Here is a 244,561-nt window from a genome sequence, read left to right as displayed (position 1 = left end):
AACTGCTGGTTTGGATGTAAACTGTGATGCTTACTTTGGATTAAACTTGCATTTAACTGTTCATGCTGTTACACCATTTTGAAGTGTGAAATTTGCTCTATTTATGCTAACGGCTTTGGTTTCACTGTTTATTCTTTTTTATATCACACTGTCAAATTAAAGATGGAACAAAAGCAAAGTCAGAAGATTTTGTATGCGTTCAAAAGGGGGTGTGAAGCAGGGAAACTGCTGACACTATCACCACAGGCCTTGGCCAGGGCTCGTCAATGAACGTACAGCTCAGCATTGACTCTCAAAATTCTGTTAACAGCAATGAGAGCCTGGAAGATGAGGAGGATTGCCGATGTCCTTCCGTGGTCGACAATAACCAGTTGTTGAGGGCCGGGACTGAAGCAGGCCCGTACAAAATGACTTTAGAGGTTGCAGAAGAACTCAACGCTGACCATTCAACAGTTGCTTGACATTTGCAACTGGAAAATCAGAAAAGCTCAAGAAATGGGTGCTGCAGGAACTGAGTGGAAGTCGAGCGAACTGCCATTACAAAGTCTGCTCTGTGCATTTCTTGATTGCGTTGTGACGTGACAGAAACAGATCCAGCAGTGCCTGGATCAAAGCGGAGCACTAAAAGCCTTCTCCAAACCAAAGCTGCATAAAAAAAAGGTAATGGTCTCCCTGTGTGTTTTCCACTGCCAAACAGCAGCTCCAAAGAATTTGTCAGTTCCAGGACTCCAGAAGGGGTAAATAGACTGTTTCTTGTGGGCAGAAACACGTAGTCTAATGGTTCTTCTTTTTATTAATAGATTTTATTCTTGAGATACAGCTACTTTGAAATTGATGGTTAAAAATGGGAATTGCCTTTTGCACCAACCTAATCTTTCTCCCACTGGAGTAATACACTAAAAGGATTTTTCCTTCAGTCGTAGATGGTGCTTTTGGCCCGCTGTAAGCACACGTCTACTGCTGTGAATCCTTCAGTGGAACCAGATCTTTGCACTCAAATTAGAATATTTCCATAGCTAAGGGTGTTTTCTCCAGTGTGGTCAGAAGCTCAGTCCAGTTCTGCAGAAGGACATATGTGTGTTCGGATCCTGTCTGATTCGCCAGCTGCTCAAGTAAGTACAAAGGGATGAAAGTCCTTCAGATGCTTAAAATGTTTAAGGAGAGAACACTGTCAATTCACTCCTAAGAAGTGAGATAAGATGGAGACATTTGAAATGTGACCAAAGCTGTTGGTGTCCTGCTGCACATAAAAGCAGCCAATGAGAAGCCCGTCCTGAGCGTTTCTGCGTTCTCGGGGAACTGTGTCTGCGGGGCTCCTCTCCCTCTCGCATTGTGCTCGTAACCTCATTGTGTGGCAGAGGCTTTGTGTGAGCTCTGCCGCACGGTGACGGTTGGATCCACTGACGCACAGGTAGTAAATCTGCTGAAAAGGGGATAAAACAAACTGATCCTTTTAGAAATCCATTGTTCACTTTGCGCCACTCCTGTCAGGTCTGGGTTTGGTTTTAGTTTTCTCCTCCTGCTAAGTTGTATTCAGCCATAAATGCCGGCTCCGCTTGCGGTGTGTGAGCACTGTACGAGGGCAGAAAACAGCCTTTGAATTGCTGCCTCTTCCCGAGACGCCGTCCCAGGCTGCCGCCTGAGGAAAGAAAGGACTAGCGGTTACCCAGGGTGAGGAGATCATTGTGATGTTCTTCAGCGTGTGATACTAGAGCAGGAAGAAAGGTTTGACTAACGGTAGTGCTGCTGTCGGGATGTGTCAGCCGAGTGCCGCTTTGTGCACACGGTGTCTCCCGCTACTCTAAATCCTTCCTTTGTTGTCCTTCCGTGTGACGACACCACCCAACCGTGCGCCAGTGTTTGCATCGCATCCGCCTGAGCGATGGAGACCGTGCTCGGGGTCCGGCTGAGCCGAGCGCCCGGTGCTCCTGCTGCTCCGTGTCCACTGCTCTCTTCTGGGTGCTCTTCAGGGAAATATCAGTGAGTGGAAGTGAGCGCTAAGGCGCAATGCTGTCCTCTGCGGGAAGCAGTGCTGGTGCATATTCCTGCAATACATGCCTTTGGAATGATTCCATAGCCTCAATATAAGGACTAGTGCAGGTTGGAGTGAGGTGGGGCTTGGTCTCTTCTCCCAAGTGACAGGCAGTAGGACAAGAGGGAATGGCCTCAGATTGCACCAGGGCAGGTTCAGATTGGATATTAGGAGCAATCTCTTCACCAAAAGGATTCTCAGGTACTGGAACAGCTGCCCAGGGTTGAGTCCCCATCCCTGGAGGGGGTTAAAAGGTGGGTGAATGAGGTGCTCAGGGATCTGGTTTAGGAGTGGACAGGGATGGTTGGGGTTGATGATCTCAAAGGTCTTTTCCAACCAAATGAGTCTGTGATTCTATGATTCTAATTCTGTTACCGGAGGAGACTTTATAGTGACCTTCCAGTACCTGAAGGGGCTACGAGAAAGCTGGGGAGGGGCTGTTCACAAAGGCTTGTGGGGATTGGACGAGGGGCAATGGGTGTAAACTGGAGAGGGGCAGATTTAGACTGGATATAAGGAGGAATTTCATCACCATGAAGGTGATGAGGCCCTGGCCCAGGGTGCCCAAAGCAATGGTGGCTGCCCCATCCCTGGAGGGGTTCCAGGCCAGGTTGGATGGGCCTTGGAGCCCCTGATCCCATGGGAGGTGTCCGTGCCCATGGCAGGGGGAAGGACTGGATGGACTTTCAGAGAGGGAATCAAATGCTTTCTGGAAAGGGAATGAGCCCCCACACTGTGCTTGTGCTGTTCAGCCCAGAGAGAACACTGAGAGGGGATCTCCTCAATGCTGATCAGTATCTGACAGGCGGGGGGAGGAGGACGGGGCCAGACTCTGGCCAGTGGTGTCCAGTGACAGGACAAGGGGCAACGGGCCTGGAAGCGAAGCCACCACGGGGCTTTGGCCACCAGGCGCAGGGTGAGCAGACGCTCCCCATCACGCAGCTCTTACAGTGCTCTGCCATGCCTCTCCCCTGCCTGCCTTTCCCTGGCACGTATGCTACATCACCCGCAGAACCACCTCGCTCTTGTTTTGTCAGCTCAGCACTAAAGCAGCCGTGGGCAGGATCCTCCTAATCCCGTGGGCAATGGCCTGTTCCTGCCTGGAACTGCTCTTTTAAAGCTTTTCAGCGTGGAGCACCCACAACCCTTTGGTTTCCATCCAGCAGTGCTTTTCGAGTGGCAGGGCATGCCAAGCTGCGATGGCCTGGCAGAGGCACCGCCAGCTGTCAGACACGGCTTCCCGGCCATGCCGTCATTCCAGCAGAAGGAGCTGCTGCTGCCCATCCCTTCAATTCACCTGACTAACACCATGCTCTGGTGATGCTGCATCCCCAGGGACCAGGGAAGAGACGCAAGGGGAGCAACCACTCCTGAAGCCCTGTGGAAGATGGGCCACTTCCCGAGGGCAAAGAAGGGGCAGCACCAGGTTGCTTCCATGGCCAGAGCCCCTTCAGCCGATAGCTCAGAGGCTCCAGAACCCTAAGAGCCAACCACGGGGGTTTCCTGCGGCAAAGGGGCTTCTCTCTGAAGAGGCTGCTTAGGCTGCACTCGGCCTGAAGCCGTCTGCTTTCAGCACCCAGAGAGGCTCCACTTTGCCAACCTGAAAACGGAGACAACTCGCATTTCAACAGAACTTTATTTAAAATCAGAGATTACACACGCTTTCCCCTCCCACCCCCCGCTTACAGAATACAGGAGCATCCAAAAACAAGGAATGTGTTACCTTGTACAGCTCGCTTCTGGGGCATGCTCTCAGCCGCGCCGCTTTACACCAGTTCCAATGGCTTCATATGGAAACACAACAACTCATACAAAAGATTTGCTCCTTCACAGCTAACAGGCATTTAATTAATCTCTAAAGAAATCTTTTTTCTATTATTTTGAATGTAACCAGATTTTAAATTTGCCTTCTGCTTAAAAAAAAAAAAGAAAAAAGAAATCTTCCTGTAGCCACCGCATCCAACAGCAGAGCCCTTTCTGCTCGCCCTGTTTACCATAACACAGACAGCAAGAGGCCAATGCAAAACCTGGGCCACCGGCAGTAAAACACCATCAATAGCAGTATTTTCCACAGTAATCTCAGTCACAGGTGTCTCTGGCTGCAAGAAGGGCGCTTTTCCTTTTTTCTTCAGCATCACTAGAAAGGAACTGTCATCATCCATAGGGAAGCAGTTAGGTACTGGATCCATCGTCAAGAGGAAATCGAGTTGAAAGCAGAGTTTACCTTAAATAGGATTAAATACACATTGCGAGACAGACCACACGCTGCAGAGGCTGCACGTAAAAGCAGAACTGTGGGCAGGAAGGGCAGGGCCCCTGTACCTGCCCAGAACATTCCCCTGCAACATGGCAGAGTTTAGAACGATCACCGCTTGTGGGAAGCTGTCCAAGGATTATTTACAGCAGAGTCAGGGCCCACAGCCAGGAGAGACTCCGTACAGCAGCACCTCCGCCCCGCGCGCTCAGCAGCCTGCGAAGCTTCAGCATCAGGCTATGGCAGAAATGGCTGCTGCTCGGTCGTGCCAGCTGCTAATTAATTAACTCCCAAACTCTATACAAACAAGCATTCCATTCTTATTAGGAGAAGAGGTATAGGAAGAGGTTTTCCGCCGCGAGAAGCATTTGAGTGCACTGCCACATGCTGCGGGAAGGCTGCTCTACGCGTACAGAGAGGACGCACCTGGGTGAACTACAGAGCGCTGCGCAACCCGACCGCTTCCTTATGAACATGCTTCAAATCCCTACTCCAGCTACTATAAAAATCCTGGCTTCTGGCTTAAATAAAACCATTTCCAGCTACACAGAGACTCCAGTGGGCCCGCAGCTTGGTGCTTACAGCGGATGTCCATTCCCAAGTGTCAACACAGCACACAGCAGAACGTACCTACAGAGCGCCAGGTGTGTGCCTCACCGAATAAGCAGGTCCACGATTGTAGATCAACAGTATAACTTTATTGCTTTGTACATGTGGTGCTGTTCAAGGCACTGTGGCACGGGCTAGAAAACTCGGAATGACTCGTGAGGGAACCTGGAATGCGAGGGCCTGGGGCTGGCAGGACAGGGGACGGGGCCGTGCCCGGCCACCAGCCCCTCACATGCCCATCCTGATGCTCTGGATGATCTGGAAGATGGCTGCAAAAGAGCGGAGGAGAGGTGTGCTCGCCAGGTCAGCTAACAGGAACGAAGGGGCCACAGTCGAGCTCCCTGTCTGGGCCCCCCAGGGAGACAGCAGGGGCTGCAGCCGGGCCCCCGTTCCTGGGAACCCCGGGGCCACAGCCGGGCTCCCCCAGTGGACCCCAGGGAAGCGGTAAGGGCTGCAGCCAGGCTCCCCGCCAGCGATCCCCGGAGGCCGCAGCGCGGCTCTTCCCTGGGACCCCTGAGGGCTGCAGCCAGGCTCCCCATGTGAAACCCCCAGGGGCCACAGCCGGCCTCCCCCACCGGGCCCCAGAGAAGAAGCAGAAACCGCAATCGGTCACCCCCGACCCAGAGATCCCCGCTGTGGCGGTGCGGCCCTAGCCGGGCTCCCCCGGTGCCCGCCCCACTCTCCCCACTCACCTGATCCACACACCACGAAGATGAACAGCGCCAGCAGCCAGGGCCCGACCGACGCCTTCTCCTCCGGGGCCGTCCTCTGCAGGCACAGCACCGCCGTCACCACAGCCCCGTTCCCAGCCGCCCCGCCCCGGCCCCATCCCCCCCTCCACGCACCGAGGTCTTGGCGACGTTCCCGCGCTGCGTGATGTTCTTGCTGTGCTTCTCGTTGGCCATGCGGATACGCTGCTTGGCCACCATGGTGCGGCCGGGCCGCCGCCGCTCCGTCCGCTGCGCTCGAGGCTGCGCGCGCGGCCGCTGCCAGCGTCAGCACCGCGCGGCCACGCCCATCGGAAGCGCCGGGAGCTTCCGGGGGCGGGACCCGCCTCGAGAGGGGGCGCGGCCACAGCCGCGAAGCCAATCAGAGCGCCTGTCGCCAGCGTCGGCCCCGCCCACCGGAAGAGCTCGGTGAGCGGTGTGGGCGTGACCCTCCTCGCGAAGGAGCGTGGCCAGAGCGGCGCAGCCAGTCGGCGCGGGGGCCGCCAGCGCTTCCGGGGAAACGCCCCCCCCCTCCGAGCGACGTGGACGGCTCTGGGGCGGCCGCGCGTCGCTCCCCCGGAACCGGAAGTCCAACCTCGTCGGGCCGCCGTGCCAAGATGGCGCCCCCCGTGCCGCTGCTGGCAGGTGCGTGCGGCCCAGGCGGCGGGGAGCGGCGCGGCTGGGGCTGCCTGCGGCCCCGTGCTTCTCGGTGCGGTGCGGTGCGGTGCGGTGGGGCCAGGCCCGGCCCGGCCCGGCCCTGCCCTGCCCGGCTTTAGGTCCGGTTGTCCCCTATTCTGCCCGCCAACCCGGGTCCTTGCTCCGGGGCCGGACCCCGCCTCGTCGGGCCGGGTCCTCGCTCTGCTCCGCTCCCGGGGCCGAGCTGGGTCAGGCCGGGCCCTCTCTCCGCTCCCGCAGCAGCCTGGTCCAGTGGGAGGTGTCCCTGCCCAAGGAGAGGGTGGAACTGGGTGGGCTTTGAGGTACCTTCAGCTCAAACCATTCCGTGGCCCGGCCTGAGGCACCGGCGGGCCCGCGGCCAGGCCCATCCCTTGGGATGCCGGCTGGTTGTCCTCGTCCCTTCCTGCCTGAGTAACCCGCGGCCACCCCTGACACCCTGCTCTGGGCACAAGCGCCCGTTTGCTGGCCACAGTGCGCTTGTTGTCTTATCGGTGTATATTCTCCAGAGCTGTCAAGGAGCTGGTGTGGCCCAGCCGTGCTGGAGGAGACCGGAGGCAAGTAGGACAGGCCCGTGCCCAGCCTTGGGGACAGTGGTGGCAGCGGGGTGGCTCGCTGGGCACAGGCACCTTTCCTGCAGGGCTATGCAGTGATGTCTTTGCAGCATCTACTTTTCATAGCCCTTGTCTTTTCTCTCTTACCTGCTTTGCAGTTCTTTGTGACATAAGGGATAAGAACTTCTCCATCCCTTTGAAAGCTCCTCCTGAGCTTTAAAACACAATATATTTGTCCCCATGGGGTTCTCGGGGGGCTGCACGTGGCCAGGGTTGGGCTGGACTGCTTGTCTATAGTCTTGTTAATCTGGATCTTGATATTTTTGGTGGGAGAGAGGAAGAGCAGACTCCCGGCAGGGCACGAAGTTTGTGGATTTTGTTTAAAGTGTAATTCAGGCCTATCCCTTGTGATGGGCAGGGCTGCAAGGCAGGGGGAGGGCTGACCTCTGCCCAACCAGCGTTTCCTCCCCAGATAAACTGTCGCTTGACATATTTGCTGTTCTGGGTGGGGGGACTGTTTACAAAGGTCTGTAGTGATAGGACAGGGGACAATGGGTGTAAACTGGAGAGGGACAGATTTAGACTGGACATAAGGAGGAATTCCTTCGCTATCAGAGTGGTGAGGCCCTGGCCCAGGCTGCCCAGGGAAGTTGTAGCTGTCCCATCCCTGGAGATGTTCAAGGCCGGGTTGGATGGGGCTTGGGCAGCCTGAGCCAGTGGGAGGTGTCCCTGCCCATGGCAGGGGGTTAGAACTGGGTGATCTTTGAGATCCCTTCCAACCCAAACTATTCTATGATTCTGAAGTGCTATAGGAGAAAGGAAGTCTGGCTACCGGCAGCTGAACGAGCTGCTCTGAAGAGGAGCATGGGGCTGCCTGGTGGCAGGTGTCGCTGTTGGCCGGGTGTTGCTGTTTTTGCGTGAGGTTTCCTGACATGTTCTGTGCCCCAGCTGAGCGGGAGTGTGTGCTGCTGTTCCCTGCTAGGCCTGCCCTGCGCCACCGGCCCTGAAGCTTCCTGGAAGCAAGAGCAGCTGCAGAAGTGCAGCCTGAGTCACTACAGGTCTTCTTGAGTCACACTTGTCACCTTTGTTGGCATCTCTAGTGTCCCAATGAAGTGTGTAAAACAGCCAATGTGTGTGCAGTTGCCCACTTTGTGGTTCAGCTCTGAGCTCTAATGCACTTGTGACAACCACTTGAACAAAAACTTGTTTTATTCCCTATACAACAACTCCTGCTGCATGAATTTGCAGGGATCTGTCTGTATTTCTTATTTGTTTCCTAGTGCTGTGAGCATGACGACATCTCTGAAGTAAATGGAATTGGAAACACTTCTTATGTTTATATTCCTTTTATGTCTTTTGTTTTCCAAGCTGTCAGCACTAACATTAGGGTAAATCCTGTCACATGTCAGCCAAAAAAAAAAATCAGTCCAGTGCCATCTCTCTTTAGCAAATGCTCTTCCTGTGTTTAGGCAGCTGATCCTTGCTTTCAGGAGTATCTGGCAGCCCTTTCCAGCTCCATTGTGCAGGAATCCTGGGCAGCTCCTGCAATGGTGGGGGGTTTTCAGCTTCAGCAGCTCATGAAGTGCCTGTTGCAGCAGGTCTGGGAGCTGAGGGCTGTCGGCCACGTTGGGAGACGTTGTCCCACTGTCCTTCCTTATGCAGACGAGGCTCTACTGTTGTCTGAGGTCATCCTGTGGGATGAGGCCAGGCTCTTGTTTTGTGGCGTCCACTGAGGGGCTCGGGATTGAACCGAAAGCTGGGGAACCGTGTTTAAACATAAGGAGAATGGTTTTACTGTGAGGCAGCACAGGTGCAGGCTGCGCCAAGTCTCCATCCTGGGCGAGACCTCCTGGTGTTGCTGGCCCTGCTGGATCAGAGCAGGGAGAAGGCTCTGGGGCTGCCCCCCCCTCCCCCCCGGCCTCTCTGCGGTGTGCCCAGCTTGGGTCCATCCTGCTCAGCCCTCCTGCCCTTGCCAGCGCTTCTGCTCCCTTCTTGGAGCTGGCAGCAGTGTTTTGTGGCAAAAGGGTGGTTCATAGGTCGACTTCACTGGGAAGCGCTGTGCCGGTGGGAGTGGGGAGCGGATCGCATAGCAATGGGTGTAAGAAGGCTGGGACGGCAGCAGCTGACCCACTTCAGCCCTTGGCACAGGAGAAGTGCTGCCTGGTTGCCATTGTGCCTGCAAAGGTGTGTGGTTGACCAATGCCTTGGTCGCCTGCATGCTGCATGTTGGAGCTTGTGGGGTGTGTGGGCCAGTGGCTCTGCACTGCTCCATCCTGCGTGTTAATCCTGCGGCAGCCAAGGATGGAGCCTGTGAGGTGCTGGGTTCCCCTTACAACCCTCCCTTTACTCTAAAGGAGGAAAGTGCTTGCAGGTCCTAAGGTTTGCAAATCAGATAAAGCTTTTGCTTTGGACAATTTTCTGAATATGAAATGAGTCGTTGTTTGTTTTCTCTTCCAGTGAGAGGATCTGAAGGGCTTTACATGGTGAACGGGCCACCAAGTTTCACAGAGAGCGCAGCATTTCAGAGGTACTGTCGTTATCGCCCATCTTTCACACAGAAGAAATGATTTTCTGAAATGTAAATGTGGATTCTAGAATTGAAAAATGCGTAAATAGAAGCATTATAGACCTTAACTGTCAGTAGTTCAGAAAATGGGTGGGTTTCCAGGCTTTACACGTGGCTGTCGCCTCATTATCTGGGAAACAATCCCTGAACAACTGCTGAGGAATTAGGAAGAGCCGCTCAAGAGTGCAGTGGGAAAACTGCTGTGCTGCTTTTTCTTCTTGTTAGGGAAACTGTACCTTGTGCCCTGTGTTTGAGTACTAATGTGCCTTTCTTATTTCCGTAGGGACTCTGGGAAGAATTGCAAAGCTGTTGCTTTTAGCAAGGACGGTTCCCTCTTTGCCTGGTGCAGTGGAGAGAAGTTGGTATATTTTATGATAGTAATCACTTAGGTTACATCAGATAAATGGGATCAGTTATGCTCCATTTACTCCTGCCTGTGTAAGGGCTGTTGCTATTAATGAAAGTGTTTGCCTGCACGTTTTAAATGCAGTTTATTTACACATTATTTACAGGAGTGGCTTTGTTTCCTGAAATCAGAGACCGCATTTACTGTTTTTCCCATGTTTGCAATGCACCCATTCCCATGGAATCTTGATATGCTTCATTTGTTGTTTGTTGTTCATAGTTCCCGGTATGACAGTGCCTGATTTTCTGGGATTAATTTTCTAGTGACGTTCACGGGAAATGAGAAGTCTACAAATGCCACCAGATTTCTTTATTTTTATGGGCTGGGGCTGGGTGCGTTATAAAGTTCACTCCAGATCATCCCTCATGTAAGAGAGCGCATCTGCTGCTGTGAGGAGCTGAGCAGGCTTCTTCTAAACTGTCGGTGTCCTTAGCAGCAGTAGCAAAAGTCTGCAGAAATATTTAGTTATGCATTTAAACATTTATTTAAAGGAGGTAACAGAGATGTAGCATTTGTTTCTGGTTCTCTAAAGTATCCAGACTCTTAATTTTTCATTCAAAACTTTTTTTTTTGTTAATTGGAAAGGTCCATTTCCAGAAAATGTTTGTGGGGAAAAATGTTTTTTACGCCACCGGGTTGTAATCCAGATGTATATCTGTATATCCAGATGCCTGTACATCAAATGAGACTATTCCAAATGGCAAATCTCTCTAGTCCTGCCACGCCTGGTGGTTTTGGGGCTGTCCATCCCCCTTCATTTTCGAGAGGGAACAGTTAGAGAGATGGTAAGGAACCACTCCTAATGCGGCTTCTGACAACAGCAGTGGCCTGGATGCCTCTTAATGTGATCTCTTTTGTTTCTTTGGATTCTGATGGGTCAGATCTTTACAATATGGGGCTCAGACGTGTTGTTTGACCTTGTTTGTTGAGCCATCTGACCTTTGCTTTTATTGTCCCTGTCCCCCTGCATCTCCCAACCTCCCAAATCTTAATTGTTGTGTGCTTATAGATAAAGACCTTAAAAAATACAGAGGATAAGTGCATGTTTTGATTTAATTAGAACCATCCTCTTGGCATTGCTCAGCTTTAACACTGTCAAGTGTGGATGGACTCTCTACTGATACAGTATTTCTTGTCCCTGGTTCAGAGTTCAGATGTTGCAGATAGAAATGTGTGACATGTTTTGGTCAGTGTGTGCCTGGTTTGAAAATGTGTTCTTTGCAAAAATCTAGTAAAAGCAGGAGTGGAAAAAAAAGCTCCTATAATTCTGTTATGTTGGCCAGATTTGGAACAGATCTAGAAGGGTCAAATACGTGAAAAATTACCTTGGCTTTTAATTAACTATTCTAAGCATGTTTTATTGAAATAGCATGTTTTGGTTCCAGAGTAAATATTGTTAACATCACCAGTGCTGAGTTACTGCGTTCCTTTGACCTTCCAAAGGCAGTTTGCCTTGAATTCTCGCCAAAGAATAATATTCTGGCAACGTGGCAAGCTTATACCAGTGAGTATTTCACCGGCTCTAGAAGTGCACAGGATTAACTGTGTGTTTAATTTGGTTTGCAGGCTTTCCGTTACCTGATTTGTTGTTGTAGCACATTTATTGGCTAATTGAGCAGTGTAGGAGGTGTAGAGAAAATGATATGGGTGATTGGGCGGGTGCATAGTGGAGGAGGGAGGGATGCCACCTTCCGAAAGCATCTGGCATTGTGCGCTCCTACAAATACTAAATCAGAGTACACCTACTAACAATTGCTCTGTTAGGTAAATCCCACGTTTCTAAAAACCGCTAACTGGTTCTAGTGCAAGGGATTTGAATAAGATGCTGTTTGAGCAGCCTGTATCCATGTGTAGACAAAGAAAATAGAAAGCATTCTCAAAGCAGCTGTCCTCTCCACTCGGTGTAGTCACCTTGAGTGTTCTCCATTGTCCAGAGGGCCTTATTCTCCCCTCTGCCTCCCTGTGGTGTTTGTTCCTGATTCAGACAGCCTGAATATCCTCGGAGTTGTGTGTATAAAGAGCTTCCTTAGAGCTGTGTGTGTGAGAGGTGGCCTGGGCCAGGCTGTGGGGTGACAAGGCAGCTCAAGAGAAGGAACTGATGCCATCTCTGGGCTGCTGGAGAACCATTGGAAGGTCAGGTTTGAGTCATTGGTAGAAATGAACAAGCTGTAGTGTCCAGCGTAGATGGATACAGGGAGTTTAAGACCAGAACCATCATTTTGTATGGCTTGCAGATAGAGCTGTGACTGCAGCGTGGTGGGCAGAATGTGTTTTATTCCTGGGAGGACAAAATGCAGGAGGGGAGAACATACCTTCAGTGTTTGCCAAGAGGACAAGCTTTCGATTTGATTAAAACCCCACCCATTAAAAAAATCTATCCTAGCGTTGGTGATCCTTGTCTTGCACTGGGAGTAGAATCCCTGCCCTTCCAAACATTGGTTCTTGCTGCAGATGGAGAGACCTTTATTAATACTTAAAGCAATCCGCAGCCTAGGGTGTAGTCTCTCAGGGCAGGTGGGAGGCAGCTGCTTAGAAGTTCATATGTGTTTAGTTGCTCATAGAATCAAGAGATGGAATGTTGGAGAGAAGCAGATTTAATCCCCAGAGACCCCTACTGTAATCCATGTTTTTCTTGCAGCTGCTAAAGATGGCACAGCGGGGGTGCCCAACCTGCTGCTCCATGATGTGAAAACAGGGAAGTGTTTAAAATCTTTCATCCAGAAAAAGATGCAGAACTGGTAAATAACTTTCCCAGATGGTATTTTTTTGCAAACAAATGTCGTTTCCAAAATCAGATCCAGGTAAATAGAGCTCTTAGGGTGGTGTTGGCTTTCAGAAGACTGCCTGCTACGAGCTGCAAGTGTCTGTGCTTGTGTTTGTGGATGTAGTTAGAATTCCTCATTTCTTAGTATGAATTCACTTTTGTTTTGCACCACAGAGAAAGCTGGGGAGACAGTAACTAAGTCTATTGTATATTCTTTACTCTGCAGATGTCATTTGTCCATTTAAAATGTGTGTTCTGTGTGAGCTTGCTTGACTTGAAAAATGGAGGAAAAAAGCTCTAGAAGGCTAAAAATAAATGGGCATCATTCAGTGTTTCTAACATTTTTCCTTAAATGTAGGTGTCCTAGCTGGGCAGAAGATGAAAGCATTTGTGCCAGGAATGTGAACAATGAAGTGCATTTCTTTGAAAACAACAACTTCAGTACGCAAGTATTTCTATGAGATGGCTTCATTGCATTTTGTGTGGGCAGCAGCTTTTGCCCGTGTGGGAGTCACTGTCAATCTTTATACTCATTTCTTAGAATCATAGAGTCATGGAATGGTTTGGGTTGGGAGGGACCTTAAAGCTCATCCAGTTCTAACCCCCTGCCATGGGGTTGAAAAGGGAAAGGGGAAGGAAAAAGCAGGGAAATAAAAATGAATTAGAACAAAAATTTAAAGGAATGTAAGAACACACACCACTGTTCTGCCTCCAGTGGTTGTTTTGGCTTGATTTGTGGTTGGTTGTTTTAAAGCTGCTACAAGAATTATTCAGGGAGCTAAAAATACAGCCTGTGAGAGATGCCATTTCCTGAGAATTAGCCCTTCTGGTATTAATGAAGCTACACGAGGGTAGCATGGAATGTTTGTTGCAGCACGAGGTCTGCTGTTCAGCACAGACTTCCTTCCTGGAATAAGGTTGTGGGTGGCTGCAATTCGTTTGCTCTTTAAAAACGCATTTACTGTAAGTAGTTTGTGTAAAGGAGTGATGTTCAGCGCAGAACAGGCCCTTGTGAATACCTCATAGCAGGAAGAACCGTCCAATAAAGCTGTGAGGGGAGAATCCCAGGCTCTGTGTAATAGCACATGTTATCTGGATGTGACTGATTCTGCTTCCTCTGAAGACAGCGCAGATAAGATGAAGAACACTGTGCCTTGCTTCTAACAAGCCGTGTTCGCCTGGGATTCAGAAGCTTCACAGAATCACAATATGGTTTTGGTTGGAAAAGACCTTTAAAATCATTGAGTCCAACCATCAATCCAGCCCTACTAAGTCTGCCACTAGACCATGTCCCCAAGTATGACATCCACCCATTATTAAACACCTTCAGGGATGGGGACTCCACCACCTCCCTGGGCAGCCTCTGCCAATGCTTGACAACCCTTTCAATAAAGAAATTTCTCCTAATGTCCAACCTAAATCTTCCCTGGAGCATCTTGAGGCTATTTCCCCGTTGTCCTGTCACTGGCTACCAGGGTGAAGAGACCAACCCCTCCTTGTAGAGGTGTCCCCTCAGTCTCCTTTTCTCCAGACTAAACAACCGCAGCTCCCTCAGCTGCTCCTCATAAGGCTTGTGCTCTAAACTCTTCCCCAGCTTTGGTCCCTTTCTCTGGACATGCTACAGCATCTCAACATCCTTCTTGTAGTGAGGGGCCCAAAACTGAGCACAGGATTAGAGGTGCAGCCTCACCAGCACCGAGTACAGGGGAAGGAACGTTTCCCTGGTCCTGCTGGACACTTCCTTGCTGTTTGAACTCCCAAATGCTAAATATTGGTTTTCAGACCTAGGCTCAGTTCAGGTTGGTTTTGTAAATAAAGATGTGTGATGGAATGGGAAGGTAAAGATTGTTTGTTTACTAAAAGAAATCCTCTATCACAGTAGATACTGCTGTTAATTATCCACGATACAGACCCATAAAAAGGTAGAGTTAATCCAAGCTAACACAGTTTGTCACATCCTTTTTCTCTTGTTGGTTTTTTTTTCAGATACTATTGCAAATAAACTGCATTTGCAAAAGGTTAATGATTTCATCTTATCTCCAGGAGCACAGCCAACCAAGGTACTTCTTGTGTTCTTTTTCCTGGTTTCCTTCAAAAAATTCCTGTAATTTTAGTACAGAGCACTGGTCATGAAGGGACCCCATCTACCAAGAGTATTGCATGCAATGAAATCTCGTGGCTTTGTTGTAGGTCGCTGTCTACGTTCCGGGCAGTAAAGGCGCTCCATCGTTCGTTAGACTTTACCAGTATCCCAACTTCGGTGGCCCTCAGTCTGCACTGGCCAATAAAAGTTTCTTTAAAGCTGACAAGGTGACGATGCTGTGGAACAAGAAAGGTATAACAGCTTTGTTATTTAAAATGTTATATTCCACACGTTCTGGATTTAATTGCTGTGTTTACTGCGTGGATTTTGTATCTCATTTGCATGTGTGAGTAACTGATGATTCAAGGGCTGGAGCACCTCTCCTATGAGTACCTGAAGGGGCTACAAGAAAGCTGAGGAGGTTCAGAAAGCCTTGTAGTGATAGGATGAGGGGCAACGGGTATAAACTGGAGAGGGGCAGATTTATACTGGCCATAATGAGGAATTTCTTCACCATGAGAGTGGTGAGGCCCTGGCCCAGGTTGCCCAGGGAAGCTGTGGCTGCCCCATCCCTGGAGGGGTTCCAGGCCAGGTTGGATGGGCCTTGGGCAGCCTGAGCCAGTGAGAGGTGTCCCTGCCCATGGCAGGGGGTGGAACTGGATGTTTTTTAAGGTCCCTTCCAACCCAAACTATTCTATGATTCTATGAGGACAGGCTGAGAGTTGGGGTTGTTCAGCCTGGAGAAGAGAAGGCTCTGGGGAGGCCTTGGAACAGCCTGGCAAAGGCTTCCCAGGAGGTGGTGGAGTCCCCATCCCTGAAAGGGTTTAACAGACGGGTGGATGAGGTGCTCAGGGATCTGGGTTGCTAGTAGACAGGCACAGTTGGACTCGGTGATCTCAGAGGTCTTTTCCAACCAAAAGATTCTGTGATTCTATGATACTTGATCCCTGCCTTAGTCTAATGAAGATATTTTCAATGGCTGCAAAAGTACATTCAGCTTATCATAATTCAGTGATGAATGAATAGACTTGGCTTACACTTTTCATCTGAGAAAGGAAGATTGTTGTTCTGTTTGGGTTGAGTTTGGAAAAATCAGACTCGGGAGAGAATGGTACCAGCACTGTTAAACAGGCAACTAACTCAAATTCATCGTCAAACTAGTTTCTCTTTCTTCATGGTAATTTGTGATAGAGTTTCTATAATTGGCAATAATTGTATTGAAATGATGGTATTTCTGTTCCCTTAGCCACTGCTGTGCTAGTAATAGCAAGTACAGAAGTTGATAAAACCGGTGCTTCATACTATGGAGAGCAAACTCTGCACTACATCGCAACAAATGGAGAGAGCGCGGTCGTACAACTGCGTAAGTAGCACTCGAGCATCTCCTGATGCTTTGAGATCCTAATAGCTTCTGATAATAGGTGTTAATCATTAGGTGTAAACCCATTTTTTGTATGTGTTCCAATTTCAAATCTGTCTTTTAAAATGCTGTGCATGAGCACAGTAGAAAGATAATTTAGATTGATATTTCACTAAACTATGCAATATTTCTTAGATTAAAAAGCAGAGGAACTGGTATCCAGCTGGTATAAAACTCCTGTTTTTGCAGGTTTCCAGTGGGACAGTTTGAGAAGGTCCTGAGAGATCATACTTGAATAACGAGGAAAAAAGTTAAAGGAATTTTTTTTACATGAAAAAGCCATGCTTACTGTAAAGTGCTGCTGCTGACCCTGCAGAGGTAATTTGGAGTGGCTGCAGTTACTGTTGCGAATCTTAACTAAAATGATGAGAAGATAAAGCATTGTTTTACCTCTATCGTTGGCAGAACTCATTTTCACTGTTAATAGTTAGGTCACAGCATTTCAGCAAAGCACAAAGTTAAGAATCGCTGTTGGTGTTATTTTTGCTCGCACTGGAAAGATACAACATCCTAACGATGTCTGCATATTTTCCTTTCTCTGTAGCAAAAAACGGTCCCATTTATGATGTTGTTTGGAGCCCCAATTCTGTCGAGTTCTGTGCTGTGTATGGGTTTATGCCTGCCAAAGCAACAGTTTTTAATCTGAAATGTGACCCGGTGTTTGATTTTGGAACCGGCCCTCGCAATGCTGCCTACTACAGCCCTCACGGACACATCCTAGTGCTGGCAGGATTTGGAAATCTCAGGGGACAGATGGAAGTCTGGGACGTTAAAAACTACAAACTCATTTCCAAACCAGTAGCCTCAGATTCGACGTACTTCGCTTGGTGTCCTGATGGGGAACATATTGTAACAGCTACCTGTGCTCCCAGGCTGCGAGTCAGTAACGGTTACAAGATCTGGCACTACACTGGCTCGCTGTTGCACGGCTACGAAGTTCCATCAAATGAAGAAATGTGGCAGGTTTGCTGGCAGCCCTTCTTGGATGGAGTGTTCCCAGCGAAAGCAGTAAAATACCAGGCAGTTCCAAGCGAATTGCCCAGCGCTGAGCCAAAGCCCGCTCAGGCGTACAGACCTCCAGCCCTGAGAAACAAACCTGTAACAAGTTCCAAGCTTGTAAGTGGGTGTTTTCATACATGCACTATATGGTTCTGCTTTCTTGCTTTGCCTCTCCTTGAAGCTTGGCCTCAAATTTGTGTATATGTTTAATGAGAGGCATGAGAAGAGTAACCAGACTGACAGCAGGATTGTGCGGTTTCTTGATAATCCTCTGTGATGCTTTGCTTGGTTTTTTGCATGAATGTATGCTGGAAAACGGGAACTTGGGTCCGAATACTCTTCTTTCACAAAGTAATTTGCAGATTTGTTGCCCAGAGCAGTGGTGGCTGCCCCATCCCTGGAGGGATTCAAGGCCAGGTTGGAGCCCCTGATCCAGTGGGAGGTGTCCCTGCCCATGACAGGGGTGGGACTGGATGGGCTTTAAGGTCCCTTCCAGTCCAAACCATTATACGATTCCACGACTCTCTGACTTTACAATGCTCTCTGGAACAATAAACTGCTCGTTGGGTTTATAGTGAAACTGGGTACTTGAGTTAAGATAGAAGCCTTCTATTTGAGTGAGCTGACTTATCAGTCTAAACCCAGCTGTCCAGATAGTTCAGTCTCCTCCCAACTATTTTTTTATTTGCAGGGGGTTAAATTTATTTCCTACAGAGGTTTGGTTGTTTGCAAGTCAGCTGCGGTTTAAGCAGGTTTCAGTAGAGTGACCTACTTGTCTAATTAGTTTCTCTTCTGCCGCTTTTCAAAGTAGGCTGAGTAGCAACTAATTGCATCTAACAATTGCACCCTTGATGTTTATGTCTTGGAGAGCTTTGATTTTGGAGCCCTGTGCTTTTGAAGGAAAGACAGCTGCTTGGATTGTAGGAATCTGTTACTCATACTGATGTCACAAATGATCAGCAAGCAGATGCAGTAGAGAAAAGATGTGTTCAATTAAACACAGTAATTCTGTTTACTTATACAGGCAAGAAACCTTGCTGTATGCATCGAAGCAATCCAGCTCCTCAATTAGGAGTTACTTAAGACAAAAGACTCAACAACCTCTACTTTTCCCCCCTCTCATCTAACACCCCCTCCCTCCCAGCCACCCATTTTTCCTCTCTTGTCACTAGGCATTTGAGTTAAAAAGTGTCCACAAAAGTGAAATGCCAAGCTTCAGTCATTTTGTGGTGGTTTGTTCCTCTTTGATTTTATTCTCCTCTCCTCAAGATGGAAAACATGATGATGTTGTTATTTTTATCAGAAATCCGTGGAATCTTTAGGACATAACAGGATAGTCCCTTCCAAACCTGAGAATGGATGAGTTTGAAACTCTTTTCCAGCCTCTTCCGCGACTCGGAAGAGGAAGGGCACGTCCTTTTCCTCCCCTTTATTTCTTTGTTTTTCCCTTCTCTTCCTTTATTATCTTTGTGAATGGTGTTGTCTTAAAGTAGGTTTGGGATTCAGTGTTTGGGTTTTTTTTTTTGTATCACACACTTGCCAAAACAGAACACAGATTTTATAACTGCTAATGTTGCATCTCCCGCAGCATGAGGATGAGCCACCTCAGAACATGAGACCACAGTCGGGAAGCAGCGATAAGCCACTCTCTAAAACAGCTCTCAAAAATCAAAGGAAACATGAAGCGAAGAAAGCTGCTAGACAGGTACGGCAGAGGTGGTTCTTTCAAGGATGATCTTATTAGTTCTGGGAGCAGTGGCTGTTAGCGGTTGCGTGTGCTGAGTTGTGGGGAGGGTGGCAGAGTTTTTAATAGGGCTAAAGCAGGTACAGAAGGATGACTTAGAACTAACAGCTTTGGTTAGTTGCTGGGAATACTAGCTGAAATCAGTGTAAGACTGAGTAATTGTGCCCTTTCACCTTCAGACAGCCTGCACAGCTGGTTCTGGTTTTAGGTGGGAGGTGAGAAAGGAGTCGCTGCTTTGATGTGTCCTCGGGTCAAGGCTGAGGCACGTTGTCAGGGCAGACCAAAGACAGCCAGCTCTGGGTCACCTCTTTGCTTGTGGTTCTTTGCCTAGGTAGAGAAAAATCAGCTTTTGGTATTAGCCTTCCAATTTCTGCTAACTTCTAAAGCAATAATTTCTTTAAATTAGATGTTTCTTACACTGGTTTTAGTCCTTTCTTTTACTCGGAGACAATGACCCACCCATCTGCTTTATAAAATATGTAGGTATGTTTGTCCTGTCATCCGCACTGATATTTCCGTGCTGCATATTGTTGGTGTCTTGAAGCAGAAATTAAACAGCGTGTGAGTTGTTTTCTGTGGAAAGCATCTCTATAGGTAATGGAAAGCATCCAAGTGAGTCACTTACAGAGTTCAGAGAACACCACCAAACTAGCAGAGGAAGCAGATTCCTTGAAGTTATTGAAGACATTTTTCAGTCCCTTTGTGACTGAAGGTATTTTCTAGATAATGTGTTTATTTTACTTGCCTACAGGAGGCCAAAGCTGATGCAAACCAGGAATCTACGCAATCCTCTGCATCGCAGAACGCCCCACGGAGCACTGTGCCCATCATCACATCAGGAGACCCTGAAGTTGACAAGAAAATAAAGAATTTAAGAAAGGTGAGGGGATTTTTTTTCTCATGAACAGTGTATTTCTCCAAGAGGTGGTCTGTAAGATCCTCTGTGACTGCAAAGTGACTCGAGCTCAGCAAAGTTGCTGTTACATAGATGGTAATCTCTGGAATTTGTAAACCAGCTCCCTTCGCTTTTCCATCTTGTGAAACAGTAGAGGTCCTCACAGCTGAGGGGCAGGGGTAGGGCTTAAAGGTGATTGTGCTAAGGAAGCAGCTGTGTGGGATTCTCATTTATTGGATGTTGGATCTGAGAAGGGAACCATGCTCTGTGGTTTTGGGTTCTTCCCTAACTTGTAAATGGTATGAGTGCAAAATTTACTGCCAACCTTGGAAGGTATTGGATTAAATAATTTCAGAATGGAAGTTGTTAGGTTGGGGCTACAGAATCTTTCCCCTTTCTGCATAATCCATCCCAGCTTTCTTTTCTCTTGGCTGCCTCCTGCTTTTCATTGTCCTCTGTTTTGATTAATATTCCAGGCTTTCTGAGGAAAATGAGTGATGAAGAGGGCTAGTGGTAGCAAAGGAGTAATTTCAGAACGTGGATCTAGCCCTGCAGTGCGGTAGCGCATGGTTGTTTGTGTTTCAGAGATTAGGAAGCACTTCTGTTCTCCAGGTTTTGTTCTTGAAAGAAATGTCTTTTATTGGTGAGGAGTTCTGGACTGAGTCTCTGGAGATGCTGAAATGAAATGTGACTTCTGTATTGAGACCTGCCTCCTAGTAAATCAGACAATTGCAAGGGCAGGAGTTGCTAAGGCTCTTTGTTTGTTCTTCTATTTGATTCATCAATATTTTTGTGTTAGCGTGGAAATTTTGGGGTTTTTTTGGTTTTTTTTTTTATAGAAACTAAAGGCAATCGAGCAGCTGAAAGAACAAGCGGCTGCTGGCAAACAGCTGGAGAAAAACCAGGTACTGTTAAGGTGCATGCGGTTTGTTCAAGTTTCCTTTTATAATAAGCTACATATGTAATAACTTGTGCTTTTTTGTTCTAGTTGGAGAAGATTCAGAAGGAGACTGCCCTCCTTCAGGAACTGGAGGACCTAGAACTGGGTCTTTAAAACTTCATGGAAATCCAATGTGGTGTTAACACAAAGTTCATGAAAAATCTAATTTGTATTAACTTGAATATAATAAAATGTTTAAGCAAATGACTGAGGATGCAGAGTCCACAGGTTTGCTGCACACTGGCCTTTTAAAAAGCTCTCCTAAAGATCCATGAACCAGGAAAGCTGTAAACGAGTACAGAATGTCACACCAGTGGGTCCTGCTGCTGTTTGAACCAGATGCAATAGTTTGCAAAGTGCTTTGCCTAAAGCCAGAGCTGCCGGTGTGTTTAGCTTCTCACTTGGGTGTGAGGAAGGCAGGCCATGGTTTACCCATTTGATAGCTTTATTGTATTTAAAAGATCTTTATGCAAATGATCTTTATGCAATAGTGAGATGGAGTTAAAAATAAAGAACATTTAATAACAACCATCCCTGATGCTCTTCTGTTTCAACGGGAGAGCCTCGTACACAGCGAGGCTGTGCCATCACTGTCAGGAATGGTTGAGGGTATATGCGGTGGCTTTTGCAGTGATCCATCCTGGCTGTTATTCCAGTTCTTCTGTTCCCTTCCCTGCTCTCTGTCTGTCCCTGGGGCCATGAAGGGAAGGACGTGGGGGGTGCTGGTGGATAAGAAAGCTCAACATGACCTGACAATGCGTGTTTACAGCCCTGAAAGCCAACCATGTCCTGGGCTGCATCCAAAGAAGTAGAACCAGCAGTGTGAGGGAGGGGATTCTGTCGCTCTGCTCCACTCTGTTAAGAACCCACGTGGAGCCCTGTGTAAAGTTCTGAAGTCCTCAGCACAGGAAGGACACGGAGCTCTTGGAGTGAGTCCATAGGATGCCACGGAGATGATCCGAGGGTTGGAGCCCCTCTGCTGTGAGGACAGGCTGAGAGAGTTGGGGTTCTTCAGCCTGGAGAAGGCTGCAGGGAGACCTTAGAGCAGCTTCCAGTGCTGAAAGGGGCTGCAGGGAAGCTGGGGAGGGGATTTTTCTAAGGGCCTGGAGTGACAGGATGAGGAGGAATGGCTTTAAATTGGAAAGATTTAGATGAGACATGAGGAAGAAATTCTTCCCGATGAGGGTGGGGAGGCCCTGGCCCAGGTTGCCCAGAGCAGTGGTGGCTGCCCCATCCCTGGAGGGGTTCCAGGCCAGGTTGGATGGGGCTTGGAGCCCCTGATCCAGTGGGAGGTGTCCCTGCCCATGGCAGGGGTGGGACTGGATGGGCTTTGAGGTCCCTTCCACCCTAAACCCTCTTGTCATGCTGTGGACGCGGGAGTCACGTGCTCGGCGTGGGTCACGTGCCCGGCGGCGCCGGCGCGGGGCGGCGCTCGCGTGACCTTGGTGCTGCGCGCGCGCTCCCGCGGCGGAACAGGGAAGCGATGCGGGCGGCGGGGCTGTCGCTGCGGCTGCCGGCGCTGCTGCTGCTGCTGCTGCTGGCGCTGGCGGCGGGCCCGGGCGGCGCGGCGGAGCAGGGCGGCCTGCCGGCCAAGAAGCTGCGCATGGCCTACGCGACCGGGCCGCTGCTCAAGTTCCAGATCTGGTGAGGCCGCGCGGCAAGATGGCGGCGGCGCCCGTCGGGTTCGCGCCTCCCTCCCCCGCCTTTCTGCGCGCGCCCCCCGCTCCCCTCTCCCCTCAGCGCGCGACCCCGGCTTCCCCCCTCCTCCCCCAAGCGCGCTCCCCCCGCGGGGGCCAAGGCGGCCACGGGACAGAAACAGCGAGGCCAGAGGAGCGGGGAAGGGATCGTGCCCCTGGGCTCGGTGAGGCTGCACCTCGAGCCCTGGGTTCAGTTTGGGGACCCTCACTCCAAGGAGGACGTTGAGGAGCTGGAGAACAAGGTTATGAAAGGCGGCTGAGGGATTTGAGGCTGTTTAGCCTGGGGAAAAGGAGGCTGAGGGGAGACCTCATCACTGTCTGCAACTGCCTGAAAAGAGGTTGTGGTGAGGTGGGTGCTGGGTTCTGCTCCCAAGGGACAGGCGATAGGAGGAGAGGAAATAGCCTCAAGTTGCACCAGGGCAGGTGCAACTTGATTAGGCATCAGGAGAAATTTCTTCACAGATGGGTTCTCAGGCACTGGCAGGGGTGGTGGAGTCTCCATCCCTAGAAGGGTTTAAAAGACAGGTGTATGAGGTGCTTAGGGGTGGCTTAGTGGTGGACAGGTACAGTTGGACTCAATGATCTTAGAGGTCTTTTCCAACCTAGGGGTTCTGTGATTCTCCCCTCAGCGTGAGAGCTGCTCGTTGGGCTGAGGATGGTGGGCACAGTTGCCTCACGGGCAGCAACACCCCAACCCCACACTGCGGGCCTGGGGACTGGGTGGGCAGTGCTGGAGGAGTGGGGTCCAGGGCACCATGATGGTGGGATGTGGCCGATCGTGGCCTGGGGTGGCGAAGCATTAGGTTGTGTGTTTATATGCAGTATTGCAGGCCTCTTCCTCCCTACCATCCTGGGACTGCTGGTGGCTGCTTGGAGCACATCTTGTGGGAGAAGACGGGAGTTTGCTTCCGCACACAGAGCTGTGTTGCAGGACAGAAGCAGGGCTCTCAGTCACTGCTGTGGTTGCTGGTGCTGCGGGTGGTGCTGTGCAGAGCGGTGAAGGGAGTGGTAGGAAAAGGGGCTTTAAATTGAAAGGCAGAAGATTTAGATTAGACATTAGGAAGAAATTCTTCATGATGAGGATGGGGAGGCCCTGGCGGAGGTTGCCCGAGGAAGTGATGGCTGCCCCATCCCTGGAGGTGTTCGAGGCCAGGTTGGATGGGGCTTTGTGCAGCCTGGTCCAGTGGGAGGTGTCCCTGCCCTTGACAGTGGGTGGAACTCGGTATTCTTTAAGGTCCCTTCCAACCCAAACCATTCTGTGATTTCCTCTTCCATGAGGTCAGGGCGGAGTTTCAGCTAACACAGAGACAGCTGCTGGAATTGTGAGCCAAAGTGCAACTCCGTAATAGTTAACCTGGTCATCGTGAGGCAGGAACTGCTGGGGCGGTTAACCTGCTTGTGGGCCATCACAGAGAGAGCTCGGTTCAACCAGTGAGGAAATAAAGCCGCATTGGTGAAACCCTTCTTGGTTTTGACCCAGAGGGAGGTGTCGTTCCCCTGGCTGTCTGTTCTTGCCCTGACTATCCTCTCTCACAGCTTTTTGTGGGGAGCGAAGGGATTCCCTGCCTAGCCAGCATCCCTGGAGTACTGTGTCTCTGCTAGTGCATGGACATAGGCCTGTGTAAGAGCCCTGCTGCTAGGGCTTTTGGGTGCAAGTCTGCTGCAAACCAGCACTCTTCTCTGACGTGAAGGATTTTAGCTTGATTTTAAACTGGGTGGCCTGCGAGCAGTGCAAGTGCTGGTGTTGCTGACGAAGCACATGACACAGAGCCCGTGCTGACCGTCCCTCTCTGTGTTCAGTGTCTCCTGAGGCTACAGGCGGGTGTTTGAGGAGTACATGCGGGTTATCAGCCAGCGGTACCCAGACATCCGAATCGAAGGAGAAAACTACCTTCCTCAACCCATCTATAGGTAAGCAAACAACGAGGACAGATTGTCTTTGTCCCAGTGTGTGGTGATGTGTGGTGGACGTGTGGTGGACGTGTGCATTTACATTTATATGATACTGAAATTAGAAACTTTGGGTTTTTTCCATTACGGTTATGTATAGCCTTTGTTATCATCTCCCCTCCAGACAGCCACCATAGTTTTCCACGCAGATATTCCCATATGGGTATCTGCAGTGAGGCTTGGTGTGTTCTGATATGAATTAAATTACATAATTCACTTTTTTCCCACAGTGCGTTTTTCTAGCTTTCCTTTGTGAAGTATCTGGACACAAATTCACATTTGTTGCTCAGCTTATGCACTCAGTGAAAAGTTCCTGTAACAGTTTAAGGTTGCAGAGGGGGGAAGAGTTTAGGGGTGAGCTAAGCCCATCGGAGAGCCTGCCAGGATGTCCTTAACTGCATTTGGGGGCTAGAAGCCCAAAGACATTTAGAGAAAGGCAAAAAGTAATAGTGTTATTGCTGTTACTTAAACGGTTGTGTACATGCTGGAAAGGGATGCTGTAGCTGCTGTGGTGGGTTTTGGACCACTTCTTGACCTAATTACTGTTGTAATTACAATGGTAAGAAGGTTACAAGGTTGAATACCTCAGTGTTAATGTGCTCTCTGCTGTGGCCTTAATATGTACAAAGTACCTTAGGGTTTTCTGCATCTGCTGGGAAAATGCGTTACAAGGAAGCAGTGTCTGTCAATTAAACCTGTCTCTATCGTGTGGAATCACTTCTTTAAGAAATTGAGTGTATTATCCAATTCACACACGTACCAGTTGAAAGCAAATTTCTGTTTGAGGTCTGCTTAGGGCAAAAACCCAGTCTGTTGTGCATGGTGTGGGAGAATGGCATCCCCTGAGGGTATGGGGTTTGTTAATGCACATGCTGGTTTGTCTTGTTCCCGCGGAGAGAGAAACATACTTGGAAAGTTCTGTATTTCCTCTGAAACAGCTGATTTTACACTATCAGAATCCTTCTGGTTAGGTGAATTGTGGCTCTCTGGTGGTGAAGCAGTAACTGTCAACCTCCTAAGGCGTTTTAATGTCTTGTCTTTTGATAGGCACATAGCATCCTTCCTGTCTGTCTTCAAACTAGTATTAATAGGCTTAATAATCGTCGGCAAGGATCCATTTGCTTTCTTTGGCATGCAAGCTCCAAGCATCTGGCAGTGGGGCCAAGAAAATAAGGTAAATGGCATACTTTTTCCTTTTATTTTGAAAAAGCGGTTTTAAAATGAGTTCACGAGGGGGCTCTGGGAGTCCCTCGCTGTTGTCACTGACTCAGCTTCCCTACACTGTGGCCTTGATAGAACCTTTTGGCTTCTGTAAGGAAATACACCTGAGAATTTCACAGTTATGTATTTATTCTTAATAGCAGTGCTTTGTGTTTGTGACAGACCCAGACTGGATTCTCATTACCTCTTTTTGCCAGCTGGTGACGCTGCAGAGGGACAGTGAGGTTAACCTCACTGACAGAGATGGTACAAGGTATTCAGTTGATTAGGGCTCTAGTAGAGTTTCAGGATGGTATTGTTGGTGTTAAAATTGCAGCTTCCCTTTTCTGTTGTCTCACGAGCATTCTGCAGTTGTAGCTTTCACCAGACCTTTAACACCTTAAATTCGATGGCAACTGGGAAAATCAAGTTGAAATGTTGTGGGTGTTTTTGCAGAACATCCTTGGGCGTGACAAGCTGTGCCTTGTGGGGTGAATATCCCTCAGTCTGCGCTGAAGATGCTGATGGATCACTGTTGTTGTACTCAGATGTATAGTGACCTTATTCCAGATCCAGAAAGAAACATTTTCCTGTGAGGGTGGTGAGGTCCTGGCCCAGGTTGCCCAGGTGGATGGTTGGTTGCCCCATCCCTGTAGGTGTTCAAGGCCAGGTTGGATGAGGCTTTGAACAACCTAATCCAGTGAGAAGTGTCCATGCCCGTGGCAGGGGAGCTGGAACTGAATGGGCTGTAAGGTCCTTTCCAACCCAAACCATTCTATGATTCTGTGATTTATTCTACAATTTGTAAGCTCATTAACCTTTGCATCCTCACTCTGTGCTGCCCCGTCCAGTGGTCCCTGTCACCAATCAGTTTGAACAGACAGAGGCTGTCATGTATCCTGTTTAATTAAATGGGCCACATGCTCTCCGAGCATGGTGGGCTGCCGTACGTTAGTGACCTGACATTGTAATGGCTGTCTCCCAGGGTGAACTCTTTGGTGTTGCAGTAACTTGCATGTGTGCTTTTGTGCATGAAAAGGGAATGATGGAGCAGCTGGCAAAGGAGGAAGATGCTGTGCTGCTGCCGATTGCATCGTTTCTTCCCGAGGCACCAGCACACAGAAAATTCCAGAAACTTATTAGCTTGGAAAAATACTGGAGGGTTGGTAGTTCTTTAGAAGAGCTGCAGTTTGTGTCTAGGCCTGTGATTCTTGGATCTGCAGTGTTCCTCTGCAAATGGCAGGCGCTGTGCAGGAGCAGTTGCGTGCCCTTGTCCCCCTACAGGGGCCATCACAGCCCTGTACTTCTGCAGATGGGCCTTTCAGAGAGCCTAGAGTTGTGAAGGGAAGGGACAAGGAGATGTAATGTGGTTTGGATGAGGATCGAGAGTTGGGGGTGGTTTCAGAACTGTTTTGCTACCTGTGTTGGGAAGGCAGTGTGCACAGTCATTTTAAAAAGGGGGAAAGAAAGATGTCTGCGCAATGGGAAGATTCAAAAACACCCGTGAACTTCCAGTGCTGACTGAGAGGGAATAAAATGAGCTGTGGCTCACAGAGCTGAGCATCAGGGGTTCTTTCTGTTCTCTTCCAGGTTTACGCCTGTATGATGGTCTTCTTCCTGAGCAACATGATTGAGAACCAGTGCATGTCAACAGGCGCATTCGAGATAACTCTGAATGGTGAGCCGTTAACTTTCTGTTTGGGGGAACGGCACTGTGTTATGCGTGTCTGCACAGTTCTGAGAGAGCTGTGTGCTGGTAGAAAGAGGGATGGTGTTAAGAAACGTGTTTTGGAGTGCGGTGGTATGTGGTGACTGCCAGGCAGTCTGAATCTTCAGGTGTTCTGTATCACAAGAAACAGTGAAAGTCATAGGTGCCTTGTAAAGCCATTTATGCAGGTGTCCATTGTGTGCACTTTAAAGCAACTATGTAAAAACTCACTCAAAGTCATTTGGGATGACCATGTTCTGTTCTTTCATTGCCTGTGATGTGCATTAAGTAAGAAACGAACTAGGGAACTGTACTTTCCAGTTAATTAGATGCATTCCCTGTCCTCTTATCTAATCTGGTTTAGCCTTGGAATCCTATTGAATCCACTGTTATTCCCAGACTTTCAGTACCAGTGGACAGTAGTTCTGATTTTTCTGCTTGAAGAGTCTGTGGACCTTCTGTCTTCAAATCATTTTATGGTTCTAAAGATCATGTAAGCCTGATGGAGTACAGAATTTCTCCAGCTCTAGGTACAAGTGCATGATATAGCTCTGTGCTTTGTAATCTCAGGTTATGGTTGTGTGGGGTGGGTTTCAGTGTTGCAGTTTCCAAGGCAAGTCACACACTGCAGGACCTTTTAAAGAACTGCAGTACATGAGAGTAGTTGAACTTGGTGCCCTTCCAGTCCTAAATCTCAGATGAAGGTTTGGCAGCAGCACCTTCCTAGGAGTAGACGGTCACCTTGGATACCTGGGAGTTTCTGATTTGTATTTGGGACAGTGTAGAATAATGGTTGCAGGTTTGAGTGGGACCTTCCGAGCCAGATCTTGGTAAGCAGAACTCTGGAGGATCAGCCATACATGTTAGACAGCAGTGAACTGAGGATGTAGGGAGACCCACAAGTGTCAAAGATCTAGTGATGATTTCAATTTCAACACTTGGTATGCTCTTCTGCCAGTCTATTATTAGACATCTGCCCATGGATACTTTGAACCTCCAAATCCGTATGGTACATTCCTAAATGGGAGCATTAGGCTCTTTGTTCTCTTAGTTGGCTTGGGTTTTAGAACAGCCAGAGATTTAGAGCATTGTTGGTCCAGATATTTCGCTCAGCGTAAAGTAGTACCAACTTGCATAGCTGCTTAGATCTTTTAAATGATGAGTTTAAAGTAGCCCAAGGCGTTATTTGACTTTGTCAATGTAACAATGCTTTTCTCCCCTCCCTGTGTTTTGTGGTAGATGTTCCGGTGTGGTCCAAGCTCGAGTCCGGCCACCTTCCTTCCATGCAGCAGCTTGTACAAATTCTTGATAACGAGATGAAGCTCAATGTGCACATGGAGTCAATGCCTCATCATCGGTCATAGCCCCATCTATCAGCACTGAAACTGCTTGTAAGTCTCCTTCCCGGCACCGCTGTCTGTTGGTGTGGGTGGGAAAGGCTGAGTGTGGCAGATTGCGCATTACAATCCTGTATTTGTTCATATACAAGCGTTTTGCTGGAAAACCAGCTCCTGCAATGTTCAGTGAATTGACATCATGCTCCCCGGGACTGTGATGAGGGGCTTTGGCTTGTGAGATGTTCTGCCTGTTTCAGAACTGGAAGCTGGCATTGGTTTGGGCAGGAAAATGTTGCTGTGCACGGAGGGTCTTAAGTTAGTGAGCTGTGTTATGCAGAGTTCAGAAGACACGCGGCATTGCATGCCTTAGAATAGTCTGTGTGCAGAAGATTTCTCTCTGACTTGTAAGCATAACCCTGAAAAGCAGAACGTTTCCTCGCTCCCACCTGTGTTCTGTACTATTCTACCCTTCTGCAAATACTCCCTGGCTGTTAGGAGCAGAGAACTTGGCATCCATGCTTTTGTGTTTTCTGGCAAACCAGTTCTATATGCCTACGTCACTTGTGGTTTTCAAAACATTCAGCTCATGGTTCTTCATAGGAGCGTGGCTGTGCTACAGAAAGACTGTCCCAAGTCACAAATTGGCCATTGACGCTTAGGAGACCACTTGATGAGCTGTGCTGCAGTTTCTGGCCCAAGAATGCTTTGGTTTGAGAGCTAGGTTTCTTGGCGTGACCCTATTTCCAGTGACAACCCCTGCTCCAGTTTCTGTCGGCTGACTCCTTGCAATGGTCTCGCCACCTTGAACGGGTCATTTGGTCCCAGCTGCAGAGGTAATGGCCCAGCTCTGCTCAGACACCAGCACGCATGTCCTGGGGAGCTCTGCGCTTAATGTGATTTGGCTCCTACAAATCTCTGGTTACAGGAGCAGGTAGGCAGCATGTGGACATGTACGCTCAGAGAAAACAAAGCTCTGACAGCACACTGCAGGCATCTTGCTCCTTGTAGGAAACCATGCTCCGTGTCCAGGGCTTGCTCTGCTGTTGCCCACTGTGTCAGAGTCTAAACCCGACTTCTTTTTCCCTGACAATTTCTCCCTTCACCAACACACCTGCAGCTTCCTGATGCGGGAAAGCCATGCAGAGAGGCTGCTTCCTCCAGGTCCTGATGCAGGGAGGACAAGGAACAGCTAATGTTTGATTCCTGCTGGCATGTCCTGTTTTTTAAGTCTGGTTTGTCCTAGTAAGTTAGCAAAAGTCATGGTGGTTATGGAATAAGTAGTTTTGTATTTGTAGAACGCTATTTACCATTGGTGTACCCAGTACTTTTCAGCTGGGCTTGCTGAAGCCCAGCATCCTGTACAGATTGGTCTGAAGGGTCGCAGGCAGTGTTCTTTGTTGCACAGTAGATTGGCATCACTTCTGAGCTTACAAAGCATGCTGAGACTGATCTTGTGTAGGATTCTATTTACTGAGGTTCGAGTTGAGAAAAACAGCCATCAGAACCCCCCATCTGGCTGTATTTCCATCCATATGGGAAGCAACACTGCACGTTAGAAGGGTCTGACGGCCTTTGTGACTTTCTCTTCTGATGTCTCCCTGTCTAAATTCCTTCCACAGTAGTGTCGTTCCAGTGGTCACTGGACAGGCAGCCACGCAGAGGAAGCAGTGGCAGTGCTCCTGCTGTGACTGTGGAGTTGGTTCTTGCTATTTGGGTTTGTAATCTGGCACATCTGTGGCCCACTACTCTCACTAGGTCACAGGAGCTGCCTTGCTCCCTGCTACAACAGTGCCAGGGACAGCTCGCCGGTTAAACGCCAGAGCCATCGCCGACTGTAACGCTTGTGTCTCCATTTGCAGGCATTGAGTGGTGGTTTCCCACGGCCGCGTGGCTCAGCCCCATGAAGGCCTGTACTGAAGACAGCATGCTGTTAGTGCAGGCTGGATGCTTCTCGCAGCTGCGTCGTGCCTTCCGGAAAACATTTGATGGAAGACCTTTCAGTGCTGGCCTATTTCTGGATCCTGCACAGTCACGGAGTGCAATAATACTGTATAGTTTTTTTAAGATTCCATTCGACCAGTTTTCAGCCCAACAATGCAGGCATTACTAACGGTAACTTATTTTGTATTCGTGTGTCACACAATGGCAGGTTGAGTTGATACCCAATTCTTCCTTGGAAAAAAGTTTGTTTAATCTGTTGTATTTTATATGAATTTATGTTCTTTTTGTAGCTTAAAATGAAGTTATAGGAGTGTCTGATACTGTCCTAAACTGTTCAGTAATTGACAGCTGTCTCTCAAATCTCTCTAATGTGGTTAAAGCAGGTTTGTATATTTTTCAGAATCTATGGCAGAGTTGAAGGGATGCATTATATACTAAATTATATAAACAAAGTTATATGCAGAGTAGTGACATCATTTTGTGAATTCAGTAAAATTAAGATCGACTGCTTTTTAAATGGTGTTGGCTGGCTCCAGTCGTTCTCCCTTCACCTGCAGAGGTGAAACACTGGGCCTTACTACTGTCCTAACAAAACCAGGAAAGCTAACTTAAATAGAGAGTTCTCATGTACTGTGTGAAGTACCTTGTCCAAGTCACTGATGGATATTCTTGGAATTGCAATTGAAACAATACATAAAAAGCCTACTTTCCAAAGCCACTAATTTCGTGTTTGTCTTGCCTGGGCCCTTGACAGGGAACGCACAGAGCTTTGGTGGTTCTTTTGTGTGCCTGCTGAAAGTCAGCTGCGGTTCAAATTCAGGTACTGCCATCCTGGGGTGAAGTTCTCTCCCAGGGGCTGGGAATTCTCCTGGGTTGGCTTCCTTAGTCTGTGCAAGCTGCGGGCTGCAGCTTTCCCTTCATTGTTGCATCCCCAGCCTGCGCTGGGCGGCTGCTGTGCCGGCCCCTGTGTGGGGAGGCTCAGGTCTGGCAGCACCTGCCTCCCGCTCCGTTTTTGTCCTTGTTCTGAGCTGCAGAGTTTTGCAGCCTCTGTACTTCCTGTATCCTCAAACTGCTTAGGGATGAAGAGGGATTTTCTCTGTTGGGACAGTAGATCAAATGGGAGGGGAATTGCAGAGCCATGGTGCAGGTGTGTAAGAATTGTCTTGGACCCTCCCCAGAGCTCAGTGGTGCAAGGTCAGAGGTGTCTGAGGTAGCCAGAGCTCCATCCTGAGCAGAGGGGAGTTGTGAGCAGAATGGAGTCGGTGCCCCTTGTTACAGAGGTGCTGCTCATTGCAGGCATCAGACACAATGGCCTCAGCGCTGTTTTGGCTCTGTGATGAGATTGCGTCCTCAGGTAATTCCTGCCTTCCCTTCTGAATCTGCCCCCAGTATTCCTTCTCTTCCATCTGAGCAAAATGGTTTATGGATGTGTTGAAGGTAGCTGTGTGGGAACCTGTGTGAATCCCTTTTTGCCCTCAGAGGCCCAGGCTGGGCAGCGTTTTGGCCACGTCTGTGATTGTGCTGGGTTGTAGGTGTGCAGAGCAGCCTTGTTTTTATGGGCTGAGCCCCATGGTTGCTTTTCATAGAGCACTTCCAAATGGAAAAACTGAACAATAAAATGGAAACAAAGAACCCTGATGGTCATTAAAGGCAGTGATACCTGCCAGCTTTTCATAGAGCACTTCCAAACAGAAAAACTGAACAATAAAATGGAAACAAAGAACTCTGATGGTCATTAAAGGCAATGATACCTGCCAGCCTTCTCGTAAACGAGTCACCAAACATCAGCTTATACCATTTGTGGTGCATTAACCTGGAGGGCTCATTCTGGTCTGAAACAAGTGTTTCCTGGTGTCCAGGTGGTTTGGGCTTGGGAAGAGCCCAGGGCAAGCACAGGCTTGTTGATCTTGGCTTGTTAAACATACGGGTAAATGATGTGCGTGTGGTGGAGCTGCTGTGAACTGGCTGCAGGCTGGGGAAGGATGAAAGATGACTCGTGTTTCCCACTGCGAGTGCAGAAAAATGGCATAAGCCATTTGCAGCAGAGATCTGTTCCCGGGTCTCATCTTGTGCTAGCATAAATTTGTTGTAACCCAGCTTAAAACTGGAATGACAGTCACATAACAAGTCAAAATCAAACTCCAGGTTTGATCTTCATCTTTCTAAATCGATGATTTTGACTCTAGAAGATTTTGAGTCTAATGGGAGCCTGAGCCTGCGCAGGTCTGTTTCACGGGAGCTCGGCATGTTGCTCTGCCTTGGGGCCTGGCGTGGGAGTAGGGACTGTCCTTTGCTCCAGCTCTGGGCAAAGCTCTGGAATTGCTTGGGCGTGGGGGGGCAAAGGGGGGGCTGCTGATGCACTGTGCTGCTGCCTCACCAACTCTAGCTTTAGTGTACGATTTTGCCCGGTGGGCTGTGTTGTGGGCTTTGGCGTGGATCTAAATGTCAGCCGCTCTGTTGAGCATCCAGTTTCTGCTCTCTTCCAAAGGCCCCATGCCTGGCTGACACCTCTGGCGAGACCATCTGGAGCCAGGATGAGTGTGCAGGAGCAGCCCCTCCAGCACCCATCTCCTGGGAATGGGGATGGAGTGTCCCCGGGGTGCTGGAGGCAGGCAGGCATGTGCAGGGCTGCATGGCCGTGAGCCCCTTCTGGGTGGTTTTGGCGGCGCTGTGAGCAGAACTCATTAACAAGAACTTGCAAGCAGTGTCTGTCTTGGACTGGTAGACTTAAATCTGTACTAAATGTGAACTTCATGAATATGGGATGTTTATCCAGAGCCTGATTTGACATCAACTGGATTTAATTTTTTTTTTAATTTGTTTACCATGCAGCTTCCTACTAGTGTTGTGATCGTGTTGTATGGAGTAAGAGCTCATTTCATATGTGTTTGCAGACCTGCAGCCGAGAACCTGACAAAAGGTGGGACAGGGAGGAGACCCCAAGCATTACCCCACACCCAGAGTGTCTCCAGTGTGTCCTTGTTTCCCGTGGCCTTAGCAGAGCCACCTCCACATTTTTTGCCCCCTGCCAGGACAGGGCTGTCTGGCTGTCCTGGCCACAGGCACTGTGCTGGGAGGGGACAGTGGTGGCTCACTGGGAGGAGCATGGACCGCCCGTGTTACCATCCTCGCTGCCTGCTTGTCTTGGCTTTGTTTGGCCAAGCTGCTCCTTATCGCTGTGCGTCACAGGTGTGCTCAGCAGCGGACCGTCCCAGCCAGCGCCCAGGCAGAGAGCTGCTGCCCTGGGTGCCTTCACAGTTTGTGCTGAGAGCAGGCAAGGATCCTGGCTCTTCCACATCTTGGAGCACCTCTGCAGGCGTGGAGCAAAATCAGATGTATAGAAGGGATGCCAAAAGCCGTGGAAGAACCACTGGTGACTCGTAGCAGCTGGAAAGGTCCTGGAGATCTCCTGGGATGGACAAAATGTGCCACTTAAAGGACTGATGTGGGTGTTCTTGGGCTGCAGCTGGAGGGTCTGAGGCACTTCTGTCCTGTCCTTTCAGCTCAGCCACACGTCTCTTTGTAGTAGAGTTTTTCCACGTTAGGGCCAGATTTTCCTGGGTATCTCTTTCAACCCTCCTCGCCAGGGAAGATGGTCAACCTACCGTATGTGGTACTGCGCTCTCTCCTGAGCTGCCTCATTCCCCCGGCCAACCTGCTGGTGATCGTGGCCGTCTACCAGCTGATGAGGAAGCAGCCAGGCACCAGCTACGTCTACATCCTTAACCTGGCCACCGCTGACCTGCTGGTGGGCGTGATGTGCATCACCGAGGCACTGGATGACATCCTTGATGGACTTTTTGACGACAGCAAGTCCTTCTGCCTCGTGCGCGTCGCCATGAGCATGACACCTTGCATCAGTTCCATCCTGACCCTGCTCCTGATCTCCCTGGACAGGTACCTGGCGGTGACGCTGCCGCTCTCCTACCCCACTCTCCTGAAGAAAACACCCATAGTCCTCTCCCTTGTTGCCCTCTGGATGCTGTCTTTCTTTGTTGGACACTTGCCTCTGATCTTGCCCTCCCTCCAGCGAGGCAACTACACGGGTTACTGTGGGCTCCTGTACGTGGCCAAGAGCGAGTACCTCTACGTTATCTGCTTTGGCATCTTTGCTCCGTCGCTGCTGGTGCTGGTGTGCCTGCACGTCTCGGTGGGCAGCATCGCCTACGTGCAGCACATGCGGCTTCGGCACGCCTGCGCCCAGACAGGGCCTCTCCGTGCCCGCCTGCGCCACTTCAAGGCACTGCGGACCGTGGTCATCGTCCTCGTCGGCTTCAGCCTCTCCTGGGGCCCCTACCTGGTGGGGGGCACCGTGCAGGCTGCCTGCAGCTCCTGCAACCTGGCTGACCCGCTCAGGGATGCCTTGTTCCTGCTGGGTGAGACCAACTCTCTCATCAACCCCCTCATCTACGCCCTGCACAGCAAAGACATCCGGAGCCACCTCGCAAAGCTGCTCCGGTGCAGGAGGAAGGGCCAGGTGAAGCCCCTGGCCTCGAACATCCAAACCATTGGGAGCTGCGGTGGGGGCCAGCCTGAGGCACCCAGTTCATGAGGGGTCCGTGCCCCCCACCTCTGCCCGTGCTGCTCCTATGGCTGCTGGGCCCAGGGAAGGAGGGAAACACAGAGTGCCCAGTGCCGCAGGGCCTTCCGTCCCTGGCATCCACACAGACTGTCATCAAGACAGCGACCTTTGGATACTTTGGACAAACTGTGGGCTTTTGTCCCTCTCTCTGCGTGGGGAACCGCTGTGTCTCGTACCTGCAGCAGATTGAGCTGGGGGGGAGGGGACTATCCTGCTGGTGCCGTGTCCTTGGCGGAAGCCATGGCTGTGCAGAGCAGTGCCAGGGCAGGTGACTTCTGAGCAAACACCCCCCCTGTATCCCTGTCACAGGCTGTCGGTGTACTCTGTTTGCTTTTATCTTTGTGCCACATCTATGGGCTGAAACAACTGGTCAGTCTGGGCTGGTTTCTGCCGGCAGACAGAAGGGAGGTTTGCTCAGGAGCAACGCACTCACAGCAAGCAGGGATTTACTCTGCCCTGAGTAAAGCCTCCCGTCGAGCCTCCATGGCCAAGATGCACTTCGGGGTGGGTTGACAAGAAAATGTGGTGTGACGCTCCCTGCCCCACAGCCCTTCTCACACAGAGACCCCTTAGGGTGGAATGGTCCCCAGAGAGGGCTGTGCAGAACATCCACGGGCTGTCCTTGCTCTGTGCCACAGCGTGGCAGGGCTGCAGGCGAAACCTTGCTGAGGGTGTGCAAGCGCTGCAGTATCGGGGAGCCTCGCTGGGCTCATTTTGCCTTCACGCCACACACGTGCTGGTCAGACTTGAACATTTACTATCGCACTGACTGAGCTGCGTAGCTCATCACTTATATCAGAAGTTGTGCAAAGCTCTAAGATCTTTAGAGTTTGTGTGATAAGGTACGCTGGAGGCTTAATTTTGTCCCGCTGCTCAGTAGAAGGGAAGTTTAAGCATCCATGCAGTCTGTCGAAGAGCCGCAGAATGCTCACCCTGAAGGCAAGCCGCAGGAGCTCATCTTCGCCCAGCTGGGCCAGGGGAGGCAGCCGGCTGACATCGCTGACCTGGGGAGCAGAGGTGAATGGTGTCAGCAGAACCACAGCAGCACCAGAACAGGCTTTGGTCTCTCCCCAGCAGAGAAATCTGCCCCTGTGCCAGGGGCCCATAGAGGAAGGGAGCTGCCATGCACCCTGTACGGATCGTGGCTTTCCCTGCGGCACAGACAGAGTGTCTGGCAGGGATGCAGCCAGGGACAGTGGGGACCTGCTCAGGAGTGCTTCCTGTGCCGTGCAGCCCCTTGCAGAGAGCTAGGGCTGCCAGGGCCAGGGAGCCCCCGGTGTGCACAGCACTGAGTACGGGTACCCCTCCACTCTTTGCTCTTCTCGGGGGCAGGACCATGGGGTGACATGGGGAGCACCCACTGTGGGATGAGCATGCTTCCCCATGGACGGCAGCTTCCCTGGCTGCCCCACTCCCACTGTGGGTGCTGCTGGTGTGCTTGAGAAATACCTTCACTTTGGTTCCCATGTTGAATTTTGCTTGTTGCCCCCTGGCGAGGAAGGAAACAATGATCTTGTCCTGACGCAGGATCCTGACCCCCACATGCCGGTTCAAGGAGATGAAGATGGGTTTCAGCGGGACGTGGGGTTCTGGTGTCATGATGCTATTTGGCCACGTCCACCTTCTCACCCTATTGCCTCCTTGGTCCAAGTACTGACCGCCCTGAATATTCATATTTATCCTAAAAGAGAGGAAGAAATCAAAACCCTGCAGGTCCAATGGCTGTTGTCCCTCATTCCCCAGAGGCATGGGACCAACCCCCACCTCTTGAGACACAGCTGGGTAGCCTTACTCCTCTAGGAGTACCCAACGCAGGGCCCATGAGCTGCTGTATCTGTCTTTTAATTTTTGAATGCTGTTAAGATTTACCATTTATGACCTTTGAAATTTAAGATGCGCAGTGGAGAGCAAAACTGCTGTGACCCACTTGAACATACCACACAGCTCCGTTCGGATAATAGCAAGTACTTCTGCCACTGGACTTAAATACTGCTTGTATTTGGGCATTGATCGGCTTGTCTTCCTGTACTATGCAGATCAGTTGGTTTTTCTCTCGTACAACAAGGATTGCCAGATGTCCAGATGGATAACTATCCTGAGATAAGGTACTTATAACCCCTTTCTTGATGTGGTTGGTTTGTTATTACATACTAACTATTTCAGAGCACTGCTCTGGAGTATGAAGATGAGTGTATGACTCAGATCCCTGTTAAAGGCACTGCGGGGCTGTGCTGCTGGTGCTACCTGGGTTGCCGCCAGGGCTCCTCTCCTACACTGAAGTATTCTGTATACACAGACTGGAGAGCTGTTAGAGATACAGGGTTGATTTTTGCTGTTTTCTAACCAACAGCTCAGGCAGAAACACTTAGGATTGAAAGTACGAGCCTAGCAAATGAAGTGATCAAAGCACTCAGCTTGGTTGACAGCAGAGAAAACAGGGAGAGGTATTATTCTCCCAGAGGAGAATACACCACTGTGTGCATGTGTGGGGGGAAACGCACTTTCCCCAGCAACTCGACTTTAATGTATCCAAAGAGCAGATATTTGTGTCTCACTGGGGTTTCTCTCCAGCAAGATGTGCTACTGTGAGCGCATGTGTTTATGGCACGTTGCCATCTGCCACCACTGCAACTGGCAGCATCCCTGGGACAAAAGCAGCCGGGAGGGCAGAGCAGAGTAGTAGTCTTGAGCCCATTTGCTTTGGTGGCAGAGCTCAGGTGCACTTCCATGTACCTTGAGTCAGAAAGAAGTCAGCCACAGTAAGGAAAATAATGTGGGTGACTTTAAATGCTGTGGCTTAAATAATGGCCAAGGCAGCCTGAAAGCAATAGTGAAACTGCCATAGTTTTTGTTCTTCAAAACAGCACTCAGTTACACCAGTAATTTCCACTTGTCTGTGCACCTCTGCCATACTCCTGCTCACAAGACAGAGGCAACAGCCCTGTGTGGGTACTGGTAGGAAAGGTTGTGCTGGTTTGTCCCCGGGGGAGGGATGGGGCTGAGCGCTTTGGGAGCCTGCTTGGACAGCAGTGCCCTTCCATGGGCAGCCAGAGCTCGGGAGAGCACTGGGCTGACACATTTAAACTGGGTGCTAAAGGTGCAAGTGCCCATCCCTCATCAAAGCTACTGGCTGATCTGAAAAACTTCAGACCAAGACCAAGTAAGTGGTTTCATGACTGCTTTTTTTTCACACTGCAAGCGAGTGTGAACGGTGGACCAGGTTATTCAGTGATAAAACAGTCTGAGATGCACTTAAAATTACAATTACAACCCTAGACTAATGAAGGCAAGTGAACCCTGTAAAGGATACAACAGCTGCACTGTTCCATCTGGAAGCATGGTAAGGAATTTCCCTCCATGTTTGTAGTATTTTTCCAACAGTGCATTCTTCACTACCTAAGAGTGGGAAAAAAAGAGGATACAACACATGAGAGCAGTCCTCCACCAGCTGCCCTTGAAATGCAGGCAAGTGCCAGGCTCCAGCAGTTCTGGAGTGTGGCCACGTCCCAGGTGCAGCCCATCGCCATCCAACACAGCTACTTGCCTTTCCACCCACAAGGGTAAAATCACAGCAGCTGACGCTGTAGGAGATGGTCTTGTCCTCAGGCATGTCTTGTCCTCGGAGATGGTCTTGTCGTCCTTTCTCACTGGGCACCAGCGTCCGGCCCTCTGGCGATGGAGGCTCCTGGGAAAGCTGGTAGGAAATTGTCCCAGCTTGACTTGAACCTAGAGAGCAAAACTTTGTGTGCATTGGGGAGGCTGACAGCGCCGATGTCAGGGCCGCGCGATGCCTCTGCAGGGAGGCTGTGATGTGGGGGAGTGGGAATTTCTGGCTGAAATGCTCCATCCTAGGAGTTTGTCTCAAGGTATTTTCTATCTAACAAGGACAGTCCAAAGTGTTCAGCTATTTCAGAGAACAGGATTGTGGGAAAAAAAGATGTATTCTTTCACTTATGTACATACATGCATCAGTGTGAGTGAAGAGTGACTTGTTTTGGATGGCACTCACACTCTGTGCTCTGGAGGACTGGTAATCCGAATTCCTTGGTGCCGCAAAAACCTCAGTGCCCCGCTATCCTCTGTGAAAATATGCCCATATTGTACATCTAGTTCATCTATCCTTAATCAAAATGCCTTTGATCTTATAGCTGGATCCAAAGGGCTGCTCAGGAGTCCACGGCCTGGGCTAGGAATTAGTGAAGGGTTCACCTGACGAGGCAAAATGTTGATCGCCCTAATTCTGGCAGTTCCTGCCTTCCAAGGGCTTGGCTTTGCCAAGCTTATTATTCTTTAAGATCAATTTGTGTGCATGTCAGCTGAACAGTTTAGATATAAATAATGAAAGTCACAGCAAGGAGATCCTTTCTGTGCAATGGGAGTGCAACTGCTTTTGTTTATTTTCACATGAGGGGTTATTTAACATGGCAGTATCTAATGGGATTGCACACTTGACAATGAACTAACACGGTCTTGTTTAAATCTTTCTCTCAATTAGTGAGCATTAGAGACAAGCAAATCCCTTGAATTAATTGTTGTAATAAACAGACAGATAAATACATAAGGAAATGCAAACTCACGTTCAGCTCTACTCGTCCGCTGTGCTGCCAGGAGAGCTGACTGCCTGGCCATTTGTCTCTCCAGCTGCCTGCAAAATGAAAGCATTCCTGATACACATTTCCCATGGCCCTTGCCTTAGGAACAGAAGTTTCTGAACCTGTTTTTTTCTCTGCACTTGCATAATTGCAAATAACAGAGGCAATAGAATATCACGAAAATAATAATAATAATAATAGCTAAGGAAAAGGAATTGCTTCCATAGAGAGATTTCAGGGAACAGACTGCAAATGCAGTGGTATCATCTCTACTGACAGCAGAGCCAAACGTTGGAGGGATTTTGCATCCAGTTTTTAATGTAAAAGAGAAGGAGAGCTGCCCACAAGAACAAGAAAACAGGTCATCTCCAAGAACATTTTACTGGTTTTATCTGGCTTCCTATAAATTCAATACTGTCTGACGGTGGCTTTGTTTTGTGCTCTGTACACGATCTGAGGTACTTCCACCATCAGGTGGCAAAGTATCTTCAAGGAAACTAGCAGTTTCCTTCCAGGTGTGCTGATTTACTTTCCCTTATACTTTGCCCTATGCTTAGCTATTTGTATAAGCTTCGGGCCTCCTGCTAAACAGCCCAGCACAAGTCAAACTTGCAGAGTTCTCGTGACTCTGGAAATTAGAACCCAAACACAGGTCACAGTTGATGCTAAGAAGCAGACCAATATAAATTCAAGCCTTGTGGTAAAAGCTAGACCCAAATGTTACCCCTCCCACCCAAATGTTATCCCTCCCACAGCTGTGATTACATTTTTGGCTCTACCTGTCTCTAGGTATGAGCTCTGGCAGCAGCAGAATTAATGCCTTAGCACATACCTCACTACCTTCAGATACACAAAAAGCCGAGCGGATCCAGACATTATAGAGTATGAACTTGAGTTGCCTAAAGCAATTTTTTGTTTCTTCTTTCATTCCCTCTTGCTGCAGTTTCATTTTCTTAACCCTTTTTTTGCCATCCAGAGACACCTGTTGTTCCTTACACAGAGCTGATCCCTAGTTTCACATTACCTCTGATACGCCATCTCCTTTGACAGCAGCGTGTCGGCTTTGGTGAGGTGGGATTCATCGGGGCCGGCAGCAGTGGGAATGCTCCAGGTGCCCTCGTGGTTCTTCCTCTCACTAACGATGAACTCGTAGAGGTCTCGATTGCGCTCGCAGCAGAATTGCTGAAAGGCAGAAGAGCGGTGCCAAAAGTGCGGGCCTTTCACAGCAAACCTCTGCCAGTCTTTCCCACCAGCTTACTGATTCATAGTCCTGTGCCGGCGGGTAAGCGTCTTCGAAGGAAGGGAATGGTTTCAGCAGGCTGTTGCAGTACTCGCACCTTGGAGCGCAGTCCTCTTCTGTCTGAAGTGGAGGTGGGGAGAGAGCAGAGGACAGAAATAGGATGTCAGCATGCAAATCTTCATTTTATCTTGGAGAAAGAGGGCTCTGCTCAAGATGCAATGTTATAACGTGTGCAAGAGCTGTCAGAACAGATCTGTGTCTGTGATATCTTGGAAGGATTTAACTCAAAACATTAGGTTCAGGACACCAGCAAAAAGAAAAGCTGATCTGTAGTAAATAAATAACTAAAAAACTTCCAAGAAGTGGAATCACTGCAGTGATTATGAGGCCCATTCCTTCCGAGGGAAAGCTTCAGAGCATGCAGAACGCTGTCAATGAGTACTCTGACGCAGTAACCCTTTCAGATACATTGCCTGGGGCTTTGGAGAGAAAAATCTCTCCAATTGTTCAACTCATGACCATAGGAAAATCTGTGGGGAATTTCACGAGGAACCTCCAGCATATTTGTGGACAGAAGAGCTGAGCATATTTGACCAGACGCAAACCAGGGCCGCAGCAGGATGTATTCTGAGCATGGGGACCAGCTACTCGGAAAGAAATACCCATGTTTTTGAAACCGAGTTACAGAAGATGCAGCTACCAAGCACAAGCTGCTGAATTGTACTATGTGTTTAGCACTTTCATTCAAATCCTTTTCTGAACATATTAATTCAAAATACTTGGCTGGCTTTTGGAAATTCCCTTGCTCCCCACCTCATGCTTGGGATTAGCTGTCTTTGGGGACTTCACTCTGCTAAGGGCTACAGGGAACTCATATGCCCCACTTGTATTCTTTGACTGTACACCTACTGTTTATATACATTTTGGATCTCTGTCTTAGCCAAAGCATAAAATCTTCTGCTGGGAAACTCAACTGCAGGATGGGTATGAACTGGAGAGGGGCAGATTTAGGCTTGATATAAGGAAGAATTCTTTCACGATGAGAGTGGTGAGGCCCTGGCCCAGGTTGCCCAGAGAAGCTGTGGCTGCCCCATCCCTGGAGGGGTTCCAGGCCAGGTTGGATGGGCCTTGGGCAGCCTGAGCCAGTGGGAGGTGTCCCTGCCCATGGCAGGGGGTGGAACTGGATGGGCTTTGAGGCCCCTTCCAACCCAAACTGTTCTATAATTCTACAATTCTATGATACAATGGTGGGGAGAGGAGCTGCACAGCCTCTTGCTGTTCAGGTGTGCACAACATCCATCATTTGAACAGCCTCACAAAAGAAAAACCCTTTTATAAAGGAACTCCTGCACTGACTTGACAAAGGGCATTATTTTTATATTTCCTACATGGGAATCATAGCAATTAAAATCAGCAAAAAAAAGGCACATAGTGGGGGAACACCCACCACTGACTCACCTCAATCTGTACTTTTTTCCGTGATGATTCGGTTCTGTAGGCCAGAAGGGTAGGCAGGCCAACGGAGGGGAGCGTGTGCAGAGTATTCTTGAACAACTTCACAAAATCTTCTTTGAACTCAAAGTGGAAAATACCAAAAAGCAATGGAGAGTCATATCTGTGCTCGGGTAAAATCATCAAGTGTAAAATGTATACACGCAGCCTGTGTGAGCCCTTACCTCCATGTCACACAACACATCTAAGCTGCTGAACTCTTCCGACGGAGCTGCAATAGCAGAAATAATTGGAATTGCTGACCAGCAGTGCTGTGTTTGCAGAAGACAACACAGGAAGAAAAGCAGAAAGCGAGGCTAGGGGATTCCCTTATTCTTTCAGCAGGCTGAACAACGTGGCTGCTGATTTGCTTGAGCTTTGTTTTTAAAACTGCAGCTCAAAGAGGTGTAATTATCACCCTCTGCAATCAAGCTGTGTCCCAGAGAGTGATGGACCATAAACCTCACCTGAGAAGAAGGGACTTGGAGTGCACAGTGCACCAGGGGAGCTGAGCAGCCGGGCACAGGGCGCCGAGGGACAAAGGGACGCCCGGTACTCAGAGCAGGTGGACACTCCATGTTCTTACTCTGCCCTCTCTAAGGGGCTTTGCAGCTTCTGTATCATCTCTATCTACTGCTGCTGCATCCCAGCCCAAGCAGATGATTTACCTCTAGCACAAGCTTGGCTCTTCTGCATTTTGATCGTTACAGGGGCTGCTGTCCCAAGGACTTGTGAAGCTCCACCTAAGGTACAAATGTTTTTCTGCTGCAAACACATTAACAGTGCATTTCCAAACAAACAGCCTGCTATGTATTTGTTGTGGGCTTTGCCAGGCCCCTTTCTATCAGGATGGGTCTGCGTGCAGCTTTCCCCAGTATTTGCAGCTGGTGTGCTGTGTTGGTGGCCCAGGTCACTCCTCCTGCTCTCAGAGGCACATGAGATGCAGGTGATGTTCTCTAAGAGAGGAGGGCGGCCTGGCAGTCAGTGTGAAGCACAAAGGCTGTTTGATGCGGTGCCCAAAAGGGATGGGATGAGGCAGCAGCTACCACAGATCCACTGTGTGCTAAGGTGCTTCCGTGGGCAAGCGAAGGAGTGGGTTACTCAGTCACATGTTGGATGACTCAGCTGAGCAGGAGGAGAAAAAAAGTGGATATATTTTAAGAGGCATTGCCTGCACCTTTCACAGGAATACAATGCACTATTTCTGCCATCTGCTGAGCACTCCTACGCCTGCTGGCTGGCAGAGCATCCCCACACGGCAGAGCATCCCCACAGCCTAACGGGGGGCCCACTGCTTTGTTTACACCTAATGGGGACCCCTTCCTTTATGCCCAGTGAGGACCCAGTGCTTCATTTACACCTAATGGGGACCCAGAGCTTCATTTACACCTGATGGAGACCCAGAGCTTCATTTACACCTGATGGGGACCCAGAGCTTCATTTACACCTGATGGAGACCCAGCCCTTCATTTACACCTGATGGGGTCCCAGCCCTTCGTTTATGTCTGATGGGGACCCAGTGCTTCCTTCACACCTAATGGGGACCCACTGCTTTGTTTACACCTAATGGGGGCCCAGTGCTTCCTTTAGGCCTGCACAGCACTTCGTTTACACCTGATGAGGACCCAGTGCTATGTTTACACCTGATGGGGACTCAGTGCTTCGTTTACTGCCTAATGGGGAGACCTTATCAGTCCCTGAATGGAGGTTGCAGTGAGGTGGGGGTCGGTCTCCTCTCCCTACAGCCAGTGACACCACCAGGGGACACGGCCTCAAGAGGGGAGATTCAGGTTGGGTATTTGGAGGGATTCCTTTACTGTAAGGGATCTCAGGCCCTGGCAGAGGCTCCCAGGGAGGTGGTGGAGTCCCCATCCCTGGAGGGGCTTAAAAGAGGAGTGGATGTCATGCGCGGGGACGGTTGGACTCGATGACCTCAAAGGTCTTTTCCAACCCAAACCGTTCCCGATTCTCTCCCCCGAAGCAGCTCTGCAGAGGGGCGAACGCGGGGGCTCCCGGGGCTGCGCTCGGGGCGGGGAATCGCGACGCCGGGGGGGAAACCACCGCCGAGGAGCCTCTCCCCCCGCTCTTACTTGCGGGGTCCCGCGGCCGTCCGCCCCCTCCCGGCCCCGCAGCGCCCGCCGGGGCCCCCTCGGCACAGGCCTCGCTGCTGCCCGGCGCCTCCATCGGCCCGAGATGAGGCACCGACCGGGCCCGAACTGCCCCGAGCCGCGTCCGGGAGACCGGGGAGGCCCCGCCCGGGGAGCGGGGCGGGACGGGGCCGAGACCGGGGCTGAGACTGGGGCTGTCCCGGGGGTGGGGATGGAGCTGAGGCGGGGGCCGAGATGGGATAGGGCTGGAGCTCAGACTGGGGCTGAGACTGGGGCTGTCCGGGGGTGCAGCAGAGATTGGAGCTGGGGCTGAGACTGGGGCTGTCCGGGGGTGCAGCAGAGGTTGGAGCTGGGGCTGAGACTGGGGCTGTTCCGGGGGTGCAGCAGAGGTTGGAGCTGGGGCTGAGACTGGGGTTGTCCCGGGGGTGCAGCAGAGATTGGAGCTGGGGCTGAAACTGGGGCTGTTCCGGGGGTGCAGCAGAGGTTGGAGCTGGGGCTGAGACTGGGGCTGTCCGGGGGTGCAGCAGAGGTTGGAGCTGGGGCTGAGACTGGGGCTGTCCGGGGGTGCAGCAGAGGTTGGAGCTGGGGCTGAGACTGGGGCTGTCCCGGTGCGGGGCTGGACCCACTGTGCTCCCCAGGGAGCTCCAGGGCAGCCGTGAGCGGTGGTCCTGACTGAGAGCAGTGGAGCCTGCATTGTTTATAGCAATTGGACACAAAAAGATCACAGTAATTCCTTGGGAAGTGTTTTTTTTCCATGGTCATTTCCAAATCCTCAAGGCTGGAATAAGCTTCTTTTCCCTGAGATGGTCCCTGTCATTCTCGTTGGCTTTCCTGGGGATGCTGCCAGGCATTGGGTGACGTTTGCATAGGACTCCGATGGCTCCAAGAGCTCTTCCCTGGAGGAATGCAGTTAGGACTCTTTTTCCTCACTATGTGTTATATTTATTCACACCAACCTTCATCTGTCATTTTACGTCTAGTTTTCAACCGTCATGAGGCTTCCTACTGCTGAGTAACTCAGCAGATTGTGTCACCTCACAACTCACTGCCTCTTCCAAATGGCAAACATCTTCACGTTCAGCAAAGCCATCTGCAGAGCCCATGTTTGTCCTGAGTGTTGGACTGTGACTTCAGTTTGCACAAGTCAGGCTGTCTTTGTTGCTGGTGGGACTCAAATCCCTACCTGGTTCTCCTGCTCGTGCTGCTGTGTCCCCCTCTTGGGTGGCTGGGCTGGAGCTCCGACTGGGGCGAGCACCTCGGGAACTGGGATGCACGGAGGTCAGCACAGCACGCTACGCAGGGCAGTTTTTGTAAAATATTTATTACAAAATAAAAGTAAATATGGCAACAGAACTTAAATAGCAAATGACACAACACTGGCCATAAAGCTCTTGCTATATTATTATTCTTTTACAATAATCAATAATCAAGTATGTCTCCAAGGGAAGCGACATGTGGACAGCTTGAATATATTTGTGTATTTTTGGCTCTGCTGTTTGGGATACAGGAGCTGTGTTCCTCCTGCTTTCAGCTGTACCCGTCTGTGAGCAGATGGGCCGTGCTGGGCTCACCGATCCCCCTAAAACGGGCAGTGCCCACACTCTGCCAAACCCGCCCTGCTTCACCTCAGCCCCTCCTCCCCTCTTCTCTTCTAAAAAGCAAACAACCCAATGTCCATCCCTTTTTAATAAGGGAGCAAGAAATGGAGTAGCAAGACTGAAGTACCTATTGTTCCCCTTTGAGCCACAACTTCTCTTGTGAGAGGTCGCTTCGGTTTCTCTTTCCCTGCAAAAAACTGCTATTGAAGTTCACCGGTGAGGGAGAGCAAGTCTGTGCTCCAAACAGGAATGCAGTCCTTCAAGTCCCTTAAGCCACATGTCTAATGGAAGCACTCTTTAAATAAAATAGAATTAAATTAAAAAAGGTGACTCTGTGTGTGTGGAATCTTCCTAAGGCACCCAAGAATTTAAAAAACCCTTTTTTTTCTGTTCATATTACTTACAGGACACTCTTGTTCCTCTCCAAAGTTAAAAATGTTGGCTAGTTAGGAACCTTAGCGTAGACGATGACATAGTTAATATCATTAAATAAACCAGAACACAAAGAAGACCCTCGGTGAACACAAAGCGCTATGTCCCAACAGCGTAGGCTTCACCAGCTCCACAAAGACATCATGGACAACACGTCGAAATTGTCACGTTGATGCCGAGGTTTCCGTTGTCAGCGAAAAGGTGTGCTACAGCCGTATCAAAAATGAGGCAATCGCTGTTCCGAATGGCTGCACCCACCCCGTCGTGGATGGAGCGGGGCGTTGCCTCCCACGTCAGCCGGCGGCGGTTGCCGTTCAGCTCCAGTCTGTAGGCAAAGTTCTCCGCTTGCTTACGGGTGCCGATGAGCAGCACGATGGCGAAAAACTGCTGGTGCCCCTCGTATTTCTCCTGTTTCTCCAGCACCAGCATGAAGTGGTGACCGAAGCACGACTGCATCATCACCCAGTCAACTGCCCCGGGGAGGTTAATGTCCGTGGCCAGAAAAACGATGTCTTCTCCCTGCAGGGTGGTAATGCTTTTGTGGGCGTGCATGAGGTGGGACATCACGGCTTCCAAGGATCCCTGCCATTTACAGGAGGCACCGGGGCATGGGCAGGAGTAGGGACGATACTGGCAGATGTCTTCATGCTCTGGCTTTTCTGTGTGATGGAGTGTCAGCGAGCAGCCTGTCGTGGCGTACTGGAAAAAGACCAAATACAAGCCGTCAGGAAAGCCACCAGCACGAGCGTTCACTGCTCCCGCCTGGCAACTGGAAACACTGGTGATCAACCAGAACTCTTGCTCTCATCACAAACTTTATGTTAGATACTTCTATTTAGCCCTGGATTCAGAGCTGAGCTCTAATTATTTTTGTTTCCACTTAAAAATGGGTTCCTCTTGTCTTTCGTGGCTGTTTATTTTCTAATGCAAGCCCTTAGATAAAATGGATTGTAGGGCTGAGTTGTAGTTAGGTTTGCTGTTGCAGTTAGATCTGATCCATCCAGATCAGCTGAAGTGGTCCCGGCTTGAGCTTTTCTTCTCTTTAAAAAGAACAAAGGATTCTAGTTTCAGCAAACAGCTACTAGAGTGAAGTATTTTTAACAGATGTACCTTATTACCATCACAGAGCAGCAGCACTTCCATTACATTAACATGCAAGTTCCCCACAGCTTTTCTTTTTCTTAAACGCTGAGGTTTGAAAACTGTGATTGCAGAGAAGTGGAAAGGGAGAGGACAATGTCCTAGCATAAAGCTAGGACACAAACAAGTCCCATCTAACTTCTCTTAACATCACTGGGCAACTTAGAAGCTTAATTTGCTTCAAACAACCACGGGCGCTTTTCCTTTTGCTGCAGCCAGCTCTGTGGCCCACGCTGACCACACTGCTTCCATGCCACCTGCTAGAGAAAAAGCCTCTCCAGTTCTCCCCAAGAGCACAGGTCCCCCATTCTCCAGGTGTCTGTAGTGATATCAGCACCACTAACACTATTGATGAGCGAAAGCAGACAAGGGGGGGTTAGGAGCGTTCATTAGAGCTTGGCGTTGTTCACCGTGAAGACCTTGGAAGTTGATAATGAAGGAGTCAGCAGAAGTTTACTGATAAGTGGGCATTGGAATGCAGAAAGCTGCTGCATTTGGTTCAAGGAGTTTGAAAATAACCAGAGGAGACTAAGGCTGCGCAAAGTTCAATAGAAAATATTCATCCCGAGGAAGACTTCCTACTTCATCCCTAAGACCCCGGCCCACGACCATCAGGAGGCACTACAAGTGCAAGACTGAAGCGAACTTTCCACAACTAATTATAATACGAAGCAGGGATAGGTAATAAATATGTATTAGATGATTATGCATACCTCTATCTGTACACTATAAGTAGCCCCTTGTTAAGCCATAGGGTGTGCGAGTTTGGGCAGAGCTCTCTCCCTCGCACCCACCGGTGTAATAAACATACCTGCTTCATAACTCATTTTGGGTTATAGGGTTTGATTCCGCAAAACACTATCACGCAGGTTACAACCTAAGCGCAGGGCTGCTTAAGGACACTAGGGCACTTCATAGAATGGTTTTGGTTGGAAAAGACCGTTAAGATCGAGTCCAACCATCGATGCAGCCCTGCTAAGTCTGCCACCAGACCGTGTCCCCAAGTATGGCATCTACTTGTCTTTTAAACATCTCCAGGGATGGGGACTCCACCACCTCCCTGGGCAGCCTCTGCCAATGCTTGACAGCACTTTCAGTACAGAAATTCCTCCTAATATCCAACCTAATATCCAACCTAAATCTGCCCTGGTGCATCTTGAGGCCGTTTCCCCTTGTCCTGTCACCAGGGAGAAGAGACCAACCCCACCTCGCTACAATCTCCTTTTCAGTAGTTGTAGAGAGCGATAAGGTCTCCCCTCAGTCTCCAGTTCTCCAGACTAAACAACCCCACTCCCTCAGCCGCTGCTCGTAAGGCTTGTGCTCCAAACCCTTCACCAGACCTTGAGGACAGATAGAGCCAGGGTGTCAATGATTAGTTCGGGGCTAGTGTGTGTGTGCAAGAAATTCCAGCTCAAGGGTCAAATGCCTAAGATGCAAATCACTCACGCTGCAAACAGGGTGCTAGGAATACTGGGACAGAAACCCGACCTTGTGCTTCTGGAGGAGCTTGTTTTGTAGGCCATGAAGAGTTAGTGTGAGCCTTCCCTTACTACTGTGTCTGTCCCTGCTGCTTAATCATAGAATCATAGAATAGTTTGGGTTGGAAGGGACCTTAAAGATCATCCAGTTCCAACTCCCCTGCCATGAGCAGGGACACGTCCCACTGGATCAGGCTGCCACGGTCTGCTTGGAGCTCATCATCACTGACATGACTTAGCACACCGTAGTGACACCGATGTCACTCTGCATGTGCTGCTCTGAACTTTGAGGGGCCTCTCTGAGTGTCCTAAAGCATTCGGAATACACTGGTTAAGCTCAAAAGCGCTCAGCAGGAGCAGGCCAATATTATCAACCCTGTACACAAAAGCAGACCGGGACACAGGATTAAAGCAACTTGTCTGAAGCCACGTGGGAAATCAGTGGCAGAGCTGGGAACAGACTGCCAAGTCCAACTCCCTCCTGCTTTTGCCAGCAGACCCTTCAGCTGAGATACAAATAATGCTTCTGGAGATGCCTGCCTGCTCCTGTATGACTGACAGCAGAAGATGTAGACCCTCTTGTGCTTCTTCTTCCTCCTCCAGCACTTTGTAAAACATCGGTCTCTGCTCTTAGCACCTCCTCAGCCTGTGAAGCACTCAGGAGCTCAGCACAGGGTGGCAGTGATCCTTGGATGTTCTCCTGGACATGCACAGTGAGGTCCAGCCCAGAAAACAGTGAGCCTTTCTGCTTTCCAGAGCCTTGCACCAGTGAGGAAACCAGCCTAGTAGAGTGCATCCACAACCTCTGCTCTCCAGCAGTGCTGGGTCTGCCATCCCAGATCCCCAAGGAAAGGACCAGCGAGCGCTGTGTCATTCCAGGCAGAGCCTGTGGGCTCTACACGCAGGTACGGTGATGTGGGCAGATCCCTGTGTGTAAGGGATATCTGCTTAATTAAAACTAAAATAAACTGCATTTTCATCAGAAAAAAACCCCCACTGCTCTACTAGAGTTTACTAAGTCTTAGAAATAGGAAGCGTAACCTTATGTAGGCGTAGTATGTTTAAAATGACATGATTTTTTTTTTTTAATTAAAGAAAAGCTCTGAAGAGGCTGTAGAGGTAGCATGGACAACAAATAGAATCATAGAATCACCAGGTTGGAAAAGACCTCTGAGATCATCGAGTCCAACAATATCTGCCACTAAATCATATCCTTAAGCATCTCATCTACCTGTCTTTTAAACACCTTGAGGATGGGGACTCCACTCGCTCCCTGGGCAGCCTCTGCCAGGGCCTGATGACCCTTTCGGTGATAATTTTTTCCTAATGTCCAGTCTGAATCTCCCGTGGCGCAGCTTGAGGCCATTCCCCTTTGTCCCATCACGTGTCACTTGGGAGAAGAGACCAGCTCCCAACCTCCTTCGGGGAGCAAGTTTGTATACAAGAGCAGCAATGTGCGATCTCCGTTTGCAAGTTGTTGGCTGACACAGACCTGCCACACTTTCCCTTGAGCTGATGGTGTAGCAGTAGTGGTGTAAGGACGCTGAGCGGTTCTCCTCCCTCCTACCACCTGTCTCCACGCAATCACAGCAAGCAGTTAGTCTGGGATTATTTAAGACTTGGCAGTTTACAAACCATCTCGCTACGCCTGCCACGTTTTAAATACAAAGTGCTGGTTGTGAGGTACAGACTTTTCTGCAAAGCTAAGTTTAAGAGTTCAGCACCAGGACTTTACTGGATTCATGTTTCTTCAAAAGGACCACAACCATTCGGAGGATGGCAGCATCTCCAGTTGGAGATGGCTGTGTCCAAGATCTTGGAAGACTCCTTTCACGTGAGATACCTGCCCTAGCTTCCAAGGTGCAGAGCACCACCCCTCCTAGGAAAACTAGTAACAGTAGGGTTTTAATCCCCTGGAAAATCAAGCTCCTTGTACTTAGACTTTGTAATAATCAGAAAAGTGATTTCCTTTATTATAACTTACTGTTACGTTGAATTAATCACAGTAGTGAGAATCCACTGGGGTACCTCATGTGACACCTCATCTAGAGTCCTGTGTCCAGTTCTGGAATCCTCAACATAAGAAGGAGACGGAGCTGTTGAAACGGGTCCAGAGGAGGGCTACAAAGATGATCCAAGGGCTGAAGCACCTTCCATACGAGGACAGGCTGAGAGAGTTGGGGTTGTTCAGCCTGGAGAAGAGAAGGCTCCAAGGAGAGCTTATAGCGACCTTCCAGTACCTGAAAGGGGCTCCAGGAAAGCTCTGGACGGACTGTTCACAAAGGCTTGTAGTGACAGGACGAGGGGCAATGGGGGTAAACTGGAGAGGGGCAGATTTAGGCTTGATATAAGGAAGAATTTCTTCACCATGAGGGTGGGGAGGCCCTGGCCCAGGTTTCCCAGGGAAGCTGTGGCTGCCCCATCCCTGGAGGGGTTCCAGGCCAGGTTGGATGGAGCCTTGGGCAGCCTGAGCCAGTGGGAGGTGTCCCTGCCCATGGCAGGGGGGTTGGAACTGGATGCTCTTTAAGGTCCCTTCCAACCCAAACTATTCTATGATTCTACCTATGGAGGACTTTTTGGGTGAGTTTGAGAGCTTTTTGTTATTTTTGGGTTTGTTTTTTCTCTTTTTCCCTATCATCCACTGCTTAACACCACTCATACTGCTGCCCAACCGAGCTGCTCTCAGTGTGTAAACAAACACTGATTTGCTATCGGATATTCTTCCTTTAGTGCTGGGCTAGTTCTTGCCCGTGCATGTTGGAGACAAGTCCCACCGTGAATTGGAACGCTAGCAGGAAGTGCCGGCAGTTCTACACCGGGCAGATGAGGCATCCTGGTCCCGCGTCGTTGCCATGGTCATGCCGGGATCACCCTAGCATGAAATCCTTCATCAAGTCCCACCACAAAAGGCTACCAAACCGCAGCAGGGCGCAGATCTGGGCTAGTTCACGAGGCTACGGGAGGACTGTGGCTCTACTGATGACAACAGGGAACTTTTACAACCCCACTTGTTTCCTTGTACCCTTCGGATGAAGTGGTTAAGCCAGGAAACGCCTGTCCCACCCTGCATGGCTCAGTCAGTGAGCAGCTAACTAGCACAGTGTGCCTCACCCAGCAGCTGGGAAACTTGATTCTAGTGTCTTTTCAGGAAGCTTTCAATTTGTAAGATTTATTTTCTTTCATAGCCAGTATTGGACAGAAACTCCAAGTTACCGAAGAACGTCTATCCAAATTAAGTCAGCTTCATAACTAGAGAGCACCTTTGTATTATTTCCCACTTGCACTTATAAGATGAAAGAAAGCAACTAATTCCTTTTGGAACTGATTAATTACGAGCTTGAGCATGTTTATGATGGGCATTTTATCTCTCACAGATTGCTTAGAGCACTAAAAGGCATTTTTTATTTTCAGTAACTTTACTGTGACCTTAAGATTTACATCCTCCTATAGATTTTTTTTTTCCAGGAGCCCAGTAAAGCAGAGAGGTGCAATAACTGTAATTCTTTCTTAAAGCATTTTAAGAAGAACAATCCTCAAAGCAGCTACAGCCACAGGCGACACCAAATCCCCATTTACCGCTGGCTCTGTCATGTCTCAGTCCTACTGATTTCTAGTCTCATTCCCAGTTGTCTTTAGAAGTGCAGGGAACCTGCTCTGGACAGCCTATCGTATCTACTTGTTTGTTCATATTTTATGGAGCCCCGACTCTCCCCCAGCGCTCTCTGAAAGCGAACGTCAGGTTCCCTTTGGGCGGTGAAGCCACAGGTAGGTCAGAATAGAGCCAGACCCCGGCGCGGGGGCTGCTGCTGTGCACCGGCTGCAGAGCGGGGCTGTTCTTGCCCTGTTCTTGCACCCACGGGTGCAGCACCCACTGCTGAGGGGCACGGGGCCGCCTCCCCGCTGGCTGCCTGTGACCTGCACCAACGAAGAAATACAGCCCTGACGGCGCGCGGCTGGTTCCGAGCCCAAGAAGTAAGGGTGAAATGCATTAATGCGTGCTAAATTCACTTTGCAGCTCTTGGGAACAGTGAAAGCAGCAGAACAGGAATTGCTCACGGCAGAAAAAATCCACATAAAAGAGAGGGCGTGTGAAGGAAGAGGAACAGAGACTTATTTACACCTCATAGAACGGTTTGGGTTGGATGGGACCTTAAAGCCCATCCAGCTCCAACCCCCTGCCACCCCAGGGCTCTGTCTGCCCTTGCCATCTCACCGGGGAGCTGCAAGGTGCAGCACACCGACCACTGCTGCTTCAAAGCCCTTTCCAGCTCTCCCAGCTCCAAACTGCTTCACAAGTGCTGATCCAAGGAACCAAACCGTGCCTTAAGCCAGCACAAGCCCAGTCCAGGGCCTCCTTATTTATATCTAGAGAACGCCCGGCTGGAGAAGTGTGTGCAGCCAGTACATCCCGAACCAGGACCTGCTGGACAACGCAGGGATTGCTGTTCAGTTCTCCTGGGATGCATGGAGTGGGGCCGCTCTTGGACGTACTTCTTGTTGGTGCTTACTCCTGTAACCAAGAAGAAAGCAAACCTCAAGGGGTGAAGAAGGGAATCCCATCAATTAAGGGCTTAAGAAACCTTTCTGTTACCAAGTGAGTAAAGTAACATAGAACCACAGAATAGTTTGGGTTGGAAGGGACCTTAAAGATCATCCAGTTCCAACCCTCCTGCCATGGGCAGGGACACTTCCCACTGGCTCAGGCTGCCCAAGGCCCATCCAACCTGGCCTGGAACACCTCCAGGGATGGGGCAGCCACAGCTTCCCTGGGCAACCTGGGCCAGGGCCTCACCACTCTCATGGTGAAAAAATTCTTCCTTATATCAAGCCTAAATGTGCCCCTCTCCAGTTTATATCCGTTCCTCCTCATCCTATCACCACAAGCCTTTACGAACAGTCCCTCTCCATCTTTCTTGTAGCCCCTTTCAGGTACTGGAAGGATCTCCCTGGAGCCTTCTCTTCTCCAGGCTGAACAACCCCAACTCTCTCAGCTGTCCTTGTATGGGAGGTGCTCCAGCCCTCGGATCATCTTTGTAGCCGTAACACCTCACAGGTAAAGTTAGGAATGTCTTATCATCTCTTTACAAGGAAGCCTGTACGCATTTTATTCCTTTTCCCATGCTTTTTTTTCACCTGCAATGCATGGGGACGAGCTGGCAGTTTGGCTGCTGGACAGACGGGCAGCGGAGCTGCACCTCGGTGCAATGAAGGGCTGCGAGGACTCTGGTGTGGGGAGCTGCTCCAGCCTGGGTGCATCAGTTCCGTTTAGGACAAGCGGGGAACGCCAGCTGTCACAGATAAGACTGACGAGACACTTGAGAAAACGAGAACTAGGCCAGCATTTCAGTGCAAACCCAGCACTGGCTGTTTGTATTCCCTTGGGCTCAGTCTGGGTCGCAGCTGGGTCTGCGTCTCGCTGCACTTGTTGCTGTGCTCAGCACAGGACCTGTGTCCACCGCTGCGCTCCAGCTGTTATTGCTACCGAGGTTAACTCCCATTCGACAGCGAGCAGCGAAGCAGCCTCACAGTACCAACAGCTCTGCAAAACACCCCAAGCCACCCTGTCCCGTCTCACGATCCAGCCAGCCCCCTGGGGAAGGAGGGGTTCTTGCCTCTGACCACGCTGTGCTGCAGGAATCGACGCAGATGATTCGCACTGGAGATGCCGTTACCCCCCGTGCATCCATAATGACGCTCCTGCAGGCTGGCCAGGGAAAGCTGCTGCTAGAGACTGGCTTTTCCAGGTGAGGTGGTGAGTGCCCGCTTGCAGCTCTCACCGGAAAGCTCGGCACGCACCACTGGAGCCCAGCAGTGCCCGCTAAAAGGTCTGTCCAAGTCATTCTCGCAGGCCCTCTTTACGTGCTGAAAGGCTGCGATAAGCTGTCCCCAGAGCCTTCTCTTCTCCAGGCTGAACAACCCCGACCCTCAGCCTGTCCTTACAAGCAGAGGTGCTCCAGCCCTCGGATCATCTTCATGACCTTTTCCGAGAGCCCGCTTAAGCGGCAACCATCGGCGTTGGTTGCGATGCTGGCAGCTGGTTTAAAGTGGATTCAGGGGACACAGATGATAACACAATAGCCAAGGGCTACTTTATGGCAAAGCACCCACTTAACCACAGCGCTGGTCAACATCCAGCTCAAGCCCAGCACTCAAATGTCACTGTGAGTCAAACATCTTACTCCCTAAATAATGAGCAGCCCAAGAACCCTTTAAGCTTTCCCGCATGGCAGCAGGCTGCACACCTCTCCCCTTGAGCAGGGACACCTCTGAAGGTTACTCCTCAAGGTTGAGAGAATCCTTATTGCATCAGATACTCAGTAATTGAATTGGGAATAAGTGCACTGAAACTTCACAATCTGAGCTGAGTAATAGAAAGAATTGATTGCACATAAATAATCCTTTAAATGTAAACCACTGACCAAGTCTGGATCCAGCTGCAACCAGACGCCTCTCTGAGTAGGAGTTTAAAAAGCAAAAGGATCCTTTCTTTACCTCATGACTCAATGGGAGGGTCTCCCCGACAGTCCTGTCTGACCCTGTTCTCTGCGCAGTACGTAATCCAGCGCACCTTCCCATCAAACCTTGATGAAGCACTGTCACATTTACTCTCAAGCCAGGTTAAAATGAAGTTTTCGTATCAATAAACAGACTGCTGCTTCTCTCTTAGGAGTGAAGCGCATCACTCCATCCGTGACACCGGGGACTTCACCTGACTGCCATGACTTTGCAAATAGCATGGATAGTAGCTTGGCAACTACAGCAGCCAATTCCCTCGGGATGCCAGGATGCATCTCGTCTCGGATTCTGTATCAGCGACAGCCCCAGCAGCTCCCGGATCTGTCCCTCCATCACTTTGGCCTGTGGTTTTAAAGTGCTTTTGATACTGTGGGGGTACAAGCATCGAGGAGCTCCAGGCAGACATAAAAAAGGACCTGCTCGGCACAGCCCGTGTGTATGTGTAAATGCCCGTTCGGAAGGAAATGCACTTTAGAGCAGTTCACCTAGTTCTTTTAAATAGAAAACTTGCCTTCAAAAGTGAAATCTAAATGTTTAATCTGAGCACTTCAAACAGTCCTGAGACAGAACCGAGTTGAAAAAAGCATAATTCAGATTCCATAACTGACCTGACAGCTTACCAGCCCCAGCCCATCCAACACAGGGCTGCGGAGAACTAATGAGAGACACGATCAGAATTTCAACTATCTCCATAAAACACTTTTTTTTTTTAGACTGAGCATCACAGAGTCATAAAATCGCTTGCTTGGAAAAGATCCTTGAGATCATTAGGTCCAACCGTAACTGTCCACTACTAAACCAGATCCCTGAGCACCTCATCCACCCGTCTGTTAAACCCCTCCAGGGATGGGGACTCCACCACCTCCCTGGTCAGCCTCCACCTGGGCCCGAGACACTCCTTCCTTGAAGAAATTTGTCCTGATCAGCATAAGTTAAAGGAATGGGGGGAAAGGAAAAGCTAACTTTCATTTCTAGTGGTTTTGCCAAACATTAGGCAAATATTTAGAGCAGGATTTTCAGGGAAGTAGAAAGAATCATAAGAAGTTTTGGCACTCCCATCACTTTATTTTACTTCAGAAACACATGGAAGCATGAAACAGGCTAACGGAGGCCAGCAGAGCCGCATTTTCTGTTTTGTGTTTATGATGGGGAAGAAATAAAGGAAGGAAGGGGATCCGGACGATCAGAAAACTTTTTAAGACAGGAGGATGGGGATGATTGGGGGGAAGCCTGTGTGGCCCTGCTGGGCTATAGAACCATAGAACGGTTCGGGATGGAAGGGACCTTAAAGCCCATCCAGTCCCACCCCTGCCACAGGCAGGGACACCTCCCACTGGATCAGGGGCTCCAAACCCCATCCAACCTGGCCTGGAACCCTTCCAGGTATGGGGCAGCCCCCACTGCTCTGGGCACCCTGGGCAGGGCCTCTCCACCCTCAGTGTAAAGAATTTCTTCCTCATGTCTCATCTAAATCTCCCCTCTCCAATTTCAAGCCACTTCCCCTTGTCCTATCACTATCTCCATCCTCATCCACACCCTTATCCTCTTCCTCATCCCCAAACTCTTCTCCATCCCCATTCCCACTTTTCCACTCCTGTCCCCAAAGTCTTCTCTACCCCTGTCCTCGTCCCCAAACTCTTGTCCATCCCCATCCCCTTACTCTTCTCCATCCCCATCCTCACCCCCAAACTCTTGTCCATCCCCCTACTCTTCTCCATCCCCATCCTCATCCCCTTACTTTTCCACCCCATCCTCGTCCCCAAACCCTTCTCCATCCCCATCCTCGTCCCCAAACTCTTCTGCATCCCCATCCTCACCCCCAAACTCTTGTCCATCCCCATCCTCGTCCCCAAACTCTTCTCCATCCCCATCCTCATCTCCAAACTCTTCTGCATCCCCATCCTCATCCCCAAACTCTTCTGCATCCCCATCCTCGTCCCCAAACTCTTCTCCATCCCTATCCTCACCCCCAAACTCTTCTGCATCCCCATCTTCGTCCCCAAACTCTTCTCCATCCCCATCCTCACCCCCAAACTCTTCTCCATCCCCATCCTCGTCCCCAAACTCTTCTGCATCCCCATCCTTGTCCCCAAACTCTTCTCCACCCCCAAACTCTTCTCCATCCCCATCCTCACCCCCAAACTCTTCTCCATCCTCATCCTCACCCCCAAACTCTTCTCCATCCTCATCCTCACCCCCAAACTCTTCCCCACCCCCGTCCCACCCCGCCGCTGCCCTCCACGCCGCCCCGGTCCCTCTCACCTTGCAGGGGAAGAGCACGGCCGAGGCCACCTTCTCCATGGCCAGGTTCCTGATGCTGGGCGTGAGGGCCCCCCGGCAGGTGGGGCAGAGGCTGAGCTTCTGCCGGCATTGGTTGCACACCAGGTGCCCCGCCTGGCACTGCAGGATGGGGGGCAGCACGTAGTCGAAGCACACGGGGCACTCGAACACCGAGGTCAGCTCCTGGTGCTGCGGCGGCGGCGGCTGCGGGGGGGGCAGCGGCGGCGGGGGGGGCGGCGGCGGCGGCGGGGAGGCCCCCCCGGGCGGCAGCGGCTTGGCGCAGGGCTTGCTAGAGCCCGCCGAGGACGGGCGGCTCATCGCGCCGCGCCGGCAGCACCATGGGGCCGGCGGCGGGCGGGGCGACGGGCGGCTGCGCGGCTCCCGGCACCGTCCCGGCGTGCTCCGCGCGGGGGGGGGGGACCGGCGACGGGGGGAGGGAGCGGGACCGAGAGAGGAGGGGAGGGGAGAGGAGGGAAGGGAGGGGAGAGGAGGGGAGGGGGGGAACGGGAGTGAGACCGGCGGGGATGGAGCGGGGAGGAACGGGACCGAGGGGGGGGAGGAACGGGACCGAAGGGGGGGGGGGGAGGAACGGGACCGAGGGGGGAGGGGAGGGGAACGGGGACCGAGAGGGGAGGGGAGGGGAACGGGGACCGAGAAGGGGGGGGGAAACGGGGGGGGGGGGGGGGGGAGGGGGGAAACGGGACCGAGAGGGGAGTGGGGGGAACGGGGACCGAGAAGGGGGGGGGGAACAGGAGTGAGACCGGCGGGGATGGAGCGGGACCGAGAGCGGAGGGAGGAGCGAGAGTGGCACCGGCGGGGATGGTGCCGGGGGGGGAGGGGGGTGGGTAAGGAGGACCAGGACGGACGGGGAGGGAAGCGGGGGCAGCGGGGAGACTGGGACCGGCGGGGGGGTGCGGGATCGGGACTGGGAGCAGGACCCGGCGGGGATGGGGTGCGGGGGGAGTGGGACCGAGAGGGGAGCGGGGAACGGGATCGGGACCGAGGTGGAGATCAGGACCCGGCGGGGAGGGAACGCGGGGGGGAGCGGGACCGGGCGGGGAGGAGAGTGGGGGGAGCGGGAGCGGGAGGGGGTGCGAGAACAGCGGAGGGAGTGGGACCGGAACCGAGACCCGGCGGCAACGGGAGGGGGGAGAGGATGCGGGACCGGCGGGGGGGGGTGTGGAACGGGAGGAGGTGCGGGAGCAGCGGAACCGGGACCGGTGGGGAGGGAAGGAGGGGCGATGGAAACGGGATCCGGGACTGTGGGGGCGGTGGGAGGGGAGCAGGGCAGGTGCGGGACCCGGACCCGGGTGGGAGGGGGTGCGGGTGCCTGTGGACTTCCCGAGGTTTATTTTTCTTTTGCAAAAAAATTTCCAGACGAGAAGTAAAAAAAATCTGTGGGTGTCGTCCCTGCCACGAGGACAGGAGCTTTCTGAGGTGTCCTGAGCTGCTCGGGGCCTCTGTGCCACCCCCGGGGGGTTTCAGACAACTTTGACCAATCGGACCGTGTCGTTATTGCTTCTGGGTTTTAAGTACCCATAAAAATTATGTTCCCTCGCAGAAATGAGCGAGGGCTGAGTTCTCTCTCATTGAGGGAAATCAGCAGCTTAAATTTAGCCCCATGCGGTGAGAAGGTTATAAAAAGACATAAAGACGTGGGGGGCAGAAGGATGAAAGCCCGCGGGAGGCGGGGAGGGCGTTGACTGCACTGGGGTTTCTCTTCCTTCTTCTGTCTTCAGCAACCGGACGGGTGTGCGTGAGCAGGAGTGGGGGATGAGGGACCTGGGGGTGATGGCAGCGCCACAGGGATCACAGAATCACCAGGTTGGAAAGGACCCATTGGATCATCGAATCCAACCATTCCTAACACTCCCTAAACCATGTCCCTCAGCACCTCATCCACCCGTTCCTTAAACACCTCCAGGGAAGGCGACTCGACCCCCTCCCTGGGCAGCTGTTCCAGTGCCGATGACTCTTTCTGTGAAGAATTTTTTTCTGATATCCAACCTGAACCTGCCCTGGTGGAGCTTGAGGCCATTCCCCCTTGTCCTGTCCTCTGTCCCTTGGGAGAAGAGCCCAGCTCCCTCCTCTCCACAACCTCCTTTCAGGCAGTTGTAGAGAGCAATAAGGTCTCCCCTCAGCCTCCTCTTCTCCAGGCTAAACACCCCCAGCTCTCTCAGCCGCTCCTCATCAGACGTTCTCCAGCCCCTCACCAGCTTTGTTGCTCTTCTCTGGACACACTCCAGAGCCTCAACATCCTTCTTGTGGTGAGGGGCCCAGAACTGAACACAGTATTCGAGGTGTGGTCTCAGCGTTTACTGCACAGTTTAATTCACTTGTTATTAATTCATTATTTGCATAAATGCATGCTGGCGTTCCCCAGTTAACTCTCAGTTAAGCCTTGTTGCAAGTCTTTTGCCATTTCGCTGTCTCTTCTGCACCCCTGGTCCTGTATGGGGACAGGCTGAGGGAGTTGGGGTTGTTCAGACTGGAGAGGAGAAGGCTCTGAGGAGACCTCATAGTGACCTTCCATTACCTGAAGGGGCTACAAGAAAGCTGAGGAGGGGCTGTTCACAAAGACTCGGAGTGATAGGACAAGGGGCAATGGCTACAAACTGGAGAGGGGCAGATTTAGACTGGACGTAAGGAAGAATTTCTTCACCATGAGAGCAGTGAGGCCCTGGCCCAGGTTGCCCAGGGAAGCTGTGGCTGCCCCATCCTTGGAGGGGTTCCAGGCCAGGTTGGATGTCCGTTGGGCAGCCTGAGCCAGTGGGAGGTGTCCCTGCCCATGGTAGGGGGTGGAATGGAATGATCTTGAAGGTCCCTTCCAACCCAAACTATTCTATGATTCTTAAAGGCAGCTCTGGGTGCTGCTGGTTGGGCAGTGGGGCTCCCGCCCTGGCAGGGGGTTCTGGTGGGGTGGAGAGTGCTCTGACCCTCCCAGCACCCTCTGGCCCTGCCTGCTGCTGGCAGCTGCCGTCTCACCAGTGTCCCCAGGGTTTGGATGCTCCCAGCCCTGCCTCAAGCCCTCTTGCACGGTGCCCGTGTCTGTCACCGTGTCACCAGGTGCTCAGGGACCGCAGTGCTTTGTCTGACACACAGCTCTGCAATAAGGATGCCGCGTGTTCAGGGGAGCTCTGAATTTAGCAGAGATAGAGGAAGAGGAGCAATGGGAAGTGCAGGTCCCACGTGAGCTTGCTGACCAGCAGGCTCCTCGCCCTGGACGGGCTGAATCTCAGGTTGGTTGTGACCACTTCTTTGTTTTCTCTTTTTTTTTCATTGAAATAATTTAAATCAAACTTCTGGATCCCTTGCAGAACGGTTCTCAGTACAGTTGTCACTAGCAACACACATTTTAGTATGACTAATAGGTCTTTTTTGGGTGATGTCTATTAAAAAAAGGAAGTGAAAAGTGGTGAACTTAAGTGAGGAGCCCCATGCCCTGCCCGCCCTCACCACGCTGCCAGGACTTGGCCACGCTCAGAGTCAGTAAAATTGCTGAATTCACAGCAAGAATCTCCTCGTGAGAGTTTCTTTTGCCTCGGTTCCCGTGGACGAGCTGTGCTTCTCAGCTGGTGCATGAATGCGGGACCAGCTCCGTGAGCCAACCTGGCCAGGATCCACGCTTGAGCTGTTGCTGAAGCAGGAGACAGACCTGGCTGCAGAAGCCACAGCTGCAGAGAGCTGGGAGGAAAGCTTATTTGTAACTAACAGCTAAATTAGTTGCACACACTGGATTAAAGAAATCAGATGCACACAGTATTGCCAACGCTTGATTTCATTTCCACTGCACACGCTTCACAGACCCCTTGATTTCTTTAACATCACTGCCTGGCATGGAAGGAAAGCAGTTGCCACCCGCTTTCCTTTTTCTCCCAGCTGTTGTGGGAAGCAGAGGAACCTGCATCCTGCCACCTGGAAAATGCTTGCAGGAAGGCAGTGTCGCTAGCGGCTGTTCCTCACCAGCACAGGCTTTGGCAGTGGGTGTGATATAGCGGCCACTCAAGGTGCCGGAGGCTGCTTTTATCAGTGAAAGCATTTTTTCTCCTCTAGACCACAGTGTTTGGTGGAGTCTGCAGTGATGGGGAGACGCTGGGACTCCTCAGAAGAAGGGGTCTGTCCCGTTCCAGCTGACAGTCGCGCCTGCCCACTTGGTCCTGATTGCCATCTCTATGGGCGGCCGTCTCTTCCCTGGGCTGCTCGGGTCTTCACCTCTGTTCTCCTCCCAGTGATGCGAGTGCGTGTCTGAAAAGGTAACGTAGTTAGGAAAAAAAGCCCAAACGCCCTCCCTCCCCTAAAAAAGAGGTATTAGAAAAGGTTACAAGCGGAGACGGTTGGTTTGCTGCAGGCATGCTGCCCAACTGTCCCAGGAGGGAGCTCGGAGCGACGCGGGCTTGGCCCCCTTGGCTGGTGGGGGCTGCCAGAGACACAGAGCCCCCGCCTTGGGAAATTCAGGTGCTATAAACGCAGCACTTGGCTCCCTGAGGGGTACGTTTGCATATTGTTTTTCTGAGCAGATGCGCACATCCTCGTCTGTGTTCACACTATGTCATGGCTGTGAATCTCGGTTCACCCTTCCTTCCTGCAGCCTTTAGGGTGATGATTTCAAGTCTCTTACTTTGCTTTCAATGCCAGAGTGAAAGGAGAGCGAGTAAAAGGAGCTGGGCATTCGGGAAGTGAAGGTAAACGGTGCACAGTGGCATGGAGAAACAAGAAACTCGTATCCTGGGCATGCAGCCTGGTTCACAACCAGTTCACTCCTCCTGGTGTGGATTTTAGACTTGAGGGGGGAGACCAAGGCTGTGGTGGCACCTGGCTGCTGGGCAGGAAAAGATAAAGCTAACTCTAAGTTAGATGCTGGAAACAGGCTGTTAACCCACCCCGCCTGCCAGCATCGCTCCATTAATGGCTTTAAATTGGCAAGGGGAAGGTTTAGACATTAGGGAGAAATTCTCCATGATGAGGGTGGTGAGGCAGTGGCACAGGTTGCCCAGGGAAGTCATGGCTGGAGGTATTCAAGGCCAGGTTGGATGGGGTTTGGAGCAACCTAGTCCAGTGGGAGGTGCCCCTGCCCATGGCAGGGGGTGAGACTGGATGGGCGTTGAGGTCCTGTCCAACCCAAACCGTTCTATGACTCTGTGAGGTACAGTTGCAGTGTTTGCACAGTTCTGTGCACGGTCTGTGTGTGCCCCCCTGCCGCACCTCCTCCCCGCTGAGCCCTTACCTATCCTTAGAGGGGCTGTTTCCATCTGCTTCCTCTGCCCGCTGTAGAAGTACAGGCTGAAAACTCTCTCTCTTTTCCAGTCGGAGAGGAGCAGGCTGTCGGTGCTGAAGAGCACGCCGTGCCTCCCGGCGAGGCTGCAGAGCCAGACGGGCAGCAGGGGCGTCCCCAGCCCGCGGCACACCTGGGAGGGGGGCGAGGCTGGCACTCGATGCCCTTGCACTCAACGCACTTGCACTCGCCCTGTGCCGATAGGCTGCAAGCTGGCGCCGTGGCCGTGCCCACACTCACCTTCTGCTCCACCCGTGCCCGGTCCCACCGCAGGTAGCCCACCGGGCACCGCCACGCCTGGGTGACCCCATCGCCACACCCTGGCTCCTGGCCACCATTGATGTGGCGTGGGTTGGCTCGGCCGGTGAGGAGGAGGCTGAGCAAAGCCTGCGGGGAAACGGCCATGGTCAGGCTGCGAGGCAGCGAGCAACGGGATCGGGAAGTGCCAACCAATGTCCCAGCTCTGTCCTCAGCGGAGCAGCACCAGACCTGTGCCTTTACCATTATTGGCAGTACCATCATCATCATTGGGGCTCAGGGACATGGTTTAGTGGAAGACAGGAATGGTTGGACTCGATAATCTAAGAGGTCTTTTCCAACCTGGTGATTCTATGATTCTGTGATCATCTGTTTTTTAAACTGACAGTCAGGATCTCCTCGGATCTCTGTGAGGAGATTTTATAGTGACCTATCAGTACCTGAAAGGGGCTACAAGAAAGCTGGAGAGGGGCTGTTCATAAAGACTTGTGGTGATAGGATGAGGGGGAATGGGTATAAACTGGAGAGGGGCAGATTTAGGCTTTATATAAGGAGGAATTTCTTCACCATGAAAGTGGTGAGGCCCTGGCCCAGGGTGCCCAGGGAAGCTGTGGCTGCCCCATCTCTGGAGGTGTTCCAGGCCAGGTTGGATGGGCCTTGGAGCAGCCTGAGCCAGTGGGAGGTGTTCCTGCCCATGGCAGGGGGTTGGAATTGGATGATCTTTAGGGTCCCTTCCAACCCAAATTATTCCATGATCCAATTTGCAAAATATTCTTCAATGGCCTTAAGATTTTTTTTTCATTGGATTAAGAAGTGAGGATTTTTTTTTTCTAAATCAAACGCAGTGGAAAAAGAAAACTGGAGAAATGAGGCCAATCGTACCTGTGCGCACGTGATGTTACCACAACTGAACTGTAACAGAGGAGTCACGGTGCCGTGTAGATCTTCTTGGACCCTGTACGGCCAAGCACTAAATGTTATGGTAGTGCCTGAGGTGGTGGCTGTGTGTCACTGTCGGGGGAACGGGGAGGAATTCCATAGATTCATTCGCTTCTCTTTGCTGTCGGCACAGCAGTGCTCTCCTGACACAGCAGTTTTACGCCCAGCTGGAGCCCTTGTCCCTATTAAAATTCAATTTTAGGGTTGGATTCGCCCCTCTGCAGACAGAGCTGGGATTTCCATCCGTGCAATCCCTGCTGAAAGGCTCCGGTTACCCCAGGCACAGCCTAAACACAATGATTTGAAGTGGCAGTGCAATTTTTTTGCCGTATAGCTGTCAGAGTGCCACCTTACTACAAATCATGTTTCATAGTGGTTTAAATGAGTCTCTGTACCTTTCTAAAGCATCTTTACCCAAATCCAATCGTGTTGGATTTAGAAAAACCCTACAGTTACCTCTGCCAGTGGAATTCCTCTGTGTTCAAATAAACTTCTTGCGATTGTCCTGTTTCAGTTTAATTGGCTGTGACGGTGATTGTGGCTGTCAGGGGGATAACTCTTGGTTTTACACAGTACATTACTTTTCCTGTGCATGCAGCGGGGCGTCTCCTCTCCGCTGCCCTTCCTGGGTCTGCAGGCAGATGCTCGGTGGGTAAAACATTATATCAATACAACACAGCCCTGCCTCTTGGACAGTTGTTTCTTCACGTTCCACTAAGAATGGACATTTAGGTACAACAAGGAAAAATTCCGAAGAGGTAACGAAACTACTGGTAAATATGTAAAAAATGAAATATACCTTTCCAGTGTCCTCGAGAAAAGTAAACTGTATAAAAATAGGATCACGCCATGACTCCCTTCACCTTTGAACTGGAAAGAGAAATATAGGTCATCTCAAGGAGGGAATAAAGCAGGTATATAATTTTAAATTAAAATTATTCCTGTGCTTAAATTCAATCTTGTGTGAGTACATTGAGCCAAGTGAATGAAATGTTATTCTGGGAAGATTTTTAGCTCATTTTGTTGAATAGGTTCAGGTGAAAAACAAAAGAAGAAACTTCCTCTTGTTGACTAACCCGGTTTTGTACACTGCTTTTCCAGATTTTTGCTGAGTTACAGGATAATGGTATTTTTTATATTCGGGTAGTTACAAAATGCTGTCCCTGTTTACTCAGCATTTGGGGACTGAGAGTCTGACATCCAGGAGTGAAGTCTCCGAGCATTTTGGTGGGAGCAGGATCGTTTCCCATAGGAAAGGTTAGAAATGATCCATGAATGGTCCACGTACGTTAACAGTCTGAACATCCTGCTGAAGGCAATGCTGTTGATCTCCACAAGGTTTGCTTTTGAATGGGAAATAAGATGTAAGAAAGGAGTAAAATAACTCCAAATAAAGGAAATACCCCATACTTACACAGTTTATGTGGTCAGAGATGAACTCCTGAGCTGCTCCTTTCTCACAGAACTCAAACAGCTGGATCTGTCGGGCACGAGCGCAGGGGAAGATGTTGTAAAGGGAACTTTAATTACATCAAAAAGCCAAGTTTTTTAATCCAGCGCTTCCCATAGACATATGAAAGAATAATCAAAAATCTACTCTGTCCCTTCCTAGAGTCAGGAGTCCAGCTCAGCACAAAGGGTTGGCGCAACAAATTTACTTTTCCTGGTCTCTCCTTTTTCTGGGAGAAGAAAGATCAGCCTTTAGTGATGGAGAACGGCAGGCTCTGGGCTCACCTAAATCCTCTAGGAGGAGGCAAAGTGTCTGGCAGGCTGCAGCCTGGACACGATCTGATGTGCTCACAATTCATGGTGCACCATAAGTTAGGGAAGAAGTTTGGGTGTATGAGATTTTATATGTCTTGTCTTTAAAAATTCCAAGCCAAGCACAACTTTAAAGAAAATCCTGTTTGCAGAAGGCGTTTTCACACTCACCCTTTCTGTGAAGTTGTCGGCTTTGTAGTCTCCGCTTGGCAGGACGTGGAGGGCTGCGGTGAGCAGGGAGATGACAGCTCTCCTGCCTCCTCCTGCTGCCCACAGGGTGTCTGCCAGGGCTGCTGCCAGCGCCTCCGCTTGCCCCCGGCAGCCGATCCTGCTCAGCCTGTGTGCGGAGGGGTCTGTGTCCAAGGTCTGTCCAGGGGGATGCTGAGCCCCTCAACCCTGAGGCTGAACCTGCCCATGAAACGAGCCCTTTGCCATCTGAGAGCTGGATTGGCCCTGGAGGTCCTGCCCCACCTGAGTCACTTGGGGGCTGGTGGGACTGTGCAGCCCGAACGAACGGGAAAGGGGACCAAGGGAAGGGATTCGTGCTGCGTATCAAGCTGTGCCCGTCTTCCTTGAAACATCCATTTTCCATTTGGTGCCGTCGCTGCTGCTGGTGTGGACATGCTTCCCGTGGGCTGGCGGCGATGTGTGTGCCAAGGGGATTTGACCCTTGCTGGGAATGCCGTGGTGTCCCTGGTCCCCAGGGCTGAGCCCTGCCTTCCTGTCACACACCGAGGGAGACACAGTAGGACCCAGAACTGCATTCAAACTTTTACTTTATTACTTATAATGTTACGATTCTAAATCAAGAATATAAGCTTAAGTCTAGACCAATATTAGCATCCCATAAGGGTTTGTGGCAGACTATACAAGCAGCCTGGAGTTCAGTAATGAAGTCTTTTTAGATGTTTCCACGAGGCTGTTGCAGGTAAAGTTTTTGCAGTCGCTTCGGTGCTCGGAGGGATTGGATCCATAATGTTACGCTGACATTGGTGGGAGTCTCAGACCAGTTTGTTGGTCTAGACTTAAGCTTATACTCTTGAATTAGATTTGTAATATTATAGGTAATGAACTAAATGTTTGAACGCAGTTCTGGGTCCTACTCTGCCTCCTTTGGTATGTGACACATCCCCTTCCCGCTGCTGCCGGGGCCGGTGTGTGCCAGCAGCCTGGTGAGCAGCCGTGCAGCCCCAGCGCTGCCCGCGTGCTGCTGCAGGCTGTGACCGCGGTGCCGGGGAGTGAGGCGAGGAAACAAGCTCCACTGTTACGAACCCACAGCTTTTGGTGGGATAATGCCTTGGGGGGGGTCAGACAAGGCTTTTCTCCTGGGTGCAAGTCCTCACCCGTAGCTGCAAACCTCAACTTGAGTCTAGTGTGGTTAAACCTAGAGGCTGGTGCTGGTCTGTTTTAGCCCAAATAATGCAAGGAAATAGCTTCTGTGTGTCCCTCGAGAAGGCTCAGCTTCTTACCTTTCCAGGTGAGAATATTCTGTGTTTCTTATGAAGAGCAGGTATTTAATGATGTGTGCTTGTACAACCATCAGAATGGCTCTTGTTCCTCCCTAGAAACAGAAAGACAACACTTCCCAGTGCTAAGGAACCCAAATGGCCATGGGCTGTGTCCCTCTTCTGGAAATCACACTGGTCCCTGGCCAGTCTGAGACATCCCGCTGAGGTATCAGGGGGTAATTTTTCTTTCCTCCCTGGGAATTCAGGAGCACTGCTGCTGACTCCTGACATAAATGGAAAAGGGAATTGGAAAAGGTCTTATATGCCGACAGCCAAGAAGCCTTTCCACAAGAAAAGCCCCCGTGGCATCCCTGGCTGCACCAAAACACTTACCTTTTCTGCCTCCAAAGCATAGGCCAGGTCAGAGTATGGCTCGCGAAACTTGAAGTAGGCTCTTGTCCACTCGCAGCTGAAGAGTTGGAACACGTTTCCAAACAGCAGCTTTCGCAGCCCCTGTGGAGGAGCAGAAAGATGGGCTGGACGCAGCTCCCTTCGCATCCTTGCGTTGGGAAAGGTCTTTAATGTCAGAGGGGTCTCAGGATACAGGTTCAGCACACGTACTCACTGCCCGAGCCAGTGTAAATCCCTCTACCCTCATGTGAAGCTGATGGAAAGCACAGCAATGTACTTAAATCTCTGCAAGACTGGGTGTTTTTCAGCCCTGCCCGGGCTGTCACTGCTGGTATTGAGCCTTCTGCTACTGAGGTTTGTGCTCAAGTGACGGTGATTGGTTTGCTGGAGCCCAATGTCCAATGCTGGAGCCCATTCTGGGTCACCTGCAGAACCCCCCAAGCTGTGAGTGGGGCAGGGGCAGCGGGCACCAGGCAGCAGTGCTCTTAGAACTGGGTGTTCGGGTTACAGTAGAGATATCTTACTCATCTCCTGACCTTCTGCCTCCTGTTGGGAGGCTATTCACTAGGGAAGCACCGAAGAGCAGGGAAATGCTACCCTTTGTCATTTGACCTATTATCTAATGAGAATCATATCAGTTTTGAGGTTGTGTTGCAACCGCGTTCTTTAAAAGTCTCATAAATAAATCATGACGATGCTGTCCTGTGTTACAGAGAGCCGCGGTCTGCAGCCCTCAGCCCAGCAATACACCGAGCCTCCCGCAACGCCGAAGAAGCTTCCCGAGGCACTTTCTTTTAACGAGAATAAGTTACAGCTCATGCTTAATTCAGCAGGCCTGCTCACCATTGCCATTTCCAAGGAGATGGGCTTGCCACCTGTGGCTGGAGAAAGCAGGAGGGCTCTGGGCACGGCGGAGAGGGGCACCGACTGCAGCCCCACGGGCTCTCCAGCTCCAGAGGGTCCATCGCCCGCGCTGCCCTCGCCGTGCTGGGCAGAGAGAGGAGGATATAAAGCATCATCCGTGGCTGCTGCCTCCCTTGTGCCGATGGTTGCCCCGTGCAGTGTTCCTGGCGTTGGGCACACCACCCCGGTGATGAGCTTAGAGAGGGGGAAGGATGCAGGAGGTGGGGAGCACGGGTGTGTTTGACCTCCAGCTCTTTTCAGACGTTACAGATCCACCCCCACAAGCTAATGACTGGAGTATAAAGTAATGTTGGTTTTGTCTGGATCACAGGGAATGAACTTTTGTGCTTTTCAACCAAAGGACACAGCTGATTTTTCAAATACTTATATTTAAGAGATGTTAATTTACTATCTTTTTTTACCTTGTGTTCTAAAATTGACCATGAAAACCATTACTTTTAGACGAAAAGGTTAATTTATGCTGGACTACTCTACCACTTACATTTAGTCCTTTAATATAGGACGAAAATGCATGCATCTTAAAGGACCACGAGAGCTCAGTCGCCATAAAGACGGTCTGGCTGTGCTGCAGGTGTAGAGTTGTGAGTTCCTCAGCATGCCAGGCTGGGGCAGCAGCCACAAAACACACTAGAGACATGCAAAATGTTACCTTTTAGAGAAGCAGTTACCTGATGGGTTGTATTGCTGATTTCCAAACTGAAAAGGGAAGGTAAAATACGAATTAAAATAAAAAGAGAGGCATTCCTAACATGAAGAAACAGTGGGCAGCCTGAAAAGAGCTTTAAAAGAGAAGAGTAAAAGCTGTAGTACTTGCATTACTCATTGTGCAAATACTACTTAGAGCAGTATGCAAGTATTACTCACATCCCTGGAGGTGCTCAAGGCCAGGTTGGATGGGGCTTTGAGCAGCCTGAGCCGGTGGGAGGTGTCCCTGCCCATGGCAGAGGAGTTGGAACTGGATGATCTTTAAGATCCTTTTCGACCCAAACTATTCTATGAGTCTATGATTCTATGATTCCATGATTCTATGTGAAGACCCTTTGCTGTGGTAACGTAAGTATTATAATAAAACATAACTAAAAAATGATATCTTAAAAATGTCTGGAATTAAAAATGTGTGATAATGAAGCAGAATAAAAGTCTTACCCATGAAACCCAAAAATTTCTCTCCATTTGTTTAGATCTGAAATTTTGCCGGTGATCTCCTCGAGGTGCGTCTGTGGCACCGTGTCCTCAGCCTCCCGGTCACCCATCAGCAGCCGCCCGTGCTCCGGGTGGTGCTGAGAGATGTGAGCACTGGGACTGCTTGGGGAGCGGCTCCTCTAGACCTGAGCCTCTGCAGGACACCTGAACCACCTCTTCTTGTCACCTCCCAGACTCTCTGTCAGCTCCTGCCTTCACACCGTGATTAAACTTGCATGAGAGCCCATCAGGATCCGAGCTTCTCTGTTCACTCTATGAGGAGCATGAATGTTTAATGCCAGGCACAGAGCTGTGTGACGCTGGCTGCAGCTCTGTGTCTGCTCTGCAGGACGGGCTCCAGGCGCAGGAGCAGGGGGGATTGTCCAGCTGCAGGGCTGAGAGCACGTGGGACCGGGTCTGGGCTCTGACGGTGGGGTGTAGCTCAAGGTAGAAAAATGCAGACTTAGCAGATGGCTGAAAAATTGAACAAATTCACTGGGAAGACAAGCTGGGAAAAGGCAAGATCCACCCAGATTGATGGTCCCTTGACTTCTGCCACTTGGTTGGCATTCAGGGGCAGGGCTCAGGCACTGCACAACTGAGTGGGGGAAACCCACTGGTTTCATGCTGCTGGGTCATAGAAATCTCACCGTTGGTTTTCTTCTTCTTCTTCTTTTCTTCTTCTGTTTCAGTCCGCAGGAATGCACCGACCGGGAGTGTCTGCCTCAGTTTCAGTGGAAAAAATGTGAGTTTGAGCTGCTGGTAATGAGCTGAGCCTGGCTTCCCATCGCACACCAGAGAGATGCTCTGGGTTTCCCCAGAAGTGTCTGAGCTCAGTCCATCCGGGGCAGCCGTACGGTCTGGCTCTGATGGCTTTGCATTCTCTGCAGGGTCGTTTGGAACAGTTTGGCTCAAATCTTGGTTTATGAAAACAGAGACTATCCAGGCCAGGCTGCACACGGGACATCAAACGCCCAGTTTTTGCTTCCAGCTGAAGGAGCTGTATCTTCACGTGGTAAAAAAAAAAAAGCTGCTCTCTTTTTTTGGTGCTACACAGGCACTGGTTTTTCTGCTTCCTAAAAACTGACATAAAGCCCCTCGTCCCGTTTGCCTCTATTGGAGTAACTCTTCCTTACAGAAAGAGCAGATTACCCGCTAAGTTCCCAACAAACTGACTCTAAGGCATGCACTTCTGCTTGGGAGAGAGACAAGTGAGTATTGGCCCATGGGGAGAAACCCCCACTCGTGTCAACAGGGCTTTGGTGCAGACCTCTCCTAACTGCTCCATCATGGAATCACAGAGTCATAGAACAGTCTACGCTGGAAGGAACCTTAAAGATCATCCAGTTCCAACTCCCCTGCGATGAGCAGGGATGCATCCCATTAGATCAGCCTGTCCAAGGCCCATCCAACCTGGCTTTGTCATGTAGGTAAATGCTTGGAGATGTCAGAGGGGAAGCTGTGAAGCTTAATTAACTTCTTCCCCAGCACAATCACAGCTCTGCAATCACTCAGAGAGCAAAGGCTCCTCACCGGGGCAGCGATGCTGGTGTTTGTGCAGCTGCAGCTGGTGCTCAGCATCCCTCCCACGTCAGGCAGCAGAGGAGCATCTCCTGGCTCTCTGCTCCCTGGTCCAGGCTGTCAGGCATTGGGCTGCCAGGGTTAGCGGCAGCGTTGCTCCCGCTGCGCAGATGCCTAAACTGCTCCATACTGCGGTGTCTTGCCGAGCTCTGCCATTTCTTACCTGCTCTTTATGGAACTCCATCCACAGATTTCAGCGTGGGCGTATTGCTCATGCCGTTGCAGGGAAGTTGACTAAGTTTGTTGTTCATGCTGTTTCCAAATGATGAAAGATCTCTGCCTGGGGTAGTTACTCTGACAAGAAAATCATGTTAAGGTGGATATCTTCTAGGAGGGTCCACTATGGGAGCTGTCAGTGGGACCTCCAGGATCCCTGCTCAGGGCAGTCTCAGCAATGGAGTGAAAAATGGGTCCAGAGAGCACAGTGAGCTCCATGTTTGCACCAAGATGCTCCTCTGTTGTCCCCCATATCAGCGTCATGGGCCAGTGGTCTAAGGCTGAGAGTTGTGGTTGTTTAGCCTGGAGAAGGGAAGGCTCCAAGAAGAACTTAGGGTGGCCTTCCAGTACCTGAAGGGGCTGCAGGAAAGCTGGGGAGGGGTTCAAGGCCGGGCTTTGATGGGGCTTTGCACAGCCTGGTCCAGTGAGAGGTGTCCCTGCCCATGGCAGGGGATGGAACTGGATGGGCTTTAAGGTCTCTTCCAATGCAAACCATTCTGTGATCCTATGATTCTACATACGATTGTGTTTATATATATGCACACTGTGCACATACAGACACATACGTGTATGAACTTTTTATTGGGATATGAAAAATTCTGATTCTTTCAAGAACTTCAAAATACGTATTTCTTCTCACTATACAATTTTTGCCATTTAAAAAATAATGAAATATGCTAGTCTAGAAATGAAATAGGGCAAAACTTCAGCTGATGCTCATGGATTACAAGCGACCGACAGGGTACATACTGATACAAAAGAGGTGGGAAAGGGTTTCTCTTTTGTGATGAGGTGGGTCTTTGCAACTCTGTATTTTACACATATGGTTCAAGGCCGGCAAGAACCGCTCTGAGAAAGGTTCACACATGGGAAGAGCCTGTACGGCTGGCCCTGTACGTTGCCGCTTGCCAAAGCTTCCATGAAGCTGCAGGGCAGAGCAGCTTCCTGAAACATCAGGAACAAGAAGGATGAAACGTTACTTTTCATTATTTACTGTAAACAATACCACAAGATGTCATACAAATTATGCATTAAGCAGATCTATTAACCACAAGAAGAATATGCATTTTAATTAAGAAGAAAATGATGGGGAAAAAAAGTTGGGGGTTGTGGCAACTTGCAGAAGCCCTTAGACACGGTCCAAATCTGGGGATACAGGCTACAGCGTGGGCAGGCAGAGCTGCTTGGTCAAAGGGTTTGTGGCGTAGGGGCTGAGATGACAATCCTTTTACAAAATAGCCTGGAAAAGTTTTGCCATTCATAGTAAAAGTATAAAAAAAAAATGACATGAAAGTCAGTGAGGTCATCTGAAGCTGCTGGAGCTTGAAACATCCAGTTTTCTGAGGCAAATCCGAGCAGGTTCCTGGGCCTGATGACCACCACGGGTCACCTGGGGTGCTGGGTGGGTTCACGCCTCCCCTGCAGCTGGGTGGCATCAGGCTGCAGCCCCAGCAGATAAATGGCCCCTGGGCAGCTGCTCTTGGGTTTGCTTTGAATGCTGTCTCGGTGTCCTGCAAGGAGCTTCTCATCTCCAAGGCACTCATGGAATGCCATGAAGAAGGCATTTGGAGTCGTAAGGCTCTTTTGATGTGCCTGCGCATCCTTGGGCTGGTACAGCTGTACCCAGGGTGAGTGATCTGCTGGCTTTAACCATCTTGTGGGAGTCTCAGGGTGTGAGGGCTGCTGCATTTGTCTGTTCTGGCTTTCTCCACGCCTTGAGGTAGAGAACATCTTGTATTTCTTCCTCGGTCTCTGATGAGCTGCAACAAGCCTGTCTGTCATGTTATTCCATTGCTGCCCTTTGCCAAAGGGTTTGACTTCGTTTGTTAGTGAGAGTTTGCAGGGCTGTTTTCTGAGCAGGATTCCTCATGCTCCCACTTGTGAGGTGTTGGGAAGGTGTAGTGCTCCGTGAAGGGTGCTCGGTCCCATCTCTTTGCCTTGGTGCCTTGCAGAGGGGTTGTTCAGCAGCACCAAGGCAGGCTGCCAAGCAGGAGGGAGCACCTTCATCTCCTCTATGTTTTGCTTTGCAGAGTGCAGCTTTTTAACCAAGATTTTGAAGCCCCCAGCTACAGTGATCACACAGGGAGGGCTTTCAGGACTTCAGGGTCAAAAAGTTAGTTTGGTTTGTTAAAACTAACAAACCCAAGAGAGAACCTTATGGGCAAAAGTGATGGCATTGCAATGCATGTGGGGCTCAGTTAAAGCATTACAGGTGGGTTCAGGTGTTTGGGTTTTATCCTGCAAGCACTAGCATTGTGTCCTTCTGAGCATTGTGCTTTTGAGATGGAACCTGGCGTTCTGAGCAAAGCCTGTACGCTGTCTTTTCTCATGTCTGATGTCTGTAGATTTACTCAGCATCCTTGTTCTCTGCCACCCTGATGCGGTAACAACTGCATCCTCCCCCCACAAGAGCTAGAGGGCAAAACCGCTGCTGGTGATAGTGTGTGCCTATATTGCAACCTATTTATTTCACTTTCTAGATGTGGTTCAAAGCCATTGATGTTCCTGGTTTGCTTCATGCTAGCTACTTTTCAAATAACTCGCTGGGAAAGTGTCTTCATAAGACCTTACTCTGAGAAAGAGAGGGCATTTTGATAAAGACTTTACTAAATAGCATGTCTTCTTTTCTTTACTGCATGTGCCATATTGACATTTACTTGAAACCTTTGCTTCTTTTAAACTCCTTCAGAGAGGGTCATGCACGAGGTTAGTACACCTGGTGGTTGTTGAATGAAGGTAGCGGTGAACCTCTTTACTTGAAATGTTCTTAAACTGTGTAATTTTAGTACATCAGGTCAACTGCTCCAGTGGTTGTCTCTGAACCTTTTGGCTTTGAAAAGGGAAATTCAAATCCAGCAAATCGTATCAACAAGGCATTCAGGAACTGCACCAGGGAGCAAACCAGGACAACCCAGAATGAATTTGCAAACTGTTCACTGTGAATCTTGAACGCAAAACTTCCCTCTTTGAAATTAGCGATTTTCTCTGAAAGGTGATGGATCTTCACCTCTGAAGAGAAGAGGATCATGATGAGGCAACCGCAGCAACCTGAAACAGAGGGAGAGCGATCTGTCATCTCAGCAATCACTGCAGCAAAGCCATGCAACGTACATCACAACCAAACACCATGGTGATAGCTAAGTTATGGCAGCCATAATAACACTTTAACAGGGATTATTTTTAGCCTCCAAGCCAACAGCTATTGAAATTGGAAAGCTTTTAAAACTGAATTTGGCTTAGGACCCATAATATTTAGCGTTGCTTTAGTGCCCTGCTCCAGCAAAGGCTTTAAGTCGCTCATTGTCTCATTGAATGGAACTGCACTGTCTGCACATATAAAGAAAAATATGTACTTAATTCCTTAATTAAATTATGATTGTAATGCATAATACCTTGTAAAGTAATGGCAAATCTTGTCAGCTGTGCCAGTGGCAGAGACAGGAATGGTCTGTTATGCCTCTAGGCAGTGTTGTTTTTTTTACAGAGGTTGCTGTTACAGCAAGTTGCTGTCATTCTCTCCCTCTCTCCTTCCCAACTCCTTCCTTCCTCGAGAAAACCTTGCTGGAGTAGGTGCTGATCTTGCTTTCATGGCTGGAAAACCCCCATCTCAGCAACATGAGCGGTTGCATTGCTGACTTTGTTTGCTAAGTGTGATTCCTGGTCCGAGCCCTGCGCTGCATCTGATGTGGCTCCAGAACCCTGAAGGTCACAGACATCATCCCATCTTCCTGCCAGATTTGCCGAAGGGCTGGGATGCCAGGACTGCTGCACCTGTACCCATCCCACCGCCTGCCCTTAAGGAAGATTTAGGCATTTTATCTCTCAGCTTGGAACAGGCTTTGATACAGTGCAATCATGGGCCTTTCTGCCCAGCTTTATTTTGCCAGTTGAGGGTCAATGCAGTCATTAAGATGACCCTCTATGCTGATAAATTGTCACCACAAGCAGCAAACTGTGACATATTTTAGCCTGGCAAGCTCGTATCGAGGGGACTTACAGGTGATGAAGCTCCAGAGGTACAACCCAACAGGACCGTGCAGGGTTTCGTAAGGGCTGCCAAAAGCATTGAACATGAAGAAACCTGCTCCCACCAGAGCAAAGATGATCAGTACTGTACAGAAGAGAATGACACTGACGTGGATACTTGCGGGGATAATTTTGAGCAAGTCTGGAAAAACTAAAAACAAGACAGACAAAACGTTATTACACAGGTTAGGCAAAGTTGTTTTAAAAGCCAGTCCAGGGATTTCTTGCTGGTTTGTAATAATTGCTTTAAACTGTGCTCTTCCAAACGCAACCAAAGATGAAAGTGAAGTTACTAGAAACAGATTTTCATGGATGTTTGGGGGCAGAAGGGTTTTGTGATGCTTGGAAGTGTCAACTAGCCAGGAGAGAAATATCAGCTTCAGGGAAAGCCCCTCCTTCCCTTCCCAAGTGTGTTTCCATATATACGTTATTCCCTCTGCCCTCATCGTACCCTGTGCAGGATGGATTTTGCATCCTTCAAGCAGGTGCCTGGCCATCTACTTAGAGTGTAAAGACGTGCATCGGTATAAGTGTATACTACATATTCATATCCTATCCCCACTTCTTAGCGAACTATTATAATTAGTTCTGGAAAGTTCACTTCAATCTTGTGCCTGCGTAGTGCCTCCTGATGGTCGTGGGCCGGGGTCTTAGGGATGAAGTAGGAAGTCTTCCTCGGGATGAATATATTTCTTTTTGAACTTCGTGCAGACTCAGTCTCCTCTGGCTATTTTCAAACTCCTGAACAAAATGCAGCAGCTTTCTGCATTCCAATGCCCACTTATCAGTAAACTTCTGCTGACTCCTTCAACTTCCAAGGTCTTCAAGGCAAACAATGCCAAGCTCTAACAAATGCTCCCAACACCCCTTGTCTGCTTTTGCTCATCACTCCTTTCTTTTGGATAGGGGGATGGTAAATTCAGAATGAAGATGCTCTGCATTTGTGCTCATGAACTCTCGCTGGAGGATGTGAGGTTGGAAATGAAACTGTGCCTTGCTTGGTTCATTCACTGAATGGGGGGGGAAATTGATGTTTATTTGCTTGCTTGGCTCTTATCAGCTTCTGGGCTTGGTTGCAATTAAGGAGTGTCTCTTACTCCTGACCCACCCTACATGGAGTAGTGAGTAACTCACAGGAAACATGCTGCTTGGACTAGATTGTCCTGGTCCTTAGAGTCTTGTGTTTTGGAAAAGCAAATAAATGCAGGTGCGGAGAGGGTTAGGTGAGGATGAGAAGTTCCTGACTCTGCCTTAGAATCCATACCACATGTGTTGTGTGTCTTGTGGTACTCAAGACAGGGTGGGGTAGTTCTCCTTCCAAAGGGCTTCTGCTGGCTCCCCACCCTGAGTGGGTGTGGGGGCAGGGAGGGGGCTGGGCAGCCCCTGTGGGCTCAGAGGTCCCTCTCCATCACACCGGCCTCTTGGTCTGGACCACAATATATTGTCATGGAATAGTTAAGGTTGGAAGGGACCTTAAAGATCACCCAGATCCAACCCCCCTGCCTTGGGCAGGGACACCTCCCACTGGCTCAGGCTGCCCAAGGCCCATCCAACCTGGCCTGGAACCCCTCCAGGGATGGGGCAGCCACAGCTTCCCTGGGCACCCTGGGCCAGGGCCTCACCACTCTCATGGTGAAAAAATTCCTCCTTATGTCCAGTTTAAATCTGTCCCTCTCCAGTTTTATACCCATTGCCCCTCGTCCTATCACCACAGCCCCTCTCCAGCTTTCTTGTAGCCCCTTCAAGTATGTGAAGGTTGCTATAAGGTCTCCTTGGAGCCTTCTCTTCTCGAGGCTGAAAAACAACCTCAACTCTGTCACATGTTGCCCATGAATATTTCTGAGAACTCAGTTATTACTCAAATCCTCGCTGGGTGAGCAATGAGGTGGGAGGTTCTGGTCAACATAGGGACCTTCTTCTTCAGTTTGGAGGAGCATGTGCTCTTTGTCTATGCATGCGTCCAAAATTCTCAAATGTTGGGGTATGGCCACTTCATCTTCCAGGAAGAAAAGCTCCTCCTGGTGGGGGTGTTGGTTGCTGTTCTATTTCAAAGCAGCAATTCCACTGCTTTGATTAACGCAAAATATGCAGTGCTGCTTCACCAAGTTCATAAACAAAGAATTTTGGCTTAAAATATGTTGGTTTTTTTTTTCCTGAAAATACCTAAGTTAAAAGGTCTACATCAATGATGAAGAAGCAGGAAATCATTAGCGAAGCTGCAGTGCTGACACACTGGCAGGTTAAACACGCTGTGGACTGCATGTTGCCAGGAGACATCCAAGGCTCCAGGATATCAGGGGAAGATAATGTGTGTTTGTTTATAGTACAGAGAGTCCCTGTGCAAATCCACCAACAGGTATTGCCAAAGAGACATGTAAACACCTAAAGGAATCACAGGTTTCTTACCTCCTATCCTTTGGCATTTTTCTATTTCTAGAAAATAGAAAAATTGATATTCTGATTAAAAAAAAATCTTAAACCCAGAAAATATATCTATTTCTGTACATACAATATTCTCAGATTAAGTGAAATATGACACTGGAAAGGGAGTAATTCATAAAGGTGACATCAAAGTGTTCTTTTCAACAAACTCTGAATGAAACTTTGAAAGAAAAATTTTCTGCCATGTTCCCATCTCGCTGGTGGGGAGATGCTGGGGCTCAGCAGCAGAGCGTGGATCCCTGGAAAAAAACATGGAATGATTTGGGTTGGAAGGGACCTCAAAGCCCATCCAGTGCCACCCCTGCCATGGGCAGGGACACCTCCCACTGGATCAGGGGCTCCAAGGCCCATCCAACCTGGCCTGGAACCCCTCCAGGGATGGGGCAGCCCCCACTGCTCTGGGCACCCTGGGCCAGGGCCCACCACCCTCAAGGGGAGAATCTCTTCCTAATGTTTCATCTAATTCTTTCCCTTTCCAATTTAAAGCCATTCTCACTCATCCCATCACTCCAGGCCCTTGGAAAAAGCCCCTCCCCAGCTTTCCTGGAGCCCCTTTCAGCACTGGAAGCTGCTCTAAGGTCTCCCCTGAGGCTTCTCTTCTCCAGGCTGAACAACCCCAACTCTCTCAGCCTGTCCCCTTAGCAGAGGGCCTCCAGCCCTCGGATCATCTCCGTGGCCTCCTCTGGACCTGTTCCAACACCTACATATCTGTGTATTGGGGATTCCAGAAGTGGACACAGGACTCCAGGTGAAGGAGAGCGAGGGAATTGTGGTTTGATGAGGTTGGGTCTCCTGTGTGTGATGGACTTTGCTCACCATATGCTATAGAATTTAACGTTTCTGAAAGTGGGAACCGTTAGTATCTGCGTTTGCCACTACGTCGCTGGCCCCAGTTGGAGTCTTGGGACAGGTTGGGACCGGAGTGGTGGCCAAACGGTGGGCACAGCTTTACACTTGGTGTCCATTGTCATGTGCCCGGCTGGCTGCAGGCTGTGCTGAGCTCCAGGAACAGCCACTGTGGCTGCACATGCAGATGTTTAGGAACACTTTATTTTAAATATTTTTACGTAGTTTTTCAGCTACTGTTTGAAATAGTGATCCTCCTTAGCTAGGGACCGGGAGACAGTCAGTCAGACACAGGGTGCAAGAATAATTTTTAATCATTCATGTTTGTTTGGCATCAATGCGTATTTTGGAGGGAACCATCAAACACTTAACTGCTCCCGATCCACAGGGGCACAATTAAAGCAGGGGTAATAATGCCTCGGAGCTGCCTCGCTGCAGCCGCAATGTGCGGAGAGTCAAAAGGCATCACATAAATTACTCCACTTTGTGACGTGTTTACCAGCAAACGATTCTGCGCTTGCCGTGCAGTCAGCACAGAAGCAGGTGATGTGGCGTCAAGTCAATTTATCTCTCTGGCTAAATGACAGGGAAATAAGTGAAGCAAATGTTTGCAAACCCTTCTTGAAGCTGTGTTAAATAAACACCACCTTTCGCATTGTTAATTGCTGGCTGGGAGCAGAGAGAGCATCCAGTGCCCATGGAGGTCCATGGTTTGGGACCCTCAACAGGTGTGAGGGGGCACGCAGAGCCCTGCGCCCGCAGCCAGCGATGCTGCCCGAGCACCCAAACCTCTGGTGGGGAACAGAACAGGGGAGATATGACTGTATCTGGGGCTCTGCTCCATGGGATTCCCCATCCAGGGGGTGGCTGGGGCTCAGGGCTGCTGGGGAGGCACCAGGAACACAACTTTTTGCTGCCTTCCTATAGGCAAGTGCCATGTGCAGTAAAGTCGCTTGATGGGTAAATTTACTTATTCACCGAAAAGAAGAATTTGTCTGCATAAAAGGTGAATTCTGCTAATGGCTACTTATTGTCCAGTTGTGCCACTGGTCCCTGAACTCCTTTAGCATCATCGTGAAACATAAAGCATCTTTTCCAAACAAGACCTTGTTTATTAGGTTTTCTATTATGTATTCCACGTATTTGCAAGCCTAAGAAGCAATCGTACTTGGTGTGCTCTAAAATACATATTTGTGTGCTTTAAAGGACAATTTTAATGTTGCACCATTCAGGCTGGACAAGAAAAGGGTCCAAGTGTCCCTGTCTGTGCAGAACATCTACACGGAATCGCATTGGCTCTCGCACTACTGCCTGGTCTTCTGGGAGAAGGTACAAAACTGTATTTAATAAGACAACTTTGAATTGTTTATTTTAAGAAAACATATTAGTGGGTTGTATGGAACCTTTCCCTTGGCACCTGCATTTATAGCTGTTTATGTCATTAAAATTTTATCTGTGACATATAGGGGAAAATCAATTCCAGCAGCAACGTTGTCTTGAAAGAAAAGCATTCCTTCATTGTAATGAATGAAATTGTCTGTTAGGTATTCATGCCAGTGACCTTTAGAAAATGAACTGCTGACCCAGAAACTGATGAGAATCAGCAAGAGCAAATGAAGCAGAAGGCTTTCCCCAGCCGAGCTGGGTTTGCTGGCAGAGCAAATTCATTTTACAATTAAAAGAGATATAGTGGTCAGAGGGGAGCATTTAATGGGAACAAGCATAGAACTAAATCATTTAGCTTATTTTCTGTGCCTTTTCTTCTCAGACATGAAGTGCACTTCAGTGCATTAAACTATAGATGTGTATGTTGTGTACGACTGCCCTGCCTTCTGGGATGCTGCCAGCGAGCTCCTGAGAGCACCGGCTGATGGAATGGCTTTGCTGCTGCCCCAGAGAGTGGGAACCAGCCTCCTTCATTAAGCAGTCTCTGAAGTGGATGCTCCTACTAGAGGCGTATGTTGCTAAGGTGCCCAATCATTGTTTCTGAACGTAAATCTTATTAAAGTAAGCGTTGCGTTTGCTTTTTAATCTAAATAAAAGATGATTGCAGAACAATTTGAGGACAGCAATGCTCCCACCTGCAGCTCACAGAGGCAAAGCCTGCCCTGATGACCCACCACCACTGAGAGGAATTGTTGGACTCGATGATCTGAGAGGTCTTTTCCAACTTAGTGATTCTACGATTGGTACAATGGGACTTGTGAAATTATTTAGGCTGTAACTCGGCTACATTCTGAGTAACGGCTGTGCTGAAGATTACTTCACAGTGTTATCTTCTGAGTGGTATTCCGAGGATGCTACCACAGGTAAACAAGACCCATGAGATGGACCTGTAATATTGTGAGTGAGACCTAATGAAATAGATTCATTGAATAGTTTGGGTTGGAAGAGACCTTAAAGCCCATCCAGTTCCAACCCCTCTGCCATGGGCAGGGACACCTCCCACTGGCTCAGGCTGCCCAAGGCCCATCCAACCTGGCCTTGAACACCTCCAGGGATGGGACAGCCACAGCCTCCCTGGGCAACCTGGGCCAGGGCTTCACCATTCTCATCGTGAAGAAATTCCTCATGTCCAGTCTAAATCTGCCCCTCTCCAGTCTATACCCATTGCCCTTCGTCCTATCACTTCAATCCTTTGTGAATGGTCCCTCTCCAGCTTTCTTGTAGCTCCTTCAAGTACGTGAAGGTTGCTATAAGGTCTCCTCGGAGCCTTCTCCTCTCCAGGCTGAACAACCCCAACTCTCTCAGCCTCTCCTCGTAGGGGAGGTGCTCCAGCCCTCAGCTCATCAACAAACAGTTAACTATGAGTACTTGGCTTGTACAGGAGGAGAATAAAAGGTGAAAGAATGCTCTGATAAGCAAACTTGTGTTCAGTTGGAGGTGGGTCAAGGCTCTGGGGTTGTGTTTCTGACCATGATGCTTCAGCCCTGCTACCTCTGCTGCTGAAGGTGATGCTCTGCTGTGCCTGCAACCACATGGGTTGGGATGTGGGAAGCAATGCTGGTCTCCCCTGGGAGGGATGCTGCCCCATCACGAGCGTGTCAGCAGCTTTCCATCTGATTTGAGGAGTCTCGGGCATAAGATGAAATCCAATCTTGATTTCAGATACTGGGAACAGGCATTAAAACACATGCTTCAAACCTGGTTTTTCTGTCTGAAAAGGGGAACTGTGATATTTACTGATGTTAAGTGAAATCTTAGTATTCTATTAAATGATTTTGGTCTACTACTTTGGAAAAATATATTACATAGTAAATGATTTCTGATACCTGATCAGATAACCTTACCTTGCCTTAAAAGACTCGCGTAAACCATTTACTGGTGCTGTTTTAGCAAAACGCTTGTAAGCTGGGTTCTGCAATAACTTCAGGTAGAGTGCTGTACTGACACCAAGCAGCTGTTTGTTAACCTGTTTAATGTGCTGCTATCTACAGACTGTATGTTCACTCGATCATTTTATTGATCTTCTTATCCTTGAAGATAAATAGGTTATGAATATTACATGTGAAGCCAAACCACCGCTAACAGCCTTTGATAAAATTCTCAATGTCAGATACGAAGTTCGAGCTGCAAATTAGCCAAGTGTGCATCAGCAAGCACCAACCAGCCGTTTTTCTGATTAATGCAGTGAATTGCTAACTTTTTTGGCTGCTTTTTTTCTCACCAGCAGCCACATGTGCCTATGCCCTAGCTGTTTCATGAGATTTCTGCTAATTTAGGTCCCTTCTTTTTTCACAATGGAAGGGAGGACATAAGATTGACACACACAGAAGGTGATGGAATAACTGAAAACCAAAACTCTTCTTTTTTTTTTTTTTTTTAAAGTAACAGCATAAGTCTTTTGAAATATAGATATCTGTGTAATTGAAAAATAGATTGTTGAAAATGTTAGCCTGGCTATACTAGTGCCAGAAAAGAAATCATATGAACCTGGAGATCAGGACACTGCGATGGCAGAATTAGCTTTAGAATGTTTTGTGCTTGTTAGGCTCTGTGTATGAGCAAGGAGGTGCTGGGGCAGCGATCGCCCGGCTCCCTTCGCTGTCAGCAGTGCCGCGTTAAATAATTCAAATGCCATTGTTACTCACATGAAAACTGGAAAGGTCTCCCCCCGAGCCCGCACTGTCTCACGCGTTCGCCGTAGAAAAGCCCGTACTGGATTTTGCCAATAAACTTCTCCAGCTCCTGGCCGGTGGCGTTGACGAGCAGGGCTCCAGTCTTGCAGAGGATCGTCCCCTTGACCCAGAGCTGCGTGCCGATGGCTGCTGCCGTCCCCAGCGCGCAGGCAAGGCTCAGCACCCCAGCTACGCAAAAGATGATTTTCTTCTGCTGAGCTGGCATGGTGGTGCCCGAAGCCGTCTAAGGGATGTGGCTTTCAGCAAGGCAAGGTCTTCACCAGCAGGGCAAGCAGCCCAGCTCCCCGCACAGAGCCCCAGGCACCCAGCCAGCTGTCACCATGGCAGGAGCCTTCTCCTTGGAGAGCTCCAGCCGTGATGAACCCCCACGAGTCACGTCTATCCTGAAAGATGCTGTAAAGGTTTATTTCTTCCCCATCGCCTTCTGTATAACTCAAGCCTGTGTTTAAGTAAGCTGGAAGAAAGAGCAGTTTGTAGAGTGAGTGCATCCTCGGTGTCACTTGATAACACAGGTCTAAGATGACAGAAGAACCTCTCTGTAATTCGATGAGGCCCCTGCTCTTCCCAGCCCCCCTGGCTGACTGGGTGAGCGGGGGATTTCAGTGTCTGATCATCTGCTCTCCAAAAAGGAAGTTTTCAGAGTGTTTTTCCTGGTTTTCTGTAAAGTTATCAATGCTGAGCTGCTCTGTTCTGTTCTTCCTAATTCAATGACACAGGTAACACGCGGTACCCCCGCTAAGCCAGGGGAGACCCTATGTGATATTTGGCTTCATTTGGGCACTGCTTTTCCCTGTCGAGGCATTCCCTGGCAAGGGCAGCGTGTCTGTTATGTGTGGTATTGTTCTGGCTACAGTGTGCAATGCCAAACAAACATTTCTGCTCAGGTTTCAAACACACACAAATGTGCTTTTGCTTCTTCACAGAAGACTCCATCCACCTCAAGGCTTGCGGCGTGCCGGCTCCCTGGGGTTTGTGTAGGAGAGGCACTGCTGGGCTCTCACTGCTGCCAAGGACCTGCTTTGCTCCTCATTCAAACCAAAGCCATGGGTACGGAATAACCCATCCCCGGAGGGCTGACACGCCAGCCTTGGCTACGACCAGCGTTGATCTGAGGATTGCTAGTGACCTCAGCAAACACAACTGTAGGGTTTTTTCCTAACCAGATCAACTTAAGCGGTTTGTTAACTAGACACGCATCTACGGCAGAGTTGTTCTTCAAGGGGTTTAAAAGTAAGGTTAGGCTTAAAGGCTAAGACTGGTTTAACTACACAGGTTTTAAGACAGCCTTGGAACTAAAACGAAGCAGGGCTGTGTACAGACAGAGTTTTTTAAGCAAATGCTTAAATAAAGCCGTGGTTCACTCTGTGCTCATTGCACGTACCTAAGAGATGGCACGCTGCTGTGTTGCCAGGGTCCTTCACCACGGAGCTCACACCGCACACGGAGCCGAGTACACACAGGTATGGGAAAATGCTCATTTTTAAAGATGGTTTTGAGCACCTCACTCTAGCAGAACGCATTTGTTGTTCCCTGAAGAGGCACAGTAGTATTTTAGTGTGACTATCACCAGTACAATAGCAGTGAAAGCAACAGACTCGGACTTCTGCGTGTGTATAACTATCTCGCAGGAAGGATTTGATTGCGTTTATCTATTTTGGTGACTAGTTTTTTCAAGAGTCAGCTTTCTGATAGTCTTTTCATACAGAGGAAACTATGTAGTTTTCTGAATGAGCCAAGGTGTTCCAGAATCCCTCAGAAAAGCGGAGGTGATGATGCAGCCAATGCCACCAGTCTTTGTGCAGTGTCCAGCTGTCCTTTGCAATAAGCTGATGGCACGATGATAGCAGAGACGAGAGTGGGCTGGAGACAGACAAGCTGGAAACGAGAAGGAAGAATTGTCTTCCTCCTCAAATTTTCTCTCAACCACTTAGTTGACAAAACCAATTTCTACAGCTTTTAGTAGTGCAGAGCCAAGTCTCCTGTGGAAGCGTGAGATTTCCGTGACCCAAACGCCATCAGGGACGTTTGTGTTTCAGCATCCTCATCTGCACTGGTTTAGTAGGCAGAACATCGATGCATTTTTCTGATCCTGTGCTGCTAATAACCATGTTTTCCTTTTGACTTACAAATAAAAGATGTTTACAATGGCCATAACTGAAGTAGAATCTATAGTTTTTAAGAACTTATTGAACTTTTCTCCCAAATGATGCTAAAGGTTTTATTTTTAAAAAAAATCCCTAAATTTAAAGAAATAGACTGTACTACTTCTCCACCCATGCCACTGGAGTGTTGTGTGATGATTAATTGGTATCACTTTTCACTGTAAGTATAAAACATGATGTTGTGTGAATGCTAGTGGTGATGTATAAAACGCTGACATCCAACTGCAGATGCTCAGCTCCTCCTGCAGTTGGACCCCAGAGCGCAGCATCGTGTGCTGTACCATTCCTCTGCGTTAAGCCGCCAGTGCAGGTCTACAGCGCAGGAGGTGAACCACCACTGTGAAAAATGCTCTGATTTAGGTATTTTTTATGAGAGCAAATGCCCATAAAGTGAGAAGAACGACCAGAGCAGAGCTGACAAACACTGCTGGTCCTTGGAGGATGCGCCTGGCTTATATATAAAGTCTGATAAACCTGTCAAGGATGGTGTCTCAGAGCTAGGTTTGAAAGTTCAAAGATCTCAGGCTTGTTGATCCTTGGCTTTGGATCCATGCAGGTGGACGCATGAAAAGCATTATAATTTACTAAACGAAAGTGACAAAGATTTGACTAGAAGCTGTATTAACAAATATGAGGCAGCGTAGGGCATTACTGTCCCAGGGGAGGTTCAGGTTGGATATCAGAAAAAAATTCTTTACAGAAAGAGTCATTGGGCACTGGAACAGCTGCCCAGGGAGGGGGTGGAGTCGCCTTCCCTGGAGGTGTTTAAGGAACGGGTGGATGAAGCGCTGAGGGACATGGTTTAGGGAGTGTTAGGAATGGTTGGACTCGATGATCCAGTGGGTCCTTTCCAACCTGGTGGTGATTTATTGCTATCGCCTGTTCAATCTCAGCTTTTAGTTACCCATGGTTTGATTAGAGAATTGCTTCTAGACAACAGAAACGTGTTTTGCCTGTTTCCTTTTCTTGTCTATAGAACAACATAAGCTCCTGCATAGAGTGCTGCTGCTAATTTTATTTAGACCTGTTGGCCACCAGCTGCCTAATGTAGTATTTCCAAAGTACCTCGAGTTTGTACAGTCCTGGAGATGTCTGTGTGGGAGCAGGGCTGTGCGGGGGGGGTTGGGGGGTCTGTGCAGGTGGGGGAGTCTGTGCAGGGGGGTCTGTGCAGGAGCAGAGGTGTGCAGGTGGGGGGGGCTGTGCAGGTGGGGTCTGTGCGGGAGCAGAGCTGTGCAGGTGGGGGGGTCTGTGCAGGGGGGTCTGTGCGGGAGCAGAGGTGTGCAGGTGGGGGGGCTGTGCAGGTGGGGTCTGTGCGGGAGCAGGGCTGTGCGGGGGGGGGTGTCTGTGCAGGAGCAGAGCTGTGTGTGTGGGGCTGTGCAGGTGGGGGGCTGTGCGGGAGCAGAGCTGTGCGGGGGGGTGTCTCTGCGTGAGCAGAGCTGTACAAGGTGAGGATCTGTGCGGGAGCAGAGCTGTGCGGGGCTGTGCGGGTGGGAAGCTGTGCATGAGCAGGGCTGTGCAGGAAGAAGTTCTGTGCAGGACCAGAGCTGTGCGGGGGGGGGGGGGGTGTGTGTCTGTGCGGGAGCAGAGGGGTGCAGGTGGAGTCTGTGCGTGATCAGGGCTGTGCGGGGGGGGCCCGCAGAGGGTGGGCAGGCTGCCTCAGCCCAGGTGCAGTGAATGCTGTTATAAATGGGAAGAGAGGCGGGCGCTGCGTCCCTGCGGCTGGAAGGGGCCCGGCCCGCCCCCCCCCCCGCTTCCCCGGGGTCCCGGCAGCTCGGGGGGGCCGGGGTGGGTGTGCAATCTGCAGCTCCCAGCCCCGCAGCGGTGCGGTTCGGTGCGGTTCAAGGGCTCCCAGCTGCACTCTCGGCCCCGCAGCGGTGCGGTTCGGGGGGGCTCGGGGGGTCCCCGCTGCAGCTCCCGGCCCCGCAGCGGTTCGATTGAGGAGGCGCTCGCGGTTCAGCCCCATAGCGGAAGGCTTGGGGGGGTCCCCGCTGCAGCCCCGCAGCGGTGCGCTTAAGGGGGGTTTCGGTGCTGTTCGAGAGTCTCGACTGCAGCTCTCAGCCCCGCAGCGGGGGGGCTCGGGGGGCAGTGCCGGGGAGTCAGTGCGGTGCCCGCGGTGGAAGAGGGGGGGGGGTCAGAGCGGTGCCCGCAGTTCGGGGAGGGCAGTGCCGGGGTCAGAGCGGTGCCCGCGGTTCGGGGGGGGGGCAGTGCCGGGGGGGTCAGAGCGGTGCCCGCGGTTCGGGGGGGGCAGTGCCCGGGTCAGAGCGGTGCCAGCGGTTCGGGGGGGGCAGTGCCGGGGGCTCAGAGCGGTGCCCGCGGTTCGGGGGGGGGGCAGTGCGGGGGGATCAGAGCGGTGCCTGCAGTTCGGGGGCTCAGAGCGGTGCCCGCGGTTCGGGGGGGGCCGTGCCGGAGGGTCAGAGCGGTGCCCGCGGTTCGGGGGGGGCAGTGCCGGGGGCTCAGAGCGGTGCCCGCGGTTCGGGGGGGGCAGTGCCGGGGGCTCAGAGCGGTGCCCGCGGTTCGGGGGGGGCCGTGCCGGAGGGTCAGAGCGGTGCCCGCGGTTCGGGGGGGGCCGTGCCGGGGGGGTCAGTGCCCGCGGTTCGGGGGGGGGCCGTGCCCGGGGGGTCAGAGCGGTGCCCGCGGTTCGGGGGGGGCAGTGCCGGGGGCTCAGAGCGGTGCCCGCGGTTCGGGGGGGGCCGTGCCGGAGGGTCAGAGCGGTGCCCGCGGTTCGGGGGGGGCCGTGCCGGGGGGGTCAGTGCCCGCGGTTCGGGGGGGGCCGTGCCCGGGGGGTCAGAGCGGTGCCCGCGGTCGGCGCATCAGTGCCCGCGGTTCGGGGGGGGCAGTGCCGGGGGGGTCAGAGCGGTGCCCGCTGTTCTGGGGGGGCAGTGCTGGGGGGATCAGTGCCCGCTGTTCTGGGGGGGCCGTGCCGGGGGGTCAGAGCGGTGCCCGGCGCGCAGCCGCCCCGCGGCGGGGGGCGAGGCGGGGGGCGAAGCCGCCGAGTGCTGCTCCCTGGCGCTCGGAGCCCGCTCCAGCGCCGCCCGCCGCGCCGGCGAACATGAGCGATCATGGCCGCCTTCGGGCTGCTGAGCTATGAGCACCGGCCGCTCAAGCGCCCGCGCCTCGGGCCGCCCGACGTCTACCCGCAGGACCCGCGGCAGAAGGAGGTGAGAGCGGCGGCCCCGCGGCCCCCCCGCAACGCCCCCGCACCGCCGCCGCCGCTGACTCGGCATTTTCTGCAGCGGGGAGGGGGGCACCCCGCGCCGGGGGGGGGGTGCAGGGCGGGGGGGGGGCACCCTCTGACCAAGAGGGTTACGGGGCTGTGAGGGGAACCCTCTGCCTGTGAGGGGTGCAGAGCTGCCAGGGGCACCCCTGCTCTCTGAGGGGTGCAGAGCCCTGTGCGTCATCCCCTGCTGATGAGTGTCACCCCTGGTCTTTGGGGGGTACAGAGCTGTGAGGGGCACCCCTGGTGTTTGCGGGGTGCAGAGCCCTGAGGGTCGTCCCCTGCCTATGAGGGGACCACTGGTCTTTGAGGGGTACAGACCTGTAAGTAGCATCCCCAGTCTTTGAGGGGTACAGAGCCCTGACGGTCAGCCCCGCCGATGAGTGTCACCCCTGGTCTTTGGGGGTACAGAGCTGTCAGGGGCACCCCTGGTCTCTGAGGGGTACAGAGCTGTCAGAGGCATCCCTGGTCTTTGAGGGGTGCAGAGCTGTCAGGGGCACCCCTGGTCTCTGAAGGGTACAGACCTGTAAGTAGCATCCCTGGTGTTTGAGGGGTACAGAGCCCTGAGGGTCACCCCTGCCAATGAGTGTCACCCCTGGCCTTTGAGGGGTGCAGGGCTGTGAGGGTCGCCCTTGGTGTTTGAGGGGTGCAGAGCCCTGAGGGTCGCCCCCTGCCTCCGAGTGTCCTCCGCTGCCTATGAGGGGCACAAACCTGTAAGAGGAACCCCTGGTCTTTGAGGGGTACAGAGCTGTGAGGGTCACCACCTGCCTGTGAGTGGCACAAACCTTTAAGAGGAACCCCTGCCCTTTGGGGGTCACCCCCTGCCAATGAGGGGTATGGACCTGTAAGGGACATCCCCTGGTCTTTGAGGGGTACGGGCTTGTAAGGGATATCTCCAGTCTTAGAGGGACACGGACCTGTGAGGGGCACCCCAGGCTTGTGAGGGGTACAGACCTGTCAGGGGCATCCCTGGTCTTTGAGGGGTACAGGGCAATGAGGGGCACTAACCTGTAAGGGGTACCCATGGTCTTTTAGGGGTACAGAGCCCTGAGGGTCACCCTCTGCCAATGAGTGTCACCCCTGGTCTTTGAGGGGTACAGGGCTGTAAGGGTCACTCCCTGCCTATGAGGGGCACAGAGCTGTAAGGGTCACCCGTAGCTCATGAGGGGTACAGGGCTGTAAGGAGCACCCCTAGCTCATGGGGGGTACGGAGCTGTAAGGGGCACCCCTAGCTCATGGGGGTACAGGGCTGTAAGGAGCACCCCTAGCTCATGGGGGGTATAGGGCTGTAAGGGGCACCCCTAGCTCATGGGGGGTACAGGGCTGTAAGGAGCACCCCTAGCTCATGGGGGGTACAGGGCTGTAAGGGGCACCCCTAGCTCATGAGGGGCACAGTGCTATAAGAGGTTCTCCCTGCCTATGACAGATACAGACCTGTAAGGGTCACCCCTGGTCTTTGAGGGGTACAGACCCCTGAGGGACACCCCTGGCCTGTGAGGGGCACAGCCACCTTGCCCCCCAGCCTTTGAGGGGCACGGGCCCGTGAGCGTACGGCTGCCCTGCTGCTGCGAGGGGCATCCCCATCCCACCAGGGGTACAGTCACCCGCTAGGAGAGGCAGGGGATGCCCAGAGGGGCAGGTGTGGGCCTGCTGAACCCCCCACCCTCGTTTCTGAGCTGATGGAAAGCCCTCTCTTTGGAGGAATAAAAGAGCTGGAGGGTGTTGGATGTTAGGAAATGTATCTGAAGACACAGAGCGCAGGTGAGCTGGGCTGTGGCTCTGCTGCTCCTGGGTACCACAGCTGAAGCCACGAGGTCCCCCTCATCAGTTGGTGCTGGGGTGAGCGTGCCGTTCGAGCGGGTGCTGGGATACAGCTGGCACATCCAGCAAAGCTGTGGGCTTGGTTGTAGGCTCTCCCCAGCCTGGCTTCCCAGTCTTGCTTGTGTGCCGCTAGCCCTCCAGAGGTGGGTGGAAGAAGCCTCTGTTAGGGTTCCTTCAACGGAACGTCTCCCCGCAAGGTCAGTGGGTCTCTGAGATTTGCCTGGCATGCTGTGTTGTGGCTCACACAAAGCCCTGTGTGCCGGATACCCCTGCCTCTTGCGTCATTGGTCTGGGATGTCCTGTCCTGGTGTTCTGGCCGTTTTCCGTCCCGGTACATTTGGAGCTCATAGAAGTCATCAAGCTGATAATGAGAGTGAGCTCCAGTTAAATGCAGCAAGTGCAACAGGGCAGCCATGCAACGTGCTTTGCTCTCATCCTGATCTGCTGTCCTCTTGTCCAGACTTCTAGACAGGAGGCTCATTAAGGGTAATTTGTTCGTTGTTTATGAGCATTATCACCTGGTTCATGTAGGCTGGACAGTGCTTACCAGAGAGTGATCCCTGGGCAGCGTCGTGGACAACACGCAGTGGAAGATGTGTATTCAAGTCCATTACCAGCCCTGTGAGACACATCTCAATTTTTTTCACCTCTAGCATCTTTCTGTCTTTTCACCATTATGTTGCTCCTCATCATGTTTACAAACTTGGTGATTACGTTAACTAGAAATATTTCAACGTGTATTTTTGTTTGGTCGTGACCAGGCTCACAGAACTGCATCTGAACTCAGCTATGACAGCGGATGGAGATGAATTTTTAGCTCTAGACTGCTAAATATTTTTAGTCAAGGTGGTGGATTGATTCTTGCAGACACATTTATTAATATGCAGCCAGTTACAATAAAAATGGAAGTGGCAAGCTCCCAGATGGTTAATATTTAAAATATGTTTCATGGGTGCATTACTAAGTAGAGAATAACTGCAGCAGGCTCATTGTTATTTGCCATAATGTAATTGATTGAAACGTGGCTTGGGGAAAGTCTTCATTCCAGGTGTGCATGTGCAGTGTTAGTGTGTGTTGCACAGAGCATTTATAGGACACAGTCCTGTGTCATTCCAGCCTTGGTGAAATCTTTCTGGCCTTTGAAAAAGGAGGCAAATGTGGAGTTAGAGGTCCTGGTGGAGGTGGGAATGGGCTCTCTGGTGACGTTGATGTTGCTGAGTGTCGCCTGGCGCCTTTCTGAATGCCCTCTCCTCCAGGGAGCTCTGGGCTCTCATGTTCCAGAGTTGGCTCACCTGCGCTCCAGGTGGAAATTAGTATTGTTTCCAGGGTCTCCTTGTGGGAAGCTTGGGGTAGGGCTTAGCCCCGAGTGTTTGCAAGTACCTTATGGGCAGAATGTTCCCTGCGGGAATAAGGGGTTGGTGGAAAGAGAAGTCTTCAAACTGCGTAGCGCGTAGCTTCTGCATGAACGTGCTGGGGCTGCTTCTAACACCTGATGCCATTCTAAGAAAGAAAGATGAGGAGGATTTAGGTTTTCTTGTCATTCTGTAATGCAGTTTCCTTGAACCTTGGACGGTGCTTTAAGCGTAGCTTTTCTTTATAATCAGCAATCTGTGCTGCTGATTGTTGAGCAAAAGGAAGGCTTGGAAATCATGCCCTGGCAGGAGCAGCCACAGGCAAGTGTTAGAATAGACTTCTTTTGTAACTCTTCCCATGCTCTAAGTTGTTACCATCTTTCTAAGATGGATAAAATGTCGTGCGAATAGTGTTTATTACAAGCCAAAGATATAGCCACTGAGTGTACCGTATCATCAGGGCCAGATCCTGATGATTTTACCAACGAGTAATGCTTTTAACTTCAGTTGAACTCAGTTTCAAAGCACAAAAAAAAAGCATGTTCTGCATCATTTGCTGCTGAGAAATAGCCTTCGGACATAAGGAATTTCATTATGCACATAGTGCACAGGGTTTGACCCTTCCAAGATGCGATTCTCCAACATCTGCAATTGCCAGTAGCCCAGACCACCTTTTCATGGGCAGGGTGGGTGTAGCAGTTGAAATTTCTGTCAGAGGGACCTCTCCAGTATTGTCCCCCTTATGCCAGTTTGGAATAGACGTGTCTTTCTAGTCCCCTCAGTGTTAAGAGACACCAATCTTCCTCCTTGTTCTCAGTATCTGTCTATAACAAGGCCACTACATCATTTTCCTTGTCTCCAACACAAGTTGCTGCTGGCTGTGAGGTGTGGCTAATCCTTGTTTGTGAGCTGCTGATTCAGGGTGAATAGTGCTCCTCTAAATATCATTATTCCTCTCTTCACCATGAAATGTAGCTTGTTTAATAATCTGTAATTGGCAAAGTATTTTATACTGTCTGTTTTAAGGAGTTCTTTTTTCAGTCCTGTTATTCAAACCAAGCTTGACATAGCAGAAGCTGAATGTTAGTAGAAGGTTTGTGCTGCAGCAGCTACACCAAGGGCTGAAATCCTGGACCTTCCTGCTGAGGGCTTGGGTCTCCAGGCTGAGGCTGTGGTTACTCCAAGCTGCTGAAAGTAGGTGCCTTCTTGTAATGAAGAGACATGCAACAAAAGATGGAGCATGTCAGAGGATCTAAAGGTAATGATTAGCTAACATGATCTGTTTTCTTGCTTTTACGAGTTTAATTTGAACTCCTTTAGAATTTCTTTTCTGAAGGAAAATTCGTAGAATCATCATAGAATCATAGAATGGTTTGGGTTGGAAGGGATCTTAAAGCTCATGCAGTTACACCCCCCTGCCGTGAGCAGGGACACCTTCCGCTGGATCAGGTTGCTCAAAGCCTCATCCAGCCTGGCCTGGAACAACCCCAGGGATGGGGCATCCATGACGTCTTTGGGCAGCATGTTCCAGTGCTTTACCACCCTTACAGTAAAAAAATCCTTCCTAATATTTAATTTAAATCTACCCTATTATGAGGGTAAAGGAGAAATACATTTATCTAATCTAAATCTACTGAAATTATGAGGTTAGGGAGAAGGATGCCTCTCAAAAATCCTTGTCTTGACTGTCAAATAGCACCGCAATAGCACTATTCATTGTCTGTCTGCTCAGCTTAGATGTCAGAATAAACTCAACAGTTCCTAGTTTTTCAAAACCTTTCTACATCATCACCTACTTCTCTCTTACTGGCTTGGTGCTGCGGTAATAAGTGGGAGAATGCTTAGGTTGAAAATGCCTCTGCTTATCAAAAGCAAATTAATACGGAATTATACAGTCTAGAACATCCAAACGTAACACCTCAGTGCTTGATCCGAACAGTCGGTTCATTTTTTCTCAGTCTAGCATGAGCGTCCTGTCTGCCGCCGGTGGGGTCAGCGCTAGAGGTGGCCTCCTCGGAGCGCTTTGCAGCATCCCAGCTGCCGTGATGTGAAGTGGCGTGCACAGACGTAAGTTGAGGTCCGACTTCTCGCAGAGCTGATGCTGCTCAGCTCTTGTGGACGTCAGCCAGAACTCATCAGGCTTTCTTTCTGTGAAGGTACCCACCTGTATGTGCTGTGTTCAGAACGCTGTGGAATATGTTGGTGGGTCTTGACTATCCCACGTGAAACAATTAAAATTCTTTCTGAAACAAATGAGCACCAGTTGGGCCTGAACATTCATTTGCCTACTTGAAATTGCAGAAGGATTTTAAACCTTGATTGGACTTGCTTGGGGCCCTGCTTGACATTTTGAAAGGAAACTCGACATCCCTGCGGGAGCCCCAGGGATCCGGTATATTGCGGTACAGTCTGTCCCTTTGACAGCAGCGTGGGGTGCTCTCATTAGGGGAGGGATTGCAATCCAGCCAAGTGAAAGCGGCCTTTCCTTGGTATGTTCAGTGTTGTACAGTTAGCTGTGCTGGCATTCCTGCTCGTTTGTCCAGGAAACTGCTGTTGTCTGCTAGGAAGCAAATAACCCTGAGTTGTTAGTGGAGCTGGTGTTAAGTGAGACATAATGAGAGCTGCTATGATCATCCCTCTCATTGTCAGTTTGTTTGTAAAGGTATCTGTGCATTGTGTTCACAGATGGCATCTTTTCAGCGCTAGCTGGTGTTTGGTTATGCAACTGTGCTATGTTCTGTGTTTAAATTTTCTGAGCTACTGCTGAAGGCAAGGAGAAATCTAAGCTAATAATCAGAGCCAGACGAAACCAAAACACTGATGTGTGTGTTGTCAGCCCATCCGCAGCTTGTTCCTACGGTGGTGGTAGATACAGCAGTACCACATACGGTTCTTGGTTATATTCAGCACAATGATATCTAGGCAGCTTTTTTTTTCAGAAGAGAAGTTTAATGATAACAAAAGTGGGGTCATCTGTGGAAATGGCACTAATAGTAACATACATCTCCATCTGTTTGCCATTTACCTTTTATTTATTTGATTTTAATCTCTTTGATCACTTGCATCTCTGCCTTTATCTGCGTTTTCAAGGCTGTCTTGGGGATAGTGTGGGTGGAGGAGTGTTCCAGCACTTCTTGTGGATTTCATTTAAAATTCAGATGAGGCTTGCCAACTTCATAAACCCCAGAGAGCCTGAATTCCTTCTAAATGCATTGCCGTCTTCTGAGTTACTCCCAAACTTTGCAAAAACACTGAAAACCAAAATGTGTTGCAAAGCGTTAAAAGAATAAACCAAATGGAGGCTTCTGTGTTGCTGTTTCTGGGGAGAGATGTTGCCCAAAGCTAGTATCAAAGTCTTCTCATAAAATGATGGCATTCTTGAGTTTATTTTCTCGTTTTTCATTTGCTTGGTGGCACAGCAGTCGCTCTTTGCTTTCATAGTTATTTCACTGTCATTTTGGGGATAGTTGTGGTGTCTTGCCTGCTTCCAGTGGTCCATGAACCTCCTGAGCTTGTGTAGAGCGCCTTTGTGGTGAGTAGCTGGTTTGTTGGGGAGATGTGTGCCTTCTCTTCAGAGGGAGATGGAGAAAAACAAAGAAGTCAAGTTTCCCATTCATCTGGTGGAGGTAAACCTCAGTCCGACAGGCATCTGATTCTGAATAAGTGAATAAATTGCACTGCCTCCATGGAAGAATATAAAGTTTGGTGAAGATACGGAGTGAAGAGAAGGAAGAATGGTGCGAAAATGGGACTCACTTAGGAAGTTCCATTCTGTGTTTGTGAAGACTTGGGTATGGGTCTGCACGTAATGCTGTTGACCCGCTTCTCTCTGTCCTGTGCTCCTACTGTGAGTATGTTCCAGCTAAGCCTGCTTAAATACCTGTTTGCAGCAAAATGAAGGTGTGTTGACAGCGTAGTAGGAGGCTGGTAATGCTTCTACTAGGAGAGTAACTCCAGAAGAGATGGATTTAGTTGCAACAGAGGCAGAGGTTTACTTGAGATTGTTTCTGCTGGAGATGGTCTGTGTCTGATTTCAGTAGATATTCTCAAATGGTAGCTTTGGGGCCACAAACAGAAATAGGAACATTCAAATGTCAACAGAACAAGGATACAAAAATCTTTGTGTGGCAGAGCTGGTGGTAAGAAGGGGGTGTGCAACAACTTTCTCTTGGGGAGTGATGCAGTGATTCCATGATCCCAGTATATCTCCAGGAGAGGAGGATGTCCTGCTCTCCCTCTGCCGGTCAGGATGGCTGGTGACTGGCACTGCTTTCGTGTGGGAGCACTCTAGGTTCTGTGACAGCAGCCAAAGCCTTGTTTCCTGCTACTCTTCCCATGGGCAGCAATCCTTTTAGCAAAGCAAGTGGCATCCTTGTCAAAGTATGACCTTGAAGTCTGTAATGAGGTGAACACTCAATGGGGACTGACGGGATAGGGATGGCATCATATTTCCCTCCACTGAAATCTGGTGAGTCTGCCAAGTGCTTTGAGGGTTCAGGTGAATGCAAAGTGGGATGTACTAACAAATACATACATTTTCTTTATTAAGACATGCAATGGTGTGACTTATGAAGTTGTCGTTTTTTTTCCCTTAAAACACTCTTTGCAGGATGAACTTACTGCAGTGAATGTTAAGCAAGGCTTCAGTAACCAGCCTGCCTTCTCGGGAGACGAGCACGGGTCTGCTAGAAATATTGTCATTAATGCCTCCAAGGTAAGAGGTCCGAGTATGCTCATTGAAACTGGAACCAAGTTGGCAGTGCTTGTGCTTGGTTCTTGGCTGCTTTGCTCTCTAGTTGGAAGTCTTTGAAGTTAATTACAGAGCTAACATGGAATGGAATAGGTTGGGTTGGTTTGGAAGGGACCTTTAAGGTTATCTGGTTCCAACCCCCTGCCATGGGCAGGGACACGTCCCACTGGACCAGGCTACTCAAGGCCCATCCACCTCCAGGGATGGGGCAGCCACAACTTTTCGAGGCAACCTGAGCCACTGTCTCACCACCCTCATTGTGAAGAATTTCTTCCTAATGTCTAATCTCAATCTTCCCTTTTCCAATTTAAAGCCATTCCCCCTTGTCCTGTCACTCCAGGCTCTTGTAAAAAGCCCCTCCGCAGCTTTCCTGGAGCCCCTTGTGGTACTGAAAGGCCACTATTGAGGTCTCTCTGGAGCCTTCTCTTCTCCAGACTGAACAACCTCTTAGCGAGTCCTCATAGCAGAGGTGCTCCAGCCCTTGGATCAACTTGTGGCTTCCTCTGGAGTTGTTCCAATAGTTCCATCTCCTTCTTATGTTGGAGATTCCAGAACTGGACACAGAACTCCAGGTGGGGTCTCACAAGAGCAGAGTAGAAGGGGAGTTATAGTCTTCCGATTTTGTTTTCTAGAGTTGCCACCTGCAGGCACTTTCTATCGTAATTATTTGTGTTTTGAGTATTGAACATAACTGTTTGAAATGTAAAACGGAAATTCACAGAGAAGTGCTTGTGGTTATTTGGAAGATTGAACTGTAGAATTGCCAAAGCAAGTTCAGTGTCTCCTAGAAGCTTTGCATAGATTTTAAAATTACCCAACTATAAATATATTTATTAGAAAATCAAACATTTTATTCTTACTGGCAGACCTAAAAATTAGGTTCTATTACAGTAATTTTGAAAAGTAAATAATCTTGCATAGGAAGTGAAATCTCCGTTGGGCTTTTCTGAGATGGTTTGTGATTGAAAATATGGGCAGAGCACATCTTAGCTTTTCATTCTCGAGGCGCTGGGTGATGGCAAAGGTGTTTTGAATAGAAGTCAGAACAACTCCTGGCTTATTTGAATCTGGGAAGTTCTGCCTGCTGAAACTGGTAATGGAAAGACTATGGATGCTGTTCTTTGACAGCATAGTTTGTTAGAGATAGAAGCATATAGCATGTATGTGCATGTACTACGGTACAGTGAAGTTCTAAGGGGAGAAGCGTTCTGAGAAGCCACCGAACCCGGGGCCTAAATCAGAGACTCGCATCTGCTGCAGGAAAGTGGCTCTGGGCAGTCACAGAGATGGCAGCTGCATCTCTGCTGCCTGAAGCCTGGTCCTCTTTGGCTCAGATTTGCTGACCTGCAGCTTCTATAATGAGAATGCAGAAGTGTTGCACAGGTTCTTAATGTCTGAATCCCCCTTTTGCAGCTGTAGCTGCAGGGAATTGCAGTGCAATCTTACGGGGTGCATAGCCTGGACTAGAGTGATGACTACACCTCTTTAGATGGAAATCCTTTGTGCATTGATGTACGATAGATGCTTGCTCACCGAGTTGTCATGCGTGTTCTGCTTTTTCTCCCCCCGCAGATTGGCGCTTACTTTAGCAGTATATTAGCGGAAAAGCTAAAACTTAACACTTTCCAGGACACGGGAAAGAAGAAACCACAAGTAAATGCCAAAGACAACTACTGGCTGGTTACCGCTCGGTCTCAGAGTGCGATTCACAACTGGTTCACAGATTTAGCAGGAAGTAAACCACTGACTCTTTTAGCAAAAAAGGTATTGAAATACCCCTCCCTCTGTTTCTTGGGTTGTGCTGTGTGACTTTTCATCTGGAAGCCTTGTGGGGGACCAGCGTGTTGTGTGTGTGGTCAGTGCGGGCAGCATTAGCTGAGCTTGCCAGCCGTGCTCTGGTTATCAAGGACTCCTCTGAACAGTGACAGTGTCGCTGTAATTGAACCCTCACCCTAAAACCATCTCTGTTTTCCAGAGGTTCTGAGGATTAGCTTCCATATCTCTTCCTGCACTTTGAATGCCTGTGGCTGTGTCCAGGGGTTTGCTGGTGGCCCTGCAGGCATCTCTTGAGTGGGAGAAGGATGCTCCTGGTGAAACTAGGGGGGAACATGGGGCCATATCTCTTTGTGAAGTCTCTGTTTCTATGTGTCTGGCCAGTAGGTGCAGTTAGCGTGGTGGGTTCCTGGGCTGGTGAAGGGATCTGCCGTTGTCCAGACAGTGTGGGATGAGCAGGGGTGGCCTGGGCTGACCTACAGGTGCTCACTGCTATAACTTTCTTCCTGTTTCATTTCAGGTTCCTATTCTCAGTAAAAAAGAAGATGTTTTTGCTTACTTAGCAAAATATTCTGTGCCACTGCTGCGAGCGGCGTGGCTGATCAAAATGACATGTGCCTACTATGCTGCTATTTCTGAAGCTAAAATCAAGAAACGCCAGGCCACTGACCCAAATATTGGTAAATAAACTACTGTAATGTCTAAATGCATAATAACAGCTGAAAGGAACTGCTCTTTTTGTTGTGGCTTTGGTGTTCAGAGTGGAATCTTTGTAGTGGGAAGAGGAATAAAAATTCTTTTACATCAATTTTGCTTAGAAATGTGTGTCAAAGAGTAGAAAGACCCACACAGCATAAACGCTGCCTCCTTGGCTACTGCTCCTCCCAGCTGATTCCTCCCTACATCTCCAGGCACAGCGTCTGAGGAGATGATTGTGCTGCACCTTCACCACCAGCACAGATCTCTGTGGGGTTGGCCGGGGAGGCAACGGCTGTGCCAAGAGAGATGTTACCAGGGAATGAACAGAACCGCTAATTTAGAAAGGCTGGGATCAGATGTGAGTTTCAAAGCTTGCTGCTTAGAAGGTGGATGGCAATGTGTTTATTTTCAGTACTAACCTTAAATGCCACTGTCTGGCAGCAAGCCAGGGGGCCAAGCAGCCAACACCTTCCAAATGTTTGAAGGTATTTGTAACTGTAATCAAAGTTATAGTTGTAGGCAAAAAGGAGTAAGGAGGAGGTGAGGAAAGCAAAAGTTGTGTGCTCTGTTGCAATGAATTGATCTGGAACTAGTTTGCTCTGGCTGGGAATAGTAGCTCTTTAAAATACAGGAGTTTATGCTTACTGGAAAGGCACAAAGTGGTTGTATGTGTTGTGGAGCTGACAGGGGCTCCTGCTCTGGCTCTGCTTTGGGCTGGCGCCGTGGTGGTACCCACCTGACATTGGTTACTGAAGTTTTACCTCCTCTGTCCAAATTCCCGGTTTGGCAAAGGCTGTTGGGAGCTTCTTGGCAAGCAGCTTGCTGTGTGTTACCGAGCAGCCTTTGACAGTTCCCAAAATGTTATATATCTGTGCCTCAGGTAACAGAAAGGCAGTTGTAGGGTTTCCAGCTCAGTGGCACAGAGTGATTGGTAATTGCTTTGGGAAAATTATTCTTTCATTCTGTCGCATAAAATAAGCTTGAAGTGCTGGATTTGGAATTGTTTTTCGAAAAGCGAGCAAATGTTTAAAGTAAATGTAGTCAAACTGCTCTATGAAAACACTAAAACTCACTAGTGTCATACAGAAATTTCTGTGGATTGGAATAGAAAAACATCCAACGCAGTCTGTGTATGTTGACACAAGTGGCAATTAGAAATGCAAAGGGAAAAAAGAGTGAATGTGCTAGTTGAAGTCTGAGGTTGGTAGTGAACAGCAGGAGTAGTGGTGTTTGAGAGTGGTAGTTCCTGTCGCTCTGACAGTAAACAGGCTTAGGTTGTCCAAGCAATTGCATTACGTATTCAAAAAGAGCGTGCTGATTAAATACGCTTCTGTCAGATGTTTGTCTCTGAGATAGTAACAAATATCCTTAGTTGTTCCAGTTACTGTTAAGAGAATGCCTCCCTTACCATTCCTCTTTTCCCAAAGCTTTGTGTGTGACTAAGCAGGTTTATTTTTGTTCACTAATTTCTCCGATTATACCAGATGCAGGATCACTGCTGAAGCAGAGAGAATTTTCAATAGGTTTGTATATTTGCTGAACAGCACCTACTGACTTATCCAGGACAAGGGAAAGACCGTCAGTCTTGCTTGCAGATCCCTGCACTGTGCTGGTCACCCTGACCTGAAACTCTGCTCCTGCATTTTCCTTGGAGTGAAAATCTGGAGGAGTTGCCTGTTTTGGAATGCTTCTAGAAAGAACAATTTTATATCCCATTGCTTGTGCAAAGTCGGTTTGAGTTTTACGCTGGCTGTATTTGGAGGGGAAAGGAAGAGGGAGTAAATGTCCAGATGGAAGAAAGTAATGAAGTATATTTATATTACCTATTTCAAGACTGTTTTGTGGCTGAATGCTGAATTCTGATGAAAGAGATGGGTAATTCCCTAAAGACTCACCTTGTGTCAGTGCTTTTTTATGCCATGCTAAGCTAGCAGGCTGCTTGCACACAGACCGTGAGGCCAGCGTGCAGGGACCCCATTAATTCACAGTAGGTGCTCCATTATGCAACTGTGGGTTAATGTTTTAAAGGAGTGTTTTTGATGACAAAGGCAATATACATTTGGTTTAGTTCTCATTGTGATAGAAACCTTCCCTTTTATCACCTGAAGTGTCCTAATTGTGAACTTGTGTTGTAGAGTGGACTCAAATTATAACCAGGTACCTTCGAGAGCAGCTGGCAAAGGTAGCAGAGTTTTATCATGTGACTGCCAGCCAAGGCAACAGCTCTGGAGTGATGCCTCAAGAGATGGAACAAGCCCTGAAGCAGTGGGAATATAATGAAAAGTTGTCATTTTATATGTTTCAGGTAATACTTTAAGAAGCACATGGATTTCTTTAATTTTTTTTGAGGTTACCATTCTTGGAAAGTTCAGTTTTAGAACTCAGTGGTAGCTTTTGTCATAAGACTTGCATAAATTGTATATGCTAATTCATTTAAAGATTTGCTGGCTGAAAAAGCTTTGACTTGCTTAGTGTGCTTGATTGTGATTGCAGCAATGTACTCAATTAGTTTCTCTTCTATATTATGCCATCTTATAATGGTGTTTTTAGTGATGGTTGGTCAGGCTGAGGCCACTGTGACACATGAAGCCTTGGATGTTGCGGTGGTGGCCTGGCTGTTCAGTTCCACGCAGTTCTAGTCCAGAATAACTTTCTGCTTGTTCCTACCCAGGGGCAGAAATAGCAGAAGGGTCGCTGGGAGGGAGTCTCGCTATCAGCAGTAAATCAGGCAGCTGAATTTCAACTGTGGGGGTGATTGGTGCTGTGCGCAGTGACTTACCTGTCTGTAGGGCTGCCGTGGTGGTGGCCGGTTCCTGCGTGTGCAGTGCTGGCTGAGGGGCTTGGGAGCTCCGTGCTGGCATGGGTAATGAGGGGTAAACCAGGAAAGAACGAAAACTTTTAATTACACACCTGCTTTAGTGCTGCCAGTTAATGGGATGTATTATTTTAAATCCTTTAAGGAAGGAATGCTCGAGAGACATGAGTATTTGACATGGATACTGGATGTTTTGGAAAAAATTAGACCCACTGATGATGATCTCCTTAAGCTGTTGATGCCTCTAATGCTGCAGGTACGTGGATGTTTTAAAGCCAGATGCAATATAATTGTGACTGATATATGTTAACTGACTTTAATATTTGTAGTGGTAAAATCATAGAATCACAGAATCATAGAGTGGTTGGGTTGGAAGGGACATTAAAGATCATCCAATTCCAACTGCTCTGCCATGGGCAGGGATGCCTCCCACTGGACCAGGCTGCTTGAAGCCTCATCCAACCTGGCCTGGAACCTCCGCTCCAGGGATGGGGCAGCCACCACTGCTCTGGGCACCCTGGGCCAGGGCCTCCCCACCCTCATCGTGAAGAATTTCTTCCTAATGTCTAATCTAAATCTTCCTGCTTCCAATTTAAAGCGATTCCCCTTCATCCTGCCCACTTCATGCCCTTTCTTGTAGCCCCCCTTTGGGTATTGGAAGGCCTATAGAAACTGGAATCTATTTATAAACAGTTTTACTTAGGGACATTTAGGGAAATATATTGCCTGGTGCATGTTTGGAATTTATAAGCACCTTTAAAATGTTCATGCTTTAAAATCCTTAACTAAAATCGGTAGAAGGATTTTGTTACTGTAACTGGTCCTGGAGGGCAGATGGAATTTTTGAGAGACAGAAATACAGATTTGCATTTGAGCTGCTCTTTTCTTCTTTAACTTCTGGACTCTTATAGTGGAGGTAATCGCTTCTACTTTATGCATGTTCAATGTTAAATTGCTAAAGAAATTGAATACATGGAGCAGACTGTGTAGTAAGCTATGCATTCTTTTAAATTTCAGTATTCGGAAGAGTTTGTTCAGTCAGCTTACCTATCCCGTCGCCTTGCTTATTTTTGTGCCAGACGCCTATCTTTATTGCTAAGTGATGGTCCTAACCTTGTAGCTGCACACTCTCCTCATGTGATTATTGGACCCAGTAACCCTCCTCTGGCAGCCCCAAGCCCGACTGCCCCTGGTCCCGTGGTGAGCCCGGTACAGCTCGCCTGCTCAGATTTCCTCTCCTGCCCTCAGCACCGTCCACTGGTGTATGGACTTAGTTGTATGCTGCAGGTAGGCCAACGTTCTGTTGCTTTTAATTTTCAAGGCTATAACCATTCATATTTTCAGAAAAGAGTGGGTTTTGGGTGTGACGCTGTGCTGGTTGTGGTTTGGAATGTACCTGCATCCATTAAAGGGTGAGGACTTGAGTGGGTCTAGGGGCAGTTGGGGGGTGGATTCTCCACACCAGCTGAGTCACGGTGGTGGAACAACCTGGAGAAGCTTGTGCTGCCTGTCTGTCTGCACCTCCGCTGTGGGAAAGAGCGACTCTGCCGCCAGAGACAGCCAAGCTTTTGCTCTATGATGGAGTGTTTCTGGTTGCTGTAATGTTCTGCACATCTCATCATATTCTCATCACCGGTGAACTTGTGCGATTCTGACACACCCCGTGTCTGGGTGCGACTGGACAGAAGACGGCACCTCCCGACTCCTGCAAGCTTTGAGGATTTCCCTCATCGACGCTTGGTGCCACTGCAGGCTACTTTGTTTTGATTTTGTCAGAATTCCGAGCCTTGTCAGCTTCCACAGTTTTAAAGACAGTGGAACAGAAGAGACTGTTCACTTGTGCTTGTAACTTGGCAATAGCGGAATCGTCAGGAGAGTAATTATCTTCTAAAAAAGCGCTTGTCTGATGAGCTGGGGTTGTTTGCCTTCCTGAGTGCTGAGCTGCTGAGACTTCCTCACGCCCTCCTGCTGTCTGTTCCGTTGTCTGTCTCTGGGGACTGTGCAGAGATGTCCTTGGTGGTGGTCCCAGGAGTGCACTGGTGCTCGTGGGATCATAAAACTGCGCAATGGGTGAGGTTGACGGGGTGATGTCATCCACTACTACTCGGGCAGGGTCAGCTGGAGCGGATTCCTCAGTAAAAGAGCACTTTCTCGTGGTATGCAGCTCCCTCTCCAAGGACTGCTGCCTTCTCATAGTCGTCGCTGTGTGGGAAGTCCGAAGCCAAGGAGGCAGCCCTGGTTTTACGCAGGAAAGGCTCAGTCAGTGCTCTCAGAGCAAAGAAAGTGGGAGAGTATCCGCACCCTCCGTCTCCTCGGGGTGCGTAAGTCAGGAAGTTAGAGTCCATCTGGCTGTCAGCACGCTGTGACTTTTCCTGTTGAACATGGGTCTATCATGGGAACTTCAGCGTTTGTCTCCATCCTGGGCTACTGGGGTGTGCTCGTGTCCTCTGGCAGCTTTACAGCTTTTCTCTGCTAGCAACACAGCTGGTAATCTTTCTGCTCGTCCCGTACTGTTTGGATTTGTGTAACTCTGTGTTTTTTCTGCTCTTTTTTTCTATCCCTCTTTCTTGTGCTACCAAGCACGACAAGAGGACAGCCTGGATTCAGACAAGCTCTGTCTTTCCTGAGGAGCATTTCTCTAGGCAGTGTTTTTGCTATGGTGCTGCTTTATAATCCAGATCTCGACTCAGGTGGAGCTTCCCAACAAGTAATCCAGCAGCCTCAAAAAATAAACATCTGTAAGATGAATTGGCTTCCATAATTTTAGATGATATTTAAGGTCCGACCCCAAACACTAAAGCATTCTGTGTTTGCTCTGTACAGTAACAAATGTTACAGGGTAATAGGCATCTGCGGTCAAGCTGCTGTAAAATGACTGTTGTGAGGCCTGTCAATGCAAAACCTTTCTTTTGAAGTGCATCTTAAGATCATGGTGCATTTCAGTGACTCTTTTGTGCTTTAAAATCTTGACAGAAGGGTTGATTTTAATATCTTTAATATTAGTTTCTCACCTCTAGCTTCTTCCTGTAAGCTGAACACCAAAATAACTTCTTTTTCTTGAAGTCCGTTCACGTTTCACAGGAAGGATCTGACTGAAATTAACCTTTGATGTTCCTTGATGGTGTTATGAAAGCAATACAAATGGGAATTCAACATGTATGTATTTAAATAATTCTTTTAGTAATGAAGAGGGCAAGTAATCTACTAGCTGAATTTCCTCAATTGAGTGTTCTAAAGCAGTCGTGCATAGGCCTGTCTTTTTATGCCTTTCACTGCAGTAGTTGGACCAAACGTGATTCTAGTGTCAGACTCTCTTATTGTTGGTGTTGTCTATCACCTGTTTAGAAAAAGAAATTACTTCTGTTTTGTACTGTTGCTTGCAGACTGTAACTCTTTGTTGCCCAAGTGCCTTGGTGTGGAATTATTCCACAAATGAAAATAAGAACATTAATCCAGGCTCACCTCTGGATTTACTTCAAGTTGCTCCATCTAGTTTGCCTATGCCAGGTGGAAATTCAGCATTTAATCAGCAGGTAAGTTTTATTTTTTTTTATTGTCAGATTATTAAGATCTGCTTTTTATCTCAGATAATGGTTTGTGATCATTAGAACTACAGCCAAGTTTAAATATTTCTTAGAATCACAGAATGGTTTGGATTGGAAGGGACCTCAAAGCCCATCCAGTCCCACCCCTGCCATGGGCAGGGACACCTCCCACTGGATCAGGGGCTCCAAGCCCCATCCAACCTGGCCTGGAACCCCTCCAGGGATGGGGCAGCCACCACTGCTCTGGGCAATCTTGGGCAGAACCTCACCACCTTCACTGTGAAGAAATTCTTAATGTCTCATCTAAGTTTTCCACCTTCCAACTTAAAGCCATTCCCCCTTGTCCTGTCACTCTGTGCCCTTGGAAAAAGCCCTTCCGCAGCTTTCCTGTAGCGCATTCAGGTACAGTACTGGAAGCTGCTCTAAGGTCTCTCTGGAGCCTTCTGTTTTAGAGGCTGAACAACCCCAGTTCTCTCAGCCTGTCCTCATAGCAGAGGTGCTCCAGCCCTTGGATTATCCTTGTGGCCTCATCTGGACCCGTTCCAACAGTTCTATACCCTTCTTATGTTGGGGATTCCAGAACTGGACGCGGTAGTCCAGGTGGGAGTACTTTCGGTAGGACTAGTTTCAAGACTAATGTTGTCTAGTTTCTGATGATCTTACTTTGTAATTCATTCAGGTACTGATTTTGTGAAAATATCAAGAATTTTATTGATGTTTGGATGTTTTCAGTTTTTAAAATGAAATTACTTTAAGGTGCAAAATGCAAATAAGTAGCATCTTGCTGTACCTTATTGTGAGATGCGGCTGTTCAGGTAAACTGAAAGTAACTTTTGCTTAGACGGAAGAAGCATTTTATTGTACAAGATGACTTTGGTAGCAGACAAAGCTAATTGAGGAGAACATACTTCACTGTGTCGTTCCCAAATGTAGGGAGCGTTGTGGAACACCGTAGGGTACCTTGCTCCTGCTGAGAAAGCTGTCACTAGCTTGAAATGAAAACTGAGACTCTCTACCGGTACCTACTTAGCAACTCTCTTGTTTAAACAGGTTCGGGCAAAGATTTATGAAGTGGAACAGCAGATAAAGCAAAGGGGTCGTGCTGTGGAGGTGCGGTGGTCTTTTGACAAGTGCCAAGAATCAACTGCAGGTAAGACAACTCAAAATTAAACAAACATTGGGTGTTTGTGGTTTACATCTGTTCTTTCAGTATAACCCTGTTGCGTCCTGGTTAATTCCAGTAACGGATTTGGCAGATGGCTGTAATGCAGTGTCTTCCTGTGTAAACTTGTTTCTTTCTTGTTTCATTTTTCCCCTCCTCTCTAACTCCTGTCTCTAGGGGTGACCATCAGCCGAGTTTTGCACACCTTAGAAGTCTTGGATCGGCATTGTTTTGACAGATCAGATTCCAGCAATTCAATGGAGACGCTTTACCATAAGATTTTCTGGGCAAATCAGAACAAAGACAACCAAGAGGTAATGGCTACACTCTCCTCTCGCTTCATGATCCATAGAGAATGGTTTTTATTTTTATTTATGAGAACTGTCTGTATTTGATACAAAAGCTTTGTATTTACTCAGTGTATTTTTTCTTTACTACTTGACGTTTAGTTTATTAGGAAAAAACACTTCTTCGCTGCAACAACTGAATTCTTCAGTGCTGCGTACTGTAAACCTCATTTAGGAGAAATGATATAGCAAGATTTTGTGGTTTGATATTTTTGGGTGCTACCAAGGAAAATTCCAGGTTATTGCTTGATAATGGCTTTTACATCTATTGTGGAAAATAGGTTATTAATGATAATAAAATATTCTAAAACTACATAGTCTTATGTTTTCTGATATTTTCACCTGTGCTCCTAGAACTGTTTTCAGAGATCGCAAAAATCTTTATCGGAAATCTTTACCTTTTTATTTTTTTTTCCTGTGCAGTGCAGATGGTGTCACTGGGCCTGCGTGCAGTGTCAAATGCTTGAATTTCCTTGGGAGGTGTTTGGGGAAAAGATGAAATATCCAGCTTTAATAATACACTGCTGAAGTAACATTTCAAAGTGGAGAATATTGGTGACTGTCATAGCTGCTCATGTTAATGCTTTAAAAAACTCTATGCAAAATGGCTTGATTTTTGAATACGCCTGGTTTTTGTCCTTGGCTCCATTCTGAGCAATTGATGGTCATAATTCAAACCCCTCTATTGCATAGAAATACTGCATCATAATTGTCAATCAGTGTTTTAATGATTTTGGAATAAACTAGCAGAATATGGAGATGGAGGGTGACATTTCTGGAAGTATCTCCGGGGAGATCCCTGCCGATGAACTCTGTACGTGAAGCCCAGAGCCAGTAGGTGGGAGCGAAACGCTTGCCAGAGCTGTCTTTATTTCAGATACACTCTTAGGGTAATGGGAGAGAAGCCGAGGAAGGAGAGCTGTTGCAGCAGGCAGATAGAGCTGCTGAAAGTTCTGAACCCTAATGAATGGCTGAAATCAGGAGTTCAACAAACAAGGGGTTTTGTATTTTTAAAATGTGCAGGGCGTGATATGCTTTGCTTGAGCGCTGGCCTTTTATTTGCCTTTGTTTTTGGCATTGGATGATGTAGTTGTGTGCTGTTGCCCTTCTGAAATTGTATTTGTATCTTTTTTCCTTCTTCTTGTCAGTATTCCAAGAAGTTTTTCGAACTTCTAGCTACAGCTGTGCTAACAAACCATTTTATTTTGGGTTTTTTTGTTTGTTTCAAAAGGCAGTGTTGGTAGGAAGACTTCTGAAAATTGGGTAATTGTTCTGTTCTTATTGTTGGTTGTCTGCTATATTACCTTTGTTTTATGGTGCGATAACTTGAGGTTGGGTTGCCTTGAACACGCACCTGTTTTGGCCCCTAAACAGTGCTGTTGAAAATGCGCTCCCCAATTCTGGATATCAAACATTTTTATGAAGGTCTGTCTAGTTAATTTGCAAGGCTACCGGTCTTTGATAGCGTAACATTTTACTCTGAGATCATAGAATGGTTTGGGTTGGAAGGGACTTTAAAGATCATCTAGTAAGAATAAAGCATTATGGTTTGTAAGTGACGACATGACTGTGTTTGCACAGCCGTCACGGGGGACTGCAGGAGAGCAGAAGCAAAGAAGATGCTGAGGACTTTCTGAGAGAAGAAAACTTAATTTTGAAAATTTCAGTCTTACCTTACTGGATCTGAAGCTGATGTGAGATTAAGCTTTTAAATTATTACCTGCAACGTAACCATCTCTGAAGCTTTCAAGACTGTTGGTTGGTGCTTGGCTCGAGCCTTGGCAGCTAAACAAGAGGTTGCCTTGGAATGTTAAGTGCCTTATTGATGGTGCTTGTGCATTTTGGCGTTGGAACCTCAAGTTCTGTTCCAGTTACCACTGTGATGAGTGGTGAGTACCTGTGGCGGGCGAAGTGCTGCCCTGTGTCCTGGTGACCATCTGTGGAGCTGCCAGGCGGCTGCTGGATGTCGGTGCCTCCCTGCACCGATTGTGCATCGGCTGTGGCACCGCTAGATTGAGCACACAAACATGCCGCCATGTGCAATGCTTTCTGTCTTTTCTTGTCACTTTTTTCATCCCCCCTTCATAAACGTAGGCTGTTTTTTCTTGGCAGAAAAGCTATGAGGTCGCCTACACTCTGTTTTCAGTTAGCAACTGATGTAAGCCTGTAAAAACTTCTGGTTTGTAAATAAGATATCCATCATAGGATGTCTGCCTCCTGACACGGTTATTTAAAGCAAAACGTGAAGGACAGCTATCTACTACCCTTGCTTTGATGTGAGCCCAGCTGAAACATGTTTGGAACTTATTTCCTGTCCGTTTTTTCCTACTAGGTTGCAAAACATGGTCATGAAGCAAATAATGCCAGTGTGAGTATGTATGAGAGTGGTGCTCCAAAGCATGGGGCGTGTGCTGGAGTGGAAGGGAAGCGGCTCTCGCTACAGAGTATTTTGGTTCTGAGATGGAAGAGAGAAGAGTTGCTTTTCATCCCATGGGGATATGCAGAGGAATGGTGCTGAAGGCTGGAATCTGTTAGCATTGGTGATGAGGGAGCAGAGTGGACAAAAATGTATAGCGTGGGGACTGAGCTGTGGCCATGGTTTGAGTTGAAGCAGGACAAACAGAGTAGGTGGATGGCAGGCATTGAAATGAGCTTGGAATTTGCGCGTCATGTATGTGACAGAAATGGCATATGAAGCTGTGTGGGATGATGTGATATTAAACCCACATTTTGACCCAACCCAGGACAAATTCTCTGTCCTTGACCTGAAGAGAGGTCACAGAAGTGGGAGGAGGATCCAACACTTCACCAGTGACTTGGTGAAGACTTAAAGCGTAGAGGAGCGCTGACTGCGTTATTAAATGCTATGTTAATAAGCAGACCTTAAACAGGAGATAAGAACTGCGTTGCAGGTTCTCACTGACTGTCGCTGGTGCCTAGGACTGGTGGTCTGCATAATCCCGTAGGAATCGCTTCATTTGAACCTTAATTGTGGCTCTCGGCCTGGGTGCCCTTGTGTCGTAGGATTCCTTACAGGCACAGGGCTTTCATCAGGCTCTCTGTGCAACCCCAAAAGTAGCACTTACCACATCTGTCAGGTGCTCAGCGTTTTAGCCGTGAAGTTCCAAATGATAATAATAGTTGTCGGATTCTTTTGGTGTGAAGGTCTGACAGCCAATAAAAGTGTCATATCACAATGAATGTGGTGGGAATGATGCTGCCTTGTGCGTGTGACAGAGTGCACTGTGAGCAATACAAAGAACCTGCCTTTTTTAATTCTGCTTCACCGACTTATGTGAAGTTTCTCAGATTCAACAGGGTAGGAGGATTTGAAAAATAGAAGTCTGTGATGTATCATAAAGCAATAAATTCACTTTTGTTTGAGATGGTATTGCAGAGAAAACTACCGGCCTTGTTTATAGCCGCAGGTATTTTCCATCTGACATTTCCTTGACTCAATCCATTCTGGAGCTGTGCACAAAAGATGATTGCTGCTGTAGTGTTGTTGTAGAGGTATCTCTGAATAAATAAACCCAGTAAACAGGTTTGTATTGTTACCATGCATTTTTAATTACAGCAAGATTGCATTGCACTCAGATTTGGAAGACCTTTTATTCCTTTCTGCCTCTTTGAAAGGTCACTCCCTTTGAAGACGCGAGTCAGTTTGTGCAAAAATAGAAGTGGTCAGAAGAGTGAGCTAGTGAATGCAATAGCATCTTTTCCATAACGCCTATGAAAACTCCTCCAAGGTCACCCGTTATCTTCCTGTGGCTTAAACCCACCCATCTCTCACCTAGCTTTTTGTCTCCCTGGATTTTATTATCTCTCATAGTCTTCCACAGGTACAACTAAGGAAGGAAATTCGGAAAGGAATTGTTTCTCTTTGTCATGTTTCAGAATGGTTGGTGAGACTTCTTAATTTGGCAGTCTCCTGCCTAGAGAAATGCAACTTGGTTCAGTTTAGCTTGAAGTACACCTAAGCAGGGCAGGGAAACCTAGTAAATGAAACTTCATACCAGTATTTCCTAGCTAATGTGCGATAGTGGATGAAAGGAGAGTGCTTGGTTTTTAAGGAACAATATTGACCTCCTTGAAATAATTAACTGGAATCCTGAAACTATGTGGATATTTGTGCACTGGAATTGCTTTTAAAGTTTAGGTCTCTCAGCTTGTATTTGGGTATTGCTTCTCATGGAAAGGTTTGGGTTGGAAAGGACCTTAAAGCTCATCCAGTCCCACCCCTTGCCATGGGCAGGGACACCTCCCACTGGATCAGGGGCTCCAAGCCCCATCCAACCTGGCCTTGAGCACCTCCAGGGATGGGGCAGCAACGACTTGCAACCTGGGCCAGGGCCTTCCCACTGTCATTGTGAAGAATTTCTTTTATTGTCTAATCTAAATCTTCCCCCTTCCAATTTAAAACCATTCCCCCTCATCCTATCACTCTCTGCCCTTGGAAAAAGTCCCTCTGCAGCTTTCCTGGAGCCCCTTCAGGTGCTGGAAGGGCTCTCTAAGGTCTCCCCAGAGCGTTCTCCTTCTCCAGGCTTAACAACCCTAAGTCTCTCAGCCTGTCCTCATAGCAGAGGTGCTCCAGCCCTCTGACCATCATGTTGTCTTTGAAGTCCATCTGAATTCTTACGATGCCAGGAGATGTTTTTCATTTTAGAGTTAAAAATGCCTGGTTTTGAACTTGGTTCTCACGAAGGGAGTTTGTTACCAGTGCAGAGAGTGAATATTTGTCTTTCTGAGATCACTTTGCTGGAAACTAAACAAACAGGAAAACCCGACAACCCTGCTGTGCCTGTGGGAAAGGAGGTCTGCTGAGAGCTTTGGAATTGGTGAGCTGGAAGTTCACAGTTTGTTACTGCCTAAGGGACCTGAGTCCAAGTGTGCTGGGGTGTGATGGGCAAGAGAGACCAGGATGAGCAAAATAAAATGGATTAAAATATCTGCAGGGTCAGAATCTGTTTCCACAAATGCTGAGAAAATAGACCGTATTCAGAGCATTCATGTAATATTGTTAATAATATAGTTAGAATTAGTTCAGTTGCTCAACTTGCTTAGTTATCCGAAGCTTGTTTGGGTATATTTTCCAGGACAGACCACCCGCAGATGTTGGATCCCGAATCAGACAAATAAAGAACCTGACTGTTCTGAGATGTTACTTCATTGCGTCCTTAGTACATTTAAGTAAACACAGTGTGGAAGGGAGGAAGCCATGCGGTACAGCTATCATGAGAGCATCGGGAGGGAGGAAGTTGTGCAGCGGGGCAGGGACCTCTGCTCTCCCCTGTATGCTGTCAGCGTCACAGCCTGCTGCCACCCAGCTTCTCAGGAGCAGCACGCTGCTGTTCACACACAGCAAAGCAACGCTGGAGTTTCCAGTGTTGGACTGACTCATTTTCCAGTTTGATGTGGCTCTCCAGATGAGCTGTGAGTCTGTAGCATCATCTGCCACTGCCTGTGTAGCACTGCAGAGGTGTACTTGCTGTAAGGGTTTGGGGTGGCTGTTTATATTGCAGAGACTCGATACAACTTTCAAATGGTTTGAATATTCTCAGTTAAAAGCAAAATAAAGTATTTGGTGGTTAGATGCTTCACCTTTGCTTTTCTTAGCTGCTACAGGGCCCTGTGTTCCAAGAGCCCAAGGTATGGGAATGGCTCTGGTGAGGCCAGCTTGCCCACCAAAAGTCTGCATCAGAAGGTTCAAATAATTACTTGCACCCAGATAATCCTTTTCTTAATTCCTGAGAACCAAAACAACTGTTTTTAGGCACTTAAAAGTGGTGTGGTTGAAATTCTTAGATGGATAAACCTCTTGATTCTTCAAGTATTTATGGTGGCTTTCTTCCTTTCAAAAGAGGTCATGTTCTGCATATATATGAAACTGCAGAAGCAACACTGATTTATTTCTTTTTAAGGTGTATAATCACCTCTAGGTGTTTGATTTGTGGTGATGTTGGGTTCTACATCTGTGAAAAGATAGTTCTGCCTTTTTATAGGCATAGAACTGGGGAGGTGTTTCTTTTTATTTTGGCACTAAACAATATCACAGTGTTAGCAGGTGACTTGTTTAAGAACAGAGTTAACTGTATGTGTTTTCTTGACTGTAGAGCTGTCTCTTTCTAGTTGTTAAATTTTAACCTTCGCTGTTGATGACCGACCTCCTCATGGCTTTCCTTCTTTACTTTCCTGAAGTTCCTGATTCAGTTGTAGGAGCACCACCTGCTCCTTGCCTGAGAAGATCAACTGCTTGGCCATTCTGCAAGAGGTGCTGTTCCCTGCAAGAGAGAGGGTGAAGGAGGTCCTGTGTTGCCATCCCTGGGATGCTGCAGGATGCAATGCAGTGCAGGCGCAGCTTCAGGGAATTGGTGACCTGATGCGCTCTGTCTGATCTCTGAGTTGGAGTCTCCTGCTTGAAACACCTGGCTTATTTTTTTTGTTGGCATGATTTCTCTTGTTAGCAGAAGGGAAAGAAGTCATCAGTGTGACAATCAGACTCTTTCAAGTGTTCTGCATTGCCTTAACATGTCGTATTTGTACTTCTGTTGTTAGCTGATTGATCTCACCACAGGAGTGGTGGCATTACCACCTTGCTTCACTTGGGTGAGAGAAAAGCATTTTCCCCTCTTCCCTCTGCTCCCCCCACCCAGTCATTGAATACTTCTTGCTCGCCCATTGCAGTGTGTTTACAGGAAGTTTCTTTCACCAGCCTTACCTGGTGTGCTATTGCTTTTTGTATTTTATGAGGAGAAGGGGAGAGCTTTGAAGCAGTAACTTTATGCTTGTGGGTCTTTAATTCCTAATCACTCTGAAAAAGAGTTTGTTGTGCTTAACTACAGCCCTTCTAATATTTACTTGTAAGTGTGGTTTCCACTAATCTCGGGAAAAGAAGGATGATCGCATCTGCTTAATTTATAGGCTAGTGTTGTGTTTAAATGTTTGAAGGTGGTAGCCGGTGTGAGCAGGAGTGAGGAACTTAAGCAGCCCTGGTTCAGTGGCTCACAAGAAAAGAAATGCTTCCAAAATATGCTGGTTAGTGAAAACAAAGCTTGGATGAACCCTCAGTAGATATTGTATAAGCTACTACATCCTATTGCTGTGTAAATATGGATTTTCTGAAGATAGCTTATTTCCTAATGTCTTTGTTTGGTCAGAAATAAATTGAGCTTTTGGGGAGTTTCTTTACCTTGATAATCTCACAGACACACCTTTAGAGATCGGAGGGGGTTGGTTTGGGTGTTAAATACATTGGTGGGGTACAAATAGTGGTCTGGAAACAGGTGAAGGAGGTTCGGAAGAATTAGCGAAGGAAAGCATGAATTCTGTGTGGTTAGTAGGGTTGAGAGGCTCTGTGTGCTACGCTTTTCCTGTTTCACTTACTCATAAAGCAGATGAGCCTTTTCTGTTTTTAGGAAGCAATGTTAGATAAAGAAAAATTTTTGAGTATCAGCAGTGTGAAAACTAAGATTTCCCTCTTTGCCTTCCACATTATATTTCATTTGAAAATACTATGAATAAAGTAAAGATGTGCATCTGTCAGTGCTGAAGAATAAACACCAGCTTTTGTCTTTATTCCCCAGATCGCTGATTGCTACAGGCTGTTTGCCAGAAGTGAACTGAAATGGGTTTCTGTCTCTGTTCTTGCTCTGAACAGGTAGCCCCAAACGATGAAGCTGTGGTAATGCTGCTTTGTGAATGGGCTGTGAGCTGTAAAAGGTCCGGTAAGCACAGGGCTATGGCTGTAGCCAAACTCCTGGAGAAGAGGCAAGCAGAAATCGAAGCAGAAGTAAGTTATTTCTACTAGAATAGTGTGAACAGCTTGCTTAAAAAGTGAGATTTCTAAGGGAAACATCGCTTGAATCTCACTTCAAAAGAAGTAAGTTAGATGGTGTTTGAAGCACTGGGGATTTTTGTCATCAATTGACAGTTTGTAAATTCTAGGTAAATTTAAAATTAAAAACCCTTCTATTTAAAATAGGGGAAAAATCATGATCTAACCCAGAATGGTCCGTATTAGCTGACTTATGTCTCTTTGAATTGTTTTTCTTCTGTGAACTATGTGCCCAAACAAAGGGGTGCCACAGGAGCAGGAGTCCCTTAAGAAGAGGGGAGTGGGTCTCCTGGGCAGGGCTGTTCCCCTGGTGGGAAACTTCCCGAACTAAGATTTGTTGTGTGGCAAAATCCAAGTGCAACTTCAAATCTTGCATTTTGAAGGATGCCTTTGTTTTCAGGGGAAATGAAACTTGTCACTGGAGAAGCAGGACGCTGTAGTGACATCTCTGATGGAAACTGTTGTTTGTCTGTGTGGCAGATAAACCTGATCTTCTCATCAGTATAAACTGATGCTTCTCCTCCACGCTTCGGTCGGACTAAATGTGCTTTGTAGTGAGGATTGCTTGCAGGCAGTGTGTTCACTGCAGCTTTGCTGTAGTTTTCTGGACCGGGGATGGTCCTTGGAGCCCAAAGCACCTTCTGCCTTGGCCTCGCCCGGCATCGTGCAGTGCTTTTACTGGATGGGCATCCTGTTATGTTGTTTTTCACCTAGATTAAAGGGTCCCCAGGAAAGTCATATGTGATGTCTGTTCATCCCCTGTGTGGGGAGGGGCAGACGAGAGCACTCTCAGAAGTGCCTCTGTGCAGACAGACATACAGACAGCATGAGCTACAAAAAGACTTTTACTTTCCAAAGTCTTTCTGCTTTGTCCGCTCCTCACCACAAACCATTAACTGGGGGGGAAGGGAGCTCACAGTATCAGTTCTGCCTCACTAGCACCAAAATCCACTTGAGGCAGAGATGTTTGCCCTGGTTCTTATTGCATTTAGTGTAACTTACAATTCACACAAACAAGCAGAGTTACCACTCAGGAAGTTCTGTATCTTAAATTTTTGCTTTTATACCAAACTGTTGTTGCAGACGATGGTCCATATGTCGGTCATTCCTTCTAAATATGTCATCCAAAGTCATTAAGTGAAAAAAAACTTTGAAATAAGCGTACAAAGTAAAGGGAAAAACCTATCATAAACGGAAAAACCCAGGAAAAGCCTGGGTTTGATGAAAAGGCAGGAAACAATCACATATAATTGCTTCAGATGCATATTGTGGAAATATTGTGTTTGTGTGTAGATATATGGTTTTTTTTTTTTATTTATTTAACTGTGCAGAGATGCGGTGAATCTGAAGCCCTAGATGAGAAGGAATCTCTGTCTTCAGCCTCCTTGACAGGTTCCAGCCTTCCTGTTTTTCAGAATGTCCTGCTGAGATTTTTAGATACACAAGCTCCCTCGTTATGTGAGTATTAATTAATTTATATATCAAACTAGGTCAGCAACAACTGATCCGCTGTTGGGCTGCTGAAGCTATTGTTTCGCTGTAGCGGGTGTTTCACAGTTTCCGTGATTACCCACTCTATTTTCATATGCTTTTTTTTTTTTTATATCTCCTGCCTTGCTACAGGATGTTTCTGTGATTTTTATTTCTTTTCACAAGAGGAAAATTGGCAGAAACTGTGTTTATTTCTGTTTAGGCTGTAAGAGATTTGGGGAAATTACTTGCCTTCTATGTATATTTAACATCAAACACACCTCTTTTTGACACATCCACATTCAAAGTGACTGACTGGGAAATTACACCGAAGTGTGAAAGTCAAAAGCTGTTAGCTGACAAATAGGTGGGTTGAAAAAAGGATTTTTGTTAATTGTAGGTTGCTCTTTGAGGTGTCTTGACCTAATAAAACTGTCTAATATTGTAGCTCATGCTTCTGGTAGCTTAAGTACATGGTTTTTTTTTCCTCTGGTGCCCTTAAACTACTTTAAATCCCCTCTAGTTTAAAACACGATCCTGAAACCTTTCAACATTTGAAAAAGGAGGAACTGCTTAAAATTTGTTACGGACTCTGAGATGTTGGCAGTGCTCTATTTTTGTGCCAGCAGTGACCCTGGTTTTGAAAAACCATCCCAACTATTTGTGTTATTTAGACTCGTGTTTCTGATGGGTGTGTTTCAAATACCGTGTGGTCCCTCTGGCTGGCTTTGTGAGGCTGGGTGGGGAGAGCAGCTGGGGGCTGGTACATAGAAATAGCGTTAGATATCGAATTAATGTGAACTTTTAAAGCATAATTTGCTTTTAAATAAATCCTGGTGATTGAGTTTGGTGGTTCTGTAGCTGGAAGTTTTATTGCCCAATAGAATTCATATGGTATTGAGCTATTTTCTGTTAACTGCGAGGTTACAAACCGTTCTGTGTTACAGAACAAGTCAAATTAAACACAGGTGTGACAAATGAAAACTTAATAACATTTTGTGTTGTATTTCTTGAGGCTGTGCTTTGTCACTGGCAAAATAACATGCATTTATTTGAATAAAGTATCCTGATAAGCGTGAGGACATCTAACAGCTGAAATGCACTCTGTTGTCATGCTTTAATAAAACACTGTTTTTACACCTTGGAGGCCTGGCATGCAGAAATCTTGAGTGCTTTGAAAGTATTTTGAAAGGTTTTCTGTTATGAATAAAAAAAGTAGTATAGATAAGACAGTAACATCTGTATAGTAATGTAATTTGAGAGGAGAGTGCAGTTCTGTTATAATCCAAAGCTTCAGCTTAAATTTTTCTTCACACAAGGAGTGTCCTCGTCCTCTTCCCCCCTCTTTTTAGTTTTTCCAAGGGTTTGATCATTGTACCAACTGCTGACATATATACCTGTCCTCGCTGGGGGTCTGGGGGAGGATGCTCTGGAATCCACTGCTGCTTGATGTCTGTCTCGTGTCTGGAGCTGAGAGCCAAGTGAAACGCTTTGTTCTGTGGAGACAATGAGAAACCTCTACAGGATGTCTGAGGTGCTTTTCTAGGCATCTAAAATCAATTTGCTGGGGTTTGCAATTTGCAAAGTTGAAACTCAAATATTTGTAAGTTGAAACTATAGTCTAACTCTTTATTTTTCCCCCTGGTAGCTGACCCAAACAGTGATCATGAGAAGACAGAGTTTGTGAATTTGGTGCTACTTTTTTCTGAATTCACTCGGCATGACGTGTTCTCCCATGATGCGTACATGTGCACTTTAATATCACGTGGAGATTTGTCAATCACTACAACAACCAGACCACGTTCACCTAATGGGGAAGCTGTGGATGAACACTATTCTAAGGATCGTGATGTGAAACTGGAGGTAATGCTTCATAGTATTTCTTCCACGATTGGTGCTCCGTTTCATTAAAACAGATTTTCACTGAAGCATAAGTATTTCAGATTAGATACCAAGCTTTTCAATCTCTCTCTCCGTGTATCTTTCACTTTGAGAAGATTGAAAGTGATCTGTTAGCTTTGTTCTTGTCTATAGGGGTAATTATTGCAGTTTTCATGCACATATACTGAACTGAAGGTTCTCTGCCAATCTAAATAACTTGGGATAAACAAAAAGGAACAATGTAGACTTCGAAATGTACCAGTGGAAAAACTTATTTGCAGATGTACTTCAATGAAGAGAAGGGAGAACGTTAAGCAGGAGGAGTCCCACATTCTCTGTGTGGTCTGGGGGACAGTGCGTGGCCTGACAATGTGCTCACAGATGATCAGAAGCTCAGTGTGTGCCACACAGCCACCGAGTAAGGATTGTAAAGGCGAACCTCCCCACTCGTGTGTGTGCAGTCTGGGTGCAATCCCGAGTCTTCCATCAGATGAGCAGTAACATAGTGCAAGAGGAAGGCAATTTTAAACTTAAGACTGCAAACCATATTTGTCCGCGTGTGACAAGGTGTGGCCTGTTGTTCTGCTGCACCATCACGTGGAGCTAAAGGATCCTCTTACATTGCTTTTCTTTTGTATCTTTATATATGACCAAATTTGCCATGAAAGACAGGGGTTTCTACAAGTTGCCTTTTGTGGTACAACGAAGTCAGAAATACAGCCTGGGAAGGTACAAGTCACCTCCCTGTTCTGTAGGTGTCCCTGGAGTGGAATTGCTCCCAGGGATATACTGGGAAGTTTTGTTTCCCCCTTTGGCTCCTGCCATTTTCTGTGTTTTTGTGGATTTAGGCTTGAGAAACACTTTTGTGAATTAAGGCTTACCAGAAACATTCCAAAGCCAGTATCTGAAAACCTGTCAACAATATTTTTCTTAGTTGAACTGGTGGAATACTTGGGTTTGCCCATGATTGGTGAAATGGGTCTTCAGTGAGATGTGATTGATGTTTCTCTTTTTCTCTCTGCCAATTAGGATCATAGTATTATGGAACACATGGGGATTGACTCAGGAACCACTGGTATTTTTGATGATGTAGACAAGAGTGACTTTAAGGCAGATTTTGGTTCAGAATTTCCAGTAGGTTTAACTTTGGCTTTTCTGCATGCCTTTGATGCCTGTGTCTGATACTTGCTGTTGTCACTGAATGTCTCTCCTTGCACCTTGCCTCTGCCATCAGCAGCTGATATCCATTAGCATCCAGCCCCTGCCACCATCTGTGTGGGTGCATCACCACCTTTCTCTGTCTCTCTGCTGTGTGGTAACCAACTGCTCTTCTGTGCTTCCCCTAATTGTACACCTGCACGCGGGCTCCTCTCTCCCTCCTTCCCTTTTCCGCTTTGCCTCCAGCGTATTCAGAGTGCTGTGTGTTACAGTTAAGCATGAATAAACATGCAGATTTACGTAGTTCTTTGACATCAAGGAGCCCCAGATTGATACCGTTTGCTTTTGTCTTTTCTCGGTCTTCCAAGTTTGCATCCCCCCTTTTTTCCTTAGCCTGATTCTGCATTACCCTTGAATCTCCTAGGGGATTCCTTTGGGACTGGTCCTCCCTCTGCATCTGCACAGGCTCTTGTTCCTGGATCTGTCTGTGCAGATCCACTTGCAGGATGCTGGAACCCCTGTTTCTGCCTGACATCTGTCGCGATGGTTTCAAGCATATCCATGCTGGCTTACAATATCTCTTGTCACTTCCTCCTTCACCCTTTTGATAGTTTTCTCTCAATCACTGGACTACCTCATTGTGATTTCTGTGTCACAGCAGCATAAGAAGGGTGGAGATTTCTCTGAATCATAATGTTTTTTTCCTGACTGACTACCAGTGGTTTAGATCTTGTCTTATAACAATGGAGATATGCATAGAGATATAATGCGTATATGTATCTTACATTTCAGACTTTTATTATGAATTGCCTTTGCTTGGTCTATCTTTGAGAAGCCTCAGATGTTTAAAAAGTAACTGTAACCAAGAACAAAATTGTATCTCTGAATGTAGTATCTAAATTTTGAGGTGGAGGTTACACTTACCTTAAACGTTTGTTTTACATGACTTAGATATTTTCTCCGATGCCTGGGGAGTCTTGTGAGAATGTGAACTCTTCTTTAGACAGAAGAATTTCAGTTACCAGTGAGAAGTCCATCAAGAGGGAAAGACTGAGAGAACTGATTTTTCCATCCAATTATGATCTTCTTCGCCACTTGCAATATGCAACACATTTCCCTATACCTCTGGTGAGTGACCCCTGTACTTGTGCACGTAACGGTACTGCCTGATGTCATATAGCAAAGCATTTAAAGGAAGAAAAGGTCCCTGTTTAGAGAGAGCTGGGCTCTGTGACCTCTGCCGAGGGCTCCCGACTGATCCACGCAACGCTGTTGCTGCCAGGATGCACACGGATATCTTTTGTTTTATAACGGGGTGTTAGCTGGAAGAGGGCTCTGATCATGTGTGATGCTTTACTGGGGTTAAGGCGACTGGCACCACAATAAACCCACGGCATTCCAGGGTCTAATCAAAGTTCGCTAAATAGATAATTTGATGTTGTAATTGGACAGATGGATGGATACCAAAATATCTGAATTTCTGAGATGTAAGGGACAGAATGGTGCTATTTCCTCCCACCACTGCTCGCTGATGCTAGTGTGGGTTTTTGGCAGCTGCTGCTGTTGTGTTTCTCTGTAGGCTCGTGAGAACTGAAGAAAGCCTCATGAATAACATTCCAGATCCTAAACCCTCGTTCTGTTGGCTCTTTATGTTTTCTGCTGTGCTGGAAAAAGGGCTCAAGTACCGAACAAGCCTTGAACTGGGATGTATCTACATGAGTATTAAATTCTGTCAGTACAGGAAGTGTCCTGTGAGATATGGTGTGATAACCACAGTCTTCTTTGCCTTACATTTCTTATTTCACAAAGTTTTTTTTGGGATTCACTGCAGGTGAATTGTTAATCAAAATAAATACTGAATGAGCTATTTTTGTTCAGGAGAATTTTGAATGCTTGCTCGAAGTTTGATTTATATTTTGCCCATTTTGAGGACTAGGAAGAAGATAACTTGATTTGGTTTTATTGCTGAAATATTTTTGATTTACGGATGGAGCAAATCCAGGTAGCTGGGTTTTGCCTATGCAGGCAGATTTTTAAAATGTTGATTTTTGCCTGTTCTACATATGCATTACTTTTTCAAATAATTGTAGATTAGAATATTAATCAGTTGCTGCTTTCTAAATTTTTGTAAGTAAAACAAGCAAGGGAACACTACATATAATTTATCTCCATTTTAAAATTTCCTCAAACATTCTGAAATAACACATTGTTAGCTTTTTTAATATTCATTAAAGCAGCAGCAAGGAAAGGCAATGGAACTTGGCAAGAACAAGATCTTTATTTGTAAGGACTGCAGGTGTGATGTAAGCAGATACATTAATTTTTATTCGGTGCAGCTTAAAATCACTTTCTGGAGTATATAACGCCTTCTAAAATGCCCTGGGTTAATTGCATCTGTGAAAACTTTTGCAGCTTATGAACTGTTATTAAATAATCTGTTCACTTGATTGCACCAAGTCACTCAATATAGTAAGTATATAATACTTGGAGAAGGTGAGTTCGGGTGTTTGCCATAAATAACTATAGGGTATGTTTGAGTCTGTCTGGCTGTGTTGTATTCCTGAATGTTGCTGACCCTTGGCAGGTCATCGCTGCTACATCAAACTGTTGCTGAAAGGCATTATTGAATGTTCCGCCGGTTCAGACCTACCGTGTGAATAGAGAACAAAGCGGATGGTGGTGTTCAGTGTTTTTCCTTCTGCTGGGTTTCATTCAGCAGGAATGTTGACTGTGGTAGCCGTGCTCGCCGTCGCACAACGCTGTTCCTGCTGCGAATGCACGCTCTTCTGATGGATTTTAGAGTCAGTACTTTTGCATCTGCTGGCCAGTTGGGTGATATCTTTCTTCTGTAGAAACATCTCCCTCCTTGGGTGGTGCGAAAGTCTCAGTGAATTTCAGTCGGAATGATTTGGAAAGATGGTAATAGAGAATGGGGTCAAAGCAAAGACTCGATACTGCAAACAGCATTGTAGATTCTTTAGCTTTAAAGAGAACTTGCTTGAGAGAGCAGCTGGTTATGGCGTCGCTTTGGCTCAAAGTGTAGGGAATACGGACGATGTGGTATGGAACGAAACACAGCAGGTAGCCTGCGGTTACCAGCAATATGCTGGTGAGGGCTTTCTTCACACTGGTGTAACTCTCGCTGTATTTGTTTCGGTAGAGTTGTCTAACAACAAGGAAATTGGAAATCAGAATCACAGCTGAAAAATTCAGGAATATTGCTGTGCAGATGAAATTAGTGAACACGTGCCAGTCTCTGCCAAATTTTGTTTTGAAATCGATGCATCCTGCACCGGGTCTTTCTTCAATGGTTTTGATGGGAATAGCCATATTGGGCACTGTTATAAGGAGAACCATTGCCCATACGACTGCAGACAACATCTTGGCAAATCCGGGCTCTTGAATGCGGTAGATCTTACAGCTGTGCATTAGCTGAAGGCAACGATCGATGCTTACGAACCCCCAAAAAATAATAGATAAATACATGTTCAGGTAGATGAAGCAGGCTGTAACTTGACAGTGGAATATTCTCAGTCTCCAGGACGCAACTCCTAGGTCAACAATAATCTTTACTGGCAATGCCAAAGTCAACAAAAAATCTGCTGTTAAGAGGTTAATTAAGTAGATGCTCATACACTTCTGTTTCTGATCTTTTTGTGTGAATGCCCATAGTGCAAAACAGCTTCCAATGAATCCCATAAGAAAAATCAAGTAGTAAAAATAGGTAAAAGGTTCCATTTCTTTACTGATATAGCATTGTGAAGCATTGCTTGACATCGTAAACTTCTTGTGCAAGTTAGCTTTGCTGCTAGGAGAGATCAAGAACCTACAAAAAGAACGACAAAGACATCAGTGATATCAGCCTTTCCTGAGCAAGAGTAGTTATTATTTAAGTTTGTTTGATTAATTTCATGGAAAAACTGCAACTGGGAAGAAATATTTTTCTCTTCCTTCATGCTGCTTCACAGGTATGCAAGAGGGCCTTGATCTCATGTCAGAAAAGTTTGGAAATGTATTGGGAATTGTTCTTGAAAGCACAGATTTCTGAGAAACTCTGCTGCTGGAGGAGTCTTCCCGAGTGTGTGTTTGGTTCAACCCCACCAACCAGCCAAGAGGCCAAGGGAAAAGGTTTGCGTCTGTTTAAGCATCTGGTTAATAATGGTCGTACTAAAGCTTCATAACTTCTGAACCTTTGAAACTATGCCTTAAAAAAGGGTAATATTTCTAGTAGTCTTGTTCTATAAGAGCGTATTGGGAGTTTTGAAGTTAAAGCACTGTCAAACCAATACGTGGATATATCAGAGATAAGCAAATAGTTCTAATCAGCCCTAAGCTTTTGCAGGCTGCTCTCTCTTCCGACTTGAACAGAGGACAAATTAATCACAATTTTATGAAGGGTTTAGAAAAAAAAGCACATTTTGAAAGAAGCAACTGCTAAATAATTCTTGCTTCCTTTTTAGGCTTCACTAGGAGTTATGGGGAAGAAAAATAGAACATTTTGGTCTTACTTTAAAGAAATATTCTACTCCACGACCAAGGGCTTTTTGTGTGTTTGTTGGCTATGCTCAGACTGCTGCACAGAAAACCTGTGGCAAAGGAGGCCCGTTCGTTCGGTTGAAAACCAATACGTTTCTCTTGAATAGCAGAACTGAAACAATTTTTTTGTATCGTAATATTTTCCCTGGCTTTAATATACAATAGAACTACAACAGAACTACTGTGTTTGTGCTGTAAAAGATGTATCCAGATGTGCATTATTTGTAAACCAAAATGATTGCAGATACTCCAATGATTTAGAAGTTTGTTTCTTGCAGTTGGATTTCTGTGGGTGGTCTCTGTCCTGAAAACCTGTAGCCGAGTTGAAGTTACTGCTTCACAGTAGCATGTTTGGGTCTGTGTGGTGCAGGTGAGGGACATGCAGTGCTGCAGGGCTTACTGCTGCAGTCTTGAGGTGGTGGGATTTCCCTGCTCATCCTCTTCAAAGCCTGGCAAAGTGAACCCTGAAATCCTGCTGGAACTGGAGCATGGATACAGCCAAGGATGCAGCGTGGCTGCAGCTGAGTAACACCGACTACAGGCAAAGCAAGGGCTGCTTTAAGTTATAGACTCATAGAATAGTTTGGGTTAGAAGGGACCTTAAAGATCATCCAGTTCCACCCCCCCCTGCTCCTGGGCAACCTTTTCCACTGCCTCACCACCCTAATAGTGAAGAAATTCCTCCTTGTGTCTAGCCTAAATCTGCCCCTCTTGTTTATACCCATTTCCCCCAATCCTATCACTCCAAGCCTTTATGAACAGCCCCTCCCCAGCTTTCCTGGAGCCCCTTCAGGTACTGGAAGGTCGCTATAAGGTCTCTTCGGAGTCTTCTCTTCTCCAGGCTGAACCACCCCAACTCTCTCAGCCTGTCCTCATATGGGAGGTGCTCCAGCCCTCGGATCATCTTTGTAGCCTCCTCTAGACCCGTTCCAGCAGCTCCATATCCTTATAAATCCTTATATGCATTTACACAGTTAATGTTTCAGGCTGTATTTGTACGTGGATCTAGATAGGCTGGAAGAAAGACTAAAAGTACGTACCCGTCCTAGTGGTCCGTGGGGTCTTCTGAGCATTAGCCTGCAAAGGTCTGCTGTCTGGGTGACTGCTCTTGCAGCCCTGTAGCGTGTTAATCTCCTCGGGCTGTGTCTGTGGTTTTTAAATGCGCTGATTGACGCAGTTAAAACCAGCATTCAAATAACGAAACCACATGGGAGTCACCTAGAAGAGAGGTGACAGAAAAATGTCAGTGTTCACGGAACAGCCCGGTGAGACCTCTCTTCCTGTGTCATGGGGCGGTTGGTGGCGATGGGCTGGGCGCCCCGCAGTGCCCTCCAGCATGTCCTTCCCCGTGAGCCACACCACGAGTGCTCGTTGCTCTGCAGGGTGGAACAGAACGGTGGGGAGATAAGTGGCTGCAGAAGAGCCGAGTTAGTCATGCTGCTGCGGCCGGTAGCGGGGATTGTTACAGTTGCTGCAGTTCAAAATACACTTTTATGGGGGGAAGATGGTCAGAGTCGCTTGACCTGTCGCCATCGGAGAGCCAACAGGGATGGTGAGTGGTGCCCCACGCTGGCTGGTGCCTAGCGGACCTGGAGGCTGGGCAGTTTTCACTCTCAACTTCTAACATCAAGCCTGAAGATTTAAGTTTAAGTGCTTATATGCAAGGGTGAGGAGGCATGCGTGGTGTGCTCGGCCCCACCAGGGGGACTTTTTCCTGTAGTTCCTAAAACTTCATCAGGTTAGCCTGGATTCTTGACCTGGAGCTGTGGATGTGTGACACTGGTGGCCATTTCTTTACTTTTGTTGTTAAAGACCTGAGACTCTTTCACCCCCTGTGTGTCCTACATTTACAGTCTGTCTGGAGCCAGAGCTTTGCAATGCAGTTGGCTCTCATTTGTTATGATATACCTGCGTGAGATTCCAGTTGCAAGCTAATTTGCAGGTTTAAAGGCACTTGGGGCTTCTACTGATTACAATTAAAGTTCTAAACCTTTGGACGTGTGCCAAGTTCTATTGAAAATGAAAATGCCACCTTAGGGATACAGGGGAAATGTTTATAATATGTCTAATGCCAGGCTGAGGTACCGCTAACAACAGTGAAACCCCAGCATGTGAGCAGTTTGTTGTAGCTGAGAATCCACAGGAATTTACAAATCACATACGAGAGCTTTGTGAAGAAACAAATCAAGAATGTCTGGTTTTAGGTTTAGTCATCAGCTTAAAGTTCAGACCATATTTGTCGAAATGTTTGCAGAGCTTCATAATCTGGAATGATCCTGTGTTCGGTTTTGAGCAAACATGGGCTGGTTTATGGTGTTATGCTCATCATGCAATACTGATCTCTCCATACTTGTATTTTTCTTTCTTTTTTAAATCTTAAAACGGAGCATTCAGTCAGTTGTTTTTGTGTGTGTCTCCCCTTTCATAGAATCATAGAATTACAGAATGGTTTTGATCGGAAGGGACCTCAAAGCCCATCCAGTCCCACCCCTGCCATGGGCAGGGACACCTCCCACTGGATCAGGGGCTCCAAACCCCATCCAACCTGGCCTGGAACCCCTCCAGGGATGGGGCAGCCACAACTTCCAGGGGCAGCTGGGGCCTCCCCACCCTCATTGTGAAGAATTTCTTCCAAATGTTTAATGTAAGTCTCCCCCCTTCCAATTTAAAGACGTTCTCTCTCATCCCATCACTCCATGTCTTTGTAGAAAGCCTCTCCCCAGCTTCCCTGGAGCCCCTTTCAGCACTGGAAGCTGCTCTAAGGTCTCCTTGCAGCCTTCCGTTCCCCAGGCTGAACAACCCCAACTCTCTCAGCCTGTCGACAGAGTCAGCTGACAACTACAGCTCAGAGGACTTTTCTAGGTCAAAAAGGACAAGGTGATGATTAGGTCAACTTTTGCTGAAAAATGGCCTGCACTTCCTACAGAAGTGTTTCAGGAGCAGAAGAAAGATGAGAATGTGAGACTACGGAGTCGTAATTCTGTTTTTATTGCAGTGCAGTGTGTTCCCCTGTCTACATGTCTAACTTAAAAGGCCATTTTAGTTCATAAATTACAGACGCAGATGGTAGATTTTGCTGTGATGAGGGTTGCTGAGTGCTTCTCATCACAAACCCCTATTTTTGGTGGTTTAAACTTTGCTGAATTTTTGACTTTTGGTTTGAAATTTTCCATGATGCATTCCTGACTCTTGGGATTGGGGGGTGGTACAGAGAAGGGAATGGGGTGCTGGTGTGGCTGGGAATTGGGTCACAATGATTAAATCATTTCTGAGAACAAAACTGGGAAAAGTAACATCTAAGCTGTAAACCAGATGGCCTTTAAAAAAGCACCAGGAGCCTTGTATTTTGAGTTGGACACACCAGAGATCTATGTGGGAACTCTTTGTGTCAAGTTGCCTTCTGATATCCCTCTACAGTTTGCATGTTGATGTAGAGAAAGATTTTTTTTTTTTGCTTCCAGAAAAAGTTTCCAGAGGCTTTCTGGAGCTCTGCTGTCAGTCGGCATCATTTCCTTCTGAGAACCCTCCAGTGCAGGTGTAGTTGAGCCGAGCGCTCACTGCTGGCGTGGGGCAGGGAGAGGTCTCGCGAGGGGGAACCCAGGTCTCCAGAGGAGAGCGAGCCGGGAGAAGGGGCAGAGTGTCAGAGTAGCCAGGAGGGATGGGGAGCGAGTTTCGATGTTTGTCAGAGTCACTGTGGGTTCTCCTTTCCTTTTATTTGGCTCTTTGAAGCTGTGAAATGTTACGTCGCAGCGTTGCGTGTAGACAGGTTTGGGGCTGCGTGGGGCAGCTGCTTCTTGTTCCTTCAGTGCCACGGAGGCATTTAGGAGTACGGCAGGAGGATGAGCTGCAGCTGATGTTGCCGTTGCACAGGAACCTTGTTTAGCTCTGGGTTATCCGTTAAGTTTCACTACAAGAACTTTAGGGAAGTTCCACCAGGTGGTAAATTGACAAGGCACGAGCTGGTGCTAAGCGTGACCACGAACCTTCTGAGTGTGTGAGGAGCTGCCTGAGTCTGGCTGAGGCACGAGGCACTGGAAAGGGGTGAAAGAATTGACTTACCAAGTGCAGAAAAACAATTGGCCCCGTACCTTCCCATCTCAGTGAACTGAAAGCTAGAAATTTAGTGTCACTTCTTCAAAAGTGTGTTGGTCAGCACGCTTTCCCCCCGGTGCCTCATGTAGGTTTTTGTTGTTCTGATATCAGTAATCTGGTAAGTGAGAAACAGTTTTACAATAGAAATAGTGTTTTCAAAGGTTGCAAAGTAATTAAAGTTATCTAAATATGTCTTGTGGAAGGGTTTGATCTCTGTGTGCCACCGGGCTTTCACAAGCGCAATTAGTTGGATTTACGTAGGCAAATACCAAGCTGTGCCATGTAAGGAACTGAATATTTTTGCCATAAATGACAAAAAATTTCCCACAAAGCAACAGATTCCCTTCCCCTGCAGACTATTTCCCTCACTTGGAGGGAAGAGCCTGTGAAGTCTGTTTGACAAGAGTCTGGGAGCTCTGAAAGAATGCATAAATAATATTTTTTCTTGTTTTCTTTAAAAATGACAACCGAAATCAACTTTCTCCTGTAGTCCCTGAAGGCTGATTCGGGCTGAGGATCCCCAGCCCCTGCAGTCAGATGCCATCCAGCCTCTCTGGGTGGTGGGACAGCTCTTCAGGCAAGTATGGAATCAATGGAGATTGATTTTTGCTCTCCACAGAGATGTGTTTAAACTCAGCAGGCGCTTTAAAGAGCTGTCTGTTCCTTTAGTTTAAATATAATCCTGTGTGCTGGTAGAATACTGTCACTGTAGGTTGGTGGTCTCAGACAGAGAGAAGTTACACACAGCCTGGACAAGGTTCAAAGACCATATATTTAAAAATCCTTTACCCTGAGAGATTAGCCGTTAGGGCTAAAATGAAACACAGCGGCAGAAAGGTGAAATGCATGTTATTTCTCTTCTGATATCATCTTTAAGTAAAATGAAAGCATTCATTTTTCAGAGCCATTGCCTGAAAGCTTTTGTGGATATTTTTTCTACTCATGTGTTTTCCCTGTACAATGATAAAATCAATTAATCAATCAAAAAAAAAAGAAGGCTGCACTGAAAAATACAGTTCAGAAAGATTATATTTAGATATAGAAGGTTGGAGGCTTTCAGCCATTACCTTTGTACAGAGAGAAAAGCTTTATCATCGTGCTAAAAGCTTAAGAAACCAAACAAACCATTCTTTCTGGATTTAAATAAACCCCGTAGCTTCTAGACAGCTGTGCATATGTTTCCAAACGGGTTCTTGAGTGTTCTTACCTCCTTCTGCAAACGCAGAAAAGGAGTTACTGAAATCTGTCAGCTTAGTGTGAACACGTTTGGTGTACAGTGTTATTTCAGAAGAGTCTTGAGGAATGTGGCGCTGTGTAACTGTGCTGTTTAGTTTACGGTTGGATTCTCTTAAAACGCTTGCTGCCCTTTGATACCTAGAGGTGACAAATAATCACATTTAATTCTTAGTTTTATAGAATGTTTCCCTTAGGAAATCATATAAAACCAATTTTACCAAGATTTTTTCAGGCTCTGTTCAGATAATTGAGGATTTGATCTGTAATTCTTTTTTCTTCAACCTTTTTTTCCCCCCCGTGGTTGGAGTCAAGCCTTTCCTTCACCTGCACATTGCCTTCAGTGCTTGGCTTTGTGTGCTGGTAGGGACACAGGAGCGCTCCCTCTCAGGATCTCCATCCTCTTTTATGTTCCGGTAGCGGCCAAATCAGAGAGATTCGTGCTGAAATTCCTTGTGTTGCAGCTGAGTGAGAGTGATCCCTTGTTCCCAGGGCTTTCAGGCTGGTTTGTTGACCGTTGTGTGTGGTGCCTGACTTCATGAGAAACACCAGCAAATCCTTTTGATAGTTGGATCTGTTGGATAACGCGTTCAGAGAACAAAGGGCTGAAGCTCCAGAACATGTTTCAGTTACTCCTCTCTTTTTTTTTTTTGAGGTCTAGATAGGTCATATCACACTCTAATCACTCCTATCGCACTCTAATGCGAGGACAGCATCGGTTGAAATAGCACGTAGTAAATACATCAACAACTTGCAATAATGTTCTATACAGAGAAACACCACTCGGTATTTTATTCAGAAACCTTTGTTCTCTATTATTGCTGGTTCTCATCTGTTTGATTTCTTTGAGACATTTGCATTCTTGCATAACTTTAAGTGCGTTGTTTTACAGACCTGAGCTTACAGGATATTTATGCTTTCCCGAAGTGTGTTTGATCTTTTGGATTTAGAAATTTCAGCCTCACTTGAAGTTTGCAGCTTGAGGTGCAGTTTTTGATACAGCTTTTCTTTAAAGGGTAGGCAGAGGAAAAAATAAATAATGGGGTCGAGGCACACATTTGCAGCAGACAGGACAAGAGTGAACTCCTTCGCATAGAACAGAGCTTTTTTTGACTGGCAGTTGAATTGTGAGCTAGTTTGACTTAGGGTGTAGGGTATTCGGCAGAGGTGATAAGGTACAAAGCAAATAACAAATACAAACATGATGCTGAATATGTTACGGCTGGTTTTTCTCTTGGTCACGTCTGAGTTCCTTCTGAATTTTTTGTAAGATCTGTATATTTTTTTTGTTATGGAAGTGTAAAAAATGATTAGCAGAATAAAAACAATCCAGAAAATCCCTGTACAAATATAACTTGACGCCTTGTGCCACTGTCTGCCAAGCTCACTTTTAAGACCTATACACTTTCTGGAATAACTTTCTTTAGTGATTTCATTGGTTAGAATCATATTTGGAAATGATATAAGCATCAACAATAACCATATGATAACGGAGATCACCTTACTGTAGTTGACTGTGTGAACAATGGAGGTAAATAAAGGCTTTACAATTTTGTAGTATCTGTCAAACCCTATGAGGCCAAAAAATGTAATCCCAATATACATGTTTGTATAAAAAACGACAGCAGAGTATCTGCACACGAACGTGTTGAGTTGGGGAGGTGCAATTTCTGAATCGGCGAGAATTTTGAAAGGAAATGTCAGGCTCATGAGGAGATCGGCAACAACGATGTTTTTGAGATAGACGATAAAACTCTTTTTGCTAGAAACGTAGAGAAAGATCCATGCCGCTACACCATTCAGCAGGAGTCCCGCTATGAAAATGAAGCAGTAGACCAGGGGAATGACTGTCTTGGTTATTACTGTGCTGTGACTGCAGTTGTTTCCCGAGGAGTTTGTGCTGGAGTTGAACATCTTATGATATCTTTGTTCCTAGAAGCAGAGAAAGATTATCTCGGTGAGATAAAATGGTGCTACGCTTCCTGTTAATTAGGATAAGATTTCTACTCCTCCACATCAACCTGGCATATGTCTCGAATCACCACATTTCCACACCGTATCACTTCCAGCAGGGATAGATAGTTAGCATGTTCCGAGTGGTACCGTCTTGCTTTTTGATGATGGTCAAGGGCGTAACTGCTGTTGTGAACAGAGAATCCATTCACTTCTCCATTTGACTTTAATCCATTGGCTTCAAGCCCTGCGCTGCCTCTGCTCTGCAGGGAATAAACCCACGTGCAACTAACTGGAAGAAGGACTGAGCCACAGAATCACTAAATATGTCTCGTTAACCCTTAAAGACCAATGTGTATTTTTAGCACTGGTTTACCAGGAAGCATGTGAGGGATATGAGTATTCCTTGTACAAGTGTTCTGTTTTGTCTACAGGAGGAGAAGACACTCATTTGTTAGTCAAGCGTGGAATTATCTACTGAATGCTAATGTTTTCTAATGTTCACTTGAAAGAAAGCCTGATATGTAGCCAGCCCGGTTTGCTTTAAACTTTTACTTTTAGTAGTACGAAACACAGGAGTGTGCCTGCATGTTAGCATAGTGTAGCAGCTAGAATGTTTCTCTCAAATCATTCAGATTTAAATTTTAGAGGATCTCCCAGAAGAAATCGCATCTGCTGTCTGCTTTTCTTTGACAGAATGTTTACGGGGGTGGATTATCCTCTGTAGGGAGGGCAGAGCAGATATAGAGACAAAGCTTCTGTATTTGGCAAAGGTTTTTGGGTTTTTTTTAAGAAAATAAAGATTTTTCCTTATTGCCACAATTCTGAGTGGGCAGCTGATGCCTCTGTGTAGCAGATCGGAACCTGAAAGCAACCTTGCAATAACTATAGAAATGGAAATTTTCTTTCAAATAGATAAAATTGTTTCCTCTGGTGTATTGTTTTCGGTCTTTCTCCTGCAGACACTGTGAAGGCTGATGAGCTGAGGTGCTGTTCTGCACCTTGCATGGATAAGCGGAGCAATGGAGCAGGTGTTACCTGTGTTGGCACTCAAAGCCTGCAGTTAGTCTCCTCCTGGTTGCTCTCCCATATGAGGAGCTGCCGTCCTGTCTTTGTGTTTCAGCTCTGGTCACCGGGGACATTTGTTTTCGTTTGGTTGGAGAAGCAGTTACAATATAACTACAGTGTGGGTGGTGTGTTGGGATTAGGAGGTGATAATGGGTGAGGTTTGGGGTGATATCGCTTACACTAGGAGTATTGCCCCTTTTCCCTCTCTGTCCTTCAACCATGCACTCAAACAACTGGAAAGCACCACTAATGAATGGCATTTTTATTTCAGATGATAACAGAGAACTGTTCCCTTCCCAGTGCTACCTGCAGTGTCCGTGTTCTCTTTCTCCTGGCCGGCTGTCTAAGCCGGACATGCTCTGCATATGGTATGTGTAGAAGCTGTTCATTCTCTGTTTGGTTCCCTAAAACGAGGTATCTGGAGGTGGATCTTTCTATACTTGGGCTTAGCAGCAGATATTAAATGGCTTGGGGAGTTCATGGAGTGTTTCTTGCGCTGAGGGATTGTACAACAAAAGACTATTTCAGAAGCATGTGATTAGAGATGCAGATGTTAAAACTTTGTGAAGTATGTCTGTGCAGCACGAAAAATGCTGTGGACAAGTTTTACATTTGATACCAGCAAATTTACCAGCTGTCTGGGGTTGAGAATGAGGCCAAAATCCAGCCTGGACTCTGTAAATCTTTTGGGATCAATGGCATGTCCTTACCTTTCTTGATTTGACTGCTGTGGTGCTTTTTGCTAAGGGTCTGGAGTGCCTTCCATCCTCAGGCACGGGGGCTCTTTTGCTGGGAGACCTGTGTGAGAGACAGGAGAATACAGAGTTGCTAGAGTTGGGTATCACAACACAGGACAGCGTGATGCTGTGGCGCTGAGGGGTTCCTGCAGTGCAACACCTCTTTACACCATCTGATGGCCAGCGCTGCAGATGAGGCTTTGGATCTTTCAGGAGGGCTTCAGCATTGATTAGGGACAGAGCGGTAGAGCAGTCCTATTCAACAACTCATCACTGCTAGAAGCTCCTCATTTGATATCATTTGGTGGGTCAACTTAAGACCTTTCTGTCCAAATGCTGCTCGAGGTGATAACTAAGCTTAAGGATTCCTTTTTCAGATTTCCTTTTACCCAATTCTTAAAACATTGCTGTTTTATTTGCTTCTGGGTAATTGCCGCTGGTTGTTGGCATCTGTGTATTAATGGCCAGCAATTTGTGATTTAGGTGTGACAGTGGCCTTTCTTGCTTGAGCAGCATTTTGTGTTCAAATGCTTGGTCCAGCATAAAATAGGTATTTATTCTATGTAAATAACATCAACTCATGCAAACCCAGCAAACTTGATTTGCCAAAATTACAAGATTGCCTTGGTAAAATATATAAATGTTTTGAACTTTCTCAGTTTGCAAATCATGTTGTCTTGGCAAAATACACAAAAGGAAAGTTGCATAAACCATTACAAACACTGATGTCTTTCTGTATGCAAACTCTTAAGCCATCATTTGTCATGCTCACAATATCATTAAGGCAGTTTTTCTTGCCTTCTGTAACTTGGCTATCATATTTCAAAGTTCATGGCTGCTTTACTGAACATAAGAATAATATTTATAAGCTCTATTTTCTTTTATGTTCCTGGATATAGTAAAGGTTCTGTAGCGCTGGGGGCAGATTTTAGCTATTTATGGAAATTAATGCAGCTGCTTAGTAAGTAACTGCAATGCAATTACTGAGTCAGAACTTGTTGACAGTGGTCACTGTCCCCAGAAAACCTTTTTGAACTGTGAAGTGGAGTTTGTCAGAGAAGATCACGCCAGCTATTATCTCTGATGTGACCAGAAGTCTGGAGGAAGAAGAAGCGCAATACACAGACCGCAGCAATGCAAATTGTGCCAAGTTGCACTGGAAGGAGACTCCTTAAATATTCCTTTCTAGGAGTGCTGGGAATGGTCTGCACCTGAGGTCTCAGCCACGCTGGTATAATCCCGTTGGAAAGCAGCCCCCAGTGTGGGTGAGCATCCCTGGACTTCACGGTGCTCACTTCTTTGTCAGGAGCCAACCAGCAGAGGGAAGGAGGCTGTGATTTGTGGATGCTGGGATCCTGGCTCTCCCTTCTCCGGGTTGTACTGAGCTGGGTGTTGCGGGGTCAGAGCTGGTGGGCAGGCAGAGGCTGGCCAAGGGGAAGCAGTCTGCTCCAGTCGCCGGGGCATTGCTCCACCGGTGCGTACTCAAGGGTGGTCTGCTCCCTTCCCCCAGCTCCACAAAGGTGTCCGACCTGGCAGCTGGTGGGGTGGATGCTGAGATGGAGACATCCAGGGCCCGTGGTGTGACCTCTGGGCTCCTTTGGAAGCATTTTTACAGTGACTGTGGAGATATGTTGGTACTTTTGACTTCTTGTAAGTTTGCCAAGAGACCAAGATCTTGTTATTTTTCTGTTCTTATTATAACATTCCTCACAAGGCAACATACTTAAGAGAATAAAAGTATGCAAAATATCCTGTGTGCTATTTCAGCCCTTTAAAAGCCACGTATTGGGTGGTAGTTCTGTTGTAGCTGCACGCAATGTAGTGGGGCAAAATGGGATGAGTAGTTGAATTAGGATGATAGAAGTTAAACCCCCATTCCTGCTGCAGGAAGGAGTAATGAGAAGCTGTGTGAGAGCTTTGCAGGAGGTGGGACTCAGTGCATGCTTCCTTTGCTGTGGCTTGGAGGAAAGAGGGATCCGTTCGTGTGGCAGTAACATCTGGAGGGTCTTCGTTCCTTGCTGCTGTGGCTTCCTGCTCTTGCTGTCGAGAGCGCTGTCATCTGGTGTAGGAGGCCAGAGATGGAGTGAGCCATGTGTCTTCTTGAGGTGCTGGTGAGAGTCTTGTCCTCTGTGAAAGTGGCTGAAAGGCCCTGTGTCCCATGGTGGTGGCTCCTGTGGGGCATCTTCAGGAGGGGCCGTGGCTCACCCTTGGTGATGCCCCAGCTCTGTCTGCAGCTACAGTTCGCAAGGGTAGGAACGGGAGTGTAAACAACTCTATGTCTAACAGCACTTCTCATGTTTGATCTAAAAGGCACAAATTAGGGAGCAGTAGCAGTCTGTGATGAAGTGATGCATTTTTTCATGCTATACTAATTTATTTACAAATTCTTGACTCCCCAAACGTGGGATAAACCAAACAAAAAGCCGGGCTTAGAATGCTGCCCTTTATCTTTGGTGCTTTCTTAGGACTGAGTGCTAGTCCTGATGGTGCTGTCAGGCCGTGTGAATAGTCTGCCTCGTGTACAGTGATTTTCCTCCTGTGTGCATCTCAGCCCCAAGCCCTACACTGTCACCCGTTCCCATTTCGCATCATTGATACCTGTGTGTGGGCTGCAGCCCTTCGGGTGGGCAGGGAGCCCGTGTCACCCCCCGAGCGCTGCTGCATCCCCCTGCATCCCTCTGCTTTGCCCTGCGCAGCAGCAGGTCCTAGCCTGGCTTGTGTCTTCTACCTCACTTACTCGGTTCAGAAGAAACTGGCTCTATTATCTAACCTTTAAAATGTGATTTTTAACAAAACCCATAGAATAAAACCATTACACTTTTTGTGCCATCCCTTTGTTGGGATGGTATTTTCCCTGGGTGCCTGTTTTCTTCTAGTTGGTTGTATAATTCCTCTGCGTGTGTGTTTGTGACCCAACCAATATTCATAAATCCTTATGAATTAATGTTTGTATTTGTGTTTCTCATCCCTCATATTTGCAAAGCCAATTCCCACAAGGCTTGTTAAGTTCAGTGCGTTACAAACTTTTCCTGCCAGTGACTGGGCTGAGAGGAGTGCCGTTAACACCGTTCAGAAGTCTGCAGTATTGCAGTGGAAGGTTTTGACTTTAGGATTGTGAATGAATTCTCATTTCCAGCTGGACCCAATGCATCTGTTCCTAAAGCCGCTGCAGATCTGAGTACTGAGCTTCTGTTCTACGCGCTCCCCTCCTTCCTTCCTCTCCTCCCCATCTGCTCACCCTTCAAAAAAAGAAAAGTCTTCGTGATCCAGTGAGGAGGAAAAGAAGTGTTCTTCTCCCCAAGTTGGGTCAAAGCACGGGGGTTGGGTGGGTTGGGGGTGCGGAGCCCTCCAGCCTCACCTCAGCTGCACCTCAGCCACGCTCAGCGTCTGCCCTCGGCGCTGTGCTGCTGCTGAGCTCCTAAACAGCTCTGAAGGGCGAGAGTTGCTGTGGTTAACTTGACAGGAGGAAGCCTCCACGTCAGATGGCATCGATCAGTGCGGAGAGTGTTTAGCACTGACAGCATTTTGTAACAGGTTTCCCTGGCCAAAGTTATTAGAGGCAATTAGATCATACGTGGTGTGTTCTGGGCATGTATGGCATGATTATTTCTGGTGTTCTGAAGGGCAAAGTGAGCGAGGAGAGCCCACAGGTCGAAAGAGCAGCTGTTGATAAAACTATTTATTTTCCTGTTGAAGTAGCAGGCTTTTTGAAGGGCAATGCAAGTTCGCTTGCTTCCAGAGTGAGGACACCTCAAGGGTAGAGTTCTGTTTCTGTCTTGCAAAACCCAAGCAGTGATTGTTTCGTTTCTTCTTATTGTCCAGGAGTCCCTATGCTACTTCTGAAATCTGAAATTTAACGGCCTAATCTTCCTGATAAGTTATATTTTCCATTCTATTTTCATTTTTGATTTTTAAGACAAGGGTCTCAATTATTCTAAACCCACAACCGTTTAGTGTTAAAGAGCCTATGAAGTATCTGCAAACCCTGATACACTGAAACTGGGCAGTACTTTGGGCTGTTTGCATATGGCATCATTTTTCAGATCTAACCCAAATATTCTGTTTTTTTTAATTAAGCCTCAAAAAAACCCCTTAACTCCTATCAGTTATAGTATGTGAATTAGCAAGCAGTGGATTTAAGAGGAAAAGTTAGGACCAGGAATCGGCTTGTGATTTGGTATTAGAGGATTAAACAGCTCAGTTTTTACAAGCGACTGTTGAGCAACTGCAGTTATTCTAGTTATTCTAGCAGGAGTGTAGCAATAAAACATTGTAATGATTAGTAGCTTTATTAAAATGTGGCTCAAATAAAGCCTGCTGTTTTAAACTATGAGCTTTATATAGTTATGTTTCCTTAGTCGTAAATTAAACCAAAAGTAACTGCTAAAGAAGAATATCCCTGCACAGACCTCAGTTCAGAGCAATCCTTACCTGCAGATCTGCCGGTTGTGGTGGCATCGCTTGAGGCTGATCCGTATCTCAGATTAATTGCTGTGACAATTTGTCTGCCGTGGGTTTCTGTATTTATTTACAGCTCTGACCACTTATTTGTGTTCCAAGTCACTTGCTTGTGGCTTGCACAACGCGTGGATGATTTCCTGTTCACCTTATTTGTCAGATATAAAAGAAAAAAAAAAAGTGGTGGTGGTTATTTAAAGATGAAAAGAGAATGTTTGAGAGCGCTGGTAGCGAAGAGGCACATAGAGTGAGGCAGCGGAGTCTTTCACTTGGATAGAAGTGTAAAATTGCACGTTTGGTCCCTCTTCGGCTATGAAACAGATTTACAGAGCAAGTGCCTTACAATTGTAAGTGTAAAACGCTGTGAGAGCTGTGTCTGCTGCAGCCGATGCTGGTACTTCGTGCTGGAACGCAGCTGTCTGTCTGCTCTGCTGTACCCATTGGCTCCGCTACAGCTGGAGAGGTTTTACTTCTTTAAGCAAATGCTTTGCAGCATTATCTTCGTTTTTCTGCTTAGTGCTAGTGGTTTGTAGCGTGCTGTACCTCCCCACGGAGAAAGCCAGAGCGCTGCTGAGTCGTGCCGCGCCGCTTGGCCAAGCGTGCCGAGCTCTCCGGTGCTGCAGACGGCCAGCCTAGTTCCCTGTGCTTATGCGTAGTTCCATCGAGATCAGCATTTGAACCGGTTTCAAGGAAGACACATTTATGCAGTTGGCAGAGCAGTTAAGGGCTGGTGTTTTCTTTTCGCGTGCTGTTCCCAGGCCTAACTGCGACCTTTTCTGCAGACCTCGCTGCCCTGAGAGCCTCTGTTTGTTAATGGGAGTGCTCTGGGCTGGAGCACAGGAGGATCATGACGTGGTGGCTCGGGGTGGACTCAGAGGCTGAGAGATATATTCTCGGAGTAAATTAGGAACCTTTGGTGTATGGCTTTTTTCTTCTTTTTATCTTTATTTAACTTTAATCACTTGTCTGTCTTCCTCCCTTCCCGTTCTTCCCATACATTTACTTTTGAGGCTTTGAAATAAAGCACAAAATTAGTGCAAATATATGGTAATGGAAAAGCTAATATCTATTCTTTGAGTCTGGGAAAGCAGTGTATTCTGAGAGAGGTCTGAGGCTTGGGGTGAGAAATGGAGGTTTACTTGTTTTATATGGCTATTTAAAAGTGCAATTCCTAACGTATTAGTGTTATAATAAGCACTCAGTGCATGACTTGAGCTCAGCTTTACAGTGCGTAACCTAAACCCTCTGTTAAATACACAGTTGCCCCCTGGACTTTCCTTCTACGAGTGCTTATCACCTTACAAGAGGGTGTACGAATCAATGTACCTTCTGTTAACGCACTGCTGCCGTGCAGGCTTCCTTTACTCAGAGCTCGTGTTGACCTGAACCTGTAGTCCCTGCCTTCCTCCAGATTTCATGGCATCTTTCTCAGTGAAATACAGGGGTATCCTTAGAGCCAAAGTTGTTGTTACATTATGGTGAGTATTCCTGCTCCTCTCTTATTTCTGGGACTCCCAGATCAAAGCCAGAACGCTCAATTGTTTATTGCTTTTGGGTGATGAGTTTGGACTGTGATTTATTCTGTTTCCGTGACAGCGCGAGTGTTCAGCCTTTCTGAGAATCTGAGCTCTTCAAGGCAGGTGCTGTAACGTAGAAGTATTGTTTCGCTTACTTTCTTGGGTGTCAGAGGCAGGGAAATGGTCTGGTCCTCACTCAGCTCCTTGCCTCTGGGCTTGGTCCATTTCCTCTAGCTGACCTTCAGGGAGGACCACGCTCGAGGCTTTTCATCTGTTCCCCAGAAGGTACCCAGTCCTCTTTCCATCCTCCTTTTCCTCTTTCCATCCACCTTATGGTCATTTTTTGAAGGAAGGATGAGAGGAGTGGATCAGATAAGATAAGGCTTTGGATGATCACAAATACTTTAAAAACCTCTGGCCCTCTGAGACTGAGCTTGTAATTAATTCTAAGAAACCCTTTCTTTTTGGGTTGTTTTTGTTTTTCTCTCCCCAGAAACAGCAGAAGCCTCAGTATCCGTTTTGGGATGAAGGTCAACTTTCAGAGTATGACCCACAGCAAACTTTTTCCAATAGCTTCCACATCTAAGCCTAAAATTAAAATAAGCAGTATTCCCTTTGTGTCCAGATGAAACCCTCGCAGAAGAAGAAAACTGCAATTTGCCAAGACAAATGAGTTTGGAAGAGAAACATAAAGTATAAGAAAGAACTTCTTATCAAATCAAAGTTGTCAACCAACCTCAGTTGAATCTCTCCCTTTCGAGGGCAGTTCTCACTTTGTGCAGCACCCTAACCTTTCTGTTGAAGGAAGCCAACGTTCAGGGATGTAGAAAAAGGGAAAATTGAGCAGTGAAAGAAAAGCTCAAACATTCAGAAGTTATTCCCATTTTTTTCAAGCAATTGAGTATTTAGCAAAGAACCGAATAACCTTTTTTTTTCTGATTCATCAAAAAATCAGGGCTTGAGCTTGCAGCAAAGAACTTTGATTGGAGCTACCAACCTTTGTGTGACAGAAAGCGTCTTTCCTGTGGGCGAAAACACAAACTTGTCACTGAGGGATTGGGCTCTGGTAGAGGCAAATCCCATGTGGCAGAACTAAAACTGACAACTGAGTGCCTCAAAGCAAACCGGCAGGGATGCCCAGAGCTCACCCCAGGCTGACAGTCAGCTTCTCCAGGTTTCTTTCAGCTTTATTACCAATGCAGAATGGGTAACTTCTTTCTACTTTCTTCTCCACACCCTCCCGTCCGGCTGTTTTCCAAAGGCACCAGCATGCAGGCTGTTTTCCCCAGTCTCCTGGCAACTGCAGCAAGAGAAGCGAGGGTTTTACGCTGTTTCTGCTTGACAATAAGCTGAGGATGTGGTTACAAAGCAGATCTGAGAAGACCCCGGTATTTCCAAAGGAGATTGCAAGTCTGCTGTTACAATAGACCTGTTGCATAGGGGCTGAAGTTGTTAACGCTGTGGCAGTCCCTGCTGCTGCGATTTAAGGCAGGGGCCTTTTGTTTTGTAGGCAAATTGACATGGAAGCACTGTTGTTTAGTACGTTACTTCTACCACCAGATTTGTTATTTTCCAGTTCCCCAAAGTGGCCCAATTCCACCTGTGTGCTTTCCATCAGCAGCAGAGGCGACTGGACACTGTGTTGGACCTGCAGGTTGTGGTGTGGTGTAGAAGTGGGAGTCCTGCCTGAGGAATTGCTTGGTTTTCTGGAGGTGACTCTTACACTTCCGCACATCCTGGGTGCGCTAATGTTGCTTGTATAGGTGTGGGAACAGAAGTCTCTTCTGCAGCATCTGCATTACCAGTGTTAGAACATCTCCGGCTTACTGCAGGTGCTCCCAGTTCATGCCAGGGGGTGGAGGTACACAGAGCCGTGCCCAGTGTCTGGGTTCTGACAGCTTGAGCCAGATCTAGCTCTTCTTTACAATGCAGAGCAATTTCTCTTTTGTGTTTTTCATAATGCTCCTTCTTGGGATGGTTAGCTGGCTTACAGTCCAATCATAGGCCTCCATCCCTGAAGAACTCATGATTTGTAATTTTTAGATCTACAAAGTAGACCTTTCCTAGCTAACCAAGGTGGGTGTAAGCACTGGCAAGAGATCTGGAGTGCTTACGCTGGCTTTGCAGTACTCCTGCCCCAGGGATGGCAAAGCTCAGACCTGACTGTCCTGTCCTGAGCTGCTGCAGAAGAGCTCCCTGGTTCTGCAGAGCAGGAACTGCCCCTTTCCTCTGCATACGCTGGTCCCAGGATGGATTTTATGTGCAGTCTTACTGCTCTGTTTAGCAGGAGCAGTGCACCACGCTTGTGTCTTCATCAGAGCATGAGAGAGATTTTGTTTTCTGGGATGCCTTTGGTGAATAAGCACCCCTCGAGGTAATAACCACGTGGCCATTAGGAAACACATATTTGAGTTCTGTCACTAAATGTGTGTTATCTTTCCTTTTCGATGGAAGTAGCTATGGAAACTTTCAGTCATGGGATTCTGTTGTCCTTTTGTTATAAATAAGAACAGTAAACTTCCTCCGTGCTTTGCCTGCAGATTTCCTTTTTTAGAGTCATAAAATCCACTGACCCCATCTCTGTGCTCTGCAGCATCTTGGTTGGAAAGTCCGTGGAGTTCTCTGCTGGCACTGAGAGTCGCTCTGCATTAAATATCATGTGCTATCAGGGGATTTGCCTGTTAGGTGCACAGTTTAATTTGCTTTACTAACCAGAGGTTTCCTGCAAATGTCACATCTGGCAGTTGTCTCGGCAGTGCAGCATTGTCTTTGTGGCTGTCTGCTCTGACACAGTGGTTACTGAACCTCTAAGCTCCGAGTCCACGCAGAATTGAAACGACCAGTGCTGTGGGTGCATCTCACTCTTCTGGGAAAGGTATTTCTGCATGAAGAAACTTGTTTTTTTTTTTGTGTGGTAGATTGTTAGTCTCTGGCTTTGCATCAGGTAGGGGTGTAGGTACATGTGACATCCCAGAGCCTGGTCTTGATGTGACTGAGGGGCCTGTGAGACTGTAAATGGGAACTGCTTGAAAGATTTGGCAGTCCTGTGTGTGTTAAAGCAACATCTTACAGAGTTGTCATCTCTGGTTATGAACGTTGTCATCAGTCATGAGGCACCCACTTGTCATTGGGACAGAACTTGTGGTTAGATGCTCCTGGCTTTTAATGAAAGCACATGGGTGGAGTGTGACCATAGTACACACTGATGCCAGGACAGGCAGAGCTGGAGGTGATCTCCCATGTGAGGCAAATTGTAGGACAGTTTTGATTGCGTGTTTGTCATTCCCTATTTGAAAGGCTTGATTTGAATTTAGTGTGACTTAAAAAATTCTTGCTTGCTTAGAAAGGGTTCTCAGTGCTTTCTAACACTCAATTCCTTCCCTGGGGTCTTGTATTGGCCCGTGAGTTGCTCTCATGCAGCCTAGAAATGGGGCATTGGTGGTGTAAAACAGATAGATCACTTAGTTTGGATCATAGCTGTTTGGATATCTTTTCCCATCCCTTCCCTGTGCTGCTGCGTACCCCCTCCCAAGGAAAAAACAGAATGCTTTGAAACAGAAAGGGAAGCATCTTGTTCTTGTCAGCCCTGATAATGTTAAAGGAAAACTGCCTGGTGTCGTGTGCATATGGCAAGGCTGCTTGTTACCTTTAAGCTGAGCATAAAGATACAGCAAACACCACGTGCGTTGGAAGTTACTGCTGCCTGTCCTTCCTTTTCAGCTTTGTACAACAAAGTTTGGAAAGTAGGCACTTTGGGTTTGATGTTGGGTGAGTGTTTAACAAACTGTAGTTTCATGCTGGCTTCCTTTCTCTGAAGAAAACTAAACTACAACCATGTTTATGGCTACTGTAGAATGTTACGTAAATTGTTTATACTCAGTAACTCAGAATTCTAAGCAGATGGGTGCTGCAGTTGCTTTCTTCCAGTTTGCTTTAGGGAGGCTGGTTGGCTTTTTAGTGACACAGTGAAGGCCAGAGGATGATCCTCCAAGGAAAATCACATGCTGATTCTCTGTGGACCTAAACCAAAGGCCTTCAAAGCCTTAAACAAATGTTACAACCTCTTAGTTTCTGCAAAGACCTGCAGGGTATTAACCTGCATCTCCTCAATACAACTCAAATGCTTTAATTAAGCTACGGTCTTAGACTAGACAGGTGGGCCTTGATCCCAGAAGGTTCTAGTTAACAGCTGGATGCCTACACCAACAGACCTCCATCTGCCAGATTCCAGCACATTTAATGTGCATCAGTGAGCTTGCAACTCAACATGAACTTCACACAGCTGATAAGAGGAGAAATCAAATCTCTGCAAAAAGGTCTATAGCCTAATGCCTCAACACTAACCCATATTACCCGTGACTTTCACTACCCAATGATTTTTTTTCAACTAACCATAGAGGTAATGGCACTCTGTACCTAATCTTTGGTTCTTGAGCTGGCATAATTGGAACTGCCGTCTGCTCTGGGCTAACCAGGAGCCCTCTTAGGAGGTGACCCAATCTACAACATAGTTGTCACTGCATGTACCTTCGTAATAACCTTCCCAGTTATACCAAAAATGATTGGAGGGTTTGGAAACCAATTAGTCCCACTTATAATTGGTGCCCCCAGCATGGCATTCTTACATATAACCAACATAAGCTTCTGACTGCTGCCTCCATCCTTCCTGTGACTATTAGCCTCATCTGCAGTAGAAGCAGGTGCAGGAGCAGGATGAACAGTATACCCACCACTAGCTGGTAATCTAGCCCACGCCGGAGCCTCAGTAGATCTAGTTATCTTCTCCCTTCACCTAGCAGGTGTCTCATCAGTCTTAGAGGCAGTCAACTTTATTACAGCTGCCATCAACTTAAAACTACCAGCCTTCTCGCTATATTAAATTCCCACATTCATCTGAACCATACTCATCACTGCTGTCCTACTCCTATCTCTTCCCGTACACTTGCCGCTGGTATTACTATATTATTAACAGACCGTAACCTAAAACAGCTCATTCTTTGATCCCACTGGAAAAGAGGTGTATTAAAGCAATACATAATGCAGATAGAAGCACAAGTTCAGAAGGTCCTCTTTCCCACTCGTTTTTCCTAGGGAAGGACATACCTGGTGTGCTCGAAGGAGCCGCTCCTCTCTGGCGGTGTGGGCTGAAGGGCTTTGCCTGCAGTGGACCTCGGCTCTTTGGCAGAGGAGCTGCTGCCAGCACTGGTGCCACAGAGTTTTGAGCAACAGAAGCAGAACACCACTTGCCAGAGCACCAGAAGTGAAGTGTTATTTGTCTTCCTCTCTGAAGATCACGAGCAGCCAGTGCATATTGGAAAAGGAAGTAAATTCTAGGCAGGCAAAGTCATCTTGAACACGAGCTGAAATCCTAAAATATGTGGATGCTACGTGGTTTCTCTCTGAAAAGTCATGCAGGTCTCATAATAGAGCAGAAAGTTCAAGCTCCATAGCCATCAATATGAAGTTATTTAGAAATGGTTAGATGTTGAAAGGTGACGGAATCCAAGGGTGACTTTTATTTTGAGGCCATGGAGGACTGCATAATTATGTGGCTGTACTTTTCAAATTGAAATATCATTCTCAGTTAAACCTTGTTTAGAATTGTTAAGCTACAACTAAGTACATCAGTCTTGATGCTGCCTCCAGGAAAAGACTGAAGTGTGCAGCTATCCATAAGTATTAAAAGTCCAAAAAGAAGGACAAATGCAATGTTTTCAAGCGTAAGCTGATGTTCTGTGATGGATTAAATGTTGCAGCAATTTTTTGCATGCTTCCGAGAGAAGTAAGCGGTTGTCTGGGGTAGAGGATTAAGAGCTTAAAGCGTGGGTAGAATATCTTGGCTCTGTGTACAGTTTCACCCCATTGGAATGACTCTCGACAGCCGGGCAAACTGAAGGGTCACTTTGCTGTGCAAACATGGATATTATTCCAAAATGCCAGCCAAACTTAATGTTACAGGATGTGAATATATGGCTGCTATTTCCAAAGGGTTAGACAGGAAGCAGTGAGTGGGATTGCCAGAAGACCCTGCTGTGTAACATATACCTTTGGTGGCTTAAGAACAAACTGATAATGTGTTTTACCTTTAGCTGTACAAGCCTCTTTCTTCACCCAAAATCCAGAATTCCCTTCTCCTGGTCTGGCTATTGCTTTATTATAAGAAAATCATTTGATTTTTTTGTCTGAGCTCAGTGCCTATGGAAAAAGAAACATTTTTTATTGTCCTGCTGATGGACTTTGCCTCAAAACCAGAGCATACAGATTTGTAGACAGAGATGGATGGGAGAGGGTTGATGCTGTATTGGAGCACGCCTGGTGACTGAAAGGGCTGGTGGCAGTGGTGTGGTTCTTCGTGTGTGTCTGCTCACAGAGCCTTTTTTAACAGGAGTGGACCTGATGGGATCAGACGTGGGTTTTTACCCATTGAAGGATGTTATGTCACCAAACCATCAGTTTTGGGCTACGAGAAGGACATAGAGGGACTGAAGCACATCCAGAGAAGGGTAATGAAGCTGGGGAAGAGGCTGAACCAAGGGTTATGTGGGGTGGCTGAGGGATCTGGGGCTAATTAGCCTGGAGAAAAGGAGGCTGACGGGAGACCTCATCACTGTCTACAACTGCCTGAAAGAAGGGTGTGGTGAGATGGGTGTTGGTCTCTTCTCACAAGTGACAGGTGATAGGATGAGAGGGAATGGCCTTAAGTTGCACCAGGGCAGGTTTGCATTAGACATCAGGAAAAATGTCTTCGCCGAAAGGGTTCTGAGGCTGTGGCAGAGGCTGCGCAGGGAGGTGGTGGAGTCCCCATCCCTGGAGGGGTTTAAAGGATGGGTAGATGAGGTGCTCAGGAATCTGGTTTAGACAGGCACAGTTGGACTCAATTTCAAACATCTTTTCCAACCAAACTATTCTGTGATTCTTTGATTCTGTACAGGTAATATCTCTGACTACTAATCTTCCTATAGGTCTATGACCCATTGTCAGAACCTTCTAATGAAGCAGTCAGTGCTTCCAACCATACTAAGTGTGAAAGCGCATAGATTGTGTTGTATCTGTGGCCAAGCTCTGTGAATTGATAAAAGCAGGATGAACAAGATAAATATTTGTATAGAATAATCCGCACTAATTACAGAAGTATTACAGGGCTTCTGGATTTTGTTTTTTACCCTACCAAAGCTTCCATCAACCCCTTTCTGCCTGGTTTTGTTTTGCGGGTGGTGGCTGTCCGTGCGTCACTGTTGAAGAGCTGTCTGAGGCCTTACAAGGATGTGGCCGAAACATGTTTATCAGGCCTTTGGATGCATTCAGAAGCCTCTGCTGCCCTTACGGTGCAAACATTTGGTTCCCAGGGTGGCACAGGGTCCAGTTGGAAGGGCTGAGGAATGGGGCTGACACACATTTGAACAAGCCCTGTCATGGTTGCACTATTATGCAACTGTGATTGCTTAATTAATGAGATTCCAGCATGCATCAGTACAAGGATACATGTTCAGAACTTTTGAGAATTTTTTTTTAAGATGCGTAGAAAGCTGTACTGGTGGAAAAACCATAGTAAAGGTTATCGCTGGAGAAACCGTCTAAGTAAAGGGCATCATCACAGAATCCCAGAGTGATGGGACTTGGAAGAGCCCTCTGGAGCTCATCCATTCCAACCCCTTGCTAAAGCAGTCACTTCCAGCAGTTGCATGTCCAGGAGGAGTGCATCCAGGAGGGTTTGGATCTCTCCAGACAAGGAGACTCTGCACCCTCCCTGGGCAGCTGTTCCAGTGCTCCATCACCCTCACAGGAAAGAATTTTTTCCTCATGTTCAGGTGGAACTTCCCATGCTCTGTTTTGTGCCTGTTGCCCCTTCTCTGGACAAATTACATTTAGTTATCTGGTATTTGGGCACTAGGATATTCTTTTATAATTCATTTTTAGCTCTGGGAAAATATTTCACAAACGGCATCTTCAAAGAGCTGTTGTATATGTAGCTGCGTGTATAAACCAGTGATAAAGGATTATCGCAGATATATCCTGTCGAGATAAAGTAAACTTATTTTGGGGGTGATTTGACAGGGAGATGTTGTATGCAGCCAAGTTGTCAGCCTTCAGAGCAGAGATTTGTCCTGTCTGGGCTGTGTGCTGGGAGAGCGTGGCAGCAATATTCCTCCGTGGAAAAAACAAGCAGTGTGTACCCGCTTGTTCTGTAGCCAGGTGGGTGTTGGGAGGGTGTGGAAATTGCACACGGCTGCAAAGCCAAGACCGGGGTGGTGGGGATGCACGTGGATTTAACAGGGGATTATCTAGTTCTGCTTAACAAGCTGTAAGCCCTTCTGTGATTTACTGTTACTTGAGTCATAAAAGGGAGACCAGAAACACTCATTCTTGGCTTTCTTTAACCATATAAGACTGAATAAGAGAATCATTGGTTATTAATGTTTTGTGTACATAGCTGATCTTGCAGTGCTAAATATTACCATTTCATAAAACCAGCCCAGTATGCCGCTCCGTGTAACTCGGTGCTTACGAGAGTTTAAGCTGTGCAACCCAGTCTCCAAAATGATTCTCCCAATGCGCTTTTGTACGTACCTAGACCTCTGAGAGTACAAACCGGCACATTTGGTCCCAGAACTAGTCCTTGAGGTTGTGTGGGAACACAATTTTCTACAGAGCTGATTGGAAAACAGAGTTCATTCAGTGGTATTTTGGCCGTTTAAAATGTTTAATCAGAAGTAGGCAAATATCAGAATATTCTGTCTTCCTGTTCACAAGTGATTTCCCCTGAACAATGCAAGTTGTTTTATAATACTTGCATTAATCAGAATACATGACTTAAATGTTATCAGACTTCAATTTTTTCATTACACATCAAGCAGAATCTAAACCCAAGCTAACAGTGTTTAAAAAGAGGAAGAAATCAACTCTTGCTTCAGTAGAAAACTTCATCAAAAGTATTCTCATGCAGAATTTTATCCTGTTTCTCAAATGCATCGTCAGGATTTGCTTTTCAAACCAGTTTTTCTGTGTTAGAGGAAAGTCCTTATATGAATACAGCACTTGATGATGGACTGTTGCCATCTTCTGTTTGTGCAATTGCACTGCATTGCATGAGACTTGTTTAAAAATTAACTGCTCAAAACAATTGTCATCTCCTTACAGTCTAAATTTTTTAAGTTGGCTGTTTATTTTTCATAAGAGCAGCTTTTACTCTATAAAAAAAATCAGATTGAATCCCCGGTGAAGTACAGGACAAAATGATTCATGTAAACATTGTTCCTTTTACAGGATTAAATACAAATACATCCTTGTGGCCTTGAGTGGCCAAATCCATTCTCCCATCATGGAGGAGGGTGTCTGGGAGGAGGATGAGCTGGGACGATTCTTGAACCACTCTGAATTCAGAGTGATCTCTGCTGGCTGAAGTTGACTGGATTCATGTTCCTGGGGATGGTTCCCTGCCTCCCCATCCCTCTGCAGATCCCTCTCTGAGCCCCTGAGAAGCTCATCCCTGGGGAGCCTGTGCTCACCCTGTCCTTGTGTTCTCGACTGAGCCCTCGGGTCGAGCAGCGCTGACGCCCCAGGGAGCACTGGAGGCACCCGGGGCCAGCACCATTCGGTGGGAGATGGCCTCCTCTGCAGCGTGCAAGGAAGGGAACTTGTCTTTCTGGCTCTGTGTTACCCTGAGAGGTCCCCACACCAAATCCCAGGGTGGCAGAGGTGCCAGAGAAGCCTCCATCCCTGTTATTGCTCTGGCTGCCCTGCTGATGTGGATGCCCAGGGCAGCTCAGCTCCCTTTCCCTGCACCGCCAGCATGGGCTGGTGCAAAGCTAGCTCAAGAATGTTTGCACAAGCGGTTTTGGTTTCTTCTGCCCTTATTATAAACAAATCTGGAGTGCTGTCAACTGCTGGTGTGGTGTGAAGCCTGCCAGGCTCTCGCTGAAATGACTCGAGGTGTCCCAGTCAGTATTAGCTCTGGTGGGAACTCTCCAGGACTTGGCTTCTTTCAACTAACCGAGTTGTTATTCAACACTTTCTCACGCAGCATCTGCCATCTCGATCTCTTATTATTCCTTTCTTCTTGCCTTGATTTTGCACGCTCTTTAATATTTCCTCTACTTTCATTGCGTGTACCACAGTGTAAAATAATACCCCAAAGGTGTTGCCTGAACTGCTCTCCAAAACTGAATTTCACCTACTTATCGCAGCCAAAGTTATAAATGGTTTTGAATGAAAGATTCCTAATGCTCTCAGTCTTATTTCTATTGTATTAAGAAAGCACAGAAGGTGCAGGGAAACTGAATTTTCAGCTTGATGTTGATTGCTCAGTCTTGTCACATACAAGTCTGTCAAGGGGCATTTTCTCATTTCCTCAATTAGAAGGAGATAAATGGGAATTAAAAGCTATTTTAACAGCTTTTACTTTTTGTCTTTCTTTTATTTTTTTTGTTTTTGAGAAGAGACTTAAGGTAGGGTTGTGTTTGAATTTTTTGTTTGATATTTAAAAGGGGGTGAGTAGTGTTTTGGTGGGTTTGATCTGTGGATGAGATGGTGTTGCCAGCGACACACATGCAAGAGGAAAAGCCGAGACAGTCAGTGCTGCTTCTGCAGGTGCTCCCTGTGGCTGCCCGTGGCTGTACCGGGGATCTCCCCTCTCTTCCCCTGTCGCGTACCCCTTGGCAGCCATCTGGTAGATGCCAGCGTGGCCGTGCCGCGATGCAGGGGTGAACTGCAGCCAGTCCTGTGGCCACATGTCAGCGCTTGCCCTATGTTAGTCAGCTCAGCAGTTGTTGCTATCCTCTTATGGCAGAGCTCTTCACCTGGACGGGTGGGAATGGACAGATGCAAAGCCTGTACGGCAAACACAAAGCCCAGGTAACTGCTAACTCGCTTTGTTGGATCCTGCTCCGAGGCCAGAGCTTGTCCATCTTGGCTGGAGCCTCCTGGTGCTCCAGGTTGCTTTTTGAGTTGAGGGGTCGTTAGCTTCTGCTGCCTATAAAACCCCAACCACCCAACGCAACCCCAAACCCACTCTAAGTAAACCTGATCTCTGTGTGGATTTAAGCTTTTGATGTTTGAAACAGATGTTAGGTTTGCTGAAAGAGAAAAGCTGTACTTGTCTGCATATTCCTTAATGAACTTCCATGGTCAGATACTCAAAGATGCTTTTTATTTACACGATATACAAATATTCTCACAAATGAGCAAAAGTCTCTGTGCGGGTGACTTCAGACATCGGTGTATTCGTGGTATATGCGCACTTCTGATCTTCTTACGCTCTGTAGCGATCGAATACTCTCGCTTCTGGTTCGCATATTTGATTTTCTGAACAGCCTTCGTGAGAATGATCTACACATGAAAAAGTAAATTATTGGATCCAGACAGACATTACATGCAGATAGGAACAGTGTCATTTCCTTACAATAATATAAGATTTTATGTGCAGAGTCATCTAAAATTTTGTCTAGATGGCTAAAAGTGAAGGGTATTCTGCACAAATGATAAGGCAGAAAGCAAGTGAAAAATACAGCCACAACAACCCTTATACTTTGATTATGCTTTCGCTTTCTGCTTGATGAGCTAATAAATTGTTTGCTCGATTTATAAATATACCTGGATATCGCAATATAACATCCTATCAGTACTATCAGCACCACTACAAACAGGCAGGTGTTGATGTAAATGACAGCCATGTGCCACTGGATTCCCAAGGGGGACTTCAGCTTCAGGCAGTCGTCTATGTTTCTCTTTGTTGGGTACCCGTTCGTAAGAATCAGGTTTGGCAAAGCTAGGAAAGCCATTACAACCCAAACGCAGGCAGATAGGATCTTGGTGAAGGTGATGCTGTACATCCTGGAGTCTCCAAAAGGCTTCACTACCTTCAAGTAGCGGTCGATGCTGATGAGTCCAAGGAACACAATCGTGGTGTACATGTTGGCGTAAAACAGAACCGTGGTGTATCGGCACAGGAAAGAGTTGAAGTGCCATGGTCCCAGCTGCGAGTCTTGGATTATCTTGAACGGGAACGTCAGGGTCATGAGAAGGTCTGCAACCACGATGTTTTTGAGGTAAAATATAAAACTCGTTTTATTTCTGATGTGGAAAAAAATCCACACTGCTAGGCCATTCAGCAAGATGCTGGCCAGGAAAATGATGAGGTAAAGCACGGGCAAGACGATGGTGGTGAATTCGTTGTGTGTGGAGTTCCCGAGTAGGCCTGCTGTGGAGTTGGGTGAGGTGCTGTTGTCTTGACTCAGGCGATCATCTGTAGGAACGTGGGAAAAGAACAGTTTAAAGTATGTTTCTGGGGTTTTACAAATGAGACAGTTTTAGACCTGTCCTCTAGAAAATGTCTTATCTGGGCAATGTGAGAAGGATTTGAGCTCCCGTAATCCACCTGCCATCCAAGTGGAGCCAAGTGCTTCCCACATGGCAGGCTGTGGTCTGCAGTGCCCGTTGCTGGCCTCGTGTGGGGCTGTGGGCAGACGCAGCGGCGCACCAGCGTCTTGGGAACAAACTGTTAATCAAATTGCAGGTGTCAGCTCTTGGCTGTCTCGACAGAAAGCAATTTGTGAGCCGAGATGATCTGTTTGTCAAGAGGTGGGACTCTGGAGAGACTCTCTGGGCCTATGAAAACACTAATTTAAAACAGCTTACTTAAATGTATTTAAAAAAATCACAATCTCTGGGGATGTTAAGATTTCATGTGTAAATGTTTATGAAAAAACGTCAGACTTATAAATCCCCTCATAAATCTGTAGCACATTCTATTTTCTATTGTTTGTTCTCTGCCCGTGGCTGGTGTGGTAAAGCAGGGCCGACAGCCACGGCGCAGCACTTGGCAGTGTTTAGACAGCCTTTTCTGAAACGACTTGTTTCTTTAAAACGAAATACAATAAACACTTCTCGATCACTTGACTTTTCCAACATTCTTTTACCTGGCAGTTTTCCATACGACAAATTGTACCCCATCATTTGCGTCGCTGTAGGTTTGCAGCTGAAATGCTTCTCAGGAGTCCCACTGGCAGCCGTAGATCCAGGCTGGGGCAGGGGCTGTGCCAGCATCACCTTCGGGGGGAAAGAGATGGGAATGAAAACCACAGCGAAACAGAAGACCTCGCCTTCCTCTCCCCAGCGTGGAGAGGAGCTTTGTGAAACTAGAATCCTCCAAAATTGCCAATAAGAGGACCACGCGTGCTGATGGCTGATCTCTGGGCACTGCAGAGCTGTTCCGCTGTGGAAGCCTTCATTGCCACGTCTTCACTTACCGCTGGGCGTCCGCGGCACCATTGCAGGCAGTCCCGCCACCTTGTTTGTTGTAAGCCCATCAGTTTTGCTGTTACAATTATTTCCCTTTCTCCACTTCACTAGCAAAGATGTGCTGGAACCTTACTGCTATAATATTTAGCAACATTAATCTAATTTCCAGCCTCAGTGTCTCTGTGGCAACTTTCTGCCTCACATATTCTTATAGCAGTGCCTTTAAACAACAATCTCTATCTCTGACTCTTAACCCTTGGCCAATGTTTCCTACTCTGCTGAGACTTCATGTACTGGGATGAAGCAAGCCCAAACCCTTCTCATATTTCTGTAAGACTTGCCGATACCAGCCTTTCTCTGTATCTGCTCCTGTTAAGATGATCTTAATTGAATCCCGTTGGCGAATACTGCACGCGGTTTTATTTATATAAATGAGGTTTAAGAAAAGCTTCTTTCCTGCTTTTCCAGCTTTTTATTGTCTTTAGCTGCGTGATCTTGTGTTTCTTTCATCCCAGCGAACTTCAGTTCGGGTTTGTTACCTGCAGTAAAAATAAGTTGGATTTCAACTTTTTTAAACTTATCTTCCTTATGTTGATTTCTTTCAAAACCCCTGGACTAAACCTTTGCAAAAAATGGATTGTGGCTAGTGAGCCTCTAACAGCCTGGCCAGGAATGTTGTTTTCTTCAAGTGGTACTGAATTCGATAAGTCTCCAGGCATACAAGTGCGTGCAGACATGCTACTGTGGTTACTGCAGCTTGTCTCCTTGCTGCCAAACCACGCTGGTTTAATGGCTTTGTTCTGATCCACCACTACAGCTGGTTTGTAGTCCTTTATAAAAGGCCCTTGACCTTATTCCTGACACTTCTTGCTTGGACATTGTTTATTTGCTCTCTTGGCTATTTCAGTAGTGGATGGCTGAGAGAAGAATTTTCGTTCAAGTTTATCATCTCTCCCTTTTTGAAGGAAAGGTTTCATATATAATTATGAGAGATGTGTGCATAACTTCATAACGTATCTAGCAAATTGGGGTGGAAATTGTCCATTCCTGTTCCTTTCTCAGGGTTTTGAAGGAAGTGTTTCAGGAGACAGCCTCCAGGGAATACTGCAGATCTGTAGAATCTAATGTGTGCTACGATGGCATTACACTGCTTTGGCATTGTTTGAAGAAATATTGATAATGCTGATTCATAAGACCACATTCCAGATTATTCCTTTACTCGTGCAGTATGCAAATGGATTGATTTTTCTATGCTTTACTTTCTGTTTACAAGTTTTGATAGGAAAAGTAGCAAAATAGGTCAGATCTCAGTAGTTTCACCAGACCCGATTTCCTCCCATACGGGAATGAATAGATGAGAAAATTACTGGTCTTTTGCAGATCTAAACTTATTTTCTGTGATTATCACTGTGGTATGAACTGCTGAATTGTCACTAGATGGCAGTAAAGCAAGTAGTTATGTTACAAAGCATCAATAAAAAGTTTTAATTCCGGTATTTTAAGCTTTTTACCTGTTTGGCTTCTTGTCTGGCATTGTTTGCTCTAATAGTACCTGAATTTCATACTGAGACTGGTAGGAATATTTTAGATATTTTGTCTTCTCTGTCTGAGAAGCAGTAACCTGTTGCTTTTTTGCTGTTGTTTACAATTTAAAGCTATCCTTTTTTTTTTTTTTTGCCCAGGAGGCACCGAGATCAAAAGAATATGTGATTTTATGAAAAGATGCATATCTATCTTCCTATGCAAATAAGATGCTTATTTCCCTGCTTTTCAGAGTTCCTTTTAAGTCTGGTAATTCCTGGTCCCTGAAAAGCTCCCTGCTCTCAGCCCCTTCAAGCAAGTGTTGTCCTAAATCCTGTGCCCAGAGAAGTTGGTAAAGCATCGGATGTGTCGCCTGAGATTCGGGGCAGTGTGACTGCTGACTGCTGTGCTCCCATGCTGTAATCCTGGGAAGTGCTGCAGGGTTTGATGGAGCTGAGGGTCAGATCTGTGCTAAATGGACTTTTCGTGTGTGGCAGTTACTCGAGGTGTCAATGGGATTTGCTGTAAATCCTGTCCAAAAAAAGGCTTCTTCCTTTTTCTATCTCTGTATCCGTTCTTTTAGATGGATGTTGGCGCTAAGAGACCGTAGCAATCGAACACTGGGTGGTATCTGTGAATGCCTCAGGCCCTGCACCCTCTGAAGGTTCCATCTCTTGTTCTACATCAGGAAACCGATGGCTGTTGTGTGGCTCTGGTGAGAACGCTCCCTTGCTGCCAGGGAGCTCTTTCCTGGCTGTTTGCCGTCTCTGCCTCTGGCTTGCATTGCTCATATTCCGTTTGCATCTTGTGCTTTACTGTCAGTCGAGACGGACCATCCATAGCAGTCAAAAGGTTCTCAAGCTGCTCTTCAGTGTGGATCGAAATCCAGCGTCCATCCTCCTTGTGGGCAGTGGCCTGTTTCTTGGGTACAGTTATTTGACTCCGCTGGGCTGTTAATCTGAGCCTTGGGATTTAGCTGGAAACTGCTGCAGAGGATGGTCTGCAGTCACTTGGACCAGGAGTGGCTGAATCACTGCCACAGAAAGCCCTCCTTGGACAGAACGTCTCTCACCACCCCAGGGAAGGTGTTGCAGCACCCAGGCTCTGGTGGGCTCCCCTGTGCCTCCTGGGTTTGGTGGTATCTGTGCTGCTCCCGTGCTTGCCCTTCCACAGCTCTGCTCAGGTTTGGGCTGCTTATCTCCCCAGTCTATGCAAAGCCCGTGCTTGCTGAAGCAGCCTGGCTGCTCCGTTGCTGGGCATGCTTCTCCCTTCCAGGGGCAGCGTGGGAAGGTGCTGCATGAGTGACAGGAGCAGCATCTCAGCTCTTACGCTTCTCAAGTCAGTGCTACTTACTTTTAGGGAATCCTGTATGGGTTTGCTGATTCCTGCCCCCAGGTAATGACTGTGGGGCATCCCTGCCACCTGGACCTTCCTGGCCAGGGAAGATGTGGCCACAAGCTCATTCCCAGGGAAACAGGGGCCACCTGGAAGCTATGCTGGGAGCTTGCTCATTGTTCCTGCAGACTAACTAGGATCAAGCCTCTGAATGGATCTCTTACCCTATTGTCTGACTCCTGGTGGTTTAAATGTTGAAACATGTTCCAGTAATATCCCAACAAGGTATGAGTTGGAAAAAGAAAGCAGCAAATGCTTTAAGAATGTAAACGGTGATAACTAGACTACATGAGCAGCTTCCTGTGTCCTGCCCGACTGGCACAGCTGAGCTCAGCAGAGCCTTTGGTGCCAGCCTGGGGTGGAGGTTAGAGACAACACCCACCGAGGGCTGCCCTAATTGCGAGCTCAAGGCTTTCCCTTATGCTGATGTAGTTTGAAGCTTTAAAGTCATAAACAAACAGGTTTGTGCCAAGCAGCCGGGAAGTGCGGGCACGATGGCCCCGGCTGCACAGAGCTGGCTGTGTGACGAAACTCTGGCATGCACAGAGGTGATCCTGCTTAGACTCACCAGTCCAAAGGTGTTCTCATCATTTCCTACCCGAGTTTGTCAGGCTAAAGGGTTCTGTAGTAGACAGAGCACTCGGAGTAGTGTGGCTTCATTGTTTATGTGCTAGGGTGGTGGTGAGCAAGGCTTGTTTGAGTCAAAGCTGGTGTATCATTCTACTCCGGAAGCTTTACTTTTTCTGATAAAGACTGCTGAATTGCAGACTCTGGGGGCAGGAAGAAGTTATGTGGAGAATTCACCCTTTTCCATGTGTTCTCTTGGAACTGGAGATGAAGACTGCCTTCTCTTTAAAGACTGTTTTGAGTTATTTTGTAATTGTTCACTGACTGTGCACTCTAAGTGGCTTTTTTGCTTGTTCGAATACAGTATTTCTGTGCTGGGCAAGGTTATTTTTCCAGTCCTTGTGCAGTTCTCCAGACGCTTTTCTTTTGACCAATTTTGTCTTAAGCAGCTGTCTCATTCTTCCATGTAAATACATTCTGCTTGGATGGTTTTGAAGATGCACTGGAAGCTGCTCCTTTATTCAAGCAGCTTTTTAAACCACAGTACTTTTTATTTCTTGTAGTTTTTGCATGAGGTTTGTTGTTTTTTTTCTCATCATTCACCTAAATGCTGTCAACTGCATTCAATATAAGTTAAGTACATACTGTTACTGTTTCGTGGATGAGGTAATGTTTTACTGCTGATGTTGATAGACTGGTTTATATGCCTGACTGACATAATCTCAGATGAGAAACGAAATAACAGGCTGCACGGCAGACTTCAGTGTCATATGGGTAGGGATGACTCTATAGTTTTTCTAATGACTAAGGCTTTAAGTTGCCTCACTGCTTAAAGAGATTCTGTATCCTCATATCTAACTGCTCTTTATTTCATCTTGTTTGCAGCTTTTTAAAAATTGGAAAAGCCTCTGAGTGAAGCAGACCAGGTTTCGTAGTTCATAGGGCTGCAGAGTTTCTCTTTGAGCACATACCTTCTCTATGTGTGGCTTCTTGCCAGTCAATGTGCATTCATCACCATGAAGTCCGGTGAATGGCAGAGTTAATGTAAATGATCAAAATGCGAGATGGTTCATTACCTTGGCTATTGGCTGCAATTTTGTTCTTTTCTGCTGCCCATCAGAACCAAAGTACTGAGTTAACTGTAAAGATTGAGGAGCAAAAAGCAGCAGTGTAGGCTGCAGGGTAAGTGTATGTGTGCATAAAACTTGTGCAAGCAGGCAAGCGAGCCTGCATCCCTGCTCTCTTCTTTATTTCAGTCCACTTTGATACTGCATCACCTGAGCAAGCCTTAATGTTCGCATCTATTTATCCTCCTTACTGATTTCTTTGTTCACTGAAAGGGTGCCCAGTCCCAAGAAGTAGGACACTGCTACCTCTTCCTTCCTCGGAGGCCTCTGTTAAAAATTGTCCATCTCCCTTTTGGAAAAGCATATGTTAATGTACTGTTAATGCGTAGTGGAATAACTTGTTATTCCTGTTAGGATTTGTACCTACAGCGAGTGAATATGTCTCTTACTCTTGTTCTTTGCACACTTTCTTAATTTTTGCATTTTTCTAGCTGTCAGCTCCCTGCCCTTGGAAGTGTGCTCCCTTGCCAGCTGTGCCAGGAGATGCTGTGCTGCGGGCAGCAGCACAAACGGTGACAAGAACAAGCGTAACGCCAGGGTTTGTGCTCAGCAGGACCACAGCCCCTTGTGCTCAGGTGCCTTCATGCACCAAGTGTAGCATCTTCTGGTTGCGGAGGGGCTGGGAGAGCGGAGGTGGCTGAGCCTGAGCCCGAGAAGACTCACGGGGCTCCTGCATGAGTACCTGGCAGCAGGGAGCCCAGCTCTTAGCCTGGAAAAAAGGAGGCTCAGAGGAGACCTCATCACTGTCTACAGCTCCCTGAAAGGAGGTTGTAGTGAAGTGGGTGCTGGGCTCTTCTCCCAAGTGACAGGTGATAGGACAAGAGGAAATGGCCTCAAGTTGCACCAGGGCAGGTTCAGATTGGACATCAGGAAAGATGTCTTCACCGAACGGGTTCTCGGGCACTGTCAGGGGCTGCCCAAGGAGGTGGTGGAGTCGCCATCCCTGGAGGTTTTTAAAAGATGGGTAGATGAGGTGCTCAGGGATCTGGTTTAGTTACAGTTGGACTTGATCTCAGAGCTCTTTTCCAACCAAACAATTCTACGATTCTTTGAGTTTTTTTCTTCTCAGGGGTACCTGTTGATCAGACAGGAGGCAGCGGGCACCAACTGGTAACTGGGAAATTACAGCTGAACTCAAGAAATCACTTTTATACTGTGCGGCTGATCAAACACAGGTTGCTCGTGGAAGCTGTGGTTCTCCATCCCAGGAGATTCCTCCCGACTGGGCATGGCCCCTCAGGCTGGTGTTGGTGGCCCTGTTGGGGGTGAGGATGGGAGCTCCTGCGATGCTCCTGCCTCAGCGACGCTCTGCTTTAGTGGCAGATCCCTGCATCCCTGCTGCTGTGTGCCTACCAAAAGCTGGCTCAGCTAAATGGTGGTCTCCACCACTCTGCGTGTCTGACTTAGCCAGCTGGCTGCTGCAGACAAGGAACTGCTTCAATGTGGGGTGGCTGGAGAGAGGATGAAAATAGCCCTTTGTGGGGCTTTGTGCCCTTGGCTCCGGCGCCCGCCTTCCTGGCAGTGTGGTGGCAGAGGGCTGTGCAGACAGCACGCGCTCTGTTCCTGGAACGTGGCAATGCTGCTGTGCTTAACAGACTGAATTGTGGAGGGGCTGAAAAATAAGAACTAGGGTATAACTGTCTGCAGCGATGGCTTATGGTGCTTGTCTGCTTACTCATATCCAGAAACGGGAACCAATGCCTCTAGTCACAAAGCTTCTCGTCTGCTTCAGTATCCAGTACAAAATGCCCTAATTGGTTTTCAGGTTCCTCCTTGAACTTCCCTCTCAATTCCAGCCTAACTTTTCTCTCACGTATCTCTGACCAGCACAGTGCCCTGGCGCTGGGCAAGCTGCTGCCATGCAACTTGCTTCCATCTGCCTTCCCCTGAAAGAGCAGCTTCTTTTGTCTCCAGGGTCCTGTCATGTCCTTGTTTAGGTTGGGAGGGACCTTAAAACCCATCCATTCCCGCCCCCTGCCATAGGCAGGGACACCTCCCACTGGATCAGGGGCTCCAAGCCCCATCCAACCTGGCCTTGAACACCTCCAGGGATGGGGCAGCCACCACTGCTCTGGGCACCCTGGGCCAGGGCCTCCCCACCCTCATCATGAAGAATTTCTTCCTAATGCCTAATCTCAATCTTCCCCCTTCAAATTTAAAGCCATTCCCCCTCATCCTGTCACTCTATGCCTTTGTAAAAAGCCCCTCCCCAACTTTCCTGGAGCCCCTTTCGGTACTGGAAGCTGCTCTAAGGTCTCTCTGGAGCCCTCTCTTCTCCAGGCTGAATAACTGTAACTCTCTCAGCCTGTCCTCAGAGCCCTCAGATCATCTTTGTGAGGGACGGTTCAAAAGACAGAAAAAAGAAAGATCCTGATAGTCCTGGGCAGCAGCGAGCGGCCGTTGTCGATGGAAGAGGAGCTGGGTGTTGCAACTTTGCCTTTTTTGAGAGCACAATGCAATGTTGGCAGAGTTGGGATAATTAATGTTTTCTCAGTATGGCAGCTTCTAATTAGACAGGAGAAAAGGATTAACTCTGGAATGTTTCCTTTGCTTCTTTCTAGAAGATGCTGCTGACTGTTGTTTCTGGTTGCTCAAAACCTACCGATAGTGGAAGCTGTATTGTGGCCCCGTAGAGCTGTTTTCTTTGAACCCCCATTGAAAAGATGCCATGCAAGATGCAGCTTCCATGTGCGGCACTGTCAGGAGGGGTTAAGTGTAGGTGTTAGTTCTGGAAGTCTGAGCAGTGCCATCCTGGTGTCCCCCTGGCACAACCAGCTGCTCGCTGCTGCCCAGTGTGCCGCCCACCTGCACTGTATCCAAACCCTTCCTGACATTGACTTCTGCAATTGTTCATCAGCTCAGTGCCCCGCTCAGGGCAGCATCAGGCACAGCTGGCTGACCAGGACTGTCTCTGGGCACGTGGTGAGTATCTCCAAGGGTGGAGACTCTACAGCATCTGAAAAAACTGTTCCAGGGCTTGAACAACCTCATAGATACTGCAAAGACCCCAACCAGAACCAAAACACTGTTGTGTTCAGAAGAAGCCTCCTCTTTGATCCCACTGTTTCTCATCCTGTCACTGGGCACTATGGACAGGAGCCTGGATCTGTCCTGTTGTCACCTTCTCTGCAGGTATTTGTACACATTGATAAGATCCTCCTGAGCCACCTCTTTTCCAGGCTAAACAGTCCCAGATCTCTTAGTCTCTGGTGCATCAGATGCTCCAGTTCGTTAGTAGTCTTTGTGGTCCTGTGCTTGGCTCCGGTGTGATCCTTCTGGGGAGCCCAGAGCCGGTGCTGCAGGTGTGGCCTCATGGTGCTGAGCTGGGAGGAGGAATTGCCTCCCTCAACCTGCTTTGACATTTTGTCTAACGCAGTCTGGGAGTCCACGCTTGCAGGCTGGCTCGCATTCAGCTTGTCCACCACGTCTTTCTCTGCGGAGCTGCCTTCCAGCTGTCCTGGTGCAGGAGGCTGTTCCTCCCCAGGGGCAGGACTCTCTATTTCTCCTTGCTGAGGTGCACGAGGTTCCTGTTGGCCTGTTTCTCCAGCCTTTTGAAATCCCTCTGGATGGCAGCAGGACCCCTGTGGGTATCAGGAGCTCCTGCCAGTTTGGTGTCATTTACAAGCTTTGTCCCCTTGCCATCCCACTGGATTACAGTTCTTTTGCTGCTTGGAAAACTCAGCTTTAATCTCTCACCAGGTCGCATTTCTAGAAATTTCTTCTAAGGAGGCAGCTGGAAGCAGGTTCACGTTTGCATACTTCCCAGAATAACTTCAATTTATCCCTCTTTTAATCTCTTCACAAGCTTCTCGCTCAGCCTTTCCTATTGTGCTTATGTTGTCGTGGGCTCTGTTCTTGGCACAACAAGCAGCATGGAAATCTTTCTCAAATGATCACCCTTCAATTCCATAAGCTGTTCCGTACTTATTCAGTGTGCTTTGTTATCCGCAAATCACAGTCTTTTAAATTTAATAAGTTTTATAAATGCAGTCGTTTAGGCAAAAGGCAAAAACTGGTTATTAAGTTCCAGCATGTGATGCTTGGGTGGTCTGGAGCTCCTTCCAGAGGAGCTGGCTTCTGCCTAGGCAAGCACGCGGCTCTCCTTGAGCATGGGGCCGTGCAGCCGCTCCCCAGGTTGCTTGGCCCGTGGAGAAGCTGAGCCCCAAGAAGCCTTGCTCTGCCGTGTGCCTGCAAGGCAAAAGCTCTTGGGTGCCAGACTACTTTTTGTTGGAGCTTTTTGCTGAAAATATTAGCTTTTAGGTTTGGTTATTGGTATTATGCAATAAAAAGCACCAAGGTAAAAAGCTTATAATGAAAAAAAAGAGTTAAAATGATGTCTGGTTCACACAGGAAAAAAAAAAGGCAGGTCTGTGATTGATCACAGTGCACCTTCATCCACTGGAGCTCTGGCTGTTGTGCATCTGTCACGTCTCAAATGCTACAGGGAATTGTGTAACAAAATACCTTGCAGGGAAAAATAGGATTATTTATACATGCATGGAGACAGTGCCATTTAGGCTTTTAAGTAATTCCAATCTCACCTTTAGGTGTTTTACTTTGCATTGAAACAATTTCTAACAATTTTGACAGGCTGAGAGAGTTTGGGTTGTTCAGCCTGGAGAAGGGAAGGCTCCAGGGAGACTTTATAGCGACCTTCCAGTGCTGAAAGGGGCTCCAGGAAAGCTGGGAAGGGGCTTTTTCCAGGGGCCTGGAGTGATAGGATGTGGGGCTTTAAATTGGAAGGGGGAAGACTGAGATTAGGCATTAGGAAGAAATTCTTTATGATGAGAGTGGTGATGCCGTGGCCCAGGGTGCCCAGAGCAGTGGTGGCTGCCCCATCCCTGGAGGGGTTCCAGGCCAGGTTGGATGGGGCTTGGAGCCCCTGATCCAAGCTTTGAGGTCCCTTCCAACCCAAACTATTCTATGAGTCTATTGATATTTTTATATGCAACTCTTATTCACATTGCAAAAAGACAAAAAACTCCCCGTCTGCCGTTGTCAGCTGTTTCTTTTGTGCTTGGGTGTGTGTGCTGCGCCACAGTTAACCACGGTTGCTGCTTACACCAACACTGCTGTTTCAAAGAGGAAGGAAAAGGATATGGAGATTTTGGGATATGACTGGAAGAAGTTCAGCTTGGTGCTACCCCACGTTTTCATAAGCAGCCTGGAGAAATCCTCCTCTGCCCGCTGATCTCCGAAAGGGCCGGGCTGCGAATCCTGGGTGGGATAGTGTGGTGGTGGCTGTGGAGAGCTGCCCCTCTTCCTCTGGCCCTGCTGCTATGCCAGCTCTTGGCTCTTCCTGGTACAGTGGCAGAAGCTGCTGCTGCGGTGAAGGTGATTTAAGCCCGATTGATATCATCAGTTGTCCCTTTGCTGTGTCACTGGCATTTCCCGAGGATAAAACAAGAAGCAGCGGTTACTGTAGTATCTCCTGGGAGGTTCAGTGTTGGTCGGATGTGGAAACTGCTTTAACAATTGAGAGCGCGATGGGTTTGTTTGTTTGTTTGTTGGGTTTTTTAAGAAGGCACTGTAATTTTTTATGTTGGGAAGGGCTAAAACCGCTGAAACAGAGGAATTGATACTGCTGACTTCCTGTAGTGCTTCCTTGGTGATACTCGGGTTAGTGTCTCTCGCAGCCTGGTTTCTTTGGGAGCCTGGATAGCCAACAGTGGTGTGGTGGGTCTGGAGCTCTTGGATTGTGTCACATGCGTTTTCATTTACTTCTGAACTTCTAATAAGTAACGCATGCCTCAGGTTTGATGCTATTGTCTCACTGCAGGTAACTTGACTGGCTTTTCCTAGTGTTGACTTGGCTAAAGAGAAGGTCTTGATGGACTTAGCTGTGTGGAGGTGAGCAAGTGACTTGTCCTGAAAAAAAGGAGAAGGAGCTTCCCCCTTCAATTATTCCTTCCCACTTCAGTGGTTCCTTCCCCTTTTGGTTGTTCCTGGATCTCATCCTGGGCTACGTGCAGGAAGTGGAGTAGGCTTCCTGGTTGAGAAGAAGCACCCAGCCTCCAAAGGGCTCAGCATCGGCCAAACTCTAGATTGTGACTTGCCACCTCCCTCCTGGTGCTCGTTCCCTGTCTGGCTGCCCCGTCACGGTGTCTTCCCCGCTCAGCCCTGCGTGGCCAGGCAGCTCCCAGTGCCCCGGGATTCCGACGCTCCAGCACCCAGCGTAGATGCGTGCTGGTGCACGACGGGCCATGGCGTGCAGGTGCTGGGCGAGCTGGTCTCCCCGCTCCCTCCCTGCCCTGGGGGGGAACCCGGCAGCTCGGGAGGGGAGCGGAGGATGAGACAGCAGGGCTGAGCTGGAAAAGGCAGCCCTCCACGGGCAGCGAGGGTGGGAACAGGAACCAGCGGTTGGTGCTGCTGAAAATGCACTTCTTTTTTCTCAGAAGTCTCTAGTGCAAAGAGGCGATTTCTGTTCCTGAGGTCCCCGCGTGCCCGTCAGCTTCTCTCCGCTTCTCTGCTCCCCTCTCCCCACTGCTGACCCGTATCCTCTGCTCTTGGGGCTGTCCCCAGGTGCTGCCAGCTCCCACTCCCCAAAGTGGCAAGAGAGGAGAAGGCTGTGACGGAGGAGCTGGCTGCCTACCCGAGGTGTTCAGAGCCCACCGGAGCGGCTCTAACCGGAGAAATGCTGGAGGCTTTCATGTCATCTGGGTCTCAAACTTCTGGGAGTGAATTGGTGACATCAACCGAATGCTTGCCCGAGTTTTCTGGTTTCCCTTTTTAAAAGAAGATTACAGAATCTTCTTTTGAAAAGACGAAAAAAAGCATGAAATGCTCCCAGAATTCCCAGACCAAGTATATGCAACGGGAAGGCAGATGTCTACAGCTCCAGTGATGCATGAATGGTCATTTTTGAACATACAAAAACTTACAGCGCGCTGCTACTTTCAGTCCTTCAGAACTAAGTATGACCTTTTCAGTCTAAAATACTCCTTAAGTGACATAGGTTTTACGAAGTGCCTCCCATGTTTCCCACACTTTGAGACTAATCAGACATACAGTTTGTAAGTTGCTTATTCAGAGCTATGTGGTTCTTCCAGTGAACCTGACAAGTTTTAACATGATCTGAGTGAAGTATGAAGGAAGAGAACCTTTATTCTGTATAATATAATTAAGAGAAATTCACGTATGCTTTCCTTCACTGAAAGAGTTGAAAAGGAATACAGTACAAACGTTTTATACCAAATTCAGGTGTTAGTTACTGCATCTCAGATATGAATTAAACTCTGTCAGGAAGTAAGTTAGAGAAACGGTGAACTCTCCTGCGCTTCTTTCACGTCTTAGAAGGAATGATCAGTAGAAAACCGATATTTTTCTTTTTTTTTGCCATTGGGAGAAAGATAACAGGTAACATCTATTGAATGAATAAAAAGTTAGTAAAGCTGTGCTATTTTGAGAATTTTTCACACTTTTAATTGATCTGATATTCAGTTTATGGTTCCAAGTCTGGTTTTCAGCAACTCTATCTTAATTCTTGTTTTCTTTTCACTTGAGGGCGATTAAGAGCAAGAAGATTTACTGAGAAACTTATCGAAAGCGTTTTGTATACTTAGAAATCACTTACCTGTCACCATTGCCGGCTTCCGCTTGTCTCTGAGCTGCATCTCGAAAGTGCTTTAGACTCCTCCAAAATGCGTCTTGGAGCTACAGTAGGCATGAGAGCGTTTCTTGCGATAAGGCAGTCAAATAAACCATATCTGGAAGTAAGCTTTTCTGCTTCCGATGGCTTTTTTCGCGATACCTGATCAGAGAGTCAAAATTCCCCTGGCCAGGAGCAACTGGAGCAACTGGCTTTCTCATTCCTGGGAATGACTCACATGCCAGGGTAGGTGAGCGGTGCGCTCCCGCTCACTTCCTGGCTCCGGAGCAGCTCGGGCACCCAGGACGCAGACAGTGATTCACCCGAGAGGTGGGTTAGTGCCTGTTAAAGGCAGCAGGCTTCATGCAGGGAAACGTTGCACCCAGTCTGCAGTCGTGGTTTATGGCAACCCGTGCAGCCGTGCCTCTGCCTTTTGGTTAATACAGTTTTGTCTGCAGGGTGAATGCAAATGTAATGGGATACTGAAGAATCTTGTGCTGGATAGATGCAAATATTTCCTAATCGAGATGTCAATTATTAATTTGACTCTATTTAGGCATCTTTAATGTTGTGCTTCCAACAGATCCTCTCTTCTAAATAGCGTGTAGGATGAAAGCAAAATGTTAAGTCTGTAACTAAACATTTCAGCTGAGATGAGTAGCCGGGCTGTTTGCTGCAGACTCTGCTGTCACCTCTGTAAGGCTCTGCGCCCGCTGGCTCTTGCAGCCCCGCTCTCGGTGGTCCTGGGAGCACACCGCCTTACAGTAAGGTAGTTGAGCGCCTTAAGAGCACTGAAATCATCACAGCAGTTGTTTAATCAGAACAAAATTTTGCTTCATGTCAGTAAAGGACAAAGCTGTTAATTTCCCATTTCTGCTGCTGCCTTATAAAGAAAGCAAATGCGCATCGACACATCTTCCTCACGGGAAAAGAAGATTATAATCTTAATGCTACAAAAGCAAGTATTGCCCAGTGCCTTTTCTTGAACTGTGCTGTCTGTTCTGCCTGGACTCTCTGTACGCATTTTCTTTTTTCCTCAAAGATCAGAGGTACTGAATCCCGAGCTCCTTTGGAGGCTGGACAGCCTTCTGCTGTCCTTGACGGCTGCATGGAGCCTGTGAGGTGCTGGAGCAGGAGCAGGTCCTACCAGCTGCCTCCCTGGCCTGGTGAACAGCTTCCTCTGGCTGTGCATCCAGGGGAGCTCTGTCCCCATTTCCACACTCCTGCTAGTGGGCAAACTGTAAAATTCCCGCTTGCCTCAGGACCTCTCCCTCGAATCAGGTACAGTCCCTGATCGTAGGAGACTTCTGGCACGGCTCATTTTTGAAGACCAGCTTTTGCAAGGCAAAGCATAAGGCAAATGAAGCCAGCAGGAACACGTGTTGTGCTTCTGCAGTGTCTTTAGCTTTATTACTACTCACTGCAAAACTCCTCTGTGGAGTTGGGCATTCTGATGTTGTGGTGGTCCCTGCTGCGTGACGTGGTGGTGTGCACATATCGCCCGGGGATAGAGACAGCTTTTTCTGCAGTGAGGGAGAAAGGACCTGATGAAGTCTCTGCTTCTCTAAGACCCGGCACGTGGCTACCTAGGAGAGTGTGTGCTAGCCACCATGTCACCTTCTTTCAGCTATTCCTTGTGCTCCGGTGTTTAGCAGCTGCTTGTGTTTTGTTCCCTTCTCAGCTGCTGGTCCTGCTGCTAGACTAAAGATGTCTTCTGGTTTTCCTTCCACTCTTTGGTTCACCTCCTCAGAGGCTTTCAGTCATTTTCCATCCTAATGTTACTTGTGATGATCCAGTTCTTTGTTCTGCACGGAACCTGTATAAGACAGGAGTATGTGCCACCTGGTGATCTTGTAGGCTGCTCCCACTGCTGAGAAGTCGCCCCATGGAGAGGGCAGGGCAGTGAGAGCTGCCCTGGAATACGGTGGTGGGTCTTACCGTCGGTTAGTGCAGCTCCGCTACGGTACAGCTTACTGTGTAGCCACACAAACAGCTTTGTCAGCATTACATCTCTTTCAAATTGTTTCCTCTCACGTCTCTGTACATCATGGTGAGTGGAGACCTCGTTCTGACTCTGGGGAGCACGCAGAGAGACACCTCCCATGAACCAGGCTGTCCACTGCCCATCCAACCTGGCCTTGAACCCCTCCAGGGGTGGGGCAGCCACAACTTCTCTGGGCAACCTGGGCCAGGGCCTCCCCACCCTCTTGGTGAAGAATTTCTTCCTACATCCAACATAACTCTTCCTCCTTCCAGTATAAAGCCATTCCCCCTAATCCTATCACTCCATGCCCCTGTAAAAAGTCTCTCAGCTTTCTTGTAGCCCCTTTCATCACTGGAAGCTGCTCTTAAGGTTTCCCCACAGCCTTCTCTTCTCCAGGTTGAACAACCCCAACTCTCTCAGCCTGTCCTCAGAGCAGAGGTGCTCCAGCCTTCAGATCATCCTTGTGGCCTCCTCTGGACCCATTCCAAATGTTTAGAAAATAGAAGTTAATTTCTTATAGAGACCCAAGTGTTTAATAGTTGATAGTCTCTGAATGGAGTACGTGCCCCAAAGTTGGTGTGCTAACAGTGGTCAAGTAATAGATTTATAGATTCATAAATCCTAAATGAGATTGGGTGTTTTTTTTGTTGTTTGTTTTTTTTTTTTTTTGTTTGTTTGTTTTTTAAATGTGGAGCAACGGCACTTTAACTCTTCTTTAAAATCTCTGTATTTTGTTGTATCGGTAAAGCTTAATGGGTTAGAAAACACTGTCACATCATCCCCTAGCAGGCTTTTAGTTCAGACGTGTTGTTTGTCTTTTCTCAGGCTGGAGCAAGTCAGGACTGGCCGGCACATAAAAAGGAAATGCTATGGAGCTTGTCATAAAAACAGCACGAAAGAAGTGCAAAGCTCTGATGTAAAGAAAAGCTGCGAGCTAACCTATAACTTCACTATTGTTCCCAGTATTTAGAGGCTGGATGTCCCTTTTTGTATCCTCGTGATTAGAGAGCAATTCTCAGATTTCATAAGAGCCTGAAGTAGGTTATTACAACAATTATTGTGTTGCTTCATTCTAAAACTCTCTTACTATCGTATTTAGTAATTCAAACTACAGGGTTAATTTTAAAGCAGATTAGCCACCGGGATAGCAGACAAGACTGACTTTTTCTTGTTATAAGCATAGAAAAGTAGTAAGATGATCACTGCTTGCAGCACTGGGAGGGTTCCTCCAGCATTATCCCTTCAGACAGGTGAGATCATAGAATGATTTGGTTTACAAGGGACTTTAAAGCCCACCCAGTTCCACCCCCTGCCATGGGCAGGGACACCTCCAGCCGGCTCAGGCTGCTCCAAGCCCCATCCAACCTGGCCTTGAACACCTCCAGGGATGGGGCAGCCACCACTTCCCTGGGCAACCTGGGCCAGAGCCTCACCACCCTCATTGTAAAGAATTTCTTCCTAATGTCCAGTCTAAATCTTCCCATTCCAATTTAAATCCATTTCCCCTCATCCTATCACTCCATGCCCTTGTAAAAAGTCCCTCCCCAGCTTTCTTGCAGGCCCTCTTCAAGTACTGGAAAGTCGCTCTAAGGTCTCCCTGGAGCCTTCTCTTCTCCAGGCTGAACCACCCTAACTCTTTTAGCCTGTCCTCATAGCAGCGGTGCTCCAGCCCTCAGATCATCCCTGGTCCCATTCCAACAGGTCCATCTCCTTCTTATGTTGGGGACTCCAGAACAGGGCTCCAGGTGGGGTCTCACGAGAGCAGAGTGGAGGGGGAGGATCCCCTCCCTCACCCTGCTGGCCATGTCTGTGATGGAGGTGCTTTTGTCAGTGGAATTGTCTTGGAAGACTTTGCCACTTCTCCTGTCCTTGGGTGGTTCACTGCCACCACCATTTTGATGAAGGGAAAGAGGGAAGAAAGGAGCTAATTAATACATAACTTTTAAAATCTCATTTCTTTTTTCCCTCTGTCCTCAGGTTCCCCACACCATGTTTTTAGGTGACCTGAAGTTACACACCTTGGCTGGCTGAGCCTGTCTATAGGCTTAGGGCTGCTCTGGTGTCCTTGGTTGTCACGAGTGACCTCTGTGCTTGTGTGGAGTCCTATGGGCAGTATCTTGATTGCTCAGCTTGGCTTTACGGCTCTTGCTCATGATGCAAATAGCTGGTTTCCATTTCTAATTATTTGAAGCACTGCTGTGGGTAATGAGTTTTCTCAGTACTCAGAGTTCTAGGAGCCTTGATGGAGGGATGTGTATCGCTGTGCTGGAGAGTTGGGACATGTATGAAGTGCAGACTTTGTCTTTGGGCATTCTGGAATGACCTTGCTGTCCCCCTGAGGAGAGGCAAACTGATACAAAATCTGCAAGGCCAGATGGTAAGTGAAATAGGCGAAGGTGTAATGTATTTCCTTTCTCTGAAACACAAGTAAAATAACAAATAGAAATATATGTAAGCCTTTGTGTACACAAATAAGATTATTTCCTACAGAACTCGACTGCCTGGTGCCATGTAGTTGCCCTTCTGGGACCTGATGACCTGTAAAAACATATAGAATAAATATCAGTAGTTATCCTGTGAATCCTGCACCGCAGGAGCCTGGAATAAGGTTCATTTGTCTGAACAAGTTCAAAGGCTGATGCCAGTTTTCCAGTTTCTAGGTTGTGTGTTTCTTCTAGTCTGGGTCATAAAAAAGCCAAGTAAGTGAACGTTTGGGTGCAGAAAGGAAAAGCCGTACTGCTGCCTCGTGGTGGTGGTGGGCTGCAGTAAACACAGAGCGGGTGGAAATGTTACCTGCGTTTGCTCTGTCCTGTATGGCTGCTGCGTCGAGCAACAGCAAAGGTTCCTCTCTCTCTCTCCTGGGGCACAAGAACTAGTACCAGCCTTTTCCAGGTAGGTTAGGAGAAAAATCACATTTGGAAAAATGGTGACTGTTGCATTGAATGCACCGGTAAGATTTACTGGATGACATAAATTCCTTGACTGCCCTAAAAGTGTCCCTGGGAGGTGTCCCTTCCCATGGCTTGGGAGTTGGAACTGGATCATCTTTAAGGTCCCTTCCAATAAAACCATTCTATGAATCTGTGAAAGGCCTCTGGAGAGCCCAGAAAAGCAGCTTTCTCTGGGACTCTGCTGGTGCACTCTGCCTGTGGTCCAGGCTGATGGCTTTCTCTTTCTCTGAGAGAAGTATGTTCTCAAAAATTCTCCATTTTAGTTGGGGTGAAATATAAAATATTGCTTTGGCTTTTTTTTTTTTAGCCTTAGAAAGCAGAGACCTAAACTTGGAGGCATTCTAACTGTTAAGATTGTTAATTCTATCTGGAGGCAGGAATCTAAAGTCTTGCAGAAAAAAGTACGAAATCCTAAATGTTAAAAATTAGTGAACTTCGTTTTCCTGTAAGTGGATCAACCACTGTCCTGTCCTTGCACTCACCTTGCACTTCTCTGCTATAGATTTGGTAACTCTGGCTCCCTTTTACCTACCTAAGAAGCAGCAGCTGAAAAACAGATGATTAAGACTCCTGGGAAACCTTTGGCACACCCCTCATTTAAGGAGCAACTCAGCCCATTTTGTGGTTACACCCACCCTTACAAGCAGGCTCTTAGCATTTAACTGTGTGCACTGCTGGTGTTTGCACACAGCGTTAGGTGAGCATTGTATTCGGAGCAGTAGGAATGAAATTAGAAGTAAACCTTCCACAGTGGAGTAAGTTCTCTATTCTTCATTGTTTTCATAGTTTCTCACCACCATATCGCTCATTTTATGTTACTGTCTTTCTCTGTAATAACCAGAACGTAGAATCACAGAATCATAGAATGGCTTAGGTTGGAAGGGGATCTCAAAGCCCATCCATTCCCACCCCTGTCATGGGCAGGGACACCTCCCACTGGATCAGGGGCTCCAAGCCCCATCCAACCTGGCCTGGAACCCCTCCAGGGATGGGGCAGCCACCACTGCTCTGGACAACCTGGGCCAGGGCCTCCCCACCCTCATCGGGAAGAATTTCTTCCTAATGTCTCATCTAAATCTTCCCCTTCCAATTTAAAGCCTTTGCTCCTCATCCTATCACTCCATGCCCTTGTAAAAAGTCCCTCCCCAGCTTTCTTGTAGCCCCTTCAGGTTCTGGAAGGCTGCCCTAAGGTCTACCTGGAGACAATGGGCCAGAGTTCAACTTTTAAATCCAGGGCAGGGTGAATTCTGTGCCAGTTTCTGGGGACCTCTGTATTAGCTATGCTGGTGCAATTCAGTTGGAAGAGAGAGGACTGAGCTGCAAAGTTTTGTGCTGAATTCTTCCTTAGTGTACTCAAAGTTCAGGCGTATGGATTTCCGTGGGAACCTGCTTGGTGGAAGATCACAACTGATTTACAAACTGTCTTCTCCTCATGGTCATCTCTGGCCACTACGTTAATTGCTGTGCTGAGTCAGCAGGCTTAGGAAAGCATTTTCAGACTCCACAGATGCTTCTTTAAGCAGTTGTTAAAGTGATTATTTTAGCAGCTAAGAATTTATTATATTTACTTTTACTAAAGTCACTACGTTAATCCTGTTAAGCACTCTATGTGTGTGGGGAGAGAAGAATAAATTGCTGAAGAGCATTTAATCCTAAGAGGAAGAAGCTATTTGAGATAACACTGATTTATAGGATCCTTTGAAACCAGCCGAAAGCTGGCTGGGGATTAGTTCAGCTTCCAGTCGTAAAAGGGGCGTTACGGTTATCGAAAGCGTGCAACGTGCCTCGTGGAGGAGATACAGTGAGTAGAAATTGCTAAATGAGACATTCATCTACCTGTGTGGCAGCGGCCGGGGAATCCCAGAGTGAGATGTAATTAGTGCACAGTAATCTAAAACCAGCTTTGAAAAGAAACCCAAGCTGTAAGGAGCAACCTGCACGATCGTATTCGGCTGCTGTAAATATTTAATGTCTAACAATAGCAATCAAGTGGTGATCAAAGCGTCTGGCGCGGGTGAGAAGCCATAAAGCGGGAGAGCAGAAGCGAAGTTTGTTAAGAAGGGATGTGCCTGTTTTCTCCGCAAGGTGCTGGGGCTCTGGTGCTTCAGCTCCTCGGGGTCAGAGCGTGCGGTTTGAGGGGTGTCTCTGTGATGGGGGTTACAGCAGGAGGGGGGCTGGTGGGAGAGCGCGAGTTGATGTGCTGTCCCCTTCCGTAACGCCACATCGCCCGAGCAGCACCCGATGCCGAGGCAGTCCCACGAGGTGGCAGGGACAACGAGGGTCAAGCAGCAGGAGGAACGTGTTGTCTGAGAAGCAGGGAAGAATGGCTGAGGGCTAAGGTAAGTTTAGCTTTTTTTTTAATATACTTTGTAGAGGTGGAGTCTATAAATGGCTGGTATCTCTTTCGTATCTTAAAACAGTGAAATAAATTCCAAAATTGAGGACTAGAAAGCAGTTTCTCTTCAGGCATAATCCATTTGGGCTTGCCTTGTGGGATAGCTAGAGAAGAGCTCCGTGTGCAGTGTGGTGAGCTGGTTGGAAAGGAGTTTTCCTGGATGGGGAGGATTAGGCAGTGTTGGTTGCTGGCTTGTCTTTACCCATCAGCAGGACTGGGAAGGGTGAATGTGCCACCAAGGGGGGGCATTTCTGGGTGTTCTGGAAGTGTTCAAGGCTAGGTTGGATGGGGCCTTGAGCAACCTAGTGCACTGGGAGGTGTCCCTGCCCATGGGTTGGAAACTGGATGATCTTTAAGGTCCCTTCCGACAAAAAGCATTCTGTGATTCCCTGCTAGGAGTGGAGAGGAAGAATGGTGAAAGAGTATAGGCAATAGGAAAGTAATTACACACATGAGAGAGCAGAGTAGGGACGGGGAGGGACTGTGTCCTTCCCTCTGTCAAGTCCAGCCCCTCCTCTACCCTACCCTGCAGCGTGCCAGCTGAGCAGGTATTCAGCGTAAGAATTACTGGTGTACAAACTCAGCAGCTCTGGGCTTAATCTCAAATAAAGCTAAATTGCCCTTAGAAGCTTCCGCAGTCAGTAAGCTGCTTAAGCGTTAAAAAGTAGTTTTATTGTTTGAAGCAGATAAAATGATTCTGTAGCTTGTTCTCAACGTTACATGAAAGTATATTAATTCAGAGGTTACAGATTGACTGCATGCCATGAGGTGGACATGATTTAGTGACCGAGTCAGAAAAAACCCTCTGCTCTCGTGGGCTTTGCAGAGCCAGCCCAGCAGCACAGGACTACAAACTGGTCGTTATTAGTTCTATGCATCATCAATGTTGTTTTTCTCTTCAGACCAATGTGGTTATGGCTGTGCAGTCGAGGCTCCAAGGTGATACAGATCGCTGTGGTGCGAGCAGCCCTGCGGCGGGGCTGCCGCAGCCTTGAGGGGCAATGGTGGTGTTGAAGACGGAGCACGGTGCATTGGGAAGATCAGTGTTAGGTCAGGGCCTGCAGCTGGAATGACAGCTTATTGCCTACTAGGGCTAAACAGCGAGCATAAATTATAGAATTATAGAATGGTTTGGGTTGGAAGGGACCTTAAAGCCCATCCGGTCCCAACCCTGCCATGGACAGGGACACCTCCAACTGGACAGGCTGCTCAAGGTCCCATCCAACCTGGCTTTGAACACCTCCAGGGATGTGGCAGCCACAACTTCCCTGGGCAACCTGGGCCAGGGCCTCCCAACGCTCATCATAAAGAATTTCTCTGTCTAATCTGAATCTTCCCCCTTTGAATTTCAAGCCATTGCCCCTCATCCTATCACTCCATGCCCTTGTAGAAAGCCCCTCTCCAGCTTTCTTGTAGCCCCTTCAGGTACTGGAAGGTTGCTATAAGGTCTCCTCAGAGCCTGCTCTTCTCCAGGCTGAACAACCCCAACTCTCTCAGCCTGTCCTCATAACAGAGGTGCTCCAGCCCTTGGGTCATCTTCATATCCTCCTCCGGCTCCATTCCAACAGTTCCATATCATTGTGCTATTTTTATTAAGAATTACTATTACATTAGAACCACCCTTTCATTTCTATTGCAGAAGTAAACCAGATTACTGTTTAACTTCTCTATGAATATGCAGAGACTGTAGAGTGTGAAGCCTCTGAGTCAAGATTCCGTAGGAGACATTTGTGTGTCCAGTTCGGTTTTTGGACTTGTATGAACTGTCTTCCGGAATGTCTTTACTCTCCTGCATAACACCTTTTCTACGAACGGTTTGCACAAGAACATGTAGATCAGGGGGTCCACGCAGACATTCGTGGCAGCCAGCCACAGAGTGCTCTCTTTTGCCACAAAGAGCTGATTCTGCAGACGGCAGTCCATTCGGGTTGTTGTTTGACTCAGAGTGTAGGGAACCCTGCTAAAATGAAAGGGGGCAAAGCATAAGAAAAACACTGTAAAAATGATGAATACTTTCCCCTTGACTCTTTTTTCACTTTTGTTGTCTTTCTTCTGTGTTTTTATGTAAGATTCGTACACTTTTTTGGCAATAATTATATAAAATAGAAACATGAGGATGAGAACAGTCCAGAAGATGAACTGACAGATATAATTAACGACTTCATGCCATTTGAGACCCAAGTAGTTCTTCAATGACGCACACTTCTTCACGGATTGGGGTGTTGGTTTCTTGTTTGATAAAATCATGTTAGGCAAAGAGAGAACAAAGAAGAACAGCCAGACCAGACCCACAAGGATCTTTGCTGAGGTCAGGTTTTGCACCCAGAACTTCCCGAAAGGTCTTACAATCTTGAGAAATCTGTCCAAAGCAATGAGGCCAAGGAGCACTATGCTGATATACATGGTGTTATAAAACACTACGGCTGAGAAGCGGCAGACGAAGGCTTTGAGTTGCCATGGTCCCAGGCCAGAGTCTGTCAGGATTTTCAGAGGAAGCATCAGGGTCATTATAAAATCAGAAACTAAGATATTTTTCAGGTAGACAATGAAAGTTGATGTGCTTGGAATACGGAAGAAAGCCCAGAAAGCCAGGCTGTTCAGTGCGAGTCCCAGAAGGAAGACAAGTGTGTACAGTACTGGGAAGATCAGGTGGGTGACTGTGGTGTCTCGGTGGCATAGAGTGGAGGAGGGTGTTCCGCTGGAGTTACTGACAATGCTGTTGTTTGCAGAGTCTCCCATTCTTCAAAATAGACTTGGGTGAAAAGGAGAGAGAAAAGACAAACCATAACATTACTTATAGCGGCTGGCAGGTTTACACAAGTAAGGACGAGACCTGAACATGCATTAAATAGACTGTTTGATCTTCTAGTTCATAGAAAATCTACGCCTTTGTCTAAATTTCAGTTGTTTACAAACTAACACATAATAAAAAGTTAAAATGGTACGTATTCATTAGTAGAATAGCAAGGTGAGTTGCCTAGAGCACCATTTGTCTTTACATGGAAATGTATTTTACTGCTCAATAGACATTTTTACACTCGTGGCCCAAAAGCAAAATGCTTCTGGTGAAGCGACTTCTGATATTTCTTACCAAGCACACACCATTTTTCCTCTCCCAGCACCTATTTAAATAATGTTTTCAGGGTGAGCTGCACGCTGCTGATTATCAGCATCTGAAAGCTGCCTGCCCGAGTGCCCCATCAGACCGCGTGAACATTCCCATAGTGCAAATACCTGAGCAAACCTGGCAGCAACTGTTTCAGAGGGGGATCTCTCCCGTTCATCCACTGTTCCTCAGCTGACAGACGCCTCGAGCAAAGTGTTACAAATGGGGAAATGTGTAGAAAGATGAGACTTTTTCTGGTGGTGCGGTGTGTAGTTTCCTTCCTCATTTCATGTATTACCCCAGCTAGCTGATCGTGTTTTGTGTTGCTTTTCTCTCTTCCTTTTACTCTGTTGGAAAGTACGTGGCCTTCTCCACTAATAAAGAAAAAAAAGGACCATATCCATCAGGACCCGTGCATTTTCTGGATTTTTGTTTGTGTAGGGCAAGCCTACACTGTGCTTGTTACGATTTGGCTCCCTTAAGGACATGAGATGAACAATCACGGAGTGTTTCCTGATGCTATTCCAGCTAGTCCTCAAATATTGCTCTGAGTTCTTAGAATTATAGAATATTCTGAACTGGAAGGGACTCACATGGATCGTCGAGTCCAACTACTGTCTCTGCGTAAGACAACTCCAACACTGCATGTCTGAGGGTGTTGTCCAAATGCTTCTTAAATATCATCGGGCTTGGTGCCATAAATGCTTCCCTGGGAGCTGTTCCAGTGCTCCACCACCCTCTGGGGGAAGAACCTTTTCCTAATATCCAATCTAACCCTGGCACATCTTCCTGCCATTCCCTCAGGCCCCATCATTGGTCACCAGAGAGAAGAGATCAGTGCCTGCTCCCCCTCTTTCCCTTGTGAGGAAGTTGTAGACTGATGTCTCCTCCTTTCTTGTTTGTGTGTGTGAATTCTTCTGTTCTGAACAGCACTAGTGCTCCTCAGATGTGTGACCAGAAAGTCCACTCAGAGCCGCTCTTCCAGTGGGTACTCAGCTACAAAATCACGTGCACCAACATATTCAGAAACTGCACCTTCCCTCTGTAGCTTCTTGGTATCGAGACACAAACCCAAATGTGACTTTTGATCTCTAGAATGGGATTTCAGGTTTATTTTGGCGTCAGTGGAACCAGGGGATGCAGTGTGTTGGTTACAGCCACTTTCTGGTTCTGGCAGAAGCTGCTGCTGCATAATGTGCTTTGTGTTTATTCCATATAATATTTGAATCTGGTGCATTTCTCTGTAAACAGAACTTTTTGTGTAAGTTTAACTGAGTCATGGGATTTGTCTTGTATTTTCCTGTCCTGGCGTGACCTGGGGTTCTGGTTCCCTGCTTTCTGCCATGTAGGAGATGGCTCACGTTCCAGCCATCCTTTAGAGGGAGGACATGGGTTCTTTTTGAGGTTCTTGGGCTGTAGCTGTATTGACAGTAAGTTTGGGTATTAGTATCTATATTTTGGTTAATGTAGGTGTGCATGCTTACATCGGTGCTAAATGGCTGGCAGAGAGCAAAGAGCCTCGAGAATGACTGGGATGGAGGTTACCATCACCATCAGCAGCAGCATGACAAGTCCCTGGCTGCCTGACCTGACTTCTGTTTGTTCCTCAAGGACTATACAAAGCTGAGTTGGTCCATTGCAATGCACCAGGACTGGTGTCCAAGGCAGTACCTTCCATGTTTTCATCCAAACTGACCTCTTGATGCTGTTCCCAACAGCGTACCCCCATCAGAGGCACCAAAAGCCTCCACGCATCCTGTCGGTGACTGCTCCATGGTACGCAGATAGCTGTAGCAGCTGTTGTTGGAACAGCTCGTTGGATCAGGAGGAGCTGCTGCCAGGTAATCGCAGATCTTTCTGCGTATGTAGGTGCAAAAACTGTGAGAAATGAGCATTGGGTGGAAGTGGGGCATCTCACCTTTCCCTTCTGGAGCTGATCAGCCCTGGGCCCCACGGGGGTGTTCGTGGTGGGTGTGCCGTGGAGTGACCGGCAGCACCGATTCCAGGGAAATAATGGTGCCCAGTTTTCTGCAGTGTAACCCACTTACTGGTTGTAATCTGTGTTGATGCAGAGAGCAGCACAAAGCGTTTTGTAAAATATTTAATTCATCCAGGCAGGTTACAAGAGATGCATCGACTCCAAGGCTGAGTGCTAAAGGAAGTGAACTGTCTTTAAGCTTTCTAGGAAATTGGATATCAGCCACAAAACTGCCCAGTACCCTGCCGGGCACAGATACTGCTGGGGAAGGGTAGGCAGGCACTGGCTTTTGGCAGGACTCAGCTCTTGCATCGTGGTAGAACGTATTTCTGAACTGGAGCTGTGTTGCAGTAATGAGAAATGAACCATAATTTATTCCAGTAGCCTAGGATCTGTTTCATGTATGGTGATTCCAATACCTGAAAATGTTATGTACCTGAAAATACTTCTCCGTGGTTTGGGGTTTTTTTTTTTTTTTCAACTTTTCCAAATGAAAAAGGGGAAATAGTTATTTTTTTTTTTTTTTTTTTTGTGTAGTGCAAAAAAGCTGCCCTTAATGATCATTAAAAATTTTACCATTTTACAGACTCTAGGTCTATCTTTCCCTAAGGTCTAAGTATTCTTTAAATTGAGTCTTTCTATAGTTTCTAATATGATATATTGCTTTCTATAAAGTGTACCTTTTTATTTATTCACATAATAAGGTGAAGTATCTGAAGAGTTAATTCACATGAAGATAAGCCTGATTATGAAATAATTTCCTCTGACATACAACTATTAATTACTGGTCAATGGATTAAGAATTGCAGGCATGTGATAAGTAAACTGTTACTCTGTTACCAAGTATGCACAGATAAATAGCTTATCTTATGTCCTATATTTCTGTTTGTCACCTTGTACGCCACTGGCAGACAACTCCCTGTATTTAGAACTCATGTTTACTGTGGATTTTATTTGTGTCTCCCAGATCTTGTGTTGTCATGGACTTTACTCTGGCCCAAGTTAAGCTATTTCTGCAAAACCTTTGCAGTTCATAATGTCATCTGTAGCATTTCGTGACTCTCTCAATTTTCCCGTTACAGCTCCAACTGTAAGTTCAAACTCCTCCGTAGCAGTTCTGACGAGCACGGAGGTTGTGATCGGGTGGCGCTCTTCTAGTCAAGCTTTCTAGTTTTACCTTTTTTTGCAACAGGTGATGTTGGTTCCAGGGTGCTTGTGCTTCATCTATAGTTTCTAAAGAAGTTGGTGAAGTTCTCGATATTGTTCCAGAGGGTTTGTGCTGCTTCCACCCACCAATACAAAGTACATGGCCAAAAAGGGATGTGGGTAGTTCTTAGCTCTAGACCGGGGTCTCGTCTGTGTCATCTTCGTTCTGCTCCTTCATCCGTGCTCTGAGTTCTGATGATGCCGTGTGCTTGCACAGCATGTCTAGCAAGGACTTTCTAAATGATTTGCAAAGGAAGAAGTATATGAATGGATCTAGGCAAGCGTTGAGCGACGTCAGCCACAGCGTGCTCTCTTTCAAGTAAAACAAGGTTTTCTGAGCAGAGCATTCAAAAACATCTCTCGTTTGGCTCAGCGTGTAGGGGATTCTAGTAAAGTGGAAAGGCACAAAACAAATAAAGAACACTGCAATAATGATGAAAACTTTCAGATTTACAGTCTTCTTGGATACCTTTCCTGTGGATCTTGTCCTTCTATAGGATTTGTACAGTTCTTTACTTATGAGTATGTAGCTTACAACTATGACTGCTAAATTAACCCAGAAGATAAGCTGACAAATATAGTTTACGATTTCATGCCAGACTAAGCCAAACTCGGATTTCAAGAGAGCACACTTTTTTACATTCTTAGGTGTTCTCTTCTTGTTTGTCAGAATCATGTTGGGTAATGAAAGAGCAAACATTGATATCCAAATTGCTATGGACAGGATCTTGGCACCTAAAAGGCTCCGTGGTGTTGATGTTCTGAACGGCGAAGTGGCTTTCTGATAGCGATCAATAGTGATTAGACCAAGAAACAAAATGCTAATGTACATGGTGAAGTAAAATACAACCTGGGTGACTTGGCAAACAAATCCTCTCAGTACCCATGATACCAACTTTGCATCGCTAAGGATTTTAAATGGAAAAGTCAAGATCATGAGGAAGTCAGAAATGACAGTGTTCTTGAGGAAGATGATGAAATTGGATTTACTGGTTATTTTGAAAAAGACCCACATTGCCAGGCTGTTCATGGTGATACCCACCAGGAACAGCATTGTATAAAGCAAAGGAAAAATGACTTGACTAATTTTGTTATCGCTGGTGCAGTTGCTGTCATGTCTAGAGTAACTGAAGTTGGTTGTGGCTTTCATTTGCACTTCGTCTGTTCCTCCTCCTCTGTAAAAAACAAAAAAGAAATTGTGAGTCATATTTGTCATAAGAATTCAGCCTTTTAATTTTTGTGTTGGGAACAGTCCTTTGGGGATTCTGACTGCTGTAAGTTCTGTTTGATTTTACTGAGGATGACAGCTTTCTACAGGGGAAGAGCGCTAGATATAGCCATGTTTGTAGGGTGGCCAGGTTTGATCTTCCATGACTGAAATGCTGAGATGACTTCCATCCTAACCTCACCTCTGGAGCTTCCATCCTAACCTCGCCTCTGGTTAGGATGGGAATCAAATGCCCCTTTTGATGTAGTTCTGCTTGGCTGGCTGGCTGTCTCATCTAGTGGTGTTATTTCAGCCTTGTGTACCTTCCCCTCCCTGACCCTGCTCAGATGCCGGGAATGGCTGTTCGCAGGTTGCTGCTGTTTCATCTCGGTACTCCAAGGGTGGATATGGCACCCCACCGAGTCGCTGTTTTTTGACTCCGATGGGAAGAAAGCGAGAGCCCTGCGTATACACACTTGAACACCTAATGATGTCTGCTACTTAAGTGGTTGCACGTTCGCTAGCGAAGTCTGAAATTATTGCTAGCTTTATTTATGCAGGTATTTATGGATACCTTTACTTGTAGTTTGACAGTTTGTCCTATTATCTTCCTAAATCACTTGCTTTACCAGTGCTGTGTTGCAAATAGATCTAGAACTCCACTGCCTTGAGCCAACACGCGGGACTAGCAGCCTGCCACGCTCTGCAGTGAGTGCCGAGGGTCGCTGCCGACCCCCTGCTCGGTGCTGCACCATGAAGCCAAGAGCGCGTTGGCCAACCAGTCACCCCCAAACCCTGAGCGGCTGGCAGCCACGTAACCAGTTACAAGAGCTGGGCTGAAAACTGGTACTCTTAGCCTGACAACTTTGAGCGGAGCAGGTCTGATCTGAATAGGTTGCCCGGGAAAGCTGGGCAGCGGGGGTTGAGTCAGTTGATGTTGCGTTTCAAAAGGAGACACTTTCAGCCGTGTAGTGATGCAACTGTAAAAATGATACAATCGCTTTACAGATCCTGCGTCTGTGAAGTCGGCCGCTCCGGGGAGCTGACACTTTGTCAGCCCGTGGCCAGTCGTTCCTGATGTCTGCCTTCCAGAGTTGCAAAGCCTGATCCAGTGGGAGGTGTCCCTGCCCATCGCAGAGGGCTTGGAACTGGAAGATCTTTAAGGTCTCTCCCAACCTAAACCATCCTATGGTTCTATGATGCTATTTCTATCTTACAGATGGAAATAAGTTGGCTTCTGCTCTGAAGCGTGTATGCAGCTGCCAGGTCTGATACTAAAGAAATAAGTATTGCCTAAGCATGCAAAATCAAATGCCACTTCCCCACCCCAAGAGCGAGGAGAAGCTTACCGTAACGTGCTGCAAAGCGTGGGTGTTTCTGAGATGGGAAGCTGTTGTTGCTGATGGAGGGTTGCTTGTGGTTCCTCTAGCTCTTAACCATGTGAGCAGGCAGGAGTGTTCATGTGTGAATCCCTCCGAGCGAGGAGAGGTTGGAGGAGCAGCTGGACATCCCAGTTCTGAGACTTAGACCTTCCTCTGGCTTTGAACTGGTTTCTTAGCCAGAGACAGCTGCAAATTCCAGGTGACACTCTCAGTGCTTCTGCTTTTGTTTTGTCTAGAAAAGCAAGAGAAACAGAGTTTTAAAAATAATTAGTGGTTTCCTTCCTCCTTTGACCAACCAACAGAGCTGCTGCTTTTAAGAGTGTGTCTTTTGTAAGATTGTGTTCTTTTCTGATGGGGTTGCACTCCCATCTGCTGCCTTTTTGCCCTGTGATTCTCCAGTATTACTTTGTACGCAGCCTTATTTTTTGTAAAGCTTTTGAAGTAGTCTCATGTTCAAAGCAGTGGTGATTGGTAGAAGGTGAGTGTGTGACTGAAATACCTTCTGTGACTTGCAGAGCAGCCCCCACGGTTTTAAGTTATATGCTGTGCATCAACATTATAGGATATATTTTCTTAGGAGACTAAATACAACCAGTTCCAATTCAAATAAACTATACATATTTTGATTTCTTCTGGATATGCAAAACATTTTTAGGAGTTGGGCTCATCTTCCTTTCACTGGACTTGTAAATAGTAAGAGAAGTGGCACACAGTTTCTAGACATCGTCTCCTATTTACTAATCTGCTACTGAATGTCATCGCAGGGGACAGGGAAGAGGGTCATCCGTGTGAGTCTCCTGCCTCCATCCTTCTAGATACACACAGAATTCATAATATCGGAATACATTTTCCCCTCTGTATTTTTACCCTGTCTCTTTAGGGATTTCCTTTGGCCCTGTTTCCTCCACACGGATAACTACAGGAGGTGTGTTTTGTGGAGGAGAGTTGTTTATTGCAGTTTGGGCTTTCCAAGTTGGGCTTCTGCAGGTGAGGACAGAAAAAAGAAAAGAGGTCTCACTCATATCTGGTCTTTTCAGGATGAATCTTCAAGTCACGAGTGTAACCAGCGCATGATTCTCCTTTATGGTGTCGGTAAGGAGCGTGATGAAGCAAGGCATCAGCTGAAGAAGATTACCAAAGACATCCTCAAAATTCTGAATAAGAAGAGCACTACTGAAATGGGTGGTAAATACTTTAACACTGCTGTCGGGAGGGCTGTAGGTAAGGTTGGGGAGCTGTGAGGTATTTTACAGTCATACATATTCCTTACTACCCTCCTAGTGAAATTGTAGGACTGTTCTCGGATGACACCTGGTTGAGTGTTGTCTTTTTGTGTTGGAATAACCTCTAAGTAGTTTTGCTGATGCTGTTTGCTGTTGCTTTGTGCTCTGGCATGTGTTTGTCGAAGTATAATGGAGAACTGAGGCAAGTAGGGGTTTATGTAGTCACGAGTAAAGCTTATTAAGATTTTTGTTGTCTTTTAAATCAGTAGTAATGCAAAACTCCAGGGACTCCATTAAAGATAAAATGACCAAAATGAATTTTATCTCTTAAGTTGGGGATGAAGGCCCAAAAGCCAGGAAGACCAAACAAGAAGCATTTCCAACTCTAGAGACTGTGTTCACAAAACTGCAGCAACTGTCTTATTTTGACCAACATCAGGTGACATCTCAGGTACTTCCCTTGTGTAACATCGTAGTCCTTTACATTCTGCTGTGGAGATACCAAATAGGAAGCAAGTTGAGGTTTTTAGACATGTTTTGCATGTGCCAAGAATTTTCCGTGCACTGCTTCTTCAAAGGCAAGAGAGAAAATGCTGCTTCGGGTTTGTAAAATACCTGCTGCAGTAGATATTTGGGTGGTTAGTTTTGTTGGGGGGTGGTTGTTAGGTTTTTTTTGCCATGAGCTTTCTGGGTTATTATGAATTTGAAATATATTTTACATAAATTTCCATTATAAGCATTGTTTAGGGCTCTTGGTAAACTAGATCCTAACCAATCCTTTGTACGCATATAAGATACGGAACTGCAAATGTGTTTGCGAAGGACTGAAGTCTTCGGTGCTTTTATGCAACAAACTGCCTGTGTCTCTGCGAAGCTGATGGTAGCACAGTTCGTTCTTTTCTAGGTATTAGGATTTATAGTCAGCCTTTATTGTTAAAAAAACGATTGATGGCTGACTCAAAAACGTAAATAAGTTGCTTTAAATGACAAGCCTAGATTTCCTGGTTTATATTAGGACTTGTAAGCATGCAAATGCATTTCATCACTTTTTCAGGTGTTACTGTTTTAAGATATATTTTAATAACCAGAGCAAAAGAAGTACATGCTTGATACCTAATTTATAAGTCATCTTTGGATCTGGTCTTTTGAATTAATTTATTACATGGTTTGTTTGCAGGGTAACATGTTATTAATTATCTGAAAACTATCACTAAAACCCCCACAATGCAGTAAGATGAAAAGAAAAATTATTTTGCCCCTTCTTTAAGGCAAAACACTCCTGTGGAATGAAAATCTGAGTGGTGTCTATTAAGAACAGTTTGATCTCAGCTGTAAAGCAGCAGAACAGCATTTTCTGTGTTGTCACTCCTGAAACCAAAACAAACTACTGACTTGCTGGGTAGTAAAGTAATAGGTCTCATGCATGATTTGTTAGGGCTGTCACTTGCTATTGCCACTTATAAAACAAGATTTTTGGAGCACTGGTGTTATCTGAGAAGCCCTTGATCACAGTATGACTTTTCAACATCTGTTTTTGTAGATCTCCAGTAACGTTCTCGAACAGATAACAAGTTTTGCCTCAGGAACATCATATCACTTGCCCTTGGCTCACCATATACAGCTCATCTTTGATCTCATGGAGCCAGCACTGAACATCAATGGGCTCATAGACTTTGCAATACAGGTAAACAGATTTCATTTTTGGGGAGTTACATAAGGATGAAGCTGTGAAACGTTTTCTGTTAAGCCAGAAAAAAAACCCAGAGCTGGATTGCAAATTCTCCTGGTTTGCAACCTGCACTTTTGTCTGTTTTGGTTTTCTGGCCTCTGAAACAGGCTATCAGACATTTCCCCTTCCGTCTTACTTTGATAGTATAGATGTATTTTATTTTAATATCTTTCAGAATTAATAAAATTCTGGATTTTAGCACAAAGTGGTTTAGGATAGGCTTCACCGCTTCAGCCTGTACCGTCATATTACACAGCAAAGCCAGAAATGCCATGTATTTCTGAAGAGCAGTTCTGAAGGATGTTGTGCTACTTCAGCAGTTTATTTTGCTCCCTCCTTCCCTTGGACTGTAGCGAGTAAGGAATTTCCTTTTTGTTTGCCATACAGTTTTTCCTTAATGTGTATTTTCCCTGCACCTATTTTACATGTTTGACTTGGAAGTTGTTTTCGGTTCATTATTTTTGTCTATGCCTTTTTAGCTGCTGAATGAGCTGAGCGTTGTGGAGGCTGAGCTGCTGCTGAAGTCGTCCAGCCTGGCGGGAAGCTACACAACGGGGCTGTGCGTCTGCATCGTCGCCGTTCTGCGGCGTTACCACGCCTGCCTCATCCTCAACTCGGAGCAAACCGCACAAGTCTTTGAAGGGTTTGTGGCAGCCACAGTTTTCCAAAAAGGAGTTTTGCTGTTTGCTCTTAAGCAAAATATGCATTTAGATTCTGGTATCGCGCTGCTCTTGGGGGGCTGTAGGTGAGCTCGGGCGAGCGGAGTGCCTGGCCCCACTCTGCGCCCCGCTCCCCACTGTTGGGGCTGGGGTCCCTGCGTATCCGTCATCTAGGAAAAGGAGGGAGTTTTGGGTCTGGATTTCCTGCCCACTCTCCTTATTCTTCCCTGGGCTCCTGGCGTGCCTCTGTCCTGTCCTCCGTGTGCAGGTGATACCAAGCTTCACAGGAGCCTGTAGGTGCAAGGTCTGGCCTCGTGTTGCCCAGCCGATGGCGGGGTTTGTATGGTAAATAACAATGAGACACATTCCTAAGGCTTGCTGGGGCGAACTCGGGATGCTTTTGTTTTTGCAGGTTATGTGGGGTGGTAAAGCACGTCGTTAATCCCTCGGAGTGCTCCTCCCCAGAGAGATGCATTTTAGCTTACCTCTATGATCTCTACGTGTCCTGCAGTCACCTGAGAAGCAAGTTTGGAGACCTCTTCAGGTGAGCGGTAGTGGGGCTTTTCTCCCCACTGCCTGCAGACTGACGCAGGCTGCTGTGGTTTCACTTTGGTTTGCTTTCCATGGAAAATTGGCCATTGCCTTTGCTGCTTTCCTGAATGCTGGTGCGATTCTCTTGGCTGTCCAGCACGGCGCGGGGCGCAGGGAAGCCCTGGTGCTCTGCAGGCGCCCGCTGTGACGGAGCAGGGGCTGAGCCCGCGCAGGGCTGTGGGACGAGGGAAGCTGCAGTGGCAGCGTAACACATAGTGTCGGATGGAGAATAAGAAAATCTCAGCTGACACAGCTGTAAGAGTGTATTAAATATTTCCTTTGATGTGGGCAGAAGCACAAACATGTTTGAGTTTGTGAGGTTTTACGCTTAAATGTTCAGTTCCTTGATTTTTAAATTACAAAAATGTATTTTAGGTGCCCATACACTGTATTTTTTGCTCTTTTTAAACGGGGAGTGAAAACCTTTCATACTGAAATATGCCTCTTGTGAGAGCAACGACCCGCTTCAGTTACTCTTTCCCCTCCTCATTTCTATACCTGTTTTTGATTTGTGTATTGCAGATTTGTGGTTTTCATTATGTAGAGAGCAGGAAAAGAGTTCTCGGTAATGCTCTTAGTATTTTAAGAGGTTTACAAAGACATGGGAACAGTGGCATTTAATATGAGAAACAAGAAAAAGAAATACAAAATATGGAACCACAGAAGTGTCTTAGCTGTATGTTCATTATTCTGCTTAAAACCTAACATTCAGTAGCACAATAAAAAATAACATTTTTATGGATGCTAACCTGCAGCAGCAATTCAAAACGTCACCTGGTAATATAGAGTTATTTAAAGTATTAACTCATTTATTAAATATACGATATACAATGCTTGATTGTAAAAGCCCCCTTTTTTCAGACAAGTGGAGTCAGAAATTCTCTGAAAAGAGGTAACAGAATTTCTGTGTAAATTTTTTAAGCAGCTGTGTGTAAGGTAATACCACATTCATTGTCTTCTTGGTTTCTTTAGTACAATTGAAACAAACCCCAAACCAGTTGTCTGTATGTGACAGCTTTTTTAGCTCCTTTCTAAGAGGCTTTAAGCCCAGCTCATTCTCTCTCTCTAAGTAAGTTTGAAGCAAATATACAAAATACAGTTCATGAATGTTCAAATTTAGAGACTTACCTTCTGTGTATTGCAGCGCGTTGAAAATGCCTTCTGATATCATCGGCGCTGTTTCTCACAACTGGGTTTTGCTAAGTGAGCTGCATGTTTTGGTTTAGAATGCTCTGTATTTTCAGTTGTACTCACCAAACTTCCTTTTTTTTATATAATTCCTTCACTTTTTTTGAAAATCTTGTCTCTGACCACTCCCCCCTCGTTGCTTCTTATGCAAGGGCGGCTTCAGAGACCACTTTGCTCACATACTCAGCAGTTTGAGGTTTGGACCTCTCTTTCTCTGCCCCCTGGGGTAAGTGCCTGCCAGCCCTGGTGCCTGGTGTTTGAGGTACAGGCTGTATGTTTTCTGCCAGTTTCTTTTCTTGGTGGAATGGCTTAACGTCAGGCATGGACCTTTTTCTGCATTAATTATGCTGCACACCACCTCTTCCTCCTGCCTCGCCCCTTGGCGAGGAGCAGGGGCTGTGCGGTGACAGGGTGGTGGCCACCAAGCCCCAGGTCCAAGCATACATCACACTCCTTCCTCGGGTCACAAGTACCTTCCAGACGGCACAAGATTTCCTCTTATCTTTTCCTCCTGGGCCCAGTGGAATTCTAAAACATTCCAAAGGTTTCATATACTTTAAGTTAATGTCAATGAACGGATTTTTTTTTTTTCAGTAATGAGGAAGCCTTCCCAGTTGGGATAATTAGTGAAATTTGTCTATGTGGATGTTCTTTCCAACTGTGATATAAAACCCAGTGCTTGAGACAGACGCTCCTTAGAATGTCTTGAGTGTGAAATTTGCATTCTTCAGGAAGAACTTTTATTTCCCCTGAAGAAAGCCAGCTACACCGAGAATTCCTAGCCTGGAACATTTCTTGACCTTTTGTCATAATTAATGTCAAATTATAACCTTTAAGTATCTTTTCTCTGTTTACTGATTTCATCTTTCAGGAGGTTGTCTGTTGTGTGATGTGTGATGCTATTACCGAACATAGTGGTTTTAATTTAGATAGCTTTTATCATTTTTCTTTAATGGATTCTTATTGCCACTACATTTCACTGTGTCATAACACACAGAGGGGGAGCGGTGCCAGGAATTGCTGTTCACTGTCAAGGCAACTGCTGCTCTAGGAGGCTATTGCTGGAATGGATGAATGAATGTGTGGTCCTTACACAGCTGTTCAGAATTTCAGTTCCAGAAACGTCATAGAAACGTTCTGGAAACTCGAGAAACTGCTTACGGGAAAGCTTGAATGACATGGATGTATCAGCCTTGTTTTCTGGTAGATACTTCTTATGAAAAATGAGGTTGAAAATGTGTAGAGAATGGTACTCAAACTGGGATTTTCTAATCCCATGTGTATTCTAATCCCTCCCTGGAGGTGTTCAAAGCCGGGTTAGATGGGGCCTTGAGCAGCCTGATCCAGTGGGAGGCGTTCCTGCCCATGGCAGGAGGTTGGAACCGGATGGGCTTTAAGGTCCCTTCCAACCCAAACCATTCCGTGATTCTACGTTCAACAATATTTCTGCAAAATCAGTTTTTGGCAACTCTCTCTCTCTTTGGTCCCCAGTAGTGCCTGTTCCAAGGTGAAGCAAACGATATACAGCAATGTGCAGCCTTCCAATTCCAATTTGCTGTGGGACCCAGAATTCATGCTAGATTTTATTGAGAATCCGTCTGCTCACAGCATTAACTACTCAATGCTGGGCAAGATCCTGAGCGATAACGCAGCCAACCGCTACAGCTTTGTCTGCAATGCACTAATGAACGTGTGCATGGGCCACCAGGATGCAGGAAGGTAAGGCAAGCTGTGCTGCAGTCGGAACTGGTGGATAGTGAGAGGACAAGGGGGAATGGCTTTACATTGGAAGGGGGAAGATTTAGATTAGACATTAGGAAGAAATTATTCACGATGAGGGTGGGGAGGCAGTGGCACAAGTTGCCCAGAGAAGCCATGGCTGCCCCATCTCTGGAAGTGTTCAGGACTGGGTTGGATGGGGCTTGGAGCAGCCTGATCCAGTGGGAGGTATCCCTGCCCATGGCAGGGGGGTAGAACTGGGTGTGTTTTAACGTCCCCTGCAACCCAAACCATTCTATGATTCTGTGATTTTTACATGGTATACATAAAGTTTCCTTTCACTTTTTGGGTCAGTTTTTGCAATAGTTTTCATTCATTACTCCTGGTTGCTGAGAATTTATTGAGTTTCCTCTGAGTTATTTCATTAAATCAAGCTGCACAATTTAACAGAAGGGATAACAAGTAGAAAATCCTCACCGTATGGCAGTCAGTGACCTCTTTGTGTCAGCAGTTAGGCTGTTTCAGGCAGAACAGCTCAGCCCAATCTTTGCTCATTAGAAGCCTGTAAACGAGGGAAGGTTTTGCATTAGGTCACTTCCTTCTTCTTATGCAATTGGTGTTTAATTTATTAAACGCGCAATTTATTTATTATGGATTTCATCTTTATAGGTAGTACACAGATTTCCAAATGTCTCTTTGAATGTATTGAGTTTTATTGGATAGAAGCTACTGGAGGACAGAAGCTGTCAGTCACATTTTAAGAATGGCGTGGACCTCATGGTGCTCAGTCGGAGTCTGTCTCCAGTGGTTAGAGTTTGGGATGAGACCTGCACTGCAGAAGACTGTTCAGTGCTGTCTTAATGCAGTTGTCTTCTGGCACCAGCAGGCTCTGTCTCCTCTCACAGTCAGGCGGAGATTTGGTGTCAGTCAACAGGACACTTCTGGGGTGTTGAGTCTGTGTTAGATCTTTTTAGATGAGCTGAAGCATGGTGAGGAACTCTTGCAGGAAAACATCTCAGTGTCAGTGTCGGTTGTACACCGACAGTGTGTTTTCTTTCATCATTCGGATGTTCTTCGCTCAGTTGCTTCCTCCTTCCAGTGTGTGAACACATGAACGCTGTGGCGTTCTACCCTCTTTTCCATTCAGCGAAGTCTGTGAGGCAGGATGAAACGGACACTGGTGCTGGGATCTGGCCTTTCCCTGTGCTTTCAGCACTATTATTCTCCTACACAATCAGCACCACAGAACTTGGTGTTCTCATTCTATTCCAATTTTTATTAAGATGTTCTTGGTCTTCATAGTGAGGCTTAGGTGCCACAGGAGCTGACAATCTTGTTTCAGGTAGTTGAGAGTTTATAACCCTCGAGGAAATTGTGGATTTTTGTTTTTCTTTTCTTTTCTGATTGACTCCTGCTCAAAGTGTGTGCAGCTCCTGTGTCCTTCTCCCTGTCCCCAGCGTGCAGCCATTTCTGAAATGTCCAGAGCAAGTCCAGAGGAGGCCACAAAAATGATCAGAGGGCTGAAGCCCCTCTCCTGCGAAGGTGGGGTTGTTCAGCCTGGAGAAGAGAAGGCTCTGGGGAGACCTTAGAGCACCTTAAATGAGGGTGAGAGGAAAGATGGGGCAGACTTTTTACCAGGGTCTGTAGTTACAGGGCAAGGAAAAACAGTTTAAAACTGAAAGGGAGGAGAATTAGATTGGACACAAGGAAGAAATTCTTCAGAATGAAGGTGGTGAGGCACTGGCACAGGTTGCCCAGAGAAGTTGTGGGTGTCCCTCCCCTGGAAGTGCTCAAGGCCGGGTAGGATGAGGCTTTGAGCAACCCAGTCAAGTTGAAGGTGTCCCTACCCCTGGATTATATGATCTTTAAAGATCCTTCCCAAAGCATTCTGTGATTCTCTGAAACGTGGGGCTTTCTTGGCAGAACAGAGCAGCGGAGAGGAAGCAGTTGTGTAAGAGCAATAAAGGGGAACATCTACATGTGGCCAAACGAGTTTCACTGTGGAACAGAGAAAAAATAACTTGCACTGGGATGAGTCAACTCTGCTCCATTTTTGAAAACGTTACATAACTCTGAATCAGACACCGAATCACACATTGCACAGTGTGTGATCTGTGAAGTTAAATTCATTAATGCCATCTGGTTTTGTGACTCTCGTCTCTCCCAAACAGGAGTGCTGGCTGGCGTAGGGTGGAGGGGCTCCTGTGGTGAGATGTCACTGCTCACCTGGCGCTGGGGAGGTGCAAACCATCCGCACTGCTTTCCCGTTAAAGTTCTTTATGAAAGGCAATGGTGTGCTGCTCTTTGTGCAGTGGCACTGAGGAAGGGTTGGAGTCTGCATCTGCAGAGAGGGGCAGGACATCAGCCACGGTGGGCTGCAGGCACTGGGATTTGGGTCCTTCATCCCTCTTCCTGGGCATAAACCCTCATCTTAAGTAAGAAAACACCAGTTCTTCTACCAAGCACTGATCTGCTTTGACTGAAATATTTATTGTTTACAAAAGATCTTTCTTCTGTATTAGTTTTTCTCTTCTTTCCTAGGATTAATGACATAGCGAACCTTTGCGCAGAGCTGACGGCGTGCTGCACGGTGCTTAGCTCAGAGTGGTTAGGAGTTGTAAAAGCTCTTTGCTGCTCTTCAAATCACGTTTGGGGTTTCAATGATCTGCTCTGCAGTGTGGATGTAAGTTCAATATCTCCTGAAGTACCTGTTGAACCTATTTCCCTAAGGTGCACTTAGAGGTGCGGTAAGGTTTCCATTCAATACAAAGTGCAGAGCACAAATTTAATCCTGTGTCCGTTTGAGTTTTCAAGGCTTTTAATGAGATTCCTGACTGATTTTTATTCTTCCCTACGTCTTCAGTGTTAATGCAGAATTTGAGGGGTGCTTAGAGTTTTCTCTTTGTCATTTCTTATCTTTACTATGGAATGATACAGGATATCAGAGGTGCTCTTTAAAAGGAGCAGGCATGTCTGTATACTTATTCTAAAATGCTGATGGATGTGTAAATAACTATATTTTAAAGACCCTGTTTTGATGTTGGCTTTTAGATTGTAGAAAGGGTGGTACACTTTGCCGTTTCTTACCTGTAAAAGTCAGCAGGATTATGGAGACTTAACGCTATCCAATATCTGATTCAATATATTTATCTATAGTTTGATTGCCTCTGCCGTTAGGAACAGGTTGAAGCTATGTGTGTTGGGGACCTATTGTTGTCCTGAAGCTAAGGAATGAAGATTGATGTTATCTGTTTTTATAGCATGATAAAACTTTCTCAAGTTTTATGAGACTAATATTTTTGTTTCAGAATTTGTAATATTTGAAATAGGTACTTGTTAAAATTAAGTTTAAGAGCTATCAGTATTTCCCATAAAATGTTTGGAAAGTGCCTTAAAATGTAGAGACAGTGCTCATGTGTAAATATTTTGCTGTTTATTCTTATGATTAAGAATAATTAAGATTATTCTTATAATTCCTTAAAAATTGTGATGGTGGTGTGTGCACTGAAGCCTTGCATGTTTTTCCTTCAAGGTGAGCGACCTGTCATTCCATGATTCCCTGGCCACTTTCATCGCTATACTGATCGCCCGGCAGTGCTTTTCTCTGGAAGATGTGGTTCAGCACGTTGCCCTACCTTCTCTTCTTGCAGCTGGTAAGAAAATACCAAGAGAAAACCTTTAAATGGAAAACTTAAGACTTCTTCTGAAGTCTCCATTGATTGAAGGAGTAGTGTGTTTAGCACTGGTTGGTATGGAATGTTCTCGTTGTGCACTGCAGCACCTGCGTCCCTGCAGGTCCTGAAAGTGCAGAGGACCCACACTTGACAAGTGGTATCACAATTGTTGGCAGCGTGCTGTCTCCTTAGGTTCTGCTGCCACACCTTCCACTCACAGCTCTTTTCTGCTCTGTGCTGTGTGCTCAAATGTCTGCCACATCTACTCAGGCTGCGGGTTTCCTCCTGGCACCAGCCTGCCTGACGTTGGCATTGTCCCTCTGACCTCTTGCTCTGTGCCTCCAGCCCTGGAGTGCTGTAGCTGTAGTGCTCTTTGTTGGCCACTTCATACATTTCTTCTCAGTTGCTGCTTGGATTTGTCTTTCTTATTTTTGCTTTGACTGTCAAAATCCATTTTAACCACGTATTCTTTCCTGCCATTAATTAGATATCCTGCTTACCAAAAATCATACTGTTCTTCCCTGTGTTTTAATGACTGAAGGCTATAAATGCTGATTCCTGTTGATGAAATTATCATATTCCCATTTAAAATGGAGCTATGAGGGAGAACATTTCTAGGCCTGCCACTGGGACTTGTGAGGTCCTGGGCAGATGCCTTATGTCCACATCTTCCGTAGCCTGTGGAGATCCGGATGCTGAGCCTGGGGCGAGGATGACCTGTCGGCTACTCCTGCACCTCTTCAGGACACCCCAGGTCTGCCTCTTTCCCCAGGGGACAGGTAAGTTGCCTGCTGGTAGTCCTCTCCTTTCAGAAAGTGAACCCAGATGGGTTTAGGTGGTTGCAGATTTCATGTGTGAAAATATCCGTAGTGCAAGTAGAAAAGATAGCTTGGTTAAAATCTTACACTAGTGATAGGTTGGTATGTGCTATTCATACTTATTTGGGAAATATTTTATATATATGTAAAATCATGGAAGTTTGCCGAAACTTCTTCATTGTCAACACGTGGCCACCCGCGTGTGGCACAATGTTGAATAAAACTCAGCCATATTAATATTACATCTTAAAAAAGAAACTAAGTTCAAACGCAGCATCTGCGTATGCTTCAGGGAAGAGGAATATATTTAGAACTGTTCCGTCTTGATAGTTCTCATTTTGTTTTGGAATTGCATTGCAACAGTCTTGCGAGCTTGGGAGCTATTAATTATTAATGAATTGTTTTGCAGTGCTGCCTTCGTGCTTACGTCCTGTCAGGGCTGCGACGGATCCAGTAGTGGGTCCTCTCGCAGAGGTACAGAAACTAATAGGGATCCACATCATCAGCAGTTTGGTAGCTTTGTGTATACATTGAATTAATTGTGCTTTTATATACAGTACAATAAAGCATCTAGTCCCACAAAAGAAACACGAGGAAATTAGTTCTTAGAATATATGAATGGAGTTCACTTTCCTTTTAAATTTGAATACTCTGTGGTCTGACCTGTGTGTGTCTGCCACAGACCAAAAGAGGAAGGAAAAGGGTAAGGAACAAGCACCTGACGACTGAAAGGAAACAAGAGTGGAAATAACCCGTGTTTTGACTTATAACTGTGTCAGCAAATTTGATGATGAGAGTCTTTGTATGGGAAAATGAAATAGAAAAAAAAAAAGTAGTTTTTCAGCTCTTAATTGGTGTCAAATTGTTTCATTTAAAGTATTATAATGTTAGTTTCTTTTTTTGACTAGAAATGAATGAGTTTTTGTTGCATATTCAAGTGAAATAAGTAAGAGCTGTGAAGAATACAGTCCAAATAACAGAAATACTTTACACGCTCTCAGTCTTCGCTAGAAAGAGAAATGGATTTGAATAGATAGGAAAAATCACATCTGTCCTCTAGGGATTAGTACAAATCAAACAAAATGAGGCCACGTTACAGACTTTTCTTACTTATGGCTCAGGTTAACCACCTCAGAAATGTGGTAGATTCTTCCTTCCTTTCTCCCTTCCTCCCTCCCTGTATTTCAGTCTGTTCATCTGCTCCTTCCAGCTAGGAAAAGCACTCACTGACTTCTTTTGCAGCCTGCTTCTGACTGCAGGATTAGGCTTCACTGTGCAACAGCCATTCATATGTATTAATTTTGTCCCAGTTGTTGTGAAGACAGTGAGGGAATATCCTAAATCTGTGAAATCAAAACCAAAATACGTTCCAGTGTCTCATTGTGCTCACAAGTAGCGTATACCTGAACGCAGTGACGTGGCAGGCTCCTTTTTCTATTTAAATGATCACAGTGTTTTGATATTAATACCTCATAGCCATGTGTTCCTGTTGGTTTTAATCACTTACCTGTTGGTGTCCAGCTTCAATTTCGGAAAATTCAGTTCTTCATTCAGTTCTTGTACTTCTATAGCTATTCTAGATGAAAAAGATTTTGTACAAAGGAAATTTTAGTTGGTAAATAATAACCATTTTCTGCAAAATTTGCTCTTCTTTCCACAGGGAAATTATTTCCTGGAATTCGTTCTTCTTGCGATCGGCACCTCTTGGCTGCTGCTCACAACAGTATAGAAGTGGGAGCTGTGTTTGCAGTCTTAAAAGCAATTTTGATGCTTGGTAAGATTATGCAGAGTCACATCTAATGTTTTTGCTCTAGAGTTTGAGTGAAAAAACAGATTGTGCTAGTTTGCTTTCCTGAGAAAGCTCCTGGGAAACAAAAACCCCGGGGATAGGAGAAGAATGTGGATGCTGTGTCCATGCTTCTGTAGCACGTGAGCAGTGTCTCCCCCCAGGTCAGGAGGCAGAATGCTGCTCTGGTGAGTCAACTCCAGCTGATGAGGCTTTAAGCAGTTGGACTTTTTCATATTTTGACCCCTACTTTGGCCACTGAGTCCCAGTACATTTCACACTTAGGTGAGTCCTTCTCAAACATAGAAAGGAAATAGTCTCAGGTCATTGTTCCCACCTTTTTCTGTGTTTCACCACGAATCGCTGGTGTCTGTCATTGTAGCAGTTGCAAAAGAGTCACTACTAAGCAGCTCTCAACGAATGAGTGTGCTATTTTTGCCAACAAATAACTGCCTCAGAGCTTTGGCTTCAGTTCAGTTAAAGCTCTGGTGACCTCTGGTGATGTGTATTTTTGGAGCTAAGTAAATGTCCAGTTAAACAAGCAAAATCTCCCAGATGTGGATGTCCCCACAGAGGTATAGCTCTAGCTGGAGTCTCACTATTATATTCTCTGTTGGCCGATCATAGAATCATTTGGTTGAAAAAGACCTTTGAGATCATCAAGTCCAACAGTGCCTGTCCACTACTAAATCATATCTCTGAGCACATCATCTACCCATCCTTTAAACATCCAGGACTCAACCAATTTGACTTGATCTCAATACAGACTTGGCCTTGATATGGTTACGCTCACAAGCTCATAAGATGCTGGGGTGAAGGGAGGGTGTGATGAGGTGTTTGCTGCTGTCATCTGCTCATGTGCGTTGGGCACAGATGCCCATCAGCTTGTTTCCCACGCTCTTTACAATGACCTTGTCTCAGGCTTCGGGTTCTGCAGGGCTTGATGCGCCTGCTTTATCAGTCACTGGGTCAGCGGTACAGCAGTTTCTGGATTCATATGGATTTGAGGCAACAGCTTTCGCTTCTCAGGGTGTTTTACTGTTTTGCTCTTGGCCTGCTCAAGCCGTGTCTATTCTGTCTCACCTGCGACGTCCTCTCAGCAGGGAGGTGACTCCTTGTGCTGCCAGGGGCTGTGCAGAGTCCACTGAGGCAGGGGTGTGCCTGCCATGGTGGGGAGCTGGGTGAGCCTGCTGGGCCGACCATGCAGCGCTGACGGAGGGGTCGGGGATGAAAAGTGTGTTGTTGGGTCACGGCCACCACTGCCACCCTCCACGTGGTCGCGTCTGCTCTGTCACAGCCAGTCAGGGCTCTTGTTTTGGTCGACTGTTCAAGGCAAGTTCAGTCTTGTTTCAAAAAAGCATGGTATGCTGTTTGTTTAGGAGTAACTAACTCTAAAGCACCTCAAAGGAGGGTGGGGGCACAGGCGTTGGCTGCTTTTCTTAGCAGTAACTCTACTAAACCCTCATTAATTTTTTCATCCAGGGTAATGCAGTACCAGGGAACACAGGAACAGTGACGAGAGAACTTGGTGTGCAGGAGAACCAAAGGCACCGTGTTTCACCATGTAGTTGTGTATTAGTTTAGGGATGTGGCCACAGCTGCTGAAGGGCTGTCACCATCCCTGGTCCGGTAATTTGAAATATTTTGCTGGTAGTTGTAGATTTTAGCAAAAAATCCTAGCAGATGTGTAACCAGCTGCCCTGGTATGAGTGTGTGTGTGTTTAGGTGGCTGAAACAAGCCCTCTAGGGTTGTCACATCCTGTTAGTTGTTGATCTTAGTGGTAAACTGAGGGAGTTTCGAAGGAATGGCTGTCGTATGCGGTGCATCAGTTAAGAACACAGGAATTTCTGCTGACTTAAAGCTTCTCATGCAGGCTGTTGTCATGCGTGCTCCTGGGTGGCCTCGCAGGCTCTGGGGTGTTATTATGTGCAGCAGTCTGGGCTGTTTTCCCCACTACTACATGCTGTAGTTGCATCATCTTCCTTGTCCAAAGTTTCAGGCCTGTAAACATGTAAATGGTGAACTGCTACAGGTCTGATTTTCTTGTGTCTGAAGTATTTTTCCTTGTTTCTCTGGTCACCCCCGTTGGTTTCAGGTAGATGGTGGTCGTAGGGTTGGGGTGATGCCTTGCAGAGAGGAGGGGCTCACCAGTGTTTGCCAGGCTCCCTCGGTGTCCTCTGTCCTTCTCCATTCCCAGGCAGATCAGTCTCTTGTCAAGAAGTTCGTAGTAAGGTGGGCCTAAGGGGCTACTGCTCAACACTTGTGTCTTGATGTATGAAGTGTTACTAAATCAAAGCAAGAGAGAAGACTTGGAAAAGGGACATCTGAGAAGAAGAGCGAGTAACCCAACTCTTCCTTATTTGCCGAACCAATTCCATACACTGATAGACTTTTCCCTGTCAAGCAGGTAGTGGCTTTATTTGTGTTTGATTTGTATAAACCTTTTCCTACTAAAATATCCATTAAATATCCATTCAAAAGATGCTGTGCAAAATGAAGCAAATGGACAATACTTTGCAAATGGTCATTTTCAGAGTCGATTAGTGCTGCCCTTTGTGGATGCCAGTGCCTCACTCCTGCTTTGCTCCTCAGCTGGCCTGTGGCCCCAGAGATGTCCCTCGGTGGGTTAGCAGGTTGGGGCACAGAGGTTCACCCTGTGCTTCTGCTCTATAGGTGACGCTGAAATTGGCAGCAACAACGTCAACTCCTTGAAGAGCGAAGACTTCTCTGTGAGAGGCTTATTAGATGAACTCAATGAGGATGAAATCTGGGGTTCCTCTCACACTTCAAAATCATGTGGAAAACCTGTTTCCATTGAAACTGCTAGTTTAAGCGAGTATGCTAGATATGTGCTAAGAACGATTTGCCAGCAGGTAATCTCTAAAACTACTCTTTTTTCTTCATTTGAAGAAACAATGTTATTTTATTTGAAAAGCACGCAAAATGAATGCTGAAGTATTTAAATATTTGAGTTCTGTTTGGGTTTCCTGATTTGGAAACCCAAATTTATACACAGAAATATATATTATTGGGGAAAATTTGCTTTACTTAGTTATTAGCTTCTCTTCACACTCTATCTACATGAGTCTCGAGCACTTTGAAGATGGTGGGATCATTCCATCAGCTGTTGCTCAAAGTGCTTTTGCATTAGCATTTGTTCTATTGCAAAGTTTAGTGTAGAATAAATGAATTTGAAAACCCTTTTAACGGTCTTATACTTTCAGAGGGTACTGAATGACAGAAGACATTTCTAATCTCACATGTTGCATGGACCATGGTTCGCTTCAAGTTTTGCGTATGGAAAAATGGCTTTTCTGTTTGGCTTAGCAACGTGTAACATCGCCTTGAAACTACATTGTGAACCTGTTCTCTGATTACTTACAGGAATGGGTTGGAGAGCACTGTTTAAAAGAACCTGAGAGGCTGTGCACAGACAAAGATCTGATTTTGGATCCTGTTCTTTCAAACAAACAAGCACAGAAACTGCTTCAACTTATCTGTTATCCTCATGGTATTAAAGAATACACCGAGGGTGACAACCCTCAGAGGCAGCATATCAAACGCATACTTCAGGTAATGCAGTGGGGAAAAGGTGGAAAAACTGTCTGCGATGCGCTGACTCGTGACCTGTCATGCAGTGGCACCTCTGTGTGGCATTAATTTGCAGTTGCTGGTCCAATCAAGCATTGGATTCTTCTTTAAAGACTGAGTGTGCTCAGGATCCCCAGTCTCCGTGATAGTATGACTTCTGGTGTCTCGTTACTTCTGATTCCACGGTTACGGAGGAAGCAAGCGCACGGCACACCCATCGTTGCTGTGCATCGCTGTCAGTCAGTAGGAAGTCAGTGAAAAGGGAGCTGCTTCTAGGGCTGCTTCGGTGGAGATGCCTCCTGTCTCAGTAGGGCTCTCTGACAGTACTGAGGTGAAAGACACTCCTGCTCTTCAGGAAAGGATGGTCCTAAACTGATCATTTCTTCAAATTCAGCTACATTAGGAGCATTTCATTTCTTAAAATACAGAATGGATTTTCTTTGAATAGACCTGTGAAGAATCAAGTGAACAATATCTGGACCAGGGCACGTAGTGATTGGTGTCCTGCAAAATAATCACTTTAGCTGCTGCATTTGCTTTAATTGCGTCTAGAAAGCCTTGTACTAAATACAAACACGTCTGCTTGCATGGCAATACTATGGATTAATGTAGCTACTAACAAAAGAGGGAATGACTTTTTCCATATTCGTATTTAACTAAACTCAAATTTTTTAGAGAGTGAGATTTTTATTCAGAAAAGTCGCATGGTTGAAAGCATTGCTACAAAGATGTGGAAGTTAACGGGCATTCCTTAATAGTTCTGATATTTTGCGATGCCATTGGACTAAAGCGTAGTGACTGTGATGATCTGCTTCTAAGATCAGGTTTTTGCATGTAATGTAGTCAATTCTGAGATTTATTCTTTCCTTCAGACCCGTAAAGTGTTGACACATGTATTTGTAATGTTCATTGTTACCTAGAACTTAGACCAGTGGACTCTCCGGCAGTCTTGGTTGGAGCTGCAACTAATGATCAAACAGTGCATGAAGGAGCCCGTGAGTATTTCTTTTCAAACTTCCTTATCTAAATATTTAATGCAAAAAAGTATGTTAAATTTTAACGTAGTCCATGAGCAAACATACCATGAATGTGCTAGTTTACTTATGTTTTACTGTAGGGTTCTGGGTCTGTGGCTGAAATGAACAGCTTGTTGGATAATATTGCAAAGGCGACAATAGAGGTGTTTCAGCAATCCGCTGATCTAAACAATAACTCTTCTAACTCTGGTATAGGCCTCTTCAATCCAAACTCTGTTGGAAATGCTGACACAAGTAATACAAGACAGAATGGTAAAAAGACTTTCCTAAGGTATTTTTTGTAGCACCTTTTTAATTATTTTAGCCAATGTGATGCTTTATTACATGTAGATTGCCTAGACTTTTTTTGTACATGAACAGGAATGTACAGAAATGCCTTACCTGAAGGTTACTTCTATTTTTATTTTTGTTTAATGATAAATATAGTTGCTATTCTTGAATTTTCTGGAAACCAGAAATTGTGACTGCTCGGTCCCCAGTAGTTACTCCAGATGCATTGTGTCATCTGCTTTATTAAAGCAGTTCAGACTCAGAAAAGCTAATTCTGGTGGCAAAAGTACATGGATATTTTGGCTGATATAAATTTGTTCTACTTGTAGTTCCTCTGAGCGGCGAGGAGTGTGGCTGGTGGCTCCCTTGATTGCAAAACTGCCTACCTCAGTTCAAGGTAGGGTCTTGAAAGCTGCAGGAGAGGAGCTGGAGAAAGGTCAGCATTTGGGGTCATCTTCTAAGAAGGAAAGAGATAGACAGAAACAAAAAAGGTACGACTTTGGGAATTCCCTGTACGCAGAGCCGAAAGGTGATTTTGAAGGAGGGGTATACTGAGGACTGGATCTTGGCTTCCCAAAACCTCATTGGTTCATTTTTTTAAAAGCATGAAGTTGTCACCCCTAGACAGGGCTCAGGTTTCATTCGGTTGGAAGAAATATCATTGGTTTCAGAGGGAGAAATGTGGAAGCTTTGTTACGCATCTTCCAGCAGCCACTCTGCAGTTTGGTGGTGGGAAATGTTAAAGCTTTAAAAGAATGTTTACAGTGCTTGTTGTATCTCCCCTTCTATCGAAGTAGGCCACTTTTCTTGATATTAAGATCCCATAATTGTCATAAGAAGTGACTTAATTCCTGTTGGGAATTAAGCTTAAGCTCACTTCTAACTTTCCAAGTGTATGAGAATCTTAATGACGTAATGGTTATTGATTTTTCTTTAGTTAAAGATGCTTTCACAGTGCCTATATTTTTTTTTTTTATTCTTTCTTAGAGTTCTAATAGAAATCATTCTGAATCCTGTACACAAGGTCTCTTAGCTTCGAATACTAACCATCTTATTTTTTGTAAGGCTCTTCCTGTTTTGTGGAGCTTTCGCTCATCACTTCCAAAGTACAGTTGTTCAAGTAAATAAATCACTTCTTAAAGATGGTGTTTGCGTGTTGTATACGGTGCCACCTTAAGTTTCTTGTTTTGCCCTTACTAGGCTGCATTGTCCAGTCCTTTCCCTGAGCTGGGATGAATAACTGGGCTTTACCACTTTGTAGTACTCTTGTAAACCCATGTTTTGTGTGTTGATTTTGACTTATGGTTGTCATTAAATTCGTAGAGACATTTAAATCTGCTGCTGTTTTCCAGTCTCTTCCTTATCTTCCCTGAAAGGTTAGATAATTGAGTTGTTTTTCTTCCCATCATCATGTTATGCTGGACCCTCTTAGTTCACCTGGGCTGGTTCTTTAATGAACTGCTTATGCGATATATTGACCTATAGAAATTCTGTTCCCCATGTTCAGTTTTTGAGTTAAGTGCGCTTTGGTTTAGCTTTATGAAACATCTTTTTTTCATCCTTCTAATTAATTTGTAGTACTTCCTTGAGCTGTTGTTAGATAAAATGACAGCTTGCTTTCCAGATCCTTTGTTAGGCGTTTCTGAGCATTTTGGCACTCTTCTGGTATTCACTGGCTCTCTTTCTCCTTGCATCAGTAGAAGGGAGTATGGAACCTCTCTTCCATCTTTTTTTCCTATGGTAGAGCTCTGTAGAGAATCTAAACCAAGCCTCTTTCAAAGCCTGAATAAAATGCCTATAGAAACTGTTAGTCCTTTTCTCTGCAGTGGTTCTTAGTAAAAGCATTTACAGTTGTTCTGGTTGTAGACTAACTTACTGCCCTGTGTGCTTTTTGAAGCTTTTCAGTCTCCTATTGATCAAAACCAACCTGTACTACTCTCTGAGTTACAAAACCCACGATACCGTGGGAAAGTATGAAATCTGATATAACATATATAAGATCTCTTTGTGGAGCAGGGACAGCAAGTGCAATAATGACTGTCTTGCATACTGTAGTTTTTCCTATGGGAATTAATGAGAAAACGAAGAGGCGTTCCGACTACGTTTGTCCTAAAATCTGAAAAATCACTGTTTAACATGACTTTTGAAACTGCAGACTTTCTCTTTTCCTCCTTTTATGGGACCTTGGGATTTTGCAATTCCTTTATACTAATTGTCACTGAAATGGTTGAAATCAAAGTAAATGTTGGATTAGAAAACTTGTTGAAATGAATACTTGTAATAAATAGACACATCTAGTGTGGATCTGTATTTATGTTGTGTTTACAGATGCATGTGATTTTCTAGGAGCTTACATACCTAAAGCTGCAAAAAGCTGTTACTCAAATCCCTTTGTGGACATTTTAAACTTCGCTTCTACTTCACATGTTGTATTTCCAAATTCATCTCATCATATTTCTTTCAGTTCGTCTTAATTTTGTGTTTCTCCTGGAGACACATGAATCTGAAAAAAAAGCCAAATTAAACAAAATCTGGGTACACTTCCATTGGCACAGGGTGTCTCCTACAAGCAGCTACAGCCACCTCTCAGTTCACTTACACTAAGCCCATGGTAGAATTTGAGTGGAATTCAGGCAGCTCTCATTCTAATCCATGTTTATAGGGGAAACTTTCTTGGGATGCACTTCAGACCACTAACGTGGATTGAGTTGCCTAATCTCCACTAAAATTCTATCCCTGCTTAATGAAAGTTAATCACGTTCTGTTTCTGAGCCAGGCCTTCCAGTGTCCGCACAATTCTTGGTCATTCAGTGCTCGGAGCTCGGTTGGTTCTTAATGACGTACATAATACATGTGTTTGGCTGGTGCTCTGCCTTCTTGTGTGCATGATCTTTTCATTCCTCTGGCAAAGCTTTAATTTACTAAACCAGAACCAGACATAGATGCCGGCAATGCTACTTCCAGGGGGAAAAAGTAGACACAACAAGGAAGGGACTGAGGATGGGAAGTATCTAAATAACTTTACTAATTCACTTGTGTGTTTGCCTCTCTCAAGCATGTCTCTCTTGAGTCAGCAACCTTTCCTTTCATTGGTACTTACTTGCCTTAAGGGACAGGATGAGCAACGGGAAGGGCTTCTAACGTCACTGCAGAATCAAGTCAATCAGGTAAAACAAGCACATAACCATGAGCACCCTTTGTTAGCTCTTTCATGTGTCATCAGTCGTATGCGTGTACAATGGTGTAAACCCAGGGAAATGACAGTGCGGTGGTAGGCCAAAAGGGACAGTCCAGGGAAGGAAGAACAGGGATGTGTTTGTTCTCTTTTGAGAGTGAATATACTTTTTTTTCTCTGAAGCTGTTACAGAGAAATATAATGAACTGAGTCTGATTTTAGTTCTTTGTAGGAAAAATGATAAAAGATGTTTGCTCTGAGAGTAAAAGTCTTCTCAGTCTGTAGCTTGAGCATAAAAAGTTTTCCTAAGTTTGAAACTTTCTTTCTTTAGGAAAACCCTTTATCTTCTCCAACTGGTACAGATTAAGAGGGTTTTGTGTTTAAAGAAAGAGATAGTGCTAGTCCCAAGCTGGCTGTTGCCAACGGCTCTTCCTTTGGATCACTGGTACTTACTCAGAGCCTCTGCTGTTCTGCCCTAGACTTCCTGCTGCCGCCTGGCTCCTGCTGTAGCCTACGATAGCTCCCCTACAATAGTGCCCAGCGTACTGAGTCCACGTTTCCTTTTTTTCTGTCTGTAGTTTCTGTGAATTACTGTGACAGTGAAAAATGGTACCTGTAGGGCCATTGGTTTCTCATACTGCCTCTCAGCTCAGGCCCAGGCCCTGATGTAGATCCACATCCTGGTTGAATTCATTCCTTTAATGTTTATTTCCCCTGGTGTTACTGCCACTTGGACTTTCCTTTTGCTGGGTGGATTCTTCCCTGAAATTCATCTGGTCCAGGTTCCCTAAAGTGCTGCTCACTTCTTATCCAGAGATCCCACCAAGTCCTCTTGGGAAACTGCATTTATTTGCCCATGCTGAGCAGTTACATAGGGTGCATGAAACAATATTTTTAATAAATACGTAACAGAGCTGCTTATTTTCTTTTTGCTATAACAGGAAGATCTTGTCACACAACTGATTATCAGCTCTTTACTAGTTTGCTTAACCTGCTCTCAGCCTTAAACAGGCATGAGGATGAAAAGGTTAATAATCTTTTATGATTCCATGTAGATAATGGTCACAGATACTTAAACTTCAAAGAGAGAACATTCATTTGCAGGAAGAAAACAACCTTAGTCATCTGCTTTTTCTTAGATCCTTAGTAACTGGAGGGAAGAACGGTATCAGGACGACGTTAAGGCTAGGCAAATGATGCATGAAGCCCTACAACTTCGTCTTAACTTGGTAAGAAAAACTTATGTGGTTACCCTGATGTTATAAAAAGGTGTAGCAGCTGCTCTGGAATAGGTGGTAAAGAGGAAGAAGTACTGCATCAGCTGGGGCTCCCCTGGAGCTATCAGTTGAGGGGGGTCCTTAGCCCCCAGCCTTGCGCTTCAGGCACCTCCACTGGGATGAGGATGGGCTGAGGCCACACCAGGCTGTGGGCTGGCACTGGCTGAAGGCTTGAGCTGTGCTTTCATCAGCTGGAAGTGTTGTAGCTTGGACATTTGGGGCTTGGACTGTATTCTGGCCAGGCAGTCATCAGGCTTGCAGCCCGAGTGTGTGTTGCAGCTTGCTCCTTGGAAGGATGGGTTTTGGCAAAATGACTCCTTCTCCAAGCCAAGGCATATTTTACAGTATATGGTAGGAATAGTGAAAACCTCTTCATAGAATAACACATATCATTTATCAGCTTTCATTTTCAATCAATGCTACATTGTTCTTCGGATTTTTTTCTCTTTGCACTGGACATTGTCTCATTTTGGGGTGCAGCTGTGAAGTGGTGCTATGATGTTTTAATTTTATACCTTTTCAGTTCTGAGAATGTTTTTGCTTATTTCAGTTGGTTGCATCAAACACAAAAGTGAAGATACTGAACTGAAGGAGCAGTGTAATAACGTTTTGCTTTTCTCTAGTTCCTTCTTAGGAGAAGCTTTTTCTGGGAGCACGGGGTGGGGAGGAAGACTTTTAAAGCCAGCACTTCGAGATAGTGCTTATGGGAGTGGATAGTGAGTTTATTCAGAAGTAATCCCTACAACAAGGGAAGCGTGCCTCTGTGAGATCTATGCAGAGCCTTGCTATCGGCTGTGCTGTTTTGCAGGTCGGTGGCATGTTTGACACCGTGCAGAGGAGCACCCAGTGGACCACAGACTGGGCACTTCTGCTCCTCCAGATAATCACTTCAGGAACTGTTGACATGCAGACCAACAAGTATGTCTGTGCTCTTTAAATGAGCTCATTCATGTCCTTAGCGCTTTTATATTTAGATTGCATGTGTATTATTGTTACATTTTTTCTGATATTATCCTTTTACTGCTTGAGTGTAATTTACCTGCTCAGTGCTGGTCTTGGATGGGGAGCATCTCTGTTTCGGAAAGAACTGGAGCGTCTATTTACGGTCTGCCGTAACAAGCGTGTACCTGAGCCCTTTCCTCAGCTGGAGCCTGTAATTCCAAACGACTGTTAGCAGTTTGTGCTGCCTGTGGCTCTGAGCTGGGGTTCGTGTGTATGTCTTAACAATCCACCTGCACACATACAATGGGGCTTATGCATGTGCTCCAAGATATGTGTGTGTACAGAAAGCCCTGAAAAACCCAGTTGGTTTGAAGAGCCGCCTTTGTGGCCTTTGCCATGAATGTCTGTTCTTGGATCTCTTGGCAATCAGAAGTTCTAATGCTTATCTTTACTCCCAGCGAATTGTTCACAACCGTGCTTGATATGCTGGGTGTGCTCATCAATGGGACGCTTGCCTCAGACTTGTCAAACGCTTCCCAAGGAGGGCCTGAGGAAAACAAAAGAGCTTACATGAATTTAGTGAAGAAATTAAAAGTAAGCATTATATCCTGTTTTTTCTTTTGAATTACGTTCTGTGCTCATCTTTTAGCTCTGTCGTTTCCAGTTCTGGAAAGGCCTCTTGGAAAAAGAGCAGAGACTGAAACAAAGAGAAAATAAAAATACAGGAATGTGTGGGTGGGAAGACAGACTTCTAATATTTTCTTCATATTAAATTACAGTTAGGGACTCTGCAAGACACTTAGTTACTTTTATTCATGCTTGAGACACTAAACTTGAATTTAATTTGTATTAAATATTTTATACATTCTATGCAAACAAAAGATGAAAAGATAATTCACATTCTTAAAAAAGCAAAGCAAAACAACCTTGCGAAGCCCCTTGTTTAAATTTAGCGAAAGTACCAGGAAATGATTCATCCAGAAACTGGATGTTTTCTAATAGTGAAAGCAGTGCAATGGTTCTCTTCCCTTTCCTCCCCTCCTGTTTGATCAATCGCTGTATTTATTCTTCAGAAAGAGCTGGGAGACAAGCGCTCGGAAAGCATTGACAAGGTTCGCCAGCTGCTCCCTTTGCCGAAGCAGACGTGTGACATTATCACTTGTGAGCCCATGGGATCCTTGATCGACACCAAGGGGAACAAAATTGCAGGGTTTGACTCCATCGATAAGAAACAGGCAAGAATAAACGTTTGCTTTCAGCTCAGTTTTGCCACGGTTTTTGAAGCGTAGGAAATTCTAGTGAGCAGGTACAGCTTGTACAACACACGCATTTATACGCAGTAGCAGAAAAGCGGTGCATTCTGCTGGAACACAGCTTTTGCTGCCCCCGCAGTCCTCACTGAGCTTTCAGCCACAGCAGCGCAGTCTCTTTTGAGAGGCAGGCTCTCGAGGAGCGGCGGTGCCCAGAGCGGGGAGTGCTGCCCTGGCACGATAAGACCTTTAAAAACTGTTACAAATAACAGACCCCTTTTTGGTATCAACTGTGTTTGTGTTCCAGCTGTTTTTGCACAATTTTTGTTTGCGTGATCCAGGGGAGCATTCCCAGGCAGAGTGTGAAAGCCGGAGTGGGTTTATGGAGGTATGCAGGGAGTTGTTAAACCCCATCTGAGCGGGTTTGATCCGGCTGTGCACTGAGAGCAGCACCGACAGCAATTCCACCCTCCTCTCCCGGCCGGTTCCCTGGTACTTGCAGATAGTCTCAGAGCTTCAGGCACATATACATTGATAAAGGGAACAGTTCTATAACTCGTACAAATTCAAGAGCTGAAATAACCTTTCATTTTCTGTTTAAAATCATAGAATCATGGAACAGTTTGGGTTGGAATGGACCTTAAAGCCCATCCAGTTCCAATCCAGACACTTCCCAGTAGACCAGGAGTCATCGTGTTTGCTGCATGCGCCTCCTCGTTAAATCCCAGAGTACATGGTCTTTTTGTAACTGCCACTGCGAGGGTTGTTGACATGAGCTTGCTCAGTTTTGCAATGTAGGGTCTTGACTGGAGGCAACTCCAGTTGCCAAAACCGAAATGGCGTTTGACTTGAACAGCAGAAGCTCTTAAAAAAATTATTTGCTTTTCAAGTGGAATCTGACATTGGAGAACTCATTTAACCTGGGAACCTTTAGACCTATTTTGTATATTTTGGAAATACGAAGGCGTGCATTTTTTTTTTAAGTGAATTTATTTAAAAGAAAAGAATAGAGCTTAGGACAGAGCTTTTTATCCTGCAGACTAGATAGGCATTTTTAGGTGATATACAGCTTAGTCTTATCTCCCCTTATTTCAATATTTAAACTTTTAGCAAGCATATTGTCAGATTAGTGATTTTTGATAGATATTTGACTTTTCCTCCAAAATACGATAGATGGAACTTGGGATTTTTAGCACAGCTCTAAGCAAATGGTACTATAAAAATATAATTTCTTTTTAATTGGTGACAGCCTTGGATCAAGGTTAAAATCCTACCAGAATGCATTTGGTAGATTTTGCGGAAGGGAAAAACCTGCACTAGATTTTTCTGACTCAAATAACGATGTATAAAAGCAAGTAGTCTGCTCTAGCATTTTCTTAAAGTACTAACTTCACTTTTATTCTGAAACAGGGTCTTCAGGTTTCAACAAAACAAAAGATCTCCCCTTGGGATTTATTTGAAGGTCACAAAAATCCTGCTCCTCTCTCCTGGGCATGGTTTGGTACAGTTCGTGTTGACAGAAAAGTGATAAAGTATGAGGAGCAGCAGCATCTCCTCCTGTACCACACACACACCAAACCCAAGCCACGGAGTTACTACCTCGAGCCCTTGCCCCTTCCTCCAGAGGAGGAGGAGGAAGAGCCCACCACCCCTGTCTCTCAGGAACCAGAAAGGAAGTCAGGAGAGCTCTCAGATCAGGGAAAACTTGCCATGGATGACGAGAAGAAGACAAAGGGCAGGAAGCGAAAGTCCAAGTCAAGCTCAAGGGCTGATGTAAGTGGTTGGTGCCCAATACAAAACTTGAAATACCTCACTGAAGCATCTTCTGTTGCATGGTGCTGTCTTAGCTACCCTCAGGAATTGTTCTGCACCTGGAGGAGCAGTTCATAGTAAAGAGAGTGTATGGAGATAGTCAGGAGGAGAGTGGATTTCTATCAAACAGAGCTCAGTGCAGAAGAATGTACTGTGCTTAGAAACTCACGTGCTATGTAAAAATATGCCAGACTAGATGCTACTCACTAAATGGTGAGGCTGCACCTGGAATCCTGTGTTCAGTTTTGGGCCCCTCACTACGAGGAAGGCATTGAGATGCTGAAGCGTGTCCAGAGAAGAGGAATGGAGCTGGTGAAGTGACTGGAGAACAAGGGTTATGAAAGGAGGCTGAGGGAACTGGGGTTGTTTAGCCTGGAGAAGAGGAGGCTGAAATGGCTTCAAGTTGCAGCAGGGCAGTTTTAGAGCAGACATCAGGAAAAACTTCCTCACCAAAAGGATTCTCAAGCACTGGCAGAGGCTGCCCAGGGAGGTAGGGGAGTTCCCATCCCTGGAGGGGTTTAACAGACGGGTGGATGAGGTGCTCAGGGATGGTTTAGTAGTGGATGGGTATGGTTGGACTCGATGATCTCAAAAGTCTTTTCCAACCAGGTGATTCTGTGACATATTCAGGTTCCATGTATGCTTATCTTGTCTGGTGGAAAGCTGTTATTGTTTGTATGGATTGCTAAAATTCCACCTGCTCAAGTTACATTGAGAGTAAACACAGTGGTTCAGACGCAGGTCCCTTTCAAATGGAAATCAGTTTGTAAGAAGCTCTTTCACACTGATAAACTGTTTGACTGTGCAGCTTGTTCTGGTTTCTGAGGCGCTTTCTCTTTGTGTTTTGATGATGTGTGGGTTCCTGAGCTGAAGAATGACGTAGAGCATGGGTTTGGAAAACGTGTGTGACCCAAACAGCACGTTTCCTGTTCACCATTCTGTGTGATTCCATCCTCTTCATGCTGCTGCCAGCGCATTCGTACATGTTGCAGATGCGGTTGTATTCTGGTAGCCTGCAGCTGGCTTGTCCATGTGTTGCATTTGAAGTAACTGTAATATTAAGATAATTTTTTCCCCTTTTTGTTGTTTCAGGTAAGTTCCTCCTGTTCTTTATGTACTGGTACAGTAAAGTGTCCTTGTCCTGTACTATACTGAGGTATAGTATAGCCTGCAGAAAATACTTGTTAATAAGGTAGAAAGTGGATGATGTGTCTGTGCGGTTGTTAATTACCAGTGGGCAGCCTGAGACTTAATCTGGTTTTTACATCATTGCAGACAACAATGGGAACTGTCTCTGTCCTTTAATAATTCAGTAGGAAAATCGGCATTATTTATGAGTTCGTAAGGTATGAATGTCAGTAACATTCACTTCTACCGTGTATTTTCAGGAATACCCACAGAACAACTTATACAGAGTGCCTCCCACATATTCACCAGGTTCCTCGCAGATGATGCAGCATCCTCCGGCTGCCCTGTGGGGTTACAATGTCCTGGGCCAGCCGCAGCAGCCGGGCTTCTTTGTGCAGAGCCAGCCCCTCCCACCAGGTACGAGACACCTTTGAGTTCACAAACAAGGGGCTTTCTTATATGAGACGGGATAAAAATTGACTGCTTCTGACCTCATTTGATTTCTAACCGTCTCTGAAGCGGGAAATGTCCGCTGATATCATTTCCTTTGCTCCATAGCTAGCTGAGGTTTTTTGAAGGGCTTTCTGTTCTCAGTTGTAGCTCTGTCTCTATTAAGCTATTGAACTTTTTTGGTAGATAAGTAAAAAATTACAAACTGTGGTGACAGTATAAGAAAGCTGGTAGATGTTCGATGAGGAGTGAAACAAGTGGGATGATTAAAGGAAACAAATGACTGGGATATTTCTTCTTTGATTCATACTGAGAACTACAGAACTACGGCGGCTACTTTACCATCTGCTAGAGGGAATAAGTAAAACCCTGGGCTCGCATTTTTTCAGCATTTGTGATATGTGCTTTATTTTCTGTAGGATTCTTCCAGTCAGTGTGTACAGTTTGCTACAGGCATTGTACTTGCTGTAGGGCACAGCAGTTTGTGACGTCGTGAGAAACACCTTCTTGGATACTATTCATAAGTTTAGAAGTTTAGTTCCAGTTATAAATGTTAAATATTTTTTCCTGGAACTCTAAATACAACTAGAGCTGTATTTTAAGTGTGTAAATGTCTTCATAATATACCGGACAGTGGCTGAAGTTTTAAGGAAATGCTTAAATGTTTTTAAAAACAGATGTTTAACATTACCTTTATAAATCTGACACATAGACACATGATTTCTATCAAATGACGTGGAGTGCATAAATTACTGCAATCTCATTGTGAAACTGGCTTGCCATAATACGCTGCACATATCGTACTTTTGCTCTGACTTTTTGTTCCTCAGTAGTAGTCACACATTTTATGTGATGTAGAACATGCAACGGTCCATAAACTTTTTGCTTTTCGTTCTCATTTACAAGTGGCAGTCTTCGAAGTTATTTTACCCATTTAATTTCTCAGGCCAGTAGTCTGGTTTAATCCCCTTCACCGTCTGCCTTTACAGAGATGAGTTTATCCTCGTTATTGTAGAGCTAACCAAACAGGAGCCGGTGAATTAGCAGTGGTCTGTGCCAAGAGCACTCTTACTGGAGGCAGAGAATGCATTTGCGTTTTGGGTGGTTTTTAGGTGGTTCCAGGCTGGATCTGACAGGCTCCTTTGTTCCAACTAACACGAAGCAAGCCCTGTCGAACATGCTGCAGCGACGCTCTGGCACCATGATGCAGCCCCCATCTGTCCATGCAATCACGCCTCAGCAGCAGTTGCTTCAGATGAAACTCCTGCAGCAAGAGCAGCAGCAGCGGCTCCTCAGGCAGCAAGCACAGTCACGGTCTCTCCAACAGGTTTGTCCAAACCCCTAAGTGTGAAGAGCAGCACAGTAGTTTTACCTTCCAATTTGGCTCTTTGCCCTGCATAGGCTTATGGAGCGAAGAGCCGGTTGATATTTACGATTTCAGTATAACCCCAAAGATTGCTTAACCAGAGCCATCTGCTTTTAAACTTCATTTGCCCTTTGGTCTCAGTCCCTTCTATTTTTCTTGTATTTCATAAAATCAGGTTTTGCTTCTCCTACATGATGATATTCTTGTTCCCTGTTGTGTCACAAAGACTTCCATAGTGGGATTGCATGGTATTCTGTACCACCAAGCTACACGTAAGTGGCAAGGGCACAGCAATGCTCTTCACAATTAAACCTCCAGGAAGCTCAGCAGGAGCTGTTTCTGTACACATTGTGCACGTGGATACCCACGTTCTCTAGAAATAGCTGGTATTTGTTCTCCTAACGTTTTTGCAGGATACAGCTGCTTTTGAGCCATTGAGCAACACCTTTCAGAGCCTGAGCTGGTTTTCAGCGTATGGTTACAGACAGGCTGCTTTTGAATTGGTGGTGTAAGGACAGAAACTTGGTTTTTAGATCCCAGATAACCATCAATGTGTGTACAGTTGTTGATAGTAAAAGCAATAACTTTTCATCTTTATTTTAAGGTCCTTCTGTACCCATTATTACCCTCATGGCAGTATGTATTACATTGCTCTTATGCTATTTTGCTTTCAGACTCTGTGATATGTCCTCTTTGCTCAAAATAGTCAAAATTCTCCACAAATGTCCTTGTCGTTTTGTCCACGCTGTCTCTATTCTGTTACAGGTCCCTCATTATCCTTCTGATTCCTCTTTCAGTCTCTCTGCTATGATGCATGCAAAGCCCTCTGTGGTGCTTAAATTGCTGATGGGCTACAATAGTTCAAATGGGCTGTTCATAATTGTGAAACTAGTTTCCCTGTATGTGTGTTGTCTTCTACCTTTATTTAAAACAAAAAGAGCCCCTGGAAGCTCTGGATGCGTGTTTGATCACCTCGGCCGTACAGCAGGTTTATGGTCCCTTATTGATGTTCTGTACGCACTACAAAGTGCTAAAGATTAGGTACCCCAAACCTGAAGGGACTGAGCTCTACGCTGAAGCCATCACTTCTTATTTAGTAGAAACACTGTAGTAGATCTTGCTTTAGGCAGAATCTCGCTGTCTTAGTGCTAGGTCCAACTGGCTTTCGATTACTGTGACAGAATACAGGCTTAAATAAGAGCCTTCAGTAAACAAGTGACGGTCACCAGTTGGGGCTGGGTGGATTGAAGAGTAATAATTGAAGATCTAAAATGGCACATTATTTTCATAGTTAAGAAATGCTGTTGTTTGTTACATTTAGAAGATGAAAAATGTTGCTTTTCCCTTTTGTTTTCAAACAGTGACAGTATCTCGTTGGTAAGAGCAATAGTTAACTTCTGCACCAAAGTGCTGCATAGGCAGATTGTCAGTAAGGAGAATGAACTTATCACGAAGGTGCGAATCCATGCCTCGATAAGACTAATAAGATGTCTGTGATTAACTTTTTCATCAAATTTGACTTGAACTCTTACAAAGCTGCACTAAAATTCAGGTTCAGTTGCCTGTTTCAGCTAACATACCAGATGTGCTGGGTGTTCATCCATCCGTCGTTCTGGATCAGACATGTTTTTATTTCAGCAATAAGTCAGTATAAGTTAAGCTGATGTAAACCAAGTCAAACCAGAGCCATTTAAAAGAAATCTTTGTTCCCAGTTACTTCCCTGCAGTGACACGTGCAGCTGGGCGCTTTGGGGGAAGCTGGGGAGTGCCACGGACACAGTGCTTTCTGTCTGCTTCTGACACCTTGCCTTGCTGGGTATTCGGGAAGATTCATTCAGCCTTAGATGTAAAATATTTCAGTGTAAGTGAAAGGACTGAATAGTTCACCGGGTCATCCTGTTTGCTTTCCTTGCTGCGTATGTGTGTGCTGGCAATGCTGACACCAAAGAAACCCTCCTGAGGTCCCAGTAGCAGCGGGGCTTTGTGCAGTCCCGGGCACTGTGGGCTGCTCCGGTGGGGCGCCTGCCTGCCTGCGTGGTGCTCGAGTGCAGAAACGTGTCCCTGGGGAACTCGTGGTAGCTCTTCCTGTGGTCCTAGATTTGGAGGAGGCAATGCTATGGCAGTGTACAAGCCTGGAGGCAGAAGGTGAAAACTTAGGATGATGATGCTATGTAATGTGGTGTATATTGTTAAGGACAGCTTAAATAAGGAAGGTTTCTTCTTTGGTTTTTACGTTTCTGCAGCTGCAGAATGAAACTTCCTACTGGGCTTGAAATCACTGGCAGTTCTGTAAAATGGGTCCAGAAGAACTCTGCTCTGTGGGGCTGTGCCATACGCACTGTGCTCTTGCGAACAGCCACGGTGCAAGGGCTTGAAGAACTGTGCCCTGTTAAAAGAATTGTATATAGAATTAATAGGCTCCTGTGGATGGTAAGGAGTCCTTTTCAGGTTTAGAGTTTCTCTTCATAAATTTCATAAAAGTATTGAGGTTTGTTAGCATAAAAACCACCCAAAAGGGCCCTGTTAGCATTCTGAAACACCAGTATTCTTTGAGTACATACAGATGAGGTCTGTAAAGGTGCTGTGCTGCTCCACTAACAACCTGAGCCTGATTGTGTATATTCTTTGTATTGTTTGCTATTTTCTTGCCTGTCCTTTTCCTTTAGGAAGTCTGTAGTGCTGCTGTATCCCTTCAGGATGGCTTTGACAACATAATGGTAACCACTCTGAGACCATGAACTTCTCTTTATTTTTTTCCTTTGCACAAACATGCCTTTCTTTCAGCACACAGGCTGCACACTTTGCTTGTGATGAGAATAACGCTTTGGCACTCCTCTCACCTCGGTCGTGCGGTGGCTGCATGTGGGAAGGCTGTGAATACACTTGCACACATAGAATATTTTTTTTTTCATACAAGTAGTTCCAATAACTGCATCATTGATGGATATTTTTCTTCTCCTGCTGTATCCCTTGCAGTTAAAGGTTAGTGTGGCTGCAAGATATGTCCAGCGCCGTGTCCATCTAAGCATGGCTGGCATGGTCCCACTCTGCCCTCCTCTCCCTGCTGGTGGCTGGGTTTGCTCCTCTCTGCTGCCTTCCACTGCGGCAGCTGCTGCCGTGATGTAGGATGTGCTAGAGGTGCTTCTTGTGTCAGATAAGCACTAAGGGATGGACCACATGTCATTTTTGGCCAGCACGTGCCACCAGCATCTCCCAAGCAGCGCTTGGAGCCGTTCCTGGCGTGGGCCTGTTCCTGCTCAGCTCGGGCAGCACGAGTCAGCTCCCCTCGCCCTGCCTCAGCTCTACGTTCCAAAATGCTTCTTATCTCACCTGAGCACGACCTGTGCTGCCTGATGGTCTGCTCCTGAGCTGTGGCAGGATGTGCGGTTATCAGAATAACCATGATTTGTTACTTGCAAAACAAGTAACAGTTGACACTTAACTGTTTAATAATTTAATTTCGTTGAATCCAGTTGTTTCTGAGGAAAACCAAGGATGACATGAAGTTTCATCCCTAATACCTGTGTTGCAAAGCTTTCCAGATACTAATTAGAAAAGCTGTTTCAGAGTTGGTTTGCAGCACTTTGTTCCTGTCTTAAGGAAACTGTCATGCTGTTGAAAGCACTGATTGGAAAGACAAAACTAAATGTGACTTTAAAAGGGCTTTGCTGCTTACCCTGTTGTCCGTGTTTTATCTGTGTGCAATCATTCCTGGTAGCATGTCAGAACAGGGTGTAGATCACTGTATTTGCAGTTAATTAGGCACACCTAGATATGCAGCAGGTATTCAGTGAGGTCCCTCGAATCTATCATTGTCTCCGTGCCAAAACAAGCGGTAGTGTTATATCGCCTGCTTTCCAAGTCAGATTTGCTCAGATCTTGGCCAAAATCCGTCTACAGCTCCAAGGCCACTCCAGTCACCTTCGCCAGTTCCAGCACCACCAGGGAAGAAAATTGCTTCTATGCTACATCACAGGAAAAAGCAGGCAGGTTGCTTCAATTTAAGGTGCAAACACAACAAAGAGAACAGTGCTTATTCCTGTGGCATTAAATAAAATTGTTGGGTTTTTTTTCCTCCTCGTTTTGGTTCTGGTTTTGATTGACCTGCGTGCCCCGTTCTGGCTTGGAGCGGTTGGCCTGCACGTCTGCTTCACTCTTCACTAACTTATGCCTGAAGAGAGAAGTCCCTTTGAATTTAGCAACCTCTGCTGCTGCTGCTCAGGAATGCAGAGCTCACTTTCACCACAGAGGAGCTTTCTCGGCTGCCGTGTGCTGCTGTGGAGCACATCGATCTATCCCTTGCCTAAGGAACAGCTTTTGCTTATGTTTCGGGTGTGATTTTGCCTGTGTCTCTTGCCTGGTCTGGGCCGTGGTGCCTTCAGCTGGGGGTGCAGCTCTTGGGTCTCCCACCCTTCACGCCTTTGTGTGCTCTTTCGATGGCGGGGAAAGGATCAGAGGACAAAACTTGGTTGTGGTGCTCTGCCCCCCATGCACGGCTGGGATCAGGCAGCTGCTTATTTAGCATTTCCATACAGAATTAGAGCCTTATCCACTTTCCACTGGTGTGACTTCCACGGATTTGAGGGGACACTCTTTACAATGCATGGGCATGTTTTGCTCTTGGGGTTGGCTGTTGCTGCAAACAAAAGGATAGGACACGGAGTGCATGGAGCACGGCTCCGGAGACCAGCTTCACAGAACCCCGCAGCGGTTTGTGTTACTCCAGGGAATGCCTTAAGGCACCAGTTTTTTTAGAAATCAGCCTTGGTTTTACCAGATTTTACCTTTGGGTGAATTCAAGTCACATCTTTATCTTGTGGTGGGCACCTTATGAAAAGTTTCAGAAGCGATTTGCTCAGAGAAATTGTTCTTTTTGTTGTTTTTCTTCTTTTGTCTCTGTTCAAAAAAGAGAAAATTCTTAAGTACTTGAGTACCTTTTGGCTGATGTCTATTTTATGTGCATCCCGTCGGCAAGGTGGGCGCTCCGTTTGTTCCGTGTTTCAGTTTCTCACCCATCAGGTCATCTTTTTGAGAGCTCCCTGATGGATTCTGTAGATGTTTTTCTAGATGAATTTAATTTGTCCTGACCTTTTGTCAGGACTGATGGATGTTACTCTCTTCACACTCCCTGTACCCACTAATTTGTTCTTCAGAATTTCCCATGAGATATTGGAATCCTTAGGTTAGCTTCTGCCTCCTTCCAGCCCTTTAGCATTGCTCCCAGAGGTTGGCACCAGAGCCTGGATAGGTCAGCCTTTTATTTGTTTGTTTTCAAAAGGAAAAGGAGGAGTGAAAAATGAGTGTGTGACCCTGTGGTAGCTGTACCCCTGGTTTTGCCTCTTGTCCGTGTCCTCTTCTGTCTGTTCTCTACCCGAAGCACAAGGTGGTTAATCCAGCCCTGTCACAGCGGTTCGTGTCTCCTGGGGTTGGGTCAGTTGAAGCTGGAGTGCTTTCTCTCTATCGCACCACTTCCCTCGGTGATTTCTCTTCATAACAGGTCGCTCTGCTTGTTTCTCAGCTCTGTTGATGTGGATGCTCACATTTTTAAACCCAATCCAAACTAACAGCTGAACTACAGGACTGCTGGTTGTGCTTACAGACTCGCTAATGTTTGGTACAGTTACTGCTGAAAGGATGGGAGCAGATAAAAAGGAAAGTTCCAATGGTGCCTCAGTTTTTTTATCCCATCCCGTCAGAGGTTTTCTTTTCCACCTGGTAGCCCTGACTGTAACGTTGCTGCTTTCAGCGTCTTATCAAAGTCATTTTTAGCCTCAAATTATAATACATCTCTATAAGGATATCCTGATGAAAATGGCAAAGGTGTTGTTGGAGGACTTGGATTTTTTGTTTGGGTTTTTTTTTTGTGGTGAACTGGGCAGCTGCAGGAAGCAGCATCGTTGCTTCCAGCTCATGTCTCCCACTGAACTTTTTTGAGTAGAATAATTTTCAAAATTATCAAGTGCAACGTCACGGTTGCACAGACACACTTGGTTGTATCCTTGGCAAATTCTCATTCACCAATTTTTTTACAATCTCGGTCCTGGAATTAAGTGATTTCACTTTTCCCCCCTCTTTTCTGGTGCTTCAAAACATACCAGTGTGGTTATAATTGAAATCTTTAAATGACTCGCCGTTAATTGGGCATCAATATTGAGGTGATTCGAAATGAAGCAAGTAAGCTTCCTTCTGATCACTAATCCGGAGTGCGTTTCCGAGCTGTGCTGGTTGGGAGCTGGAGGTGCTTGCGTTACCCATTTATCATACTGGTGTTTTCTATGTCATCGTAAAATCTGCTGAGCAGCATTTTGCCTGCTTCACCTGAGGGAAAGCTCGTAATCAGGTAGCCTGAAAAAAATACCAACTGTGTGTTTATAGTAGAGATTATCATTCACTCTAAGCAGCTTCCTGTATAATTCGATGTACTGTCTTTAAGACAGCGAGACTCTTTATTTCTAATCCTTTGCAGATCCCCATTTTAAAGGCTGTCAGTTCAGTGAACGCCTATTTCTTCACTACTGCGGTGTTAACAGTCGTGTCAGAAACAGAAGTCAGTTCTCTTATCTTCCTGGGAGTAAATACTGTTCAGCAGTTTTGTGCTGAGCAGCACTCTGTCTTGAAGGAAATGATCAAGTCTCTCCCTGATTTTTTAGACACAATTTGGTGGGGTTCCTGTCCAGAATTGGGCAGTTTGCTTGTTTGGGGTCTGGAGGCCGTATCTGATGAGTGATGTGTCTTTCAGGGTCAGCCAATGGACCAAGCTGCTATTTTCCCTCCGCAAGTTCGACCCCTGTCTCAGCTTCCACAGTACCCAGGGTTACAGCAAGCACAGGTATTGCAAAACCCCCGTGGACTGTCTGCATAAAAATGCTTTCAGAAGGAGCTCCTTTACCTCCCAGCCTGCTTTTCTGTGCTTGAGATGTGCCTTGTGTGTGTGGCCTCGGGTAATGGTGAGAGCCTCCTTCAAGGATGCTGCGGTCTCGGCATGCTGTAGTTTGTAAGCGTTCTTAAACATAGTCACTGCCCAGTTTTTCCTAATGTTGTTGCTGGTAAAGGCAAAATACTTCACCTCAAATTTGGCCAACTTTTGGTGAGACAGTGATACCAGTGACTCTTTAAAATGAACCTTTCTTACAGAATCATTTAGAAAATACCTTTAAGATCATCGGGTCCATTATGTGTGGTCATTCTGGGATTTTTGGGGGAAAAAAACAAAGAAAAGAGAGGTGGAGCTGTGGAGCTCTTGCTCAGTGCGTCCCAGGGAAGGGTGCCATGGTGCACGTTCAATCTGTGTGACCACTTTTCAGCTGCCTGAAGCCACAAACAGAAGCAGGGTAGGACCAGGGTGGGGGGCATGCAGGTCAGTGTGGGGGTGTAGCGCTTCATCACACTGACCTGCCTCTGATTGTCCAGGCTTTGGCTCCTTGATAAAGGCCATCTATTTCTTCTGTAATTAGCTATTTCAAGTGTGGTCCAGAGGAGGGCTACAAAGACAATTGGAGGGCTGGAGCACCTCCCGTACGAGGACAGGCTGAGAGAGTTGGGGTGGTTCAGCCTGGAGAAGAGAAGGCTGTGGGGAGACCTTATAGTGACCTTCCAGTACCTGAAGGGGCTACGAGAAAGCTGAGGAGGGGCTGTTTACAAAGGCTTGTGGGGATAGGACGAAGGGCAATGGGTATAGACTGGAGAGGGGCAGATTTAGGCTGGACATAAGGAGGAATTTCTTCACCATGAGGGTGGTGAGGCCCTGGCCCAGGTTGCCCAGGGAAGCTGTGGCTGCCCCATCCCTGGAGGGGTTCCAGGCCAGGTTGGATGGGCTTGGACAGCCTGAGCCAGTGGGAGGTGTCCCTGCCCATCACAGGGGTGTTGGAACTGGATGGGCTTTAAGGTCTCTTCCAATCCCAACTATTCTATGATTATGATTCTATGGGCGCAGTGAGGTTACTCTTCTGTCCGTTTCCCTGCAGAGTATGCCTCACGGATACACGATGTACAGCACTCAGATGCCTTTGCAGCAGCAGCAGCCTGGTGCCATAGTGCTCTCCCCCAGCTACAACCCCCGAGCGTACACCGCGGCTCATTCCAGCCCCACGCTGATGGAGAGGCTGCGGCAGATCCAACAGCAGCCCAGCGGATATATTCAACAGCAGGCTGCTACCTACGTGCAGCCTTTGACAGGCGCTCAGCGGTGAGCCTCGGCAGTTCTCATAGCTGGGTTGCAATGATAGCTATGATTTAGAGGTCTAGAGCTTTATTTAACATGGAGTGTATTAATCAAAATGTTAATTCTAGGTCTAAATGGCAGTAAATTCACCTCTGTCTCCTATTTCCCCCTGATTTTTCCTTCATTTAAATTTTATTTTACAATGTGTGCCATTGTACTCAGTACTCTTAGATGAATTTGTGCTCTGCCTATAAATAAATCCATTATTTATTATAAATAAATAAAACCATTATTTTTTTCACCCATCAGCTTGAGCCATCAGCCTTTGCAGCCAAATTCCCTGGTTGGAGGGGGACTGGAGAGCACATCGGCCGCGGGTCCTCATCCCACCCTGAACTCGGTGCAGCTGCCTCCGGAGCCCCTGAGGCAAAGGCAGCAGCAGCTGCGACAGCAGAGACTCTTCCAGGTGAGCGGTTTGGCTGCACTGGAGGCCAGGAATGTTTTAGTGCAGGAAGGGGGAATAAACATCACTGTGTATCAGGGGAGGGTGTCGGGGGGGGGTGTTGAGGTCTAAAGCAGCAGAGCTGGTGCTAGAAACCCAACTGCTTTTGCTCAAGTGCAATAATTTATTGTTTATATTTGGCATTTCCAGAAAAAGCACTTGAGGCATGCATGGAAAATTTAGTGCTTTGTTTTTTCAAGACCACAGAATGTCTCTGGAGAAGGTAAATTTGAGACATTTGAGCTGAATGGACAGAGACAAAAGCAGTGGTTTTGCCCTCCCCTCTCTGGCGTTGCAATATACGCTGGAATTGAATCGATGGGCTTGCTTCCCGTCTGGCCTATTTCCTATATTCTTATTTGATGATACATTTCTGATTTGGCAGTATCAGTTTATCAGCTAAATAAGTAGGGCTTGACACAGTGGATGTCAATGATATTAAAAATCCTTCCCGTAGCTCTTTGATTGTTGGATTTATATTCACGTTTTCATTTTAATGCAATAACTTTCTGTGCCAGTTCTTGTCAAACAATAATGGATTTTTGTTTAAAATATCCCAGCTTTGGGGTCTTTTGTTGGCTATTAACAGTGCTCCTTGTCAGCTGTGGTGTGGCTGACAATGCAAGTGGAGTGCTGTGGGGCTGATCTCCCAAACGGGACCTTCAGTAACCAACGCTGTAAGCGAGCCCAGCTCCTGGACTGGATATCAGTCGTGAGAAGCTGTCTTGCATGGCTCGCAGTCGTTGTGAGGTGGTGTGCACGTCTTGGCCCTTGTTTCAATGCTCATCTTCTTTCAGTTGCAGCAGCAGCAGCAGCAGCAGGGGCAGCAGCAGGCGCTTGGTCTCCAGCCCTTGCAAGCACAGCAGCCTTTGGTAAGCAGAGGCGACAGCCGGGCGTTCTGAGCAGGCGCGGGGGTAGCCATGGGGTGAGTTTTTCCCCGATGGAGATGGGGAGAGGGGTCACATTAGCTTCTCCACATCGCCGACTGCCTGCCAGCGCTGAGTCCCTGATGCCTGCAGTGCTGTAGCCCCAGCACTCTGGATGCCATACAGGCGTGTGCCCAGTGCTGCTGGTGCCAGGATCACTTTGCCCACATCCCAAGCTGGTTGCAGGTCATGGCTGTGATAATGGAGTGTGTTAGCTGCGCTCAACAGCCACCCAGCGCAGCCACATAGCTCCCAGCTGGCTCCAGCTGTGGGCAGAGGAAGATTGCATCTGTCCACAGAAGATGGCAGAAGTGTGTCCTTCTTGGCAAAACGCGGCACGAGGTGCGTTATGTGTGCGCTGGGGGGTGCTGGGAGATGACCTTCCTGCAAGTGCTTCTTCGGACAGGGGCTGTGGCAAGGAGGGCTCCTGCTCTGCCCTGCTTGGCCTCGGCGCCCCTGCAGCGGCGTGTTTGAATTGGCTGTGCAAAGGTGCTCTTTCTTGGAGCAAAACAGAGTGACAGAGCGCCTGCCTGCCTGTGGGCCCCGCTTCCAGCACTCAGCTCGACAGAGAGCCGTGCGTGTTGGTTTTGTGTCCCCACGAAACTCTGGTGTGGTTGATGCTTTTGTCTAACCTCAGCATTTACCAAGGACTGTCAGCCAAAAGATTATGCAATGGATTTTAAGGCAAGGATTTTGTTTCAGAAAGGGAAAAGATGCTGAAGTCTTGTAAAACTCTGAAACTCCCTTCAGTAAGCAAAAAGTTTCACCGAAACAAAGCCTGGGTGTTTCCTGTAGCACATACGGTGTTATTAGAGTATTAAATAACTCCATTTTTATTCAACACATCGGGCTTTCGTATTGGTCAGGTGGATTGTGTGTCCTTGTGCAGAAGCACAAAAAATCTCTTAATTAGAAGAATGTGCATTTTCACCAAATCTAATGAGAAAAAAAAAAATTACAGAATCCCTGAGTGGTCAGAGTTGGAAGGGCCCTCTGGAGCTCATCCAGTCCCACTCTCTGCTGAAGCAGTCACCTCCAGCAGTTGCACAGGAGCGCATCCACGTGCTTTGGAATATCTCCAGAGAAGGAGACTCCACACCCTCCCTGGGCAGCTCTTCCAGTGCTCCATCACCCTCACAGGAAGGAAGTTTTTCCTCACGTTCAGGTGGAAATTATCATGCTCAAGTTTGTGCTCGTTGCCCCTTGTTGTGTTGCTGGACACCACCAGACAGAGTCTGGCCATGTCCTCCTACCCCCTGCCTGTCAGATATTGATCAGCATTGATGAGATATTCTACTCTCCAGGCTGAACAGACTCAGCTCTCTCAGCCTTTCCTCACATGAGAGATGCCCCAGTACCCTCATCATCTCCATGGCCTCTGCTGGACTCTCTCCAGTTGTTCCTTGTCTTTCTGGAGCTGGGAAGCCCAGAACTGGACACAGGACTCCAGATGGGGCTTCCGTAGGGCAGAGGGGTAGGAGAACCTCCCTCGCCCGACTGGTCACTCTTCTCCATACACCCCAGGACGCTATTGGCCTTCTTGGCCATGAGGGCACATTGCTGGCTCATGACTGGTGTGTGGTCCACCAGGACTCCCAGATCCTTCTCCCCAGAGCTGCTTTCCAGCCAGTCAACCCCAACCTGTATTGGTGTATGGGGCTGTTCCTTCTGAGGTGCAGGACTCTCCACTTTGCTGTTAGGCAATGAAGAGAACAAAACATTCTAGAAGTTCTCAGTGTGCTCCATGTGTCCTCAGTGTGCTCTTAAAATCCAGTCAGGATCTGTGGTGGAGGCCTGGCTGCCTTTGGCTGTCCCTTCCACCTGCTCTGCCAGCAGGTGACGGGGAGAACTGGCTGAACACTTCTGTTGCCTACATGGCATTTGTGCAGTGATTATTTTTTTCATCTTTCATGTTTCTTTTTCAGTTTCCAAGGCAAGGCTTGCAGCAGACACAGCAGCAACAACAGACTGCCGCACTGGTCAGGCAGCTCCAGAAGCAGCTCTCCAGTAAGTGTGGGTGTGCGCAAATGTAAAGAAATATATACATAAATCTTAATGTGGAATTATCTTTCTTGAGGTATTCTGCCTTTTTGAATGCTGCCGTATATAAAAGATCCGACATGAAAAGCTGAGACTGACACTATTGAGGGACATGGAGATGGGTATAGAGCATGTACTGACCTATAGAGATCAAGAGACAAGGCTCAGCTCGATCGCTTCACTCGCGATGAGTAGATGCGTGTTCAAATGAGTCATTTTCTTACCTTTGGTCAGGAAATGTCGCTGTGCAAGAGTGAACATCGCATGAACATCAAGTTTCTTGTGAAACTGAAGAAATACACAGCAGAAACCTCTTAGTTATTGACTGAGGTTGACAGTTGATCCCAAAGATCCAGTTGGTGCTCAGAGGAACTTATTTTTTTGTCCATAGGAGTTATGAAAGCAAAGCTAACAGAGACCCTCAATAGCCTTTCAGGAAATGCTCTGTGGAATTGCTTTGAACGCTGGCAGCATCGTATGCAGCGTGTGTCAGCTCAGAATGGACCTGAGTGAAGGTGATCGGGGTCGATTTCCCTGATTTGTTAAATAAAAGAAGTTAGTTACAGGCACGGTCTCAGGGTTTTTTGTGTCAGATCTCACACATCTAAGTAATTTATCTCCTGACAGCTGGTTACTCACCTCAGTAGGGATGCGAGACTAAAATCCCGGTGCTAGTGCATCCGACAGGTTTCTGTTGGTCTCCAGAGAAGCCTGTGTTGCTGGACTGGTGGCCTAGTCGTATTTGCTGTGTGTTTTCTTACTGCGTGGAATACCGGTGTGCTTCTGTATTTCTGTGGAGTACAGTCAGGAGGCACAAACACCTCCCTCTCCTTTCCCAACCAGGTAATCAGCCACAGCAAGGAGTGAACCAGTACGGGCATCCCTCACACTTCTGACTCAAGCTGGAAGGGGGCGGCGCGTTCCGTTTGCACTGAAGAACAGAACAGTCACAAGTCAATGCACTAGTTATTGCTAGAAAGCAAACTTTCATTTCCTTCTCTTATGATTTCAATGATTATTTTTTTTGTGCTGCGATTGATGTGGATATGTAACAAGGTGGGGGGCTTGGGGTGGGGATTTTTTTGTCTTTAACTAGATTTAAATGTACGGACATGTGGGCCTGTTCGAAGAATGTTATTGCTGATTTTATGAATTTGGTGCTTTTTAGGTCCTGTTACTTTTAAAGAGGACAAAGAATGCTGGATTTATTTATTTGTGCGAAACATTTCTTTTGGTTTGGATTTTTTTTTGTGTGTGTGTTTTGTTTTGTTTTTTTAAAGAACTGCACTGGACCAAACTACTGAACTGAAAGGCACTTCTCATTTTGGCATAGAAATTAATTTGTTGATTAAAATGTTCACCTTTTTCTTTGTTGGTAGAACAAACATTGATTTAAATTGTGTTTATTTGACTGTGATTTTCATATGCACTTTATAAAGCTCCTTGTTTTAAGTACCAATTTCCTCTTGCTCTCATTGTGGTAAGAAGGTGCTGAAGTGGGTTTATTGCTTGTATTAGAACTTCTTAAAGTTTATATTAAAAGCCACAATGTAATGTTAATAAACCTCCTAGAAGTAGCAGTGTTTCATATTTGGTCTTCTTAGTATAAAGTTCACAAGTGATCAGTTTGAAAGGAGTGAACAACACTGTAGCAGACTGAATGGTCCAACAGGTTTTGCTTAAGGAAATCTCTAAGTCCTGGGAAAGCCTTATGGGAAACCAATCTCTGTGGCTCAGTTGATGCCTTCAGTAACAAATCTCATTCCAGCTTTCACCAAGTGAGGGTGGAAAAGGCACCAATGTCCTTTCTGTGGTGTTGGTGCTGCTGCAGCTGACAACACTTCATACTGAATTCACCCTAACCGAGCTATTCTCTTACCGGTGTCTGCTGCCAGGGTGGCACAGGGAGTACTTCAAAGTCCAGGTTTGAGTCCCGATGGCCAGGTGAGGGTGGTGCAGTGCATTGTGTATTAGCAGGTGAGTGCAAAACCACAAATAAATTACTCTTCCTCTACTCCGCTCTCGTGAGACCCTCACTTTTTACAAGGGCAAGTTCCCTGGGCAACCTGTGCCAGTGCCTCACCACCCTCATCCTGAAGAATTTCTTGCTAATGTCTGATCTAAAACTCTTCCCCCTTCCAGTTCACACCCATTCCCCCTCATCGTATCACTCCATGCCATTGTAAAAAGTCCCTCCCCAGCTTTCTTGTAGCCCCTTCAGGTACTGGAAGGTTGCTATAAGTTCTCCCCACAGCCTTCTCTTCTCCAGGCTGAACAACCCAATCTCTCTCAGCCTGTCCTCGTACGGGAGGTGCTCCAGCCCTCCGACTGTCTTTGTAGCCTTCCTCTGGACCTGTTCCAACAGCTCCATCTCGTTCTTACGTAGGGGACTCCAGAACTGGACACAGGGCTCCAGGTGGGGTCTCACGAGACCAGAATAGAGGGGCAGACCCCCCCCCCTCGCCCTGCTGGCCACGCTGCTTTTGATGCAGCCCAAGACATGGTTGGCCTTCTGGGCTGCAGGCGTACATTTCTGGCTCATGTCGAGCTTGTTGTCAATCAGCACCTGCAAGTCCTTCTCCACAGGGCTGCTCTCAATCACGTCGTCCCCCACCCAAGCCATTCTACAAGTCCATGTTTAAAAATAAGAATAGAATTGTTCTGTGTGTATCATCCCGAAATTCTGCAAAACAGACCGTGTGAAAACAGCTGTATTAGAAAAATACTTCATTACTTGTTTCACCATTGAATGTTTATTAAAAAAAACATACTAAATATTCAGACATATTAAGGTAATCTGCATTACAAAAAAATCTGCTCTTTGGTTCTCAGGTGCTCTTGCTTTATGCATCCACGCTCGTGAGTCACGCAAGGTGGACAACATTAAACCAATACGAAAACGTCTCTCCTTTACTGCAGACTTCTACGTAAGTTTCTAGAAAGTAGTTTTATTTGATATTCAATGTTTGCTGGCAAAGCAAAAGTGCCTGAAGTTTGTTTTTAAGTCCATTTAATCACTGAAAGAACCACTGCTAGATAATAATCCTAGTTCTAATCTTCCTAAGCCCTTCCTCTCTTTTTTTGCACTGTCATTGCAGTCTGAATACTCTGAATGAATTCAGGCACTTACATGCCTATGGCTGCCTTTGATTAAACTTATTCCAAGAATAAACTCAGTCCAGCTGTAGACTTTGTTAACCATCATTTATGCCGTATTTCTTATTTCAAATGATGTGAACGTATGTTACTGTGAAATCACTGCCAAGATGGTTCTTCGCTGTGCACTTGTATGTGCCAGAATCTGAGGGTCGGGGATTCTGGATGAGTAACGTTCCCGAGGGATGAAGCAGTTTGCTTCCAAATGCTCGGTCTTGGTTACCTGTAGAGAGTACCGAGTGGTCAGGGAGTTCCCAGGTAATTTCTGGCTTTGGTATTCCAAGCGCTATGCAGTGGAGCTGAACCGCAGCACCAGGCATCGTGTGTATGGTCTGCGGTGGCCTGCCTGTAATCCTTGGGGCATAGGCTATAATAACGACAGGAACGCTTATAGAGGATTCTCCAGCGTTATTGTGGGCCTTACACATGTAATTTCCTCGGTCGTGAATGGTGGCTTCCCGTATGACCAGAGTGCCGTTTTCCAGCAGCAGGTATTTCCTATTGATCTGCGGCCGATCCAGCACGGAGCCACCCGGCAGCGTCCACACCGTGCTTGGTGGGGGACTCCCGTCAGACAGGCAGTGAAGCGATAGTGGCTCCCCACTAACGCCCTTCACTGGCCCCTTGGGGTGCGTGAGAATAGTGGGCTTCTGGCCAACCTCCACGAGGAGCAGCTTCTCAATGTAACCAACTTTATTCCTGGCAGCACAGCGGTACTTTCCTGCTTTGTCTTTGTCGGGATTGTAGATGGTAAGGGTACCACCGCTATCCGTGAGAAACTGGGAAGTCTTGATGCCACTGGAATACCACGTGCCATTAGGCAACATCCAGCTTATGTCAGGGGGAGGGTTGCCATCCACAGAACAATTCAGTGTTGTAGGTTTTCCAGGTGTTGCTATTATTTTCTCATTGAATGGATTTTTAAAGATCGGTCGCCTTAGCATTTCTAACACCTCCAGCTGCACCACCAACATACTCTCCCCCCCATCATTACGTGCCACACAGATAAATGCTGCTGTGTCAGAAGGCCTTACGTTGCGAATCTCAAGTGTCCCGTTTTGGTGTACTACAATCCTGCTCCCATAATACGGAGCTGTTAGGAAAATATTATCAGGCATGATCCACATAATCTGAGGCGGGGGGTTCCCTTCTGCCCTACAGTCAATGTGTTTCTTTGAATGCCTCACTGCCGTCACTGTCATGATTGTTTTGTTCACATATAAACCATTTATGATAGGGGGTTTAGCAACAACATCCAGCTTATACAATTTTGTATCATCCCCTCCAGGATTACGAGCGACGCACATGTACTCCCCGGCATCTAACAGTTTGACTTGACCGACTGATAGAGAACCATTAACATGCAGGAAGTATCTGGCTGTTGACGAGGAGATCATGTCACTAGAAGGAAGCAACCAGAATATTTTTGGTTTGGGTTCTCCAGCAGCTTCACAGTCCAGTAATGCTGTATCTCCAGCTTTCACTTTCATGTAAGTCTTGTAATTGTGCTTTATTTGAGGGGCTGCCATGACGACCGTGACATGGATCTTCATTTCATCTCTTCCCAGTGTGTTTTGAGCATAGCAGGTGTAATCTCCTCCTTCTGTTATTCCAGCTTTGTTGAGATACAGAGTTCCATTGTCAAAGAGGATGTATCTGCGAGACCTGTGTCCGCTGTCATCTGCCAGCATCGCGTTATTGATCACCGTCCCATCTGGCAAACTCCAGGATATTTCTGGTGTGGGTGACCCAGAGGCTTTGCAATCCACTTTGAAATCTTTTCCATATGGCACCAGTTTCTTGAAATGCTGTTTCTGGTCAATCTTGGCTGGTTTCATTGTGATCCTGACTTTCATCAGTATAAGATCATCTCCAATTTTGTTTCTTGCGACACACAAATAGTCACCTGCATCCTTTTCAGTAACTGCTTCAATAACCAAGGATCCATTGGGGTAGACATGGATTCGACTTCCCATTCTGTTGGGGAGGGAGAAAGAGGAAAAGAATTATGGAGCAAAATGCTGGAGCCAAATACTGAGCACCAAGACTGACCGACAGTATTAACAACACGATATGCTACAGCAAATCTCTCCAAAGGCCCTGTGTCCACACCACCTGCAGACCTGGTGGTTTATGACCTGATGCAGCAGTTGCTTTGGTTGTTTCGTGGATGTGCACGCACTCGCTGACTCTACGTAGGTGTGCAAAGCTGCACGTTGCCAACTATGCCTCCCTGAAAACTGTGCTGTGAACAAATAAGCCTGGTGAATCTTGCGTCCCTCATCCTGCCAGCCGTTGCTCCTCTCCCTTGTGCTTCTCCTTGCAGGTAACCTTCATACTTGCCCCTGGCTAGTGGCAGCTGGCAGTGCTGCTGCACCTTGTCCAGACCAGCACTTGGTACCCAGTGATTGTTCTCTGGCTGCGTTGCCTGCAGCAGGGCACGGACCTTCCTCTCCCTTAGCCCATATCCAACTTCTCATGAGCCTGCTAGGAATATCCTGATCTGGGACTGTCTCTCCCAAAGAGAAGGTGAAGAGTTGCTGTGGGAGGGGTTGCAGGGAGGGAGGCTCTCAAAGGTAGACTTGGCAGAGGTGTCCCTGCCCATCACAGACGGGGTGGAACTACATGACCTTTAAGGTCCCTTCCAACCCAAACTATTCTATGGTTCTATAAAACGACCAAAATTCAGCCAATGTGTGATTAACATCAATTTCCTTAATTCAAAGACTAGTATGTGTTTTGGTATGATCTGACCCACTTATGACAATTGATGCGGTCTGTTATTAGCCATAGAATAACAAGCCAGCGTCACAGACGTTTCACCACTGTTAAACATTTAGTGTCAACTTCAGTTCACAGTGTAGTTTCAGTGATGTAACAGTCTCTTACACCAGCATGAGACAAGACAGCATTTGAAGTTTCAAAGAGCGGAGGAAAAAATAAAGACTCCTACCTGTGCCACTGGTCAACAACTGCCTTGGAAGGTAACCTCCAGATGATCCTGGGTTTTGGCTCCCCAGTTGCCGTGCAGTTCAGAAGCAACTTATCCCCAAAATTCAACTGAGTCATTCCTTGAGAGGCAGTAGCTATTTTTGGAAGTGTATCCCTGTGTTCTACCACGAGGCTCACCACCCTCCTTTCCGAGCCAGTCGAGCTTGTGGCTATGCATTCGTAATTCCCGCTGTCAGAAGGAATGATGTTGTTGAGGTGGAGGGTACCGTTGGAGAACAGGAACAGCTTTCCATTTACAAACTGCAGAGGCTTCACCACTGTGCCATCAAAGAGGACCCAGTGGACAGTGGGCTGAGGATTTCCTTTCACGGTGCAAGGGAGCTGCATGTTTTCCCCCATCGTTCCTTCAACACGTTGTCTCTTCTCTTCCAGAATAGCGGGAGGTGCCGCAATGACCTGCAGTTTTACAACCAGCGTGTCGGTGCCCGCTGGGTTTTTAGCCACACACGTGTAGAGGCCCCTGTCGTAAACAGTGACTGCCTCGATAATTAAAGTGCCATCTGGTTCCACATGAACTTTGTCGTTTCCTGGAGAAGAGTCGGAGATGTGCGTTTTATTTGCCAGAACCCACAAGACGGTGGGAGGCGGCCTGCCCTCAGCTCTGCACTTGAGTGCCACTGGCTTTCCGGAGTGAGCGGTGAGGAGCTGCCACCTGCCACCGGTGATGCGGGGTGGGTAGGCCACTACTGACAAGGTGACCAGGAGTCGTGCCGTGCCGTGTGGGTTGGCTGCGGTGCACAGGTACTGCCCACGGTCCTCCAGGCCTGCCCGGGCGATGGCGAGCGTGCCGTTGGCAAACACCATCCACTGGCTGTCACCTCGGCTTTCCACACCACCGGTCCCTATGGAAGCAAGGGGACAACAGCGTAGCACGTCAGAACCTCTGTCTTCTGTTTCTTTTTACTCAGTCCCTGAAAACACTTTCCTTATCCTGGTCTGCTGTGCTCAAATAACCAAGACATTAGTGATAAGAAAGAGAGAAATAACAGTGTTTTGCACGTACAGTAACAAAGCTTTAAAGTAAACCCAAAATTTAGTCCTCAGTAGAGACAAAATTTAGATAAAGCAGATGGTTCTTTGCATATTAAAAAATATTTTGGCATAATCTTAACTTGATTTGATGGTTTGTTACCACAGGGAGATTCTTCTCACTTGTCTCTCACTCTTCTGAAATAGCAGGTAACATACAATAAATACTGAAATCTCACAATAAGCACAGAATTATAGTTAAATATCGATTTGGGGGGTTTTATTTCCCTAATGAGCTGTTTCATACTTAGCAGTAAGAGACTAGCAACTATGCTGGGATATCGTTCTTTTTCACTGTTTCACAGTTCATCTTTTCACTCACACTTCACGGTATTCTTAAATGAAACAATATCTGAGTTTGACATACAAAATCTGCCAAATTACAAGACTGTAATGGGAGGTAAATTCTAGAGAGGTTTATTGAGCATACCTGATGATATTTTGGTCCACTGTATTGTTGGACGAGGGTTACCAGTAGCTTCACAAGGAATAAAAGCATCTGAATTAGCCAGCACAGTAAAAGCAGCTAATTTTCCTCCAATTATTCTGGGCTTCGCAAAGTGATTTCTACTTAAAGAGTCCAGGGCTGTAGGATTGTTGCTGGTAGTTCCTTGATCTTGTCTGTTTTCAGACCAGCCTTTGGCAGAAATGTCCTTGTCCCTTCCCCACAGAGGAGCGTGCGGAGTTGTGATTGGTGATGACTTCACTATGGTCAGTGTGTTGACAGTTAACGTGTTGCCTCTCTCCATGGCTTTAGCAGAGGGCTTCTGGTGGAATGTGATTTCCCACCCTGGAGGTGACGTGATTCTCACAGTATGTGAAGGTGGCAGAGCTCCTGTTGGGGCTGGCAGTGGGGTGGGATGCTGAGTGCTGCGGGGAGAGGTGTCTGTGGGTGCTGCAGGAGCTCTGGTACTTGACTCAGTTCTTGCTGGGAATGGGGGCTGTGCAAGGTGGTTTTCTTGGGTAACTCTCTCTTCCATTTTCAGCTGTGGTTTTTCACCTGCTATTGCAGTGGCTTTGATTTGCTGAGCAGATTCTGACCCAGATGTCGCACCGACTATGGCAAATTGTGTGCTTGTGGCGCTGGAAGGCACTGAAAGCAGTGGTGTGGTTTGGATGGGTGTGGTGGGGCTGGAAGCAATAGGACTGTCAGGTGGCAACGTGGCTGGCTGGCTGTTCCTCTGTGTGATGGGAGCCATGAATGTTGGTGTGGCTGCTGTCAGCATCTGCTGAGGTGCCTCTGGTGTGTGAAGGGTCCACAGCACTGGTATTTTTGTCACTGAGCCTGTGCTTGCACTCTCAGAGAGAGGGTTTACAGGCATGGTTAATGATTTAAGTGTTGTCACGACAGGCATGGCTGTATTCTGCGACAGAATCGCTGCAGTGCTGTGGCTTGCAGTCACACTTTGTGAACCAGATGTTTTAGGGGGCCTCCTCCTTCTCTGACCTTTCCTTCTTCCCACTCTGGATATTTTACTTTTGGTGATTTTGGTGTCAGATGGAGGAGTAATAATAGGTGTAAGCATTGGCTTCACACTTGTTACATCCATTGCTTTGGTCACACCAGTTACAAGATTGGAGTACGAACGTGGGTTTGCAGTAAGATGTTCTTCTGGTTTCCCACTGCCATAACGAATGGGCTTGTTTAAAGACCAAAAATCACTGCTGTGAGTCCCACCTGTATTAGGCGTAAAGTGCAAAGGAGGCGTTTTGGACATTGGTAATGCTGCCGTAGTTTTAGGAAGCATGGTTGGCACTTCTGATGATAGAAAGATATCCGTCTGTTGTTTTGGTTGCTTCTGAAGAAGGACCTCTTTTTGTGCACTATTTCCAAAGATTTGTTCCCTAGTAGTGTTTCCTCTTTGTGATTTTTTTGCTGAGGTTCTAGGCTTAATGCTGGCTGAGACTGATTCAAGGGTAGGAGATATCTTAGTGCTTATAGGATGTGTAATTTTTGTCATAACATCAGCTGTGTGGAGTGCCCTTGTTGGTTTTCCCATACCAAACAGTTGAACTCGATCAGAATTTGTAATCTGAAATGGAGCACTGATCTCTGGTTTCCACTGAGGAGTATCTTGGGTGCCTTTTGTAATTAAAGGCATGAGTGTTGTGGCAGCTTTTTGCCTTGCACTGGCTTTGTTCTTCTCTTCCCCGAGGAACGCTGTGTTTTGATGAGTACCCTCTGGGTGCTCCAATGGCATATCAATGGTAGAGGGGGAGGCCAGAGGTGCTTCTGGGCTAAATGGGTTGAGGGAGCTGCTTATATGATTTAAAGACGGTAAATTTGATAGAGATTTCATATTCAGTTGAACACCTGCAGCCACATCTGTACTTCCTCTGACAGATCCTGGCCTCCCAAAATTATATCTGTGCTCTTTAATATTTGGAATACGTCCTGGTGTAACAATTCGTCTCCTACCAGAAACCTTCCTTCGTCTTCCATATTGCTGCTGGGTCTGGGGTGTATGGGGTGTAACGTCCTGAATAATCTGCATTTGCTGATGTGTTATGATAGGTGAGGCTAATGGTGCCTTAGGAGTTACTTGTTTCTGACTACTATGAAAATAAATGTGACCAAATTCAGGACTTGGGTCACTGACTGTCACTACAGATACCTGATCATCTGCTTTGGTGGAAATCTCATTAACAGACTCAGTAAAAGCACGTGGCTTGCCTGCTGTGTTTTGGGAAGTTACAGACTTGCTGGTGTCTGTAACATCTGTCACGGGTATCGTAGATAGAGATTTTAAATGCTGGTTATTACTTTCTTCAGAATATACCAAGCTTTGCCCAGCAGGGAGCACTCTAGATGTTCTACTTGCTCCATTTGACAGAGTTGAGTTTTTTATACCCTCTGCTGATATTTGACTTAAATCAGATACCTCCCAAGTGTTTGTAATTGTAGGGTTTACATATGTATGTGGCCGCCTACTGTCAGATGACACAGACTGTGAAAAAGGAGAGGGCAGGGGAGTGACTGCCTCTACAACCAGGAGAGAGGCTTCCCTCGCAAGAGCGTTACTGGCAGTCCTCTCAGCCCCTGTGGTTATCACGCTCCCCAGAGTAAATACAGTGGCTGTCTTCGTTACTGGCATCATGAATTCTTCCTCTGGAGACATGAGATCCCCAGATGTTTCCTCCTCACCCCCAGGTACTGCTGAGAACTGAGGGACTTGAGTGGGTGGTGGTGTTGCAACATCTCCTTGTTTTCCTATCAATGTTGAGTTCCTCTTTGTTTTTTCCAAAAAGGCCGCCCAGCGCTGCGGATCGACCCTCCTGGCTGACGAAACAAACTGTCTTCTGTGTCCTCTAAACCGCCTGCTCGTTTTGTCCCTGTAACGCCTGTAAGTCATCTTCCCGAAGTTGTTCCTTTTATATGCCCAGTTTCTGGATGCTGAGGCAGCAGGTTCCTGATTAACTGTCAAGGCAGCTGGAGTAGCTAAAGGATGCTTCTGTGCTGCAGCAGAGGCCAGCATTGCGTCGCCAGAGCCATGACCCTCTTCCCATTCTCCCACAGCTACCTGCTTTTCCTTTAGAGCAGTTTCGTCCTTTCTAACTGTTACTTGGAAAACCAGAAGATCAACACCATACTGGTTGGCTGCAACACATCTAAAGTAGCCATTGTCTCGCTCTGTCACCCCCTTTATTCTCAAGGTACCGTTGTCGAAAATCTGTTTGTTCCTTACAGAATGATGAAGAATCACACCCTCAGGTAGGACCCAGCTAATGGCAGCATCTGGAGAAGCGGTGGATGTACAGGGAAGGTAGAGTGTGCTGCCAACAACTGTAGAAAGGTGAGCTCCGTTTACACTATCGTCTTCCACGTGAGGTTCCACCACAGTAATTCTGAATGTGACAGTATCTGCATCGTTGTGATTTGTGCCTATGCAGTGATAAAGCCCAGTGTCAAAAGCATCGGCTGTCCGTAATGTGAGCGTTCCAGTTTGAACTACTAGAATTCTTCCATCCTCACTGATATATGGAGCTCTCACCTTGCTTCCATCAGCCAATATCCACTCTATTGTAGGAGCTGGTTCTCCAATTGCTTGGCATTCCAGTTCTATGGTTCCCCCGACCAAAACAGTGCGCTTTGTTTGTGTTGAGTTATCCCTGGGGATGATGGTCCAGTCACTTCTTGCCTGCTTTGTGTCAGCACTGGGCAAAACAATCTGAGCATCTGTGAAGTACTGGATGTGCAACGTGTTTAGTGTGGTTGTTGTCCTGTCTAGCTGTAATGCCACTTGGCTTTGCATGAACCAAGATGGTTCAGCTCTCAGTTCAGTCTCTATATTGGTAAAAAGTTCCTCTTTTTCAGAGTGGATTTGTTTATATTTGTACGTAATAGAAGGCACGTTAGTTACTAGGACATTCCTTTCCAGTCTTAAGGGAGAATTACTGTACAGTGCCAATATGCTCCACAGCTGCTGAATATGTTCAAAATCAATGCCACAGACCAGAAACGCTGAGACTGATGTTTTGAGTACTGTATTGTTGCCGTCTTTGTCCAATGAGATGGGAGACATTCCTTTAGGTGTTTGGATGTTGCAAACCAAGTTACCTTGATTTCCTGCTTGGTCAGTCATGTTCAAAACCATGGATCCTATAGGAGCTATGAAGTCCTTGGGAGATATGGACCCAAAATCCCCATCGTCTGGCACTGTGAGGTTTTTAAACTTCAGGGAGTCGTGTATGGCTGGCTTAGTGCAGGTTAATGATGCAGAAGGAATATCCACTAAGCTTTTCCCTTTGTGATTTTTGGGACTAGCACAAACTGGGCATTGCTGAGCACCAGAACCTCTGTCATTTTTGCACTTTACGACATCTGAAGGGAAGAAAAATGCAGTAAGCCTTTATGATACAGTTTTTAGTATTAATAAAGACATAGCTACCAGCAAGTTGTTCTCTTGAATAAAATGTTAGCAAAGCTTATCTTGAATTAACCTATGAAAACTACAGTAACCTAAGAAAACATGGATTTCCTCTGAGGAAACTGCTTACGTACCATTGATCTTGCAGCTCAGTACAGTGTTCTTCTGTCCCCATGGTTTTACACCTTGCAGAGAAGGCTGCCGTGTGGTACATGGCCGTAGCAGTATCCTAAGAGATAGTTTGGGGTAACACTACACTATCGTGTGCCACCTTTACTCACAGCAGCAGCAGAGAAGCTCTCCGAGTCCCATTCCTTATTTCTTTTTGGAATAATTGAGTACAATATGGCATTTGCTCTTGCCAGTTACATAAAAATTGGCTTCCTTATTCCCAGTGGAGTCTCCTGGTGCACAGAAGCTTTGGACTGGCCAAGGAAAACATTGTATTAAGGACAGCTGCACTTGGGAATGGGTTAAGACAACTAGATTTATTTGATTTGGGAAACTGAATGCTATTAATCTGTTTATCCTGATTATGTGCACCTACAAAACTCCTGCCTTCCTCCTTCTGGGAGAATAAATAAACAAATTAAGGCCAATGACCTTTATCAGAAAGAATGAGATGCTATAACATGATTAAAAAGAATAAACAAAGCCTTCAGCTCACCTGGCCTCTGTTTTGCCCATTCTGCAAACCACTGTAGACTGCAGTCACAGGACCATGGGTTTCCATGAAGATAAATGCTCTCTAGCTCAGAAATGTAGGAAAACATATCTTGTGGTAGCGAAGTCAACACATTGTCAGACAAATATATGTGCTTCATGAAGGATATTTTAAATATTTGGCTGTAGCGCAAGGTGACGAAAGTATCTGGATGAAGCTGCTTCAGCACATTTCCTTCCAAGTGGACCAGCCTCAGTGATGTGAGTCCATAGAAAACGTTGGGATTTACAAACTCAATTTTATTGTGGTCCATATCCAACCGTACCAAGCTCTTCAGACCATAAAAAACGTCCTGCTGAAGTACTCTGATCTTGTTATAACTCATTTTTAAGACCTGTTGATGGAAAAGTATCAAGTGCATAATATTAACCTGTGGTATAGTTATAAGACTCCTAACAAATTTTGATTGATATTTACTCTGTGAAGTGAAAGTGCTTCAATAGACCAGTAGTGCAAGTGATTGGGAAAAAAAATGAGTAGGAGGAATTGTTTTTAAATGCAGTGTTAGTTGCAGGACTAAAAGGATGCTTTTCTTGTCCCAACAGTCCCGCAAGGTGACACTTCTGCAGCCAAAATGCAGTGATTAAAATAATGCAATGCTTATTTCTCATTCAGAAATCCCAATTACACCACACTTATGGAAAGGGTAAACAGAATTTGTCCATAAACTGTGGCAGTGATTGTTGTTCCAGCCAGTGTGAGGACTGTAATGATGCATTCCACACTCTATTGGTTTTGATGTTGAACCAATGGAACTGCCAAGCGTGTTCCCCATTTCAGGGTTTGTGTCCTGTGTGACCTGCGCTTGCCAAGCCTCAATATTTCGGTGCCACCTGTTGCTACAGGTTAAAAGTCAAACTCATACCCAGGAGATGAACAAATCTGGCATGTTGCTGCAGCATTAAATACGGTACCCAAGACGGCCTTTCTGTCACTACTCTTCCTGTCATAATTCCACTGTCATAGTCACGAGTTCTGTATTTAGAAAATTAGTGAGAAAAAAATGTACAAAACGACAATAATGTGCAAGTTTGTTTTATTTGCCAAATAGGAACGCATTAGAACTGCCCACAGTTGTGCTGCCACCTTGCTTGTTGATAAGGGAGGAAAGGTTTATAGGACTCCACGAAGCTCATGTCATTAAATGTGTTGCAAGGAGCTAACGAGCAAGCTTTCAGGCCCAGACCTCCTGTTTACGAGGGCTAACGAAACCTGGAGATCTGCATGTTCCACAGCTCACCTGGTTTCTGCCCTACCCTTCCACCCCACCAGTGAAAACACCAACTGAGCCAATACTATCTGAACAGCTTAGGTCTCTCATGTTCTTAATTCATCACAGCTATGATGTTGTTACTCCTCTGTGGCAGCTACTGGCAGCTCCAGATGGAAATTTAACTGGAGAATAAATGTTACCTGTACATCGAATTAGTTGGGAACGGTTGTTCCTAAATAATCCCGTAAATCCTTCTTTATCTATGAATATCTACGTGGCACAGTGAGATACTGCAGTAGCTCCAGAATCCTTGTATGACATCATGCATTTACTAATTTCTATAATATATGTAAATCTAGGTAATATTTTTATAAATAGATAATATTTCAGTAAAGAACAAAACAGGCATCAACTACTACATTTTAGAAGTCCAGAGGTTTATATTAGATTATAAAGCCAAGGAACTGTAGGTTTTTTTAAAGCATTAAAATATTTATATGTAACATGTTCAGTTTCTGTTCAGCAGGAGCCTTTTTAAATGAAGGGACAGGACTACATTGTACTGAAAGGAAGGGGAAATATGGATGGAAAACCATCCTAAAAAAATAAAATTGACTAAAAAATGATAACCAGTTTCCTTCCACAGTAGGAGTAGTTAGAGCTCTGCAATCTTTCTCTCTTGTGTGCAGCTGCTCTTGGCTGTTAGGATACTGCTGACAGATATCTACCACTAGGTTCGTCACGCTCTTTAAACTGTAGCTGAATGCCGATCTGGGAAGGAAAGACATTTCCATGAGGATACTGGGTCGTGAAGGCCCTCGTCTTTTGCATGTATGCAGTAAGAAACGGGAAACCAAACTGTCATAGACTGCTGATCAGCTTCCAATTATCAGTATTCCTACAGACTGTTTAAAAGTCATGACAAAATTAAGATAGGTGATATCCCAATTAAGATTAGGTTATTTAATTCTTACCTGTAATGAATATAAATCACTGAACACCTTATTGGGGATTGTATTTATCTCATTGCTGTGCAGCATCAGTATCTCCAGTTTCTTCAGGCCAGAAAAATCTGTTTCCATCAATTTAAGCAAGTTGTTGTACCTGCAAGAAACATTTCACCCCGGACCGGGGTTTAGTCAGGCAGCCAAACTTCAGAAGTCTTAAAACAAACAAAACCCAAACCGAAGAACAACTCTTGCAAATGCATAAAGGTAGGCAGCACGCCCAATAGGGACAAAAAAAAGTTGTATTGATTCAGTGGTCAGGCAGATGCCTTATGCATTAATTAATGTATTTCACATCTGTCCCACACCTCAGGTAAACCATGCGCCTCTAAAAGTACTGGCACTTCATTGTTAAGACTTCACATAGAGGACTTCTGTACAACAAGTAAAGGAACTCTTGGAACGGGTCTGGAGGAGGGCACGGAGGTGATCCGAGGGCTGGAGAACCTCTGCTGTGAGGACGGGCTGAGAGAGTTGGGGTTGTTCAGCCTGGAGAAGAGAAGCTTCAGGGCAGACCTTAGAGCAGCTTCCAATGCTGAAAGGGGCTCCAGGAAAGCTGGGGAGGGGATTTTTCCAAGTCCTGGAGTGATGGGATGAGGGGGAATGGCTTTAAACTAGAAGGGGAAGACTGCGATTAGACATTAGGAAGAACTTTATAAAGAGGGTGGGGAGGCCCTGGCCCAGGGTGCCCAGAGCAGTGGTGGCTGCCCCATCCCTGGAGGGGTTCCAGGCCAGGTTGGATGGGGCTTGGAGCCCCTGATCCAGTGGGAGGTGTCCCTGCCCATTGCAGGGGTGGGACTGGATGGGCTCTGAGGTCTTTTCTGACCCAAACCACCCTGTGATTCTATGATTGCTTTGCAAATTGTTGCCAGGTGACGGCGTTTATCACCTGGAGGTTACACCTACCCCAGGTTGATGCGCTCCACGTTGTCCGGGACGCTCGGTGGGACGGCTGTGAGGGAGCGGAAGGTGCAGTGCAGCTCGGTGGGGCCGTAGCAGGCGCAGGGCCGGGGGCAGGCGGCGGCCCCGGGCAGGGCGGACAGCCAGGCAGCCAGCAGGGGCCCGAGCCACCCGCGCCCGGCCCGGCGCACCGCCTCCATCCCGCGGGGCGGCGAGCGAGCGGCTCCCTACGGGGAAAACAACGCATTGAGCGCGACGCCCGTGGAGAGACGCTGAGTTTTCAGCTTGAGGAGAACGATTTCACTCGAAAAGAAAACGACTCACGAGACAAGACGCCAAACCTCGCGGTTTCCCCCCCCTCGCGTTTCACACCCGTGGGATGGAGTCTGTCATCCTACAGCCTCACGGCGCCCCGGGGCCACGCGAGCGGCCGCTCCCGGGTCGAGGGTTCCTTTGGGAGGAAGAAAAGGCGGAATCGAGCAATGCCATGGCGATCCGCTAGCGATTTATCCCCGGGAAGGAACACGTCAGCTGCTCTCTTGCCAGTAATTATCCCGAGCCGCGTGCGCTAATTGCCCGTCCCCACCGCGCAGCCCCTGCGCGGGCAGAGCGCCGCCTCAGCCTCCTCCCGGGGGGCTCCGCCGCCGGCAGCGGGGAGGGAGGGGCCCCTGAGACCCCCGCAGCCCCGGCTGGGATGGGGGGAGAGGGCTGCGATGGGGACCCCAGGGGGGACCCTGGGTACTGCTCCGCCCGCTCTCCTGTCCCGAGCGCCGCCCCTCCGCTCCCGCTGCCCCTCTTCTCCCCTGCCCCGCTCTCCCCGCTCTCCCTCTCCTCTACCCCAAGCCCTTTCCCAGCTCCCCTCTGCCCTCCTCTCCCCCGCCTGTCTCCCCGCTCCCCTTCTCCCCCTCCCTGATGCTCCCCTCTCCCTCAGGCTCCTCTGCCCCTCTCTACACCCTCCTCTGTTCCTGCCCCGCTCCCCCTGCCCTTTCCCCTCTCCCCCGTCCTCCTCTTTCCCCGCTCCCCCTGCGCCGTTCCCCATTCCCTTTGCCCTCTCCCTCTCTTTCTCTGCCCCCTCTCCTCGCTCCCTTCTGCCCCATTCCCCCTGCCCTTCTCCCTTCTCCTCCATCCATCCCTCTCCCTGCTCCCTCTGCTCCTCTCCCCACTGCCCCTGCCCTGTTCCCCTTGCCCTTCCCCCTCTCCCCATGCTCCTCTCCCTCTCTCCCCCGCCCCACTCTTCCTGCCCCACTCCCTCTGCCCTTCTTCCCTCTCCCCACGCTCCTCTCCCCCTCCTCCCACTCCCCCATGCTCTTCTCCCCCTCTCCCCCTCTCCTCTCTCCCCATCCTTCTCCCCACTCTCCCCCGTCCTTCTCCCCACTCTCCCCCATCCTTCTCCCCACTCTCCCCCTCTTCCCGCTCCCCATGCCCCTCTCCCCACTCTCCCCCATGCTCCTCTCCCCCTCTTCCTGCTCCCTATGCCCCTCTCCCCACTCTCCTCCGTCCCTGCTCCTCTCCCCTCTCCCCCACCCTTCTCTCCTCTCCTCTCCCTCCCCCACAGCCCCATCACCCAAAGAAGGCAGCAGCCAACATTTGCCACCGTAGGGAAGTTCATCTGAGATGCCTCCAAAACACTGAGTGATGATCCTTTAGCACTAAGTTTGCTTTTCGGGGAATGATTTACCTTCCTTACTGAAGTCCATCAGTACTTCAGCTCCTCGTGCTTTGCTACAGGGTGTTAATTACAGCCGAAGAGCCACCAGTGGGCTGAATATCAGGTACCGCTTGTGAGTTTATGGCATTTTAATCAGCGCGCCGTGTCTCGCCATCGCCTGCTTATCGCAGCAGGCTGGCAGTCTCGAAGTGATGCTTTCTGTTGTTATCCTCAGAAAGAGTGCGTGATTTACTAAATGACAATGTTCCTCCAGGGGAATGAATCACAAAATGCCTTTGGAGTGTCTATGAAAGTCCCTTCTTGGCAGAATCGATCTAAATCCAGGAGGAGGGACGGCTCCTGCAAGAGATGTGAAAGTTCTGGTCCTCTCTCTCTCTCAGCAAATAACTGTTTGTATCAAAGAAAATGAAATTGCTGGCGGAGCATTTACAGCATGAACAAAGCAGGTGCTAATTCATGTCAGTGTTGAGATATTTTAGCTAATTTGCCACAGTCGGGAATGAAGATCCAAGGAGCTGAACCAGTGGCACAGACCCAAGGGTCCTCCTACCATACTCACCCTTATTTCTGAATGACAAAATAAACCCTATTAAGACCACATGGAAAATGGAAGATACTTAATCTGCGGCATGACAGTATTTTTCATTATTGATTAAACCTCAGAACACTTGGGAAAAGGTAATGGTAAGAGCCAGGTATTACAAACTTGAGCTGGCTGTGTTATTGAGTCTGGTTAGGGTCACTACCTATTTTTCTTAGGATTAAACATGAAAGATGTAAGACGATGCAAAGCATGAATTATTTAGTGAATTCTGGAAGCTTACTCAAAATTACTTTCTCTCTTTTTGCAGATGTGGATATATTACTGCAAATATATCCACGTGTATTATTTCTTGGACTAAGTATCCTGTTATAAGCTAACACTGTGTTTTCTTTGCAAATAGGAAATGTATAATTGGAGCAGTAATGGTAAGATAAGACTTTAAAAGATAAGATAAAGCTTCAAAACCACCTTTTAAAGGTTCTAAAAATTGCTCAGACAAATTCAAAGTCAAATGAGGCAGTGATTTAAAGGCATAAAGGAGACTGTGTGCTTAGTAGTGAAGAACATATGCTGATCTGCTCTTAAAAAATGAGTGTATTCTGAGATTGTGAACTATAACAGTCTATGGGAAGTTCAGGCAGTTGGTAGTGATGTGATTTTACGTGTATGCTGGCTAGAACTTTGCGTGAGGGATATACAGGGTGACATTCACGATCATCTCAGTGCTTGTCTTTGTGAAGTGCGTAGGTGGTCTTAGCTCGATTCAGCACTTGAGTTTATGTCAAGAAATACTGATCAGCTTGTGCTACCAGGCACTTTCGGTCTCGGGAAAAGAACAAAGCCTCGATTGAGCACTCGCACTAAATTATGTGCTGACATTTTTAGGTGCTACCCTGAGAACAAGGCAAAACTTGAGTGGACACGTGATCCCTAGTCCTGCTGAATTCTGGTTGCCTGCGAGATAAAGAGAGCATTGCAGGGCTATCACTAGGCATATCTCCTAAATCTCACTTACAGTCTGAAGGGCCAAGGGTGAATTGCTTTCATGGTATGTACCAAAATGGTAAATAGCAAAAGCAGCGTGGCCAGCAGGTCCAGGGAGGTGATTCTGCCCCTCTGTTCCTCTCTTGTGAGACCTCATCCGGAGTATTGTGTCCAGTTCTGGAATCCTCAACATCAGAAGGATACGGAGCCATTGGAGCGGGTCCAGAGGAGGCTGCAAAGATAATCCAAGTGCTGGAGTACCTTCCATATGAGGGCAGGCTGAGAGAGTTGGGGTTGCTCAGCCTGGAGAAGAGAAGGCTGTGGGGAGACCTTATAGTGACCTTCCAGTACCTGAAGGGGCTACAAGAAAGTTGGAGAGGGACTTTTTCCAAAGGCCTGGAGTGATAGGATGAGGGGCAATGGGGATAAACTGGAGAGGGGCAGATTTAGACTGGACATAAGGAGGAATTTCTTCATGATAAGAGTGGTGAGGCCCTTGTCCAGGCTGCCCAGGGAAGCTGTGGCTGCCCCATCCCTGGAGGTGTTCAAAGCCAGGTTGGATGAGCCTTGGGCAGCCTGAGCCAGTGGGAGGTGTCCCTGCCCATGGCAGGGGATGGAACTGGATGATCTTGAAGGTCCCTTCCAACCCAAACTATTCTATGATTCATGAGTAATCTTTTTCTATCAGATTGCTGAGGTCAAGGCTTCTGGAGTGCCACATTCTGGTGTTGGTTTATTATGGGTCCAAACCTGAAGTTAAAGACATTTTTTAAATGATTTGTACTAGCCCCCATAATTTGTGGTAGAAAAGGGACTGAAGTTCATTCTGAGAACAGTTTCCAAAAACACATACTTGAAAATCTGCATTAAAATAAGAAAATATTTTAGATGTACAATGTACCTTGTGAAAGTTTTAAGAAAAGAGCATTCATTTAGAAATACACTCTGTGTATTGTAATTAAACCCCAGCTCTTACTACGCGTCTGAGAAACGGAGTATTACATTACAAAAAATACAAAGTTCTCCCTCCAGAAGGCTGCTGAAGAACATGTGGAATATTTTACATTGTAATGTGGTTGTGCTTTAATGGGGCTGCCTTACGGAAAATACAATGGTTATACAAACCCATGCTGATCTCTCTGCTTTGCTGGCAAATTCTGGCCTATGTCTGATATTTAAAGACATGAGATGGAATTCATTCTGGAGGAGAATCAAGGGAGCTTTTTGTTAAGTGAAACTGGTTTTTGGCAAGAGGCATGGTTGAGGGTGAAGTCAGTCGTGCTAAGAAGAGGAGTGCTGAATGAAGAAGTACCTTCAAACTGGATCTTCACAGCAAATGGTACGTACCAAATGCGGAACGCAAGTTCTGTACATAAGGAGGAGCCTCTTCATGATGAGGATGGGGAGGCACTGGAACAGGTTGCCCAGGGAAGTGGTGGCAGCTGCCACACCTGGAGATGTTCAAAGCCAGGTCGGATGGGCCTTGGGCAGCGTGATCTAGTGGGAGGTGTCTGTGCCCATGGCAGGGGACTTGAAACTAGAGGATTTTTAAGGCCCCTTCCAACCCAAACTATTCTGATTCTAATTCCCTCCCACATGCACACTGTTCCTGGTGAGGCTGATCTGGCTGGTTTGCAGACCAGTCCTCCAGGTGTTCTAGTTGCTGGCACACCACGTTCCCGCTCTGCCTCATTTTATTCCCCTTTATGCTCTCCTTCTCTCCGTATTAGCCCAATTGTCCTTAAAGGCCCTTTGCAAAATGTTTTCACGTTGTTATTTTTCTTCACAGCATTTTGCTGCTCAAATTCTTGTAGTGTTTTCTGCGCCAGTTCTCTGTGTGGTGCCAGCTTGTGTGTCTGATTGTGTTGGAATTGGATTGTCTTACTGTTTTCTTAAGTAGGGAAGTCATGATGAACAAAATTAAGTATTAACATTTGTGATAAAGCAGCGTGTCGGCATCTCGTACGTGTAGGAATATGTTATTTTAAATTCACATTGGAAAAAGGAAGCTAACGGACATGCGTGAGATCCAAATCTATCCAAGAATTTCATTCACTGTAAAGGACTTACTCTGCAGGGCACGAGGCTGCCTGCTGTCTCGTTTTTTCTGTAATGCCAGGCAGAAAAAGTGGGAGTCTGTGAAAATGGACCAGATGACACAACTCTTCTTGGTTGAAGAGTCACCAAGCTCTTAGAGCCCTCTACTTTTGTCAAAACTTATTTTCTCTTGAAAAAAGGTATGGCTTCTGCCATACTTTGCACATGGAAAATGCTGAACATGTCTTGATGCAGTTGCATCTGTTCCCTGTCAGTGATGCTGCTGGAGCCCCGATAGCATGGACGGGTCTCACCCTGCCCACTCTGCCTACCTCGCCACCTCTGTTTCAGCATCTCCTGGCTCAGCATGGGCCACAGGTGGGCCAGCCCTGTCCCCGTCCCTCTCTCTGTCCTTGTCCTTACGTGCCGGTTGCTGCCCTGACCATCCATGGAGCTGTAGCTGCCTTCCCTGTTTGTCCCATCTTGAGTCATCCCATCATGTCCCAAGCAGTGGCCTCATGGCTGCGGAGCTCTGTGCTCGGGCTTTCTTTTGTTCTTCTTGTGTACCCTTCTGACCAGTGAGCGTCTCAGACATGCAGTCAGGAGGTAATGCTTCTTTTCTGGTCGGGAGAGCCATTACTGATGTCTGCACCGGCTCTGAGCCGCCGGGGACTCCCACTGGCTGCCGTGTTTGAACTCTGTCCAGCTCGGATAACATGAGGCCCGATAAATTATCCATGCTATTGGCAGCCACATCAAAAGCTCCCACTTGGTGCATTTACTACAGACATAATAACCTATTTTGTTGAGAAAGGGATGTCTTTTCTTGCCTTGTGAAAAGCTGTAACATCTTCCCCGTTTCACCTGGGTAGTTACTAGAGGTGGGCATGAAGAAGGGATCATCTGTCACTTGAGCTTAGAGGAAAAGCTTGTTAAAAATTGTATGCCTGGGGAAAAATCTGCTTTCCTCATTACTGGAGCACATCCTCCAACAGGGTAATTGCTGGTTTGATCTACCATGACACGTACAATTGGTAGTTCCTGTGCTTTCAGCGAGATCTTTAATCTCCTTCCAGACCACCTCACAAGCAGAGCTGTTGACCTGCAAATCTGCTCAAAGCAGCAGGTGAACCGAACCACAGATACTCCTGTTAAAGTAGTATTGCAGGTGTAGATGGGGTGTTTTCAGTGCTTATTGGCTAGAGTGTTTTTTAGTCATTTTAATCTCAAAAGCAGTATTGAAATCAGATTCTGGAGGTCTCTGTGTTGTTTCTGTAGGTATAATTTGAGTATACTTAATCTGGCATGCCGTTGTTTCTTCATGGCAGCTATATATTATGAATTTACATGCATAGGATAAGGCAGCAAGTTTTCTGCTTATTTGTGTTATTAGAGGTACAAGGATGATAGAATTGTTTTAATTTAATTTAAATTTGAAGAAGCAGTCTTCAAATCTCTTGCAATGTCTTGTTTATTTGCTCTGGAAAAGAATATTTTAGCAGT

The 244,561-nt window shown here is 47.0% G+C and overlaps 15 protein-coding genes across 23 annotated transcripts; 4 read left to right on the top strand and 11 right to left on the bottom strand.

Moving 5' to 3' along the window:
- Positions 1 to 3,964: 3,964 nt before the first annotated feature.
- On the bottom strand, positions 3,965 to 5,931 carry SERP1 (stress associated endoplasmic reticulum protein 1). The gene is made up of 3 exons (XM_054073873.1): positions 5,741 to 5,931; positions 5,588 to 5,663; positions 3,965 to 5,164 (listed from the first exon to the last, which is right to left on the bottom strand). The coding sequence occupies exons 1-3, from the start codon at positions 5,822 to 5,824 to the stop codon at positions 5,124 to 5,126; spliced, it is 201 nt and encodes a 66-aa protein (XP_053929848.1). The 5' UTR covers positions 5,825 to 5,931; the 3' UTR covers positions 3,965 to 5,123.
- A 171-nt stretch (positions 5,932 to 6,102) lies between these two features.
- EIF2A (eukaryotic translation initiation factor 2A) lies at positions 6,103 to 21,168 on the top strand. Its single transcript, XM_054073871.1, has 14 exons — positions 6,103 to 6,247; positions 9,286 to 9,355; positions 9,678 to 9,752; positions 11,186 to 11,304; positions 12,439 to 12,538; positions 12,923 to 13,005; positions 14,551 to 14,624; positions 14,755 to 14,899; positions 15,894 to 16,010; positions 16,612 to 17,183; positions 18,655 to 18,771; positions 19,562 to 19,690; positions 20,545 to 20,610; positions 20,694 to 21,168. Exons 1-14 carry the CDS (start codon positions 6,220 to 6,222, stop codon positions 20,757 to 20,759), a joined length of 1,761 nt encoding a protein of 586 aa, XP_053929846.1. The 5' UTR covers positions 6,103 to 6,219; the 3' UTR covers positions 20,760 to 21,168.
- Positions 21,169 to 22,067: 899 nt separating this feature from the next.
- SELENOT (selenoprotein T) lies at positions 22,068 to 31,149 on the top strand. The gene is made up of 6 exons (XM_054074632.1): positions 22,068 to 22,289; positions 24,143 to 24,253; positions 25,340 to 25,466; positions 27,083 to 27,170; positions 28,440 to 28,591; positions 30,397 to 31,149. Exons 1-5 carry the CDS (start codon positions 22,129 to 22,131, stop codon positions 28,562 to 28,564), a joined length of 612 nt encoding a protein of 203 aa, XP_053930607.1. The 5' UTR covers positions 22,068 to 22,128; the 3' UTR covers positions 28,565 to 28,591; positions 30,397 to 31,149.
- A 203-nt stretch (positions 31,150 to 31,352) lies between these two features.
- LOC104065279 (glucose-dependent insulinotropic receptor-like) lies at positions 31,353 to 35,378 on the top strand. Its single transcript, XM_054074631.1, has one exon. It carries the CDS (start codon positions 34,071 to 34,073, stop codon positions 35,028 to 35,030), a length of 960 nt encoding a protein of 319 aa, XP_053930606.1. The 5' UTR covers positions 31,353 to 34,070; the 3' UTR covers positions 35,031 to 35,378.
- A 183-nt stretch (positions 35,379 to 35,561) lies between these two features.
- On the bottom strand, positions 35,562 to 44,637 carry ERICH6 (glutamate rich 6). Its single transcript, XM_054074634.1, has 12 exons — positions 44,474 to 44,637; positions 43,052 to 43,126; positions 42,569 to 42,615; positions 42,351 to 42,467; positions 40,911 to 41,012; positions 40,677 to 40,834; positions 39,638 to 39,705; positions 38,605 to 38,786; positions 38,371 to 38,456; positions 36,998 to 37,150; positions 36,510 to 36,741; positions 35,562 to 36,064 (listed from the first exon to the last, which is right to left on the bottom strand). Exons 1-12 carry the CDS (start codon positions 44,565 to 44,567, stop codon positions 35,801 to 35,803), a joined length of 1,578 nt encoding a protein of 525 aa, XP_053930609.1. The 5' UTR covers positions 44,568 to 44,637; the 3' UTR covers positions 35,562 to 35,800.
- A 1,211-nt stretch (positions 44,638 to 45,848) lies between these two features.
- On the bottom strand, positions 45,849 to 58,286 carry SIAH2 (siah E3 ubiquitin protein ligase 2). Its single transcript, XM_054074878.1, has 2 exons — positions 57,918 to 58,286; positions 45,849 to 47,220 (listed from the first exon to the last, which is right to left on the bottom strand). Exons 1-2 carry the CDS (start codon positions 58,251 to 58,253, stop codon positions 46,663 to 46,665), a joined length of 894 nt encoding a protein of 297 aa, XP_053930853.1. The 5' UTR covers positions 58,254 to 58,286; the 3' UTR covers positions 45,849 to 46,662.
- Positions 58,287 to 62,036: 3,750 nt separating this feature from the next.
- Positions 62,037 to 70,201, bottom strand: MINDY4B (MINDY family member 4B). The gene is made up of 12 exons (XM_054074905.1): positions 70,095 to 70,201; positions 69,617 to 69,644; positions 68,868 to 69,011; positions 68,007 to 68,126; positions 67,635 to 67,726; positions 66,337 to 66,502; positions 65,819 to 65,884; positions 65,204 to 65,274; positions 64,348 to 64,420; positions 63,448 to 63,594; positions 63,160 to 63,340; positions 62,037 to 62,180 (listed from the first exon to the last, which is right to left on the bottom strand). The coding sequence occupies exons 1-12, from the start codon at positions 70,199 to 70,201 to the stop codon at positions 62,038 to 62,040; spliced, it is 1,338 nt and encodes a 445-aa protein (XP_053930880.1). The 3' UTR covers position 62,037.
- A 2,429-nt stretch (positions 70,202 to 72,630) lies between these two features.
- On the bottom strand, positions 72,631 to 83,627 carry CLRN1 (clarin 1). Its single transcript, XM_009567690.2, has 3 exons — positions 83,333 to 83,627; positions 75,925 to 76,104; positions 72,631 to 74,975 (listed from the first exon to the last, which is right to left on the bottom strand). The coding sequence occupies exons 1-3, from the start codon at positions 83,583 to 83,585 to the stop codon at positions 74,710 to 74,712; spliced, it is 699 nt and encodes a 232-aa protein (XP_009565985.1). The 5' UTR covers positions 83,586 to 83,627; the 3' UTR covers positions 72,631 to 74,709.
- A 4,895-nt stretch (positions 83,628 to 88,522) lies between these two features.
- MED12L (mediator complex subunit 12L) lies at positions 88,523 to 223,475 on the top strand. Of its 7 annotated transcripts, none has more exons than XM_054073964.1 (45): positions 88,523 to 88,700; positions 96,539 to 96,643; positions 98,252 to 98,443; positions 98,973 to 99,132; positions 101,287 to 101,456; positions 102,112 to 102,222; positions 102,984 to 103,253; positions 105,350 to 105,499; positions 106,562 to 106,661; positions 106,851 to 106,987; positions 114,678 to 114,809; positions 116,186 to 116,312; positions 117,973 to 118,187; positions 119,235 to 119,339; positions 120,315 to 120,491; positions 181,638 to 181,785; positions 182,156 to 182,274; positions 183,364 to 183,507; positions 184,032 to 184,195; positions 184,624 to 184,755; positions 187,485 to 187,709; positions 190,251 to 190,392; positions 191,242 to 191,362; positions 192,061 to 192,162; positions 193,862 to 193,975; positions 196,662 to 196,861; positions 197,373 to 197,561; positions 198,500 to 198,574; positions 198,697 to 198,887; positions 199,216 to 199,377; positions 201,942 to 202,053; positions 203,201 to 203,290; positions 204,147 to 204,256; positions 204,739 to 204,874; positions 205,354 to 205,515; positions 206,941 to 207,303; positions 208,731 to 208,887; positions 210,033 to 210,247; positions 212,953 to 213,003; positions 217,026 to 217,115; positions 218,251 to 218,471; positions 218,757 to 218,913; positions 219,747 to 219,821; positions 221,801 to 221,882; positions 222,759 to 223,475. In XM_054073964.1, the coding sequence occupies exons 1-45, from the start codon at positions 88,602 to 88,604 to the stop codon at positions 222,809 to 222,811; spliced, it is 6,552 nt and encodes a 2,183-aa protein (XP_053929939.1). In that variant the 5' UTR covers positions 88,523 to 88,601; the 3' UTR covers positions 222,812 to 223,475. The 7 variants fall into 7 exon arrangements, with proteins under 7 accessions (XP_053929939.1, XP_053929938.1, XP_053929944.1 ...); XM_054073963.1 differs by having other exon boundaries at positions 187,482 to 187,709; XM_054073969.1 differs by lacking the exon at positions 102,984 to 103,253 and having other exon boundaries at positions 187,482 to 187,709.
- Positions 121,638 to 137,444, bottom strand: GPR171 (G protein-coupled receptor 171). Its single transcript, XM_054073974.1, has 4 exons — positions 137,414 to 137,444; positions 132,956 to 133,043; positions 124,940 to 125,117; positions 121,638 to 123,189 (listed from the first exon to the last, which is right to left on the bottom strand). Exon 4 carries the CDS (start codon positions 123,138 to 123,140, stop codon positions 122,166 to 122,168), a length of 975 nt encoding a protein of 324 aa, XP_053929949.1. The 5' UTR covers positions 123,141 to 123,189; positions 124,940 to 125,117; positions 132,956 to 133,043; positions 137,414 to 137,444; the 3' UTR covers positions 121,638 to 122,165.
- Positions 126,942 to 137,454, bottom strand: P2RY14 (purinergic receptor P2Y14). The gene is made up of 3 exons (XM_054073973.1): positions 137,414 to 137,454; positions 132,956 to 133,043; positions 126,942 to 131,156 (listed from the first exon to the last, which is right to left on the bottom strand). Exon 3 carries the CDS (start codon positions 131,136 to 131,138, stop codon positions 130,125 to 130,127), a length of 1,014 nt encoding a protein of 337 aa, XP_053929948.1. The 5' UTR covers positions 131,139 to 131,156; positions 132,956 to 133,043; positions 137,414 to 137,454; the 3' UTR covers positions 126,942 to 130,124.
- Positions 149,748 to 164,802, bottom strand: GPR87 (G protein-coupled receptor 87). Of its 2 annotated transcripts, XM_054073971.1 has the most exons (4): positions 164,377 to 164,802; positions 152,545 to 152,732; positions 151,872 to 152,001; positions 149,748 to 151,198 (listed from the first exon to the last, which is right to left on the bottom strand). In XM_054073971.1, the coding sequence occupies exons 3-4, from the start codon at positions 151,996 to 151,998 to the stop codon at positions 150,162 to 150,164; spliced, it is 1,164 nt and encodes a 387-aa protein (XP_053929946.1). In that variant the 5' UTR covers positions 151,999 to 152,001; positions 152,545 to 152,732; positions 164,377 to 164,802; the 3' UTR covers positions 149,748 to 150,161. The 2 variants fall into 2 exon arrangements, with proteins under 2 accessions (XP_053929946.1, XP_009565981.2); XM_009567686.2 differs by lacking the exon at positions 152,545 to 152,732 and having other exon boundaries at positions 149,749 to 151,198.
- On the bottom strand, positions 173,112 to 175,160 carry P2RY13 (purinergic receptor P2Y13). Its single transcript, XM_054073972.1, has 2 exons — positions 174,956 to 175,160; positions 173,112 to 174,473 (listed from the first exon to the last, which is right to left on the bottom strand). Exon 2 carries the CDS (start codon positions 174,458 to 174,460, stop codon positions 173,429 to 173,431), a length of 1,032 nt encoding a protein of 343 aa, XP_053929947.1. The 5' UTR covers positions 174,461 to 174,473; positions 174,956 to 175,160; the 3' UTR covers positions 173,112 to 173,428.
- On the bottom strand, positions 176,924 to 186,257 carry P2RY12 (purinergic receptor P2Y12). Its single transcript, XM_054073975.1, is given in 3 exon segments — positions 176,924 to 179,184; positions 180,568 to 180,832; positions 185,931 to 186,257. Coding segments are annotated over 2 exon segments (1,131 nt in total). The 5' UTR covers positions 180,659 to 180,832; positions 185,931 to 186,257; the 3' UTR covers positions 176,924 to 178,144.
- A 1,190-nt stretch (positions 223,476 to 224,665) lies between the features above and the next one.
- On the bottom strand, positions 224,666 to 238,396 carry IGSF10 (immunoglobulin superfamily member 10). 2 transcript variants are annotated; one of them, XM_054074909.1, is made up of 7 exons: positions 238,149 to 238,396; positions 237,831 to 238,051; positions 236,892 to 237,021; positions 234,648 to 235,038; positions 229,543 to 233,934; positions 228,025 to 228,925; positions 224,666 to 227,048 (listed from the first exon to the last, which is right to left on the bottom strand). In XM_054074909.1, exons 2-7 carry the CDS (start codon positions 238,022 to 238,024, stop codon positions 225,140 to 225,142), a joined length of 7,917 nt encoding a protein of 2,638 aa, XP_053930884.1. In that variant the 5' UTR covers positions 238,025 to 238,051; positions 238,149 to 238,396; the 3' UTR covers positions 224,666 to 225,139. The 2 variants fall into 2 exon arrangements, with proteins under 2 accessions (XP_053930884.1, XP_053930883.1); XM_054074908.1 differs by having other exon boundaries at positions 238,197 to 238,396.
- Positions 238,397 to 244,561: the final 6,165 nt, after the last annotated feature.

This window comes from Cuculus canorus, chromosome 9 (assembly GCF_017976375.1).
Source record: "Cuculus canorus isolate bCucCan1 chromosome 9, bCucCan1.pri, whole genome shotgun sequence".
In the NCBI taxonomy this organism is placed as follows: domain Eukaryota; kingdom Metazoa; phylum Chordata; class Aves; order Cuculiformes; family Cuculidae; genus Cuculus; species Cuculus canorus.
The sequence above is the reverse complement of the archived record's forward strand: the minus strand, read 5'-3'. Positions and strand labels throughout refer to the sequence as shown.

What these genes read in the sequence shown, in the direction of transcription:
- SERP1 (XM_054073873.1), bottom strand. Translation starts at nt 5,824, where the DNA reads ATGGTGGCCAAGCAGCGTATCCGCATGGCCAACGAGAAGCACAGCAAG. An exon ending in GGAACGTCGCCAAGACCTCG is followed by an intron (nt 5,664 to 5,740) that starts GTGCGTGGAGGG and finishes CTGTGCCTGCAG; the next exon opens with AGGACGGCCCCGGAGGAGAA. An exon ending in CTTCGTGGTGTGTGGATCAG is followed by an intron (nt 5,165 to 5,587) that starts GTGAGTGGGGAG and finishes GCTCTTTTGCAG; the next exon opens with CCATCTTCCAGATCATCCAG.
- EIF2A (XM_054073871.1), top strand. Translation starts at nt 6,220, where the DNA reads ATGGCGCCCCCCGTGCCGCTGCTGGCAG. An exon ending in CTTTGAAAACAACAACTTCA is followed by an intron (nt 13,006 to 14,550) that starts GTACGCAAGTAT and finishes TTTTTTTTTCAG; the next exon opens with ATACTATTGCAAATAAACTG. An exon ending in GATGCTGTGGAACAAGAAAG is followed by an intron (nt 14,900 to 15,893) that starts GTATAACAGCTT and finishes CTGTTCCCTTAG; the next exon opens with CCACTGCTGTGCTAGTAATA.
- LOC104065279 (XM_054074631.1), top strand. Translation starts at nt 34,071, where the DNA reads ATGGTCAACCTACCGTATGTGGTACTGCGCTCTCTCCTGAGCTGCCTC.
- ERICH6 (XM_054074634.1), bottom strand. Translation starts at nt 44,567, where the DNA reads ATGGAGGCGCCGGGCAGCAGCGAGGCCTGTGCCGAGGGGGCCCCGGCG. An exon ending in ACGGCCGCGGGACCCCGCAA is followed by an intron (nt 43,127 to 44,473) that starts GTAAGAGCGGGG and finishes TTTGTACCTTAG; the next exon opens with GTGGAGCTTCACAAGTCCTT. An exon ending in GGAAAAAAGTACAGATTGAG is followed by an intron (nt 41,013 to 42,350) that starts GTGAGTCAGTGG and finishes CCTCCACTTCAG; the next exon opens with ACAGAAGAGGACTGCGCTCC.
- SIAH2 (XM_054074878.1), bottom strand. Translation starts at nt 58,253, where the DNA reads ATGAGCCGCCCGTCCTCGGCGGGCTCTAGCAAGCCCTGCGCCAAGCCG. An exon ending in CCGTGCTCTTCCCCTGCAAG is followed by an intron (nt 47,221 to 57,917) that starts GTGAGAGGGACC and finishes GTCTTTTTCCAG; the next exon opens with TACGCCACGACAGGCTGCTC.
- MINDY4B (XM_054074905.1), bottom strand. Translation starts at nt 70,201, where the DNA reads ATGGGTGACCGGGAGGCTGAGGACACGGTGCCACAGACGCACCTCGAG. An exon ending in GAATATTCTCACCTGGAAAG is followed by an intron (nt 66,503 to 67,634) that starts GTAAGAAGCTGA and finishes CTCCGCACACAG; the next exon opens with GCTGAGCAGGATCGGCTGCC. An exon ending in CCGACAACTTCACAGAAAGG is followed by an intron (nt 65,885 to 66,336) that starts GTGAGTGTGAAA and finishes CGTGCCCGACAG; the next exon opens with ATCCAGCTGTTTGAGTTCTG.
- CLRN1 (XM_009567690.2), bottom strand. Translation starts at nt 83,585, where the DNA reads ATGCCAGCTCAGCAGAAGAAAATCATCTTTTGCGTAGCTGGGGTGCTG. An exon ending in GAGACCTTTCCAGTTTTCAT is followed by an intron (nt 76,105 to 83,332) that starts GTGAGTAACAAT and finishes TCTTGTTTTTAG; the next exon opens with TTTTTCCAGACTTGCTCAAA. An exon ending in CCTCTGGAGCTTCATCACCT is followed by an intron (nt 74,976 to 75,924) that starts GTAAGTCCCCTC and finishes CCTCTGTTTCAG; the next exon opens with GTTGCTGCGGTTGCCTCATC.
- MED12L (XM_054073963.1), top strand. Translation starts at nt 88,602, where the DNA reads ATGGCCGCCTTCGGGCTGCTGAGCTATGAGCACCGGCCGCTCAAGCGC. An exon ending in CAGGGTTACAGCAAGCACAG is followed by an intron (nt 217,116 to 218,250) that starts GTATTGCAAAAC and finishes GTTTCCCTGCAG; the next exon opens with AGTATGCCTCACGGATACAC. An exon ending in CCTTTGACAGGCGCTCAGCG is followed by an intron (nt 218,472 to 218,756) that starts GTGAGCCTCGGC and finishes TTCACCCATCAG; the next exon opens with CTTGAGCCATCAGCCTTTGC.
- GPR171 (XM_054073974.1), bottom strand. Translation starts at nt 123,140, where the DNA reads ATGTCAAGCAATGCTTCACAATGCTATATCAGTAAAGAAATGGAACCT.
- P2RY14 (XM_054073973.1), bottom strand. Translation starts at nt 131,138, where the DNA reads ATGTTCAACTCCAGCACAAACTCCTCGGGAAACAACTGCAGTCACAGC.
- GPR87 (XM_054073971.1), bottom strand. Translation starts at nt 151,998, where the DNA reads ATGCTGGCACAGCCCCTGCCCCAGCCTGGATCTACGGCTGCCAGTGGG. An exon ending in GTCGTATGGAAAACTGCCAG is followed by an intron (nt 151,199 to 151,871) that starts GTAAAAGAATGT and finishes ACGTTCCTACAG; the next exon opens with ATGATCGCCTGAGTCAAGAC.
- P2RY13 (XM_054073972.1), bottom strand. Translation starts at nt 174,460, where the DNA reads ATGGGAGACTCTGCAAACAACAGCATTGTCAGTAACTCCAGCGGAACA.
- IGSF10 (XM_054074908.1), bottom strand. Translation starts at nt 238,217, where the DNA reads ATGACAGACTCCATCCCACGG. An exon ending in ATGGGCAAAACAGAGGCCAG is followed by an intron (nt 233,935 to 234,647) that starts GTGAGCTGAAGG and finishes TCTTCCCTTCAG; the next exon opens with ATGTCGTAAAGTGCAAAAAT. An exon ending in GTGGACCAAAATATCATCAG is followed by an intron (nt 228,926 to 229,542) that starts GTATGCTCAATA and finishes TTGCTTCCATAG; the next exon opens with GGACCGGTGGTGTGGAAAGC.